Source organism: Mixophyes fleayi, chromosome 5 (assembly GCF_038048845.1).
Source record: "Mixophyes fleayi isolate aMixFle1 chromosome 5, aMixFle1.hap1, whole genome shotgun sequence".
NCBI classification, from domain to species: domain Eukaryota; kingdom Metazoa; phylum Chordata; class Amphibia; order Anura; family Limnodynastidae; genus Mixophyes; species Mixophyes fleayi.
In genome coordinates, this window is record NC_134406.1 from 93,179,553 (window position 1) to 93,448,682 (window position 269,130).

General features: G+C 40.3%; 2 protein-coding genes and 1 pseudogene across 4 annotated transcripts in view; 1 reads left to right on the forward strand and 2 right to left on the reverse strand.

Moving 5' to 3' along the window:
* Nucleotides 1-41,971: 41,971 nt before the first annotated feature.
* LOC142157704 (E3 SUMO-protein ligase NSE2-like) lies at nt 41,972-42,825 on the reverse strand (annotated as a pseudogene).
* A 94,941-nt stretch (nt 42,826-137,766) lies between these two features.
* EEPD1 (endonuclease/exonuclease/phosphatase family domain containing 1) lies at nt 137,767-243,580 on the forward strand. Its single transcript, XM_075212554.1, has 7 exons — nt 137,767-139,251; nt 194,261-194,312; nt 206,449-206,559; nt 226,747-226,881; nt 236,543-236,660; nt 239,973-240,167; nt 242,734-243,580. The coding sequence occupies exons 1-7, from the start codon at nt 138,386-138,388 to the stop codon at nt 242,931-242,933; spliced, it is 1,677 nt and encodes a 558-aa protein (XP_075068655.1). The 5' UTR covers nt 137,767-138,385; the 3' UTR covers nt 242,934-243,580.
* A 22,963-nt stretch (nt 243,581-266,543) lies between these two features.
* MATCAP2 (microtubule associated tyrosine carboxypeptidase 2) overlaps nt 266,544-269,130 on the reverse strand; it is a 24,835-nt gene continuing 22,248 nt past the window's right edge. For all 3 annotated transcript variants that reach the window (XM_075212555.1, XM_075212558.1, XM_075212559.1), the window contains one exon: nt 266,544-266,859. In XM_075212555.1, the coding sequence (XP_075068656.1) occupies nt 266,698-266,859 (162 nt within the window). In that variant the 3' untranslated portion in view covers nt 266,544-266,697. The remainder of the gene's footprint in view (nt 266,860-269,130) is intronic.

Genomic DNA, 269,130 nt, shown 5'->3' on the forward strand with positions numbered 1-269,130 from the left:
CAAACTGCTGGAACCAGATTGGCGTCTGAAATACAACGTTGCACTGGCAACAGGTAAGGGCTCCAGGAAGTCCTTTTATAGTTGTTGTTGATTCCTGATTAGAGACTGCAGTCATTTGGGCAGAAGCAGCACTCTTTGTTGCTGAGATGGATCAGGTGTCTGTATTCAAGATGGCAGCTCCCATGACCTGGTTTTGGAGGGAATCTGAAATGGTGGCTGTTATCACCTGATTGGCTGAAAGAAATCATGTGACCAAATTCAAGATGGCTACGCCCATATTCTGATTCTGTGGATATCTCTGGAGTGGAGACAGACTGGGCAGCATCTTACAGAGCATTCTAAAACCAGCAAAGCCTTAGGACCACAGAGACAACTTGGAAAGACAGCGAAGAGGTAAGTGACAGAATCTGAGATCCTGGTGTGTGACAGTGGAGTCCTACTATATAGAGACCGGGCTGCTCCTAGAGCGCTATAACTTTACCTATTACATTTGTATTTCATTTCGACCAGTGTCTAGCTTGGTACAACACCAACTGAGTATATAATTGAATACCAGTGTTACCACAAAGAGCCGATATGAAGGTGAAGAGTTTTTTTGACACAAATTGCGGTTTTAGAGAGATACAGTTGGATATTATAGCACTCCTCAGGTTTGAGTGTCTCCATCATTCGTCCTCCCATTTGAGTTTATGTGGGTCTTTGGGGGGCCGTTCATATTTTAAAATAGGATGGCAAAAAGTGGATATGAGACCTCTAGATGAGGATCTCTGGGTGCAAAGATGCTAACGGGAAGATTTGATGCGCATCAGGACAGGAGTGACGGACAGTGTCATATAAGTGTTGGAGTTGGAGATATTAATAAAAACAAGAAGTGGCCACGTCTGTAGATAAACTTGCTCTTTCTTATTACTGCTAAAGGATAATCCCACAGAATTTGTTTTAACTACTCTGCCACCTTCCCCAACAAAGAGAACTGTGTGCATCTCATGCCGGGGATCCCAGCAGTTCCATAGCTTTCCCCCCTACTGCTGCTTCAGTGTCGCCTTTCCTGATGTTGACAACCTGAGAGAATTTGAATCCACACAAATCCTGTTAAGAAGCTGGCAAAATTTTGTTTCCATCTCCATTCTAGTAGGTGTCAGCAGGAGGGCAAGAGGTGGTTAGTGTGCTGGCATCAGGCCCCACAGTTCTGCTAGTTACAGGGAAGGGGAATTTTAGCTAAAATTGACTTTTTGGTTGTAAATGTACTTTAGTCTCTCACTACTGGGCCTGATCAGTTTTGTAATGGACTATGCTACGTGGTCTGTGGAGGATGGCAGGCTCATTACACACACTGGTAACTTTTTGTCTAGCTTGGTACAACACCAACTGAGTATATAATTGAAATTGTGCTAAAGGTGGTTACAAAACAAATGTTTCCAAAGTTCATACATCCCCTTAAGACTTAAACACATGACAAGCATCTAGGGCCTGATTCATTACGGATCTTAACTTGAGAAACTTCTTATTTCAGTCTCCTGGACAAAACCACATTACAATGCAAGGGGTGCAAATTTGTATTCTGTTTTGCACATAAGTTAAATACTGACTGTTTTTTCATGTAGCACACAAATATCAACTTTAAATTTCAGTGTACAAATAAGCTATCAAGTATTTGTGTGCTATATGTAAAAACAGGCAGTATTTAACTTATGGGCAAAACCGAATACTAATTTGCACCCCTTGAATTGTAACATGGTTTTGTCCAGGAGACTGAAATAAGAAGTTTCTCAAGTTAAGATCCTTAATGAATCAGGCCCCTAGTTATTATCTGCTTATATTCAGTTATACATTGGCACCGGTTCATTATACAAAAGCAAGGCCCCACTCAGACATCCAGGAAAGATATTTTGAGTCGCTTTTCTAAATGGTGCATTTATAAGATACATGGTATTTAAGCCTTCTAGTCTGTTTTACAATATTTATTTTGAAGTTTATCAATCAAAGGAGTTGTGCTCCATGTTATTTCCAATGTAAAGTTTATGTATGTCAGTTGATGGTAGCTAATATAGCCAGCATTAGAATATTTTGACATTTTACATTGATATGGTGTTCACATTAATCAACATGTTGTAGACCTCGCCTTTTCATTTTGTGGCAGCCAAATGATATTTATGTATATATTAATTTTACAACCCTATTTTCTGTATTACCTTCTGTTCATTATTTACTATTACAAGGTAATTAAAAGGGATCTGAGATAAACATGATTACTGGGTTTTATTGTGTAAAATCTAATACGATTTTATAGCATCTTTTATATTTATCGCTATATTTCTTTATTGCTTTGATTTGTGCGTTTTTACACCTTGCTGTATCTATAAATATGTAACAAATCTATAAGTATGTGACTTAAACACATCCCAAATTATTTAAGAACTGCGATATTAAACATTCTGGACTAAGTAAATGACAAATTGTGATTTGGACAATATGGTTCATTCTTATTATATTAGATAAAAATCATAATTTCAGTAAGCAATGTTTCAAATCTTGTCATGGTTTCACCTATATTTACATCTAGTGCAGATGGCTGGTAGAGATAATTTGGTATCAAGTATCTGAAAGTTGGCAATGAGGCAAAAGATTAATGACTTCTCTTTTCAGTCTCGCCATGTAAATGCCACTCTGTTTATGACTATTAAGCATACTCTGCTTTTAAGCTGAGAACATTACTGAATTGAGTGTTTAAATTCTCAGTGACAGCAATATCAATTGCACATTCTACGGCAAATGCTTCAGTGTTATTTGAAGTTGTATTTCTATTCAACAATTTTAAACATGCCTAGGTTTCAATTCTGCAATTATTTTTTATTGGCTGTAGTCTGACATAAATGCATTATTTGACTGTTCTACAACTAGCGGGTGCCTAGTGTTTCATGGAATAGGTCACAGAACCTAAATCCTACCTCTGAGTGAAGAATGAGCTGTAGTAGGGTACAGTAGAAGATGCAGAGCATTTGTGGGGTTTTGGGGTAGAAGACAGCATTTCCGTGTTATTGCCAGATTCCTGTTACCCCAGGTGTCGTTGGTCAGTCCCATTGTCATCTACTGTAATATCTATTACCATGTCACTGATACCTTACTATCCAAATTTTCCTTTTTTTAAAAGACGTTACTGGGGCCTTCAAAGGCTTGAAGCAATTGATGGTCACTGGAAATTAAGAATGTTTAGGTGGGTTAAAAAAACATGAATATACTTTACCAAAAAAAATTAGACGAAGAAGTCAGGTGCTAAACATGACCTCAATTCCACCAAAATCTCAAGTCAAGTTCCTGTTTCTTCTATTTTATTTTCTTAAAGGGACATGAGCCTCAAAATGTGTCTTTCTTTATCAGTGACTGCATAAGTAACAGTGATCAGCAGGCGTCTCCATTCGGCTGAGATGACGTTAACTCAGAGTAAAATAGTAGAGTAGAATGCCTTGAGATGGTTTTCTTGTTTTATATGGGTATCAGATCTCCATCTTAGAACTCCTATGAGAGTTGCTTATAGACTATTTATAACATTTTCTACAACCTAAAGCTGGGTACACGCTACAAAAAATTACTCCCATTGAGATATCTTTACCTTAGATCTGTGCTCCTTATCTGTCATAACCATCTGCTGAAAAGACTGTGATTCTGTAAACTCTATGGAGATCTGCCTACACTGCTGGTCATGAGTGCATACACACTTCAAAATTTGCCCAACATTGTTCCATTGTTGATAATGATTTTTAGTCAGTATATAAAAGCAAATGAACGATACAATGTGCTTTGGTACAATAAAACATGATCATGGGAGCGACACACTAATGCAACATCCGACCTAACAGTCATTTTTTGTGTAATTGCATTGATAGTTGGGTGAAAAACCTGTAATGTGTACCCAGCTTAATACTACAGAACAGAGTTTGATATTCAGACAATCACTCAAAGCAGGACTAACCAGGACACATCCATATCCCTCCAATCAGAGCACTGGACTGCCTTGTGTGGTCAATCAGGGCAAAATGGAGCAAATCTTCATATGGAAGTATCTGAACAACACACACACATGGCATGGATGGGCACTATCTCTAGGTATGCAGGGCAGTGAGACAGTTTTACTATTCTTTCTTTGAATAAAGGCATTTCTGTGGAAGACCATGCATTTGTTTAAACATAGCAGATTGCTTTGAGTGGTTGTTCATGGTCCCAAATGCTCCTTCCTTGTCCCACATGCCCCTCCTCCAAATACGTCTGATAAGAAATAAACCACTTCTACCAGTGGAGGGCGGGACATTTTAACATTTTTTTTTTAGCATAGAAGATAAGCAATAAGAACAATGATTGTGCTTCAAATGTGTTCCTTTAGCTGGTGTTCCCACAAAAGTCCTGCCTGTGCACATTTTATAAAAATCTCTTTTGGAACATATGATTTATCTATTAAACCATTAAAAATGGTGTTACTGTGCTTTTAATAGAAAATCGTTAGCGTGCTTTTAATAGAAAATCCAAGCTAGTATAAGGTTTCAACTTTTCGTCTACAAAAATAACTTTGAACAAAAATAGAGTAAAAGTGATAGCTGTAATTCCTAAAAGGTCATTTGCTAACTGAAAAAGTAAAAAAAAAAAATCTTCATTATGGGAAAACTACATGGAAACCCCTAACTGCTATAACAAATAAATGTTTTTAACAGACATCTTAGTGCACAACTAGAATATTTATGGCAGTCCTACCAATTCTAACAACATGATCTTTTCACTAATAACATTCAAAACATAGGCCACTCTAGAATTTCTTTCCTCATAGATAACTTAGTGTAACCATTTAAAAGTAGTAGTTGTTTTATATTTCACTTACAAGCATTGCCATTAGGATCTTATACGTACTTACAACCAAGACCATAAATCCTATATTAAAAAAACAAAAATAAAATAATAATTAATCACCAATGTAATGTTTAATGCATTATCATTTGTGTATGTCTGCATTAATGTATGGTAGTACCTCTTTTGACCCTTTGCTTACCTCCAATAAAAACAGGTTTTAAAGAATGCTAGCATGTTATACATTTTTAATGTGCTCAAAGTCCCCTAATTGTCCACCTTGCTCATAACAGATTCCTAACAGAAGTCCTTCATTCTGGAATTTTCTGGACCCCTGTAAAAGCATTTTCAACTGGAAATGAGCATAGGGCAAATAGTAAAAATGTCTCTTCACAGTCCATGCTACTGTAAGTCCACCTACCTCATTAATATCAGCTTTCCAGCTTTCATCCTAAAATGCAGCTCAGATAAATGTAAATTTGAAATTAATCATGAGAATGAGGGACATTGAGACTGTTTATTGCACCAGAAATCCATGCTTACATCCGTAAAAACATTCTATTATAGATCAGATTCTAGTTAGCATTTACTTAGTACATTCCACAAAATGACACCTATAATCTGATATATATAGGCAACAGCTCCACATTTTCAAACCTGCAGTTTAGTAAATATACCCTTAAGTTTATTTTAAAAAATGACACCATTTAAAGTGGACCTGTTACCTGCACACAGTGGAGGGTTCTGTTTTGTAGGATGCATCAGTGGACAATATGCAGCTTATCTATTGGCTAGGGAATTATGACATTACTGAGGTGTTGCATGACTAATATTTCTGAAATTTGACTTGTGATCTTTGGGGGGTACTTGTCCCAAGTATCAGTCTGGGGTAACCTCTTTCCCCCCCTCCTCACTTTGAATTAAAAACAGTTATGCTGCATGACCCTATTCACTCATGAGCTTTACATTTAAATTAGAATTGTAATTACCTGGGCTAATTTAATTAAAAGAGGAAAAGGGCATTTTTTAACTTCCTTTTTATATATTGAGTGGATGGGATCATGTCGGCCTACAATTTGGCAAGCTATACACTGCAGAAAGGATCTTAGTGACCACCATACAATATAGATCTCAAACCTCTTGTGGCCATACCATGCAGACCCCACAAATGCCTGGGTTTATGCAATGAAAATCTGTAACTATATGGTAACTATGTAGACCCCTAGATCTCTGGTAGCTGTGCAATGAAATCTGTAACTTTATTGTAGCTATTTAGAATGCTAGATCTCTGGTGGTTATGCAAAGAACATCTATAACTCTATGGTAGCTATGTAGACCCCCATATCTCTGGTGACTGTGAAAGGAAACCCAAAATGAAACCATCAAATCTCTGGTGGCTATCCAGTGCCGAATGTCAATTCACTGATGGCTATGCAATGCAGACTTCCAAGTCTTTGATGGCTATGAAATGCTGATCTGTAACTCTATGCTGGCTAGCTAGACCAATAAATCTCTTGTGGCTATGCATGGAAACCTCTAAATCTCTGGTGGATTTAAATTGTAGATCTCAAATCTCTGGCGGCTATACAATAAAGACCCCAAAGTATCTGATGGCTATATAATGCAGAGCCCCAAATTGCTGGTGGCTATATAATACAGAGTCCCAAATTGCTGGTGGCTATATAATACAGAGTCCCAAATTGCTGGTGGCTATATAATACAGAGTCCCAAATTGCTGGTGGCTATATAATACAGAGTCCCAAATTGCTGGTGGCTATATAATACAGAGTCCCAAATCGCTGGTGGCTATATAATGCAGAGTATAAATCTCTTGTGCAGTTGACATACTATATTCTTATGAATATTATTTCAGTGTCTGCCTCCATTGTGTATAGATGACAGGTGCACTTTAAAGTTAGAAAAATTGTAGAAAAATTAATGCTAAAGAGGAACAATTGACATGATTTAGCTCAGGGGTGCCTAAAGTGTGACGTACTGGCTTTTTTTGCAGCTAAGGCAGGTTTTGTTGACGTCCTTCATGTCCAATTCTAACCATCGCTTTTGGCTTTGTAGGGAAGTAAATCGCTGGGGTGCACTTGGCACTGTCCATTCTTCTGTGTGTTGATCAATGCAAGGTCAGTGTGCTGCTCAAATTATTCTATGCTGGTTAACAGGAGGATAAGTTTCACCTTACCAAAGTGATTCGGGGCAGGGAACTAAGATGCTAGGGTGAGATGTGTGGGATAGGAAGGGAGCAGGTGATTCCTACACTGTGCATTGACCTTGATGTAGTTGTCCAGGGCAAGGAACTGAGCAGCAGAGCTCCTGTGACAGATAGGACAGGATTCTTATTAGAAATACCTGTATGTGCCGGTTTTCCTAGATTTCATGGGTTTATGTCAGCATTTGTGGAGCTGTGCTTTGCACTGTCCGATGGGAGGAGTTTGGTGGTGTGAGGGAGCTCCATGCTAATTAAAGAACGGGTACATCAGTACATCTAGTGGTGTGGAGAAGTGCAACAATGTGATTTTCAATTACATTATTGAAATGAAACAATTGGGTGGAGAGAGTGCATTTTTAGGGGCATTCCTTGCTGCGCGAAGGGGCATATACGCAGTCCACAAAAGACTTGATTTTCATACCAGGATCTCTCTGATTTGGCATAGATCAGGGTGCTTGTAGACCTGTCTGAGTTCAAATCAAGAATAAATCTTATCACCTCTTCCCACTCCAGAATCCAAGACTTTTCCTGTGCAGCCCCCCTTCTCTGGAACGACCTCCCTCGTTCCATCCATCTCTCTCCTACTCTGTGCTCCTTCAAACGTGCACTCAAAACTCACCTCTTCCTCAAAGCTTACCAACAATCTACTTAACCCCCATCTCCTCGCTTTAGCACGTCCTTCCTTCTCTCTTCTTGCCTCAACTGGCTCCTCTTGTGCCTGGTCTGTTTACCCTCCCTTAGGATGTAAGCTCGTCTGAGCAGGGTCCCCTCCCCTCTTGTCTCCATACCTGTTCTTCCGATCCGTCTTTACTGCATATGACTAGCCAGAGTTTCTGAATTATTGGTACTTTTTGTTTATTGTTCTGTATGGTTTCACCCTGTATAGTCTACTGTTAGTACTGTGTGCAGCGCTGCGGATACCTTGTGGCGCCTAACAAATAATTGATAATAATAATAATAATAATAATAATAATAATAGCTGTAAAAACATGTCTTTACTATGTTGTATATACTGAGAACTGAAAATGACTGCCAGGTATTTCCTGTCAGCCAGCACTTCCTGGTTGGAAAGTGGATGGCAGTGATGTAACTTCTATCAAACACATATAGCATACATCTACATCCTCCTATTATAGAACAAAGTAATAATCAGTAGGTGTGTGAGTGCAAGATAGTGTGACAGGTTGTTAGATGTGGGAACAGTGTGCAAGTGAAAATACATATGAACTGGTTATACCGAAAGTTACATAACAAAGTCCTGGAATTTAGTATTAGGCATGGAGTCTCTACCAGACCTCGTGATGAAGGAAGAGGGCAGTGATGGGTCCTGTGTTGAACAGGGCTCACTATTGGTCAGAGTTATAGGACTGCCTTAAATTACCATAGATGCTTCTTCAGAGGACCCATTGTTAACATTTATAGGTGTTCTGACACATCTTGCAGTATTCCGTGGGGTGGGGTTGCTGGCTCACATACCCCTAAGAGGTGATGCCTGTTGCGTTCATACAAAGCACGATCAGATTGCACCATGTAGCTGTTGGGCCTGTTGAAGGATCCTTGCACTGTCCCAACTCTGTCAAACCTGAATGGGGTCAGTGGTCTCAACTGATGAAAGGTTTTGTCGTGATTGGCTTTGAGCCGTAACCTGGTCTTCTCCAGTGCACTCTGCACATTTGTCTCAATGATTGGCTTTGGTGGTAGGAATGATAGTGCGAGTGCATCTGGACAGAAGGCGTTGAGAAGGAAAAGGAAGCTCATCCTTTGGGATATTTCTCAAATTAAGGAGCGCCATGAATACGTCTGAACCACCTCTGTAGCATTTGTCTAACAGGTGCTTTCCAGAACGTACTGCCCTTTGTGTTGGTCCATTAGATTGTGGATAGTGCAGACTGCTAGAGACATGTGAGATGTCCCATTCATTTGTGAAGGACTGGAACTCATGAACTGCATGGCGTTGTCAGTGAGCAGCTTGCATGGTATACCATGGGTAGAGAAGTGTCTTTTCATTTTGTAAATGACTGTGGCACTTGTCAGTTTAGGAAGATATTCTCAAACCAACCAATCTGCATCAACAATAGACCAAGGGAGGTTAGGTACCTCATGGAGAGTGAGTGTATCTTTGCCATGATGGGGCCATAGAGCATTGCAGGGGGCACAAGCAGAGACTACCCACTCATTGTCAGCAGTCATAGAGGGCCAATACAATGTATCCTTAGCCAGCTACAAGGTGGCCTGCCGCCCAGGGTGCCCCTGATGGGCCTGCTGGACATAAAATCCATGGAGAGCATATAGGATTACAAACCGCTAACCAGGCAAGAGGATGCCCTATGAGATAGTCAACTCACCCAAAAAGGAAAGAATTACTTGAAGTCACAAGGCCATTTCCCGGGAGGAAGACAGCCAACCATGCAGGACGACATGCGACCACAGTTGGCAAAGGTCATCCCTGAGTGTAACGTCATGCAGCTCTTCCATGCGCTAGATGGAGAGGACATCAATCTCCATGTCATCATCAGCATCAGGAACACCTAAGTCTGGAAATTGAGCACGTGATAAAGCGTCAGCTACGTGGAGGTCCTTTCCACGCTTGTACACCACATCAAGATGGTACCTTTTGAGCTTGAGCATGAACCGTTGGATACGTGCCGAAGCAGTGTGCATCGGTTTGCGGAGAATAGTGATCAATGGTTGGTGATTTGTTTCAATCACCACTGGACGTCCGTAGATGAGCTCATGGAACTTTTGACAGGCAAAGACAAGAGCAAGCAGTTCCTTTTCAATCTGAGCGTATCGTGACTCAGTGTCTGTAAGGGCTCTGGACACAAAACTGATGAGTTTGTTGTGCTGCAAACAGACAGCACCAAGACCATGCTGGGAAGCAGGAGCAGAGGTGACCACAGAAACATGTACATCAAAGAACTGGACCACTGGAGCACAGAAATGATCATAACCTTGAGGAGAGCAATAGCATCAGCATGACAGTCCAACCAACACCATTCAACGTCATTATGTAAAAGCTGGTGGAGCGAAGCCGTAACATCACTGTAGTGAGGCAGAAATTTTGAAAGGAAATTTGTCATACCAAGAAATCGCTGCAAACCCAGCTTGTCTGTGGGGTTGGGCATTTGTTGGATGGCCCGTCTTATGGCTGGATCCAGCTTGACACCCTCTGTGGTTGAAAGGTTACCAACATATGGGACCTCAATAACTCTGAAACGACACTTGTTAGGGTTTAACCGCATGTTGATTTCACGAATCCTGTGGAGGACTTTGCAGAAGCATATGTCATGTTCCTCCATGGTGCGACCCCACACGGGGATGTCATCAATGATGATTTCACAAGAGTATCCCTGAAAAAAGGTGTTCCATGCTGCACTGCAACACTTCACTGCCAGTACAGATGCCATAGGGCATTCAGGAGAAGGCATATCTGCCCAGAGGTGTCATAAACGTAGCAAGTAAGGGTGACTCCTTGTCCATTGTGATCTGCTAGAACTCACACTTGGCGTCCAGAGTGGTGAATATCTTTGTGTTTGGCATGTCAGCAATGACTCCTCCACGGTCCTGAGGGGGTGATGCGGTCTCATCAGACCTTTATTCAGATGTACAGGGTCAATGTAGCTACGTACTGAACCATTCTTTGTAACTGCAGCAACCATGGCTGACACCCACGGGGTGACTTCTACCACTGGTGCAATGACACCTAATGAAGTCATACAAATTATTTCTGCTATCACCTTATATTTCATGGCCAAGGGCACCCTTCTGGGATCACACACTGTAGTAGGAACATTTTCAACAAGACGCATGTGATATGTGACTGGGAGTTTTCCAATTGTCTTGCTATTGAATAGATCAGCAAAGTCTCTTAATTGTGGAATATCCTGTTGCAGCACGTGCACTTCAGCACTTAACGTTATTAACCCCAGTTTTATACTGTCCGGCAGACCTAGCAAAGGTTTGACATTACTATCCACAATATGAAACTGCAATGGGAAACCTGTGGAGTGAAACGTGGCCATACCCTCAGTCTTGATTATCTGGCCACTGTAAGCAATTAGAATCACTGTGTGAGAACAGTCAATAGGTGTCTTGGGGTTTGTGCGCTGGAGGAGATCACGTGACATGACATTTCATTTGGCGCCAGTGTCAATTTTAATATTGATGGCGTTATTTGTGTCCTTATCAACTATGGTGGTAAATATTTCGCCAGCTCTGAGGACAACACTCTCACAGTGAAGACTGGTATCAGGATTGTTTTCTGGCAGTATATCTACTATATGGTCTCAGTGCGACGGGCTGCTGGAACGTGCACTGTAGTGTTGTCTGTTTTCAGCTTTAGGCTTGGACCTGCACCAGCAAGCAAAGTGATTTTGTTTACCACAAGCATTGCAGTGTTTATTGAAAGCAGGAAACTTGTGACATTCATAGGAATGGCGACACATATATCAGGTTCTTTTTTCAGCTCGATTGCAGTTTTGCGGGACTGCTCATGTAACATGCATATATATATGTGTATAGTAGTGTCCAATGTCAGTGTCCTCTCCCACTGGAGATGCCTATGAGTGACCTCATCATAAGTCCCACACATAATTCTGTCCCTGATAAGCTCACTTGATAAGTCGTCATATTCACTTTTCTTTGCTAATAGTTTCAATCTGGCAGCATATGACTGAATGCTTTCAGAGGGGTTTTGCACAGGAATGTTAAATTCATGTCTGTCCATTATGCCATTTTTCACTGGTAAGCATATCTCATCAAATTATTTTATTAGTTTGTCTGGATCCTCCTGATCCTCCCCCTCTGAATAGACAAATGTGTCAGCTTCATCTACAGCTTCAGCACCAGCTAAATTGAGCAGGGTGTATGCTTGTACCTTTTTTGATTTGTCTAAGAGTCCAGCACAGCAGTAAACATGCCATTACTCCTTGAATTTGAGCCATGTGTCCGTGATGGTGTCGTCAAAAAGGAGTAGATATATGCGTCGGAGATCTTGTGCCATTGCAGCCAACCATCTGACACCATGTAGAGATGCCTGAGCTCAAATCAAGAAGAGGAGGCTGGAGGACTGTGAAAAAATTTATTTTCTATGTGATATATACTGAGAACTGAAAATGGCTGCCAGGTGTTTCCTGACAGCCAGCACTTCCTGGTGGACAAGTGGATGGCAGTGATGTCACTTCCATCAAACACATATAGCATACATCTACAGTGCTGATTTACTAAACCTTCTAAAACTGAAAAATGGAGGTGTTGCCCATAGCAACCAATCAGATTCTATCATTTATCTTGTACATATTAAAAAATGATAGCTAGAATCCGTTGGTTGCTATGAACAACACCTCCACTTTTGGTCTTTAGAAGGTTTAGTCACAGGTTTTAGCCTATCCCTTTAATGGAACACAAATTGCACCTTCTAGTTGTGATTCAGCAGAGAAGCTCTTTTTAAGACTTTGCCCAATGCAAAAAAGAACCTAAATGTTCCACATATAGTAAAGACAGTCCTGATGTCCCCTCGCTCTCATGATTAGTTTAAGCCATAAATGAGCCTAAACCGAGAAGTATTTTAGGAGAACAAGTGAAAGGTTTAATCTAATAACAGGGTAAGAGGTTGCACTTTGATGTGATATTTACACGTTAGTACAGTGCACCTATCTCATCTCCCCACAAAGTTAGGTACGCGTCTGATGGAATCTGCTAGTAGAATCATTGTAATGTTAAGCCCTCTGTGAACATTTAAGCATAATAATGTTTGGAAAAAAAGTGTTTATTTTATTGCAAATGCAGTTTTAACCTGTGGTGGAACTATCGCCCCACATGGGGCTTCCTGGTGGATGAGCTGACCCCACATATACTTAGAAACAGAGCAGGGGTCTCGGGAGGGAGGACGGGCATCGCAAGGTCGTTCCCTAAATTTTGCTTTGTTCCCGTGATCTATCCTGGTTTGAACCCACTGATGACTCCATCTGCCATTAGCCAATAAGTACCCAAACTGATAGACTGATGCCCTATGATTTTTTGTAAGGGGCAAAGGATAGAAGTCGATTCTGCACTGAAGAATTATCCCCTCTTCTTGTTGGATGTATGTTTGTTATATGAACAATTGTAGTAAATGAACAGTTTTAAAAAAAAAATCAGTTTGAGCTGATCTACTTCTGCCAGGTAAATTAGAACATTTACATTTCAATCATTTCTTTATGAACATAAATAGCAATGTACATGGCTTCTAGGATTACATTGTATATACATCACATCCTGTCAACATCACATTGATTATAGTCTAAAGTTACAGAAATATACAAATTGTAGCTTAATGCTTTTGTTCATTTTCAGGAATTTGATGACTATTTGCCATCTGTGAGAATGGTTTCTAAATCAGAAACAATTGTATTTATGAAAAAATAGCTTCATGATTTCAGTAGATTGAAATTTACCTAATATAGAGTCATCCTGAAACCTTCCCAGCACTACAGGATATCCTATAAGTATATAAACTTCTCAGGACCAGAGTGAGCATGGTCCTGCCACTGACACACACTCATTGCGTCTTATCACAACAAATTAAAATCTGTGTTGGGGATGATACAAATTAAATATGTCACTTGCATTCCTACAAACATTCCCCAATGCAACATTGAATTTGTATTTCCTCAGTTTGATACTGTCAAAGTCTCTGGAGCTCCAGCATTATCCTCATAGCAATCAGGCAACATAAGTGAGAACCCCTGGAGTAGATAGATGATACATGACGGTAAACAGTCCCAGAAGTAACACATCTTTGTTTGCAGTTTCAGGAAATGGATTTGCCACACGAGTAATGTGAGTTAATAACTGACTGCCTCATTAGGTACACAGTCTAAGTTTACAGCTTGCATAGCTGTAAATATAATCCATAAACATTTCGGACACTAATTAAATTTAGAGTTCCTCTCTAGCAGAGGGGTGAACTCAGCAACCAGACCTCAAAACAAAATTTTGTATTGCAAACCAAAATGCTTTTGATTACCAAAGGCAGCATGGTGGCTCAGTGGTTAGCACATCTGCCTCACAGCACTGGGGTCATGAGTTTGATTCCCCAACAGGGCCTTATCTGCGTGGAGTTTGTATGTTCTCCCTGTGTTTGTATGAGTTTCCTCCCATGCTACAGAAACATACTGGTAGGTTAACATTAGTGTACTGTAAGCTCCCATGGCGCAGGGACTGATGTGAATGACAAAAATATTCTTCGTGCAGTGCTACAGAAATGGCGGAACTATATAAATAAATGGTGACGATTATTAATGCAATTATCTTTCATTACACACTCAATTGTTCATTCCACAGCACCCCTTTTCAGGTCTCTTGAAAAGCCACCCTTTGTTTAAAAATCGCCCTGTCCATCATTCTGTCCAAATGATCCCTCATTTGAAAAACTGGCCTCTCAAATCATCTGCAAACTGTCTGTTTGAATCAAAGACACATTATTATTTGCACCCTTTATACCAGAAATTTGTTTCTGGATCGTGTAAATTTGAAAAGTATGCAGGGCCGGACTCTGAAATCTTGTATCCACATACCATCCCATTGCACCTATACAACACCAGGAAGCACAGTGTACAAAATGTAAGTGTATACAGTGCCGGCGGAACACGGTAAGCGAGGTAAGCAAGGCGGGGGGAAGGGGGGTGCCAAGCCTGAGGGGCATCCCCCCCCCCCCTGGATGCCTTCCCCCGCTTCAATGCCAGCCTTAAAAAAAATAATGCTTAAAAAAAAAATACAATCACCCGATGTTCGGTGCGGCAGTGCCCTTCTCCCTTCTCCATTTGCAATGAATGTCGGGCGTGACGCCCAACATTCACTGCAGACGGAGCAGTGTGGAGCAAATGAAGAGGAGCCACAACAGAAGACAGGAAAGGAAGAGAACTTGAAGAAAAGAAGACAAAACAAAACTAAACAAAACAAAACAAAGAAGGCAATAGAAAGGTAAGTCAGAGAAAAAGAATGAGAAATGGGCAAAGCTTTAAAGAAAGAGGAGACAAAAAGGCAAGAGGGAGAAAAGAATGAAAAATGGTCACAGCCTGAAAGAGAGGGGAGACAAAAAAGGCAAGGGGAGAAAAATAATGAAAAAGTGTCTCATTAAAGACATAAAAACAACATTATGTGCGCAATGTGAATGTGGGGAGACATAAAAAGCATAAAAACAGCATGATGTGTGCAGTGTGATGATGAAGGGGGCACAGTGTGGTGATAAAGGGGCACAGTGTACTGAAGGAGGGGGCATATGTTTATGAAGAAGAAGAGTGTGATGAAGGAGGAGACTGTCCTCTCTATTTATACTTTTATGTTTTTATTTTTGCCTAGAGGTGCCTTGAAAAAAATGACTGTAAGGGTGCCTCAGACCGAAAAAGTTTTGAACCTTTGGAGAGGGAGAGGGGTGGAGACTTGTATCCAGGACACCTAAAAAGTAAGTGACAATAACTTCTTACCCACTCCTATCTATCTCACCCACTAATATCTATGAGGTTATGGAGAAATTATATTATTGTATCAGTGTCCTGAATAATATAATATATAATAGTCATATGTACATCACTGTAATTTGCAAAAAATGTAAAATTGTATTACAAACAATACATATTCTTCACTTAAATTTATCTATATATCAATAAATGTTTGCTGTTTCATGTATTGCTCTCTTTATTACGGTTTATTATATGATTTGTATTAAAAGAAGCAAAACATTATTGAATTAAAAAAATATTTATACAAGAGAAGGGCACAATTTTGTTTTTGCAGGGGGGCACCAGACATGCTATCATCGGTCCTGAGAGTATAGGTATGTCTAGCAACTATGTTCATGAATTGCTTAATATTAGCTTTTTATCTGTACTTATAGCTATCATTTCACCTATTTCTTTCAATCTCCCCTTGTGAAGGTCCTATAAGGAAGTTATTTTTTATAATCATTGTAAAGTTCCCTTAGAATGATGCAAGCAAAACACGGTGTCCTTATCATCATGTCATAGCCTAAGATTCTTAGTTTACCCATATGAGATATTGTTATTTGTGGCTTATAAACTAACAACTTATGTTTAATTCCATCTGTTTAAGTTTTCTTATTTCAAGAAAAAAGCCTGTTTGATGTAAATGGTTTTGCTACCATAAGATCCTGGGGAACTACAAATTCTTTATAGCTAGTTAATCCTTTTCTTCCAAGTTGAAGTTCCTCTTACACTGACGTCAGAAGGTATTCCCTACATTGCTGTAATAGGAAAGCTTGCATGCTTGAAGTCTTGAATGTGAAAACATACGTATTGGGTGTTCAAACTGTTCCCAAAATATCTCCGAGGAACCATGAGAGCATGGATATCCTTACACAAATTAGCTGACAGGAAGAAGGTGTTCTCCTTTATGTCATCATACTTCCATGGGACTCTGCAACTCAACAAGCAGATGGTATTTATTCTGCATCATTGGCATTTCACGTTTGATCCCCAAGCAACACACATACATTAAAGAAGAAACTAATTTTAAGCTTCCTGCAATTTAATGAGCTTTCTTCTATATTCGTTAGAATAGTGATCCTGTAAACTTGAATTTCACTCTCTATTGATGTGATAGCATAGAAATTCAGCTGCTTGAGGTACTTTGAAAAGAATCCTCTCTTTCTTCCAAGTCATTATGTCCATTTTCCAGCCCTGTTTCTTCCCTGTACTTACATGGGAGTTGAGCAACACATTGCCTAGACTTTTATGCACATTTGATTGTGCTAATCGTAGTGCTTAGCTGCATGTTTTACAAAGACTGGACCGACAAATTTGTAAGCCATGTCCCTTTTGGGTACAGAACTCATGATTGTGAGGACCATGAATATGAGGAAAATTAGGGAAATAGCTTTTTGCAAATGTCTTGTGCTGGAGAGGAGAAAGGTGAAAGACCATCCATAAAGACTGTAGTATTATCATAAGATGGCCTGGCATCCACTTATTTAATCACTAGTAACTGTACACTGTTACTCCTCATGACAACTCAAGAGGGATTCTGACCGATTGGTTACTCCAAGGTGCAGCATGCTGGGGGCACCCCTGTTCCTATGAACAATTAGTTATGAATTCTACTTTTGATCCTACAAAGTCATGTTAATCGTGGCCGGCTAGCGGCCCCAAGGAATCCAGGTCAGGCTAGGATATCCAGAACAGAACGCAGGGGGGACATGTGTGGGGCAGGAGCAACAGACACCCCACCCCAGAATCTCACCAAGGGAGGCAGAGGTGCTCACTATCACTCTTTGACCAGTTTCCAGCCTATATTTTGCTTCCTCGTGTGTGACGTCATCTACCACTGATCTGACACCACCACCCCACCACTCTTCATGCAGCCTGGACTCCTACATACCTGCATACTGGGGTGAGGGTCAGAGTGAGCTGATCTGATCACATTTGGGATACTTAGAACAATTATTTGTGGTGCCTCACAGTGTCCTATAATCAACCAGTTTGGTATGGAATAACTAAAATGGCCAATTAAACCTGTATGTGTGGGACTAGCATATTTTTTTACCATACTAGTGTGCCTCTCTATGATCTAGTTTTCTTACATGAACATTTCCTACGTCCTACACGGATGAAGGTAGGCCATATACTGTAAGGGTGTGGTGAGGACTATCCAATGCAGATGCAGCCGATTCAAGTCTTGGGTTTCTCGTATTATACTTGTTTCAGCCGTATATTTGCACCAGATACAGAGCAGATGTAAGTGCCAACTGATAGTGATGACTGACATGGCATAGTCTGTATATTAAAAAAATACATGTGTGCATGCCACCAGCTACCACAGAACACGTTTATGCAACTAAGATACACCATAAAAGCGCATTGTATGTACAATACACAAAAAGAAACATTTTTATTTATGTATTTGTTAAAAAAAATTGACTTTTTTCTCTAACAATGTATATTTTATTTTTGATTATACTGTTTACAGTTGTTGATTATACTGTTTACAGTTGTTCGTTAATTTTATAATATAATTTTTCTTTGCATACTTTCTGATAGAAACGTATTTAGAGATCTGCTTGGATTTGAATAGAGGCAGAACTACACTCGTAAAATGGTGTTTATTTCAGCCTCTAAAGCAGGAGTTATTTCCCTTGAGAGTCTGCTATTGCCTTCTGTTATCATGAGGGTCTAATGATGAGGCAAATATACTATTAATGCTAATATAGTAATAACCATTTAGTAAGTACCTGCATTGTCACTCACAAAGGGTAGGTTCTCTGGTTTACTATGATTACCACAGTATAATACAAGGAACAGTGCTTGTTATATCCAAGAAAGGATTTCCACAAAGTCTCATTTAAGATAATATGTATTCTTGTTAACAATAGGTATTTTCAGTAAAAGTATTTACACATATAATAACAGTATTGAAAGCAAAATACAGTTTACATGAAATACAATGCATTGCCTGCTTCAGCTGCTTTATCCATGTGTAAATGTCCATCTTATCCATCATTGCCTACTCTCTCGGAATGTCCGGGAGACTCCTGAAATTCTGGGAGTCCTCCCGGACTCTGGAGAGAGCAGGACAACCTCCCGGACCTGCCGAATTTGATGGTGAAGTAGGTGGAGGCGGGGCTTAGTGTTTGCAATTCATGCGTTATAGTGGCTCCGACCCCTATTGTAATAGGCTAACGCGGTGATATCCATATAGGGTATGGTGCCAAAATGATGCAATTCACCGGGCCCTGTCCCCACATGCCCACCTTCCCTTGGATCTCCCAAAGGCCAATAGAAAAAAGTTGGCAAGTATGCTCTTATCTATGTTACTATATTAACATGATAGTATTTTATGTGTATATGTATGTATATTAGATTTCAGTGTGTGTGTGTGTGTAGGTGTCTGTATGTATATGATAATTGCAAGTCGGAGTGTGCAAGATGGAGGATTCATCAGACCACCTGGTAGATAAAGAAATGACATTACAATCCAAAATGGAGTCCAGACCACGTGACTCTGACTCTAGAACAAAGCATAAGGCTAGGTACACACTGAATAATTTTCCGGCTGACGTGCTATTCCTAACGATTGAACCTACGACTGAAAGTCCGATCAGTCTGACGATTCATGTATACACACTGACATGACTTACCTTTAGATCTGTGCTCTTCATATGGTCCTTCATCTGGTCCTTTAGTCTTCAGAGAATCACAGCACAATATTCATTCATTCATTATTTTCTCATTGTCACACTGATTAAAACTGCCTTGTTATAGCTATCCTGAAACAATAAGAAAGGTGCGCCAAAAGTTAGAAAGAATCTTCAGAAATATGACGGAAATCGTGTCGTTCTATATATTAAAAAGATTTTATTATTTCACCGATAAAATAATGAATTATTCATTCTACAGCGCACAATACATTTATTCACCGGACATTCATTGCTAGCATCAGCTGAAAAGAGCCCGACTCTGTAAACTCTATGTAGATCGTGAGCATGAATACATACGCACTACATGATTGGTCGGAAACTATTAAACGGTACGACCAACCAAATGAAACGATGATCGGCACTTTGGGACAACTTTAGATCATCGTGTCACTATACACACTCACACGATATCTGACCAACGGTGGGATGTTGGCTGATTAGAGGTTTTTCATGCAATCATAGGGTCAGTGTGTACCTAGCCTTACTCACATGAGGCTCACACAGAACTCATTTTATACAGCACTTAATACAAACATCTATTTTCTTTCCACTAAATCTATCCACTAGACTGCATGTAACAAACAGTATGTGCACTTAATCTATGCAATCTGCACATTTTCTTCCCTAGCCCATACACATTACTACCATTTAAACCAACAGTCTATGTAAAACTGCAAAACTTTCCCAAAACAACCATTTTAATCTAACCAACACACTATCAAAACGTTACACTGAACAATTTGACCTCTTCCTGCAAAACCTTCCCAATACAACCAATCTAACAGACTATGCATTATAATTTCCATGCAACACAATCCTATCACTTACTATGCATTGACACTAAACTGCATTTAAACTACTCTTGCCTCAGTTGTGCACGCTTTCACTTAGAATGTGAGCTCTCTAATGAGCAGGGTCCTCCATATCCTTTGTTTTCATGTCTGCATTTATTTTGTCTACCTTGTATGTCCCTGTCTTATGTATGAACTGTTTTCCCTACTGTACGGTGCTGCGGGGCACTGTGGTGTCTGAAAAATCTACGATAATAATAATAATAATAATAATTAAACAATCTTTATCTATGCTTACATTACACAGTACTTGCAATCTTCATTAGCTTTTTCCACCAATTAAACCAGCCTTCAATAAATGTAAAAACATAATCTTTACACACTATGGGGCATATTCAATTGTCCGCGGGATTGCCGAAAATTCCGCGGTCCGCGCAGGATTACAGTTATTATGGTAATCCTGCGCGGAAAAAACGATAATACGGTAATTTACTTGCTGGGTTTCAGCTCGCAGCTCAGGGAGCTGTGAGCTGAAATCCAGCGAGAGATTACCGTATTAACGATATTAGTTGTTCCACGCTCGAACCCGCGGACAATTGAATACCCCCTATGTATTCACTATAATGTAACTGCATTCACAAAGAGAAATACTGTCCATATTAAACATCAACAATTACAGTTTTACCTACTTATATAACACAATCAATCTACACACAGACACATCATTGTCTTACTCAATCTAACTTTTCCAAGCCTTTTCCATTAAACTCAAACACCATTCTATCTGCATTCAAAGACACATATTTATGTCATCTTACCACCCAAACCATTTGCCTTACATTTTGCCTTACACTGCAACTTCTATATATATTCCATAAATACTTGCTTATTCATGGAGTCTCCAAAATACAAAATAGTTGTGTCTCTCTCTCTGTCCAGCAAGTGAAGAGACAGAAACATGTGTTTTTCCCAATTGACACCCAAAGGTGGGCAGAGTATCAGTGTCAGTATAAGTTACCATCGTACCTTAAGATATATTAATTAAGCAATGACCTAAGCAGCTCCAATTTCTACATAAGAAATCAGGTTTCTGAAGGGGAAGGTATGTACAGCTTTGCTGGACCCTATTATAGATCTGTGATATATTGTACACAGGCATACGCTATTTCCTCAGTTACACCAATGCACACCGCACTGCAGTGACATCACCACCAGTGACGCGATCATTCCTTCACAATTCCTTCATTCCTTCACAATGCTCAAGCTCCGTGCTAGTTTTTTTTAACCTCAACTTGTGTGCTGGTTGCCTCTGCCAGTGAATCAGGCCAAGGATGTCCATGTCACAGGAGTCAAATTATTTGGAGTTGATGACAGGTAATGACTGTCAATGACTTGGGCCCCTCCCATAGCTGCTGAAAGGGGTGTGGCCACACAAGGTTGGTGGCTCCTCACACTACACAGGCAGGCCAGGCCCTCAAGCAAGCCCGACCTCCGGTATTTTGTACCTACTCCGCCACCGCCTCTGCTTCCCTGATAACGATTGTGCATTTACAGGATCAATAATTTGTAAGAGTGTATATATTTTGGTCTTAAATTCAAAACTCTTGGGATATAGCTTCAGCATTAAACAGGTGGCACAGTAAAACAAATCTTGTAATTCTTGGTTGGATACCTGTACATCATCTTTCAGTGCTATAAATGATAAATGTATGATATCTGCAGTGTTTCCTGGGTGCCACACACCCCCCCAGTGATGGCAGGCATCACTAGGGAAACACTAGGCCTCGCAAGAGCCTTTTATGTGGACAGTCAATGAACTATGGCGTGAAAGAGCCCAGTGCTGGCTAGAGGAGGCACACGTAGGGCCAGACTCTGGTTTCTGGTTTGACTGCATCAGAGGAGGAGGAGCCTTATTGCAACCATGACCCGGGAGGGTGGTCCCAAGTCCCCTCTAAGATAAGGGGGTGAGGGGGTTGCACAATGGATGCAGTGACAATGTTTTCAGGGCCTGTTCTGTAGTATGACCAGCATAGTCAAACACAAGATCAGTAGTAATGCTTCCCACCGTTCTGTACAGATCGACATAAAACCTGAGATTAACGGCCTGTCTGTTGTCTGTTATCTTATTCTCATACTGAAATTACTAACTCTTGCTAAATCTTTCAACGATATGGGAAGAAGTTAAAAGGCATGGGAGCGAGATGACTATTGTGACTTGCACATTTGATAATATTTACCCATTTAATTTCCGATGCAATATATGTTTATATGTTGTAACACTTTTACGTGAACCCATCATGGAGTCTGTTGTCTCACTTGAAAAGACAGTAAAGTTTTCACAAGGTAACGTATGTGTTTTCATTGCAAGAAACACAGATTCTGCGCTTGAGTCAGCAATTTCCACAAGATCTAGCACATCACTTTCAAAGTCAAGATAATCCTTACAAAAAAAGAACATAACCTGCAAGATGTTTTATATCAGAACTAATTCTAATTGCCTTTATTTTGTGTTATGGTTACAAGTTTCAAGGTTAACACGATTTATACAGAGTAAGGTAGTGCTGGGTTTCTTGATGATGGTGTAGTTTGTGAAAATTGCTGCCCCTTGAAGTTGGCCGGTCTGTCACTGGGACACAGATGGAGACAAAGATAGTCTGCCTCTGATACTGCGCTACTGCCAGTCAGTTTCTGCCATTAATACACAGTTTAAATGTCAATAATCTATACAGTTGAGTAGTGCAAAATACAAAAACACTATTTAAGTATTTTGGAGCACAATCTAAGTATTATGCACCTTATTCGCTACACTAAATACTGGTGATTGGGGAGGCGGAAATGATAATATGTCTGTGTAGCCCAATCAACAGTACACAGTGCAGAGAATAGGATATAAAACTTGTCATTGTCATGTAAAGAGAGCTGTCTATGTGTGTCAGTTTGTCTTTTGAGATCCCCTTCCCTCCCTCCCTGGGTACCCCTGAACACAGACATGTTTCCTGGTTCTGTCTGTATGACTTGTGTAATTCTCAATACCTGGGGGTCAGAGACTGGATGCAGGTCTGCCAAGTAATACAAACAGGGTGGGGGGGCTCACGGGGCAATGGAGGCCCCCTTTGCACAGGGGCCTCCATTCCTTTAATCCGGCCCTGAATAGAGATTTTCATCCCCTATGTATTTAAATTGGTTGGAGTGCTAATTAAAATGGAAATTAAGCTCTATTTCTGGGGTGGGGGAAATCCAGAATTTCCATCTTGGTCATGTTTATTTTAAAGTTAGATAGGACTGCAAAACATTGGATCTCACTGAACAAATTTGGAAGTGAAGTCAAGGGATTTGTTATAGTAAGAAGGCTCTACGTAGAGAGCAACCTTGTGGTTTCCAAATGCCATCATTACACCAGAAATATTTGGCTTTAACCTAATTTTGATAGCTAAGGGTTCAATGGAAGGGGCAAAGATAAGGGAGGGTAGAGGGCATCTTTGCTGAGACCCATTGCTCACCGATAAAGGAGAGAAGTGTCACCCATTCTTTTGGCCATGGACAACACCAACCTGACCTGGAGGTTTTAAGAATGTAGGACCAAATTGAACCTGTAAGGAAGGATTTTCAATCAACTTTTAATAATGAGATAACTGCTACAAAGCGAAGGATTTTGCTCTTGCCTTGACAGCGTCAAAGGTTCCAACATCCAAAATCGAGTTAAATAGGAAGGTAAGGTTGGGGACCAGGACACCAGCAAATATCTTATAATATGAGGCCAAGAGGCCATCTGGACTCGGAGCAGAAGCTACTTTCATAGAGCTCCACCCTCTCCTCCTCTGACATGTCAGAGTTAAGCAGATCCACAGCCTCTGGAGGGAGATTACATGAGTGCAGGTAATCATCTATTGTTTGGCGGAGATGAATGGGGTGTTCCTAAATTGTTTAAATTACAGTACAAAATCTGGGTAATAAAGGGATTGAGAGATTGTTTGTGCGTTTGTTTTCTGCCTGAAATGCCTGGCAAAAAGCAAGTCCACATTACCTTTTTTCTCCTATGTATGTACCCATTTAAGGACCTAGTGGATTTTTTTGGCTAGAACCACACTAAGGTTACCCCATACAGACGAGAGCTCTTTAAAGTTGGGATCCCTGATGACAGCTAAGAAAATAGAGGATTTGTCCCTAGCCACAGCTATGCCAATGAGTTTGCCTTTAATTGTGGTCTAGAGAGCTTCCTAAACTGATACCAGGGAATTCATTGATTGCAAAGAATTCCTTAAGGGTATGCATCAGTTCCCAACAATTTGCAAGACTAAGCAGGAGTGTTTCATCCAGCCTCCAGGAGGGTTGTCTACTAGGTAAGTCTGCAATGTCTAGTTGGACACACCACAATGGTTCATCCAGGTGGATGGGTGGACGGTTCTGGTAATTTTAAACTATCTGGATCTGAGAGTATAAGGTATAGCATCTATAATTTGATATTCAACAGGAATCCAAGAGATAATGCTATGTGAGAAGGGAACAAACTTCTTTGCCAACCTCATTAACTGAGCTTGGAGTGGGGGCGAGCCATCCAGGATGGACAATCTTGCTAGTCTGGGATCCCGAATCGTGTTAAAGTCACCTCCTAAGAGCAGGTGACACTGGGCATGCTTCTCAATTACACTAAGCGCGCACCTTCTCACATCTCACAGGAGATAGGGACTTCTGTATTCCCTTCACTGGATAGATGACCCTTATCTCTCTCTTCAAATGGAGTTCCTATAGTCTGAAAATCAGACTCATGGAAATATAAAACAAATGGAGAAGTAATAGTGCAGATTGTCTACAATGTATATATAAAAGTCTACAGAGTTCCCGGACAAAGAGTATATTCTTCAACCTCGTGATGAAAACGAAGGGATACCACCGTAATTCTTGTGACTTTTTACACCATCTCCCCCAAAGGTATATGCTTACAAGATGTTAGCTTTAATAGAGCATCTCTAGTAATCCTTCCTGTATACCGCTTTCAAGTTCCTCCACAGAGTATAAACATGATATGCCAGAAAAGAAGAAATAAAAACCAATCTGGTGCATTATCATAAAACACCATTTAATAAAAACGTATTATCTCCAAATAGAGACCTGTACATATAAAACATGACATCAAGGATATCCCAAAATGGTAATGTGTATACTCATACCAGATAAATTCAGGATATTCGCATAAAAATTTCCTACACGATGTCAGTTCACCAATGTAACGAAATCCCACTTACACTTATCCTTCCAACGCGTTTCGACTCTAGGTCAGAGTCTTTTTCTTCTCCATTTGTTTTATATTTCCATGAGTCTGATTTTCAGACTATAGGAACTCCATTTGAAGAGAGAGATAAGGGTCATCTATCCAGTGAAGGGAATACAGAAGTCCCTATCTCCTGTGAGATGTGAGAAGGTGCGCGCTTAGTGTATGTTAACTGTATTTTATGTTTGTGTTTAGTTTGTGGAGAATAGTGGAGAATAGTGGATACTCCTCTACATACATCAGGCTGCACACTGAGTGGAGCGCCACATCAGATCAATTATTTTCTAGTGTTATGCTTCTCAATTAGTTTGAAAAGTTTCAATAGGTACAAAAAAATCACAATTACCCTGGTGCTAGTCTAAACATTGTTAATAAGGAACAGAACAATAGTAGCTGCTTGTATGGCAATATAATGTAAAATACAAAAGAAAAAGAGCTGCGCTTATAGTTCACCAAGTATAAAATGATTTACATTACCATATATGATATCAGAAAAACTTTTGCACACTGCAAAAAATCTAAAAATAATTTATACATTTATTCATTACTGGATTGACCTAAAACACATGTATATCTTAAAGTACAAATATTTAAACTTCACTCTAGCTCAAATAACATTACAAAGGTTAAGAGTATGGATGTTTAAACTGGACTCAAGTTCAAGTAACACTGCAATAGTTATTAGTACAAGTGTTTAAACCAGACTATAGTTCAAATAACATGGCAATAGTGGGTGTAGTCCCTTGCATCAAGTCCCAGGTGGTTAAAACATACCACAAAAGCAGAGCCGCTTATAAGGAATTATAACAGAGATGCGATGGAGCGCTCACGGTCCCTCCGATCTTCTGAAATGTTGAATTCAGTTGGTGAAGATTTCTCTTCAGTCTCACAATAGATGTAATGCTGCTGAAAAAATTCACCCAAGGAACAAAGTCACTGTAATTGATGCACCAATATAAGCAGGAATGCTTATTCCAAATCCAGGAATTTAACTTGCCAAAAAAAAAATCATGACTAAATTTAAGCAGAAGTAAAATCTTTTTTTTATAAGACTGCTTTAGTTGATTTTAGAGCGCTATATGTGAATGCCAGTACAAAGAAGAATGTATATAATCATCTGACCCCACAAGAATATAGAGCCCTAAAAAAATTGTATTCGGGTTGTAATTTAATAGTTAAACCTACAGACAAGGGTGGTGGTTTAGTTCTACAAGATGTTAAGAATTATTTAACAGTAACTCATCGACTATTGGATGATTTTTTTTAAATCAGATTTTACATCCAGATTTGATTACTTGATTTCAAGCAAAATTTAGATCTTTACTAGATCAGGCTCATCTGACGGGGTTTAATAGCCAGGGAAGAAAAATATTATTGATTTTTTCACTATCCTATTATCCCCACTTATTATCACCTCCCTAAAATGGACAAATCAATTGGGCCACTCACATCTAATTTCTCTCCCTTTATTGATTATTTTTACAACCTCATGCTGCTTCACTTAAGTCTTATATCTGTGACTCATCTCAGTTTATAAATTTGGCTAAAGATATAACATGTAATGCTGGGTAACATGTCTGAAATTCATCCAATTATCATGCAGATCACACAATAAACGAATGTTTGGTAAAATAGTGTGTACACTCCCATGATCATACTTTACCATATCATATCCTTAGATTTGGTTTTATAAACTTTCTAAAAATAGAACCATGTTGTGCAAATTCGGAAGGATGTACGTACTCATGACCGACAATCCAACAATTCTGAGGATATTTTCTCCAACAGCGACGCCTTTGTGGGCGTGCATATTTAAATCTATGATGTTGTCTCATGCATGCCCTGCTGTCTAAATGTACAATGTAAGCACAGGGAAATACAGTGATCTTTTCATAGCGATTTAAAATTAAACATTCGTTACAACTTCTATATGTCATCTATTTGTTCCTGCATGCAATTGTATACAACATGAATTGTTAACACATGTGCAAATACATATTCTCAATAAAGTCTCTTGTATTTACTGAAGTGGAATTGTCGAAGTCGTATAATTGGATGAATGAAAGTATATTGGTTAATATTGTTTTGCCGTGCGATTGCGATCAGTATGCCACGTAACACGTGGCATACCGCGATTGCACGGTAAAATACGCACGCACACACTCGTACTCTAACATTTAGTTATTTATATAATTCATATTCATATTGGTTCCGTTTTACAGTGATTTATGAGCAGATAGTATTTAGTTTATTATTAGTTTATATATTATGATTATATGTACACTTTAGTGTTATTTAACTGGAGTCTTGGCGGGAAAAGTCAGAGCACAACCCCTGTAGAGATGACCCCCACCTTTAGATATTTTGGTTTGAACTGGCCTATGACCTGCAGCACTCTAGACCTTCCTGATACCTGGACCAATAGAAGCAAGCCACACCATCTGCATTGTTTTCACTGTAACACTGAGTGTATATAATACAGCTCTAACTGATACCAAGTCAGTCATTCTCTGACCACAGTATTCTGGAGTGAAGTACTGTACGCTGGTGCCAGTGGGAGTGCAGCTAGTGCAAGCGAGCGCAGCTGTATGTATGTATCTTTTGGTATTTGCTGTACTGTGTTATAATTATGTATTGAACTGCTACATTTTACATCTGCTAAAATAAATTACTTTGTGCTTTGGAAACACAATACAATCGCTTGGGCAATGCTTATTTGAAAACGATATAATTACTTTAATACTATATATATCCATTTCTTAAATTCTGTATTACCTACCTGTATGTATAGTTATTTTGCCTGTTCTACCAGATTGATAGATAGATAGATAGATAGATAGATAGATAGATAGATAGATAGATAGATAGATAGATAGATAGATAGATGCACAGTATAGATTTTCACTCTTTTATGGCCAATATAAAACATGGACAAGTCCATAGGTTCAGTACACCTGTGTAGACTCTGCACCTGTACCAAAGCCAATGTCAACTGTGCTGGCCTTTATTTCAGGCTTATCAAGAAATGGAATTTTCTTTCCAACAACTTTTATTTTCAAACATAGAAAATATTTATTCATAAACTGTCATTCATAGTTCTCAAGAAAAAAATTATTGATACTTACAAGTATGTACTTCTCACAATGGCTGGTAGGGTTGTTTAGTGGTTAGCACTTTTGACTGACAGCACTGGGCATATCCTGACCATGACCTTATCTTTGTGGAGTTTGTATGTTCCTCCAGGTGCTCCGGTTTCCTCCCACACTCCAAAAAAAAAACATACCAGTAGGCTGTCTGCTATCAAATTTACCTTTGTCTCTCTCTGTCTGTGTCTGTGTATGTTAGATAGTTTAGACTGTAAGTTCCAATGGGGCAGGGAGTGCGTTCTCTGTACAGCGCTGCAGAATTAGTGCGCTATACAAATAGATGATGATGATTAATAAAGTTCTACATAATCAAAACTATACAGCATCCAGATGAAGTATTTTGTTACCTCAAAATAATCTAAATTTGTTTTGACATTATATAAATATATTATTAGAGATGCTCAGGCTTGGTTCCTCGAGAACCGAACACACCTGAACTTAGCAGATCCAAGTACCAAGCCGAGCCTTGCCGATACTTTTGCGCGCCCTCAGAATTGAAAACAAGGCAAAACATTGTTACGTCGTCGGATCTCGCGAGTTTTGGATTCTATAAGTACCATCCTCCATGGCGATCCAGTGCCATTTCACAGAGGGACACAGAAGGGGTAGCACAGTTCTTGGCAGTCTCTAGTGCAGTTAGGCAGCGTCATAGGTAGAATAGAAAGAGGAGCTGCACAGCAATATAAATGCCCATTTATGTATACAAAACAAAAAGACAGTTGTCAGTGCTTACCCTTAGCACTGCATATATGTGTGCATATATGTGTGTATCTAGCAAAATGAAAACATGAGGTATTAGTTCATATTTTGATCAAAACATTTAAGCCTGCATCCTGGCATCAAGGGCCCCTCATTATATGCAGGTCCAACACTGACCTATATGCTTCAAACACCATTAAAATGCAAATCAGATGTACTCACCTCTCAGGTATAGAGGTTTACATCTAGCAAGAGCTGGCTTTCAGCCACACCTGTTGCATCACTGGAACACAGCGAACTACTAATGTTTGACCCCTCCTTCTCTCCTTCCAAAACTTCATCTGAAATGACGATGGTATCTAAATGAAGAACTGTTTTGAAATGTAGTTCATTTTAACGATTCAACAAGACACAACGTTGTTTTTATATCACTCAGTGGAACTACTGCGATTGGGTCAACTTGGACACTGCTGGAAATCACCTTGTGCTGATGTCCCTCCAGGGTTTGTCCAGGTATATTGCCGTGATGGTCCATACCGACTGAAATATAGATGAGAAATATTCACATATAGGCACATGGCACACATTGCGTTTTAAATGATTTTTAATTATCTGCTTTAGGTTCCACTTTTATTGCCATAATACCTATGTCTGTACTTTCCTCTTTTATTTCCATATTGGCTATGACTTCTTCTATTTTTCTATGTTGATCATGTATTTTCTTTCTGTAAATAGATTGCATTGTTTTACTAACTAATTATTACTAACACTGTTTACTAACAAATTTTATCAAGTTTTAACTATAAGTTCTGATACTCACTTTTTTAATGTTCAGTTGTACTAGCTTCAACTTTCATTGCCCTTGTTCTTCAGATCTGACATTGCTTCTGTATCTAGAATTTGCTTATTTTTTCCCCAAGTTTTTCGCGTAGCATATTAATCAGCTTCTGCATTATTATTTATTTTCTGTAATTTATTTTTCTGTCATTTTTTGTTTGTGCCTCTGACTCATTGGTTCGGCTCTTTTCCGCTCTTCCAATGGCATCCCTTTTTCCCATTTTGCCTCCACACCTCCCTCACGATTATATTTTTCTTTTTCTTCAGCCATGTTGCCACGTACTGCTGGCGACAGTCTGGCTCTGTTTATCTAAATGATTCTCGTGTATATGTGGGCGATAACAATCTGTATGCTCTAGAGTGGAGCATAGTGGGTAAACCTTTATTTGCCATTAGTGTTTGTTTGCCATTGTAATTTCTGCTCAGCAGTGAGCGTTTTGAATACAGTTTTGTCACTTTCCGAACGGATTACACAATTTTTATACTTATTTTCAATGCAATTATAGCAACGTAAGTTACATGTGACTTGGTTTGGATCTAAAATTTGTATTGATGGAAATATTACAATGCATGAGTTATCGTTTTACAGAGATTTTCATCATGGCATCTTAGAAGAATGTAGAGCACATGAAGAATTTCATTGATGCCTATAAATCCCTTCCCTGCTTGAGGCAAAGCAAGTCAAAAGACTATTCAAGCAAGCAGAAGAGGTTGAGTGCTTATGAGGAGATAGTGAGGGTGAGCCTTCCTCATTATCCAGAGGCTAATGCAGATTGGGTCAGAGGGAAAACATGAGTACTGTGTTCAAGAAGCAACTCAGTAAGTTGGAGTCCTCAAAGATGTCTCTGTACCTAGATTGTGGTACTTTGACCTCTTGTGGTTCACGGCTGATCAGGAAATAGTCAGACCATCCAGCAACTCACTTGTCCCTACTGAAACCAAAGAGAACTGTCAAGTGGCATAGTAACTAAATACACAACCACAAATGTAAAAAATATTTATTTAAATATTTAAAAAAATGAGAACTTCAATTTCACGTAGTATATCAAAATACATACATTATAACATGTCATTCTGCCAGGACACAGCACCCTCATCTTTAAAATGTTGCAAATACTCCTCCCTGTTTACCATGGCCTTTTAACTGGCATTTCTCATTTGAGAAGGTTCCAGCGGTGTTAACTCTACCACTCTATCAACTTCTATAGTATGCTCCAAAGTAGAAGCTGTGCTGCACACACTGGGGCTTTTCTGCCTCAGATAGTTGTGTAGGACACAACATGTCATCACCACCTTGTCTATTTTGTCAAGGTGAAGAGTACTGGCGGTATCAAACATCTTAAATCTGTTACTCAATATACCAAAAGCATTCTTCACTACTCACCTTGCTCTTGATAATAGGTAATTGAATGTCTACTGTCAGGATGAGAGCATAAATCTAATATGATGAAATAGAATATTGAATGTCAGAGCCCAAATAAAACATGGATACATAAATGAACCTGATTTTCAACTCAGATAAATGTTTGACCAAATGTTTTTAAAAAGGAAGCAATTAGCCCAGTAGGAGGTAAGTTAAGCAAACCCTTTGTGAGGAGACCAGCTTAAGATATGCAGATCACAGACATCCATTGTTTTTGATCATAATAGGTATTGTAAACACAAACTAACCACTAGGTGTAAATTAGAGAGCCATATGCCTAGGTGAGAATCTTGGAGACCCCTGTAAAACCTGTAGGCTCTTTATGCAGGTATATAGAAATATGAACTTGAAAGGAAATGCCTTCATTTTTCATATTTTGGGAAATCCATGTGCCACTCTGTACTGAGGGGCAAAAACCACACAAGGGTTTTAAAACATAGATACCAACTATACAGGGAACAGCCATAGTCACATGTATTTCAGGATGAGATCACATATTGTTGTAATCCCATTATATTTGGTATTTAAATGTGCGGGAAGCTATGACCGGTTTATTGAAGGGGAAGTTATGTCTCTGGGATATATCTGAGAAAATCTAAGACAGGTCAAAAATTAGGAATAGTTTTGAACAAGCCTTAGGTGACACCCAAGGGACATTTCCGCCCCCACATTAGCATCCACACTGCCGCTGTGAATGCCGTCCCATTTGAGTTTGCTTAAAAACCTGGATTTTGAAGGGACAAGTTGTCAGCTTCTTGGGGATCAATCTAATTGAAGGACTGTCCATCTTTTCTGCCTTCCCCAGGCATACAGATTATTATATGTAAGTGATGCTCTGTACTTTCATCCCATTTGTTTTTATAACTGTTTGCAATTTTTTACTTGTATGTCAAATCTTTATCTAATTGTTTTTTATTCTCTGTAAGTATTCCACTTTTTGTATATTAAATCTAACAATTTAATAGTTCTGTCCTTATTGCTCTAAAATGAATTCATTGCCTGTTTAGAAGAGACAGCTTGCTTGTCTGGATTAAACCAGTGTGTGAAGGGTTAACTGTTTAGCTACCAGAGCACAGAGTGTGTGCAATTGGGTGATTAAGTCCAGGGCCTGATCAACCACTAGGCGCTGGGTCCCGGGGGGCGCGGCGCTGCGGGTATTTATTTATTTTCTTCATTCTTTTTTTTTTTTTTTTTTTTCTTCATTCTTTTTTTTTTCGGGGTGGGGGAGGGGGGGTCGACACGGGGGGGGGGGGTGTTTCCGCGGGGGGGGGGGGATGGAGGGCTCGACAATCAAAAGCATTGGTGGTCAGTGGTTAGCAACACACAGCCAATCACCAGGCTGCCTGTTGCTGTGCAGCAGACAGGAAGCAGGACGTCTTCACTTCCTATCTGCTGATCTGAGGAGAGGAGCGACGCTGGCACAACTACAGGTAAGTGAAGGGGGGAACTGCCCTGCATATCTATAGGGAGGGGGGGAACTGCCCTGCATATCTATAGGGAGGGGGGAAATGCCCTGCATATCTATAGGGAGGAGGGGGAACTGCCCTGCATATCTATAGGGAGGGGGGGAACTGCCCTGCATATCTATAGGGAGGGGGGGGGAACTGCCCTGCATATCTATAGGGAGGGGGGGAACTGCCCTGCATATCTATAGGGGGGGGGGGAACTGCCCTGCATATCTATAGGGAGGGGGGGGAACTGCCCTGCATATCTATAGGGAGGGGGGGAACTGCCCTGCATATCTATAGGGAGGGGGGGAACTGCCCTGCATATCTATAGGGAGGGGTAACTGCCCTGCATATCTATAGGGAGGGGGAGAACTGCCCTGCATATCTATAGGAAGGGGGGGGGAACTACCCTGCATATCTATAGGGAGGGGGGGGAACTACCCTGCATATCTATAGGGAGGGGGGGGGAACTACCCTGCATATCTATAGGGAGGGGGGGAACTACACTGCATATCTATAGGGAGGGGGGGAACTGCCCTGCATATCTATAGGGAGGGGGGGAACTGCCCTGCATATCTATAGGGAGGGGGAGAACTGCCCTGCATATCTATAGGAAGGGGGGGGAACTACCCTGCATATCTATAGGGAGGGGGGGAACTACCCTGCATATCTATAGGGAGGGGGGGAACTACACTGCATATCTATAGGGAGGGGGAGGGAACTACCCTGCATATCTATAGGGAGGGAGAGGGGGGACTGTCATGCATATGTATAGGTAGGGAGAGGGGGACTGTCATACAAATCTATAGGGTGGGAGGGGGGCTGCCATGAAAATCTATAGGGAGGGAGAGAGGTTGATATATGTGACTGGGGGAGTTTTGATGTGACGGGGGGGATAGCTACAGAGTGGAGGTAAGGAAAATAGCTGCAAGAGGGATGGATGCAGGGTGGGAGGTAAAGAAAATGGCTGCAGCAGGGGTTAAGGAAAATGGCTGTGGGGGGGGGGGTTGGGGTTAAGGAAAATGGCTGCAGGGGGTATTTAAAAAATAGAGCAGCTTTGGGGGGCAGAATCTCATGATTGTGTGGTGGTCACATGGGTGGTCTCAGCAATCACTAGAATACTAAATATTAGTGAGATGGGGCTGGTAGAGGTTTGTATTTGATTGACAACAAATATTCAGATATTGCTTATATATGCCTGTCCAATGGGGTACTTTTAGCTGGCCATAATGGAGTGTTTTGTTTTAACTAAAGGGCCTAATCATTCAGGGTTTGTTAACATTTTGCATTTTAATACATTTTTGCATTTTCAAAGCAGGACGCCAACTTTCCAGAAGCCAGCGAGAGGATAACAAAGTTGAAAGAGAGAAGAGGAAGAACAGGTAAGAGACTATGGCACAATCTGTCTAAATTTGAATGCTGGAGAATACACCTGAACATTCATATTCAGGAGTGTTCCTATACACCTATATATTCGGAGGAGGGGGCGCTGCGGCCGTATTAACCTAGGGCGGCCAGAACCCTTAATCAGGCCCTGATTAAGTCATAGGTTTGCTACGGGTCTTATACGCAGCTGGTGACAGTTGCTGAGAGGTGTGAAGCCTGAGTATGTGTTGGGAAAGGGACCAGCAAAATATGTAGCCTGAAAGAGAGGTTAGTTTGAGGTTTAGGCTGGAATCCTGTGTGTTCCCTTACAGTAAGCTTCCAAGTCACAAGTGTGCAGAGGGCGATTTGTGACTAATAAAGGGGTTCGGGAGCAGGTTTCTGACACAATAGAGGTGATATATTGTATGACTGTTGGAATATATGATAAGATATCTAATCAGGGAGTAGCTAGAGGGGCTTATCCCTGACATCCACCTTTCAAGCCTCAGTGCTATTTAGGGGTAAGGTTTTAAAATTTCAACTTGGAGTGCAAACTCTGCATTCTAATTAAGTTTGTCATGGACGGGCCCAATCATCTGACACTTTACCACTTTTTCCAATGCCCACTAATATAAAATCATATTTTGCATCCACTATAGCCACCAGGATAATACTGGATGATCCCTTGTAATTGTAGATATAGAAACCCCTGTTAGATAATTTACTATTCATCAACCATCAATGAGAACTGAAAAAGAAAGATTGTTGTAATGTTAAATTAATACCAGCATCTATTGTTATCATACTATTTACATTTGTGTTTTTATTACCCAACTATCTGTGTTCATTGAGAAGGGGTTTTGTAATGTGGAGGAGGAACTGGTGGAGACGCCAGTGTGAAATCAATATTATATGCTTTTTAACATCATATAGTATAACATGAAACATATTAAACAAGCAAGGTTATGATTATAATTATATATTATAAGAAATAATTGTATAAGTTTTAACGCAGAACATAGAAGATGACTCAGGACTGTTCTGATTAATGCAAAGTTAATGGCATTCGTACCCAAAGCAAAGCCCTAACACAGTTCCAGAACATCAAATATTGTCGTTGACTATACATGAGCGGCTATTTATACAGAACATTGCTCACTCTTGCTGATAATTGCTAGCTTACCTTAGTTTATTTGTCATTTGCAAAAAGTATTGATCCACAGGCTGCCTGATTGAACAGGAAAAATAATGAATGAACTAATATACCTTTATGGCAGATAAAATATTATTAAATTGAGTCCAAACAGTCTTGACAATTTCCTACAAAATGTATTCTGGAAGCTTGTACTATAGGGAAGATAGGATAAACATTAACATATTAAGAAATCCAGGAACACTGTTGGATTAAAATGTGTTAGCAATATATTTAATTCAATGAAAATATTAAACAGAGATATTCTTTTTATGTATCTTTTTTATAAAATGATAAAATGAGCTCTAGCACATATCTGAAGACAGAATGCCTCTGGCTCAACTTTGATAATGATATGCACTGGAGTATATCATTTACTGCTTACGGGCAACACAACTTATCTGTGCCAATGATACAGATTAACATTATCATTATTATCAGCTGCGTAGATTGGTACATGCAGTGAATTCATCGGAAAGTGTTATGAAAGGGCATTAAAATGCCTTGCTTGCACATTTCTAATTTTTGTCTTTGTATAAAAGCTTCGGTACTGATTTAAAGTCATTTTTTTAATATAAAGTTTAGATTTAATACTGTACAAGATGAAAAGGTATATGTGTGTAATTTACATTCCCTTTGAAATTGCATTTTAAAGTAAGTTCAGTGAATCCAATTGATTTAGAAATAATATCTAAGACTTGACAGCTTTTGAAAATGTATTGGAATATTAAATTTGCCAACAGACAGCTTGCATAACATGTTTCCATAATTATATTCAGGGGATTTTGTGGTTTAAAATCACAAATACCTGTTCTGTACCATGTAGAGTGCACTGTTTGCCTTAAAGCTGAACTACTGAACCATGACGTTCAACTGTCATTTTAAATGTTGCCACTACAACCAAGGCAAGTAGGATGTACAGTCTTTGTACACTTAAATAGAGTATGACAAGGGTGTATAGATTTACATGGTATTTCTCACTCCTAATCCTAAGGAAAAAAGATTGGTCAGCTAATATTTTTTATCTTAACAAATACTTATTTACATTTTTTGGAAACTTCTTATTTGCAATTATGCAGTACAGCTATTGGAACCATTTTTGCCCCCAGTTTCATTAACTCCTTTATCAGTAACTGGGGATTAATCTATATAAAGAGCATGCTTAATACATCATAATGGTCTGTAAAGCTACAATATAAGAATGCAGTGAATTAATGTTGTTTATTGCACAAAATGAACAATTGAACAATTTTATGAACAAAGGTATTTTAATTTATGTTTTACACATAATAAAGATAAAAAGATAAATGTAATTTCTGGACCTTGTACTGGAGGGGAACTCCAATAAAGTGATTACATTAAACCAGTAGATACAAATAGTTCCTGGAATTTTTAGAGCAGACATCAGACATCTGGCAATGTGGAACAAAAATAGCCAAATGTCACATTGGCATGTTACAATCAGCAGTAGTGATCAAGAAAACAGCAGACTTTATATCTACTCAACATTTATCCCGTGAATGTAATCATTACTGTACAAAATATTTGGTATGGCCAATATATATATCCAAAAAAAAAAAATATATATATATATATATATATATATATATATATATAAAAAGGAAAAACTTATGATCCCACTAATCACCCGGTTGTATTTTTATAATATTACACTGCACTATATCTGCTAATGCTCTCTACTCTTGCTCAATGTGTAGATCATACTGAGCTGGACGTAAGTAGCTGTAGGTTAAGCGCAAAATATCCAAGTTTGTGTTGCACATACCCACAAAAAAGTGTACATCTGCACCTGTTCGTAGATTTGGTACTTTTGTGAAGAGTGCCCCTGTTGGCCATAACTGCAATTACATGCAGTACATTCTGCCGCGTCTATCTCGTGGGTAGAGGAAAACAACACCAGAGAACCCCCCACACCCCTAAAAACACAGGTGTTTAACGCAGTCATAATCTGGAATTGACACTATTGGCGATGCAGTGCAAACGTACATAAATATTGTGCGCCAGGCCATCATCAAAACAACAAAATAATGAAAACTTTATACACTCCTCTTTCGCCTCCAGCACATAATCATAACAGTTGTAGATACATTGTGTCTAATAACTCCAACTCCTCCAGACACATTTCAGAGCAATGAAAACGTTCTGGCAATTCACATACCCGGTGTTATGGGTGCAATTATTACACGGCATCAGTCAGAGTTCATCATGTACACAGACATAGACCAGAGGTTCTTGCACTCTTCTTGAGCACTCCATTAGTTACAGCAGGGACCTTCCACTAAAACATTAGCTATGTTGTCTTCATGCGCGACCCCCCCCCCCTTATGGTATGGAGGTACTTTCCAATGGGGCTTTTCTACTGTAGCTGTAAAGACTGATTCATCTCTATCCAGGGACCTTCCTTCATCCCTCTACTGAGGCTGACAACAATTCCTAAAGGAACCCTTCCAGATTTCTTTGCACATCACAATGGCTACCTTCTCCAGGGCAGGAAGCAGAAGCGGAACTACTGGTGGTGCAGCCGGCCCATGGCGTTAATGGGGACCGCTGCCACCGCCAGTAGCTACCGGCATCCATGTAAAAAAAACAACAAATTATACTTACCAATCCAGCGGCGCCCTGGATCCCTCCTCCCTGCTGACTCCACCCTGTTTCCTTCTCACTGACTGCCGGGCGTGACGTCATTACGTCCAGCATTTTCAGTGAGGAGCGGTGCAGAGAGGAGCCTGAAGAAGAAAGAAGACAGAAGACAAAAAGATGAAAACAGAAGAAAGAAGGCCAAGTAAAAGGTAAGTAAAGTGCACAGTCTCCAAAACTATCATTATTTTCATAGCCAGCTGTAGTCACTTCCACAGCAGTATATGAGAAAAGGGCAACTGTGTTACAACTCTGTCTGTTGTTTGTACCTAGCAGCAGTGCCTCATACCACCAGAGGTGCTGCTGTTCTGTTCCTGAACTCTTCTACTTGCCTGAAGGAGTTAATCTCCTTGCATTATGCCTGATTAGAACTGCACCTGTCACACTGCTTTAAGTACCTGCCTCTAGCTGTGCTCTGTGCAGTTCATCCGTTTGTTCCTGGCTGCTGCTAACCTGCTCCTGTGCTGTTTGGTATATACCTGCTGGACTGAACTTCTGTGTATGACCCCTGCCTGTACCTTGGACCTTGCCTGCGACCCCGAATCATTTGCCTGTACATTGGACCACGCTGTTTTGCCTGTTGCCCTGACCTTTTGGACAGACTTCTGTGCCTCGCTAATTTGCTTGATCTCTGCCTGGCTATTTGGATTTGTTTGTCTGAACACTGCTTGATCCCTGGACTCTGTCTGCTTTCCTGGACAGTCTTGTGCCTTCTGGACTGGGGTAAAACTTATAATACCTGTTCCTGCCATTTTTACTATACAGTCTCCTTAGGAACCTGTTCTTATCAGTGGATCTGAGTTATCTTTGTTTGTGTATTTACCTGAATAAAGACACTTTGCTTTACACTTCTGTTGCTCTTCGTGAATGCACATTCTTCGTGAGTAATAGCCTACAATGAGATACTTTTAGCCAATGAGCTAAAATAGTTCTTTTTTTTTATTGTTGAGAAAAGCTGTTTTGGTTTACACAAAACCAGAAGTTTGTTTTCCTTTTCCTTTAATGAATCCACAACATATAAAAGCTTGAATTGAGTATTTGCATCATCAGGCATGTTCAACGTTATCTTCCTTAAAATTTTGGTGTACAGATTCCATGTTTTAGCCAAAGATAAACCAGGTATGTTGGTTGTACTAGTATGTACTAGAGATGCTCAGGCTTGCATCCCCAAGAACCAAACTCACCCGAACTTAGCAGATACGAGTACCGAGCATAGCCGGCTTGGTACTTTTGCGCGCCCTCAGAATTGAAAACGAGGTAAGACGGCATCGTTTGGTTGTCAGATCTCAAGAGTTTTGGATTCTATAAATACCGCCCATCACGGGGATCCAGCGCCATTTCACAGAAAGCCACAGAATGAGTAGCACGGTTCTTGTCAGTCTCTAGTGCAGTTGGGCAGCGTCATAGGTAGAAAAGAAAGAGGGGGGCTAGCACTGTTATTCAAAGACTCCAGTAACATTCTACTGAGTTATAGCTCACACAGAAACAGGAGAACTCTTTTGCTAATTGTCATTGCTGAAATAGAAATAATAGCGCTGGCAGTGTTCTTCAAAATCTGCAGTCACATTGTACTGTGTTATCAAAATGGATTCACAGCAGTACACAGATGAACAGGAGCACCAAGCAGCTGCTGGCACCAGTCATGATTATAATAATCCCTCTACGTCATCTGCTAAACCTTTGTTAAAGTGCATAGTGATTTTAAGTCAGGGAAACAAAAATGCACCTTTTACCTTGGTAGAGAAATAAAAACCTGTAATCCAGGCAAATTTATCCGCAGAAAAGAAATAAAATTGCCAACATGCCATTCTACACATGCAGTGGCAAGGAAAGAATGAGGCCTTCGCCTTTCTCTATGAGTGCTAGTTCTGCAACTGTCATTGAGACATATTCTTTTTTGGTCAGTCATGACCAAGCAAGACCTTGTCATTCTGACTCCAAAAGTGGTGTCCAAATACTTTTACGTGTAAAAGCCAAGCTGGAAGAAAACAGTAAGGCATTAGAGGAAAATGTATGTTTAGATTCAGAAATGACACAAATACCTGAGGAGAGTCTATCCATGAGTGCTATGTGTAAGCCTGACCTTTCTGATAGTGTACCGATAAAGAAGGCCCTTTTCAGCATTTCTGCAGATGTGTGCATGAGCAGCCCAAGTGTAGCCGGTGATACACAAATTGAGGATGCCACTTTGGAATTGCAGCAGGATGAGGAGGATATTTGTGTAGATGACGAGGGAGCTAATGAGGATGTTGATGAGGATGATGTTATTTTTGTAAGTCCTGCACCAGTTGAAGCAGTTCTTGCATGTGATAAGAAGAAGGCCATTGTCATGCCCGGGCATTAGACCAAATAATCCACCTCTTATGTGAGGAATTATTTCTACCCAAATCCTGGCAATAGTTGTATAGCCATTTGTAGCATTTGTAAATCCACAGTCAGTAGAGGTAGGGACCTTAACCATCTAGGAACCTCATCCATGTTAAGCCATTTGAAGCGAGTCCATGGCAAGCAGTTGGAAAATTGGAAACTTATGCTAAAGAAATAGCAACAAGCACTTCCCTTCTCTCAGCTAAATCTCAACACCTGCAATCTACACCCATAACACCTCCCTCATCAATATCCTCAGTACCGATCGTAGTTAGTCCTGCATCCAAGTTGCTAAGGCTAGATGACTCCCCTGCTATCCTGGATTCCTCAGAAGAATTATTGAACGTTAGTCCCACTGCTGTTGCTGCTGCTGGTGCTACTTTTGAGAGTGGATCTTCATCCCAGAAGCAGACCAAGAAGAAGACTAAAGTAGTTTACAACAATTGTTTGTTAAACAATCCTTTGCAAGAGAAAGCAAGTATGAAAGCTGTTACCCAGTCGCAAAGCGGATCACAGACGCCATGGTGAGTATGCTAGTATTAGATCTACATCCAATATCCTCTATTAATGCAGCTGGTTTTAGACAGTTACTAGAGGTCTTCTGTCCCCGTTACCAAATTCCATCACAACACCATTTTGCTAGAAAAGCTATTCCTCACCTCTACCAGAGGGTAGAGTAATTATTATGTAATTATTGAGCTACAAAATGCCACAAGGAAGGCGCTTCACACCATTTAATCAAAATACAGAGACTTCTGTAATGGTGGATTCCAGCGGTGATGAATTAATAATGTGTGAGGATGATGTACAAACTGATGAGGGTGAGGATGAGGCTGAGGATGATGACAACATCATGCCACAGTAGAGTTCATTAACATCACTGTTACCTTAGGTGCCTTATGCCCATTGTTATCTTGTTTTGTGGGGACCCAAACAAACGAAGCACATCAGCCACAAAAGCGGCACTCCTTGTCGCTGAAGTGCTTGGTTTGATAAAGAGTGCATGTCCTTTTTAAGATCCAACATAAGGGTGGGTGGGAGGGCCCAAGGACAATTCCATTTTTGCACCACTTTTCCTTTCAGCTACCACTGTGTGCCAATGTTACCTACATGTGCTATATACTGTTGTGTGCTTTGCAAAAATCAAAGACACCCATTGATGATGCCGATGACTCAGCACAACATTTTGACATCTGTTCTTGTCTACTGTAAAAGAATTGACCAAAATTAGTGACACCTCTGCTATAACTCCACCTGATCCTAATATCAACTTTCAACATCCAAAGAATGGTGGAGGATTATTTTAAAAAATTTTCAACGGTATAAAGACAACAGTTTTATTAAGAAAGAACAACGTTGCTTGCAGAAGTAATGTAAGCATGGATATCTAAATAGACGGGTATATGTATTACTCAAATCTTCCACTTTGCTGCTATTTCATCAGTGTTGCACAAAGTGTTTATAATCTGCACTTTACATCAAAGGTACCTAACTATATTGTAATTTTTTGGGAATTGGGGCTGATTCGAAGCTCAGTGATGACCTTGCTTTTTGCTGTGAATTTCAATGGCTTTTTTTAGTGCATTGTCTGGAACAAGATCCAATATACTCATGTCAGAGTGATCACAGCCAATTTTTGGACACCTGGCGGATTTACCCTTCTGAAGTTTGTTTTCAATCATCCTTTCAATTGCTTGTCTCTCGTATGTGTGACCGCATACTTTGCTTTTCACTGGGTTAACCATCTCCAACCCGCAGGGGCACCCTGGATTGGTCTTGGTCTGATAAATGCACGCATCCCAGGGGGGTCAGCGCTTGTAGCCATGTATTAGCTGTAGAATTACCACAGTTATCCAAGGTACGGGTGGAGTGATCAAATGAGCCATTACTAATTTCATGAGCCATTCTCAGTTTCACTGTAGTGGCCGTGTGCTCAGGGTAACGGCGATCTCCTCGTCTTCATCTTCCAAAGCTTAGTCTGCAGGGGCTTGTGACACACCCATTTGTTTTCTCAGGTCTTTTAGCTGTTCTTTAAACAGGACATATTTATCGTCCTGCCTCGGGGCCTCCTCTGTATTATTCATCTGAAGCGCAGTGTATCTCTCGTGTACAAGCTTTCTTAAATTCAGGATCTCATCTGGTGGGTAACGTTTTAACTGAAGTACGGTCTCTTCAACTGTGTCTATATATTGCTTTAAATCTCTGTTCAGTGCAGCATATTCCAACATGACGGATTCCATGCTGCCCACATGTTCTGTGTCACAGTCTGTCTGAAGCAGATGTAATGCCACTCCAGATGTAATATCCATTCTTGTGTCTACATAAATTTGGCAGTTCTTTAGGGATGAGAGTAGAAGGAGATTAAAGATGCAGCACGAGCAGACATGGTTTAATAATGTAGAGTTCATTGGCAGCACTGTTAGGCTTAAGGCAGCTAAGCTATTGATAGCTTGTTTTGTGGGGGACCAAGCAAACCAAGCACTTCAGCCACAAAAGTGGCACTGGAGTGCTTGGTTTGTTAAACTGTACACGTCCTTTTCAATATCTTACATAAGGATGGGTGGGAGGGCCCAAGACAATTCTTTCTTGCACCACTTTTCTTTTCTGCCACTGCAGTGCGGCAATGTTTCCTAGATGTGCTATGAACTGCCGTGTGTTTGTGTCCTTGCTCTGTTGCTTAGCATCCAGCCAGGTTCGCTGTAGTCTTTGTCCAAAAGTGTATGAAAATAATATTGTGAACTGTGAGGTGGTCAGAATTGACTGCAAATTACTTAAAATTAGTGTTATTGAGGTTAATAATAATATAGGAACAAAAAAAGAGCAAAACTATGTAATTTTAGCATATTTTAGTAATTTTTCTATAAAATACAGATCCAAAACCAAAACTAAAACACACAAGGGTGGTTTTACCAAAACCAAAACCAAAGCAGGAAGTTAATCCAGATCCAAAACCAAACCAAAACCAGAACACGGGGGTCAGTGAACATCTCTAGTATGTACATAACAAGAAAGGTAAACAGAGTTTCTGTCATATAAGTTCAGCTCTACAAACTGTGTTTGCATTAAATTCATCCCAAATCAGTTTTGTGAGCAAAGACACCACCAAAATCATCATGCCCACTAGTATAAAATATTGTCTGTGGAGGGTCCCCCCTTCCCACCACCACATGCTGCAGCCAATATTTTATTTATATTGTTGATACAATGCACCAAGCTTGAATTTTGAAGTTAAAAAAATAGTAAAAACACTTAACCAGTCTGCAGGAGCATTATGGGAACTGAAACACAGCAGTACCATAGGGTTTCTCATTACTGTTGGGCCACTGGGGTGAAACTGGGATGGAGGGCACAGTGTGATACAGATGGGTGCACTGTGTGATACAGATGGGGGCCAGGGGCACAGTGTGATGGTGAAGGGGGCCAGGGACACAGTGTGATGGTGAAGGGGGTCAGGGGCACAGTGTGATGGTGAAGGTGACCAGGGGAGCAATGTGATGGTGAAGGGGCACAGTGTGATACAGAAGGGGCACCATGTGATACAGAAGAGGCCCAGGGGCACAGTGTGATGGTGAAGGGGGCCAGGGGCACAGTGTGATGGTGAAGGTGACCAGGGGAGCAATGTGATGGTGAAGGGACACAGTGTGATACAGAAGAAGGCCAGGGGCACAGTGTTATACAGAAGGGGGGCAGGGGCACAGTGTGATACATAATGGGGCCCTTTTGACTTTAAGAAATATACTTCAGCCAATGGGCTATATTACTGTGGTATCCATACTATGTCAACAACAACTGATATACTCACTCTTGTTTATATTTCATCACTCATATAGCCTTATCCCACTTCAGCACCTATAATACCTGCATAAATATACTACTCTATGTTTGGCACCTATTTTTTTCTCTACTAATTTTACAGATTTTAACGATGTAATTTAAGTTGACCAACTTATGAACAATATAGAGCTTATGTATTATTGCAAATGTTTGTTTGAATCTTCATTGTCTTGAGGTTTGTGCTAATTATCCCTTGACCCACATATTATATGTGGAGCATTTAATTTCCTACTACTCACCTATGAACTAGCGCCATAAACCCTACAAATTTTTCCACCTTTTCCAGTCAAGTATTTCTGCCTGACAAGCACTTATAGCACACCCCCAGCGCCAGATTTTTTTTATCATGTAAAAAATATACTATACTGTAATGCTATAAAATCATATTGCAAGAAAAATATTAAGGGCATCATTTCAAGTTAGCTGAAAGCTGCCCAGTATTTTCTCTGCATGCAAAATAAATTTAATTTGCGTTCATACATCACATGTGGTGCATCTTGGTTTATATTTATATAGCAGGGTTTGCTCCTAAAAGTCTTGTTTGAATTTCCCATTACGACAGCATGCTGACACTGCCAAAATTGTAGAGTAGAGCAGAAGGAAGATGGTAGCTGAAAGCAAGATGATATTATGATGGTAAATAGAAATCACCTCGGAAACACTCATCCAAATTTAGCAGCCACTACGCAAAGGCCAACCCTGTTATACAAAAGTCATTAATCAGCTAGACTGTGGATGTGCAAATTCTTTTAATTGTCAGCATACACTGGATGACTCACTCCAACAACAAGCAGATGGTTCTATTAATACTATCCTCTTTAACAATTCCAAATGAACGTTTTAATTTTAAGGTCAAGACACTTATATGTCACAATAAGACTTTTGTCTGCAATTGAAATAATATTTATAGAATGGGAAATTCCTATGCTACCTTTAAGTACAGTACACATTTTTCCCAAATACTTGGTGGTCTAATATTTTTTTTTACAATATACATCTATACATAGCATGTGTATTTGTTGTTATAGAGCTCATTTACTATTATTGACTGTAGGTGCTAAATTTACGCTAACTCATAGCAACCAATCAGATGCTACTGAATTGTACCAGGTTCACTGCCCTATAGTACCAAATACCCACAAAGGGGTTAAGTTCGGCGCTCTCAGGGATGGGCAATATGTAATAATAAAGAAGATTTTCCAATATACCCAATATACAAATACAAAATAGTAATAATAAATTCCTTCCAATAAGGGTTTGTACCAATAGTAGCAATATTACTGGTGATAGTTATGTTCTGGAGGATCACTATTTTCCCCTGCACCTCATTAGAGGGCTATTGGCACCTTAAAATACAAAAATTAGAAAAGATATATAATGGCGCTGTGGGGATAGAGCTCATCCAGTCATGCATAAACAGACATAATAATATATAAGGACTGAATAAGTTCCCATATAATACATTTAATAAACAACAAAGTACATAAATAATACAGAAAAACAGAAACAAACAGAAATAAAATTCAAATAAAAAGGACTTTAGCCCTCTTGAGAGGAGATATTACTTAGAGAACCCAGATATCTGGTAGCAAGTTGGTCAATATAGTATAGTTTCCTTTGAAAAACAGTCCAGAGATAATTAGAGGATCACGTGAAACCTCAAGAAATAATCATCATGAAGGTGCAAAATAGCATTGTTTCACTGCCTTATAGTGTATTCCCTTCAACCACAATATTATCTTATTCTTGCGCTTATTTTGGGCCTTTTAGTGACATGTAGGAAAGTCAAACCGTGTCAAAAACAGATGTGTAGTGAACTACAAGGAATGTCTGCCTCCTTAACTACAGTAATGGTTCATTAACAACATTTACGTTATACCAATTTTTCCAGACACCTTGGAGAAAAGAGTGACAGCTCCATCATATGATAACAATGGGGATCTCAGGGGAAAGGCCATCCACTTCTAAACGGAGGAGGAGACTCTTTAAGGATAATAGGGGGCAGCTTTGCTGCATCACACGTGGTCAACAAGTTAAATAGCGTCAGACATTTCTTCCAGTGCTTATTTATGAAAACCTTATAGGCGCTTCCAATATATTGTAGACTTTTAGTGCAAGATGAATTTACAGTTGTATGTTTTTATTCTGCATATATAAGGAATATAACTTAATGTCTAAGTGTAAAGGTGGTAACCACCCATTCCTGTTCTGTGCTATAATTCAAACTTTGTTCGCTGTATTTTCCACTATCAGCACAAACGAAATTGATTTAAGATGAATGAGCTTCATGATTCCAAGTAAAAACTATTTGAGCCTGAGGCTGCCTTGGTTTCCCTGAGAGGTTAATAGCATTGAAAGAATAAAAATGATTATACACGATACCTTTTCATAGAAAAATAGGCAAATATAACATAACTATAAAAATGTTTGTAGTATGAATTGTTGCCTCTTACTGTTTTAAAAAAGACAGCAACATAAACATGTTTGTATTTCTGTGACTGGGTTTGTCTGTCATGAACCAAATGATATGATGCTGCTTTCATTAAATGCATTTACAACAATTTTCTGAAGTATTGTGACTCATCATAGGAAGGAATTATCATGTCATCTACCATATATTTGTCACAAGTGCCCAAACAGCTTTCCTTTGCACTTGGCTAAGAATTGTTTCCTGTTTAGGTGTTTGAGTTGTAGAGGGATATACTCATAGAACTGGGAAAAGTAAGAAGTGGATGACTGTGAAAGATGTTGCCTTTAATCAACTTGACTCAGTTAATTATACTCCCAACACAAGACTTGGGAAAAAGTTGTGTCTTGCATATAACAGCTAGACATATTGAATGTATTAAAGTGAGCTTTTTTGAGCTGACATACATGTATCATACTTGCCAACTTTTCCTCATTGGCTTCAGTGAGATCCTCGGGGAGGTGGGCGTGCGGGGGTGGGGCTTGATGAATCGCATCCTGTTGGTCCCGCCCCCCTAAACGATTATCAGAATTTTGGCCAATTACAACAACTATGCGATAAAGAAAAGCAGCTAATGAATCTCTAGAGACTGAAGTGTCTTTTACATTTCTGTCTCCATTACTGAAGTCATGTTGTCTTACCTGTCAGTCTTTGATTAAATATTTGTCTGCATGAAAATGACCACCTCCATAGGCATCAATACATGGACATAGGACACAATTTCTGAACAGTGTCATCATGCCACAGATGGTGAAGCCAACCACGTCTTGTACTGGCTCAGCATCAGGGAGAATGCCAGACTCTTCAGGGAGTGAGGGAGATCAGCCCTATTTCAGGGAGTCTCCCTGACATTCAGGGAGAGTTGGCAAGTATGACATGTATATCTGTCTCTTACTGTGAGATTCAATTTCACGGAAATTGATGCGCATTATTACCATTAGTATGGTAATTTCAATGCTTATTTTTGCTCGCAACTCCCTGAGCCACGAGCAGAAATCTGTGTTAAAATTACGGTATTTAATCTACCCTACCGGATAAATGTATCAAGCCAAGAGTTTTCCCGCGGGTTTGAAAAGTGGAGATGTTGCCTATAGCAACCAATAAGATTCTAGCTATCATTTTGTAGAATGTACTAAATAAATGATAGCTAGAATCTGATTGTTTTTTCAACCCCGCAGGAAAACTCTCAGCTTGATACATATACCCCCAAGAGTGTTCTTTCTGCCTCAGTTTCCTAAATAAACAATAGTTAATTGCAATATGCTAATAGGCTGTGTTTATTCACTAGTAAACTCAATTTAAGGCTGAGTTGCTGATTAAACATGGGTAGATTTGATCAGTCAACCAAATTGGATTTATCTGAATGAGTGACTTTATAACAAGAGGTTAGCTAGTATGGCAGAACATTTAGTCGGCTGATGAATGCAATACAAATGTTTTGGCAGTGCAAATTAACATAAAAAGTAATACTTACTTTATTCTATGCATTGTTAATACTCCGAAATCATTCGTAATCCAGGAAACAAGGTTTGTACACAGATGTTTCTTGTTTATTTTGTTTGATTTGTTATTGTTTTAATACAATTTTAACAAATGGTTATAGGATTTATTAACTTTTTTGCAGTGTCCAATAGCATAAATAATAATGCAGACAATAGATAATGCACACACCGAAAATAAAATATTTTTCACAAAAATCACACATTGATCTTGTTATAGAAAAACATTTAATTTCAGATGTGATTTACTAACATCTCACAAGTGTACAAGACACCTGTAAAGTGCTAGAGAAAACTTCCTGCATGTATGAGCCCAGGACAAGACTCTAATAAGATGGTGATTAAAATTCTAGAAGGATACATTGCAGCTCTACTACAATTATTCTAGTAAAAATGTAGACATTAGAACATCCTATAATCAGAAGTCAGATATACTTGAAGATAATTTCATTTTTAAAACATCATAGCAATACATATACACACAGTACAAGTCTGAGTTTCTATACAACTATAAAACATACTTGCCAACTTCTTCTAGTTGTTGTCTGGGAGCTGCCGGGGCAAGGTTGGTGTGTGGGGGGCGGGGCTCCAAAAATCGCGTCATTTTGCACGCACCCCCTGTGACGCAATGATGCAAAAGTCTCATTTTACGGCGGGGCCAAATGTCGCGATTCCCGCAGAATAGCAGCATTTTGGACCGAATTCTGCCCACTTCACTAGGAAGTGGGCAGATTCAGGAAACTGCCATACTCTCCTGGGAGACCCAGCCAGAATCCGGGAATCTCCAGGAAACTCCCGGACATTCCGGGAGAGTTGGCAAGATTAAATTAAAGAAATGAAAAGTTCCTCAGTCCCAGGACCGGATGGCTTCACAGCTTCCTATACAAACTAGTTGGAGCTCCATCTTCTATGCTGGTTGGACTGTTTAATGCAATCTTACAGGGCTCAAATTTCATTATGAACACCATTTGGACAGAGATAGTTATAATCTTGAAATCTGGCAGAAATCCTAATGTTTTTAATAGATATAGAATAATATGATTGTTAAACCTAAAATTATTAGCAAAATCCTATTGAATAGACTTTGCAGAGTAACCTTGTCCTTGGTACACCCAGACTAGATGGACTTCATACCTGGATGCCAAGCAATGGACAATGCTAGGAGAAAAAAATCGTATCTGCACTGCAATCAAGCAAACTCTACCTCCCTTGGTGGTGGCTCTCATCACAGAAAAAACTTCTATTGGGTAGCAGGGCTCTATATGCAACAGACTCTTGCCATCATGAGAATAAAGGGCAACTTCTTCAAAGCAATAGCAGCTTTGTATCACAACCCCTCTGCCACAGCAATGGTCAATAGCTTCTCATCACCGTCCTTCAAGATTCGCAATAGCACTAGAGAGTATCCGTTGTCTCCTCTCATATTTTCTCTTGTGATGGAACCTGTGACAGCTATTATACTAAATAATCCAGATATAGCTGGCATATGAGCTGGCCCTGAAGGACATATCATAGCCCTCTACATGAATGGTGTATAACTGACCATTAATAAGTCACACATAATGCTCTCCAACTTTTTCAAAGAGTCCCAAACCTATGCTGATATCGCCAACTACAAAAAAAACACAAGCTAATCAGAGATCTTAGACTTACATATCTCCTAGAATACCCAAAATCTGAGACAACTTTAAACTCTGTTGGCAGCAACATAAAAGAAAACACATATCTACTTCCCCCTTTAATGAAAGCCATTAATTGGGACAAACTATTTATCTTGTGGGTCAGTCGCATCATAACACTAAAGGTGATTGTGCTCTCAAGGTGACCAGTCTAGTCTGTTGTCTAATATTGTACTAATATCTCTTCCAAACACTTCCAATGCACCCTCCTAATAAGCCAGACAAGAAATTTTAGCAATTAGCACTATCTGGTCAGATAGAAGACCTAGGATTTAACTCTAAGCTGATCTGACTCAAACCCCAAAACAGACCCCAATAACAAAAATTGCAACACCTTGACCTTTTCACTCTTTACATGAGACTGCAACACTTGGTCCAATAAAGGATTTTCCATTCCTACTAACACTACTTTGGAATATTCAGAGTAGGTCAGTAAGACAGTTCCCGAGAAGTTTCTACAGATGGGCTAAACATGATAAAAAAAAATAATTCATATATTGCCTACCTACATCTTTCCTCACTTTTGCAAAAATACATTACAGATTCTCTATGGCCCATGCTTTATTTTATCAATATTGACAACTTCAGGGGTTTAACAAAAGCACAAAATCCTCTAACACCATAATACCATGACCCACCCCTGTAGAATGAAAGTGTTACAAAGGGCATCATCTTGACTCTTCCTCACTTACTGTTCAACCACAATCAAATACCCAAGGATTCACATGAGTTCGAGTGGATGAAGGACACAGGGGGGATCCTAGCTCAGTAAGAGTAAGCTAAAATTAGAAACAACTTCTCAAAAAACTTAATTTGCATGCCAATTAAATAAAACACAAGCCTGTCCCTTAAGTGGTTACAATTAATTTTTCCAAACACATCACCCTTATGTTGGATCCATCTGAAATTAATCAATATGAGGAGAGGTACATAGTCTTATAGAAACAACAACAAGTACATATACCTGATTCTCTCATGTACTTTCTGTTACCTTGACCCATTCTGAGAACTCCCAGACATGTTCAGAAACTAACTGGAGCCACCTTAAGGGAGACTAAGTGCCAAATTGCTGCCAGATCCCTCCTCTCTCACTCCCATTATTAATAGATTTGTTTATTGTGTGAAGCACATCACAAGCAGCCTGACCTTGTCATTTTAGGGGCCCTCTCCTCTATAACTCATGATTATATTTCTAAAAAATTTGTCACTTACAGAGTGATGCCAATCTCTTCACATCTCTATCTACCAATCCCCTCTAACCACACACCTCCCCTCCTCCCTTTTACCCACATGCATCATATCTCCCAATAGGCCCCAAACAGCACTACTATTTTAACTATGTTATATTTTTTGTAAGAATCAAAAATGTGTCTTACATTTTTGTACTCCGCTCTTAGTTCCTTCCCATCCCTAATTTTCCCTCTGTATCCCTCCCCCATGATCAGGCTTTGTCATATTAAATAAAAATTATAAAATAAAAATGAAAGTGTATTCTTAGTTGCTCTTCGTGTTTTGAAAAAGGGATTCAACCAATTTGCATTGATCAATATGTAGGCTCAATTCATTTTAATCAGAAAATGACTCTTTGAATATGCATTTTTGAACCTGTCTGTTGAAAGGCATGGCACACATTGTGCAACTTTTTAAAATCTGCTTGTGTTCTTTTTCATCTGGTGTCAACAAATCATCCACATATTGTGGATTATCCACATGTTGTGTCTCCTTCTCTAAAGGGTTCTAATACCTGTGCCAATGCCTTATCAAAATAAACTACTCTGGAAGCCCGAGAGCACCCTAAAAAGCAGATACTCTTAGTATTCAAATGTAAAGGCAAAGTCAAGACAAGACACACTTCCAGTCAGAGCTTAACTGTGCCATAACTTACGGTAGCTACCAAGCTGGCAGTTTGCTTCGTTTATTTGTCAATCTAATAGCCAGGGGCCATTCCCCTTGGACACAGTCCGAATAGGATTATTAAGTTAACTCTCCTTAACTCTCAAACTCCTTAACTCTCAAGCTCCTTTATAGGTGCCCTCATATGGGGCCTGATTTATTAAGGATCTTAACTTGAGAAACTTCTTATTTCAGTCTCCTGGACAAAACCATGTTACAATACAAGGGGTGCAAATTAGCATTCTGTTTTGCACATAAATTAAATACTGACTGTTTTTTTTCATGTAGCACACAAATATCAACTTTAACTTTCAGTGTACAAATAAGCTATCAAGTATTTGTGTGCTACATGAAAAAACAGTCAGTATTTAACTTATGTGCAAAACAGAATGCTAATTTGCACCCCTTGCATTGTAACATGGTTTTGTCCAGGAGACTGAAATAGGAAGTTTCTCAAGTTAAGATCCTTAATAAATCAGGCCCATGCTTAACAACTTCCTCTAGATATTTGTGTTTTCTCTAGTAGGGAGGCAACTCGTCACCTGGAATGTGTACCATTGTGTTCATCAACCCACAATCATTTTTCTAATAAAACCCACAGTTTAGAAAACAAAAGTGGAAGATCAAATTCATCATTTGCAATAGGATTATCAACTGTTGAAATATGCAGTCCAACAACATTTGCAAGTACAGAAACACAAGTTCATACACCGGCATCTATATCTTTACATAAATCAACAACTCCCAGTGGCCAAGAACATTGAATCCCATTATCTTTATGTCAACGAATGGATGAATATATAATATACACAGAAGACCCTCTTGCTTTGATGTTCCTTGAATCTAAAATCTCAAATTATCAGGGTTACTTAATGAAGCTTTGACAGATTCTACCAAAGTGGTTTTATTTTGCATTTTTATGCAGTGATGCAGTAGTTGATACTGTAGCTCTTGTGTCTATTAAAAATCTTTTCCCATTTTTTAACTAAACTCCCCATGCCTGCCCAAGGAAAGAGGGACGAGGACAGTAATTCTTAAGTGGTAATCCCATGAATCAGTGCTGAACAATTGTAACTGCATCAGCCTTATGGGATATGGGAGTCATTAAAGCATTAGGCTCCTTGAAGTTCACAAGCTCCTTATCAGCTTCTGGATATAAACCCTTCACAGATCTCTTTGGTGTGAGAATTACCTGCAGAGGCACAGAAAATTTAACAGGAAGACTGGATGGATATTCAGACAAAGGATTCAGGTTCTGCGGTATCCTTTGTATTTCCAGATATTCCCCTTAGTCTCGTACGACAACAACTTACTGCAAAACATTTCATTTTCTGAAAAGTGGCTGCATCTGGCTGCAAGAATTCCCTGTACTCTGCCATCTTCTCTACAGCTTGTTGCAGATTAATAGAACCATTTTTAACACTTAGCTTAACAGATGTGTCTCATCCTGTCGCTTTTTGTAAGAACTGTGTCATCACTGCCATATGATCCACTATATTTAAATACTCAGGTTTTTTTTTATTATAAATCAAACACCATGCCTTCTGCTACCTATCTACTTCTCCCCATAAATCATCATCCTTTTGGATCTTAAAAGTATCCCACAACTTTGGACTTAATTTTTCAATTATTTACTTGCCTTAGGCTGGATACACAATATAGGAAAATTGTAAGAATCAAGTGATATTTTTAACAATTTTACCAGCAACCGGAAAGAAAAATCCCAATCCCTGCCTGGGTGGAGCTGCTCCATTTCGCCAGTGATAGGCTATATAGCTGTTGCGCGGTGCTGTACAAAGGGTTTAGCATGTTTATATGCTTTGTCTGTTCATCCGTGGAGGTGAGAAGGCGGTTTAGCAATAGATTATATAATAGTGTTCTATTACAGTACTGAACCCGGGGCTGATTTATCAAAGTGCAAAAAGCCATTTTGCTTTAAAGAACTTCCTTCCTTCCTTTCCTTCCTTTCCTTCCTTTCCTTCCTTTCCTTCCTTCCTTCCTTCCTCTCCCATTGTATTGATGGGCAAGCACCAGTATAAAAAGAAAATATATATATATTTATTATTTTTTTATTTATATTAATTACTTATTTTATTTATATATTTATTTGTTTATATATTTAGTCATCTTTCCCTACTTCATGGGAGCCTCCTAGTGAGATTGAGGCTCCCATGTATATGATTATGATTGGGGCTGGCCAATAATATCTAGAGGGCAGGTACTGGGGGGAGTAAGAGGTAGGGCTCAGGGTGTCAATCTGACACCCTGGCCTTCAGTGATTTGCTGCTACAGGGCTCCCGTAGGCTATGGAAGGAGCCCTGTAGCACTGTCTACAGAGCGGTGCCGTCCGCATATACAGAATGCTATCCATTGCACAGACAGCCACATCACATGTCACATGATGCACTTGTACTACAAGTTGTAGTACAATATTTTATTAATGAATGACGCGGCCGCATCGAGTGACATGTGATGCGGCTGCCTGTGCAGTGGATAGCATTTTGTATATGCGGACGGCACCGCATTCACTAAGAGGCGGCCCTAAGGAGGTACCAGACCGACCGGTCCGGGGGGGCATATGTCCCCCTGCCCTCCGGCCCAGCCCGCCCCTTATCAGAAGCAGCTAGCAAGTGCTGGCACCCATCATTATCCTCATCATCAGTGTGTATTTGCACCTGCCCTCAAACAACCGCAATTGATATGGCTTTGATAGGCTATATGCATCTCTGAGCAGGTCTGCATCTATCTGTAACTATATAAACATACCTTTACTGTACTCAGCATACATTAGATTGTCCATTTTCTCTCCCTTCCCTCTCCTGTCCCACCTCCAGGGCCGGATTAACCTGAGGTCTAACTGGGCTACAGCCCAGGGGCCTCGGGCATCCAGGGGGCACTTGAAAGTGCTCAGTAGCATTATTGATCAGTCGGGGGCAGGGGTGCCCCCGGCCCGATCAATGCTGCTGAGCACTGTCACTGTAGTCCTTCCGCAGTGCGCTGTAGTCTCCTTACTGAGGAGATCTCGTGAGTCTCACTCTCACAAGATCTACTCAGTAAGGAGCGTACAGCGCGCCAGGGAAGGACTGCAATACCAGGAGAAGGAGGTAAGTGCCTCGGGGACTGGGGGCGGCTCGGCTCACAGGGACCTCCATTCCCTTAATCCGGCCCTGCACATCTCACCAGTTCCATGCAGACTCAAGTGTCAGATTTGATCAAATCTGCATTCAAGATGATGCTTGCAACGTGGTTTATGGCCTTGCGCAGAACCAATTTGCAGATTTTGCGCCTCGTAAATTGGCATAAGTACAACATTCAAGCTTTCAGTTGGAATTTAAAGGCCACGCTTGCAATTCTGTTGCCATTGAACTGGGCCATTGTTTCCTTTTCATAATTCCAGGTTTATCTATACTTGTAAAGTTGCCCATGTGAATAACCTATTTCTTGTTGTACTCTTACACCTCATATTATTATTATTATTATCATTTATTTGTTAGGCGCCACAAGATTTCCGCAGTGCCGTACACAGTACAAACAGTAGACTATACAGGGTGAAACAGTACAGAACAATAAACAAAAATACCAATACTTCAGAACTCCAGGCAGGTTGCTGCAATAAGCACGGAGCAGAAGAACAGGTTAGGAGACAGGAGGGAAGAGGGCCCTGCTCATGTGAGCTTACATCCTAAAGGAGGGTAGACAGAATCAGGCACAAGGGGAGCCAGAAGGGAGAGAGAGTGGTGGAGATGAGGGGTTAAGTAGATGGTTGGTAGGCTATGCGGAAGAGGTGAGTTTTCAGTGCACGTTTGAAGCAGCACAGAGTAGGAGAGAGACGGATGGAACAAAGGAGGTCGTTCCAGTGAAGGGGGGCTGCACGGGAAAAGTCTTGGATTCTGGAGTGGGAAGAAGTGATAAGAGTGGAGGAGAGGTGGCGATCATTGGCTGAGTGCAGGGAGCGGGCCAGAGTGTGTATGGAGAGGAGGTTAGAGATGTAGGGGGCAGTAGAGTGGGAGAGAGCCTTGTAAGTGGTGGTGAGGAGCTTGAAGAGGATTCTATAGGAGAAGGGAAGCCAGTGTAGGATGAGGCAGAGAGGGGAGGCAGAGGAGGAGCGGCGTGAGAGGAAGATGAGTCTTGCAGCCACATTGAGTATAGAGCGGAGGAGAGAGAGATGGGAGAGGGGGAGGCCAGTGAGGAGAAGGTTGCAATATCCAGGCGGGAGATCATAAGTGCGTGGATGATAGTTTTGGTGGCATCCTGAGAGAGGAAGGGACAGATGCGGGCGATGATGCGTACTTGGAAGCGACAGGACTGGGCAAGGGAATGAATGTGGGGGGCAAAAGAGAGAGAGGAGTCGAGGGTGACACCCAGGCAGCGGAGTTGGGTGACAGAGGAGATGGTGGTGTTGTTGACGACAATAGAAAGGTCATGGTGGGATGGGAGTCTGGGCGGAGGAAAGACAATGAGTTCCGTCTTGGAGATATTGATTTTAAGAAAACGCGCGGACATCCAGGAGGAGGTGGTGGAGAGGCAGTCAGATACCCGAGAGAGGAGGGTGGAGGAAAGGTCAGGAGAAGAGATGTAGAGTTGAATGTCGTCAGCATAGAGGTGATACTGAAGACCAAAGGAGGAGATGAGAGCGCCAAGTGAGGAAGTATAGAGTGAGAAGAGTAAAGGACCGAGAATAGAGCCTTGAGGGACTCCAACAGGGAGGGGGTAGGGGGAGGAGGAGGAACCAGACGTTGATACAGAGAAGGAGCGGTTAGCAAGGTATGAGGTGAACCAGGCAAGGACAGATCCAGAGAGACCAAGAGAGAGAAGGGTTTGCAGCAGGAGGGGGTGGTCCACGTTGTCAAAGGCTGCGGAGAGGTCAAGGAGAATAAGTAGGGAGAAGTGACCCTTGGACTTGGCCGTTAGGAGATCATTAGTAACCTTGGTCAGGGCAAGGTTCTTTATATATCTTACACTTGCAAAATGGCTCAGACAATAATCAAATGAACCAGACCCTGAAAGTGGAAGCTGAAATTTTATTCCTCCTCATACTTCTTTATTTAATTTGTGAGCTGAAATAGCTCTATATAAAGCATGGCTTGACGTGACCTGGTTATTCATAGGGTCTGAAAATAAATTTGTTAATTAATTAGAAACATGTGTCTGTAATCATGCACATTTTATTATCTCATTGTTGCTGACATTGTGTAATGTTCCTCCAGACGGTTTTCATAATGTGATTAGCATTATAATAGATCTCATTAATAGAAGGTCTCATTCTGCGTGTGTGCAAAAGTAATTAACTAAACATAATAAATGATAGGCACTGTATAAACATGTTTAATAATCATAATAATATTGTTCATAAATATATTCTACGGCCTTTAGTATGCACAATGCTTTATTATGTTTATCTTTAGTAAATTGTCATGACATCCTCTGCTGTTTAGTTTACAGCCTAGTATTTGCTGTTCTGGTTAAGGAGAGATGCTCTGATTGAATAGTCTATGGAATGAGAAAATATACTGATTAAAATATAAATTAGTTGAAGGCATACAGACATGTGATATAAAGCATGCTCCATTGATCCATAAAACCCACCCTCTTGCTTTCATCATCAACATTTATTTATATAGCGCCAGCAAATTCCGTAGCGCTTTACAATTGGGAACAAACACTGATAAGACAATACTGGGTAATACATACAGACAGAGAGGTAAGAGAACCCTGCTCGCAAGCTTACAATCTATAGGACAATGGGAGTTAGAAACACAAGGGCATGTGCTACATCATATTGCACAATGGACCAGCTAGAACGCAAAGGTTGTTTTGCGTTAGCAGTGTAGAGGATGGTAATAGGGTAATCTAGGGAAATTAAGATGGTGGTTGAGGGATATCATAACCTTGTCTGAAAAGGTGGGTTTTCAGTGAATGCTTGAAGGTTTGAAGACTAGAGGAAAGTCTTATTGTGCGTGGGAGGAAATTCCACAAATTAGGTGCAGCCTGGAAAAAATCCTGTAACCGAGAATGGGAGGATGTGATGAGAGTGGAGGAGAGATGTAGATCTTGTGCAGAATGGAGGTTTTGAGTAGGGAGATATTTTGAAATAAGTGAGGAGATGTATGCCGGTGCAATTTTGTTGATGGCCTTGTATGTTAGTAGAAGAATTTTATATTGGATTCGTTGATATACAGGCAGCCAATGTAAAGACTGACAGAGTGGCTCAGCAGAGGAATAACGGTTAGTAAGGAAAATCAATCTAGCCGCTGTGTGCAAAATAGATTGTAGGGGTTCAAGTCTGACTTTGGGAAGACCAGTAAGGAGGGAATTGCAATAGTCGATGCGGGAGATGATGAGTGCATGAATTAATGTTTTTGCGGTGTCTTGTGTCAGATATGTGCGTATTCTGGATATGTTCTTTAGGTGTATGTAACATGATTTAGATATAGAGTTGATGTGGGGAATAAACGACAGTTGTGAATCAAGGATTACACCTAGGCAAAGAGCTTGTGGAGTGGGATTTATGGTCATGTTATCAACAGAAATAGAAATGTCAGGCAGGAAGCTTCTGTTTTTGGGTGGGAATATTATTTATTCAGTTTTTGAAAGATTGAGTTTGAGTTGGCGAGAAGACATCCAAGATTAAATGGCAGAAAGACAGTCAGTGACGCGAGACAACACAGATGGTGAAAGATCAGGAGAGGATAGATAAATTTGTGTATCATCCGCATAGAGATGATACTGAAATCCAAAGGAGCTTATTAGTTTTCCAAGAGAAGTGGTGTAAATAGAGAATAGCAGAGGACCTAGGACTGAGCCTTGTGGTACTCCAACTGATAAAGGAAGCGGAGCAGAGGTGGATCCAGAGAAATTAACACTGAAAGAGCGATTAGATAGGTAGGATGAGAACCAGGATAGGACAGTGCCTTTAAGACCTAGGGATTGCAGTGTTTGTATGAGGAGAGAGTGGTCAACAGTGTCAAATGCAGCAGAGAGATCCAGGAGAATTAGAAGAGAGTAATGGTTGTTATTTTTTGCTGTGATCAAATCATTGACAACCTTGGTCAGCGCAGTCTCTGTGGAGTGTTGAGAGCGAAAGCCTGAGTGAAGAGGATCCAATAGGTTGTTTGCTGTAAGAAAGTGTGTGAGGCGAGTGTAGGCAATTCTCTCGAGAAGCTTGGAGGGGCATGGGAGCTGGGAGATGGGGCGGTAATTTACGAGAGAGTTAGGGTCAGAATTCTGTTTTTTTAAATGGGAGTAATCACTGCATGCTTGAATAGTGATGGAAAAATACCAGTAGAAAGAGATAGATTACAGATTTTAGTTAGAGGGGGAATGAGCACAGGAGACAGGGACATACCAATTTGTGAGGGAATGGGATCAAGAGGACTGGAGGTAGAGTAGGAAGATGAGAAGAGAGTAGACACTTCCTCTTCATTTGTGGGATCAAATGAAGAGAGAGTGTCAGGGGGTGCTACAAAGGAATTGAGCCAATTGCCTGTCAAGGGAGATGATACCATTTCAAGCCTGATCTTATCAATTTTGTCCTTGAAATAGGAAGCAAGATCCTGTGCACTGATGTTAGTTGGAGGATTTGGGGCAGGAGGATTCAGAAGAGAGTTAAATGTGTTAAAAAGGCGTTTGGGGTTAGAAGCCTGAGCATAGATGAGAGATTGGAAGTATGTTTGTTTTGCAGTTTCCAGAGCATTTCTATAGGAGTGGTAGATATCAGTATATATGATGAAATCATTAGAGGCACAAGATTTACACCAGTGACGTTCTGCTTTACGAGAACGTTTTTGTAGAGTTCGTGTTACTGTTGTGTGCCACGGTTGGTAACGAATTCTACGCGAAGTATGTAGTGTCGCTGGAGCCACTTGATCCAGGGCAGTTGCTAGGGTTTGATGAAAATGGGTACTGCCCGATCAGGGGAGGAAAATGTAGAAATTGGGGAGAGAAGGTGTTGGAGACAGGTGGAAAACTGTTGAAAATCAATAGAGTTGAAATTCCTGCGTTTGTGAGGAAGCTTGGAAGAGTTTGACACTAGGGAGAGTAAAGAACTGGGGGGTGAGCGAGTAGCTAATAAGGTGATGATCCGAGAGGGGGAAAGGAGTGTTAAGGAAATGAGAAACTGAGCATAGTCTAGAAAAAACAAGATCAAGACAGTGGCCATCCTGATGAGTAGCGGATTCAATCCACTGGGAGAGGTCAAGTGAGGAGGTTAGAGAGAGTAGTTTGGAAGCAGCATTGGAACATGGATTAGAAATAGGGATGTTGAAATCACCCATGATGATGGTGGGGATATCAGTAGATAAGAAGTGAGGAAGCCCTGCAGAGAAGTGTTCAAGAAATTGTTGGTGTGGACCTGAGGGGCGATAGATGACAGCAACACGCACAGAGAATGGGTTAAAAATCCTAACAGCATGTACTGCAAAAGATGTGAAAGTGAGTGATGGGACACTTGGTAGAACTGTGAATGTGCACTGTGGGGAGAGAAGTAGTCCAACCCCACCTCCTTGTCTGCCTCCCGGTCTGGGGGTGTGGGTGAAATGGAGACCACCATGTGAAAGGGCTGCAGGTGAGGCAGTGTCTGATTGCGTGAGCCATGTTTCTGTGATTGCTAGAAGGTTGAGGTTGTTTGAGAGGAGGAGATCATGAATGGAGGTAAGTTTGTTACACACAGAACGTGCATTCCAAAGGGCACATTTAAAGGACTTTGGAAGAGAGGTGATGCGTTTAAGGTTTGCTGGATTTTTGTAGTGTTCAGATATGTGCGTGTGGGAGAATTGAGGGGGACCTGGATTAGGTGATATATCACCAGCTAATAGAAGCAGAGAGGAAGAAAGAAAGGAAAAATAGTTGTAGGATGTGTGTTTTTTTAGTTTCTGGTGGCAGGGTGCAGCTGTTAAAGTTATTGAATTTAAATAGGAAAAGAGTTCATGAGTGTTCACTAGGGGTGAGTGAAGTAATGAAGGGGCAATGTGGACAGAGGTGTGTGTTGCAGGATGGGTGAGGGATGATAAAGTCCTAAAGATAATGCCATGAAAAGAGAGAAAGAAAAATATTTTGGCAAGCATTGGGATTTATGAGTCAAATAGCAAAATGAGGGAATTAAGGAATTACCTAATTACAATCTCCAGTATAATCAGATAAGTAGTGCAGAGCTAGGCTGCAGCAACTGTAGTTTATCCATGGATGTCTGGATAGTATAGAGTAATGATGTGGGAGCCATGTGGGGGAATGGGTGGAAGTGTTGAATGGAGAGTAATAAAGAGCAGGTGATTGAATAGCTGAGTTTTTGCAGAGTCAGGAGAGAGGAGAGTGGTTTAAAATCAGTATCAACTGTTCCTACTTGTGATGGCAGACAAAGCATTTAGTAGAACTGAGAGCACAGTGATGAGATAGGGGACTGAAATAGCTGTAGCATGGGTAGGGAGTGGTTGAGCAAGTAGTACAGCAGGTTGTTTAAACATAGTGGATTTTGCAGAGAAAACAAACTGACAGATCAAACAAACTTTCATGAGATGAGAAGAAAATAAGATCAGAGTTCAAAATAGTCCTCATGCTGCATGGAGCTTGTAGCCAGGGTGAGTTGAAGACATCAGAGGTGGAATATGGAGTTTCAAGTGAATACTGACTGTAGTCCTTGTGTAGCTGTGATAATAGGCAGAATGTTCTTCTCCTGTTTCCTCCTGTGTTACTCCGGTATAACACCGAATTATGCTGTTTAAATTTTTTGTTTTACACTTGTATCTATACACTTAGAGCTATACACACTAACTATGCAGCCATTCTACAATGAATATATCTGGTTAACAGACACATGTGATCAGTATTTTTCAATCAAGCCCTCAATAAACCCCCCCCCAAACAAACCTTAGCAATAAAAGGTTTAAACAAACAAACAGTGAAAGCACAACTTGCAAAAGTAGTAATTACCATTAGAAATAAAATTGCACTTTCTTAATTTTAGATCATACTCTGTTGCATAAGGCTGTAGTAGTTACCATTAGAAATAAAATTGCACTTTCTTAATTTCAGATCATACTCTGTTGCAAAAGGCTGTAGTAATTACCTGTTGATGAAAGAGAGGAAGCAGAGGTTAGACACTTCTCATAGCCTGGTGTAGAGGAAACTGATAACTTATAAGTACTTTCTTTTGAAGTGGCTGCCATCAGATGGATACAAGAGGTACAGTTGTGGGGCCTGGACTTACTGGGGGCACCAATGATCCCAGTCTGTGAATAAGAAGCAGTTTGTGGCTGTGATTATTGGTGCCAACGGTCTCTGAGACAGATGGAAAGGAATCACCAGCCCCAGCAGGGGAGAGCCCGCCCCTACTAGTGATGGTGTGAGGATGACGTGACATCACACTCACATCTTCCCGATGCCCACACTTACTGTTTGTTAGAAGGGAAAAAAGGATCATGACTGCTGGCTCTGGCTGCATCAGATCTCAACATCTCGTCCAAGATACTTAGTGATGGTGAGTGGTGGCATTCTATATCTGTAAATGTTAACAAACAGTCTGATGGCATGTGGGAAGGTCTCATGGGCATCTAAAGGGCATGTGGGGAAGTCTGATGGGCATGTAAAGGGCATTGTGGGGAGGTCTGATGGGCATGTAAGGTGTATGTAAGGGGGATGCAGGGAGGTCTTATGGTATGTAAGGAGGTCTGAGGGACATGTAAGCGTCATGTAGAGAGCTTGGATGGCACATGGGGAGGTCTGAGGGGCATGTTAAGGGCATGCAGGGAGCTTGGAAAGCACATAGGGAGGTTTGAGGGGCATGTAAAGGGCATGCAGGGAGTCTGGATAGCACATGGGGAGGTCTGAGGGGCATGTAAAGGGCATGCAGGGAGTCTGGATGGCACATGGGGAGGTCTGAGGGGCATTTTAAGGGCATGCAGGGAGCTTGGAAAGCACATAGGGATGTTTGAGGGGCATGTAAAGGGCATGCAGGGAGTCTGTATGGCACATGGGGAGGTCTGAGGGGTATGCAAAGAGCATGCAGGGAGGTTTGATATTTCTTGTATCTACAACTAGCTCCACTACATCAGAGAAAAGATCATGTGTATCAAGACGAGAGTCATTCCTGTGAACCAAAAGTGCCCCAACTCTATAAGACTGAACACCATGAGCACCTCTCATTTTTTATTTATACATTCACTATTTTTTATATTATTTCTCCTCATTAAAATTCTACAATTTATTTGGTTTTGATTAGAATTTTTTATATAACTATACGTGAATATATATTTTTTTCTATTTATTCTAATTTTTTTTTATTTTCATTTCATTTTATTTTCATTCATTTGAGCTATTTATTTTTATGGATGCACCATTCCATTATAATGTCATATCTCCATTTCATCTCTTCCTCCCGCTTTTTACCTATATCCAGAGCTTCTAGTTACCCTCCCTTTCTCAGCCATCCAAATGGCTTTATTCTCCAATATTTTCCCCTCCCACCTCCCCTTTTTCCCTCCACTTCCTGATTGGTCACTTGGAACAGAGCACTGTACATAAACCCATCAATTATGACCTGGAGAACACACATCCATGAAGAAGTCCCATTGGAAGGGACAAAACGCATTTGAAACCATTCTCCACATCTATTTACTCTTACCTGACCACAGCCTGCAATCACCGAGACATTTACGGTGGCTTCCCCTACACGAAAAGCAAGCATACCCAGCTGAAGCATCGGCGCCTGGGCATTCCACCGACATCTGAAAGTTCGACATTTAGATCCCAGGCTGACCACCACTGAAGTGCAAGATAAAGCATAACTTATCAAGCTGCTCTTCTCAGAGCAAATTTGCAGCACATACATGATTTTTATGTCACCTGCACCTACACTTAGTCACAACAGCTTCCCATCCAATTCAACTACATTCAAACTGCACTACCTACCTACACTCATCCATAACAGACACTCAAAACACAATCACCTACCTGTATAGATACATCAGATATACCCACATACCCACAAAGTTGTAAACATTCTATTTATATATTTCTTATTTATTTTATTTTATTTCCATTCTATTTCATTTAGAATTTATATATTTTTATTTTCTGTTGCATTTTATTTTTACTTTTCAGATTTATTTTTATTTACTTGCATTTTTATTTATTTTATTTTTATTTATTTATTTTACTTATTGTTATTTTCATTTTCATTGATTTATTTATTACTATTTTATTCTATGTTTATTTAATATTTTATTTATGAGCTTTTAACATTCCAGAGCTATTTAAAAAAAGAGCTGTTCATTTTCACCTAAGTATCACAGACATTCAGAGATGCATATATTGAAAGTGTGAGCTTTTAACATACCGAGAGGTATTGACGCAAAAGACCTGATTTTACCCAGGCTTTCTGAGCTATATATACACATTTACCCCTGCTCACTGCTATCAACAGCATAATACCAAATACAAAAGAGCTATAACACTTAATTTTTTAAAAAGGAGCTAAATACATAGTAATAGGGTACATTGCTAACCACTGCAAACCAAATAAGATGAGCCCCTCCCTCCGTTTTCACAGGAGTCTACCAGGAGCTGAACTAAAACAAGAATTCTGAACTGAACCAACATCGATCTCTACTCCAGGAACAACAGCACACTGAACAAACAAGAGCATCATTAAGGTAAGCTGATACCAGAAACATGACATCTACACACCAACAGAAACACAACATCAACATACCAACTTACACTATGCAGTGGAATATTACAACAAAATCCTAAAACCACAAGACCAGAACTCCTGTACCCTTCATTAGACAGCAACTAGAGATGTTCACTGACCCCTGTGTTTTGGTTTTGCTTTTGAATCTGGATTTTGGTGTTGGTTCCCGATTTTTTTTTACAATCCCTATATTTTTTTTGCTAAAATCACATAATTTGGTTCTTTTTTATCCCTACATTATTATTAACCTCAATAACATTAATTTCCAATCATTTACAAAAAATTTTTGTCAAGTGACAAGAACACTACTACTCCTCCTGTTTCTGTATGAGCAATGGCACTGAGCAATGTCACTGGAGACGGGAAAGTGACAAGAACACTGCTACCCCTGTTTCTGTGTGAGCAATGGCACTGAGCAATGTCACTGGAGACTGGAGAGTGACAAGAACACTGCTACCCCTGTTTCTGTGTGAGCAATGGCGCTGGATCTCCTGGGGAGGGAGGTACTTATGGAATCCAAAACCTGCGAGATCCAACAACGCAACAATGACGTTTTGCCTCGATTCAGATCCGAATACTCGCAAAAGTAACGAGCCGGACCGCGAGCCTACTCGGATCCCCTATGTTCTGCAGGTCCGTGTCAGCAGACAGACAATCCTTCCCGACCTGGTAGCATACTCTGCCTGCTAACACGGACCTGCAGTAAACAGTGTGCGGCCGCAGGCAGAATGCCTCTGCTAAAAAAGTTAAGATAAAAGTTTTAAAAAGTGGGAAGGGTCTAAATAGCCCTCCTAAAAAAACTCTAGATCTGCTCCCCTCAGGGTGGTTTGATAACATTTGGGGAGGTCTGAGAGACATGTAAGGAAGGCATCTGGAAAGCAATGATGCAACATGTAATGGAGATGATCACTCAGAACCATTAAGTTGAAATTATCATTGACTTTGCTTTCTAAGGGAATGACTGCACCCAGACCATGCCAGGAAAATGCATCCCACTACTGTATGGAGCCACCAGAATCACATTGTTGGGCACAATCACTCAAAAGTCACTAAAGTTCTTTTAAGTTCTATAAGTAGACATCACACATGCACTTATTTGTATGTCAAGAACATTGTGAAGGATGATTATTCTGATCATATCACCATCCTCTAGTGCTCAGTAGTTTGTTACTGCTCTTTGCAACATCTCTATCTATATGGAAACACTTGAATCTTAAAACATTTGGAGAAGTGGCTTTGGGGAAAACCTGGGGCTAGATTTACTAAGCTGCGGGTTTGAAAAAGTTGGGATGTTGCCTATAGCAACCAATCAGATTCTAGCTTTCATTTATTTAGTACCTTCTACAAAATGACAGCTAGAATCTGATTGGTTGCTATAGGCAACATCCCCACTTTTTCAAACCCGCAGCTTAGTAAATCTAGCCCCTGGTCCTCTTTTGCTATTATATTAAGGATCTGTTAAATATTTGTTATGGGGTGGACATATGTAATGGAACAATTGATTTTATTTCTTACCTGAACACTCACGCTTTTAACAAAACCTGTATTGAGTTCTTGGATTTGGCACTGTTAGTACAAGGCAATGCAATCACAACATCCACCTTTCATAGATAAAGGTGCATACCAATAATTTTCCCCTTTACAGAAGAGCTCATTATAAAGCATGGAAGAGGAATATACCGAAAGGCCAGCTAAAGTGCCTTAAATGCAATTACTCTTCCAATGAGGTCTTAATTGCAAGCCAGAAATGACTGGTAATTTTTAGGCTATCCTAGAGACTTGCTAATTAAGGCGCATGAGGAACTGCTCTCTTGAATCATTATTTTTAAAAAGCCACTAATTTAAAAAATCTGTTAGCTCCGAGTTATTTAACTCCAAGACATACTGACGAGGCCTCCAAGAATGGCACTCAATGGTTGCCAGGGACACCATATTGTTGTTACCATTGTGGAAAAGTAGCATGAATCACATGTAAACACAATATGAAATTAATGTTAAAGAATTCACTTCCACAAGTAATAGCACTGGCTGTGACATACAACACATTGGAAGAACAACCAGACCCTTGAAAAGGAGACTCACTGAACATAGACATAATATTACTCTCCACCCATATTCTGTTGAGACATTTTATACTCACAATAGTGAACCTCAGTACTTGGGAGTCATTGGTCTAGACTCTAGAGAATAGAAAGGTGACTGATAGGGATGTTGATGTTTTAAGTGACTGTGCAGGCAAGAAGTTTATTGAATGTACCAAATTTATTCAGTAGATCTGGAAAATCTCAAAAAAGAATTGGACTAAACATTATTTTGTTTAGTGCAGCTGATTCACTGGGATTTAAGTATTTCATTTTTTGGGTTTAATTTAATTTGGAATATGTTTTATGTATTGCGTTATGGATAGGATGAATATAATCAGTCTCTGTAAGAGGGTTAGTTTTTATTTTTGGGTATATAGGAGAATTAGTCATGGGGTTATTCAAAAGGTACAACTGTCACAAATATTTTGGGAGCATATCACATTAATACTAATATTTGTATAAGTGACTTTACTGTTTTCACAATATATAGTAATTATAGGAAGGCATGCTTTATCTTATTTGTCTTTATTATTATGATGTTGAATACCTTGTCTTCTTATATACTGCAAGTTGAGGCATTAAACACATAATAAAATTAACTGAGTGACTTCTTCCTATGAGCATTTATTGGCTGTCATTTGGTTGTATCTCTAAGGTTAATTGTCTATACTTCTAATACCAAATATAGGCTGAGTATATGGTGTTTTGCAACGATATATTGGTCCACCCTAGACAATCTATATTAGAAGATCTAGGCAGACCGAGACTCTAAATGAACGAGTACTGGATCATGTGACCTTTAAATTTAGAATTAATAATATACTGGACGCTATATAACATATAAATGCAGCATTGTGGCTTAGTGGTTAGCACTTCTGCCTTACAGCACTGGGGTCATGAGTTCAATTCCCGGACTTGGCCTTATCTGTGAGGAGTTTGTATGTTCTCCCCGCGTTTGCGTGGTTTTCCTCCGGGTGCTCTGGTTTCCTCCCACACTCTAAAAAACATACTGGTAGGTTAATTGGCTGCTAACAAATTGATCCTAGTCTGTGTGTGTGTGTGTGTGTGTGTGTGTGTTAGGGAATTTAGACTGTAAGTCCAAATGGGGCAGGGACTGATGTGATTGAGTTCTCTGTACAGCGCTGCAGAATTTTATGGCGCTATATAAATAAGTGATGATGATGATGATAAAATCCAAGCAGTTGCTGAACTGCATTTCTATTAAAACTCCTCCGTTGTGCTGGGGTTAATATATTAAGTAGTAATACTGTTTTTCCAAAGTGCTGAATGCTGGATCATACATGTCTAGAACCAGCTATTTAGGCTGCTATTTAATAAAAAAGATCCAAATATCTGATGGATTATATTTCCTATAAATTTTAGATATGACTTTATCTTTCCTAGAACCGATCTATACACTCATATATTCTGGCTACCATTGTGAATGATATGATGTTTGGTTCAAGAATGACTTAATATATGCATTTTTTTATTTTTGAGTCATAAAATATGATTGTCTCCATGATCTTTTTATTGATACATATATATTTTTATATTTTGTATACAAGTAATCACTTGTATTGTTTATGGCTAATTATCTGCGAGTCACTGCAGCCTTTGCAGCTACGAGGTGTTTTAATTGAGTAAGACACTTTATATGAGACCTGAGGTGTTTTCATGCTATATTTCCCTCTTTTGCTTTTTATGGAAGTTATTAACTTCATATTGAGGAATGGATGTAGTTTGTTAAAGAAGTATGAATATAAAATATCCACATATTACAATTTAAAGTGAATTAAACCACAATTCCTCTTTTTAAGTAGCAGGAATATTAATGAACCCCCAAATTAAAGTGTATACTGGAAGTCAGCTGGCACAGTGCTTCTAAGTTATGGAGCAATAAGAAAATTACAGGAGCAGTGGTCGAAATTGTAGTAGCCCTGGTATGTGCATAAATAGATGCTGCGTCCAATACCTGGAATTGCCAATCCACAACAAAATATGCAGAAATAAGAAAAAAGAAGGAAGCACGGGCTGCATATACACCATAAATTAAGTTTTCCAAGATACAATCGATATAAAATGCAATCATGCTCCCAAGATTGTTTAACAATTTAGTTTATTAAAAACTAATATACATAAAACTAGAGATGAGCCGTTCATTTTCGGAGAAATCAGACAGATCTGAATTTTGGGGTAAGAGTCAAACCGAGTTATGACTCGTTCTCTAGAGCCAAATTCGGATCTGAAAAACGAGGCAAAACGTAATTTCCTGTAAAATGTCAGATCTCTCGATTTCTGTTTCAATATCTTTAACATACAGCCCCCCCCCCTCCTGTTCTCAACTGCCATTTTAAAAGTGATAACAAGGGGATAGGAGGATGTCTGCAGATCTGTGGTAAGAAAATCACTTTTAGAGGGTTGGACAGGGTGAAAGAGGCAATTTATATAACAATAGATGTAATTTTACTACAGTATATTTAGAGATCAGTCTGCTAGAATTGTGTGCTAATCAATTGGGTGTCAAAGAGTGAAAAGTAGTGGCTACTGGTTGTAATAGTCTATATAGCATAAATATCTGAACTATTTGGGGGGGGGGAAACAGGACGCTCCCCCAAAAAAATATAAGACTTGTTTTTAAAATCCAAAGTGTTTCAAGCTGAATGCAACTGTGTGACGGGCAGTATTAGTGAGTGTGACATCTGAACTATTTTGTGGAGAAAAAACAGGGTGCTGTTTGACTCTGAGCAGCACACCCCAAAAAAAACAAATATATTTTGCTCTTTTAAAATCCCAAGTGCTTCAATCTGAATGCTATTGTGTGAGGGGCAGTATCAGTGAGATCTTTAATAAGCAGCCAAAATACAAGGTGTTCTTTGACTCCGAGTAACACACCCCTGAACAAAATAAAATAAAAAATTTTTTTAAGAACCAGTTGTCTAAATGTGAATTATGTTGTGGAGCATTATCAGAAGAGTTGTTAAGTAACATGCCCTCCTTTCCCTATCTCAGTGGGCATCCTGGTGTGGTGGGAGCTACAAGTAGCTCCAGACTAGGTACATGCCAGTACCTAATTAGGTGCTAGTTGAACTTTTCGATTTTGTGGGAAGAAAGTGCACGAAAGCATGCTCAAATACAAATACTGTTTGTCAATCTCAAAGAAAACATCAGCTCTTGATGTAGGGACTAAAAAAGAAGTTTCTAAGAATGTGGTGATTTTTCCAACAACAGAAAAATAGCTAACATTCCATACACCACCTGCAGTGGCAAGAAAAGGTTCAGATCATGCCTACTTTTTGCTAGTAGGGGTCCTACTCCTGCTGTTACGTGCACCAGAATGCCAATTCAAAAGAGAGTGCCCAACAAGCTCATGCATCTTCCTTAACTTCCCATGCACCACCTTCTTGCTCAGAGTGTAGGTCTGTCACCAGGGCCGGACTGGGACTAAAAATCAGCCCTGGCATTTCAAGCATACAGGCCCACCTCTGTTGATCAGCAGGACAAAACTGTGTGCCGCTGCGCAGCAGCGGCGCCGCCAGGGGCGTGCCCACATTATGTTGGGGGCGTGGTCAACATGGGGCATTGATACATACATTATAAGAAAATATTACATTTATCAGGCCCTCCCTATCATATCACACCCCACCCCAGAAACACATTACAACACCCCCAGCCCACTGCACTTATCTATGCTTCTGAAGCTGCTGACATCCAGCAGGGTGGGAACTTCCTGTAGAGTGAGCAGGGATGCACTTAGTCTCACAAGATTAATAAATCTCATGAGACTTAGAGCTCCTCGGCTTGCTCTGCAGGCTGTGTCCTATCCAGGAACTGGGAGTAGCTATCCGCTCCCTCCTGCTAATCAGAGCTGGATTAAGGCTCTGGGGCCCTAGGCACTTAAGACAGGGGGACTCCTATGATGTAATATGGTTATTAGACACATTTTCAACAAATACACAGGCAATACTGTGAGCACTACTATTAGGTGCACACAGTTCTGCCTTCACAAGCAGTACAATGTGAAGCAGTACATAACTCCCAACTGTCCTTGTAGTCAGACCAAATCCTGACTAAGTGGGACAGTCACCCACCAAATTCAGGACAGTTGGGAGAATGTCCTGGTCTCTCTTACCTGTCTTGTCATTGTCTCCACTTGTGGCCGCTGGTGTCTTTAGATCAGTTGCTGCTTGTCTGGATCCTGGAATGTTGGGGGCCCTATTTGAAAAAAAAAATGGTTACATGAAATTTAGAAAACTCCAACCAGCAGCGGTGTTAAATCAATATAACACCCACGTTTTAAAATTAGGCCTCACTCCAGCCCCAACATTAAAATGATAGTATTCACATTTGAGAAATACATCTATTTCCCTCCAACTAGCCCTGACATTAAATAGTATATACATTTAATAAATAGACCTATTTTCCTACAACAAGCCCCAACATTAAATTAATAGTATTCCCATTTAATAAATTAACCGCTTTCCCTCCCTCCAAACAACCCCAGCAAGAAATTAAATAGCATTTATATTTAATAAAAATAAACATTTCCCACAACCATCTCAGGCATTAAATAATTCATAATTTCATTTAATAAATATACCTAATTTTCCCCAAACAGCCCCACATTCACTTAATAGCATACATTAGTCATATACTGTCCCCCATACACATTATAGTCATATACTGTCCCCCCCCACACATTATAGTCATATACTGTCCCCCCACACACATTAGTCATATACTGTCCCCCACACACATTATAGTCATATACTGTCCCCCACACACATTACAGTTATATACTGTCCCCCCACACACATTATAGTCATATACTGTCCCCACACACATTATAGTCATATACTGTCCCCACACACATTATAGTCATATACTGTCCCCACACACATTATAGTCATATACTGTCCCCACACACATTATAGTCATATATTGTCCCCCACACAGATTAGCCATTTTTTATTTTCCACCTCCTACAGCCATTGCCCCCATACAGACATTTTCACTCCTAATTCCCCCTGCAGCCATTGTCACACACCCCCCCTCCCCCCTGCAGCCATTGTCACACACCCCCTCTTCCCCCTGCAGCCATTGTCATCCCCTCCCCCTGCAGACATTGTCACACACCCCCCCTTCCCCCCTGCAGCCATTGTCACACACCCCCCTTCCCCCTGCAGACATTGTCACACCCTTCCCGTTCCCCCTGCAGCCATTGTCACACACACCCCCTTCCCCCTGCAGCCATTGTCACACCCCCCCTTCCCCCTGCGGCCATTGTCACACAACCCCCCCCCCTTCCCCCTGCAGCCATTGTCACACCCCCCCTTCCCCCTGCAGCCATTGTCACACACCCCCCTTCCCCCTGCAGCCATTGTCACACTCCCCCTTCCCCCTGCAGCCATTGTCACACACACCCCCCTTCCCCCTGCAGCCATTGTCACACACCCCCCCTTCCCCCTGCAGCCATTGTCACACCCCCCCTTCCCCCTGCAGCCATTGTCACACACCCCCCCTTCCCCCTGCAGCCATTGTCACACCCCCCCTTCCCCCTGCAGCCATTGTCACACACCCCCCCTTACCCCTGCAGCCATTGTCACACTCCCCCTTCCCCCTGCAGCCATTGTCACACCCCCCCTTCCCCCTGCAGCCATTGTCACACCCCCCCTTCCCCCTGCAGCCATTGTCAATCACTTCCTCCGTGTATTTTTACTCATTCCCCTCCCTTGCAGTACCTGTCATTATCCCCCGGACACACCAACTCACCTCAACAACCCCGCGAGTTCAAAAGACTGACGGCTCCTAGGCGGCTGCGTGACGTCATGACGTCACATCGCGCAGCCGCGCGGAAGTTAAAAAAAAAAAAAAAAAAAAAGAAGAAAAAGCTGCGGGACATGAAGCGCAGGGACCGGACCGGCCCATACAGCCATCGGCCCTTCTGGCAAATGCCAGAAGTGCCAGATGGCCAGTCCGGCCCTGTCTGTCACCTCCAAAACAGCCACATCAGTGTAATGAACAACACTGAAGCCGAAGAACAACTTGGCACTCACAGAATTATAAGGAAGTCTAAGACTGGGTACACACTACAGTGTTTTCAGCCGATTATTGGGCCAATCAAATGATAAACGACCGTTTGGCCAGATATCACATTAGGGTGTATGCAGCAACGATGAACGATTATTGCTCCAAAGCACATTGTATCACTTCACTTGATTTTTAAACTGGACTAAAAATCTTGTTCAACGATGGAACAATGTCGTTCCAATTCTGCAGTTTGTATGCACTCATGACCGTCAGTGTCCATAGATCTCTATGTGGTGAGCACGACATTAGGGTATCCATGAGTGCTATATGTGAGTTTTACATTTAAAATTCTGACTTTGTAATTATAGGGCAAATTTCAAAATTTCTCAACCATTTGGAAATGTCAGGATGAGTAGCAATGATGATGATTTACACATAGAAATTGAGGATGCTACTTTGGAACTTGCAAATGTGCAAGACGATGAGGGGGATAATTGTGGATATGAAAATGAATGTGTTGTGCTTGAACAAGATAATGAGGAGGGTGATGATGATTGTGTTGAACTAAGGCACTCACCAGTGGTACCACCTCATGTTCATGATAAGCGCATTGTCATGCTAGGGCATAAGACAAAAATAAGCACCTCCTGCGTTTGGAAATATTTTTATCCCAATTTAGACAACATTTGTCAAGGCATCTGTAGCCTTTGTGATGCCACAATAAGTAGAGAAAGGGACATTGATGATCTAGGCAGAGCCGTAACTAGGGTGGTGCGGGCGGTGCCGTCGCCCCGAGCGCAAGCCCGAGGGGGCGCAGCAGCCGCCCGCTACCTTCCCCTCTGTGGCTCAAAGTAAAAAAAAAATATCTAAAAAAAATAAAATAAAATAAAAAAATATTGCCCCCCCCCCGCGACTCATGCAGGGGGGGTGCCGCGAGTCGGGGGAGGGGGGGGTCGGTTACCGCGAGTCGGGGGAGGGGGGGTCGGGTGCCGCGAGTCGGGGGAGGGGCTAGTGTGGTGGCTGGTCAAAGAATGATCACACTGTCTGTCAGACAGTGTGTATAAAGTTATTTGTCAGGACCCGCCCCCTCCCCTTCCAGGATGCTGTGCTCCGCTCCACCCCCCCCTCTGAAAAGAAAGTGAGGAGCGGCCATTGCTGAGCAGAGAGAGTGAGTCCCCTGCATCTACTGCTGACTGCTATGCTGACCATCCAGGAGGGAAGAAAAATAGGTAAGTAAATGTTATATTGTAATTAAAATATATATTTAAAAAAAAAAAATAGGAAATAGGGTGCTCCATCCAGGAGCAAAAACTGAGGGAGTGTAGTGGGGAAGCAAAATCTATGGGGGCAGGGGACATGAAAATGTATAATGATTATTTTTTGGTATTGTATTTTTTGGTATTTTGCATTTATGTATTCTCCCCTGTCCCTCTCATCTACCCCATCTGTGCCACCTTCTCCCCAGTCCCTCTCATCTACCCCCTTGTGCCACCTTCTCCCCAGTCCCTCTCATCTACCCCCCTGTCCCACCTTCTCCACAGTCCCTCTCATCTACCCCCCTGTGCCACCTTCTCCCCAGTCCTTCTCATCTACCCCCCTGTCCCACCTTCTCAGTTCCTCTCATCTACCCCCCTGTCCCACCTTCTCCACAGTCCCTCTCATCTACCCCCCTGTGCCACCTTCTCCCCAGTTCCTCTCATCTACCCCCCCCCATGTGCCACCTTGTCCCCAGGCTCTCTCATCTACTACCCCCTCTGTGCCACCTTGTCTCCAGGCTCTCTCATCTACTACCCCCTCTGTGCCACCTTGTCCCCAGGCCCTTTCATCTACTACCCCCTCTGTGCCACCTTGTCCCCAGGCTCTCTCATCTACTACCCCCTCTGTGCCACCTTGTCCCCAGGCTCTCTCATCTACTACCCCCTCTGTGCCACCTTCTCCCCTGTCCCTCTCATCTACCCCCTTGCACCATCTTCTCCCCTATTCCTCTTACTTGTCATCCTGCAGCCCACTTCCAGCACTGGGTTTATATGTATTTAAAAATCCAAATTTATATAGTGTATGTCGTGTAAAGTACAGGAAATAGAAAATTTGTCATTTTCATATTCATAATCTATGATTTCTATTTTCCTCCACATAGTGTCTATTGCAAAAAATACAGGTGTAGCCAAGGGCTCTTATATTTCTTCCCTATAGTGAGAGAAATTTGTATAGGTTACACCTGTATTTTTGAGGCTACCAACTACACAGCAATACAAAAGAATTCATTCAGTAAAGTGCTAGCCACACCCCCACATTAGGTTGGCCACACCCACTTGGCAAATGTCACTCCCACTTAGATGGGGGGCGCCGGTGCCCTGTCTCGCCCAGGGCACTAAAATGTCTAGTTACGGCACTGGATCTAGGCACCTCCTCCCTGTTACGTCATTTGCAGCGAGTTCATTTAAGTAGTTTTTCAAAAGGTGGAAAATTGTGTATAGCAACACTCAGTTAGTCCAACTCAATGAAAGGGTGCTATATGGTAGCAGACCAAGGAGGTACCTACTGAGGTTGTCGTGCTGTATCCAACACTGTGTGCATGGCATCATGAAATCAAGAGATTACCAGGCCATTTTGGAGTGCACCCTTGACTCTGTATCAGATAGCTGAAAGTAATGGATCTTCTGGTAAGACAATGTCCCCAAACAACTTCAATAAATACCCAGGAATGGTTCAAGACAAGATGCTGGACTGTACTGAAGTAGCCAGCAATAAGTCCAGGTATAAATCTGCAATGCTCATCCAATCCACCCTCAGCTCTGTTCTTTCACTGAAGGTATACTCTATTTCATATATTTGATTAATACCAACACATAAACCAGTTACGCCTTTACCAACCTGACACAAATAGCTGAACTATATATAGCTCCTGATTACAGCTTTGATTGAGATCTACCAGATGTTGATTTGAAGCTGTAAAAGATGCAAGTTGATTACTACAATCTGGCAATGCAAATATGGTAGTCATCCAACTGGACCAACTGAACCTTATAGTTTCTGACCTTTCAACTCAAACAGCAAATTTTGCCAAATTGTCCTGCTGTGCATGTGAGTGTCTACATTGGACCTAGATCTGGGTTCTTGGCCAAATCTGTACATGATTGACTATGCTACTGAAAGATAATAGGAGGATTATCTCAATATACTAATAAGTTTCCTGCAACAACAGAAATTTGATGGCAGAAGATAATACTCTGCCTCTTTCTGGTGATAGTTAATTGAATTCTATTTTTCAAATATCTCTAAGAATAAATGAATAATAAAACAACATAAAAATGACAAACAGCTTGAAACAACAAGTTATGCAATCTTACACACACAGGGCCTGATTCATTAAAGAACTTAAATTAAGAAGTTTCTTATTTAAGTCTCCTGGACAAAACCATGTTACAATGCAAGGGGTGAAAATTAGTATTCTGTTTTGCACATAAGATAAATACTGACTGTTTTTTCATGAAGCACACAAATACTTAACAGCTTATTAGTACACTGAAATTTAAAGTTGATATTTGTGTGCTACATGAAAAAACAGTCAGTGTTTAACTTATGTGCAAAACAGAAAACTAATTTTCACCCCTTGCATTGTAACATGGTTTTGTCCAGGAGACTTAAATAAGAAACTTCTTCATTTAAGTTCCTTAATGAATCAGGCCCACAGTGTTGAACTGGTCCACCAGGGTACCTGGAAGATCCCTGATGGGCTTCACTGCCAGATGTCACCTAGATCATGCACCACAGGTGCTGGAGACAGAGTTGTATATCCCATCCTAAACTGGTTTTATAATAGACTGCCTGGGCAGGCCTGAAGGAAAGAAGCACTTTCCTCCTCTTCTTTGTTTCAGCATGGATAAGTCAGGGCTAAATGGCCCAGGCACTGAACCTCTTCCTGGTGTTACAGCAATACTGCTCAGCCCCTTCACATTACAGCAATACTACTGAGCGCTCCACATTACAGAGATGCCCAGGAGAAGCATGAAGTGGAGGGAACAGCATTTTTAATATGATGTTTGGTTCCTTGGGTAGGGCCAGCCATGAGAAAGCAGGCCAATGGTCAAGGTGGCCCCAATAAGTATGGTAAGGTGTATATATAGCCAGATAGATAGATACAATATAGATAGACAGATAAGACATATATATATATATATATATATATATATAGATATATATATATATATATATATATATATATACACATATAGATATAGATATATCATCATCATCATCATCTGAGGTTGGGACCCAACACTCTGCCCGCTACCCTACAACTTTGGTTTGTGTGATAAGCCAGGGGAAAACCATCCACAGCAACCATCATCTAAAGGAAGAAGTCAAGGGTACCAGCACAGGTGTCCATCAAAGGAGTGCAATGGGTGGATGGCAAGTAAAACAAATGCCTTAAGTTTGAGAACAATCAGCCTCTAGGTAAACTCGCAGGCCTATGGACAATCGTCCCTGTCTCTGTTTGCAGGTTAATACTTAATGAAATAGGCTATAGCTCAATGTTGGTGGTGAATTAAACTGTTGGTCCAGGTATCTAAAACGGAACCAAGGCTCCCATATTAATGTAGTCTGATAACTGTTGTTTAACTAAAAAGCACCCATTTGTTATATTCAATAATCAGATTTGCTTCAACACAGAGACCTCCCTGTCTAACTAGGGTGCAGAGAAGCATTACCTTGCGCAGTCATGATATTGAGAAAATAAAACCTTTCAAGATTTAAGGCATACAGGGGTAAATTTATAAAGCTGTGAGTTTCCGGCGGTGTTGAAAAGTGGAGATGTTGCCTATAGCAACCAGTCAGATTCTAGCTTATATTTTGTAAAATGTACTAAATAACTGGTAACTAGAATCTGATTGGTTGCTCTAGGCAACATCTCCTCTTTTGAAACCTGCCTTCTCGCAACTTGATAAATTTTCCCCCTAGAGTCTGACACAACAAGACTAACTAGGTGGCAAGAGAAATTGTAATCTTAAACAGGCTTTAAGAAGTTGAAAAACTTGTTTCCAATTAAATTCTATTTTAAACTGCAGATAGACATATATATAGCTCTTCATTTTAATAGTCTGACCCTCAATGCTTTTGATTCTAAAATTGTCTCACTATTTTTCACTCTGTGTATTTTTAGCTGCATGACTATTCTGGATTACAGATCATATTTTTATACCAGAGATAATCAAAATGTTTTGTCAGACACATTTATAACTTTTAGGGCTTTCAAAACACACTCACATTTCCAAAGTTACATAGAACATGTTTTGTCTCAAAATTACAATGTTTAGCTTTGTTTAGAACTACGAAATACTGTATTAATTGCATGCAATTCCCAGAACAGTTTATAAATATATATAAATGTAATAAATTATAGATATAAATGGTCCAGCATTTTCCCTTAAAATATACAATGGCTATAAAATTATTCACCCCATTTGGCATTTTTCACATTTTACTTTCTTGCACAATGAAATCAAAATGCAGTTATTTCAAAATTGTTACCACTCATTAAAACAAAATACTCTGTAATATCAAAAAATGTAGAGGTCACAGAATTAATTGATTGGTGTCGGCTTTACAATTAAAGCATTTCTATTGATTTTAAGATGCACATAACTGTGTATGAGCAGTGATCAATTAGTGATTTTCCAAACAAAAGCTTCATCATGAAGATCAAAGAACCTTCAACATAAATCCAAAATAAGGCTTTTAAAAAACACCATTCAGGGAATGATATATAAGGGTTTCTAATACTTCTAACATCTCCCATAACAATATATACATTTTTGCTGTTTCCCTGTTTGTAGTGTGTTTCTGTTTTCCCCTGCAACTTCAAAAATTCAAAAGAAAAACATTTTTATTGTAAAAAAACAAAAAATAGAGGGTAAAATGGTTGGAGCAAGATATAACAAATCTTGGCGGAAAACCTGCTGCAGTCTTCATGGGAAAACATTTATATTTCAGCAGGACAATGACCCAAGAGATACAGCGACAGCCACACTGAAGTGGCTTAAATAAAAAATGTCCTAGAAGTGGAAAGTCAAAGCCCAGAGTGTCAATCTGTGGAATTATTTGAAAATTGCTGTACACCAGTGGTCCAACCTCATGGAACCTGAGCAATATTGCAAACAGGGCCTGATCAACCACTAGGCTGACCAGGCTGCAGCCTGGGGCGCTGGGTCCCGGGGGGCGCGGCGCTGCGGGTATTTATTTTTGTCATTCTTTTTTTTTTTTTTTTTCTTCATTCATTTTTTTTTTCGGGGTGGGGGAGGGGGGGTCGCCGCAGTGGGGGGGTGTCACCGCAGGGGGGTGGAGGGCTCGACGATCAAAAGCATTGGTGGTCAGTGGTTAGCAACACACAGCCAATCGCCAGGCTGCCTGTTGCTGTGCAGCAGACAGGAAGCAGGACGTCTTCACTTCCTATCTGCTGATCTGAGGAGAGGAGCGACGCTGGCACAACTACAGGTAAGTGAAGGGGGGAACTGCCCTGCATATCTATAGGGAGGGGGGGGAACTGCCCTGCAAATCTATAGGGAGGGGGGGAACTGCCCTGCATATCTATAGGGAGGGGGGGGAACTGCCCTGCATATCTATAGGGAGGGGGGGAACTGCCCTGCATATCTATAGGGAGGGGGGAAACTGCCCTGCATATCTATAGGGAGGGGGGGAACTGCCCTGCATATTTATAGGGGGGGGGGAACTGCCCTGCATATCTATAGGGAGGGGGGGAACTGCCCTGCATATCTATAGGGAGGGGGGGGACTGCCCTGCATATCTATAGGGAGGGGGGGAACTACACTGCATATCTATAGGGAGGGGGGGAACTACCCTGCATATCTATAGGGAGGGGGGGGGGACTACCCTGCATATCTATAGGGAGGGAGAGGGGGGACTGCCATGAAAATCTATAGGGAGGGAGAGAGGTTGATATGTATGAAGGAGGGCAGAGGAGGGGGGCTGATATATGTGACTGGGGGAGTTTTGATGTGACGGGGGGATAGCTACAGAGTGGAGGTAAGGAAAATAGCTGCAAGGGGGATGGCTGCAGGGTGGGAGGTAAAGAAAATGGCTGCAGCAGGGGTTAAGGAAAATGGCTGTGGGGGGGGGTTTGTGTTTAAGGAAAATGGCTGCAGGAGGTATTTAAAAAGTAGAGCAGCTTTGGGGGGCAGAATCTCATGATTGTGTGGTGGTCACATGGGTGGTCTCAGCAATCACTAGAATACTAAATTTTAGTGAGATAGGGCTGGTAGAGGTTTGTATTTGATTGACAACAAATATTCAGATATTGCTTATATATGCCTGTCCAATGGGGTACTTTTAGCTGGCCATAATGGAGTGTTTTGTTTTAACTAAAGGGCCTAATCATTCAGGGTTTGCATTATAATACATTTTTGCATTTTCAAAACAGGACGCCAACTTTCCAGAAGCCAGCGAGAGGATAACAAAGTTGCAAGAGAGAAGAGCAAGAACAGGTAAGAGACAATGGCACAATCTGTCTAAATTTGAATGCTGGAGAATACACCTGAACATTTATATTCAGGAGTGTTCCTATACACCTATATATTCGGAGGAGGGGGGAAGGGGGGCTGCGGCCGTATTAGCCTAGGGCAGCCAGAACCCTTAATCAGGCCCTGATTGCAAACCGGAATGGTCAAACACTGCCGTGTCCAAATGTATAAAGCTGGTAGACATTTACTGAAATAGATTCACATGTGTAATTGAAGCTAAAGGTGCTTCTACCTAGTAATAAAATAAGGGATTGATACTAACAAAAGCAAATATTTTCAAGTTTTTTTGTAATTAAATAAGAAAAACTTGTCATTAGAATATGTTGTCTTGATCGACAGAGAGAATTCCCACTCCTGCGGATGAAAAAACTCTTTTCAGCTTACCTGATAATGACACAAAATCAGTAACATTCAGTTGGTATACCAGCCTAATCACACAGTCCAACCATATGAACCACAATTTTGGACCGTAATGTATATGAACTCCTGGTAAGAAAAGCTCATCACCAAAGCTCTGTCACCTGATTTTACCAATGCCAATAAAAGCAATATAATTTAATAGTTATTACAGATACTGTTCAGGAAAGGAGAAAAGCTACACAAAATAAAAATACAACAGGTTTCAACAAACTTGTGACCATGGTTATGTACCACTAGCTGTGCCACTGGTTTATCTCTAGTTTATCATGTTTACCTACTGGATCAGCAAGGTGAAAAGACAATGTTAGGAGGGGTGGCTTTTTGAATGAGGGAGTAATAGTAGTGGTGGGGCTACTTATTATGGTAAAGGAGAAGACTGTATGGAGCAAATAAGCAACATACCAGGAAGTATAGAAGCAGGAGTAAAAGTTGATAATGTGTAATATTGCTACACCCTATACACTACATGGCCAAAAGTATGTGGGCGCTCCTTCTAATTAGTGTGTATGGCCAGTTCAGCCACAGACATTGCTAACAGGTGCATAAAATCAAGGCATACAATCTCCATAGTGAAACATTAGCAGTAGAATGGTTCATACTGAAGAGCTCAGGGATTTTGTTATAGGATGTCATGTTTCCAACAAGTCAGTTTGTCACATTTCTATTCGGCTAGAGTTGCCCTGGTCAACTGTAAGGGGTATATTTACTAAACTGCGGGTTTGAAAAAGTGGAGATGTTGCCTCTAGCAACCAATCAGATTCCAGCTGTCATTTTGTAGAATGTACTAAATAAATGATAACTGCAATCTGATAGGCTGCTATAGGCAACATCTCCACTTTTTAAACCCCCAGTTTAGTAAATATAGTCCTTGGTGTTTTTATTGTGAACGGGAATGCCGAGTACTGAAATGCATTGTACAGTATGTAAAAATCATCTGTCATCAGCTTCATCGCTCATTACCAAGCTCCAAACTGCATCTGGAAGCAGCTGTTCATCAGTAGCTTCAGGGATTGAATTTCCATGGCTGAGCAGCCACACACATACCTCAGATAACCATGTGCAAAGCAAAACATTGACTGGCATGGTGTAAAGCACACCACCATTGGATTCTAGAGCAATGAAAATGCATTTTGTGGAGTAACAAATCACGCTTCACTATCTGGCAGGCTGACTTATGAATCTGGGTTTGGCGGTTGCAAGGAGAACATTTCTTGAATATGTACTGTTAACTGTATAGTTGGCGGAGGAGAAATAATGGTCTATGGCTGTTTTTCATGGTTTGGCCTGCACCCTTAGCTCCAGTGAAGGGAAATCTTGCTGCAGCATACAATGACATTCTAGAGAATTGGGTGCTTCTAACTTTGTGGCAACAGTTTTGGGAATGCCCTTTCCTGTTTCAGAATGACAATGCCCCTGTGTACAGAGCGAGATACATCAAAATAATGACTTCCCAAGTTCGGTGTGGGTGAACTTGACTAGCCTGCACAGAGCCCAAACCTCAACACCATTGAACACTTTTGGGATGAATTGGAATGTTGACTGTGAGCCAGGTCATATCACCCAAATTCAGTGCCTGACCTCCCTAATGCTTGAATGGATGCAAATCCCTGTAGCCAAAATCTAATGCAAAGCCTTCCCAGGAAATTGATACTTGTTATAGCAACAAAGGGGGGCAACTCCATAATAATGCCCATTGTTTTTTAATGAGTTACTCAAAAAGCACATATGGGTGTGATGTACGGATCTCCACATACTTTTGACCATGTAGTGTATCTTTTCTCTCCCATATTGCCAGCTCTGTATCCCATTAAATGGCTATGTTTAAACACTCTGTACTTTTTTTTCTTGCCCATGTTTTAAATAATCCAGTAGAACTACAATATATATTCCTAGTCCAAATATAACTACATTCATTTAATTTGTGTTTATCTTCAAGCTTTCTAAATGTAATGTTTCCTATGTGACATTTCATACATAGAACTCCACATTCTCACCTTAGCTGACCCTGGAGCTTGTGCAACTGTTGCTGTCCATCATAAGTGTTGTGAGATCAGTAGATGGTAACAGTATTGGCTGAAAGCATACTCTACATGGGAAGCTGTGACTGGAATATATTAGTTGATAAGCTTTACTTGGTTCATGTAACTACCAGTTTCATTTACAGCTGCTTCAAATACAAAACCCACTTAATGCCACTAGAGTTTAATGCAGTCCTTAAACTTTGTATATATCAATTCTGGAAATGTTGGCGCATAGATTATGCTTATTCCTTTAGAAATATGAAGCATGCAGGTACAGTCATTGGACCTACAGCCATTTCACTTGTCAAAATAGAAAAGGTTTTGATAGACGTGTTTCATAGAAGTTGAATGGTTCTAGTTTCAAAAAATCACCATCAACACTTTTGTCAGAACTGAGAAATGATACAAATATTATAGAGAAGAAAAAAGTAATGCATACATGGACTTATATGAGATAGGAATTTGCGCCTTTTATGATTTAAAGCTCATCAGGAATCTTTGGTGCACTTTAGTTTAGCACCTTACTACAAACAGGAAAATAGGAGAATACTCTTTTCCTGTAAGGGGTGTATTTTCTTTTTAGAAAACCACATTGATGAGATAGAAGCTCCATTAGGGAATCTCATGACTAGGCTCTAATGCTGGGAGGTTAATGGTACACCCTTGTCCTGGTGGTCCCAGGCAAAAGTTCTTTCTGTCCGTTTATTAAAACAGTCTTGCCCCCCGTGTGTGTATATTGCAAAAATATGTACCGACTGCATAAAGAATGTGTAGACTGTGCCTCTGTCCCCTGGAATGTGAATCTTTCAACTATTTCATTTGTGGATTCTGCCCCATGTCTTTGATATAGTCATGCATGATTATAAATGGAATTTTTGTATATATATATATATATATATATATATATATATATATATATACACGATGTCTACTGTACTTGTAATACATTTTTACAGCTGCACCTGATTGCAAACACATGTTATAGCATGCATTCACGGCTGTCATCACTAGAATTTGGAATATAAACTAACCTCCCAGCTGGAGCAAGAGATACAGCACACAACTAGCATACTTCTTTGTGTGCTTGACTTTGACTTGGACGTGTCTGCATTGGAACACCCTTATTGTATATACTTAGGTAAATCTGCTCATTCCCCATCCCATTCACTCCCCTAAATCATAGGCTGTAATAAGTGTTGTTTGTTACATATTGCCCAGTTCCGAGAATGCGTAGCCTGTTGTATGCGAATGATACGCACAAAACCAGCAGATATGTTTCTTGGTGCATAGTGTTCATAATGTAACACCCGGATAAGTGCTACTGTGAAGATGTCCTTACAGACAGAAAACAAACATATGCTGACAATTACATCCAGAACACAGAATAAGAAGTCATCCATTCATATAAAATAAAATCAGTATTGCAGGCAGCATACAGTACAGGAAAAGAGAAATTGTACTATGCAGCTGTCTATACATATAAAATAAGAATATGTACTGATAATTGTATGTAGCTTGAAGAACAAAATAAGTGTTCTTATTTATTTATAACTCTTTAAACATATCCTATGGAGCTCTGCAGCAGTAGACTTTACAAATAGCAACAAACACAGACATTCTAACGATTGCACACTGGCTTAAAAAGGTTCTCCACCTGTGAAAGCTTACAAACTAAAAAGTTAAGCAAAATATAAACAAAAGAGTACACATTGCATCTCACTGCACATTTTGCACTAAACTATAGCAACCAATCATATACTTTATTTCATTGTCCAACTTTGTGAATTAATGGGCTTATTTCGCCACCCGGTTTGTGGAAGAAGGATGAAGGGATGTTCTACTTACACTGTCAGTAACCGACTGGTACTGACCACTCTTACTGATGTCACCTTGCCACCAGACACTCACCGACTGCGAATGTCAACTGCGTAATAGTTGTAGGAGAATCTCACTGCCACCATTAGGCTCCTTCACGGCACACAGAACCACTTACTTCTGGGTAGCTGGTATAGCTTCTACAGCATCTCTTTGCTGTGGGGTGGCTGGTACCTCTTGACCACTTACTATGGATCAGGATTGCTGAGTAGCAGGCAGAGCGTTGACACAGAAACACTGGGTTCAACACAGGACTTAGAGTGTAAGATCTTATCTGTTGGTCACAGGGTACAGCAGGCATTAGGTGTCAGGTAGAATCTATAAGCAGTGATGTTTTTTGCACAAGGGTCCTAACAAGGACCTTTACACACTAGTTAGAGTTACTAATAATCTCCAGAAGTTCAGATGGTATATGACAGTAAAATACAAAGTAGAGCTCTTTGTATACTATTTCTGACACACACATTGACATGGAATTAACCAGCCCCCTTTCCTACCTGGCACCAAAAACTAAGTGCATTTATTAATTAGCATCAGGACGTAATATGTTCTCTAAACTTGGATTTAACGCAATTTAAAGTTAATACAATTTACATCAATCAGTGATTTCCTAAATAACTTGCTTTTACATTATTCAGATAGAAAACATATCTTTCTAAGACACAGGATGAAAGGCTAATTATCCCCTCCTATGCATTAAAACTAAAAAGATGTGTTGGTCACTTAGTATGGGACTGACTTTAGAAAAGTTACAAAAACAAATTTCCTCCACCATGGCATACAGTCTCAGAAATCAATACATTTCCAATAGAAAAATCAGTGCGTTTGCAATGATATACAGCGGTGCACTGCACCACTCATTGGAATTAATTTATTTAATTAGTTATTTCTAAGTGATCCAGCCACAAACTTGCACTATACCAGTGATGGGCATCATGGGGATCTAGTGCCGCATGCGTCCCTCCAAAACTTCACCTGTGGCTCCAAGCTCTTTCCTGCTTTATTATCATATTTGTTTGTTAGCGCTTTTTACACTTGTTTAAAATTAGGGATGTGCACCGGCGACTTTTGAGGTCTCGTGTTTTGTGTTTTGGATCCGGATTTTCGTTATTTTTGAGGTTCGGATTTGTCTCGCAAAACACTTGACGAAAGGTCTCGGTTCGGATTTAAGGTATTGGATTCGGATTTTTTTTGAAAAAAACATAAAAAGTTTAAAAATCAAGTTTTTGGGCTTATTTTCACTCCTAGGCTATTATTAACCTCAATAACATTCAATAACAAGCATTTCCACTAATTTACAGTGTATTCTGAACACCTCACAATATAGTTATTAGTCCAAAACGTTGCAACAAGGTATCTTTCTGGACTGCGTAGAGGAGTGGGTCACCACAATATATATTAAAAACCCTGAACTTTTATGATTCGCACCAATAAATGTACCTGGACTGCGTAGAGGAGTGGGTCACCACAATATATATTAAAAACCCTGAACTTTTATGAATCGCACCAATAAATGTACCTGGACTGCGTAGAGGAGTGGGTCACCACAATATATATTAAAAACCCTGAACTTTTATGAATCGCACCAATAAATGTACCTGGACTGCGTAGAGGAGTGGGTCACCACAATATATTAAAAACCCTGAACTTTTATGATTCGCACCAATAATTGTACCTGGACTGCGTAGAGGAGTGGGTCACCACAATATCTTAAAAACCCTGAACTTTTATGATTCGCACCAATAATTGTACCTGCACTGCGTAGAGGAGTGGGTCACCACAATATCTTAAAAACCCTGAACTTTTATGATTCGCACCAATAATTGTACCTGGACTGCGTAGAGGAGTGGGTCACCACAATATCTTAAAAACCCTGAACTTTTATAATTCGCACCAATAATTGTACCTGGACTGCGTAGGGGAGTGGGTCACCACAATATATTAAAAACCCTGAACTTTTATGATTCGCACCAATAATTGTACCTGGACTGCGTAGAGGAATGGGTCACCACAATATCTTAAAAACCCTGAACTTTTATGATTCGCACCAATAATTGTACCTGGACTGCGTAGAGGAGTGGGTCACCACAATATATTAAAAACCCTGAACTTTTATGATTCGCACCAATAATTGTACCTGGACTGCGTAGAGGAGTGGGTCACCACAATATCTTAAAAACCCTGAACTTTTATGATTCGCACCAATAATTGTACCTGCACTGCGTAGAGGAGTGGGTCACCACAATATCTTAAAAACCCTGAACTTTTATGATTCGCACCAATAATTGTACCTGGACTGCGTAGAGGAGTGGGTCACCACAATATCTTAAAAACCCTGAACTTTTATGATTCGCACCAATAATTGTACCTGGACTGCGTAGAGGAGTGGGTCACCACAATATATTAAAAACCCTGAACTTTTATGATTCGCACCAATAATTGTACCTGGACTGCGTAGAGGAGTGGGTCACCACAATATCTTAAAAACCCTGAACTTTTATGATTCGCACCAATAATTGTACCTGGACTGCGTAGAGGAGTGGGTCACCACAATATATTAAAAACCCTGAACTTTTATGATTCGCACCAATAATTGTACCTGGACTGCGTAGAGGAGTGGGTCACCACAATATCTTAAAAACCCTGAACTTTTATGATTCGCACCAATAATTGTACCTGGACTGCGTAGAGGAGTGGGTCACCACAATATCTTAAAAACCCTGAACTTTTATGATTCGCACCAATAATTGTACCTGGACTGCGTAGAGGAGTGGGCACTGGGCACCACAATAAAATATATAAAAAACCTTCAACAGATCTGCATTACACTACACATACGGCTGCTCCTCCATCCTCTCCATCATATACATGTTGGAGTTTTAGCGTGTGACAACCTCTTGTTTTTGATAATGTCAGTGCATTTTGAATATTTTTCAATTTGCCCCACACCACTGAATGTACTTTATCTATGATACGCAATACGCATCTATCTATCTTGACTGCGTAGTGTGGTGGCCCCGGTACACAATTTGGTACCGAGGCCACAATATAATTAAAAAACCCTCCACGTGTCTGAATTCCACCAAACAAGTATCTGGACTGCATAGTGGGGTGGCCCCGGTACCCAATTTGATACCGGGGCCACAATACCTCCTCCAAACATGGTACAGACAATTCGTCATTGAGATCCCAGACAGACAGGGTCAAAGTGTTATTGTTTGACTTTGTAAACCCAAAAAACTGTCCCTGTTGCACATAGTCGTGCAATGAAGACTGACTTTTTCATTTAAAGGCACGATCTTTCAAGTGTAGTGTTTGTAAGTCTAAGTCATATTATACTTTTGGTAAAATTGGTTTATTTTGTTCCTCTTTATGGTAATTAATTAGTAATAGAATTAAAGTATGAAATAGAATTAAAGTATGAAATAGAGTGGTATAGAGTTGTAGTGTGGTATAGATAGAGTGGTCCACACAATATAATAATAAAACCCTCAACTGGTCTGAATTCCACCAAACAAGTATCTGGACTGCGTAGTGGGGTGGCCCCGGTACCTAATTTGATACCGGGGCCACAATACCTCCTCCAAACATGGTACAGACAATTCGTCATTGAGATCCCAGACAGACAGGGTCGAAGTGTTATTGTTTGACTTTGTAAACCCAAAAAAATGTCCCTGTTGCACATAGTCATGCAATGAAGACTGACTTTTTGATTTAAAGGCACGATCTTTCAAGTGTAGTGTTTGTAAGTCTAAGTCATATTATACTTTTGGTAAAATTGGTTTATTTTGTTCCTCTTTATGGTAATTAATTAGTAATAGAATTAAAGTATGAAATAGAATTAAAGTATGAAATAGAATTAAAGTATGAAATAGAGTGGTATAGAGTTGTAGTGTGGTATAGATAGAGTGGTCCACACAATATAATAATAAAACCCTCAACTGGTCTGAATTCCACCAAACAAGTATCTGGACTGCGTAGTGGGGTGGCCCCGGTACCCAATTTGATACCGGGGCCACAATACCTCCTCCAAACATGGTACAGACAATTCGTCATTGAGATCCCAGACAGACAGGGTCGAAGTGTTATTGTTTGACTTTGTAAACCCAAAAAAATGTCCCTGTTGCACATAGTCGTGCAATGAAGACTGACTTTTTCATTTAAAGGCACGATCTTTCAAGTGTAGTGTTTGTAAGTCTAAGTCATATTATACTTTTGGTAAAATTGGTTTATTTTGTTCCTCTTTATGGTAATTAATTAGTAATAGAATTAAAGTATGAAATAGAATTAAAGTATGAAATAGAATTAAAGTATGAAATAGAGTGGTATAGAGTTGTAGTGTGGTATAGATAGAGTGGTCCACACAATATAATAATAAAACCCTCAACTGGTCTGAAATCCACCAAACAAGTATCTAGACTGCGTAGTGGGGTGGCCCCGGTACCCAATTTGATACCGGGGCCACAATACCTCCTCCAAACATGGTACAGACAATTCGTCATTGAGATCCCAGACAGACAGGGTCGAAGTGTTATTGTTTGACTTTGTAAACCCAAAAAAATGTCCCTGTTGCACATAGTCGTGCAATGGACAGTTACTTTTTTATTGAAAGACTCAAGCTTTCAAGTGTAGTGTTTATAAAATATAAACAACAATACAGTAGTTTTAGAGCACGTCAATACCTCTTGTTTTAAATTATGACACGGCATTTTACTTTTGGTTTAATTTCTTGTATTTTTTTAAATTTGGTTTTACTTTTTGAACATGGCAAACGACTGTTGATTGGTCATATAATGCCAAAAAAAAAGGTCCAAGATGGAATTGTCCTTGGGCCCTCACACCCACCCTTATGTTGTTGAAATAGGACATGCACACTTTAACAAACCAATCATTTCAGCGACAGGGCCTACCAAACAACTTTGGCTGAAATGATTGGTTTGTTTGGGCCCCCACACCAAAAAAGCTATTCATCTCTCCCTGTACAGACTAAACAGGCTCTACTGAGGCAAGATGTCGTCCTCATCCTCAACCTCTGATTCCTCTCCCCCTACAGTGTGTACTTCCTCCTCATCACACATTATCAATTCGTCCCCGCTGGACTCCACAACCACAGGTCCCTCTGTACTATCTGGAGGGCAGTGCTGTACTTCATTGAGGAATTGATTATTCATTTTTATAAACATCATTTTTTCAACGTTATGAGGAAGCAACCTCCTTCGCCGCTCACTGACCAGGTTCCCCGCTGCACTAAAAACTCTTTCCGAGTACACACTGGAGGGGGGACAACTCAGGTAAAATAGAGCCAGTTTGTACAGGGGCTTCCAAACTGCCTTTTTTTCCTGCCAGTAACAATATGGACTGTCTGACATGTCTACTTGGATGGTGTCAGCAAAGTAATCATCCACAATTTTTTCTATTGTGACAGCATCCAATGCAGCGACAGTAGACATGTCTGCAATGGTTGGCAGGTCCTTCAGTCCGGACCAGATGTTATCAGCATCCCCGCCAGCGCCTCTTTTGGGAAAACTGAGCTTTTTCCTCGCAGCCATAGATGTGGAAGAAAATGAGGGTGGAGCTGTTGGCATGTCACGGTCCTCTTCAGAGGACAATCTCCTGACCAGCAGGTCTTTGCACCGCTGTAGACTTGTGTCCGCCGGAAACAGAGACACAACATACGCTTTAAACCGAGGATCGAGCACGGTGGCCAGAATGTATTCCTCTGACTTTAAAAGAGGGACCACCCTCGGATCCTGGCAAAGCGTACGAAGGGCAACATCCACAAGAGCTACATGCTTGGTGTAATCGCAATGGCTTACCAGCTCCTCCCTCACTTTCTCCAGCTGCTTCTGCAACAGCCTGATCAGGGGAATGACCTGACTCAAGCTGGCAGTGTCGGAACTGACTTCTCGTGTGGCAAGTTCAAATGGCTGCAGAACCTTGCACAACACGGAAATCAGTCTCCACTGCGCTTGACTGAGGCGCATCCCCACTCCTTTGCCTATGTCGTAGGTGGCTGTGTAGGCCTGAATGGCCTTTTGCTGCTCCTCCATCCTCTGCAGCATATAGAGGGTGGAGTTCCAGCGCGTCACAACCTCTTGTTTGAGGTGATGGCAGGGCAGGTTCATGCTTTTTTGATGTGCCTCTAGTCTGCGGTAGGCACTGGCTGAATGCCGAAAGTGTCCAGCAATTTTGCGCGCCACCGCAAGCATCTCCTGCACACCCCTGTCACTCTTGAGGTAATGCTGCACCACCAAATTAATGGTGTGGGCAAAACATGGGACGTGCTGGAAATTGCCCATATTTAATGCCCGCACAATGTTACTGGCATTGTCTGACACCACAAATCCCCATGAGAGTCTAAGTGGGGTAAGCCACTGGGAGATAATTTCCCTCATTTTCTCTAATATGTTGTCAGCATTGTGCCTCTTATTAAAGCCTGTAATGCACAATGTTGCCTGCCTTTGCATGAGCAGCCATTTTGTAGATGCTGCTACTGATGCAGCTGTTGCTGTTGCTGCGGAAGGGGATGCATCTACCCAGTGGGCTGTCACAGTCATATAGTCCTTCGTTTGCCCAGAACCACTTGTCCACATGTCCGTGGTTAAGTGGACAGTGGGTACAACCGCATTTTTAAGAGCACTGAGGACACTTGATCGTACTTCTCTGTACATTTTTGGTATTGCCTGCCTAGTGAAGTGGAATCTCGAGGGGATTTGGTACCGGGGACACAATACCTCCATCAACCCTCTAAATCCCACTCCACTGATGGCGGACACCGGGCGCACGTCTAACACCAACATTGCAGTTACAGCCGCAGTTATACGCTTTGCAATAGGGTGACTACTATCGTATTTTGTGGTCATGGCAAACGACTGTTGGACGGTCAATTGTTTTGTGAAAGACTTAGCGGTCTTACGACTTCCCCTCTGGGAAGATGACCGACTAACAGCAGCAACAGCAGCAGTGGCAGTAGTAGGCGTACCGCTGCAGGATTCCTCGGATGAATCCCGTATTGAGGAGGACTCAGTCTGGCTGCTGACTTGGGCTGCAGGACTGAATCTGATGGAGATTGTGGAGGAAGTTGACGAGGAGGGTGTTGCTGGTGTGTATCCAACTGGACCACGGGATTTAGGTGTCCCTGTACCGATGAGGGTCCTAGCCCCAGTTCCTGAACTAACCACTGAACTATGAAGGTTATTCAGGTGACGTATAAGGGAGGATGTTCCTAGGTGGGCAAGATCCTTACCCCTGCTTATTTGAGCTTTACATAAGCTACATATGGCCATACATTGGTTGTCTGGATTTGGATAAAAATAACTCCAGACCGAAGAGGTGCATTTTTTGGTCTTCTGACCAGGCATGACGATGGGCTTTTTCATCCCATGGACATCAGCTGTTTCCCCCCCTGGTGCCTCATTTACAATAACCACATCACCATCCTCATCATCAAGTTCCTCCACAGCGCCAGCTACATCATCAATAGCCTCCTCCCGAGCCACCTCTTCCCGTACAGTGATGGGAAGGTCAGGCTTGACAACCACCAACACCCTTGGACTCGCCTTGGGGATTTGTGATAATTTCTCTTTAGAAGGCAGAGTTGTTTGCTGTTTTGTTGCTGACAGCATAACTCTCTTCAATTTTTTGTAGGGGGGGGAGGAGGAGGAGGGCTAAGATCCGTGGGTGAAGCTGAACCACTAGTCATGAACACGGGCCAGGGCCTAAGCCGTTCCTTGCCACTCCGTGTCGTAAATGGCATATTGGCAACTTTACGTTTCTCCTCAGATGATTTAAAGTTTCTCTTTTTGCTACTTTTTCTTAACTTGGGCTTTTTGGATTTTACATGCCCGGTACTACGAGATTGGGCATCGGGCTTGGAAGACGACGTTGATGGCATTTCATCGTCTATGTCATGACTAGTGGCAGCAGCTTCAGCATTAGGAGGAAGTGGGTCTTGATCTTTCCCTACTTTATCCTCCAAATTTTTGGTCTCCATTATATGTAGCACAAGATACTGCAGAATGTGTGAACTTGGTAATATTGCAGTACCAATGGACTTATACTGCTGGATTGGTTTTGCAAATTTGGTTATAATTATTATATATTTATTTTTTTTTTAAAAAAAATTTATTTTTTTTTACTTTTTTTTTATTTTTTAAAAACTTGGGAATAATGGGGAAATAACTATGCCCTTAGAAGCACAGAGCACAGGACACAGCACCACTGGACTGAACAGGACACGGCACAGGACCCAGCAGCACTACGGAACTCAGCAGGACAGAGCACAGGACACAGCACCACTGGACTGATACTGCAGAATGTGTAAACTTTGTAATATTGCAGTACCACTGGACTTTTACTGCTGAATGTGTGAACTTGGTAATATTGCAGTACCAATGGGCTTATACTGCAGGATTGGTTGTGCAAATTTTGTGGTAATTAAAAAAAATTAAAGTAGTTTTTGGTATTTTTTAAAAAAACTTTTTTTTATTTTTTTAAACACAGGGGAATATTGGGGAAATAACTATGCCCTTAGAAGCACAGAGCACAGGACACAGCACCACTGGACTGAACAGGACACAGCACAGGACCCAGCAGCACCACTGACCTCAGAAGGACAGAGCACAGCACACAGCACCACTGGACTGATACTGCAGAACACAGCACAGCACAGCACAGCACTAAACAGCACAGCACAGCACAGCACTAAACAGCACAGAACTAAACAGCACAGAACTAAACAGCACAGAACTAAACAGCACAGAACTAAACAGCACAGAACTAAACAGCACAGAGGACCACCTAACACACCCTCCCTCTACCCTGATCAATGCCCGAGTGAAGATGGCGGCGACTAGCGGGGAATTTATAGGATCCGAGTATCGCGAGATCCGACAATGGGATTATGAGTCAGAGCCTCAGTTTCACTTTTGAATTTGGCGCCAATACCCGGATCTGTCTCGGATCCGACTCGGATCCGCAACGTTCGGGTGGGCTCGGATTTCATAAATCCGAGTGCGCTCATCCCTATTTAAAATGCATGTTGATATGTTATTACAGATAGGTGTCTATCTCTTTGATCACATTTATTTTTTTAACTTATTACTGAATTTAAGTGTGGCCCTTTTGAAGGTTACATGGTCAGCCATGCAGCCCCTGAAGTGTATCCGGTTGCCTATCACTGCAATAGACAGATAAAAGCCATATGCTGGTTCATTGCTGTGGCTCAGTGCACTTAAATGCAATATCAACTCAAGTGACATAACTAGAAGTAGAGAGAGGAGGTTGAGAAAAATCAGTTACCAAAGCTATAGGTGGATGTTAATGAAGCATTTGAAAGATGAAAGGTTCGGAGAGAGCCAGTTGTCTATACATACAGTATGTGCACAAGAGAGGAGGTACTGCGGTGTTTTATATACATACAAACAGCTGAAAATAGTCACTGTATGCACTGTTACTGTAAAGATAATTAACACTGAACATACATACACTTCTATTTATAAACTGTGATTGTGGAACAGTTCAACAGGAATGGTAGTTATTCAATCAAGAACCTACTGTGAACCGATAAATTGATTGAGCAACTTCCATTTCTGTATTGTTGTTTAAGAGGCATGTTCAGGTATCAGTGCTGATCCACAATTGCTATTTGGAGGTTCTTGGGGTACCTCTTTGCTAAGTTAGCTCTCAATTTAAAAACACATAAATGCATGATGACACAGTATATAGGGACAGTCATTGTTTAGAGTGAGGACCACCCTATTAGCAGAAGAGCCATGGTGGCGAGTGGATTATTATGCATTTGCAAATGTGTTTACCTGAGAATTCTGCACTTTTATGTACAAGTAGAAAGGCAGCTCTGTTACTGGCTCACAGCAGTGTTGCTGGGGTATTTTAGCTGTATTTTTTCCAATGTGGAACAGTTGCCAGCTTTACTTATTGATCCTGATTATTATCTTTCCTAAGCATCTTAAATGTGCAGCACAATTATTATATTTCCAATGTCGTTTTTACTAAACATAACTTTATAGACATGTAAAAAGTGTGGTTGTCTACATTTCTATGGCTATTGCTTGTCAACTTGCTTGCTATTATCCATTTTCTCTGCCTAAAGTTCAGATTTTTAGGACCACACCTTCAGTATTTGCAACTGTTACATTTGTCTCCTAAACTTTGAGACATAAAAGAAAGCCAGCAAATAAAGAATCATATAAATGGGAAATCTCAGTTCAAGTTGTTTGCATCCTTTTCAGCTGTTGCTTTCTTGAATGAGCCTATGCTCATCATTGCCACTAATCTAACTATAGTCCCAAGAGGTTCTTTCAATTTAAATCAGGTACCCTCACCTTGTGCATTGGTGTTCTGCACAACAAACACATATCTTTTTATGTAATTTCTATTGCCTTAATTATTGTTATTTCAGGTCTTCCATAGCTTCAGTAACGTGTTCCCTGCAAATAATGGAGATTTTGACCAATCACCTTTCTAGAGTAGCACATGAAACCTCATTGGAATAAGTAAAACTTATAAAAATACCATATAATTATCAGTCTTTGGACTACAGTCTTCCTTGATGTGTGTTTACTTTATTTTAGTTGATGTCTTTTCAAACTTAAGGCTGGAACTTTGCCTCTTCACAGACTGCACAGTTGTGCTATAGATCTTGTTCTGGTCCCACCCAACTCGTGGGAGAATATCTTATACCTCTGTAACCAAATCTACGATCATGTCTAACAATGTTATGGAGCTATTGGAAATGGGATTTATTTGGAAGTCCCCATCTCCAGCTGGAGCAGGATTTTGTCTTGTGGAGAAAAAACTCCTTTAGACATTGTATAAATTACAGAGAGCTGAATAATGTCACCATTAATATCAGCATCCATTGACAATTATCCCTGAACCACTTCACCGTATGTGGCCAGCATCTTCTCGAAGCTCGATTTCCGTGGTGCTTACACCCTCATTCCCATTAAAGAAAGTGACACATGGAAGGCCTCATTGCTCATGATGGCCACGATGAGAACTTTGTGATGCTATTTGGTCTGTGCAATGCATCTTTAGGTTTTTTATTCATGAAGTTTTTTAGGGCCTTCCTTATCAATTTGCCATTGATTATCTAAATGACATTCTGGTCTGTTTTTCAGTTGATGCCACTATTGTATCTTTCACCCAGAAAAGGGTTTATTTTCAGTCCCGATGTATGCAGTAACTGCATATTTTGGATTTTGTCTTTGCTTGCCTTGTCTGTGCAGAAAATAAATCAGCTGTCTATATGTCTTCTACTATTTTACATTCAAGAAAAAACATGAACTATTTTCCCTATAAAATGTTTTACTGACCTCTCAACTTTTAAAAGCTCTACTGATTTTTGACTTCTTGTTGTTGACCAATTCTCCAATTACTCTTAAACATCTACCCTCAGCATTGATTCTTACTTATTTATTCATCAAATAAATATTCTGTTTCTGGTGTCTGTCACTGTATATATTTGGACCACGGGGTTCAATTTGATCTCAAAATTTGGAGATCTTTTGCCAAATGTTGGACATCAAACTGGATTTATCTTCTGCATTCCAATGGTGATAATGAAATTCTGTAACAATATCTCATATCCTATGTATACGCATACAAAATAACTGTATAGAACTACTTTCTTGGACAAAATTTATCAGTTCATTTTAACCATATTCATATTCACATATAAAACACCATGTTTGTCATCTTTCTACATTTTAAGGGTTAAATACTTGAAATCTCTTTAATTAACCTGACAAGAACACTGGAATTTTAAGGTCAACTATGAACCATGACCACATTATCAGTGATTAATATTTAATGTCTACTGTTACTAAAAATAAAATGAAAAGAATTTGCTCATAAAATATTCATTGGTAATCTGCATTAGCCAGATAGGTACTATATTATTTCCAAAACTAGAAAATTAAACAAACGTGGGTCATAAATTTCAGTTCAAAGATTCTAATATGAGGAAAAGGAAAACAAAATTTCTGGAATAAAACTGTAATTGAATCCTCAGTATCAACTCTCAACCTCTATTCAATATGTTTTCCTGTACTGTTCTTTATGTGCTTAAAGCTGCAATCCCACATACTAATTTTTGTTGTTTTTGTTTTTTAAACACCATGTTTTACGCCTATTTAACTTGAATTTGAGTATTTTTTTAGAACAACCTCTTATAGCTCAGTCTTATCTCTGTGTGGGAGAGAAATCTGGCTGTAGAGTCTTTCAGCTGCAATAAATTTTCATTCCAGCATTCAAGATTGGTCTCAAGGAGAGGGTGATCTGATCTCTGAGTTGGAGCCCTACCTCCAAGTACATGTTGACAGAGGAGGGATTGAGCATGCTGACAAGAGGGGAGTTCCAAAGCCTCTCGACTCACTACATCATGTGTCATGTGACTTCGGGTTGCCAAGGTAGTCATGTGAGATTTAGCAATCTGTAAGCCTTTAACACTGACATTGACTAGTTGTCTTAAAATATTGCCAAAGTTGTCTGCTTTGAGCCGTAACAAAATTACTATGCAAATTGTCCACCCAGATAAGAGTGGATTTATGCCACTATGTCCACCTCTTTTTTCCTCAGACTCTTATTTACACGCTTACAATTAAATACCGATAATGACACTGAGGCATTATTAGTATTTTTAGATGCCCCTAAAGATTTTTACTATATTGAATGGAAATAATTAAGGAAAATATTATAAAAATTTGGAATAGGTCCTAAATTTAATTGGATTAAATTATTGCACTCTGCTCCAGTAAGGAGGATCTCTCTAAATGAATATATATCTGACATTTTTAAATTAGACTGGGTACACACTACAGAAAATTTCTCCGAAGGTAATATTGTTAATGATATTACCAACGACTGAAAGCTCCATTCAGTATGCCGATTCATGAGTACACACTATACACATTTTACAAGATTTACATTCAGATCTGTGCTCTTCATCTGTCATAACCATCGGCAGAAAAGACTGTGACTCTGTAAACTCAATAGAGATCTGCCTACACTGCTGGTCGTGAGTGCATACACACTTCAGAATTTGCCCAACATCGTTCCATTGGTTATAGAGATTTGTATTCCGTTTATAATATCAAATCAAACGATACAATGTGCTTTGGAATGATAAAACATTATCGTTAGAGCATACAGACTAATGAGATATTAAACCTAGCCATCGTTTATCATGTAACTGGCATGATAATCAGGTTAAACACCAGTAGTGTGTACCTAGCCTTAGGTAGGGAACACTTCAAGGCTGCCCTCTATCACCAACTCTATTTGCTTTGGCCATAGAACATCTCACATGTTTAATAAGGAATCATGATGGCATTAGTGGTCTGTCTAATTTGGGTAAGACTGACAAAGTTGTTTTATATGCAGACAATCTGTTGTTATTTTTATCAGATTGGTCAAGTCCCATACAAATTTAATGTACCTAGTGTAATGGTTTGGAACTCTGGTCTAATAACTATCTGGACCAAATAATTTTGTTTTCCAGTTAGAAGGGACTATCCCCAGAATTTTACTCACTCTTCTTCTTTGTTCATTAGGTATTTTTTTATTCCTTTATTTTGGTTTTGTAAATAGTTACTACGAGCTTGTATGGGACATTTTATACTGTATTAGGGACTGACTGGGCTTGTCTTGTCACCTTCCCCTTTCTGTATCCCAATTGCGCCCCTTTAAACGCAGCAGGGGGGGATTGCTACTGCCACCACGAGGCTCTTGATATTCCTAAATCAGCATTCCACAGATATATTCAACTTAGGCACCTTATTGCAGATGGTGTTCCAAAATGTATAATTTATTCTTTGAAAACTCCTTCAAGAAATAGGAATACACGAAAGAGCATCTAAATTATACACAATTTTATTAGGGGATTTTAGTTCCGATTATCTTATTCCTTTCTGAATGAAGAGAATGATCTTACATTTTGGGCTTCGTTCAAAGCTCTACATTGTCTAGTGAATTTCAACAAATCCAGTTATATATTTTACATGGGGGTTACTTCCCATAAGGATATTTGGAGGATGCATTAATTTATTTTTGCCTAAATTTGGTAAGGGACTAGGTTCTTGCACTTACTTTGGGAATGCCCATATGTGAATATATTCTAATATTCATTTCATCTCTTCTTTTTCTTCTAGGATTGCTATATTTGGACACTCTGTAAAAAATGCTGTGGATAAATGAATTTGGCAATATGGATTAACTTACTCTCTTTAGCTAAAGTATGTATTGCAAGGTCATGGATGGCTAAAGAAGGCCCTAGATTTAATCATTGTTAGAGCTGGCTATTGAAACCATAACTCATGAAAGACATGTATACTTCACTAGAGACTGCTTATCCAAGTATAATCTGATTTGGTCAAGATGGACACATTCTGACTACTAAAGTATATTGGATGTAGGGTTATTGACTCTGAGTAGGTTCTCTGGGCATCCAGACCTTAAAATTTGTACTTAGTTATTTATCATTGGGAATGCTTTCCTTATTTTGCAAGTTCTAAGTTTCTAAAGGTATTTAATTGTATTTAACCAGAATTAAATTACATTAGACTAATAAGTTCTCTTCATATACAATATACTTATATATTTCTTTTTTTCTTTTTGTTTAAAGTCTCAGGAAATAAATCTGAATGTAAAAAAACATCAACATAGATATTACAGTAAACTTATATTAAACTAGAGTAATTAATGTTAACAAAAACAGGACCACATCATTTTTGATGGGATTGTCTCTTTAATATGTCTCTCTTACTGTATAGTACTACAGTACAATCATTATTAACAGGAGCTAAAGGGACATGATATTGAAAAGTCATTTTTATACTAAATAAAACATCTGAGAACATTTTTTTGTGCAGTGATACAAAAGTTTTGTCATTTCTTGTGACTATTTGGCCAGTAGGGGCTGCTCCCACTTATATTAATGTAGTATGCAATATGTTAATAACAGTATGCAAAGAAATAAGGCTCTGTGCAAAATAACTTGCAAAATAACTTATGCCAGTGTTTTGATAACAATTTAAAGGAAAACATTGATAATTCCATGGTCTGTAATAACTTTTATTGACTTTTCAGCTGACTTTGGTGAATGTGCAGAAATATTGTGAGCTGTCATTTCATTTTCAGTTCAATAGAGCTTGCAAAGCAGCCACCACTATTGTTAGTTTTACTTTGTTGAAACAATGTATCTTCATTTTGCAAAACAGATGCCACTTTATGAGCTGTAGAGAATCTAATAAGTTTAAATGTCACACATTACATCATTGTGCCCCACTGTTTCACCAACATAATTCGATTTCCAAGTTCAATTGAAGTGGAAAAATAATTCAGTGGGGTGGCACAGATCGATATGGAGAGACCCCACTATACAATTACATGGAGTGAGTAATACATGTTGAAACGCACCTGTCCAAAAGTGGTTATTGCAGCTTAAAATGTAAATATAAGGGCAGTCAACAGCTGCCTGTGATGGACGGGCTGTGAGTTAATCGGTGCTATTTGCACTGATAAAGCAAGATTACCACATAGACACTTAGTTACCTCTCTTTGGAGACCTGCTCCATGAGATTGCTAAAGGCCCAAAATAGCACCTCAACCCCAGCAGCCATAAGGGAATCTATACCTCAAACCCTGTCCAATGTCAGTGCAGTACATCCAACTAGTGGATAAATGACACCTCTCTACTGACCTATATCACCCTACATAGGATGTACTTCAATGTGTCTGCCAATGAAAGTTTAAATATTACCTCATGTTTGACCCAAAGACACTCCACCTGTGCTTGGATGAAACATTATTTTGTGGAGAGCTGGCAGCTAACGCCTCCCAGGAAAGAACCACTTGGATTTGCTAGTTAACAGTGCACTTTGCACAGGTTTCCCCCACCCACTCCATCATGGGAGGGACACACAGGACACACATCTGAGAGTGGTTTATATACCTACACAGCTAATTACCTAATCAAGGTACCAGAATCCAGTCGCCTTTTCTCTCTGCTTCAAGTCAGAAGGAGTATGTGCTGAGCCCACAATGGAGGAGCTTAGGACATGGCACCAAGGAGCGGGGAGAACCCATCAGCAGCACTTGGAATAAGGATGCTGGTCCCTGGAGAGCCACCAGGAAATGGACCCGATTGGGGCATGGCCTTGGCCTATTAGTGGCAGGCCTGATCCATCCCTGGATTTGTGAGAGGTGGCTTGGATCTGTAACACCTTCAGCCCCACTTTTAATCCGGCCCTGTGCCCTGCCTATGATCTAAACAATCCTACCTACCACTTTTGTGCCTCATGACTGCTAAGATGTGTATTGGTTCTCACTTTTGTTTGGTCTTCCATTCAATGAATGATTAATTTATTAAAATGTTTCCTGCCCATTACAATGTTTCCAAGTCCTTATTTTTCCTTTTTTCCTATATACATTTGTCAATTGTATCTGTTGTTGTATTTGCACATCCACACACTTTTCATCCCATTTTTCTGCATCCCTTCTCTTAAAATTAAATGGAAACCAATGACCACCAAAATATATAAATATAGGCACAAGCAAAACACTGTGTTCTTTACATGGTAGAAATAGGATTAGAATTGTTTCACCATTGTTATAGCCCTTTCAATTATCACTATATACTCACTAGTGGCTCTATATTGTATTAAACATGTTTAACTAAATGTTGTTTAAGCAGATTGAAAAACATTTGATTGAGACAATGTTTTCAGCAACTCAACAGTTATCTGTTTCCAGGGCAATTTCTATTGCTTTTAGAAACTGAGATTATCAAAATGGTTTTCCCTTACATCACATTTTATATATTATCTGTTATATAATCAGCAGACATATCGCTAATGTGTATGTTACCATGGGAAGGCACTTGTTAAGAGCTTTGGTCAAGGTACAGAAGTAACAGTGACATCCTCAAACAAGGGAAGAGTGTGAAAATGACCTCAAGCAGAAAGAACAGTGAAACGGAGGTAGACATTGAAAACCTCATGGAAAAATTCAGATTTCTGGTAAACAAAAACGTACGTAAATAGATAAAATAACTGGTGCCGATTCTGTATGTAATCATTCCCCTGAAAACAACACCGTAAATAATAAGGCATGACTACGGAGTGGTATAAACTAATGGACTCATGAAATGAAAGATCACAAGTTGCTTTACAGGTTATGGAGCAGTGAAAGGATTGCGATAAAGTAGAGGAAATACTGTAATATTGGAAGATCTCTAACATGAACTGTATAAGAGTAGTTGTGAAAAGGAATGTATTACGCATTCACAGCAGCTGTGATATGCAATACTGCGAGATTAAATAATAACAAATCGGATTTGATTTTACAGACCTCATTTATATAAATAATCAAAATTGGATTGGATTGGATCTGATCAGTCACAACAGAAAAGTAGTTAACGAAAGTATTACATGATACTGGCATGCTTTTGAAACAAAGGAAAAAAGACCAGTATCAATGGATTCAAAATACCAAAATAAAAATACCAGAATATTGTAAAAGAATTCTGACACATGGGCAGGCCCCAGCGCTCCCATTAGGCAAGGTTAGGCAATTGCCTAGGGCGCCGGGACCTGCAGGGCGCCTCGAAATTAAAAAAAAACGGAAATCCACGGGGAGGAGAGGAGGGAAGGGGCTATTGAATCTTACCTGCATGAAGCTGCTCCTCTCTGCTCTGTCTTCTCCCCTCCGCTCACTGACAGTGACAAGCCGTGATGATGTCATCATCACGGCCCGACAGTGTCTGTGAGTGGAGGGGAGAAGACAGAGCAGAGAGGAGCAGCTTCATGCAGGTAAGTTAAAGAAAGACATGGGGAGGGGTGGGGAGGGAAGCGCAGCAGCGATTTTTAAAGGGGGGGGCGGCGATTTTTAAAGGGGGGGCGGCAATTTTTAAAGGGGGGGCGGCGATTTTCACACGGGGGGGGGCGGCGATTTTCACACTGTGCCTAGGGCTTCAAGGACCCTAGCACCGGCGCTGCACATGGGGGACCCAAAAAGAAGAATAAGAAATAGTGTCTACTGTTTAAATAATGTGGAAGTAAGTAATGCATTCATCCCAATGGAATGTTCATATTTGCATGTAGATTTCAATATACATGTCAGTATCAGGTCATTCTTGTAATGTTGGTGACTGTCTCAAGTGATTGCAATAAAAAAGAGAAAAAAAACACAGTAGTGACAGTGAATCCTTGAAAAATGTAATTTTGTGACCATAAATGAATATGACTCCAAACATGCCATTATGTGATATAAATTCTCATACACAAATCCACCATTTTTCGTGGAATTGATATGCTTTTCTAATCTAATCAGACAGTTTCTCTCATCCACTAAATAAATGTGCAAGACACAGATTCGCCCTCGTTTAGCCAAGTAGTTGGTGAGTTATTTGTCCCTTTACGCTAACAATTAAATTATGTGTTTTTATTTTAAAAGTGTTTTTTTTATTTTTAAAGTGCTATTTTATTTTAAAAGTGTCTTTTTTATTTTTAAAGTGCTATTATATTTTAAAAGTGCTTTTTTACTTTGCCCAACATATTTTTAAAAAAATCAGTATATTTGTGACTTGCTTTTTGATGCAAATACATTGTATGCTTTTTCTAATACATCCAGAATCGCATGCACAACAGTTAACGCCCAGTCCCAGGTCTACACCTCCACCTTCACTGAGGGATTCTGCATCTGAAGAGCAAGCAGGTGCGTGTTCACTGTTTGTGGTAGAAATAATGTAGTTAGATGTTTTTATTTCCAAATGTTGTTGTCCATGTTATATGTTTTGCCTTTTATATAGTTTGCTATGAGAACATAGGGCTAGGTTTACTATCAGGCGTGTTTCCAAACCTACAGATGTTGCCTATAGCAACCAATTTTTTGTTGTAACATTTTAATTTTAAAATCTTAAAAATGTCAGCTTAAATCTGATTGGTTTCTATAGGCAACATCTCTACTTTTTAAAACACGCAGTTTTGTAAGTTTACCCCATCATATACTACACAGAGGGAGAATGAAAATAGTATTAGCTTATCCCAAAGCACGGTCTTGCAGCATTTGCCTGCCTGCATCATCATATTTGCTTGTAAAAAGATTTTGCTTTTCTAACCCCATCACCCAAACATAGCCCAATTGAGAATGTTTATTCCAAAGATAAAAAGTGCATCCTTAAGCAGGTTGCATATGAGAAGAAATCAAGAATGCAAACATTGTGAAGCTATGTGTTTTGAAAAAAAATTAATCTTTCCTATCCAGTGTTCAGAATGCAATATACAAACATATTAGATCATATATACTTACAGTGACTTTTCATCCACAGGCCCTTCATCATATCAGGCACCTCTGCGACAGTCCTTGCCCATGTCACCTGAGCCAGAGGAGGAGGCACTCATCACCCTAGAAACAGTGGATGCCCCTGTGTCTGGCCTCCACAATGTTTCACCTGGGCCTGCTGAACCACCATCACACCAGCAACCTGCACCTCCAACTATGGACCCAGCAAGAGAAATGGCGCTGTCTATTGGCCTTTTTCAGCAGCAGCAAACCACCTTTATGCAGAGTCAAACTAGGCACATGTCACAAATTGCGGCCCAGTTGCGGGTACACCGCACCAATAGCCAGATCCCTGCTGCATTAAACCGTATGGCAAATGCTATGGAACAATCCAATGTTCAAATGGCCCAAATGACTGGGGCTGTGGAGGCCTTACATTCCACAGTTCGTGAGGGGAATGCAAATGTGACCCGGCTGGCAGGGCTAATACAGCAGGAATTTATTGCCCGCTTGCCGGCACCTATTTCTTCTGCCACCACCAGTACCGCTAGTACGCCTAGCAGATCAGCCCAGAGTCATCCTCCAAGGAGAGGTGCTCGCACCACGGGTGGCCGAGGGAGAGGAGAGAGTGGCTTCCGAGGTGGTGATGTGCCTGCAAAAAGGCGGCGCTAGTTTTTTTGTTTTTTTTCGTTTCTTCTAATGTTTTTTCATGCATGTGTATGCATTCGAAATTAACCTTTATTGTGTAAAACTGTAATAAATGCTGTTTAATTTCAATGCTCTCAGTCTTTCTTTTCATCAAATTAAACACGAGTATACTGGTTTGGGGAAAAATGCACTAATTTCACTTACACATTGACATGTGTCTGTAACTTTCTAGGGACGTTCGCATTTACTACATGAGGAATACACACTATCCTCTGTTTTAAAGATAACATTTGGGCAACAAATAAAAAAACACTCACATCCAACACATTTTAGATCAATACATGTTTCTCATAGTATGCACTTACATGTAAAGTAAAGCTGATTGTAATGAGGCGGTCTGTATTCTGCCTCCACCCCTGTGTGCTCTGCACATCACTAAATGGGACACGGACCCCTACTCGTTCACTGTCTACTGCAATAATCGGTGGGGTAAGTTGATGTAATGCTAGACTATGTATCAAACAACCAGCCAGGATAATATCAGACCCCTTTTCAGGTGCATACATAGCCACCCCACCAGATTATTCTAGTAACCTGAACTTGGTTTACAAGAGTACAAAGGTACGCTATAACACACCTCTACTAGTGGGTATGTGCCTCATTGAATTTGTGCTGTGCAGATGTCTGAGGATGCAGCAGAGGAGTCATCAGCCAGAAACCCATTTTTAATTTCGTAAATTTAGAATTGATTTTACACTCTATTAGGGGATAACTATATAATGACATATTGTGCATCCTGATTTTGGACAAACACCAGTATTCTTGAGGATTTGTTGCAATTTAAAAATAAAAAACAACATATGTGGAAATCAGTAAATAGATTGCATGGTGGGAAAACACAAGAACAAAAAAAAGGTACACTGAAATTACAAGACACTGTGGCCTTTTTACATATACAATCCCAAAGGAGCAACCTTTGTACATGAAATGGCCCTTTCCCTTCTGTTCTGATTGGCAAAATACCTGAAACAGCACACTGTTTGAACAATCTCGCCGCTCACAAGCAGCGCTTTCATTTTGGTCTTTTGAATGGCGGTTTTCTGGCGGCTTTATAAACCCCCTAATAGTAAATCCGGCTGTTTGTATGTTGAACATTGTTGAAACCGTCATGGCGCTTTCTAAAGAGGCGAGTTTGAAAAAATAATTTCTGGCCGTTTGGACGGCGGGTTTAGCGTTAGTAAATCCGGCGATGGCTAAATCGCCGCCAAACCCGCCGAAAGTCGGCGGGTTTACAAACACGCCTGATGGTAAATCTAGCCCAAGGTCTCTTGAACCCTGGGAGCAGCAGTGCCAGACAGTTATCCATGATGGTTTGTAACGAAAAATAGCAAAAGAATGAGATAAAGGGACTGGGCAGGAGACAATATTGAAAGTACACCAGACTTAACTTTTACAAATGGAGATAGAACATTTCATGTAAATGTGGTAGAGAACCCAGGATCCAGTGATCATCAAGTAGTATGGTTTAGTATATAGACAAAGAGTGACTCATGCCACGCAAAAACAAAGATTTTAGAAAGGCTGAATTTGTAGAGATGGGAAAATGTGTAAGTGACTCTTTGGTAGAGTGGAAGAACTTGAATGGAATGCGGGAGAGGTGGGAAAAATTAAAAAATGCAATACTAAAAGCAGCTGGCCTTTGAATTACAAGGGTTAGGAAAAGCACAAGGAAAAGGCAGCCAGTATGGTTTGCAAGAGAAGTAGCAAGCTTTGTGAAAGCAAAACAGATGACATTTAGGAAATATAAGCAGACTCACAATAATGAAGAAAAAGAGGTGTATCTTGTTAGAAAGAAGGTAATAATATGTGTAAAGGTAATCAGATGTGCAAATGCACAAGCTGAATAGAAAATGGCCCAGTCAGTAGGTAAAGGAGGCAAAACTTTTTTTTTAGGTATATAAGTGAAAGGAGAAAAACAAAAGGAGGAATAATAAGACTCAAGACAGAGAGTGAGGGCCTGAGTCATTAAGGAGAGCAAAGCATCAAAAAGAAGTAAATGTTCTCCTGGACAAACCATGTTACAATGCAAGAGGTAAACATTAGTTTATTATTTTGCACACAACTTAAATACTGGCTGCTTTTTCATGTAGCACACACATACTTGATAGCTTTAGTTTTACACTGACATTTAAAGATGATTTAGGACATTTCCTACCCCAACTATAAATCTGTCCCCTAATTTTACATTTACCTTCCCCTCCAATGCAACATGGTTTTGTCCAGGTGCAGAGTTATTCCTGTTTAAGTTTTGTTCTCCTTAATGACTCAGGCTCTGAGAGTCTTGTTGAGGGAGATAAGGTAATAGCAGATCATCTTGATAATTATTTTTGCTCAGTGTTCACTACAGAAAGAGAGGGAAAGGGACCACAGTTAAGTTGCAAGTTACAAGTACATTAATAGAAGAGAAAGTCCTAACAGAACTCTCAAAACTGAAAGTGGAAAAATCAATTGGGCCAGACGGGATACATCCAAGGATACTAAAAGAGCTTTATGGATTGCTGGTAACACCATTAGCAGAATTATTCAACCAGTCACTAGCTACAGTAGAAACTCCAGAAGACTGTAAAAGAGCAAATGTAGTCCCACTGCAAAAAAGTGGAAGCAAGAAAGAGAAAAGAAACTACCAACTACTGGGCCTTACAACAGTAGTAGGGAAATTGACAGAAACACTCTTAAAAGAAAGAGTTGTAGAATATCTCAAATCCAGTAACTTACAGGATCCCAAACAGCATGGATTTACAGGGGAAGATCATGTCAAACAAATATTATTGACTTTCTTGCCTGGGTGACTAAAGTAATATAAGGGTGGGGCATAGATGTAGCTTATCTAGACTTTAGTAAGGCTTTTGACACTGTCCCAAATTGCAGACTGTTAAATAAACTCACTTGTTTGGGATTGGATTCTAAGATGGTTGAATGGATCTTGGTTGCAGGATAGAAAACAGTTATAGTAAATGGAGTGCATTCAAAGGAGGGAAAGGTTACCAGTGGAGGATCTGTACTTTGGACCAGTGTTTTGTAATATCTTCATTGGTGACATTGAAGGGAAAGTATTCCTTTTAAATTAGATAGTAGACTAGAGGAATGGTCAAGAGAGTGGCAACTACAATTTAATGCCAAAAAATGTAAAATCATGCACTTGGGTCTTAAATACCCAAAGGCTGAATATAGTATTAATGGCACTATAATGGAAACTACTGAGAAGGAAAAAGATCTAGGAGTCACTATTACAGGTGATTTAAAGGCAGGTAAGCGATGTAACAAAGCAATGAGAAAGGCAAGTCAGATGTCTGGTTGCATAGGGAGAGTAGCAGAAAGAACAAATTAATAATGCCACTGTATATGTCATTCATACGGTCTCATCTAGAATACTGCGTTCAATTCTGAAGACCATATCTTCAGAAGGATATAAATACATTAGACACTGGACAAAGAATGGCAACTAAAATGGTGTATGGTCTATAGCACAAAACTTACTGGGAAAGTGTTATAGCTCACAACCACCAAGATGAGCTTTTAGAATGAGTGTTGAGGTCTTCACCTTTAGCAGCCGCCTTTCCTGTAGAGCTTTATGTGCTCACAGGTACTTGGATGCCCCCAGGTCTTAAGCTCAGTGTAGCAAAAGCTCATCTATGATGGCCGTAGCGCAGATGGAACCGGAGGCGCTAGCCCAAACTGGAGCAGGTGATCAGTGACAGGCCGAGGTCAGGGTTTAATAGCAGATAGACAAATCGGTATCCAAGCAGAGATCAGGGTCACAAATGAAACAGCGGAGTCCAGTATTCAAGCAAAAGGTCAGGGCAACAGGCAAACAGGCAAGGTCCAAGGTACAGGCAAGGGTCACAACAGAAGGTCAGGCAATAACAGGAGACAAACAGCAGGTCAGCACAGACTATGAACGCTATAAGCGCAGGGAGGCTCAATCCTCCCTGCCTTAAATACCCAATGACAGCTAGGAAGGCACAGCCTAAGCTAATTAGCCCCAAGAGGCTAAAAATTAATTTCAACCTACTGAGCACATGCCCAGCTAATTCCTCCACCGGGACGCAGCGATTTTTACAGCTTGGTGTCCGGCCCTTGTCTTAGCAACGGTTGGGCCTGAAGCCAGAAGTGACATCTGAGTCGTCAAGGAGATGGCTGGGATGCAGGGGGCAAAGGAGAGTGGGCACCACCGCAGCTCGTAACAGTACCCCCACCTTGAGCCTGGACCCGCCCCTGGACCTTCTTTGAATCAAGTATTTTTTCTATCAAAAATTCCCAATGTCCTTCCACATTACCCAAGTGAGGCCTCCAAAACTGAAGACGTTTAAATTTACTAGAATAAATGACAGGTTTGAGCAAAGAGCAATGGAAAGTGTTGGGAATTTTCAGAGAACGAGGAAGCTTTAACCAAAAGGCCACAGGATTTACTTGCATAATGAGGGAAAAGGGGCCAACCAATCTAGGTCCGAGTTTTCTACAGGGTTGCCTTAGCCTAATATTACAGGTGGAGAGCCAAATCTTCTGACCTACTTTGAAAGAGCAGACTTACGGTGTTGATCCGCATACCTTTTGGACTGAAATGAGGCTCGCCTTAAGACAAACTGAATCTTCTTCCACATAACTTTCAGACTACAAGCCGTAGAGAGTATGCCTGGTAGACCAGAAGGGTTAATGGAGGCCAAAGAGTTAGGCCTAGGGTGAAAACCAAGATTGCAATAGAACGGAGAGGCACGAGTGGAAAAATGGCAGAAGTTGTTGTATGTTAACTCCGCCTATGGTACCAGAGCTGACCAGTTGTTGTGGAATTCCGAAGTATACAGGCGTAGACATTGCTCCAGAGATTGATTAACCCTTTCTGTTTGTCCATTGGATTGTGGATGTGTGACTGGATCACTTATAAATAACTTATGGTATAAAATTATTTAAAGGAAATAGCACAGAGTGCTTATTTATATAATTGCAAATGCACTTATTTTTTGACATTGTGTATATTTTCGTAAGGGAAATCGTTATTTCTGAGTCCAGGGAAGAAAATCTTTTGTTTTAACCTTGCTAGAAGTGTATTATTTCTGATGTATATATCTGATACAATAAGCCTTTGTTTAGGAAGCCTTTTGTGTATTGTGGTGTAAGGAAATGTCTTTTCTTGGGGAATTCTTTTTTTTTAAGGAAATTTATATTCTGCAACTGTTGGAAGAAAGCACCCATGCTAATCAAATTTAAATAGACATTTTGATGTGAGTGTCCAATAACCACTTAAGGGAAAGAAAGGGATAATTATACTTGCTGTCAGATGTCCATTGTGTCCAAAATAAGAAGCAGGATATCACAGCAAGGTTTTAGGATATCACAGATAAGCCTAAATTTTGTTAGCTTTGCATTGCATGTAAATCCATGTTTGGGTAAACAAATTGCATCCTGAATCTAAAAAGAGCCTGTGAGGCTGTGTCTAAAACTGTATAAAAAGAGAGCCCTTGTACACTGAAATGTATCATTCTGATGATCCATCTGACCTGACTTCTGATACCTCTAATCAGTGGAACTGTCCTTGTCAGGACACTTGAGCAAAATAAACATTACTCTCTGCTTCAAGACCTGGCTTGACAACTTCTTCAATATTGCTGTAATCCTGTGACCTACAGATTGGACCCTAAATCTAATCCATCCTCCAGCTGTTCTGAAGTGTGCAACCAGTTCCTAGTACCACCGCTCTGCCCGCTACCCAGCAGCTCTGGCATAGGCGGTCCATACAGCTCCCACCGGAGATTTTGAAGGCCTAATAAAATATTTTTGAAAATTTTCCTTGACATATTCTTGCATGGCCTTAGTGTCAGGGCCAGAGAGTGAATACAACCTTCCATTTGGTAATTTAACACCTGGAATTAACTCAATGGCACAATTGAAATCCCAGTGTGGAGGCAGAGTGTCAGCCGCTTTTTTAGAGAATACATCCCAGATTTCATGGTACTGAGGAGAAAGTAGTTTGGAAGCAGGCTGCAGAATCCGGAGGGACAAGATCAAACAAGAGCACAATGAGCTCCATTGGGTAATTTCCCCTTGACCCTAATCATTACAGGGTTATGAAAGCCCCCAAGTCTTAAGCTCAGTATAGTAAAAGCTCATCTATGATGGCCGTAGCGCAGATGGTCCAAGGTACAGGCAAGGGAAACAGCAGAAGGTCAGGCAATAATAGGAGACAAACAGCAGGAAAGGAACAGCACAGACTGTGAACGCTATAACCAGCAGGGAGGCTCAGTCCTCCCTGCCTTAAGTACCCAGAGCAGCCAATGACAACTAGGAAGGCACAGCCTAAGCTAATCAGCCCCAAGAGGCTGACAATAAATTCAACCTACTGCGCAGGACGCTGTGATTTTGACAGCTCGGCATCCAGCCGTTGCCTTATCATCGGTCGGGCTGGAAGCAGGAAGTGACATCCTGGTCGTTAAGGAGACGGCCAGGATGCAGGGGGCAGAGGAGAGTGAGCACCATTGCTGCTTGTAATAGTACCCCGCATCTTGAAGGGGGGGTTAAGAAACTCTGACACCCTGGCTTCCTAGGAAATTGTTTGAAGAACTCCTTGATAAGTCTATCAGCATGTAAATGCCTCCGCTGAACCCAGGAACGCTCCTCTAGACCACAGCCCTTCCACTGGACCAAAAAGTGAATCTGCCCCTGGACCCTCTTTGAATCAAGTAACAGAAAGACTAAAAGATCTTAAGATGTTTCGTTTGGAGCAGAGAAGGGAATGGGGGGTTATAATAGAAACTTTAAAATATATCAAAGTTTTTAACAAGGCATCGGACCGCCTAGCGACCATCCTCCCTTATTCCTCTTCGGCGCTATTGCTGCACCTGCGATTCCTTAAATGTAGAGAGTGTCATTCTCTAAACAACTAAGGGGACCAGAAGAAGATCTGAAGGTAAATTGTGTATAATGTGTACACATGTATCGACAGACTGATTGGAACTTCAGTCATTTGTAAAATTGTTAGTGATAACAAATTGGTTGAAAGTTTTCGTTGTGTGCACCCAGCCTAATGAGTCATGTTAGATAAACAATGCATACTATAAACATTGCCGAGATTTACAATGTTCTTAGTATCAGTCCATTTGTTACTTTTTACTAAGATAATGGCAGTTTCTAGGTTTCAATAACAGTAGAAATGTAATTGACTCAATATGTTATCTCTGATGCTATAGTTACAGCTTTTTGCTAGTATTGAGTCACTATTTCCTTTAGTTTGTCTTTCTTCCTGTTTCCTGCCACGTAGAATATCTGTAAAATGAAATGATATATGTTTAATACCTACCACCGTGTGTCTTGTTTCTAAAATTGTAATACATGTGTTAGGAAAACTTTACACATTTTATCTAGCAAGTGAGAATAATACTGACAATAGAAATCAAGTCAACTAATTTTTATAAGGCAACATAAAAATGTCTTGGGGATAGGTGGCAGTTTCTGATACAGCAGGAGAATGTAGCCAAGATGCATCATCAGTATTGCACATTTCCAAAATAAAAAGAATGTTTATAGGAGCAGCTGATAACAAGCCTGCAGACAAGTTCTGCATCATTATCTTAGAAATGTCATGATGGTCAATGGGGAAATAAATATCCAATATGTTTTCTGTTGAAAACAGAAAAATCTGCCCAATGGACCAAAGGTGATCCCATTCCTAAGATAATAAGCTCTGTTTTGGACATGTTGAGCTTTAGGTAGCGTTGGGACAACCATGTGGAGATGGCAGAAAGACAGTTGGTTACACAAGATAGTATAGAAGGAGAAAGGTCAGGGAAAGAGATATAAATTTGGGTGTCATGAGCGTAGAGGTGGTATTGGAGGTCAAATGAGCGAATTAGTGCCCCAAGAGAAGAGGTGTACAATGAAAAAAGTAAAGGGCCAAGAATAGATTCTTGTGGGACCCCAACAGATAGTGGGAGTTGAGGGGAGGATGTGCCAAAGGTAGAAACACTAAAAGAGCGGTTCAATAGGTAGGAAGTGAACCAGGAAAGGACTGTGTCACGAAGGCCAATGGAGTGAAGGGTGTGTATGAGAAGAGTGTGATCGAGAGTATCAAAAGCAGCAGAGAAGTTCAGGAGAATGAGTATGTAAAAATTAGTATTAGATTTTGCAGTTAGTAGATCAATGGTCACTTTTGTGAGAGCAGTGTCAGTGGAAATGTGGGGGTTGGAAGCCTGATATAATATAGTATAATATAATATATGAATATAATAATAATCATCATCATTTATTTATTTATATAGCGCCACTAATTCCGCAACGCTGTACAGTGAATGCACGTACATCAGTTCCTGCCCCAATAGAGCTTACAGTCTAAATTCCATAACAGAGACAGACTAGGATCTCATTGCTGCCAATTACCCTACCAGTATGTTTTTGGCTTGTGGGACGAAACCGGAGCGCCCGGTGGAAACTCATGAAAATACGAGGAGAACATACAAACTACACACAGATATAATTAAGTATATAGGTCTATCTGATCAGGGTACAATCCAGAGCGCCCTTTGATGAGCAGTATACTATGCAGTGCCACATCTTCACAGTATTGCAGATCTTCCTCTAATGTCCAGCATACAATAAAGAGACCCCTGTGAAAAACTCATTCGGATGTCTAGTGTACAATGCAGAGCCCCACTTTAATGACTAGTATATATTTTAAACCCTCCCTAATGTCCATTATACTTTTCCAAACATATGCAATTAATAAAGGGGTTTGCAAATTCTGTTCAAACTTAGAGGGTTATATATTTAATGACAGCCACAAGTTAAAGTGGCTACACCCAAAACCACCTTAGATCCTTCTGCAAGATTAACAGCACTTCACCCAGATATGCTACACTGAAATTGGGGAATAAATAAACAAAACCTAAAAATGCAGTAGAATAAAAAAAAATCTATCTTTTTCAAAGCAGTGTGCAGTGACTCCTTTTAAAAACAGGCAGTGTTTTCTATAGTGTTTCTAAATGTGATATGGAAAATACAGTAATGCTGTCTAGTGTATGACTTTCATATGAAATTTAAAATGTCCTAAATGAAACTTACTCACCTCTACTGCAGACCTGAGTGTGATGTTTAGTATACTTTGCACAGCTGCAGTCCGATATCCCATGTACAATCCAGAGCCCTGTCAAATTACATTGCCCCATATTATGATCAGTATAAACTCCAAAGCCTTTGATGTCCAATGTACACTGCAGAATCCCCCCTCCAAATACCCTCTGGGATATCCGCTATACACTACAGATATGATGTTGCAGAGTCTCCAACTAATATATAGTATACACTGCTGATCCACCTTCTTATGTCAAGTATCATACATCCCTACATTAAAAATTTTTGAAAACAGACTAGGAGCGTGGCTATGTCTTGGTGAGTGTGTGGCTGCATCATGAGGTGCATAGCCTCATCACGTTAGAGTGTGGCCATTTCATCTGGGGGTGTGCTTTGCACCTCCGAAGTCATAGGCTGCCCGCAAACACCTTCCCTCAAATAAAAATACTCTGTAGCAGGTAAGAACAGCATCCACTATCACTTCTCTGCTATGTAAGTGAAAGAGTAAGAGTCTAACCTGATATGTTTAATGACAACTAACCATTCGGTGTCTGGATCATAATTTTCTGATATGCCTGATTACAAGACATTCTTAATGTTATAATATAGGATTATATACCTATATTACTACACCATGAGGTGCCCTGCTTTGTATATATATATATATATATATATATATATATTGTGGCAAGAGCCCGCTACTGCAGAAGCACATGCGAACAACTTCTTCCTTTTTATGGTGCTTTATTGTCAGGATGGTAAATATTTTGACACTGTATACTTGCACAGTAATCATGGAGACCCTAAACGCTAGCTATACATAGACCAGCTCTCTCTCAGGACCAGCCAGCTATCCCAGCGTTGGTCTTCCTGAACAAATGAAACAAACAAGCTTTTATACATGATGTTCCTCCCCCAGCCTTAGCTTGATGGACAGGTGACACACCCACCTTCTCTTTAAAAGAAAACACCCATCACTGGCTCTGTTTGCACAACCAGAAACGCCCTGTCTCTTTGCTGAGAGGAAGGATTTCAGATCATGTAAGTTTAACCAAATTTAAACTATTGCTTTTCATACATAAGTCTTCACTCTAGGTGCATTACTGCACAAATGTTTTACTCTACTTCCCTGCTTTCCTCTGCATATTGCCAGCTAAATACCTCCTTTTGTTACATATCCCTCCCCTAGCGTCTCCAAGTAGGGGGAAGCGGACTTCGCGAGGAGCGCATATTTTCGTGACAATGCATCTGCATTCTTGTGCAGAATCCCAGGTCTATGTTCTACTGAGAACTTGAAAGGTTGTAGTGCCAAGTACCAGCGGGTTACCTTGGCATTTACCTCCCGGTTGCTCTGCATCCATCTCAATGGTGCATGGTCTGTTATTAAGGTGAACTCTCTGCCTAGGAGATAATAGCGCAGAGCTTCTGTAGCCCATTTTATGGCGAGACATTCTTTCTCCACAGTGGCATATTTATGTTCCCTTGGAAGTAACTTACGACTTAGGTACAGGACAGGATTTTCTACTCCATTCTTCTCCTGTGACAAGACTGCCCCTAAGCCAACACCAGAAGCATTAGTTTGAAGGAAGAACCTCTGGGTAAAATCCGGTGCTTGTAGAACTGGGGCGGAACAAAGAGCTAACCGAAGATCAGACCAGGCGGTTTCTGCAGAATCAGACCAGGTTAATCTATCTGGACAACTTTTTTTAACATGTCCATAAGTGGAGCAGCTCTAGTGGCGAAGTGGCTTAAAAACCGTCTGTAGTAACTGTGAAGATACCGGGTGTATCTGGCCCAATGCTACCCACTTCACGCTGGCTGGCCACTCACGCGTGCCTTCCTATGCCAGGGAAGTCTACCCAGTATCTTCTAGGATTCGTATGGTCACTCAGGCAAAATGCAGTTATAAAAATACAACAGTATACTTAATGTCATACAAACAACACTAGAATATTATGTACACACAGTAAATAAATGCCAGGCAGATTTACCACATCATCTGTCCCTTACCCCAATAACTTAAGGAGATATAGTCACCTGCTGTCCAGACTTCACGAACCATGGATTTCTATCAGCTGCATATATAGAGACTAGTTAGAAAACGATAATTCAAAACTAGATGCACCTTCATGAATGAAATCCCACAATGAACACCCTTCCCCCCTGGAGTTGTTCCTTATATCACAGGTCTAATTTCCGCAGTCTTTCCCCTCGCTGGGCAAACCACTGAGTCTATTCTTCTTAACCATTGGCCAGTGCAGGACTAGGGGGTTTGGACAGGGCAGTGAAGATGAACTGTCCTTTCACAGAAGCCCCCTGCTGGGATGCAGACAGAACGTCTGGACTAGTCCTAAGGAGAACAATTGATGCTTAATTGGCTTCCCCTACTTCCAAGGATTAGGTAGCAGTGAGCCCCTCCTAAAATTAACCCCTTACACTACTTTGTGATGTCACAGGGTCCCCAGCTGTTCCATGCTTCCTGTAGAGGAAGGAGGGGGGAGAATGAATGCAGCTCCAACCCTCTCACCTGTATCCTGGACACCACCGGATCTTTACCCATAACCCTCCTGGCTTCAGTTTAAGGACAATGAATAACATTACTTCAAGTCATCAATATATAATACACAATATACATATTTACATTGAATTACAATGTCGCCTTAACCACATGTAATTGGACAATGCAGTTGTAGTCTGATGAGCTGGGGAAACAAAAGAAGGGCTATAAAAAGTATTTGCTATAATTCACATATCACACTCGTTTTGTCACATATTCCTCCCCTACTTTTTTAGCCCTTGTTCCCCAGTGGCTCCCTAGCCTCAAGTAATCCTTTCTTCCAAGTCCAAAGTCTCTGGCCTGCTGTGGTTTCTCCTGGGTCTGATAGCAAGGTAGAAAGCAGTACACAGTTCCTCAATCTCCCACCAGGGTCCCATGGCTGCAGGCATATCTTCCCACCCAGCTGGAGTGGGGGTTTATGCTGCCCTGTGTCATAAGATTAGTCAACAATAAAACTGGGCCACTCTGGTGCACACATCCATGGTAGGAGAGTTGTAGTCCAACATCCCTTGGGTGTCTTGTCCACCCATAATTGCCCAACTGCAAATAGTCCCTTGGCCTGTACTCTGTTTCTGGAGACCATGCTCCCCTCCCCCACATATTCGAGTGAAAACTGCCAAGTGGCAGGCAAACTTTCTGGCTCCTTGTCCGTTTGTTTCTGGCAAAGATCCAATCCCTCCTCCCCCAAACACTCAAGGGACAACTGTCCAGTGGCAGGCAAGCGTGGGGGCTCCATTAATTCTTTGCTTATGGGGAATCCTCTGTCCCCCTCCCAAACCACTTGTGGGTGCCCTTGTAAGTATGTTGGTATGCATCTCCCCTCCCCTGCTACCACATCCAACTGTTGCACTACTTCCCTCACCTCTGGCGCATCGGGGTAGTGTGAATCCTCACTGGACACAGACTTGTCCTCCTGGCAGCAAAACAAAGTGGATGTTCCAGTGCAGGCCTCTGGTATGGGGTTCTGGATTCCAAGATTTGGAGCTGGAGTGCGATGCATCAAAGCTTGTGGGGCTGGTGAATCTTGCTGTACTGTGCCCTCTCAGACACCCACTCAGTCAACATCTCCCCATCTGCCATTTCTGCATAGGGGAAGGCATAAGTGTAATTTTCCCAGGGCCCCATGGTAGTGGCCTCTGACATGACAATTCCTTTATCCTCTCCCATTAATTCTGTCCTACAGTCTGTAATCATGATTTCTGCTGAGATCATATGTTGAGCAAGTTTATGATTCTCTTCTGTCACAATTGGGTACAGCTGTACATCACTTGCCCCGGATAGCACACATATGGTATCCTGCGTTACTTCATTAACCAAAACATTTTCAGGCACAACAGGGGTGGATAACTGGTCTTTTCTGTAATTCTCTTCTAACTCAGACACAGTCTCAGGTTCCAATAACACTGGCAAATTATCAGAAGATGCTACTACATGGTACTTACTTGGTAGCTCTTTTCCATCCAAGTCACCAAATGGGAGGATTTTTCCTAATCCTTTCTGAGTAGTCAGAGGTATAACATCCTCACCAAGCAGTTCTTCTCCAATCTCACCCAAGATAGTAGCTTGGGCAACTGTGTATAATCCACTGGGATGGACCTCCCCCTGATTAACAGACTGAGCAGCCATTTTTTTAGAGTGTGACAAAAGATATTGCAATTGGCATTTTTCAGTATTCACTCAATAAAACTGATCCTGCCACATTTCAGTGTCCGCAAGTCCTTGTCGCCATACCTCATCCTCTGCTTCTTCAAAACTCTGTTGCAGACATTGCATTTGTTCCCAGAGAGGTATGTGGGGACCCAAAGTGAGCATCCATTTCCTATAGACACTGAAGGCATTGATGGGATTCTCCTGATTTTTTTAAAAGACGTTTGAGGATATCCCTGTGCGTGCAGTACAGATAAGGTACACCCCGGATCTGGCATTCCACTATCAGCTCCTCCATACTCATTGTCTCTAGTGGATCTGTAGAATCTGTTAATGGGACAGGTTCTATTAATACATTTGCAGGGGATTCATCAGGCATGTCCCTGTGCTGTAATAGTCCATTTACGTCTTGTTTGTACTGCTGATTATTGTTGTATCTGGATTCTCCCTTGGCCAGATTCTGCATAGTACAAATAACTTCATGTGTAAAATCCTCCTATTCTGGTTCATCCCGAAAAATTATAGACACTTGCCTCCTCTTTCAACATTAGGAACACATCCAACAGGTTCTCCCATTTCTCCTGTAGACTGGCTCCTTCCCACATAATAATCTTTGGGCACTCCTCATCCCAATAATCCAAAATGTGCTGCGTTGTGGTGGGGTGGTGCAACACATCCATATCCCCATCCTGCAGACACTCCCACAGTGCTTCATCCCAGTACACTTTTCTCCTGGTTGTACTGGACTGCTTAATCCCTTCCTTTGGGAACTTTTTCAACACTGGGCTGTGATCTGCTCTCTTGTTCCTAGAGCTCACACCCATTTTACTTCCAGGGATCACCTCACTGTGATTTCCTCTCTTTGAGACACGGTTCCATCTTCCGCTCTCCTCTGGTGGGGTGCGTTTCCCCTTATCAAATCGGCACTTTGGCAGCATCTTCCCTCGCCTAAAGCCCACAACGCTTTTCGTGACACTCTCTGCCTTAAAGCCTTTAGGAGTAAGTTCAGGATAATGTGGTAACTGGTTTCTAGTGCTAACTGCTTTGCAGAGCCCTGGAATGTATCACGATACAGTTCCCCTGCAGCTCTACCCAGAGAGGACCTGGGACTGAGTGACCCCACTGCTTGCCACTAAAAATGTGAAGATACCGGGTGTATCTGGCCCAATGCTACTCACTTCACGCTGGCTGGCCACTCACGCGTGCCTTCCTATGCCAGGGAAGTCTACCCAGTATCTTCTAGGATTTGTATGGTCACTCAGGCAAAATGCAGTTATAAAAATACAACAGTATATTTATTGTCATACAAACAACACTAGAATATTATGTACACACAGTAAATAAATGCCAGGCAGATTTACCACATCATCTGTCCCTTACCCCAATAACTTAAGGAGATATAGTCACCTGCTGTCCAGACTTCACGAACCATGGATTTCTATCAGCTGCATATATAGAGACTAGTTAGAAAACGATAATTCAAAACTAGATGCACCTTCATGAATGAAATCCCACAATGAACACCCTTCCCCCTCTGGAGTTTTTCCTTATATCACAGGTCTAATTTCCACAGTCTTTCCCCTCCCTGGGCAAACCCCTGGGTCTATTCTTCTTAACCATTGGCCAGTGCAGGACTAGGGGGTTTGGATAGGGCAGTGAAGATGAACTGTCCTTTCACAGAAGCCCCCTGCTGGGATGCAGACACAACGTCTGGACTAGTCCTAAGGAGAACAATTGATGCTTAATTGGCTTCCCCTACTTCCAAGGATAAGGTAGCAATGAGCCCCTCCTAAAATTAACCTCTTACACTACTTTGTGATGTCACAGGGTCCCCAGCTGTTCCATGCTTTCTGTAGAGGAAGGAGGTGGGAGAATGAATGCAGCTCCAGCCCTCTCACCTGTATCCTGGACACCACCGGATCTTTACCCATAACCCTCCTGGCTTCAGTTTAAGGACAATGAATAACATTACTTCAAGTCATCAATATATAATACACAATATACATATTTACATTGAATTACAATGTCCCCTTAACCACATGTAATTGGACAATGCAGTTGTAGTCTGATGAGCTGAGGAAACAAAAGAAGGGCTATAAAAAGTATTTGCTATAATTCACATATCACACTCGTTTTGTCACAGTAACCTACTAAGCCTAAAAAGGTTCTTAACTGCGACTTTTTTTCTGGTCTTGCCCAATTTTTGACTGCCTCCACTTTGTCTAGCTGGGGTTTTACATGCCCTCGACCAACAATGTACCCCAGATATTTGGCTTCTCTCATGGCTATGGCACATTTCTCTGGGTTAGCTGGTAACCCTGCTGACCTTAATGAAGCTAAGACCGCCTCAACTTTGCCTAAATGTGATCCCCAGTCTGGGGTATAAATCACTATATCGTCCAAGTAAGCGGCTGCATAAGCTGTGTGAGGTCGTAGTAATTTATTCATGGCTCTTTGGAAGGTGGCAGGTGCCCCATGCAACCCAAAGAGTAGGACTTTATATTGATAGAGACCATCAGGGGTTGGAAAATGCATTCTTTGGCTTGGCCGTGGAAGTCAGGGGAACTTGCCAATAACCCATTGTTAGATCAAGGGTTGTTAAATAATTGCTACCAGCAAGATTTTCCACTAGTTCATCCACACGTGGCATCGGATAGGCATCAAACTGCGACATACTGTTTAGGCGCCTAAAGTCATTGCAGAACCTAATTGTCCCATTGGGTTTCGGGACAAGCACAATGGGACTATTCCATTCACTAGTGGACTCTTCAATCACATCTAACTGGAGCATCTTCTTGACCTCCTTTCTCACGTCCACCCGTCTGGCTTCTGAAATGCGATACGGCTTCTGCTTTACAATGACTCCTGGCGCAGTGACAATGTCGTGTTCGATTAAGGTAGTGCGCCCAGGATTGGAAGAGAAGACATCCCTGTTCCGGCGAATAATTTCTTCAATCTGTTGTCTCTGCTGAGTGGACAAAGCTGGCTCTATGGGCACTTCAGACTTTTCAATGGCAGTACTCACTACCCGAGGAGAGGTTTCCTCATCATGCCAAGGTTTAAGGAGGTTGACATGATATATTTGCTCCTCCCTTCTCCTACGTAACTGGCGGACTCTGTAATTGACAGGACCGATAGCCTCTAGAACTTCATATGGACCCTGCCAATGGGCGAAAAGTTTGCTTTCCTGGGTGGGATCGAACAACAGCACTTTTATCAGAACTTTTTCTCTGTCGTTCCTGAGCCTCTTTTACATGTTGCTGCACAATGGGCCCTATCTTTTCTAGCCTGTCATATATTTGTGACACAAATTGTACCAGATTTGGCTCCCTGGGACCTTGCTGCTCCCACCCTTCCTTTAACATATCCAAGATACCCCTGGGCTGTCTCCCAAACAATAACTCAAAGGGACTAAACCCCGTTGAAGCTTGAGGTACCTCACGGATGGCAAACATCAAATAGGGAATAAGAGTGTCGCAATCTTTTTTCTCTTGAGCCACTGCTTTCCTGAGCATGTGCTTTAATGTGCGGTTAAAGCGTTCCACCAAGCCATCTGTTTGTGGATGGTATACAGAGGTGTGAAGCGCCGTAACCTCTAGCAACTGACACATGTCCTTCATCAGTTTAGACATGAAAGGAGTACCCTGATCTGTGAGAATTTCTTTGGGTATTCCTAAGCGTGTAAACATCAATACAAGTTCCTTAGCTATGGTGCTGGACTTTATGTTTCGTAGGGGAATTGCCTCTGGATATCTGGTTGCATAGTCAAGCACCACTAGTATATATTGGTGCCCACGTGCAGATTTTTCCAGTGGCCCCACAAGGTCCATAGCTATCCGTTCAAAGGGAACTTGTACTATTGGTATTGGAACGAGAGGTGCCCTGTACATGGGTTTGGGACAGGTTCTCTGACAAATGGGACAGGACCGGCAATACTTTTTCACTGCCATGTGTACACCGGGCCAGTAAAACCTAAGCAGAACTCGTTCCCGTGTTTTATCCTCCCCTAGGTGTCCCCCACAGACATGTGTATGTGCTGCTTTTAACACTAGTGTTACAGGGACCTGAGGAACCATTAATTGTTCTACTTTATCCCCCTGTACAGTAGCAACTCTATACAGGAAATTATTTTTAACAATAAAATATGGTATACCTTCTGCAGGCTGGGCGGCTTTCGCTACCCCATTTACCTCAGTCACACTTTTAAAGGCATGTTCCAAAGTGGCTACCTTAAGTTGGTCTCGAGCAAAGTCCTGCAGAGGAAACAAAATTGGTATTGCGGACCAGTCCGTATCCTCACTGACAGGCGGGGTGGGCTCATCTGTGACATCACCGACCAATGCTAGTTTGGACTGTCCATGTTTCCCCGCAGGTGGATGCTTTTGTGGAACTCCTGCTATGACTCCCAGGATGGCATTCCGGTTTGGCGGTTCCCAAAGATCGATGTCCAGATGCTGTGGATTCTTAGGCGGTTCCTTTAAGACCGGGCTTCCGACCGTTGCATCAATTGCCGGTATGTCCGGCCGGATCCGCTCACTGAGGACATCATTAAACAGTGGGAAGTCTCGCCCCAAAATGAGTGGATATGGGAGTTTAGGTGCTATGGCAGCTACCACCATAACAGTTTTGTATTTGAGTGTGACTGGTAGTATTGTTCTTTCATACTCCTCTGTCGTGCCATTTACGCAAAGAACCTTCACTTTGGGCAACCGAGAAGTTATGGTTTCGGGTAAAGCAGAGCTGGAAACCAACGAGAGTTCATTCCCCGAGTCAACCAAGGCCAGAACAAGGTTTTGGTTGATTAGCACAGTCACCCGGAACAAACAAGGACTTCCTGATGTGGGACTCATGGTAAAACAGCTGGGAAACGCAGGCCCAATATGTGCCACGGAACAGTCCATGGGTTCCTGTAGTTTAGGACACTCTGCCTTAAAGTGGCCAGGCTCACCACATTCAAAACACTTTAGATTAGACAGCTTTGCACCTGGCCCTCTGTCCGTAGCAGTTTTGCCATTGGGCCCTGTGGCAAGGATTGTCAAAGCTGGCTTTTGGCGTGGCAGCGGCTTTGGCACAAATGCAGGTTTTTAGTCATTTGCTGTACCACACAAAACCTTTCTACCACGGTGGCAAGCTCTTCATAAGTTTGTGGGTCTGATTGCAGCACCCACCTTTGCAAATCGCGGTTCAGCCCCCGGATGCAGTGATCTATCACCAGAACTTCAATAATCCGAGAAGGCGAATTATCCTCAGGCTGCAGCCATTTCTTTAAAATTTTAGAAAGCTCAGCCACTTGCACTCTGACCGGTTTTTCTTTATTATAGCGCCATTGGTGATAGCGCTGGGCTCGGCCTGGCCCGGAAACTCCAATGCGAGCCAATATCTCAGACTTTAGGCACAAATAATCAGAGGCCCGTTCCTCATCTAGATCCATATAAGCTCGCTGAGCTTCACCAGTCAGATATGGCGCCAGTCTCTCAGCCCAATCTTTAGGAGGCCATTTTGCCCTTTTTGCAAGTCTCTCAAAGGACACCAGATATGCTTCTATGTCATCACCTGGCGACATTTTCAGGAGAACAGGACCAGGTGGTTCATTTCTGTCATGCCTCACCTGGCTTAACTCTTCCCTTAAGAGCCTTGTGTTTTCCACCTGTGCCTCGGCAACTTGTAGCATCTGAGCTTGCTGCTGTTGCTGCGCAGCGGCAACATTCACGAGGGTTTTCAGTACTTCCTCCATGTTGACGTCTGCGCGGGTTTGGTAGCGGAAACTTGCTTCCCGGAGCATCCTACTCCTGACACCACTTGTGGCAAGAGCCCGCTACTGCAGAAGCACGCGCGAACAACTTCTTCCTTTTTATGGTGCTTTATTGTCAGGATGGTAAATATTTTGACACCGTATACTTGCACAGTAATCATGGAGACCCTAAACGCTAGCTATACATAGACCAGCTCTCTCTCAGGACCAGCCAGCTATCCCAGCGTTGGTCTTCCTGAACAAATAAAACAAACAAGCTTTTATACATGATGCTCCTCCCCCAGCCTTAGCTTGATTGACAGGTGACACACTCACCTTCTCTTTAAAAGAAAACACCCATCACTGGCTCTGTTTGCACAACCAGACACGCCCTGTCTGTTTGCTGAGAGGAAGGATTTCAGATCATGTAAGTTTAACCAAATTTAAACTATTGCTTTTCATACATAAGTCTTCACTCTAGGTGCATTACTGCACAAATGTTTTACTCTACTTCCCTGCTTTCTCTGTATATTGCCAGCTAAATGCCTCCCCTTGTTACAATATATATATATATATATATATATATATAACAGTGACAAAGGATTGATTTGTCACAGGCATCTAAGAGAGGAATTAGGTGTCCAGCTGACAGTATGCAGGTAAAGGCTGCAGATGAGGTTACACATGTATAGCAGTGCACCTAGGTTAAGGTATACAGGTGTAAAACATGTAACAAAGTAAACGTTTAAGGTGTGATTTATCTGACTTGCTTTGAAAATGGTTTGAAAGTGTCTTTTTCCACAGCTAACAGCAAATCTGAGAGGGATTGTCTGCAGTGAAGAGTGATTACAGAACATCTGCAGAGAACTCCCTTTACAAACAATGTGGGAGTGTCACCTGTCCATCAAGCTAGGACTGTGGGAGGAGTATCAAGTATAAAAACCTGAATTATACATTTGTGCAGTGCGACCAATGCTAGACTGTGACAGGTGAGCAGACAGTGAAATTATGTCTAGTCAGTTTTAGGTTGCCTGCCGTCATCCTGTCAGAAGTATATGCGGTTTTACTGTGATGGAACAATAAAAGTTCTACTTATCAATTTAAAAAAATTTAAAATGTAAAAAAATCTAAATTGATTCAATGAAAAGATACTGTATAAAAAAAAAATTACAACAAGAGTTCTTCTTATAACGTAAACTGTTCATGTATGCATCACCTAAGGGTGCATGTGTCACAAGATAGATATATATATATATATATATATATATATATATATATATATATATATATTTATTGACAGACGCACTGGGAAAGTGGCAACTGGGCGATAAATATTCCTCAGGTTTCTGTCTTGTGTGTTTCAAAACCCCAGGGAGATTGCTTGTGTTTGGGAAATAGCTTCCCAGAGATTGTTTTCGGCTGCAGAAAGAGGCGGTGTAGGGTCTCTGGGATTAAGAATGGAGAGAGAAGGGCTCCATTCGTAAATCCCAGTATGGGTCTTCCAACCTGCTAGCCAGTTGCTGGCTAATCAGGACTATCACCTGTCGAAAGACACTGCAATTTTTACCAGTAAATTCTGGTATTTTGTGTGTGAGGGAATAATAGGTCCTTCGACTTTAGGGTAGGACTAGGATTTTTCTTTATGTTTCGTTTATTTACTTATTTATCGAGCTGCTAAGAAAAACTAGATGTGGCTAGTTAAATCGAGGCACTGGCCTGGTGTGATATTGTTTGGCTGATGCATGGGAATTGCAGTCGTTTACCCCAGGATACGACACCCCTGACCTAATATTTGGCTACTTTATATATATATATATATATATATACATATATACACGGCCAGACTGGCCATCTGCATTTCTGGCAAATGCCAGAAGGGCCGATGGCTAGATGGGCCGGCCCGACATTTCCCCTGTCTTTCTGATGGCTGGCTCCTCTCCAGGAACCAGCCACCTCCGTTGCGCGATGGATCAGGGCTCCTCGCTTCCTCTCCCCTTATCCTCTGCACTATGCCCTGCAATGTGGACACAGTTTGCAGATTTTTACTTTTCTGAATGGGGGAGGGGATTGTGTGGGTAGTCGCTGGGGATGCTGCAATTTCCGTGGGGGGGGGTCACGGGGATTGCCACGATTTTCGCGGTGGGGATCGCGGGGGATGCCGTGATTTTCGCGGAGGGGGGGGGGGTTGTCAGGAGTCTGAGAGAGCCAGGGTGGAAGGAGTGCAGGAAGAGGGGTGACAGAGCCAGGGAGGAAGGGAGTGCAGGAAGAGGACAGAAAGCTAGGAGGAAAAGGGGTGCAGGAAGAGGACAGAGAGCCAGGGGGAAAAGGGTGCAGGAAGAGGGGTGACAGAGCCAGGGGGAATGGGGGTGCAGGAAGAGGGGTGACAGAGCCAGGGGGAAAAGGGGTGCTGGAAGAGGAGTGACAGAGCCAGGGGGAAAGGGGGTGCAGGAAGAGGGGTGAGAGAGCCAGGGGGAAAGGGGGTGCTGGAAGAGGGGTGACAGAACCAGGGGGAAAGGTGGTGCAGGAAGAGGGGTGACAGAGCCAGGGGGAAAGGAAGTGCAGGAAGAGGGGTGAGAGGGACAAAGGAGAAGATGGTGCAGGGGCATAGCTAAAAGAAAGTTTAAAGGGAGAGACATCTTAAGAATGGGAATGTTAGGAATGCAGCCATCATAAAACACAAGTAGTAATGAAGAATGGGAATGCAGAGGGGACAAGTGTTAAAAAATAAATAAAAAAATCAAGCCTTCCTACTCCATTCACGTATATTTTCTATACCCCCACTTCTAAATTTCCACTTCGACCACTGTCCTCTGTCCCTGCTCCCAACTGCCTGTGTGAGCTGACAGCTGATCCCTCATCGCCCAGCACGCCCAGTAGGAGAACAGAACACAGGATGCCATAATCAGGTAAGTTCATATATTTTCTCGTGTCCAATGTGTTTTTCACCATCCTTTCTTGAACTGGGGGCAATACTGTTTATCCAATGATGTTTAAAACACTATGTATTGCTCATTACTGCGCTGTAATGTTTCTTGCATATTTATCTGTACAGAGATTTTTAATTAAGAGGAAAAAACGCTGCTTGTCATAAATTTTAACTGTGATTGTGTCAATATTTCATGCATTGTAAATGGGGTATTAAGCTACTCCTGGGACTCACACTCTCAGTATCTGATATGCTGTACCAATTTTTATTTGTGAATGAGTTTCTGTCTGGTCACTGTCACTACTATTGATTTGGGGCACTACTATGGCATACTGTTATTTGGGGGCACTACTGTATGGCATACTGTTATTTGGGGGCACTACTGTATGGCATAATGTTATTTGGGGGCACTATTGTGGCATAATATGATTTGTGGGCACTATTGTGGCATACTATGATTTGGGGGCACTACTGTATGGTATATGATTTGGGGGCACTACTATGCCATAATATGATTTGTGGGCACTACTGCATGGCCAAATATGAATTGAGTGTAATATTATGTGGCATAATATGAACTGGGGGCACTATGGTGTGGCATAATATGAACTTCTGCCAAAGGCAAGTCTCTCATTGTTGAATATGACGGAAGCCCAAAGAAGTTTCTGTACCAGGGCCCAAAATTCCTCTTGTCGGCCCTGCCTGTAAGTCAAGGGGGTAGACGTCTCCAGGTAAAAAATCTAAATGTTTCCTATCTAATCAAACTGATGGATCACATCCAATTATCTCTCACCCACCTCCTTTACCCCCTTAATTTATATACTGTGTTATTTAAAATGAATAGAAAAGATGCATATTCAGTTACTGTAGTAAAAAAAAATATTTTTCTCTGACATTTTGCTGTAGATGGAAATACTTTTAATGCGGCCGTGTGGGTTCAAATGATCGTTCAATAGTTATGTTTTTTCTGATATATTTGTTAGAGTTTTATTTCATGTGGAATGATTCATGAAAATTCTGCCATTACTATTTAATTGAGGGAAAAGGATACCTGTTAATTATATGTGTAAGTACTCTGTTGCTGCTATTTTGTGGGAGATTTGAAAAACATTGGTTTCCTACAGTGGTGCCTGTATAATTGGTGGTGTTATGTGCGTATTGTCGCTAACCAATAACGATTGTCGAACCTCGATTTGTGTTTCCAAAGCACAAAGATTTATTCGCAAAATAGTAGAATAATATGCTCAAGCGAAGTGATAATAAATACAGCCGTTACTTATCGCAGGTGCTCTGGATCCAGTGTGCAGTCATTCAATCCTGAAGTCTGGGGACAAGATGTCTGAACACTAGATGTGAAGCTGCTGCTTATATACACACAAAAATACAGTAACACAATGAAGATGGTATAGCTTGCATCTATTGGTCCAGGTCTCAGGAAGGTCCAAGGGGTTGTCAATCATTCGCTAGTTCATCCTAAGGAATCCAAAAGAGGGGGTTACCTCTCCAGGGGGTATGCTCGGCTCTTCCCGCCAAGATTCCTTAGTCTTAAGTAGTTCATAATTCCCTATCATTCATAACTTGTGTATGCACTCTGCGATTCCCTCGCAGAGTGAACCAAACAGTAGGATATGTAAAGAGGTTTATTATGATACCACTCATGATATGATTCCTTCAACCTGTTCCGTGTATTTCACTAATATGCATGTAACTCTAATATAACATATAAATACTACTATATTTCGACATAACTGACTATGTGTTGCAACTACCATTAATGTGTGCTATTTTATAAGTATGCATGTTTGTGCGAATGTATGGTAAAAGACCAATTACTGTTGCTGCCACGTGTAGTAGATGCGTATGCCCTTTCACGCCGTAGCGTGCCCTTGTACGCCATAGCCTACCGTACGCATCTTTTCAGATAAGACTACCAAGTTTGCTTGACTTTAATTGAAATGACTTTATCCAATTTGCTGACTTCGACAGTGGTATTGCTGTAGTATGGGGTGGCGTGGTGGTGGCAATGTTGTAGTGTGTTTGGGGCTAATAAGTAGGAGAGGGTATTACTGTAATGTGGGGGGTGACGACGGTTGCTGTAATGTGGGGGGTGATGTTGGTTGCTGAAATGTGGGGAAGAGGGGGTAATGCTGGTTGCTGTAATGTGGGTGGGTATTGATGTAGTATGAGTGTGTGTGGGGGGTTATTTATTGCTGTAATTTGGGTACTAATAATGTATTGTCATGGTATTTACTGATGTAATTGGGGTACTAACAATGTAAGTTCGCGTCTCATTAGGAGAAATAAATACCCCCCCCCCACACACACACACTCATACTACATCATGTTGTACTGTACCAGCAACGCACACTACTCCAGCATCAGTGTGCAACAATATAGTGCATTAAGCCCACAACAGGTGGGCCCGTGTGCTTTAAGTGCCAGGGCTGATTTTTAGTCCCAGTCCGGCCCTGTGTATATATATATATATATATATATATATATATATATATATAGTAATGATAAAGTGTGATATGTGAGAGCATATGGTTTATGTGATTGTTTGTTATGTAGTTAGTCATCATATGTATTGTATAATTGTATTGGTAATTGTAATGGAATTTGGCATACCTATATAGACACATACATATACACACACCTGCATGATTAAAGTATTTGTACACCTATATTTAGCAGTAAGGTGAGGTAGGTAAATAATTCAGGGTAAAGTACACTTGATATACAGTCATGGCCAAAAGTTTTGATAATGACACAAGTATTGGTTTTTACAAAGTTTGATGCTTCAGTGTTTTTAGACCATTTTGTCAGAGGTTGCTATGGTATACTGAAGTAAAATTACAAGCATTTCATAAGTGTCAAAGGCTTTTATTGACAATTACATTAAGTTTATGCAGAGAGTCAATATTTGCAGTGGTGACCCTTCTTTTTGAAGACCTCAGCAATTTGCCCTGGCATGCTGTCAATCAACTTCTGGGCCACATACTGACCGATGGCCGCCCATTCTTGCCTAATCAATGCTTGGTGTTTGTCAGAATTTGTAGGTTATTGTTTGACAACCCGCCTCTTGAGGATTGACCACAAGTTCTCAATGGGATTAAGGTCTGGGGAGTTTCCAGGCCATGGACCCAAAATTTCAATGTTTTGATCGTCAAGACACTTAGTTATTACTTTTGCCTTATGGCAAGGTGCTCCATCATGCTGGAAAAGGCATAGTTCATCACCAAACTGTTCTTGCATGGTTGGGAGTTACTCTTGGAGGATATTTTGGTACCATTCTTTATTCATGACTGTGTTTCATGCAGCTAATCATCCTCTTATTCTGATTGGTGCTGCTGCATTTATAAATCTCTTCCTGGCAGCATATCAATGCTGGTGATAGTTCCTGCTTGACCTAATGTGTCTTGTATCCAGACTTGTTCTGCTATCAGTGTTTAACCCAGATTGTTTATGGAAATTGCTGTCTTCTCCACTCCTGATTCTTGGCTTTGTTAAACAGATTTCATGTCTGTACCTGCCCTGACCCCTGGTTTGTTTAAATGATTCTATCTTCTCTGCTCCTGAGCTCTGGTTTTCTGACTCCGATTTCTGCCAAATAGATCCTGGTTGCTCACTATCAGTTACTGTGAGCTGTCCACTCCATCAGACAAGTGCATTAACCCTTGCCTGTCTAGCTCAGAGTGCTGCTATTTACAGTCTGGATGCTCACAACTTGCAGCCGTGGGCTGTCCTCTTCATCAGACAAATGCCAGACTACTCACCATTAACCATTGCCTGTCTGGATCAGTGTTCTGCTATTTACAATTTGGTTGCTTACTTCATGCTGCCTTGTGCTGTCCCCTCCATCAGACAAGTGCCAGACTACTCCACATTAATCCTTGCCTGTCTGGATCAGAGTTCTGCTAATATATCCTGGCTGCTCACCTCCTACTGTGTTCTGTCTTCTTCACTGGGCAGGTGCTAGATTAGCAGCTGCTACTACCTGAGCCTAAGTCCTGGGGCCAACCGAATACTGTGGAACATAACAAGCTCCTCGGAAAGGGGGCTGCTTTAGGTGAACATCTTGCGAAGCAGTTCTGTCAGTTGAGTATCTCGTACTACTGTGCCATTAACATGCCCAAAACTCATTAATGTGCTTTGGGAGCGAAGGCTAGCTATCTGGTCCAATCCCACAGAAGAGCTACTGTAGCACAAATTGCTGAAAAAGTAAATGCTGGCTATGATAGAAAGGTGTCAGAACAAACGATGTACAGCATGCAGTGTATGGGGCTAGATAGCTGCAGACTATTCAGAGTGCCCATGCTGATCCCTGTCCACCGCCGAAAGGGCCTACAATGGCCACATGAGCGCCAAATCTGGTCCATGGAGGAATGAAAGAATTAGAACCCCAATATCAGCTATATATTTTATTTGTTTTTTGTTATTAAAAAAACCACCGGTTTTAATTGTAATTTAATAAAAGCTAGGGAAAGCCTTATGATAACTGCCTTAAATGAAACTGAATTGTAATGACTAAATTACTGTATTAACAGAATTCAATAACTTCAATAGCTGCAAATAACTGACAAAGTTTCCAGGCCATCCAGCAGGTCACATGTTCCAGGTCACCCAGCAGGGCTGTAAATAACTGTCACAGTTTCCAGACCACCCAGCAGATCACATGTTCCAGGTCCCCCAGCAGGTGCACAGGGAGAGTTCAATAACTGTCACAGTTTCCAGAGCAACCAGCAGGCGCACTGGTGTATTGCCAACGGTACATATTCCAGACGACAATGGTAAGGAATTGTTGAAAACGGCAGGTGGACATTTTGTGAAATATCTCCAAAGCAATGAAACTGCTTCTCTGATCATCCAACGGCATCATAGAAATAAGTCACTCATAAAAGTTGTAGTTATACTATTAATATATAGATATTGTCAAGGCAGCTGAGTAGTACTGTCACATGTTCTAATAAATTGCGTATTCAATGCGATCAGCCTTGTTTAATGCTACTGGTAATAAAGGCATGAAATCTAACGTGGTGTAGGTTTTCGGCAGGGACCCCTGCAAGGAGGTATGGCCTTTGCTGCTAACGGCACCAGGAAAACATTGGAGGAACAGATATCAGGAATATATTGAAGATGATTCTGGAAAAGATACCACGGGGTATATTTTACCATTGGGCGAAGCAAATACAAGTCATATTTTGACCATAAAAAATAAGATCAATAAAATTATGTTTACTTTGATTATTTCTTCCAACTGCTTTAATTTACATATTTACAGTTTGCTAAGTGTCATGCAATTGCAGCAACCAGTCACATGATATATGACATAGTGCGCAAAGAGGGTTTGGAACGTTCCTCTTCTCTCAGCATGAATGGTTATAACACAATCTCCTTCCCCTCCTTCCTCTGCCATCACTTAACTACTGAGGATCTGTCTCTGACTCAGGTTTCTCTCAGGAACATGCTTGAGAGCTGAAACTGAAACGTGTTCCAACCGAGATTTTTTTTTTTTAAATGCAGAGTCAGATACATAACCATTCTGAACACAGCAATTTTTCAGAGGGGAGACTGGATTATAGAACATCCTAGAAAATGACTAAATGAATCAACTACAAAGGAGCAAAACTAGCCGTTTTCAAAACAAAAAGTCTATCGGATTGCAGCTTTTCAATACCAGTTAGATTACATACATTTGATTCATTATGATGAATGAGGGTGAAAATGCTGATGATGCTTATAATCCACATGCACCAAAATACTCTTGATCCCATTCACTTCTCATTTTCACTAAAACAACTACTCTCTCTTTTGATTACCCTCTCCGGCCCTGATCAATCCACCCCTTTTTACAACAAAAACTCACTTCATCCCTAGACAATGCAGCCCCAACTATCACATATAGTCTCTGGTGATCCAAACCTCAACAATGGCACACCAAACACATCTGCTACATGCAAAAGTGCTGCCGTACTGCTGAGTACCGCTGGAGGAAGTATCGTTACTATGCCAACCTTCATCTTACAACACTACCGTTTCACTTGCCAAGCAAACATACTTCACTTCTTATTAAATCCTCTAACCCCCATCGCCTCTTTGCTACCTTCAAATCACTTCTCTGCCCATCTGCACCTCCTCCCTCACAGCTCATGATTTTGCCCCCTACTTAAAAGATAAATTTGAAACCATTCCACAAAATATTTCCTCATGCCTAATCCCACATACTCCACCCACCTTCTCTGAAACCCCCCAATTCAGCCTGGGTTCATTCTGTCCAGTAACCAGAAAGGAAGTCTCTGGACTCATCATATCATCTCCCTCTACAAATTGCTCCTCAATCCTATTACCTCTCAAATTTTTAATTCCCCCAAACTGCATGACAACCTCTAGCTTCTCTTAAACCTGTCCCTTCCTGTCTTTCCATCCTTATTTAAAGCCCTCATCTCACCAATCCTAAAAAATTATCTCTGAGCCCACCCTCGCTCCGAATAATGCCATATTTCTCTCCTTATCTTTGCCATCAAACTACTTGGGCAATTTGTGTACAACCGCCTCTATCACTTTCTAGTGGTCACTCCTCCATACTCATCCTCCTGAATTTCTCTACTGCTTTCCATGCTGTTGATCACCATCTTCTCCTGCACACCATAAAAACCACTGACCTTAATGACACAGTACTTTCCTGGTTCACTTCCTACTTATTGAACTAGTCCTGTACTGTCTCCACCTCTGACACATCCTCCCCTCCACTCTTTCTATCTGAGGGGTCTCTCATGGCTCTGTTTTTCTCTTCTTTTCTCACTGTACAAATCTTTTCTTGGGGAACTAATTTGCTAATTTGGTCTCCAGTACCATCTCTATACTGAAGACAACAAATCTCCTCTGCTGACCTCTCTCGTTTTGAATTATCTTGGGAATCTAACTGTCTCTGCCTGCTCCACATAGATATCTCAACACTACCAAAAGCTCAAAATGTCCAAAACACAGTTTATCATGTTCCCTTCACCCAGAGTCACCACCTTCCCTTAAATATTCCTCGCTGGTTATAACACAACAATTTCCTGAGGCTCCCAAGTCTACTGCTTGGTGTCACACTTGACCCACCCTCTATGTTAGCGTTTTCCAAAGTGTGCGCCGCAGCTCCCAGGGGTGCCGTGGCACTGTCACAGGGATGCCGTGGCCAGGGGCCAAAAAAAACCAAAAAACTTACCAGTCCGACGGCGTCCGGGACCCAGCATCCTCCTCCCTTCTCATTTCTCACTGAATGTCGGGCGTGACGTCATCACACCCGACATATTCAGTGAGAAGCGGCAGGAAAGAGGAGGATGCTGGGTCCCGGGCGCAGCTGCATTGGTAAGAAGATAGAAGAGAAGACAGAAGAAATAGAATAAAGAAGTATGGTAAGCAAAGAAACGAAGGGGAAGGTGAAAGGAAACAGCAATGGGGGGGGGCAAAAGAATGAAGGAGGGGCAGAGTGAGGATGAAGAGGGGCAGACAGTGAGGATGAAGAGGGGCAGACAGTGTATGGATCAAGAGGGGCAGATAGTGAGGATCAAGAGGGGCAGACAGTGTGTGGATGAAGAGGGGCACAGAGTGTGTGGTTGAAGGGGCACAGAGTGTGTGGTTGAAAGGGCACAGAGTGTGTGGATAAAGGGGTACAGAGTGTGTGGATGAAGGGGCACAGTGTAAAGGTGAAAGGGCACAGTGTGATGATTTTCGTACATGCTGTTGTTTAATTTTGTTTTACCTTATTCCTCTTAATATTAGCTGTAAATTATTCTTTGACAGAAATATAATTGAAAAACATATATAAAAATATTTTTTCCCCTGGATTTATGTATATTATTTTTGCAAACAACTTACTAAGTATTTCTGTCCTGACGAAATTACTTATTACGTTATTTTGACTCAAATACTTAAAAAACTGGACTGCTCAGCAATTATTTTGGAGGGGTGCCTTGAAATAATTATGGAGACTCTAAAGGTGCCGCAAACTGAAAAAGTGTGGGAACCACTGCTCTATGTTATTCCTCACATCCACTCTCTCTCAGTACTGTTGCCTCAACCTTCGAAACATTGCCAAAATATGCCCTTTTCTTACCCAAGATGCTACCAAAACTCTAATCCGCTCTCATCATCTCCCACCTTGACTATTGCAACCTCCTCTTATTTGGCATTGCCCCCACCCATCTATCAACGCTTTACTCCATCGTAAATTTTGCAGCAAGACTAATCTTCCCCTCTCACTGCTCCATATCTGCCACACCATTTTGCAAATCCGTACACTGGCTTTCCGTGTCCTCCAGAATCCATTCAAATTACTCACCCTTACCTACAAATCCCTCAACAACTCCATCCATTCATTCATATCAATATATTCTCCATCTCGCCCTCTTAGATCTACCATTGACATGTTGTTTTGTCTCTGATAACCACCTCTAACTCCTGCCTACATGACACCTCTGCTACCCACTTATGCCTGAACAGACTCTCCCACGGCCTTTAAATCGTTATATGCTCTCTGAAACCCCATTCTTTTATTAGAGTTTACCCTTTTTACACTTATGCTATGTACACTAAAGCACCCTGCCACCTGCCCCAATGTCTTCTCTGAACTACACTAGGTCCTTATATTTCAGCTGTGCCATCCAACTAGAATGTAATCAGTCCCATGAGACAGCCCTCTCTACCCTTTCTTTTCATGCCTGCATTTATTTTGTCTACCTTGTATATCCCTGTTTCATGTATGTCCTGGTTTCCCAACTGCACACCTTGGAGAACTGGCGCCTTACAAATCAACAATAAAAATAATGTTATAAAAAAATTAAAATTACTAGTTGCGTGATGGGGTTAAAATATTATGATGAGAGGTGAAAATATGATAGTGATGGAGTGAAATGATTATGTTAGATAGATGATGAGATGAAAGGGGAAATTCATTTAGTGCATATCCTAATGAAAAAAACTGCTGCCCCCGCCTATGGTTGGAAGACTGATTATAGTTGGCTGCAACGGGTGCATTGTAAGTTATCAGAGGCTGCAGCAGGGTGTGTCTGATGCAGCATGTTAAAAGAAAAGTGTGCAACAGCAGTAAAGACACTGAATAATAAATGACTAGTGCAGCGCTGATGACAGCATAAAGCGTGTAAATTCAGATTGAATGGACACAACTCTTCCATGATTGGCGTGATATAAAAATACAAAATGATTTCCCCTCTAGACGAATGTATGCAAACATATATTTCCTTCTGAAACATGTAAAGAACAACCAAAGTCATTTATCGTAAAAGTGAACGGCTACTGCAGAACCTCTTCACTGCGGGATATACTAAAAGGAATGACAGCTACAGTCTGCTAAAAGGAATGCCAATTGACTATTATGATAGCAAATGGAAATTTTCTGTATATTTTAAAAATTGTTATACTTCTGCATTATATCTTCCACACACTTATTGCTAACATACATGGCCATGTTTTACAAGTGGAATGACATTGAGTGATGGCCAATTACAATCGATCGACAGCTGTCTTATACGCCATGTCAATGCAGAACTATCCAAAATACTGCTGTTCTTTCATGGAAATCACCCCTATTTCTCCTAGATCCCCTAATCTCACACACTAAATCCCTCACACCTGTACCCCACTACACAGGTGTCATAATATGGTATGATGGCCGATTACTATGTAATGGCAGCTGGTTTATACACCATGTCAATGCAGAAACATCAATAAAAAGTTGCATTTCTCTCATAAAAGCACCTCTATTTAATCCCACACACTAAATTCTTTGCATACACGCTCCCCCACATCTGTACCCAACTACACAAGTGAGATCATGTGGAATGACGGACGTTTACTGTGGAATGACAGCTGGTTTATACGTCATGTCAATGCAGAAACATCAACAAAAAGTTGCATTTCTTTCATGAAAGCACCTCTATCTCTCCCAGATCCCCTAATCCCACACATTAAATCTTTGCATATGCGCTCCCCCACATCTGTACCCCACTACACAAGTGACATAATTTGGAATGATGGACGATTACTATGTAATGACAGCTGGTTTATACGTCATGTCAATGCAGAAACATCAACAAAAAGTTGCATTTCTTTCATGAAAGCACCTCTATTTAATCCCACACACTAAATTCTTTGCATACACGCTCCCCCACATCTGTACCCAACTACACAAGTGAGATCAAGTGGAATGACGGACGTTTACTGTGGAATGACAGCTGGTTTATACGTCATGTTAATGCAGAAACATCAACCAAAAGTTGCATTTCTTTCATGAAAGCACCTCTTTCTCTTCCAGATCCCCTAATCCCACATGTTAAATCTTTGCATATGCGCTCCCCCACATCTGTACCCCACTACACAAGTGAGATCATGTGCAATGACAGCTGATTACTATGGGATGACAGCTATTTTATACACCATGTCACTGCAGAAATGTCAAAAAAATTGCTGTTGTCATAGAAAACACCCTTATTTCTCTCAGATCCCCTAATCCCACACACTAAATCCTTTCCAGATGCGATCCCCCACATCTGTACCCCACTACACAAATGACATAATGTGATAATCCATAGTAATGAGAGAAATGCAACTTTTTACTGCAATGGCAGTTTACTGCAGGGCGGACTAAAAAAGTGCCCTACATAGCGGAACTGTACTATACAGCAGCCGCGGCGCTGTCAAAGAAACGTCCGCGGCGGTGCTGTATTGTATACAGCATCGCCGCGGACTCTTCTTTGACAGCGCCGCAGCTGCTGTATAGTACAGCGCTGCCTTAATGGAACTGCTACGCATGTGCGGGCGCATGCGTGGCAGCTCTCTCGCTGTTTTGGTTTTTTTTCGGTGGAGGGGAAACCCCCCCTTAAAAATGCTCCGTGCGCCCCTGTACTGGTATATCTACATTGACATGGCGTATAAAACATTGGCGTATAAAACAGCTGTCATTCCATAGTATTTGTCCGTTAGTTCACATTATCTCACTTGGGTAATGGGGTACAGATGTGGGGTTTATTGTGTTGCATTCGGGGATCTGAGAGAAATAATAGTGTTTTCCATGATAGAATAGCAGGTTTTTTTTATATTTCTGCATTGACAGCTGTCATTCCACAGCAATCATCTGTCATTCCACATGTAAAACATGGGCAAATATGTTAGCAATAAGTGTGTAAAAGATATCATTCAGAATTGGAAGACTTTCTAAAATGTACATAAATGTTCAATCTGCTTTCATTACAGTCAATTGACATTCCAGTAAGCAGACTGGAGCTGTCATTCCTTTCAGTACGTCCCCTTCACTGCACACTACAAACGCAGGGAACGGATATGACTGACAGGTCTGCTTCTCAGGAGGTTTTCACTGCACAGTAGCATTTCAACAAGTTGCAGGGATTATTGTTATCCAGCCATGTTTGTATGGGTGACAGGTCTAGTGCAGGGCAATAGAAAGAGAAATTAATAACTGATGAGGATAGAGGGGAGGAAAACGAGTGTTGTACGAATGAGACGGAAGGAAGAAGGCAGAGGTGAGGGCAGGCAGACAGGGAGCTGCTTTGTGCAGTGGGTGTTGCTGCTAGGACTGGGGGAGTGTCGTTCTCTAGGAGTACTGTAACACTGTAACACTCCAGGCAGTGAAGAAAACAGACTGGGACAAACTGCACTGGACATTACAAATTTGGCAGGGGATGCTGCTTCGGGAATCTCTCTCCTGGGTCTGTCTGCATCAGCCACTCTCACAGTGTGGACTTACAGTGTCATCATCTTCCTGGAAAAAAGTACCAAGTACGTATTGCAACCCGGTGTCTGATATCGCAGCTTAGTATTTAGCATTTCACTATACATGGATACCTGTATTCTGTGCCTGCATTTTAGATCTCCAGTATAGTTACTTTACATCAAGCAGCGGGCAATAGATCAGGATATTGTTTCACTGTTCCTGTTGTTGCAGTCCCTGGATTTCTTGTGAAGGGTGCAGGATGGGTGGCAATCTTGGCTGTCACCGGTCTATTCCAAAGGACCCCTCAGACTTGTGTCAAAAGAACCGCAAGTTCAGTGCAGCATGCAACTTCAGCAACATCCTGGTGAGCCAAGAAAGGCTAAACATCAACATTGCCACCGAGGAGGAGCTCATGACCCTGCCAGGGGTGACCAGGCAGGTGGCACAGAATATAGTGGAGTACAGAGAGTATATAGGAGGGTTTAAGAAGGTGGAGGACTTAGCTCTGGTCAGTGGGGTGGGGGCTGCTAAATTGGAACAGGTAAAGTTTGAGATTTGTGTCAGTAGTAAAAGTGGCTCAGTGCAGCACTCTCCCAACTCTCTAAGGAAGGACATGGAACATGGACACCATAGTCAGCACCTGTCTGCAACAAGGATAAACATTAACACTGCGACAGCTTCCCAATTCATGAGTCTTAGAGGGTTAACAGACGAGATGGCCCAGGATATTATCCAGTACCGCACCCAGCATGGCCCCATGAAAAGCATTGAGGACTTGGTCAAAGTGGATTCCATACCATCATCTTTTCTGGACAAAATCAGGCACCAAGTCTATGTACAAAGGTCTCGGCCACCATCCACACATACCAATGGGGGTTTACACTTCATGGCTAAACCTCACCCTAGCCCCACTTCTCTAAGCCTGCAGAGTGAGGACCTTGACTTTCCACCTGGAGGACCCACTCAGCTCATCTCCACCCGACCTGCTGTAGAAGTCTTTGGAGGTGTGAGGGAAGGGAGACCTGTGCTCAGGCTGGCAACATGGAACCTGCAAAACTGTAGCCTGGACAAAGCCAGCAACCCCGGGGTGAGGGAAGTGATATGTATGACCATTTTGGAGAACTGGTAAGTTGATGAGGATGTAAGTCTTATTTGTTATAATGTAAGTCTCCCATATTTAGGATGCTGAAGAGCTCATTCCAAGTTTAATGCAAATTGTGTTTTTGCGTATAATGCGCTTTTTTATGTCTCAACATGCGCACAAACCACTAGTTTCATAACTCGCGCAAAAGTAAAGTGTAAGTGTATTATATGCCAAACATCAATTTGCATTCAACTTACCATGAGCCCCTGAATGTACAAATACATATATGTATTATTATGTTGTAACCCTAAGTTATCTAAAGTTTTTCTAGCTATTCAGGATGCATAATAGAAATGTTACCATTAATGCCTATGTACTCATATGCAGACAAAATAATAACATCAGTATATGAAAATACATTTCTATCAAGTTATGTTCCTTAAGCCATAGTTGTACCTGACATTGCTTCTTGTTAATAGAATGTGATACTTCAGAAGCTGCAGTTTCATATAACCTCCTAATTAATACAACTCTGCATGCACTTAGTTATAGAATATACCATGTTTCTTGGGGTACCAATGTTTATTTCATTGAAAGTCTTTAGTTATGTAACACTTTATCTCCTTAGAAAACATATCATCAGACATCTCATTTTGAGGTGGGGTATTGCTATCTAGCAATTCTAGAACATATGTCTCATGACAGCTACTATAGGAACTTTGAAGAAAGGCAAGTTAGTCATTCTCTTTTTCTGTAACTTAGTAATAAACATAATAAACAGAACAAAATAAAATAACAACATGAACGTGAAACTGAGCTGATCTTATCAGAGTAATGCAGATGACATTAAAGGCTTTGATGAGACACCTGACAACAAGTTAGATATAGCCAATATTATAAACAGTAGACACCAATAACATTACAGAAGGTTTACAGTTAGAACTTGTATAACATACAAAAAAGGCCACACTGTATCAGTGTTTGTAAATTGCAGACATGTATGTGTTTATATGTGGATAGATATGCACTTCTACTAAGACATTAATTAGCAGTTTAGTCACTATAAATTCCAGATGTGTGAATTTGTGAGTTCTGAAAATGGCCTAAAATATATTTTTTTGCTTCCATATAATAAGGCAGAAATAATATTTGCACATTGCTTTAGCTGTTATGTTGCACAACTTTTTAATACCCAACTCAAACCAGGCAATGATTTTGACTTTCGCTTTTGCTAGCATGCTACAATCACCGAGATGAGATAGAAACATAACAGTGCTATGTGAAAAAATTAGTGATCAGACTGCAGACTGCTTGCTACATTATATGAAACAAAGGAATTTAATGGATATTGTTATATATGATCATTCATGGTTGTTGCAGGTATAGAGTTCAACAAAGATTAGCCTGTCTAGATTCTTTCATGATCACAGAAGTTCATTTAACATAGTAGTATGAGCATGCTGATGAACTGATTTGCAGTTATAGAGCAAGTACAGACTAGTAAATCCAAAGCAGATTTATGTCATCCTATGGACTGCTGGCTGCTACTATTTCATGCTAACGGTAAATATACACTAATGTTTTAATGCATGCTCAAAATGTAAGTAAAAGTTGCATATAAACCACATTACAACTGTGTACTCATTTGATATTAGAGATTAATGTTAGTTTTCGACTGCATTGACGCATGTCAGATGCACTAAGATGGGACATGAAGAATTAAAAAATAGTGCAGCACAATGCAAGTAGAAACATAAGTATGAGTGGGCTCATTTGGAACAATGATTTGTATTTTTCATATTGGTTTACATGTGTTTAACCTGTATTAAAAATGCATATATAGTGAATATATAATTTTAACGCCAGTGGTAACACAGGTTATAGTATAAATCTGGTGACAGAACTGTCACTAGGCCCTATGATAGCATAGCATTTTGTTGAAAGCACTGTGGTTTTTACTATGCTGTCTCCTACGCGAGCTGTCTACTCTGAAAGTAACTGAAACCGCCAGACTGCGCTATGGTTGCTCCTGGCCCTGCTTCATCTGCACCTAAGAGCTCTTCTGCTCTGTGAGCTGTATGAAGCTTGCCTAGGAGAGAGCATAATACACTAAACAAAATGCTTTCTACTGAGTGAACAGGTTCCAACAGAACCCTGTTTTTCCATCCTCTTACCAGATTATGCACAGATGGAGCTATGTAACAGGGAATAATAACATCATATGACCTGGTGACAGGTCCACTTTAATCTTAAATGTGATACTTTAAACTTTAGCAGTATAGGGTTTGTAGGACATGGATTTTCCTAAATCACTTGTACTATATTCTAGACTGTAATGTAAGACCTGCAACCTATGAGTGACCTGAAATTTAACACTCAAATCTAATTCAGTAAACAAGCAGTGTGCAATTCATCCTATAAGCTTTTTCCTGCTTGCTCTGGAGACAGTTTTGCAATGTCTTCAAGCCTCTTACATACATTTTTTGTGCTTGTGGCCAAGGGTGGATTTCTAAAATTAAAGCTTATGCAACAAATGAACTATTATATTTAACAATGGATGTTGTAAGGAGCATAAAATCATAAAAAGGTGCAGTTTGGACAATTCTTCATTATCCTCCCTGGAAATCTCTCCTACTTGTGTCTCTCTCATGAAAGTGTGTCTTTGTGTATTGTCAAGAATTATCACTTGTTCATTTAATATATTTATCCCATAGTTAATATTATGGAGGAGAAACTGTAACATTATAGAAAGAAACCATTTTGCTGACCTAGACTAGCATTGCCCAGTATTTTGTGGCCGGCATTACAAGTCAAGCAGAAAATTATTTCTGTAAATAGGTGATTTCAAAATCAAAACCCCTTCTTACAAGCCATTGGCTTCCTAGCAGCCACAGACAGCTCATTGGCTGAGACTGACGTGGTTTCTTTTACTGAAATAATGTGGATTATCTATAATCCTGCAATCAAAACATCTACATGCACCTGAATGGTAGGAAAATAAATGTGTTTACTTATTCATCTTTAGATTTATTTAACAATGCAGTTATGGGATCTAATTTCTGGAACACTTGGGACTTACTGGTTTCCTAGTAATAGGTTATTTCATAACCGTGAGAACCATATGTAGAAACATATTAAATTATAGTAAATTATTTTTCAAGTGACCCCAAAACTTTCCCAACTCTGCCTCTGTCATCCCCTTACTGCCCTGGTATTATTTTTTTTTGCTTTCTGGTTTTCAGAACATTCAGCACTATGGGTTTTCCATATAAAACAACCCATAACTGAGTGTGTATTATACATATTATACGGGCAGCACGGTGGCTAAGTGGTTAGCACTTCTGCCTCACAGCACTGGAGTCATGAGTTCAATTCCCGACCATGACCTTATCTGTGTGGAGTTTGTATGTTCTCTCCGTGTTTCGTGGGTTTCCTCCGGGTGCTCCGGTTTCCTCCCACACTCCAAAAAACATACTGGTAGGTTAATTGGTTGCTATCAAAATTGACCCTAGTCTCTCTCTCCCTCTCTATCTGTGTCTGTGTGTGTGTATGTTAGGGTGTTTAGACTGTAAGCTCCAATGGGGCAGGGACTGATGTGAATGAGTTCTCTGTACAGCGCTGCGGAATCAGTGGCGCTATATAAATAAATGGTGATGATGATTATAGGTTTGCTTGCACTTCAAGTAATACCTTGAATTACTGAATTTGAATTTACATTAATAGTTTGAAACCTAGACTAGAAGAAGTTTAGCTATCCTCGTGTCACTGAGTGGTAAGAACATTTTATCCATTGTGAGCTAATAATAATTTTGCTGCTACCAAACAATACTGTATGATTTGGAGTATTGTTAGCACTTTATGACAGCAAGAGGCTCCAGTTGGATAGTCAGTGACTGACCGTTCCTCTTCTCCTGCTTGGAATCTGTGGAATCAGGCTACAGAACAATGGCTAGCCTTGTTTGCTTGCAGAGGAGGAGAAAAGCCTTCTATAATCTGCAAGGCTGCTCTAGAAACCCTTTGAAGACAGTTCCAGTGCTGTTAGTTAAATGTACAATGGCAATTCTCAGGCTGATTAAACATACTGTCAATCTTTAAGAAATTTATTGATTGAAAGAGTGCTGTTTTGGGAAATTTGTATATGTTCTTTCTTCAATTTTTCATATAACATGGAAACAGAACGATATACAGTATAACAGCTACAGAGAACAGAGCTCAGACTATAAAAGTTACTTACATATATCCCATACATCCCAGCAAAGTAAAATGCAAAACAGTTCTTATTTCTACTCTTTTGCATTAAACAGTTAACATGTGAAGGCTGTGAAGCTGCAGTGTGGGCCCTGCACATTGCAATATTAGCAGAAATACTGAGCAATTGGCCAATCTATATGGCCCTCTTTTTGCAAGTACTCGGACAAGCACTGCTTTAAGTTATTTTTTAAAGGAAGGTTAGTCAGCACCGATACTGCATCAACTGTTCAGTTTTATTTTAGCTAAGTCATTAGAATGCCTAATGGTAATTGCATCAATGTTGGCAGTGCACAAGTAAGGGAGTTTGCAAATGTTGACATGATAAAAAATAGTACATACAAGAAACCAAACGAACCATAATTTCTCAAGAATAATATTTCAGTCCAAGTCAGAAATGTGTTAGTTTATACAGTATATTGGTGCTGAGTCAAGAACTACTGGGATTTGCTTTCTTGTTGTTATGCCCTAGTTGAGTGCTGAGTTGCCCAATATTATCTGCTATTTTTACAGCTATGCTTAAACAAAATCAGTGAGCAGAATAGTTTCCTTCCCAAGAGTGATATATTTGTATTATGAGCTTGAAAATATCGAAATCTTGAAAAACTGCAGACATGCATAGCTTTCTATAGGGATTTCAAAAATACGTTTTGCGGCAATTTTTTTTATCCCTGACCTAAACTGCTGAATACAGTATGTCCTTGAAATACTCTTAAGAAACTCTTTTATATCTAGTCTTCCAACATTACTGGCCTGTTATTTGGCAGCGTAGACCCCAGCGGAAGTTCTTAATGGGTCGTATTCTACATTTCACTAGCAGATGAATGACCATGTTCACAGTCCTTGAAAGGCGTTACTTGCTTACAATAATTTACACATTTTGCTGTTAGCTGTATTTGCATATTCGTGTGCTGAGGACCATTTGGTCTTTGGGATAGTTTTGGCACAACTTAATCCTTCCCCTTATTAATTGAATGTGATTGTCTTTTTTCTTCCCACCACTCAGACTTGATTAGAACGAATTCCACACAACAGGATTAGTAAGGTTGTTATGGAGGTGAATTCCTTATGAAGTACTCCCAGAGTCAGGAGTTCAATTAATCTACTAATAAAAATCACCCAATTTCCTGTTACATAGGGCTGTTGCTCTGTTTCTGTATATTAAGCTGGAGATGGTGTAAACAATATGTCCCACTTGTTTTATTAAAAACCAATGGCTTGAAGACAGTTTGGAAACAGTGATTACAATGATTTGTTTAATTGATTTTTTTTCTGAAATGTCAGGATACACCTGGACTTCTGGTCACAATAAATTACTGATTATTAATGTAATTTTATAAATGAGTTAAACTAAACATACCACAATGATTTTGCTTCATGGTCTTGATAAATAGTAGCTTATCTAACCAGTCTGGTATAAGTGTGCTTCGCAATCCAGAATTTCCCAGGATGGCATTAAGTAGGAAGCTTCTCTTTGCTGCGCCACAGCAAAGGCTTATTATATTTGAAATAGTAAATCTTTTTAGCTAGCGGAGTATGATAGATAGTGGCACCAGTTCCCTGTCCTTCTTCTCCTCTGAACTGTCCTCCTTTGATGCCTACTGTATAAACTTGTATGGATAAACTCCTCTACCGGTCAAAAAAACATTCTTCTAAACATAGAAGAGCATCACCCTGTTAACCAGTTAGTGTTTTAGCTCCTAGATGTTATTGCATACCTCTAAATATTCTTGATTATAAAACAGAGACTAATTTGATCTACCAAACCATACCCCGATCCACTCATATTGTTTCGGTTAAGGCTACAGGCTACACCCCTTTTGTCGCTGATCACCTCACTTTTTAGTGCTGAAAATCAGAACTTTGTTAAGAAAATCGGGACTAAATGGCACATATGATATTGCACCTGATTTGGGAGTTAACAGCCTATAGAACTGTCATCCAACACATAAGAAAGCAATTGACCCTAGTGTCTCACTCACTCTCTCTCTCTCTCTCTCTCTCTCTCTCTCTCTCTCTCTCTCTGTGTTAGGGAATTTAGACTGTAAGCTCCAATAGGGCAGGGAATGATGTCAGTGAGTTCTCTGTACAGCGCTGTGGAATTAGTGGTGCTATATAAATAGATGATAATGATGATGATGATCGGATTTTATTTTTGTGCTCCCTCTATGTATCACCCTCAATTGTAACACCTCCCTCATTTGCTAATTATTACGTTTTCTGCACAAAAGTAAGTTGAAATGCGTAAATTATATTATTAATGCCATCCTCATTATAATTATTTATTTAATCCTCTATATAAAGCCACCCTCAATTGAACACCTCTAGTGTTTTAGGCTGTTATTAAGGGCACTAGCTTTAGCAAGGCAGAGTAAGCAAATTACACCCACTTAAAGAGCAATTAGACATTTCAGGATGTAAAATGTTTATTCGGTGCATGTTCTCAAACAGGGATTGTTAGTTTCACCTTTTGCTGCATATGTTTGAGTCTTTGATCTTGATGGGATTCATTTCTTCCTTTGATCTAATGGCTGGGGACTGGCCAGAAGTGGGGCCCAGCCTAAAATATTACAAGGGATTTATTTTATAAAACAAAGGGCAAACTAATTACAAGCACATCTTGTATGGGCTGATAATAGATGTGTACATATATTTATTGATATATAATGTAGCTGGTCCACTATCCAATATATGTATCTGCGCCTTATGTTCAACTCCCCATATCTTGCTTACACCGTAAGTCCAGTAAGCACAGTCCTCTTACCCACTGTTTGGTTATAGGTTCCTGTATTGTTATCATACTACTGTGATGCCCGCCCAGTGGGGATACATTTGTGTGTCACTATAACTAGCTGAAGCTGTCACAAGTGTAGGTGTTGTAGGAGAAATGTCTTATTAATGTTCTGATATTGTTAGTGGAGAATGACACATATGGACACCAGATTTTGCTTTGACCTTCCCAAGAAGGTGACGTCTATAAGGTTATATCTTTCTACATGAATTTAGCACTTAAACATGCTTTCCACATGACACCCAACTGATTTGTATCTAGTTATACCCTCTGTGGAACACTTTCAGAAAGCTTCACCCATTCATTCAACTCACCAACAAGACTTAAACATTGAGCTGTATAACACTAGTTTACCTTACAATATGTGAGCATATTTCCACAATATTGAACATACCTGCACTTAAGAGCACTAGAAACACAGTTGCATGTTAATAACAATAAGTATAATTGTATCATAATGTAACAACAAAGATAACAGCTGGATTAGTCTCTGTGGATTCTATGTAATGTAAATACTGATTACAAACCTCTTCAGGTCATGTTTTGTGGATTAAAAGGTCTTAATCCACCCTCACACCCCATCAGTTTCCCTCCCCTAGTACTGGGAGCTGAGAGCTAGCACCCACTCTATTGAAGTGGACTTGGCAGATGGTATTACTTGGTTTTGAGCTTCAGTGGAAATAAGCAGGTAGTGAAGCAATCCATAATTAGGCAGCAAGGGGTAGGGGGGGGGCTCCTGGGTTGAACTTCCCCTATTTACCATTTATGTACTGTTACAGATAGTATGGTAACTTTATCGTGGATTTCTGCTTGTGGCTCTCAGAGCTGCGAGCAAAAGTCAGCATTGAAATTACCATACTAACGGTAATTACATCAATCTAAAACAGCATCTCCATTGACTTAGGGTAATTTTATTTTTATAATTATATAATAATTTATTATAACATAGATCATTGTTTGTTGTTTTATCGCTGTTACAAGTTAGACAAGTAGAAACAACTCATTTTCTGGCAGCCTTGTTCCTCTTTTTCATTTTGTTTGTGAAAGTACCTGAAATTTGAGGCTAGTCTAGTAGACCTCACTCGTTACAAAGTGTGAAGTAAGTGGCCAGAGCAAACATTTACTGTGGTTTACTTATATAATGAAATATAAATATAATGTATTTATATTTATTTTGAGAGCAGGTTCTTTTTGTATTTTTACAAAAATAATGTCTTAACTATTTTTATGGCTAAAGATAACTGATTGCAAAAACATATTCTGAAGTTTATGGACAAACCACACTGTTCAAACGATAAAATGTGATTAAATATTTATTCACTATCAAAAATGGCTGTATCTAACAGCACTTGAGCAGTGTCTTATATAGTGGTGATATAGGACAAAAAGATGGAATGATAATGCATAGCATGTCAGTTTGCTGTGACAGCTTTGGCAATGGCCTTATGTACGAATGCTCAAATTTGTACAAAGAATTTATGTTATCTACAAGACTGCAAGACAGTTATTCATATTTAAAGACTATGCCCCCTGCTCCTGCTTCCATTCCAAACAGTTTTGGAAAATCACTACAGAAGGATGTGACAAATATGGGGAGATTCAATTAAGTGCAAAGACCCATTGAAGCCTCACGTGATAGGTTCCTGTGCGCAAATAAAATGCTACTTATTTTGGCTTGCACCACTATGAAGTTCAGGCAAAAAAAAAGCAATGTTTTAGTGCCCTAACATCCTGTGGAGACTCATCATGTGAGGCTCCAATGCAGCATTCTGCCTCCTCTAGAATGCTGAGCAGATTAAGCTAGAAGAATAAGCACTTGTGTTATGTCAGGTACTTGTATATAATTGAGCTCAGCAAGACTGGGTACACACTATACAAAAATTATCCAGATGCGATATCCTTGACGATTTTACCAATGACTGAGTAAAAGTCCCGATCAGCATCCTGATTCATGTGTACACACGAAACACATTTTACAAGATTTACCTTCAGATCTGTGCACTACATCTGGCATAATCTTCGGCTGAAAAGATGGTTACTCTGCACACTCCATAGAGATCTATGGGCACTGCTGGTCCTCAGTGCATACACACTGCAGATCGGCACAACATCGTTCCATCGTTGAACAAGATTTTTAGTTCAGTTTAGAAATCAAATGAAAGAATACGATGTGCTTTGCAGCGAAAATCGCTCATCTTTGCTGCGTACACACTAATGCAAAATGTGGCTGAACGTCGTTTATCGTGTGATTGGCCTGAAAATCGTCTGTAGTGTGTACCCAGCCTTATTCACAGGCTTTGATATATATTAATGTCCAATAGTCATCCGCCTACAGATTAAAAAAAAAAGAAAAAAAAGTGAACTGCTTAAATTGACGTCCAAACTGATAAGCTTTTACAATAATTTATTTGTAACTACTTTTCAAGCAATCTTTTATTATTACCTAACTTCTGAAATGTTGAAATACTGTTGCTACAAACTTCCTGGAGTCTTGGTCTGGTGTTATTACTAGTTTTAAAAGTTTTGTTTATTGAGTGGTTTCTGTATGTATACTCTTAGCTAAAAAATATATAAATAAATAACCTAAAACTTTAGAAGAGAATTGCTTCAGCACCAATTTTTCTGCTGGGAATAACATTAACAAACCTCATCATATGTGGTTAGAATCTATTAAATCTTCTCTTCTTTTTAACAAATAACATATCAAAACTAAAACTGAGGTTTCATGTCATCGTTTTTCGTGCTCTAGTCCAAAGAGATTATGAAATATTTATTTTATTTGCCTATTGTTTTCCAGGATGCCTGTTGTTGAAGGGAGAGACAGATTTAAGGCCCAATAAACCCAAATACTAATTGTCTCATATAAAATATTTAGCAGTACCATTTACAAATATACATGGATGGGTTCCGAGGGCTTATTAGACCTGAAGATATTTCACATGAAGCAAGATCATGGGGAAATCATTTTTTCCACTGCCCAGCAAGTCTCTTGTCTGTAAGGCTATTGAAGAACAGAAAAACTTTCATAATTACTTAGTCTATTTCATTAAAAAGGGAACATTTTTAAGATCTTTATTGAACATTTGCAAATGACCATGACTACTTCGGAGCACACCACTTGTACATTAATATATTAATACATTGCATGACAATGGATTAATATATTAACAATTATTTATATTTATTTACTTCTGCACTATAGCCTTTATATTTTATATAGGTACGAGATCTATCACCCAGAACGCTTTGGACCTAGCTTTGTCCAGAGGATTGTCATTTGTAGCACCATGCTTAAGATATATTAAACTACATTTATCAAAGACATCTGTCATTTTCAATATATTCAATGATGTGCTTATTTTCTTTCTTGGCTTTTGAACTTTTTTTATAATTGGTTTCCAGATTAAAGGGCCTATCCATGTACCTAACCTGATAAAATTAAAACAAAACATATTTATTAAACTGCATTTTATATGATTAATACCTTTTTTGGGACATTTGAAAAGCAGGTATTATTATGGAATGATAGATTTTATGTTTAGAAAAAATATATATATAAATATAAAATAAATATCTAAAAAAGAGTAACAATTTAACAAATAAAGTATACTCCTTATGAGTACTGTTTGCATGGGTGTGATTATTCTAAATCATTAACTTATGTTTTACCTGAACAGATGGGCATTGCTTGTCTGATATTGACATAAGAGATGTAGGGGGAAGACATGGGAGTACAACATGCTTCCTTGGGCAATATACCTCAATAAGCAAATACTCTTATCTCCCTGCTGTACCCATATTCTTCTGGTCTATGTGCACTTGTACAGCACATATATTTCACATGCTGTCATACTCTTATTATACTCAATTGTGTAGTATCATAATTGTTATTATAAAAGAAAAAATACATTAACATCAAAAACAATATTGGGAATTACTATGAGGGAACCTTTAATATCTGAGACACCACTTGTGAAAATTACTAAAGGTAATTATTTAGCAATCTAATTTGTTTTCTTTTTTCTACCTTTTATGATGATGTTATTGTCTTATTGAAGCATTGGCAGACTGAAGTAAGTTCTTCTTGGCTATAGAAAGCTATGTATTCAAAAAATAAACATTGTTCTACAAGCCTTCTCACCTCTTTGTCTGTTTTACCCAGTTTGTTTATTAGTTTACTATGTTTGTCCCTAATTGTAAAGTGCTACGGAATATGTTGGCGCTATATAAATAAATGATGATGATGATGATGATGATGATATTCCATCTGTGCTACTATATTGCTTGATATGTGAAGACCACAAAATGTTGCTTCCTAAAAAAGAACAGATGAAATATATGTATTGTTCATTATTAACAGATTTGCTACATAATGCAGAAATTGTGAATTTTGTGAATTTTGCATCTTCACTTAAACTATTGTAATTTACACCAACAGTAAATTAAAATATGTTTATGGCACTGCTGCAATAAAGAGTCATAGCTAGCAACTTGCAAATTCAAACATGCAAATTCAAAGTACACAGAGTTATATATTACTCAATTAAACATAAATTTGGGCTACATGTAACATTAGCAGGAAGGCAGGACTGTAACTTGAAAGTTCATGCAGAATGTGTATGGAAATATATACTTGGGCTTGAATTATTAAATGTAAAATAAAATTTTCTATTATATTGTATTATGTATCTGCATTTTTAACAGATTCAATAAGAACTCTTAAGTTATTAAGGAATTGATATGCTCTCAATCAGTAATGGGCCAATATTACCACATGAAACCAAAAAATATAGGATATATTAACCCTGCATCAAGGGATTGTGGGTACATATTCCTGTAATAATCCTGCACACACTAACTATACAACACAGTTATACAACTAGACAGGGAAAGAAGCATACATGTTCTCTCTCTATCAGGGAAGTTCCAGGCAATGTCTTTTGTTCTGTTTTTGTGGGATGGTATGTCAGGTGCCTTTTTTCTTCACAGTAAATCTACATGTCTGTATCACCAGACATGATGTAATAGTCGTAGTTTTGCTGTGTGGTTGTCATGTGAATTATCACAGCTTATATAGGGGTCTATGCATCAAGGTCATTTTCACTTAAAAGATGTGGAAAATGGCTTTTAAGTAAGTTTGCTATGTATTAACTGCCTATGAAATCTCCTCCGTTTAGGCTGACACCGTGCATCATCGTAGTGCCCATAGATTACATTGGCGACTGCGATGTTCTGCACTGCATGAAGCTTTGATAAGCTTCACATTGCAAGGATAGGTAACGCCATGTCAGGATGGCGTTACCTGTTATTTCCTTTGGGATTCTGCTGAAGCCTCTCTGGCTTCACAGAATCCGGTACAGTTGAAGTGCTGTGCGCATGCACACAGCACTTCCTTCTGTCACCGGCAGCGCTAAGCTACCGGTAAGCAGGAAAAACAGATTGTAGGAGAGGGGTCACTTCGCCGGAGCTCCCAGAGTAGCCCCGGCATGGTACATCTTAGCGGTACCTAAATATGCATCACTGTAATGTGCAGCGATGCATATTTAGCTATACCGCATCTTAGTGATGCATAGACCTCATAATATGAGAACAAAATATGACTCTGATAATCAACCCTATTAAAATTAACTGCATGCTGGGGCTTGTAGTTCCACAACATCTGGAGGGCAACTAGTTTGCATAATACTGGTATGTTTCAAGTATTGACTGCATAAATTGCTCCCCCATCAAGCTTTACTAAAACTTCTGTAGTCACAGCTTGCCTGGTCACTCTGGTCTAAGCTCCTACTGTTTATGGTCAGTTGCCAATGCCCACTCAGATTACTGTGAGTTATAACTGTTAGAGGAACATGTGCTGAGTCCTGATTGGAGGAGCTCAACACACATAGTAACAAAGGCGCCGGGTAGTACAGAGCATGTCCATCTATGAGATACGCAGTATGCGCTGTATTGATAACTATAGCTGGTACAATAAGAAGGCCCAGCTCACTGCTACCCCTGAATCCAAGACATCAGAGCTCACCCCTTATAAGTGATAACACTCACTGTTTACACAGATAATATTTACAGGAGTTTATATATTTATTAACATCAGCTGTGTATTGTATATTTATAATGTTATTTAGAAAGTGCCAATATGTACCACAGATACACATAAATTAAAAATGTTTTAAAAATACAGGGAATTCACATAAACACATTTGAATCCAGCAAAGGCAGAGAACCCATGCAGTATAATAGCAGATTTTAATACTAGGGGGATATTTTCTCCCTATATGACTTTTACAGAATACAGTTCAGAGAGGATTTAAATGCCCTTGCCAGCCTGGTGCTTGCTAAACCCTCTCTGCTTCTTTCATCCGTAATTAAATCTTTGTCCAATAGAAACTGTAATCTGCTCTTTGTTACAATCCTCTACTTACTCACAAAAGAAAAATATATAATATTTATTAAATAATATAATTGACACAGGATACAAGAAGGCAGATTCTTTTAAGTGCAATGTCCTGTGGAAGCCTCTCGTAAGGTTCTTCTGTGGGATGTTTCAGGTTAAAATATTTGTTTATTTTTGCTGGCACCTCATAGAGATGTAATTGCAGCTACTTAGAGCATTGGAACCTCGTGCTCCATGGACTGTGCCCCTAAATATCTATTAGGAATGTCCTCTAAAGCATGCAGTCTAACATACGCTGAATCAATAGGCATTTGTAATACAATTAAATATATTGCCCTGACTGGCAGAATGTTGGGAGGTATAATCTGCTCACCACCACAACCGAGCACCAGCGACATTCAGGTGGTGTGTTTAGCGGAGGGATGTCCGGTCCGAGACATCAACAACCTGAAGCGACCTCACTCCTAATGTGACATGTTCATTCAGGGCACATGGCCTTTTCCCAAGTTTCATACATAGAATGTTGGGGATATGGATGTTTATACTGTAGTAGCTTATTTTTCTATGGAAGAATGTTCAATTTGATTTTAAGCTGAACAATCTGATAGTAAAAGAGTTAAAAGCTCCCTCTACTCATAACTCCCTGTTGAAAATCTGCATGTAAAATCTACTGTTCAGAACAACCCTGTAGCACACTTACGTTAATATGTCCTTGTTTAAAAGCTTCCTCCTCACAGACAAATGTCTGAACCTGTGTCCAATTTGGCCACACAGGAGTTGATGGATTGGACAGGCCCATTCATGCCACAATTGGGCCAATGGTTTCCAGTTAGCAAAGTCGACCAGTAATATAAACACATCAGATTAGACCAGGGGCAGGCTGGGCAGGGAGCATCTGCCCCCTGGGCCATCTCTTAGTGGGCTACCTTGGGCTGGGTCACTGGGCCATCTGCATTTTTTTTTCCCCTTTAAAATGTTCCTAATTGGCTGCTGAGTCGAGTCTTGCCCCCGGGGCTAAAATTTGTCAGCCTTTCCCTGGATCAGGCACATACTGCTTTTTCCTACAACTGTTCTCAAAATCTAACCAATACCGATCAAATTTAGATTGGCATTGCTGGTCATTTAGGTCTCATACACTCAGAGCTAGGGCCAATTTTATAATTCAATTCTTACGTACCAGCTGAGATGGTGCAGTGATATTATTTAGTTGTACTTAGCTGCCATTGCAAGCAGTCAGGGAGAACGGTTCAATGCGTGAGTCACAGGAATGACAAGAGAGATTTGCTTGTGGGATCCAGAGGTAAATGTATTATTTAGAGAAGTCTGTTTGTGACGTTCGTGTTTTGCCCATGGTTTTCCTTTCAGCTTAAGCCCTGAGGCTTTTCTACTTTCAGCATGCAGCAGGTCACATGCCTTTGGCAGCCACAGAGCAGGCACAGAAGCTGCAGGAGCTGCTGTTCTCTCCTATGACAGATTACAGTAATTGCCGGTCAATGAACTCAAGGCAGGGAGGTCAATGGAAGCTTGTTGTGATTACCCTGGATAATCTTGTGCACTCCCAGTGTCAGGAAAACGTTAGTAGAATAAAGGTCCATCAGTTTTAAATCATTGATTACAGTAACAATGATATTATTTACTTCTTTTATTTTGGCTTTGATTTATTTTTACTAGTATGATGTAACCCGCACAATTTCTTAAATGTGGTTTTCTCTGTGATTGTACTGTGCTCCCTACTAAATATGTTAACTGTAAATTAATTTTAGTCATTTTTTTAAAGAGTTGTTATATTGAAGAATTACTGATCCTAAGGCAATAAATCTTGTGTACAGATATTTTTCTTGGCCAAAATCAGGTATGTCCATGTGTTATGGAGGTATTTTGTTAAAAGGTTATTGCTTTGTAAAGTCAAATTTGCATTTTACCATTTCCCATGACAATGTCACAGTTAGGGGAGCTGTTTTATTGATGTCTAGGCTGATAATTCACTTTCACCTCACTGAGCAAGTTCATACCATGTTAAACATACGAGTATTCAGAAGACTGAAGTTCTGTATGTAGAGCCATTATAGGCAAGATGTTTTGCTGAAATGTGCTTTTCAGTCTAAAAAATAGAGTGAAAATATATTCTGAATATAAATGGGATACATTTCCCCTATAAAAATAAATATATCTGTATACACACAGGTGAGATATGATCTGTAATTCTGCTGAAGCCTCATCATTTGTGATTGCTGTTGTTTCACGAGCAATGGCGTTTAATGTAATGTCACTGAACACATTTATGAAGGTACCTAGGCCTGTTATTTGTTTATTGTTGTAGTGCAGGAATAAAACAGATGAGCCATTATGTAAATATTTACTTCATATTATTTATTTTAAACACAAGAAGCTTTTTTACATAAAATACTAAAGTGGACTAATTATAACAGAGCACTACTGAATTCAAGAAATGTAACTGAAGAGGAAATGGAGACATGTTTTAATAAGATTAAGACAAATGAATCGCCTGGCCCAGATGGTATACAACCCCCTGTTCAAAGCCAGTCAAGTTCCCTAATAAACCTTATGTTTAGGGAATCCTTCAGAACAAGGTTTATACCACATGGGGGGAATTCAATTGCCGGCGATGTAACGTGCGGACATCGCGACACACACATTGCTCATTTTTGCTCACAAGGAGGAATAAGCAGGGGTTTCTGTCAAAATCTCCACCGAACAGTGTCTCCAGAATGTCTGTGAGACACTCCGTGGCTAATTGAATGCCCACCCCCCCCCCCCCTTAATGTCCTAGAAAGTATGGTTGCCATATGTGCAGATGACACTAAACTACATATGTTTATTAACACATAAGAGGATAGTATGGGCCCCATACCCCCATACTATGGGGGTACTGAGGGTTTTAGAGAAATTGGGCAGAGAAATGTAAGTTATGTACCTAATGCTGTGGTAAAAAGATCTTACACAATCAGTGGGACACAGTTGGTGAAATTTTTTGTGAACCGGATGTACAAATACTCGCTAGATAGACCACATCTCTTTTATGAGTTAAGTTTTGGGCACCTGTCTGCAAAAATTACATGGAAGAGCTTGAGACAGGCAACATTATTAATTAAGGGAATGAAGGGGTTACATTATAAAGAAATATTAGACAAATTTGAGTTGTTTACTTTGGACAAATACACAGTTGGAGGTGACCTAATTACTGTGTATAAGGTCAGTGCAAAGAGTTGTCTATGACTTTGCAGGTGATAAGATAAACACAAGAAGAAAGATGTTTCCCCATCAGTATAGAATAGAGTTCTTCACTGTTAGGCTAGGTACACACTGGCCCGATGACTGTACGAAAAACCTCCAATCAGCCGACATCCGACCGTTTGGTCAGATATCGTGTGAGTGTGTATAGTGACACGATGATCTAAAGTCGTCCCAAAGTGCTGATCATCATTTCATTTGGTTGGTCATATTATTTAATATTTTCCGATCAATCACCTAACGATCATGTAGTGTGTATGCACTCATGCTGATGATCTCCATAGAGTTTACAGAGCCGGGCTCTTTTTAGCCAATTCTAGCAATGAATGTCCGGTGAATAAATGTAGAGTATGCTGTAGAAGGAATAATTCATATGTTCGTTCTGAGACAGAATATTTATTTTCAGAGTCACAGAAGCTAACGAAATTCATTAGGACATGTGGAGAGCTATAACAAGGCGATTTTAATCAGTGTGACAATATGACAATAATGAATGAATGAATATTGTGCTGTCATTCTCCAGACTAGAGGACCAGATGAAGGACCAGATGAAGAGCACAGGTCTGACGGTAAATCGTGTCAGTGTGTACGCATGAATCATCAGACTGATCTGACTTTCAGTCGTAGGTTAAATCATTTGAGATAACACTTCGGTCAGAAAATTCTTCAGTGTGTACCTAGCCTAAGCGTAGTCTGGCTATGCGATCAAGTGGTGATGGACAATGATTTCACTGGATTTACCATTAGAATGAATGCCTTACTGTCTTTCTTGCAATATTTGTAATCGTTAGCTATAACCATTAGATTTCATTACTGGTCTGCATGGTGGCTTAGTGGTTAGCACTTCTGCCTCACAGCACTGTGGTCATGAGTTCAATTCCTGACAATGGCCTTATCTGTGTGGAGTTTGTATGTTCTCCCTGTGTTTGCATGGGTTTTCTCCGGGTGCTCTGGTTTCCTCCTACACTCCAAAAACCTACTGGTAGGTTAATTGGCTGCTATTAAATTGCCCTTAGTTTCTCTCGGTCTGTGTGTGTGTATGTTAGGGGACTTAGATTGTAAGCTCCAATGGGGCAGGGATTGATGTGAATGAGTTCTCTGTACAGCGCTACGGAATTAGTGGCGCTATATAAATAGATGATGATGATGATGATGATGGTCTGACTGATTCAGGGAATTAATCTACTTGCCACCAAGGGGATCAGGAAGGATATTTTATCCTGCATGGTTGTTTTGCCTTCCTCTGGATCAACATCTAGATCCTATAATATGTTGAACTTTATAGACCTTTGTGTTTTTGCAAACTTTACTATCTAACAATGACCAGGCAACATGGGAATAGGAACCTGGGACTAAATACAAGCTTGCTTGAACAATTAGGCTTTATTTACAGGCACTACAGAAGATCTTTATTGACAATGTAAAAATATATATATAGTATAATATGATGAACTAAAAAATACCTTTGTAATACAGTTTTATGTTTGTTCCTTAGTAATTTGAACATTATCATATTGTTCTTCAGACAAAATGATCTCATTGTCATGTTCTGTGTAAAAATAATAGGTGTTTTTTTTTTATCATGGATTATAAAATGGTGAGTAATGAAACGAGATCAAAACATTTTGTAGTCAGCCAATGACAATTGAAACCAGAAAAACCAGTTCATGTTTATATGTCCAGACATCAAGACAATGTGATGAACAATTATATTGTATGACTCATGCATTTGTTTGAATATAACCATGTGCTCACTGTGATGTTTACTAAATCAAGAAAAGTGCACATTCACTCTATAGTCTTTTATTGTATTTTGACCCAGAGCCATTAAACACCCAAACATCCATCTACTAGTTAAAAGGGCACTCCAAATATAGTTATATGACTTGTATTTCAATAGTTAATTCTTTGATAAAAAAAAATCTATTGAGTTAAAATAGGGCACTCCAGAAATGATCAACATCCTTAAAAAAGATAAACAAAAAACAGCTTTTATTGCATTAATGTTGCACTTTGTTGTTGTTTAGCCACAGGTGGCAGGCGATGTCAAGACAATATATCTCTTTTACAAAATAATGAAATTGCAGTGCCCACTTGTTTTATATGATAAAATAGAAGTGCCTTCTTTAAAAAAATATTTTTCCCCTATAATTTATACTAATTAATACTAGAATCTCATGTTTTTAGCTGAATACCGCATTCAAGGTGTGGCGGTTTGCAAACCATATCCAAAACCGCTCTTAGTAGATCTCACTCATGGACATTATTTCCAAGTCTAAGGGGTATATTTACTAAACTGCGGGTTTGAAAAAGTGGAGATGTTGCCTATGGCAACCAATCAGATTCTAGCTGTCATTTTGTAGAATGTACTAAATAAATAATAACTAGAATCTGATTGGTTGCTATAGAAAACATCTCCACTTTTTCAAACCTGCAGTTTAGTAAATATACTCCTAAGCGTGTTGTCTCCTTATTATCCACAAATAAAGAGAATCTGACCATGGAGAAAATATGCAAGTTGGGCTCTTCTCAAGTCTAGGTTAGCACAGACCTCTGATAGGCATTGGAACCAGAGATTTCTGCCTCATTCAGTATTTGATAATGCAAGGATTACTTCATGCTCTGTCATCTTTAAATTGTCTTAGCCATTCAAGTCTTTTTGCAGACATCTGCAGCATTTTGTGTATGAATGATATATGCAGCCCACCTTAATTAACTACACCAAAACATTATGGTTATTTCATACTTGCCAACTCTCCCTGAATGTCAGGGAGACTCCCTGAAATAGGGGTGATCTCCCTCCCTGAAGAGTCTGGCATTCTCCCTGATGCTGAGCCATTACAAGACGTGGTTGGCTTTACCATCAGAAATTGTGTCCTATGTCCATGTATTGATGCCTATGGAGGTGGCTATTTTCATGGAGACCAAGATTTAATCAAAGACTGACAGGTAAGACAACATGACTTCAGTAATGGAGACAGAAATGTAAAAGACACTTCAGTCTCTAGAGATTCATTAGCTGCTTTTCTTTAATGCATAATTGCCTACTCTCCCGGAATGTCTGGGAGACCTCCCGGGAGTGCAGGGTAACCTCTCGGTTCTCGCCCCCACAGTAGATAAGTGACAGGGGGCCGGGCTTAATGACACAAATATTGCGTCATCTTAGGCCCGCCCCCTGCTGTAATTGGCCAAAATAGTGACAATTGTTTAGGGGGGGGGCAAAAATGATGCAATTCATCAAGCCCCACCCCCTGCATGCCTACCTCCCCCAGAATCTCCCTGAAGCCAATGAGGAAAAGTTGGCAAGTATGGGTTTTTTGTTATCATATCCCCTCCCCAAACCACTTGATTAATATTTTTTTTGTTTTCTAGTGGTAGAAATAAATGGCTTGTTAAAGATGTGTAAACATGTCTTGTCTGTTGAAGCACCAACCATGAATAAATTAATATTGTAAATATTGAAGTTCAGGCTGTCACTTCTTCCTTCCTTCCTTCAGTTTTTACTTTAATAGACTTTCAAAGACTGGAAATACCAATTTTATATATATATATATATATATTTATATATATTTACTGTTTTATACAGTATAGAAACATTCGTTTTGTGCACGTGTTTTTTTACACCACCATATAACAATGATTTGAACATTATTGGATGGAAGATATGAGTAAAAAAACATAGTTGGATTTACCGTACATGACAAAGTGAAAGGGGTTGTTGTAAGTGCAAGATAAGAACACTGGCAGAAGATTTTAGAAGTTATATAAGATAATGTCACTCTGCATTTAAGATAAGCTGGTTTGAGCAGTTACATGTATATGCTTTTTGAAACTCTTAAAAAAGCATTTTCACATGGTCATGTTGATTTTAAGTAGAACTACTAGGCTTTCTGTGCTCCTGCTGTCATCGTTTTAACTGCTTGCTTATTTACAATACATGCTGTGTTTTTAAACTTTGAAATACATACAATAAAATGTTGCATTGTATTGTAACTAGAAATAAAAGTTTTATTGTGTGTTGTTATCATAAACCCTTTTTTGGTTAGCATGTTGTAACCTGCAGGCATTAGGTAACAGCAAGTTGTGTTGTGCTGTGCTCAGTGTTTTTGGAATTTGCATTCAAAATTCATGACTATGCATGTATAGACAGTATGTCATCATTTATATCTGTAAGTGGTGGAGTAAGTACTTGTGAGTACCCTCTCACTAGCTACTTACCTCTTCTTTCTGTTCCCCCCTGTGGGAAAGGCTGTATAGTTCAGTAACACTGTCTTCTAACAGTTAGACCAGTGGTTCCCAAACTTTCTCAGTTCGAGGCACCCTTAAGGTCATCATAATTTTTCCAAGGCACCCCTAAGCCAAAATAATTACCGGGTAGTCCCGTTTTTAAGTAGTTGGGTCAAAATGACGTAAGATGTATTTAGGTTCCTTCACCATCACATTGTGCCCCTTCATCATATCACTGCGCCCCTTCACCATATTACTCTGTCCCCCTCTTCGCCATCTCACACTCTGTGTCCCCTTCTTTGCCATCTCTCTGTCCCCCTTCAGCGTGTCTCTCTCTGTCCCTCTCCTTCAGCGTGTCTCTCTCTGTCCCCCTCCTTCAGCGTGTCTCTCTCTGTCTCCCTCCTTCAGCGTGTCTCTCTCTGTCCCCCTTCAGCGTGTCTCTCTCTGTCCCCCTTCAGCGTGTCTCTCTCTGTCCCCCTTCAGCGTGTCTCTCTCTGTCCCCCTTCAGCTTGTCTCTCTGTCCCCCTTCAGTGTCTCTGTCCCCCTTCAGTGTCTCTCTCTGTCCCCATTCAGTGTCTCTCTGTCCCCCTTCAGTGTCTCACTGTGCCCCCTTTCAGTGTCTCTCTGTGCCCCCCTTTAGTGTCTCTCAGTGCCCCCCTTCAGTGTCTCTCAGTGCCCCCCTTCAGTGTCTCTCTCTGTCCCCCTTCAGTGTCTCTCTCTGTCCCCCTTTAGTGTCTCTCTGTGTCCCCCTTCAGTGTCTCTCAGTGCCCCCTTCAGTGTCTCTCTGTGCCCCCCTTCAGCATCTCTCTGTCCCCCTTCAGCATCTCTCTGTCCCCCTTCAGCATCTCTCTGTGTCCCCCTTCGGTGTCTCTCTGTGTCCCCCTTCAGTGTCTCTCTGTGCCCCCCTTCAGTGTCTCTCTGTGCCCCCCTTCAGTGTCTCTGTGCCCCCCTTCAGTGTCTCTCTGTGCCCCCCTTCAGTGTCTCTCTGTGCCCCCCTTCAGTGTCTCTCTGTCCCCTTTCAGCATCTCTCTGTGTCCCCCTTCAGTGTCTCTCTGTGCCCCCCTTCAGTGTCTCTCTGTGCCCCCCTTCAGTGTCTCTCTCTGTACCCCCCTTCAGTCTCTCTGTGCCCCCCTTCAGTGTCTCTCTGTGCCCCCCCTTCAGTGTCTCTCTGTCCACCTTCAGCGTCTCTCTGTCCCCCTTCAGTGTCTCTCTGTGTCCCCCTTCAGTGTCTCTCTGTGCCTCCCTTCAGTGTCTCTCTCTGTGCCCCCCTTCAGTGTCTCTCTGTGCCCCCCTTCAGTCTCTCTGTGCCCCCTTCAGTCTCTCTGTGCCCCCCTTCAGTGTCTCTCTGTGTCCCCCTTCAGTGTCTCTCTCTGTCCCCCTTCAGTGTCTCTCTGTGACCCCCTTCAGTGTCTCTCTGTCCCCCTTCAGTGTCTCTCTGTCCACCTTCAGCGTCTCTCTGTCCCCCTTCAGTGTCTCCCTGTGTCCCCCTTCAGTGTCTCTCTGTGTCTCCCTTCAGTGTCTCTCTGTGTCCACCTTCAGTGTCTCTCTCTGTATCCCCCTTCAGTGTCTCTCTGTGTCCCCCTTCACTCTTCTTTACTTACCTTCTTTCCTGACGTCCTCTCTGCTGCTGCTCCTCACTGAGGCTGACGGACATGATGACATCATGCCCGGCAGTCAGTGAGGAAGAGGATCCGGCGCTGGATGATTGGTACGTTTTTTTTTTGTTTGTTTGTTTTTTTTCCCCTCTTCTTTTTCTTGCTAGGGATCGTGGCACCCCTGTGACAGCGCCGCAGCACCCCAGGGAGCCGTGGCGCACAGTTTGGGAACTGCTGAGTTAGACAGTCAGATGCTGATCGCTGGATCTCTGACTGTTGGAAAACAATGTAGCAGTCAGCAGCTGGTGTAGCTGGTGCCATCAGAAGCAGATAGTTACAAAAGCTACCAGCACAGCGTTGCATTTACCTAGGGGGGGTGATTATGCTTTTAATAGGAATCATTGAACCCTACTCTAAATGGATAAGTACACACTGTTGATACAGAAAGGCATTAAGAGAACGTGAATGCACCTTTATCATTGCACTTTCTGTAACGTACACATATGGATACTCTTTTAGCAAAAAAATATCCACATATGAATCCCAAGGTCTGTGTCATCATCCTGGGAGCAAAGGTTTAAAACTTTTAGATCATGACCCCAAAAATGGGTACCCATGTGATTTATGGGGTCCCTGTGACTATATAAAGAACTACTGTGTGCTACAAATGACTAAGCTAATTGTTAATATATTTATTTCTACTAGTGCCTAATTTCCTGGAAGTAGAACTATAAATCAAAATAATATTAAATATTTCATTTAGTAAAGTAATAATAAGAAAAAAAAATATTTATTCAAAGCTGAATTATGGGTCTTGAATTTGACAACCAGACATAATCTAAAAATGTGATTATATATGTTTTGCAAGGAACTCACAAAAAGTCCCCATGTAAATCTATCTAATGTAGACATTCCCACTCAAACTTGTGAGGAAGGTAAAGAATATACTTTTGCATTATGAGCTGGATTCAACAAGGAGCGTAAATGCCGATATGTGCCGTATTTTGTGTAAAATCGCTCTTCTGGACCACACGCCAGTGAACGCACCTTTACTACAACCTACGATTTCATGGGGGAACAGAGAGGGGGACTGGGCCAATGCATGTGGTCAATGTACTGCAAGGGCGTGCCAAGCTCTAGCGCGTACAGCAATGCCCGATTCAAGCTTTGGGCATCGCACGTGTTATTCCAGGGGCAAACGCAGGAATTTGAAAATGTATATTTATATATATATATATATATATATATATATATATACACACATACACAATGTCCCCTTATCACACCTCTGCCCCCCCATCACCCCTCTGTCCCTTATCATCACACGTCTGTCCCTTCTCATCACGTGGGCTAAAGGGTGGGCGATTGCTATACCCCTCCCCCATATCTGCCCTGGAAGAGACGCAGCTGGTATGCTTCTCTAAGACTCATCGCAGCGCCCGATGGGGGTTTCCAGGCCCGCCTTTTTTCTGTCATATCACTTGCACCAGCTCAGCTGCAGATTACTAGTGATAACGGCTGTGTATGTATGCTAGAACATGTATTTGCAATTAGAAGCAGCTGTAAATATGCATTTTATGCACAGTAGACTTTACGACCATCCTAATAAATGTATTTGTGAGGGGAAAACAATAAAAAAAAAATGTTTGGTCATTAATGACTATGGGCCTGATTCATTAAGGATCTTAACTTGAGAAACTTCTTATTTCAGTCTCCTGGACAAAACCATGTTACAATGCAAGGGGTGCAAATTAGTATTCTGTTTTGCACAAAAGTTAAATACTGACTGTTTTTTCATGTAGCACACAAATACTTGATAGCTTATTTGTACACTGAAATGTAAAGTTGATATTTGTGTGCTACATGAAAAAACAGGCAGTATTTAACTTATGTGCAAAACAGAATACTAATTTCCACCCCTTGCATTGTAACATGGTTTTGTCCAGGAGACTGAAATAAGAAGTTTCTCAAGTTATGATCCTTAATTAATCAGGCCCTATATTATTAACAGGTAACATTAATTGAATTTTTTTTTGTGCATTCTTTTGGGACTTTTTATTCAATATATGAATTGGATGTATCCTGCAGTGTATTGTCTGTTAGTACAGATCGAACCTAGACCCGTATTCAACATCAGCCATATCTTAAGATCCTCCCCTAGTTGAAAACGAACGTGCGCATGTTCGATTTACCTGCGTTTTTAAAAATAAACGCAATTTTGGCTTGTTTTGCATACCTTAAGGTATCGGGCCCTATATGTTTTATCTCAAAACATCCTAAAGACATAGTAATCATATATGTAATTGGGAACATAACTATACTATGTAGTCTGTGTGGCTTATTATGAGCTTACGCCTAATATACCTAATACGTTACCATTTGATCATGGTCGAACAAAATGTGATACTCTCACTGCAGATCACTCAGTAAGGAACATGCATAACATTTATATTTTAATATTTCAAATATCTTGTTTCTTATATTACATAATTGCTGCTTTTTCAGTTCATGGTGAAAATGGATTTAAATATATTAAAAGGGAATATATCAAGATCACAATAATACTCTGCTTTTTTTTATAATTTTGTACTATCTCTAGATATTACATTTCTACTTATTATGTCACTGATGATAGTATTGCATTGAGTTCCCCAGTGATCTGCAATTACATAGAAAATAATTTGGTTAACGCTTATTATCAGGGCTGGATTCAGACTGATAAGCAGCACTGCCGAAGAAACCACATCAGTCCACATTTATGTGCACGCCTAAAGGAAAGAAAAAAAAGGTTTTGCTGATCTTTCTCAAATGAACATGAAAGGAGTACACAGCATTATCCATCCATGGCCAGTATATTACTCCTAGTATTGTCTGCATTAGCTAGCAGTGCCCACAATTCCATACCCAATAGTGTCCAGTATTGCCTACTAATCCCTGCATTCCCCAGTGTCTGGTAGTGCCCAAGCAGTGGCAACAATATTATTCCCAGTACTTCCCAGCACAGGTCCCTATAGTATGCTCTTTATGGTTACCCAGAATATTAGCTCTAATAATAACAACCATTACTTAGCAGTGCAAATAAAAAGATTCACAGTAATGACTGCACAGCACATCATAAACATCACATTTTAATAACAACAGTCCCGTAATATAGTTACAATACAGTAATACAGTTACAAAAACCATTTCTTCTGCAAAAAGGCCAGAGTATCCAGCTAGCCAATCCAGGCCTACTGATTATGACATGAGCAACAAGTGCCCACCCTTTTCCTATTTTGTTCTGTAATGCACACTGCAATGTCGGCAATTGGCCAGATATGGCAGTGTATGTGTCCCGAAAAAATGAGGCTAATTGACGAATAATAAACCAATTGAAGTCGAACGATCTTATCAGGCATTTGTCAAATGTGAATAAAAAATATAAAAAACTGTCAGCGCTCAATAATCAATAAAGCTGCCAAATATCATGGATAGAACAGGGTACACAGACCTATCAAATAGTTTACAATTAATAAAAAATCCAGATTATCGGCGCTAAATTGTACCCAAAGATCTCATACAGATATTAAAAAACTCTAAAAACAACACAGAATGAGCTAGATGTGAATACCACAAATTACAAAAAAATATATAATATCTAGTTTGTCAAATGTGGTCAGAATAAAGATGACCACCATTGACCTGTGTGTGCCATAATCCCTAACAGGCCCCAAGTTATTCTATGTGGGAGGCCAAACTGAACATTGGTCCTGTATACTGGAAGACATGGTGAGCCTATATGTACTTTCCATGAGGTAATAGTGTTTATCTTCTGCATGTTGGTTATGTTTTATTTCACTATTTCCCTGGCCAGACTCCATAAACAAGTAGCCAGTTGTTATATTTGTACCTTTGTGATGTGTAATAAGTAAAAAGGGAATGTCTTGTGTGAAAGGTCTTATAATTATGTAACACTATGCACGGCAATCTTCTTATTTTGTCTTCCCAAATATGATAACCGTGTAAGGTTGTCAAAGCCAGCAAAGGATGAGGGAACCTTCATTTCAGTCTTAAGTAGAAACGTACTGAGAGCAGGAGCTCTCTTTTAAGCAAAAACTGCAAAATTGTTAATAAACATACTTATATTGAGCAGCCTTAATAGTTTAGGGCCCCATAACTCCTGGCTTTCCCAGCACAGTCCTCTCTACTCCACTAGGAATCTTTAACTCACAATAACTTTATTTCCCATAATTCAGATTCAGATGCACCCAAATTAACAGCATAAGTGGGAAAAAGTTCCTATAACGATTTTGCTTTTTTTGTGACTCAGTAGTCAGAGTTGTGTGACTGGAGTAAATTTGAGGTCACATAGGTATCCTGACTTTTTTATGCCCAAATTTTAGGATCCCTAAATTTAATGCAAATTTCTTACTGACATATATAAACATTTACTTCAGATTTAGTTCTTGGGATAATGGGCCTTATATTTTCTTTAATTGCCTCAATCAAAAAACAGTGTTGTTTTAGCCATAAATGAGAAGAAAGCACTTTGTAAATTAATAAAAGTGATTTGCTTTCTTCTGTAAACCAGTTTTAACGAATTACCTTAGAATAAATTGCTTAGTGTCTTATATTCTGCTGAACCATAGGATTCTGATATGTTTCACCATAGTCTAGAGGAAGGGTTTTGTATTAGACAGTAAATCTTGTGACCTGTTGGGTTCAAGGAACCTTAGTAACTCTCAAATGATCTGCTAAAAAGTGCCCTTAAATTGTGTAGACTACACATTATTCATGTGTTGCTTTTTCCCCACTATCTAGGTTCCTCTTATATAACTGGCTTGGGATATTGGTCTTGCAAGTTTATAAGAGTTCAACATTTAACTGTGTACAAAGGTTACTGTAGGACATTGCGTTTTATCTTGAATGCCAGCTGAGCCGAGAAGGAAATGAAGACAAAACAAACCGGTACACTTTAAATTCAGCCTCATTTTGGTATAGGTCACATATTTCCCACTGAGTACATTGAAGAGCATATTTTAGTAATTACTTTATTTTCTTGAACCCAAGATACTAAAATTACAATTTATAGTATGCTTGAATTACACACAGGAAAATTAAACAGACAGAAATACGACACAATGTGACATCTTGCTTCATGTAGTGTTATATGGACATTTATTGCACATCCAACATTTTGTAGCTAATGGGGTTTTAAAATTAACTAGCATTATTCTTCCTTATACAAGTTTCTGAATTGATTTTATGCTTTATTTTTATTGACTATTAAAGGATAAATCCACCTTCATAGACATTTTTTACATGTGTGTAATAGATCCATCGGGCTATTTTGTAAATACACATCCTATCTAAGCTTTTACCATTGGTTAGATATACTCTGTAGCGGATTATTTCTAGCAGGAACTTATTGGTGCCCTTCAAGGGTGGCGTGAGGATGATTTTCAGTGGGGTCATTCAGGGCTGACAACCCAGCTTCATTTTACAAAAATGATCTAAAGTCCATTTAAATGTAATTTTTTCAAAGCTATTTATTAAGGGGACAACATAACCTTTAGGAAAGTCATCTTAATACATTAATATGTTTGAGGGATATTACAAATGCATATAATTTGCCTAAAAGTGCAGTGGTGTCCATAAAAATTCTGTGTTTGACCCTGCTCTTTCCATCTTACATCTGAAACTAGAGCATGCTGTACAACTGCAATGTATATAGGGTTCTATGTTAACAGCGTACCAAATGTATGGATGTTTCTGTAATCTGATTTGCTGATTCATATTATACCTGCCACTGTGTGATAATATATTGGCTATTTGCATCTCCTTCTGAATGACCTTATGTAATTAATGACACAGCAAGCATAAATGATACTATGTTTAATCCTTATTATTTGTGTTGAGTAAGATATAATTATCTATAATTATTTTGATGCTAAATCGTGGGGCTTGACTAGTGTGCCCATCTGTTTGTTATTTATAGAATTTTCTTTTACGTGCCTACTGGAATGTTTCAACACTTGTCATTATAGAACACACAGATTTAAGTGACTATGCTGTCGTTTGTAGACTTATTTAATAAAATATGTTGTGTTGAACTAGAAATGCAGAGTTAAACTAGTTAGCATTAAGGAAATGATCTAACTCTAAAGTGCTAGGTATGGAAATCTCAGATCTACGGCTGTAACAGACAGTTTTAGGGCAATAGCCCAATATGGCACAGAACAGAAGATTTGTCATATTTACATTAGTGCTGCTTCCTCATACATTGACGTTCAGTGATGTCCTGTAACACAGTGTACTGCTCTGACAAACCTCAAAGAAACTGATTCAGCTGCTCTGTTACAATTGGGTTTCAGAGTGTTGAGGGCTTGTCCAAACCTATCTTCCTTTATTGCATTTTTCACACATTAACACATGAAAAGTGTTTACAGATAGCACAAATAAGAGTCAGTTATGCTATTTCTACCATGCTTATTTATCATTTGTCAATGTATTTACTGCTGAAAATTCAACAGAGTAAGGCTGGGTACACACTACAGTGTTTTCAGCAGATTATTGGACCAATCAGACGTTAAATGACTGATTGGTCCGATATCACAGTAGTTTGCGCCTAGGAAAGATGAACGATTATCGTTCCAAAGTACAGATCATCGATTGATGTGATTGTTTAGCAAAACTAAAAATCTTGTTCAGCTATGGAACAATGTCTTTCCAATTCTGCAGTGTGTATGCACTCTTACCTACACAACAAGAGAAAATAATAAGAATAAGACAAAACACGAGACATGGTGTAAGTTCGGATGAAGGGCTGTTAACTAGTGGAATAGCTCAGGAATCAGTCCGGGGTCCTATTTTGATTAATGTATTCATTAAATATATTACTTTGGTCTACAAGACAAAGTATGTCTTGTTTCAGATGACACAAACATTTGTAGCAGGCTTGATACCCCAGACAGAATAAAACAAATGCATAGGGATTTAGAGGAATTAAAGGAATGGACAAAAGTGTAGAATTTCATATTTAGTGCATCAAAATATAAAATACTACATTTGAATATAAAAATCGAAAAGCAGAATACGGAACAAATGGTGATATAATGTCAAGAACTACAGAGGAAAAGAAACTTGGAGTTTTATATGATATCAAGCTAAGCAATCAGTGTAGTCAAGCAGTGGGAAAAGCCACTTAAATTCTTGGTTGCTTAAGAGCCATCCCTTCTGATAAAATCAACAAGGGATGGGTCCAGCTCTTTAAAAAATTAACATTAAGGGCCTGATGTAGTGTTGGACACCAGTCCAACTCATAAACGCAACATGCACTTTTGGCTATTGCGCATGCCAGTAGCAAAGGATCTATCTCAGTTTGCATTCAGACTGAGACGGATCTTCCCCTTGCACCTCTCTGCGCTTAGAGAGGTGGAACGGGGAAGGTAGTGGGCCAGACTAGCAATCTAAAGGTGTGTTCACACACTTTACATACTGTACTGAGGTGGAAGCAGCCGCAGATAGGTCTCTAGGGGACTTATCTGTTGCAGATGCTTCTGCTGGTGCAAGTTCTGTGCTGATGATCATGACCATTAGCACATACCTTGCAGTATTAAAAAGGAGTGTCACGAGCAGCGGCGGTACTCACAGCCGCCGCGGCTCGCTTCTGGCTCCCCCTGGTGTCCCGGCCGTCACCTTGATGACCGGGACGTCATCTCCGCTTCCTGCCCGGCCTTTGCCAAGGCAACGGCCGGATGCTTCTTCTATAGCGTCCCGGCTGTGCTGGAAGCCGGGCGCATGCGCGCAATAGGCAGCCTGTGGGCTGATTGATGAAGGGGGCTTGGCCCAGTGATTACTACCCCCTGTGGGCCTTTACAGATCTGGGCTTTGATTGGTGGCCTCCAGTATTTAGGGCAGTGAGGTCTGTAGCCTCACTGCCGGTTATAGCTTCCTGTGCCAGTTTGCTGACCTGCTGTGTTACCAGTTTTGTCCTGTGGATATTGAGATCGGATTGCCTGTATATGACCCCTTGCCTGGATTTGGACCTTGCCTGTGTTTCCTGTGACCCTGACCTTTGGCGTGATTATTGACTTTCCTGTTTGCTCGTGACCCTTGACTTCGGCTTGTTCTTTGGATTCCCTGTCTGCTGCCGGCCCTCGACCCTTGCCTGGACCTCACTCCGCTTTCCTGGGTTCTCCCTAGTCGGTACGCACTTCACGACCCTCTGCTAGTCTGCGGCCAAGTCTGTCCCCACCACTAGGGGCTCCAGTGAACACCTGACTGGCAGAGCAGACTCTGGGTTGTGCTGTACCGACTAGAGGGGTTCCTAACAAGGAGAAGACAAAAAATAATTAAATCTTAAAAAATCAGCTGTATCAAATGTATCATGCACACCGGCAAGTAGGGCAGATAAAGAGGTGTCTCATAGTATTTTGAGTCTCATAGATCTAAAGACACATGCGACTCAGAATCTTATGTAAATTACTGGGTGCAACTTACGGTTATGATTTATGTGTAAATTGCATCCAACTCTACATCAGGTCCTAAAATTGTAAAAGTGGGAAGAACAGTTAATAAAGCTATAAAATAGGAATGTAACATAAAACTGGATACCCTAAGGTGGTGTTTCTTTTTTTTTGCTGTCCTCAGCCACTTTTAAGAATTTAAATTAAATGTGGCTCCCACACTTTGGATCACCACTTTGACATGTCTTGTAGCGTAGAAGATAATTTATAGTAATACATTCTGCTAAATATAATTATTTAATATAAATATTTGACTAGATATGTAATAGTAGCACTACCATTACAGAAAATGACATAAGACATGATCATGTTTATTAGTGTAATGCCCTTGAGTGATGTGTTATGAATGGAACCACCTTGGGCAAACCAGTGTGCAGTGTTGGGACCAGAGCATTGAAATGTCCCTTCCAGCGCATGGAGAAAACAACCCAGATTTGAATTTTAGTTGTAATTTCTAGCTCACCTTTTAGTCTAACTCCTTATTTCCGGGCTTAGCTCTTAATTCAGTATTAGAGACTATTCCAAAGCCAACAGACAGATATTGGGGCTAGCGGTAGTGACTTCTACAGAGGGACAAGTTTAATTCAGTGGAAGTTCTGAGCTGGAGACTCCAGGACTTAGCTATGACGAGTGATGTACCAGTGTGTCAGTGAGTGATAGAGACTGAATTCCTGAGGAAAGCTCTAGAATCAGCAAGAGGCAGTGATAGAGAAACTGGTGATGCTACTGAGGGTATTAGAGAATGGAGGTACAGCCAAGCCAACTTTGTCTGTGAGGGGGCAGGAGCATGGATGTCCTTTCTAAACAGCATCTTTAGTGGAGCATGTGTGAGTCTGTTGACCCATGCCCCATACCCGCTAGTGTAGAGAGATCAGGGTGAGTAGAGAGACCTTGATAGTACTGAAGCTGGAGAGAACAAGACAGAGAGACAATCCCAATCTGTAAGAGCGTCAGCTCTTGGAAAAAAAATCATATGATGTCAATGTGATTAATGCAACCAAGTACTAAGCAGGAGGAAAATGGCACTCAGTTATTTTGTCAGCTGTAATTGTACTACATTACCATGCGCGCATCAGCTCCGGACTTAACTTTCATTTGTTACTAAAACTGCACGTGTAGGGGTATCTGTCCAGTTATCTACTTGCTATATCCTGAGAGAAGAGGACTGAGCTAGCTAGACCTCAGTGATGAGTATTAGGATCTCCAGTAGGTGTCTTCTTGTATGCAACTACACCACCTCATAGAAGGACAGGAGGCCACATTAGTTTAGGTTTAAGTTTAACAGGTCCCAAAAGGAAAACAAGCATAGGTACTGTTCTAGGACAAAGCAGGTCTCTTGACAGGTATGCTATTTACTAAATTTACAGCATGCAGAACCTATTCAATAAACAACCAAACTTGTATCACAAGCAATTGTGTCAGTTCCACTAGCCTACTGAGATATTAGAATTAATCATAGACAAAGATTGTGCTGTTAGAAACATAAACTAAACTCTTGTTTCTCCCTTTTGATGATTCATTCCCCTGTTCCTATGAACTCTGTGTTTGTTGGATGCTTTGAAGGTTATATAAGAAGCACACATGGGTAATTGTTCAGTGTTTTGGTCCTGCCACTAGCTTTGATTTGCTCAAGTGCACCTAGATTTCCACCAAAGCGCAAAAGTTTGCAAAACAAGCTGACTGCGTGGCTGGGTTTGTTTAGGACCAGGCGTTGCTCAGGCTGAGTGAAGGAAGTGGGCAGAGTGAGGGAGTTCCTTGCAGGTAGATACATCAGTGGAGCAGTGCAGTAGCAGGATTTCCTTTAGCAGAGCATAATTCCTAAAAGAGATTAATAGGGTACATTTTTAGGGGCGTTCTTGATGTGTGGTGGATGTGCCGTTTACACTCTGCAAAAGGATTTGAATGTTTGCACCAGCTCTGATATGTCGTTCTTCAGGTCTTGTCCTATACTTTTAATGGGACCCATTTTGTGGGTCCACATTACACTTCAACAGAAAAATGCACGTATATGTGCACTTCAAGCAATGTAATAAAAAACACAAACATAAAAGAGTTTCAAAACTATCCCAATCTTCTCTCGATCTCAAGATTAAAAAAAACAAACACAAATTAGGCTAAACTGAACAGTATTTTAGGAGAAAAAACATAAATGTATTATTTAATGTAAGGAGTCGTTATAAGGTGATGTGAGGTTAGACTTCTAATGTGATGTTTACAGTGTTTCTCTGCCTCTCTGCAAACCTAGACGCACTACTAGTGAGTGGAGTTGGTGACCACCTTGATGTGCTCTGACTGGTCCATCCAGACGCAGGCCTGTAAAACCATGGCATTTCACAATGTGCATTGACTGCACTTATAATCTTGATGCTGAGTTAGTCCATTTATTTTAAGTAGCCATATAAAATAAATTAAGATAATGATGATGAGGTTAAGAATGGTATTATCTTTATATACTGGTTTCTCAAAATATTTTTGAAAAAACTATTTATACTAGTAAATTTAACGCTTTTGTTGTTAACATTCCCGGCTCATCCAACAATCCTTATATTGCACAAACCACCTACAAATGAATACTAATCTCTCCAAACTAATCCTAATGATCAAAATCCAGATGTAAAATATTCATGTGAACTTTAGTAGTAGTCACGAAAAAAGCTGAGATCAACAAGATGTCATATTGGAGATTTTAAAATCTATGTTTTGAACAGCAGTGACCTCTTATTCTCAACAGTTTCAGTCTCTTGTTGATACACACGGCATACACAATGGAACCAGTAGTGGTTCCACTTGTGTTCATTTACATATGTGAAATACATTTTGGGGAAAATCATGACAAGCGCTTCACTTGTTACTGAATATAAATTACTGTTTATGTAAAGGATTTTAATATATTATACAAGTATAAAGTGGGCACTAGACTGTATCTAGAAATATACATCATGCTGTATGATGTAAAGCACTACTAGTGTGTCAGGTGCAACGTCCCACAATCAGAGAAGTCCCAATATAGAAAGTCCTTGTTTAAAATTGATGCCTCTGAACCAGGTACATGTAGGGTTCTTGATATTTAGGGAATAATACCTAAATATGTTTAGATCTGAGTAGATGTGGGTAGATCAGACATGCTAGAGTAGATTGTGCATACTCTGTGCTATTGTGAATTCTCAGATGAATCCTGGATCTCTGGACAGTAAACTACCCTCCAACCACATAAATGTATATCAGCGTAAATCTAAACAAAAACATAGATTGAATCATCTAACTTATACTTAAAAGTAGATGTTGAGGCTTCTTTTCATAGTCTTCGCCTCCAACAAAAAGCCTATCTTCTAAGAGCTTGACCCCGATGGCTAATGGCATCTGCAGACGATGTTAGCCTTTCTGCCCTATAGGATGAGTATCGCAGGAAAGGGGCCTTCGGATCCCTCGCCGCAGCCTTCCTGTCCTACCCTCCGTTAACTAGCACAAAATAGCTATGTACATGAGGCATAATGTGTTACTCCTATATGTCTGAGCATTGCTTTGACTACAGAGAGATGCAGCTATAATCTGAGGTAAACAGTAGGCTGGTTGTATCCTAATTGTTTAAGTGCATCCATGAACTGAGAACTTGCTGTTGACAGCTTTAAAATGTGGTGAATATCACCTGTAAAGGTCTATATAATCACTAAATCCATAAACACACATTTGTATTAAAATAGCCTGCAAACATAGGAATGCAACAATGAGTTGTGTGTTAAATATAAAATAAAGTTTTAACTTTCTTTATTTTGGTAATAATGTCCCTTTAAAGCTAAACTGCAACTAAGGTTAACTGATTTGCCAGTTTAACCCTACATGCACAGGTAATACCCGGGACTCCAGCTATGGGGTGGGCACCTTAGTGAAATATTTTATCTAGGTGGTAGTGCAGCTTTAAGTCATGCTTTATATCTGTAGCATTTGCCATAAATACAAGGCATGCTTTAAGATATAAAATGTAGTAAATCATAATCTATATACATATATATCCATATATGTTTTATGTGCTTGTTATGACAGAAGATAATATAAACAAACTACAGCATGCCTTAAATATTTGGCGAATCTAGTCTGAAATGCTATACAACTTGTGCTATGATTTATAATATTTTAAACACATCTAGACAAGGATAATTTATGAATTCACTGTCTCCTTGCCTAATGTGGGGTTTAGTAACAAGTCGTGTACAGTAAATTAGAACAACACTGAGCTATGATGTAAACAATGAAAACGCCATGGATTCAGAACTATTCCGTAAGACAATTCTCAATTTGTTTATAATGTACTATATGTGATGGCATTCCACAATGTACGTGTCAGTGTATGCTTCCATAACCGAAACATATGATAATTCAATAACTTTGAGAATTTCATTTACAACCAAATGATTTAAGTCAGTCATCTTACATTCCAAAGCACAGTGTGTTAAGATTTATACATTCAAATACACAAATCCAATATTTAGCATTTATAAAACCTAGATACAGAGGCCAAACGTGGTATGGTCCAGGTAAAGTGTTGTGTGTATAATCTATGGTTAATCTTCATTTTGCTCACCTATTACTGTTAATACAGTAATTTTAACACTGATTTCTGCTCGCAGCTCAGGGAGCCGCAAGCAAAAGGCCGGCGTTGAAATTACCGTATTAGCAGTAATAATGTGCACTATTACCGTAATATCGGTAATAGTGCACAGGCTGCGTTACTTTTGACAGTAACGCGGCCAATTGAATATGCCCCATTGAGTTATATAAGATTTGCATTAAGAAATGTTACTGTCACTGGGAAATGACAGCTACATATGAAACACTTTTACTTTAAAACAACTTTTAACAGACAGTGTAATACAGCAAGTTATATATTTTGCTACAAATATACCAACAATAATTACTCAATTAAAGCATATCTATCTATCTGTCTGTCTATCCCTGACTTAAGGCAAATAAAAGTATATTAACTCACATATTAATATGATAATTTAAATAATATACTTGCACTGCTGCAACTATATATGCTGTTTCTCTGAATAAATGAAAATTAGTTCTATTTAACAGCCATTTCATAATAAGCCCAATTACACTTGTACTGGACCAATTTGAAAAAACCTACAATTTACTTTTAAATATGTAAAGGATAACTACTGATGTTTTTCTGAATGCCAACATATTTGATGATTGATTGTCCTTGGTAAGCCTCAAGAATACAGAACTGGTTACAAACCATGTTTAAAACTAGAGGAGCTTATGTTTCTGTAGAATATTGCAACATATTAACATTTACTTCTCCTTAAAGTGACTCAAACTCTTTATCTTCCCTTTATATTTGTCTAATATACATATCAATGATTCCATGAATAAACATGTTCTCGTTATAGGACATTATCTATTTTTTATGATGATGGTGCTAGTAAGTTTGTTTGCAAAGCTCTCAATTCACTACAGTTGCTATTGTATGACTTCTCTTCCCCATAATTTCCCATTTCCTTATTACCTTCCAAAACTCTCATATCCGTATTGACATGCGATAATACTTTTAAAATATGGGAGTATTAGGGATTGGTAAGGGATATATGTGACACTATTGGGAATAGGTTATTGTACTATTGCACTGATGGACAGTTCCCAAAACAGGTTGGGTTTATGTTAACAGGGACAAGAACCCCGACACGCTGGACATCTCCACGAAAATTCCGATTGCTGGGAAAAACGAAGGCAATCTAAACAGACTTACCTTAAAACCGAAGATCCAGCTTTCTGACGGCAGCGCCTGCAGACAGCCAGTCATTCCGATGAGGCAGCTGTCCGGCACTTCACTTTGACGTCAGTGCGCCGTCCATTTATGTTCATTTAAGGTGGCAATTTTGTACCCCACAGACTAAGGGCTAGATTTACTAAGCTGCGGGCTTGAAAAAGTGGGGATGTTGCCTATAGCAACCAATCAGATTCTAGCTTTCATTTATTTAGTGCTTTCTACAAAATGACAGCTAGGGGGGTATTCAATTGTTAGCGAGTTTGGAAGTTCGAGCGTGAAAAGTCATTTTTTTGCTATTTTACCTTAAAACTTCTCACGCAATTCTAATCTTTTTTTTTTTTTTTACCGAAACGGTGTTATCGCGCTCCAAGCGTTTGTCAATGTAAAAGTATAGGCTGGCTGCGAACCTTTAGCGAAAAAAGCTATTCAATTGTTTTTTAACGCCGAGTGTGAAAAAGGCAAATATGCTGTTGTATCTCGCACCTCCATGGTCTGCTCAAAGAAATTTTTTTTTTATTAAGTTAAGAAAAATATACATTAAACTGAGAAAATAGGTGTAAAAGTTCATAAAAGTAACCTAAAAAAAGAAAAGTACTAAAAAAAGTGTATAATAATTAATAATTTTTGGAAATTATCCCCTTTTAGAAAAAACCATAGTGGTGCATGTGTATTTAAACTTTTTTATATTATTTTTTTGTTTTTAAGGGGGGGTTGTGCCAAAGTATCATGTTTTTTTATTTATTTTTTTAAAAGCAAAGTCGTTTGCTCCCCACTCTATTTAGTCTTCGCCCTAGTGCTGGCAGGCTATGATGTGTGAAAAATTTGACGTAGGGTTCCCCCTAATTTAATTGAACCAGCACTAGGCAAACCAGCCGGGGTGATAGGCACTATAACAGGGGGGGGGGGGACGCAGTTTGGGTCCCACGGCCATAATGACTAAACACCCACAGACTGCTCAGCGCTGGCCTGGATTCCCTAGGGATTGTGGTCCGCTGAAAAATGTAAGTGGGCCACCCCCCTAGGGACACCCAGGCCAGTGCCGATAGCACTAGGGCTCTTCCTACTACCCCTGGGCTGTGGATAGTAGGGTAATAAATGGGGATTTTGTATGAAAAAAATAAAAATAATTTTTTTTTACTTGTGAAACTACATGTCCCAGTCAGCCATGTTGTCCTAAATAGTGTGGGCATGCTGCTACTTGTCTAACTACAAGCACCAGCGTACCCATAGCACCCAGGGCATGTTTGCACTTGTAGTAGAACCACAAGTGCCAACATGCTCTTACACCCACGGCTGGCTGTGATCTGTAGTTCCACAAAGCAAAATGTTAAATAAAAGCACAACACCCTCATTCCAACCACAAATCTTTATTAAAAATAATAAAACACCAAGAAATACAGTAAACACCCTCATGTACACCATAGATTTTAATTAAAAAAAAAATAAATAAAAAAAATACTCACCATGGACGAAATCCTCAGTTTTATGATGCTTTACTTACACACACTCATTTACGCAAAGTCCCAACAAATATTTTTACCTTCGAAGAAAGGTCCGGTTTGCCCACTGTCCCACAAATATTTGTACCTTACAAATGTCCATGCTTGGCCAGTGTTCAAATGTTTGTAATTTTCAAAAAATTTACCTCCTTGTAAAATCTTTAATTCTGCTGTACAAGGGGGGCCATTGTTGCTTGCAGTGCTGGGACCCTTCTTCATTGCAGTGTGGGGGCCCATTCTCTTGTGCAGGGCTGGGGCCCTTCTTGATTGCAGTGTAGGGGCCCAATCTCCTTTGCAGTGCTGGGGCCATTCTTGATTGCATTAATTTACTTTTATTTTTTTATAGTAAAATGAGTGCCTTAACCACTCCTCATTTCAAACTCGCTAGGACCAATAATAGAGCGCGAGGGGGTGCATGCAAAAAAACAATTGAATTGAGGGGTTTTTTTTTTAAACGCGCGCTCGAACAGGAAAAAACTAGCGCGTTTTTGTTTTTTTCGAGTGCAAAATTTTAACGCATCTCGCTAACAATTGAATACCCCCCCTAGAATCTGATTGGTTGCTATAGGCAACATCTCCACTTTTTCAAACCCGCAGCTTAGTAAATCTAGCCCCAAGTGTTTAAACAGTAAGCCTGCGGTGTCCAAACATTGCCACTTTAAATGAACATGAATGTACGGCGCACTGACGTGAAAGTGATGTGCCGGACAGCTGCCTCATCGGAATGACTGGCTGTCTGCAGGCGCTGCCATCGGAATGCTGGATCTTCGGTTTTAAGGCAAGTCTGTATAGATTTTCTTTGTTTTTTCAGCAATCGGAATTTTCATGGAGGTGTCAAGCATGTCGGGGTTCTCGTCCCCGTTAACACAATTACAACCGCCTAAAACTACCAAAAATAGGACATAAAGTGTCTAGTATGTATATATTGGTAAACCAAATGATCTGCCTGGTATATTCAAATGCAGAAAACAGTTGTTTGTGAAAATGGTTGTTTTTCCATATGAAAGGGATTTTTTTTTCATTAAAGGACTTATAAACCTAAAATAACAATGGTTCTGTATAATAGAGCTACTAATAATATTCACAAATATTTCTATGTAAAAGTTGCCAATAAACGCAGTTGCATGCAATTCATCTCTGAACGCAAATGACGCTTACAACTGCCTACAGCTTCAGAGGTGGAACGGGGGAGGAAAGGGGCGGAGTAATGTAAGCCATGTACAGTGAGAGCGTTCTGACACAGTTGTGGCCAATTCAAGTCCTTGGTATCTCAAGTACATTTGGTTTCACCCATATCATTTGCACCTCCTACAGTTGAGGTGGGGGAGGTTCGGATCACGGGCGGGGGGGGGGCCCTCACGGGGGAATGGAGGCCCCCTTAGCCCAGGGGCCTCCATTCCCTTAATCCAGCCCTGTACACACACCACACTTCCTGGCCATAATTCCACTAAACACCAGTGTAGTCTGCTGTTTTTATGTAGAAAGTTTTCTGTAAGGAAATAAAACTTCTGTGAATGTATTTTTGGTACATTATCCGAGTGTAAGGAATTTTTAGTTATTATTTATTAATTAACTTAGATAATTAGTGGGTGGCCACAGGTACTCCCAATGAGAGGCCAGTTGGATTTTTTAGGTGGTTTTGTGTGCAGTCACTTTGAATTGTCCAATTTGTTTGTCATAGCTTGTAAAACTTGTCTGTGTTACACTAAACCACCTGCTGATATGTTATTGAGAATTGGTGTTTCTTTGATTAAATGTATTGTTTTAACTTATTAATTAAGGATATTGTGTGGTTCATTAGAAAGTATATCATATGCTGCCTTTGGAGCATATTAGTTTGCCCATCACTGCTTTAGTGTATAGCATCAACAAATATCCATATATTTACAAAACATCTTTATTCTATTTTTCTGTTTTGAGTTGTGGTTTATTGTAAGTCCTCCGACAAGCATATATTCTCTTGTTGATTTAGTATTAATACAAAGTAATGTGTTGTATTTGCCATAGGGCCAAGCTGTGTTTTTACAATGGAATGCATTACTGGATAGATAGAATGGATTAAGCCACTTCTTAATGCCCTGCTGAATGGGGCAGGATTATGCACTTCCCATGATATCTGTCCGAGTGGTGACCCGTGAAAGTGTTATGTAAACATTCTATTCATTTTTTCATCCATTTACTTCATGTCTGATATTGATGTTAAATAGTCACCTATAAAAATGTGGTTTATTCAGTGGGGTCTATTTACTTAAACGATTTCTGTGTTAGACTGATGTAAGAATGTGGCAATGTTCAAACATGTTTTAACATCTATTGTGTTGTCATGGAAGATTATTTTGCAGAAGTAACATTATAAAATTAAACTTAAGAAACATTAGAACCTCTTTGAAAAGTTGAATGACAAGCTATAAAAAAAGCATAAAGTCACTTTTTAATGTGGCTCCAATAAATGTAATTAGTTAAGCACACCATTATTTACTGCAAAGACTACAAAGGGTGGTCCTATACAAACATAAATGAATATTGCAAGTTGACCCTGTTTCCAGTTCAGTCTTCTTTTATACATATTTCTTTATTATTTTTATATTATTTTATAAGCAGACTATAAATACCTATAACTGCCTTGCCTTTCACACCAAAATGGAAGCAAGAGGTGCCAACATTAACTGACAAAGTTACATCAGTGTCCCAATATTCTGAATATAAAAAACTGCGAGGCCTATGTGTGGGCACACTTTCAAACTATATCATACTTATCACATACTTGTCAGCCTTTGAAAAGTTAATTCCGGGAGATCCCGGGCAGGGGGTGTGGTTGGAGGGCAGGAGGGCAGCGGGGAGTGGTCAATGACGCGATTCACCGCGAAACGCGTCATTTGGAAGAGTAAGTTGCAGTATGCAGGATACTTGCCTGCTCTCTCGGGAGACCTACCCAAATTTTGGGACTCTTCTGGACATTCCGGGAGAGTTGGCAAGTATGACTTATAACCTTTTTACTCTTTTGATCTGGGAGATCCCGGAGGGATGGTGAAACGTGAGGTCAGAGAGGGGCGGGCATGGTGAACTGTGTCATTTTGGCCTTGCCCCTATGTAATTATTGCTCAATTCACTGCAAATTGCATCATGGAGGCTCCCATCAGGATGCAAGAGAATGGCCTGCTTTCCCAGAAGCCCTGGAGACTTCCCAGAATTATGGAGTCTCCAGGACACTTTTGGGGAGAGGTGGAAAATATGAACTATATGCTGAATTTAGATTTGCATGTAAGTGGTTTTTCACGTCATAGTATTGTTTTGTGTAAAATTTGTTCCACTACACACATGAACAGCTTGTGCCCATATTTTGAGTAGCATGTACCTCCTTTTTGGCTTTGAGAGTCTAGTCAGGGCATTCATGCATAGCTGTAGAACAGTAACAACATGCAGACACAAGTTAACCACTCCCCTTTTGAGACTGGTGCTAATGACTGCAGTATCTTTGCTCCAGGTGCATCTGTATGCTCTATTTTAAGTTGCACATAAGTGCAATGCAAAATACAAAAGGCAAGTGTACAAGCACAAGCAACTGGGTATGGGGGTCACTTTAGTTGCCTCACCCTCGCTCTCCTAATTGTTCTTGCTCTCCTAATACAGTGCTTGTGGTTTCAAGTGCTTTAGTTTCCACATAGTCGATTTGTTAGATTGTTATTCCCTGGGTGAGCTAAATGAGATGGAGTTAATTGTCTAGGTAAAATGAATTGGCTAGACACACTTTGTATGTGAAAGACCATTTTAACCAGTGTAATGAAAACATTCAAACATACTACTGTGACATTTGCTTTAAACACTGCTTGTCCTGCAGATTTCATTTTACATTGATTTGGGGAACTGATAAATTATTTTTACAGCTAGACTAGGTATCCACTGGGATTGTCTCAGTGGATACCTGTAGTTTTGACTGTAGTAAAAATGCAAGTGAACCACAAACACAATGGAACAAGTTGCACATGTTATTTTTGCTAGTGTTGTTACCAGCATTCAGAGCTCACTGTAGACTTCCACAATTTGTTTACCTTCAGTAAACACACATGGACAGAACAAAATGTGTGTCAAAAATTAGAACGCTGTTGCAACAATCTGCAAATGCCAGTAGCAGCGGTAGAGGGTATGGTGACACTAGAACCATGGTTTCTAGTAACATATCCAGCCACATGCATTTTACACAGTGTTAAAAAAAACTATTAAAAGACATGTAAATAATGCCAGTGGGTGTGATACCAAAATGCACTTACACTTTTTCCGAAGCACAAAACTAAAAACAGACCAAATAACATTCATAGAGCTCCAAGGGTGTGGCAGTTGGTTTGTTGCCTTAAACCTTTTACTACCGCTAAATAGCAGCGCTCTCTGCTGGGTCTGGATTAGTTGAATGGCAGCCCTAGAAATAATTATTCCTACAGCAACTCTGAGTGGTTGAATATTTATGTATGCAGATGACAGTATTTCTTGTTCTTCGCCTCCTCTGTCTAGGTTGTGTGAAGGTGAATGTGTTATAAATGGAGAAATGTAACCCTTTCAGTTCTACGCAGTCTTGTGCTCTGTAAAGTTTGTAAATGAGAAAGTGACCGATTTTGCCAATTACATGGTTTTCTCACCCATTTATGTATTATAACACTACATCCTTTAACAATAATAGAGTAGATCATTTTGTGTGATATTATCAATAATACAGGGAGTGGAAACATGTAAACATTTTGAACAAATGGGGGACATCAAGTAAAAACATTCAGAGCAGTGTTGTTAGTGCACAGAAGTACACGCCATGACCTGCACAGTTTGTCCTCTGTTCAGAGTTCCAGACAGATATCACCTTCAAGTCAAAACATCAGTAGGTTGAGTATTCTTGGTCCCTGAAGGTCTAGAAAACACTTCCCAGCTAGCACTCCTTTTTTAAGGTCATAGAATACTGTCAATCCATTCACACTTCTTAAAGTCAACCAGGCCTTACCACAATATACATACATGACCCTAACCTTTGTTGTTTCCTTAATTATCTCTGTGCATTATGTCTTTCATTATTAAAGGTGTTTCTTTTTTAATTATTGTAAGTTTGACAATAATTAATCTTACCATTGATTTATTATTTCTAGCCACTGACAAAATAAAACTAAGAAATAGACTTTTGTGGCCAATGATCTTATCTATATGTGTATTTTGCCTTCATGTTAAAGATGAATGATGTCATGCACATCGACTTTATTACTGGGTACTTTCCGATATGAAGATCAGTTGCACACTGGGGGGAGTGGGTGTTAGAATGCATCTTATTATGCAGTTGTAAATCATACTTTTCCCGGAGAAGAGGGGAAGTGTGAGGATGGACAGGGGCAGGGCGCGGCCATTTGTGTCATTTTGGCCACGTCCCTGAGCTGCAATGACGATAAAGCAACATCTTGCCACTGGGGACACTCTTCCTGCCCACACCATTAGGAAGTGGATAGGATGTGCAGACTTACATTGAATTTGTGTGTCTCCCGGACATTCCTGGATAGTGGGCAATTATTTTGTAAAACTGCTATCAGTCAAATGCAGTTTTTAAACACAAACCACATTATTCATTTAACTTAAACCAAACTGCATGTGGTTAGTAGCAAACCGCCGATGTGCAAACCAAACCTCATGCAAAAATTATTTAAGCCTTTTCAAGATTTCCATTTTTTGTAACATCTATCTTTAAGATACGCCTTTTTGGAGGCTTCCCTTTGTCCATTCCTTACACCTGGTGCTGATGACCACTGTCATATCTGTGCTCTGGATATATCTGAATGCTATATTTAAAGTTGTACGTAGCATAAGACTTGCGTCTAAACAGATTTTTTCAACTATTTGGTGGCCAAATTTTAGCAATCAACTGTTCAAATGGAAAATAGGCAGCTGCGCATAGGCATAGTAGTCAAAACACACGTGGAAAATATCGCCAGTGACAACCTCATCTAGAAATGTTCATCTTTTTGTGAAGTTTTCTGTATGGTTTTATTAAGCGCTGCTTTATACATTGTGCCATTTGTATGGATCCCAGTTCGCAAAACCAGCATTACACTTTGCAATTTGTTGATTTCAAAAACTGTGGCTCGATGTGCAGTTTTTAACTGATAGATTTACTGGTTTGTAAGTAAAATATTTCAAGGAAAGAGCTCCAAGTAATGTATAGGTATTCTGTATCTGTGTCTGACTTGTCTCCATTTTATGTTTTATATTTGTTTGCTTTGTCCAATCTGTATAATTCTTTTGCCTGTTCCTGAATTTGTGTTTGACTTCCTTATTTTTGATAATGTGTTTTTAGCCTGATCCTGATGATGTGACTTTCACCTTCTGAGAACATCTTTGTGGGCTTGATATCAATATTCGTCAACAGGGCCAATCTTTGCCTGGGCTGTGGCAGATGTCATTCTAGTGTATCCGCCTCAGCCCTGGTGATCAATTCCCTGGTGCTAGGCCAATGGGCTGACATTACACCAGTACATTGGCACTAGGCCTCCTGAGATAAAGGTAACATGAGGTGCAGATGACTGTCTGATGAATTACTTTGTAAGGGACCGATAAAAATAGTATCATGGTGAAGAATAACAGAGCAATAAGCTACCCTTGCAGTGTATTTCAGTGTTTGCCTTTAGTGTTTCTTTATTTAGCTTGGGATAGGTGGTTTCTGATATCTGGGATATGCTTATTTATATACCAAATTATGTAACAATGTCCTGTCATCCTAGAACATAAGGAGACAGATTTCACAACTTTACAGACTGCCAGGAAAGATTGGGCAATGGAGTGAGCACGATGATGCTTCAGTTGCTTAGTATGCAGACGCCTGCCCTATTTCCAGTGCCTGGCATGATAGTATTTCCTGTAAAATAAATTTACAGGAAGATATGCATTCCCTGCTCATGTGTCATCACACAGTAAAAGACGGAAAATAAACTTCTATTAAAGGCATTACATATTTCATTATGATTTGTGGTAAATCCCATTTCACTGGGATCACGGTCATACCATATATACACATTTCTATATTCGTTCATATCTTCGGCTGGTAAACTTCATAACTACACTTACATACACTGCGTACAATACACTTACATACTAAGTGTATTCTGAGTATGTAAAGTGCTGAACTGAACCTGGAAAACTATATATCTATACACTCAGACTAGATTTATTTAGTTTGTGCAAGTTAGTTGTATTATGTAAGCATAGACCGGTCTATTCTTGTGTATATGTTGTCTACACTTGATTCATGGTATCACAACATTTAAGGTGTTTATGTGATGTTATGACACTCCTCATATTTGTGTGTTGTCAAGGTTGTCCACCTAATAGACCCTGGGGTAATTGACAGCAACACATTTTTTTTAGTTGTATTTCGTATTTCCCAATTGATAATAAGATTATCTGCAAACATGCCTCTTTCTTTTTCTGCTGCCTTGAAGGAGTTAGACTACTCTCAGACGGTTGCATTACACCTCTGGATGGGAGAGACTGCAGCAGTGGACGTGCCTGGCTAAAGAGGATGTCAAGTGACTAGATGCGAGGAGATCACTTGACGCTCACATCCAAACACGGATCTCTCTCTTCACCCAAGAACGCCTGTTGTGTAACTGTTACCCGAATTACCGTGAGATCAGCTGCTTCAGCCGTTATGTTTCCAACCACTTTATAATTGTACAATTACTTAGACCACTTATGAGCAATACTAGAAAGTATTGCTAGTTAAAGCATAGACAAAACCTTGTTCTTTGTCCTGGCTTCTCTCCAGCATAGTGTTTTATGTAATTAAATGAGCATTCCCATAGAACACCATTCTATTTCTCTGAGGGTTAATGCTTCTGAATACTGCAGGCAATGTCAAAATTGTCGCAAAGCATACATTTGTCAAACACTGTGCATGTGTGAAGGTCCATTCGCTTACATTATTTTTTAGACTGACAGTGTAAAAGCGTATTTAATGTCATTGAGAATGTGTATTAAACATGTTAAATTAATGCCCATCAGTACAAGCTCTTATGCAGGGAGCTGCAACATTGTAGCAAAAAAAGTAAAAAGGTAAGAGTATGGCTGGGTACACATGTGTACCATTATGGCAGATCACATGATTTGCAACCGTTTGTTCAGATATTGCAAAAGTGTGCGCGCTCCCACGATCATGCTTTAAGGTACCAAAACACATCACATCTGTTGATTTGGTTTTCTAAACCTCCTAAATATCACGGTAAACGATGGAACGACGTCGGTCAAATGTGGAAGTGTGTATGAGCTCACAATCAGCAGTATAGGCAGATATCTGTAGAGTGTGTACAGAGTCGCAATCTTTTCAGCAGGTGGTTATGAGCAATGAAGATCACAGATCTGATGGTAAATTGTGTAGGTGTGCACGCATGAAGAGTTATGCTCATCGGGACTTTCACTCATTGGTGAAATCGTTACAGAAATTGCAGCTGTAATATGATTATATAGATATGTTTCCAGCTTTAGAGTTGTTGCCTGGAAAGCTTGCTGTAGTGAATAGAGAAGGGACATTGATGTGAGAGCCCAGAATACTTTATCTTTTGAAATTGACATGTTTCAGGTGAAATCTCCAACTCTTAAGTAGATAGGTTAGAAACCTATGTTTAATATTTCAACCAGAAGAAATCCATTTTCATTTAGGTTTTCTAAATGACATAACTAATTCATTATTCACATCTTTACTTCTTCAGTAAGAAGCCTGAGAGACGATTTCTTCAAAAATGATTGCTTGACAAACAGAAGCCAATACACTACTATTGTAAGCAATAATTCAGCAACTGGGAGTGATGTTCCTAGAGCCTATAAATCATTGCTGACTTTACCTTGGCCAAAGAATCAATACTAAAATTCCTACACTTATTATTGCACAAATAAATAAATCAGTAGGCACCTGTATATAACTGCTTATTCCACTATCAAATATTTACAACATTAGGATAGAGGGCAGCCATTGCAATTATAGTATCACCAACACCACATATAACCACATTGGTATTTTTAAACGGACAGTGTTTAAAAGCAAAACAAAAAACTTCTGTAATTGCTTTCTTCAATCCTCTCGCTAATACTGAGTAAAATTTTCACCATGTAACCTATTTGGTACAAGTGACCATCCTTCGAAGGTTTCTCCACATTTCCAGTTGAAAGCAGGACCGAGTCTGTGATTAGCAAATTATGTGCCACAGTCAGTGGCACATTGAGAACTAAAAGTGCCCCTGGAAAAAAATCTGAAAGAGGCCTAGCGTGGGCAGGAACAAATCAATTGTAGGCGGGACCTACTTAAAGTGGGTGGGGTTAGCACACCATTATCGGTGGTAGACGAAGCTAATGTCATACACAATGGAAGTCACAGCAGTGCAAGGAGGAGTTTGTCACAGTAAGCAGACCTAACACAGAAGTAGGCAACGCATTGCACAAGTAGGTGGAGCAAACACAAGCAGGCACAGTCAGCACTGTACAACTTCAAAATTGTGAATAAAATACAATCTACTGTCCTGGTCCTCAAAGAGGAGAGATAATCCTCCTGCTGACCACACCCTACTGTGTAGAGAGAGAGTAAGATTGGAAAAGATGACGAGGAGTGAAGGATGGGGTAAAGTGACCGGGGGAGGTTAGTAAGATGGAAGGAAGAACCACAGCAGGGGTTGGAAAGGACCTGAAGGAAAGTGGGAGATAGAGGACATCAAGGTAGAGGGCAAGAAAAAGAGAGAGAGAGTAAGAGAGGTTAAAAAAACAAAATTAGCAGGGCTAAATAACAAGGTTGGTGGAGGACTGTGTTGTTCTCTCCTACCTGTTATTGCAGCTTTCACACCTGCTGCAGGTTTTTTGTCTGGATCCTGGAATGTTGGAGCCTATTTGTTAAATGTATAGTTACATGAAATGTGGAAAGCTGAGCAATAAGTGATCACAGAGACTTCACTGAATACAGAAGGCACCCCTGTGAGCACGACACAATACAGACGGCAGCCATGAGACCGCCACACAACACAGAGGACAGCCAGGTGACCTCCACACAATACAGAGGGCAACCTTGTGACCGCCACACAATACAGAAGGCAGCCTTGTGACCACTACACAACAGAAAGGGCAGCCCTGTGACCGCCACACAATACAGAGGGCAGCCATGAGACCGCCACACAATATAGAGGGCACCCTTGTGAGTGCCACACAATACAGATGGTAACCTAGTGACTGCCACACAATATAGAGGGCAGCCATGAGACCGCCACTCAATACAAAGGGCAACCTTGTGACCGCCACACAATACAGAAGGCAGCCTTGTGACCGCCACACATTACAGATGGCAGCCATGAGACCGCCACACAATACAGAGGGCAACCCTTTGACCACCTTACAATACAGAATACAACCTTGTGAATGCCAGCTGAAGTACTTAAAAGCAGATCTAGATAAAATTGCGGTCATAGATCATGAAATCACGTGAAAAAAATAATTTGCCATGTTGCAGGTATTTTGTCACTGTATTGTTTTTTCACAAAGAAAGTCTCTGACTTCAATAGGGACCTCAGTAGAATGAGGCACTGGAAGGTTTTTTTTGTTTTGTTTTGTTTTATTCTTAACTGGAACCTTTGAAAAACACATTGACCTCCAATGTCCTTCATAAACTAAAAGCAATATTTTAGGCATAGAATTCTAAAAGAACTTGTATCAGACAACTGCCCTCAGTACACTTCAACAGAGTTTGCACAAATTTACCAATGCCTAGGATTTGCACACAAATTCTAGCCTTTTCAATCCGCAATCAAATGGACAGATTGAGAAAACCTTTAAACTTACAAGCAGATAAAATCACTTCATAGCCATAGTGGAATACAGAAATACATCTGATCTCACTCTGTGCTGCCAATTACAACTAAAATGAATTATATCCTTCATATCCCACGATGCCATATACATACACACACAATGCCATATACATACACACACAATGCCATATACAGACACACACAATGCCATATACACACAATGCTATATACATATACAATGTCATATACATATACACATACACAATGCCATATACACACATAATGCCATATAAATACACAAACACACAATGCTATATACATACATATACATACACACATACAATACCATATACATACACACAATGCCATAAATATACACACACACATAATGCCATAAATATACACACACACATAATGCCATAAATATACACACACACACACTGCCATATACACACACAATCCGCCCCTGGCCACAGTCCACATATCTTTAATGGAAAAGATGCATGTTGAATTTATTGGTGTTGAAGGTTCACTTTACATGAACCTGCCCCCATGCATGCTAAGATGACAGGGCATAAGTCACATTTGGACTCTCCTCACCTCTGGGCCTAGTTGCGAATATGCCCCCTACTGTGGCATTAGTTCTGCCACTGACACCAATTAATGACTGTGTGACTTTTCCAGTCATTCTTTATGAATTGTGAAACAAGAGCTTATAAAACATTATAAAATAAGGAAGCAGGCAACAGTACTACAACAATACTACTTTATAAACACCATGGAGAATACATCTGTTGGTTAAGATTAAAAACATGGTACAGCGTCATATGAGGCAGGGACATTTTTATCTTTTACCAATGGTGAAATATGAATTTAATTAAATTTTATTACTTAACTATTGTTAGACAATCTCAAAGATTAAAACAGCTTTTATTTGCTTGGCAAAAGGTAGATTCTTTTTATACATGTTTATATTTTAGAAAATACAAAAGAGCAAGAGAGCGCATATAGTGTAGTATGTTATGTGCAACAACCAACTCAAATTATGGCAATAAATATGCGTATTTAATCATACAAAAGAATGGCTTATCTGAAACATCCGATGCTTCCTTCTCCTATGATTCCCAAGTGGTCTGTCTGTGGATATTTTCTCTTCTTTTTCTTATATAGGATCCAATCAGGGAATTTCACCAGAAGTACATAGCTACAGACCTACATAAATAAAACGCCACCAAGTGGCCAATATATGTGAAGGACTATTTATCAAGAATTTATTTCACATACGGTTAAAAAACCTTACATTAGGCATAAAACAACAGGCTTATCTGTAACCACGCTAAAAAGAAGTTTTGATGGGTTTTGATGTTCCAGGTCCGGACCAGTGATGGTATCATCAAAAGTTCACAAGATGTCCATCTATCCAAAACAATCAGAATGGTACAATGCCTGATATTAAAGAGATAACATGGGAGTGGCCATCCTACGCATTTCGTCTCAGACTTCAGCAGGGATATCTGTTTATATTTTAGACTTTTCCTATACCACGCATTGGGCATACCTCTCAACTGTCCAGATTTAGGTGGGAGTGTTCCGATTTTGGTGGCCCATCACACCATCCAATGGATCAGGGCTTTTGTCTCTATTCCAGGACATTTGAGAGGTGTCCTGCTGACAGGTGCCCTTTCAGTGCCGCACATATTTGTGGCAGGTGTGCAGCATTGAAGAGGTGTTTTTAAGGGAGGGCAAGGGGACAGGGTGGCCTAGCTTACAATGGCCTGATTCCATGTACAATAAATTTGGGAGTTATGCAATGGGGTATATCACAGTTCATTATTTAATACGTTGTAAAGGTCATTTGCAAAAGTGTAGAACATGCGGGTATGCAGAGTTTTACAATTTGCACAAATGCGCCTATTTGTTCACCTAGCAAATTCATAGGTGCATGCCCATATCACAGTTTTAGGAACTGCCCCTGGAAAATCAGTATGCGTCTGTTTTTTTGGGATTACAAGTCGGAATGAAAATGAGCATATGCAAAGACATTCACATTTTTCCCTTAAAATACTGCCCCCTCCCCCCCCCCCTAAAAGTGCCTTCTCCAAACTTTCTGTCAAACGAAATCTGGATTCTTCAGGTTGATCCATAACTAGGCGCCTATCCTGCACTTACCCCTAATCTTGCCAGCTCCTATCAGATGAAGCTAAATTTTACACTCCCACAGACGCCACCATCTTGACATACAGATCACATATGCTGCCTCACAAGTAACAGGTACATTTATGTAAATATTAGGTGCAAATGGCATAACCACTGCAGCATGTTTTGCACTCTAATAAGTTACCCTTGCAATCATGTTTAGAAATTAAAAAGAGACCTTCGCATACGAGTTTTTCTTGAATGCAAAAAATGTTTTTGATTAAATGTTTCGAGATCGGTCTGCAAATATCTCTTTTGGTTATCTGGATATTGGGGAGTGGAAGTGCTTCCTCATGCGTCCGGCCTGGAGTAGTGTGTGCTATCCATTTTGCTTTGTATACACCATTATGTTGACACGTGCAAAACTGCAACGGTGAAGTGAATAATAGTGAACAGAAACTGGTGTAAGAAAACCTTTGACATGAAACAATCTATTGCTTTAAAAATGAAAGCTTAACTGGGTTTGTTGGTAATAGCATCCACATTAGTGTTAAGGTTTTTTGTCTGTTTTATCTTCTTTACAATGTTTTTTTTTAAAATAATTTAATTTTCTTTTTAGAATGTAAACAAAATAAAGGAACAACGCACTCATTGAACCATTAAATATTAAACAAATGTGTAATGGTGATCACCACAACTACTACTACTATTTAGTTGTACTGTGAAGATGACATAACATCTGAAATTCTGAAACTGAAGTCTATGAATCGCTGGGACTATAATCAGCTTAGACCCTTTTGTATTATCCAATTTTAACATGCAATAATATTATTATATTTTGTAATTATTATATTATTTTATTCCAAGTCTGCATTTTCATGTCTAGCACTTTGACGGTGGAATCACTATGGTGTGATAGGGGAACAGCATTCCCTATTCACTTTGTTGTTACACTGACTATTTTTAGATTGTCTATGTAAACAATGACATTATGCAAGTATAAAGTTACTTCTAGATCATTGTATGCCAAATTCAGCAAGAGTACGTTTTATAGGTTGTTTTTACTGCAAACTCAGTAGGTAGCGATACATATGTGTTGTGACGATTCACAGATTTGTTGACACGATAGGTCAGTATTACTGGGACATGATGTCCTACTTGGTTATGTGTATGTTGCCACCTTACAAAACTTTACACGTGTAGTGGAAGAGTGGAAATATTATTCCTGGGTAAATAAGTTACTCATAATTGAAGGTGTTTCATTTCCATACCTTTTCGGGAAAATTGGGGTGTAACTGTAGTAATAGACTGATTGTTTCACTATAACTTAAAACTACATACTTTGGTGTTTTATTTAGTCCATAAACCCAATAAGGGTCATTGTCCAATCACACAATGTGCAGACCTGCAATACAGACCAGCACATATCAAGCTGCACACCCACTACACAATTTTTGACAACACCCCTGTAAATCCAGCCAGTAACTACATTTGCCAATTAGGAGACTCATTTTAAAATTAATAAAAATAAATGGTGGAAACATTTTTACTCCTAAAATACTGCAGGGTCTGTTTGAGGGTTCAGGCCGCACTAGGCTAATATGATCATAGTGCCCCCAAGCCTCCCAGACCAGTCTAATACACAATAGGTCAAAACAAGCTTGCTCTTATTTTAAAATCCAGCTTCCTTCACCCCCACCACCAATGTTTATGTTCCCGTGTTTTCAAAACTCAGCTCTTCAAAATAAACAACACCTATTATTTTGGGTGACTTTGCAGTTAGGGTTGGATTTAAAATGAGGCAGAAGTGTCAGGTAGCAGGTTTCTTGCAGGCAATGAGGTTTGATTCAGGCAGCAGAATTGTTAGGCTCACTCCAGCTCATAGCACAGTAGAATCTCCATCCATTGTGGAGGCGTGTTTTCTTGTTTTTATGTTAAACATGTTCTGGCTATATTGCCTTTCGTAAATTGCACTGGCTAAGAATGTTCATGCAAATATTACATGAAATAGAATAGCTTCCTTTGTTCCACTGTAATAGTGTCAATAGTAACCCTGCTTGCCCAAAACATTCCCTCTTTTCATCCCAAAAATAAGTGATAATTCTTATTTTCCCATAATTCACACACCTGAAGCATCCAAATTAACAGGATAAGTGGGGATATGTTCCTCTAACTACTTTGCCTTATATGGGACCTGAAAGGAAGTATGGGGTAGATTTTATGGCCTTTGCACATTTCAGATTGTCCTGGTTTTCACAGCGACCTGTAAGATTTATTGTGTCAGCCAACAGAGGCTATCATTATCTGTTACTAGTGTGATTTACACACATGTATAATCACAAGAATCCTTTCTGTGGATTTAAATACCTGGATTGTTATCCTTACAACAAATATCATTAAATAAGGAACATACTTGCCTACTTTCAGTAGGCGACGTCCGGGAGATGGGTGTAATTAATGGGCGGGAGGGGGCAGGATGCCTCGAATCGCGTCATTTTGGCCCCGCCCCCACAAGTAAAATGATGTTTTGTCGCGTCATTTTAACACAGGAATTGCGGAATGCAGGAGAAATGCCATCTCTCGCGGGAGTCCGGAAGACAGACCCGAATTTTGGGAGTCTCCCGGACTTTCCAGGAGAGTTGGCAAGTATGATAAGGAATATACTATTCTCCTTGCAGATTAAGAAATAACTGTGGGCCCACAGTATATGAATTCAAACAAGTAAGGACATTCCATCTTTTTGTTCATATTGCAGTTTCTTGCAGACTTTCTTTAGATATTTTTCTAGCAGATTGTGCATTAAGTTAAAGAACATATGTGACAATAGTTACTAAATAACAGGGTTGTATTTACATTTCATTTTAGTGATGTATGTTTTATGATTATTAATAAATACTGTACTTTATTAGTTGGTGACTGTAAGAGACTATTTTTATTGTATCTTCTGGGCACTAGTGAGTTTTATAGTGCTGCATTTTTTTTTTTTTTTTTTTTTATATGTCCTGCTTTTCCATTTCATAATTATGGGAGCTCAACACTGTAAGCACATATTAGTTTTATTATTAAATGACTGGAAATGAAGAGAATTCTGTACAGCTAGCACTACAATACAGACGCATATTTCTGCACTAAGACTGAATGGAGCAGCTGTTGCAAGGAAAGTATTTATATACTGTATTTGGTGATAATATTGCTTTTAGTGTGTTTCATACAGATGACACCACCAATGTTTACATAATGTTTACATTTTGACTTGCTATATACAGTTCAACTGAGGTTTTGTTTGGAAATAAAGTCTGTATGCAATAATATTGTGCACAAAGGTCTGTTAGAGAATGCAATAATTACTGTTATATTAACTTATTAAACTTTTAGGGCTAGCTACACCTGAGATTTTTACTTTCTTGATCAGGAGCGAGTAATACCTAAACACTGATATCCCCCTTTAGAGCATATTATTTTTTATGAGGTAAATTACACAGGGGATTTCTTAAGTAGCTTGATTAACGTGTTCAATAACGCAGTTGTTAATCTCTTCGCATAGAGAAAAACTCTTGTTGCAGTGATTAATCATCTCCATAGAGTATAGTAGGTCAAGAAGTTAATTGCTAGAGCAAGAGATTTTCTGGTCAGGATGTACTCTGTTAGCCTATGTAGTGATGCATGCTGGGGGGAAACTAAGAGTGTTCAGATGAAGAGACGTCCAGATTTTTTTAATTTGGGGGCGATTCATTAATATCAGAGACTAAAAATCTCAATTGTAACTGGGGCCTTACTAGTCACTGTATCTGTGCTCTTATTTATATACATTTTCTTTCATCTTCAGCATCAAGCTCATAGCTGTTCAGGAGCTGTCAGATAAAGATGCACTGGAAAAGGTAATATCTTTTTCTATTTGCTTGTACAAGAAAGTTTCACCTGGGAACATATATGTATTTACAATATAGAGTTGAAACGGGGTCGTTCCTCTGACGAGGCAAATTGAGAACCTCTACTCAGGAAGCACCAGTCTAGAGGCAGCAGACATGAGGTTCTCACCTTAACTCCTAACCTCCAACACTGCATTTCCCACACGTTTTCTCTCACTGAGATCATTAGTTGCTCACTCTAGCATCGAGTACGGTGACTGACAGTGTGAGAGTAGTAGACTCAGGAGAGTGAGAGCAAGTATGCTCCCTCTGCTGCCCATACTCCTCGCACCATACCAAGCACTCTCCTGAAGGGAGAGGACGGTAACTGGAGTGAGAAGGAGTTGAGAAGATGCATGTTGGTGGCCAGGAGGTGAGGTGACATCCTCATCTCTGCTCTCGCTAGTGCTGCCTGAGAAGAGGTTCTACAAAACAGATGACTTCAATATATACACCACACTGTAAAATAAAAAAAGATATTAGAAGCGGTCTCAGAGTTCTGAGAGTTCTGAGCAGACTACTGCCTTATATGTGGTCTCAGACTCTCTCTGACTTCTGATACCCTTAAATTTTACTTTATGGTGTATATTATTCCCATTTTAGAAGTCACCAAGATGTTCTCTGATTAAATCTGATGTGACTTCTTATATCCATAATAATTTATTGTAAGGGTGCATTATTCCTTATAATACACATGTCTGGCTAATGAACACTAAAGTGAAGACATAAAAATTCACTGATTTAAAGTGCTGACATCAACATTTACCATCTATACAGATATTGTGTACAGAAGTTTTTACATGCACTAGTATTAATTGAATATTCTCTACATATATTGCAGTAATCAACTGTAAAGTATATTGGTATCATTGGAGGGCGGTGATGTGAGCTGTGACATAACTTCAGAAGCATTTGAGACTCTGTAAGAGGCCTCACTCTATCTTTTGATATCTCAAATTTAATTTCATAGTTTGGTGTCTGTATTGTTTAGCTATATTAAAATTTCATACAGAAATCTCACACTGCCATAAAGTCAGTAAAGATAAGGTACACTATGTTTAAAAGGGGGGACTTTTACAATATCATCATTGTCGTCAACAACATTTATTTATATAGCGCTACTAATTCCGCAGCCCTGTACAGAGAACTCACTCACATCAGTCCCTGCCCCATTGGGGCTTACAGTCTAAATTCCCTAACACAGACACACACAGACGTACAGACTAGGGTCAATTTGATAGCAGCCAATTAACCTACCAGTATGATTTTGGAGTGTGGGAGGAAACCGGAGCACCCGGACGAAACCCACGCAAACACGGGGATACAAACTACTCACAGATAAGGCCATGGACAGGAATTGAACTCATGACCCTAGTGCTGTAAGGCAGAAGTGCTAACTACTTAGCCACCGTGCTGCCCAATAGTGTGTAAGCTTTTGTTTCCATATATCTATAACATAAAGGGCAGTACAAATGAAACACAACTTGTATGGATAACATACAAGGAACTCAATAAAAACTCTGTTTTATGGCTCTTCGATCATAACATTCAAATCTAACCCCACCACACTTCAGTGGTATTAATATTAAGTGATTGGATGCATCTGCCACAACTTGGTCAAAACTTAATCGTGCCACTTTTCCAAACAAATTGTGCTTCATCTGTGTATGTTTCAGATATGTAAAGTAAATTAGTTTAATGGAAATAGAGATGAAATTTGACACAGTAATAAGAATTTTTAGAAAAACTTCAGAATACTGAAAATAACATTATCTGCAACAACAGAGAATGAGAAATGTTTCAAAAATGGAATTTGCAACGTGCTCCAAATCATAATGCTTCTTGATTACTGATTACAAATCTAATATTATCCAGCTGTAATACAAATCCTACACTGAAATTGTGTTCTCTGAAACTGAAAGTTTTTTTTTTTAATGTGACATTGTTTTAGGTTACAAAAAACAACTTAAGAAAAAAAAACTGTATTCTGTTTGCATAAGTATTATTTGTGGACACTTTGTACTTTGTCATTTTTTTGAAGCAATAACATTTAAGTATTTGGGGTTAAGTATGTACCAGATTTTCACGCTATTCAGGAAGAATTGTGGCCCATTCTTCCAGGCACATTTGCTCCAGGCTGTTCAGATTAGTTGGATGACGCTTGTGTTCCTCAATTTTCAAATAGTGCCATGTATTCTCAATTTGTTTGAGATCAGGGCTTTGACTGGGTCATTTCAAGATATTCACTTTTTCAGTCCTTCAACCACTCCTGTGTTTGAGATTATTGTTTTGCAGAAATATGAGACTCAAACTTCAAATTTTTGTAGCAGAATGAAACAGGTTCTATTGCAGGATCCTCTCATTGTCAACATTCATTCTTCCTTCTATATTAACTAGATAGTTAATCTCCATAGATGAAAACCAACCCCATAGCATAATGCTGCCACCACCATACTTTGTAGGTATGGTGTTAAAATTGCGCTACACATATAAAAAGCTCTATCCTGTACACATGACCACAAAACATTCTCCCACATTGCAACTGGGTCACTCTCCTACTTTTTGTTTACCATTTTTACATGATTCATTTTGGGTAAAGGCTTCTTTTGTGCTACCCTCTTATACAGGCCAGTGTTATGCAGAGCTCCTAATATGAATCAATACAGGGGCGGTTTGTTAATTTTAGGTGCCCCTGGAAAATATACTGAAAGTGGCCTCATGTTGCATGTGTGTCCAAATTGCCAGTAGGAAGGGTCAAACCGACAGGAGAATGGCTTCCGATGTGAGTGCCGCCATGCAGCAGAATATGGAAGTGATAAGTATGCAAGGGGTATAGCTTTTTTTTTAAACAGCATTAGACCACCCTCCAACCCCTTCCCCTTAAACGTACTGGAAATGCCGCTCACACCACTATGTATGTACTTTGTCACAACTACTGCAAATTGACATCCCCTACTCTCCCAGGTTTTTCCTCCTCCCTCTTGGAATTCCATCTGCTACCAAACATCAAATGAAGATGTTCAGTCACATAGTTTCTGCGGCCCTGTGTCAAATCGTCACTGATTGGAAGCAGCCCCTAGCACCAAAACGGCAGTCGATTATCAGCAGAATATGGTGCACATATAAAATGGAATATATGACATGTATCATCCACAACACTTCTAAATCATTTAACAAAGTGTGAGCACCGTAGACCTCGTAATTCCAAATTCAAATTCCTTTCGCCTCTTGACTCTTCAACATCAATCAACCTGGATACTTCCCTCCACCCACTACCTCACCTTTCCCAACTCCCACCTCCTCTTTTTAATCTTCTACTCCACTGCTTCTATCCTTTCACCTTGGAGCGGCTTGACACCCCTCCCCCCCTTTACATTATTTTTCATCTATCTTCCTTCTTTGTTGTTTCTCCTTTCTTTCTTTATTGTAAAATCGGGTCAAAGTCTGTACCTTTATTTTTTGTTGCTAATTGAGGCTTTTTTTTATTACCTGTATGTTCGTATGCTTTGTGTAACAAATTTAGTCATTGAATGATACTTACTATTGACCTTTGCAAAAATAAAATCTTAAAAAAAAAATACAGGTAAAAAATGATAAAATAATGATAAAATAATTGCCCCAACTGTAACTCAACAAAGTAGAGAGACATAGGTTGCCAATTAGTGTGCAAAATAGGCTTTGAATCCAGAATTCAGTTATTCGGCAGAATCTTTTGCAAAAATATTTTTGGTATTCAAACATATCCTAAAACATGTATTTGCCACATTCCTTTATATATATATATATATATATATATATATATATATATATATATATATATATATATATATATATATATATATATTGCTTCACAGACATGTAAACTGTTAATTTTGAAATTAGCAAAATGCAAAAGTGGCATGTAACTTTAAATACTTTTATTTGTACTAATTTAAGCAGCTTAGTGTGAACCATTTGTCAAGGTGTTTTTTTTTTTTTTTACCACACTAAAGATTTAATGCTGAATTCAGTAAAACGATCATAATAGTCAACATCACAATAAATGAACAATCCAGGGCTTGTTGTTTTTAAGGTTAATTCTGTCAGCTCTCCTAAGATCTATTGTCAGGCTCGGTGGAGGTTTGGATTTCACAGCTGCTCTGGGTGAAAACTAAACATACCTTTTGGCTGAGGCCCCAGTGAAACAAAGCTTGCCAAGAGAGGGTGACCTCCGTATCTCCAGCCAACCATTGTTTGTATGCTTGCAAGAAGCTGTTCTCAAGGCTCTGTTTCAGGAGGGAAAAATAGGATCTTGTTGAGTCACTTGAATATGTAATAAGATTTACCTTCCTAATCTTTTCTTTTAAAGATTAAGTGACAGATCGGATGGGATGCATGCATTTTACATGAGCTTATTTTAAGATGTATGATGATTATGACATCTCAGTTTAGAGTTATGTAATGTTTACAATGCCAGTGCTGCGGCCTTCTCTTCAGCTCAGTAATTCTTTTTTAAGCTATACTTGCAGTTGTTTTTACAGGGACAAAAATATTGTTAAGCTAGATAATTTAAAAGTACTTTGACACATACCTTGGCTGTCTTACTATGTGGCAACTTAGAGCCCATGCAAGGATAAAAAGCCTTGAAATAGGGGGCCTAAATCATCAAGGAACGCAAAACAAACATACGGATAACAGAGGGCTGGAATTAGTCCGAAGTAACGTAAATGCTGAGGGTGCATGTTAGAGAAAAAGTATTTGGTATAGCAAGAGTTAATTTAGCTGGGTGGAATGGGACAAGAGTCAGCCAATCAGTGGTGAGCAAAGGGGGGAACATTATATCTGGGAAGGATTATAGATATAGGAAGAGCAGTTAACTTCCTCTTGCCGTCTGGAGAGTTTCCCCGCCCACCCAGGCCCTCTTTTTTGGTAGCTTTAGGTTGCGTATTTGTTTGTCAAGTTAATTTTCATAAATAGGTTTTGCAGTGGCGGTAAGCAGCCCAATCAGTGGCCAATTTGGTCACATTCAAGGTGAGGTAGGCACTCTCACCTAAAGGGATTGGGCAATTAGTGAGAATAATCCTTCGGAGCTATGGGGCTCCGCTTAGGTGGGCGGGCCTCAGCTAATAAGCCAAAGGGGGTACAGTGGCATTTAATGTCTAGACATGTCCAAATAATTGGAACAGAGATTACAATTTACGGGTGTGGCCTGGGGGCTGATTGGTCTGCTTATATTTGCCACCTCTTCTCAATATATTTATCTTTCAATAAATTTCTGTCCTTTCATTTCGCCAAAACAAGTCTCTGTGTCTTTATTTTGTGGTGGTAAGTTAACTCTTGTAGGTGTAAGTCTATAAAGGTAAAAGATGTAAACCGATAAGCGGATTATGTGCATTTTGTAAAAAAGCATGTACATCGGATATACTCATGTCCGTATACATCAAGGAGTGGATGTAAATATACGTCTCTTGATGAATACGGGTCTAGGTATGCTCTAACAGACAATACACTGCAGGATATGTCCAATACATATGCGGAATATGAAGTCCCAAAAGAACGCACATAAAAAAAATATAATTAATGTTGCCTATTAAAAATATTGTCATTAATGACAAAACATGAAAAAATAGAAAAAACTTTTTAAATTTTTTTTATCCACATAAAATAAAATGCGTTTTTACAGTTACAAACATATGTTCTAGCATGCATACACAGCCGTAATCACTAGTAATCGGCACTTTCACCAGACCTGTAGCTGGTGCAAGTGATATGGCAGAAAAACATGTACCTTAGAGACGCCCAAAGCTTGAATCAGACACTAGTGCGTATGCTTGAGCTTGAAGCGCCTTTACTGTACATTGATTATGTGCAGACACCCCTTCTCCTCTCTTATGCCTATGAAATCGTAGGCTGTAGTAAGGGTCCTTTTCGTTTGAAGATGAATTGGACGTTGCTGCGTTCTCTGGCGTATACTTCAGTTCTGGGTGTGCACAGTGCAATTTTATGCAAAATACGCCAGATATCAGCATTTATGTTCCTTGATGATTCAGGCTCGGAATGTCTAAAGTGGAAGTGTCTGGGAGTACCGTGCACTGTAATATGGTAATTGGTATGTTTTTCTCTGTATTAAAATAATTTAAAAAGAACCCTTTAAGAGCTGTCCAACACTCTACTAAGTTCTCAACACACAGGTTGACCCATGTTTCTGCTTTTGAAAATGTAGTAGTAATGGGTGCATGGAAAGCCAAAGCAATTATGCATCTGTATATCAGCATGCCCAGCAAATGGGTGCCTCCCTGACAGTTATTTCTCCTACCTTCTCCCTTCTGTCTATTTGGTTGCTTTGATTTACCTTTGACCTACATTTCTCTACCTAAGATGCTGCGACAACACAATAGAACCCCCTGCTGTAGGAAACAGACATGAGAACACGTTCCCGTGTCTAAAAGTAATATTTAGTCTAATTTTAGGTCTATGTATTGTTGGCAGGCATTTTATTATTGGCTAAGCTATTTTTTCATAAGTGAAAAGCTGATCCCTGAGCGAGAATTCAGATTGTACGGAGGTCTTCCTGACTTTAAGGAAAATCACAAGATCTATTGTAGTACACATTGCTTGTGAAGGGAATGTAATGTAAGTGTTGCCCTTGAAACTCAGGCGTGTTGCTTTCTGGCTCTCATCACAATTCTTTTATTAGAGGTTGGGATGTGTTTTTATTACTTAGAGAAAAGTCTCAAGATAAAATTTAGAGTTTTGTTTTGTAAGAGTAATGAAGAAATCATGCAAATACATGTTTTATTTTAGGGGTGACCATGCCACATAAATAGAAATGATGTTCATTAGTTTGTTTATATATTAAATATATATTCTGTTATAAGACACAGCCTTATTTAGGATGTTCACACTCTTCCCGAGCATCCATGAATCAGCCAGCAGTCTCCAGGCAATGCTGTGAAAAATGCTATAGCATCGCCATTTCCATTGCCCGGATTTCATACAGCTTACTATGTCTATCTGTTATTATACCAAATAAAAGGATATCATGTATTTCATGTGTTTACTTTAGTATGATTTGAGATAATGTCAATGCAATTTGTAAGTAGGCTTTGCCTGACCATTACATTTTTTGCATTTTTATGTTTTTCAATAGGGTACCAGTTATCTCAAAAATTAGAGCCAAACTGCCATATTCGGAATCAGTACCACAAAGTTACCCTAAAATGACTCTATTATGATTGACAATAAAATGAGTGTTGACCAGTGTTATATATAACAAGGTCACACATGACTGATACTCTTTTATTGCTTGTTTCATGAAAAACGGTTTATTTTTAAGCAATATATGTTTTAGAGACAGATGAATCCAGTTTAAAATCTATGTATTCTTTTACATTGCAAAGTCACTTTGGATTGAATCTGTCATTCAGTATTTATGCCATAGGTCACCATTACTGTAAACCCTGTATAGCAAGTCAGAGGGCTGCAAGGTGACCTCTAGTAACAAACATCTTAACAGCAAAGGCATTAAATATAAAAATATATGTCCACGGGGTAAAAATGGCTACTTTTTATGTCATGTTAATTTTGCCGTGGGGGCCGGGGCTAAAATGACGCAATTCACTGTGAATCGTGCCATTTTGGGAAGGCCGTTGCGGGATGCAGGAGACTTGCCAGCTCTACCGGGAGTCCGTGAGACCGACCCGAATTTTGGGAGTCTCCCGGACATTCCGGGAGAGTTGGCAAGTATGCACTAATGTGAAGTAGGGGAGCATGGGGGCACAGTGGTTAGCATTGTTGTCTCATCGCTGGGATCATGAGTTTGATTCCAACCAGGGTCCTATATGTGTGGAATTTGTATGTTCTTCCCATGTTTGTGTGGGTTTCCCACAGTCCAAAAACATACTGGTAGGTAGACAAAAATGGACCCTAATCTGCATACGTGTGTGGTACTGAAATTAGGAGGTAAGCTCCAATGGGGCAGAGAGTGATGCGAATGTCTACATATTGTCTGTACAGTGCAGTGTAATATGATTGGTGCTATATAAATAAACAATAATAATAAGGAAGGAGATCGCTGTAGGTTTATTTTGGACAGAAAACTGATTAACTTTATGTAAATTCAAATTCAAATATTTTTAGGATCCAAAATAAAAAAAATAATAATGAAGAGGGTTGCATGTGCCATTTTTGAGGGGTATATTATTACTGTGTAATATCAAACTTTCATTTATCCAAATGATTCATGTGCTGGATGTTTTGATGACACAATGTTTTTCCAGCAGGGACATGAACACAAGACAACCCAGGCAGCAGTGCACATAGCCCTACCTCGCTTTGTTTGCTTGGGTCTTAGATTACATTTTAGTTTGCCATTTGTAAGTATCGTGTAATTCCTCGGTGTTACACTGTACAATCAATAGATAAATACACAAGCAAGGAAGAACGTCCAAGTTCCTTTTATTGAGCCCATTCATTTTTAATCACTGTTGTCTTCCAGGATAAGGAAAAAAAATGTAAAGACAAACAATTTCATTGGTTTATATAAATGTGTTTGTTTTGCATTCTTCTCATAAACATGGGCCTCATTTCCAAAGCACACTCAATACGCACCACATAATTACGTGGTTTTTCCTAAATAAAGGTGTGTCTTATAACATGAAAACAAAGGGTATGAAGGACCCTGCTCATTAGAGAGCTTACATTCTAAGGGGGGGATTCAATTGGCCGCACAATGGGTAAAAGTAATGCGGCCTGCGCATTATTAATGTTATTACGGTAATAATGCACTGAGCTGAGAGCAGATAGCTGGTATAGAACTACTGTAATAACGGTAATAGTTTTCACGACACGCTAATTCGGGGGGAATTTAATTCCTCCCTATGTGGAAGAGGTCACAGCTGAAACACGAGGAGCAAATGTGGCTTAATGTGGAGATAGGCACAGCTGTGAGGGTGTAGTAGTGTGAATAGTATCATCAGGGATAAGGTACACTTTAAAAAAAGAGATGGGTTTTTAGAGAATATCTAAAGATTTGAAGGCTGTCTGAAAGCCTGATTGGGCATGGTAGGGAATTCCATAAATGGGGAACAACACAATAAAAGTCTTGTAGGCGGGAGTGAGAGGTGGTTACCAGAGTGAAGACAAGGCGCAGGTCAGAGGTAGGTCTAAGTGGGCGGGAGGGAGCATATTTTGACATGAGATTTGAGATGTATGCAGGGGTAGTGTTATTGAGAGCTTTGTAGGTAAGGGTGAGTAATTTTAATTTGATTCAGCAGGACACAGGGAGCCAGTGTAGGGATTTGCAAAGTGGTGCAAGAGATGTGGAGCGATAAGAGAGGAAGATCTGTCTTACAGCAGCATTTAGAATGGATTGAAGTGTGGATATATGGGTGTCGGGAATGTCAGATAGCAGGAGGTTGCAAATTTTCAAGATCGGAGATGATGGGAGATGATGAGAGAATGGATAAGAGTTTTGGTAGCATGCTGAGTAAACAAAGGACGTATTTTGGCAATGTTTTTAAGGTGGAATCAACAGAACTGTGAGAGAGTCTGACTTGGGAGACTGAGGAAATTGTGGTGACAGTGAGGGATATTTGAGGGGAGGTGGTGACTCTGGCAGAAGGGAAGATAATAACCTCTATTTTGAATATGTTGAGCTTTAGGTAGCGTTGGGACATCCATGTGGAGACAGTTGAAAGACAGTTGGTTACTCGAGATAGTACAGAAGGGGAGAGGTCAGTGGAAGAGATACAGAGCCTTGTGGAACCCCAACAGATAGTGGGAGCAGAGGGGATGATGTGCCAGAGGTAGAAACGCTAAAGAAGCGGTTCAATAGGTAGGAAGTGAACCAGGAAAGTACTGTGTCACGGAGGCCAATGGAGTGAAGGGTGTGTAGGAGAAGAGGGTAATCAGCAGTGTCAAAACCAACAGGGAGGTCCAGGAGAATGAGAATGGAGAAATGACTCTTAGACTTTGCAGTATGTAGATTATTGATCACTTTTGAGAGAGCAGTTTCAGTGGAATGTTGGGGCAGAAGCCTGATTACAGAGAGAGTTGAGAATGGAGTGAGAGGAGAGAAAGAGAGACAGGCGTTTGTGCTCTAATCGCTCAAGTAGTTTAGAGGCAAAGGGGGAGAAGAGAAATAGAGCGGTAGTTGGAGAGAGAGGCTGGATCGAGAGATGGTTTATTTATAATTGGTGAGATGAGCGCATGTTTAAAGGAGGATGGAAATGTGCAAGTGGAAAGAGACAGAAATCTAGGCACACTTGCGCGTGTACCATTGTCATTAGATATGTATAACGTTATTATGAAACATGTTTGCTGTATGTCTGAAACATAAAGGGACATTTATAAACTAAAAATACCGTGGACCCTATTTGTCTTTGCATTTTAAGGTGCACACCCACTTCAGACTTTGGAAACACCTATGTAAAATAAATCTGCTCTTAGTTCCCTTACTTGCCAACAATTTTTTTTGTCCCCTCCAGGAGATCCCAGAAAGGAGGTGAGCTGCAACTGCAGAGAGGGCATTGCTCTGTGAATCACATCATTTTTGCCCTACCCCCGTGACGCAGTGCCACGATGGTGCCATTACATTGCAGGGGTAGGGCTAAAATGACGCAACTCGTTACGACTCGCGCCATGGCGGTTCCCATCTCACCTACTTTACTAGGAAGTGGGCTGAATGCGGAAGAATGGCTTCCACACCAGGGAGTCTCCTTTAAGGTCCGGGACAGTGGCAAAGAATGTCTTTCGGGGTTGGCAGACGCTCCTGGCACAGTAAAAAACACAAACTCCCTTTAAATGTGCTCTCTCCACCCCCTTCATCTCGGTTTTATGTTTAAATAACAGATCTAATAAAAAGTAAAATTTTCAAAAAATATAGAGATGACTAAATAATAGAGATGCACTTATATGCCGACTCTTCTAGACATAGACAAACAATTCTGGTACTGGACACTGCATACATAATGTGGAAAATTCAGGGATGTTTTTAGGAAGAAGATTGGAGTTGGGGGCACATAGCACTTTGGTAAAGTTAGGCACTATCTCAGCTCGATGTCCCTTTAGGTTGGTGTGCCGCTGCTTTGCACAGCTGGGATCACAGCCCCTCCTACCTGCATGAATCCAAGCCTATCCATGCTCGCAGCATTACATGCAAATAATTAGGCTTTCTGCTGGGCCTTCAGTTCCACTGAGCATCTGCAAAGACTGGCCCAGCGCAGTGGTAAGTTATCACAGAGGCAGCATCGCTCAGCTGGCCCGGCAATATTCCCTTGTTAAATTGTGACAATAACTGATTATTGCAGCAGTAAAAAAAAGCAACCTTATTGCTGTGATCAATGCTCTATTGATAAATATACCTTTAAGACCACCATCTGAGATAGAAGGTTTCAGAGGCATTAAAATGCACATTTAATACATTTAAAAAAAAAAAAATCTTGATGCAAAAGACTTCATGGTTTTCTATATGGTTTAAAACTGTAATAGTAATAATTAAATCTGCATTGTTTGTCTGTTATCGTATTCTCTGCACTAGTACTAGTTTACAACATCTGTGATAGGAAATAGAAAGGTACAATTTTAGCTGCCTCCTCAGGTAGCTGAATAGTTAATCCCATTCCTGACTACATAGCCACAAATGACAAATACAACTTATATACTGGAATACATCATTATACTGCAACTGAAGATACCACACAAACCCATCTACGGTTTTCTTTAAATTAAACAGATTTGTTTGACTGTCAGGCACTACCACTGAATTATTGAGGGCCGTATGTACTCTGGCCAACCAAAAACACACACACAAGCGTAGTCAATGGCTAATAGAATTTTTATGGATGCCAGTAAATAATCCAATTGATTTCAATTAGATTTGTTCTAGCAACACATTCACTTGTAACCCATGTGGTAATATTGGGTCAGTTTGGTATATGACCAGCAAATTTACTATGTTTGACGACCAATATGTACAGATGTTAACTAAACACTGTAAGGCATATTGTTATAGGTTCCTCCATGCTCCATGTAAGTTAAAGTCTTATATGATTATCATTTCTCTTTAGTTTCTAGTAAGGGCGTTGATACACAAAAACCATAAAACCATTTTTGTTTATATTTCCAGTTCTGCTCGGAGTTAAACCAACCATCTCTGCCTAATATCCGCAAGTGGAAAGGAGTCAAAGGATCGTGGAAGTGCATAGTCTCTGAAAAGCCATCATCCAGCCCAAGTGAGGTATGTGACATTGTGATTGCTGGTGAGACTGCTGTTTTTTAATTTGAGGAAGCTTCCCCTGCTGCATGGGAGTTGGTTTTAATCTGTTTTGGCAATCGTAACACCAGTGTTATTATTCTCATCAGTTTTTGGCAAAGCTTAGTTATCCGGCTGTTCTTTTCACAGTCATGTAAAGCTGAGCCAGCTTAGGTTGGAAGTGGTGCAATTAATTGTGTGTGTCCGCATTTGGAATTGTTTTTTTGTTTCTCTTCAAGACCTCCACCCTTGCTTATGTTACCCAGTTGACATGGTTTGTCATTTTTTCATTTTAGTAAATACCCTGTGGTTGGATTTAAACACAACTTCTTCGCTGCAGTGATAATTATTAATTGTTTTAATAATGTATCCGTGGTCCAGGGCTGAATTAAGATTTGTGGGGGTCCCAGGACAACTTGTGGGATCTACTGCTACTAAAACTTAATTTTCAAATGAATGCATGTAGTTGTCAAAGTATCATTGGGGCCTATGGAGATAATGGGGCCCGCTGCAACTGTGGGCCCTTGTTCCCTCCTCCCCGCTTCCCTGCACCAGTGCCCATAGCTCACTAGTTCCGCCTTTGAATGCATGTGTAGGTTAGGTAGACTCTGCACCAAATGCCTGCAGTTGATATTGCCGGCCCAGTCAGAGCACCACGCAAGCACAACTGTCTGTGACCACACCATCATGGTGTCAACATGAGGACGGCGGCAGATGCCATATGGCAGTGTGATCAATAAGTTTGTGGGGGTCAGTGATTGAGTCCTTAAAAAAAAAGGTGAACAAATTCTATTTTCTGCGCACTAAACTGTAGGCAGGGTGTAATGATATGCATCTTGTCCTCATGTCCAACCGCCAGCTTCACCCCCTTTGAATAAGAATAAATAATAATAATCTACGTACATTTCAAGTATGTTTCATTTTTATTGCAATAAACAATCATCAATGCTGCCTCTGTAAAAAATTATACACAGTCCTTTATTTCTGCACTATATAACCCATCTATTGCCCATACATAGCCCTATATTCCCCCACCTCACCAACCTGTACCCCGCTTGCCCTGCTCCTCACCAGTCTGCGTCAGACAAAAGGCATGCAGTGACAAGCCCCTAACTTTTCTCATGCCCTGTGCACAGCGATAACATTAAATTATAGCTAGCATATAAATTACTGTAGAGTGTTTTTAACCAAGAAAAAAGTTATGAATGTATCCTGTTAAAATAAGATAAAAATGCTACATTATATTAAATAAAAATGATAAACTATAAAAAAAAAAGTATGTGTAAAAAACAAAATAAATATATAAGGTATAAATAATAGAGATGCTCAGGCTCTGTTTTCTGAAAACCGAGCCCATCTGAACTTAGGCTCACGAGCAGGAACGTTACTTGTGCGCATTCTCGGATCTGAATCGAGGCAAAGCATCATCAATGCGTTGTCCATAAGTACTTCCCTCCCCAGGAGATCCAGCGCCATTGCTCACACAGAAACAGGGGTAGCAGTGTTCTTGTCACTCTCCAGTCTCCAGGGACATTGCTCAGTGTCTTTGCTCACACAGAAACAGGAGGAGTAGTAGTGTTCTCATCACTTGAAAAAAAATTGACTGGAAATGATTGGAAATTAATGTTATTGAGGTTAATAATAATGTAGGGATAAAAAAAAGAGCCAAATTATGTGATTTTAGCAAAAAAAAAAAAGGTATTTTAGAAAAAAATCTGGATCCAAAATCAAAACTAAAACACGAGAGAGCGGTGTTGCCAAAACCAAAACACGGAGGTCAGTGAACATCTCTAATAAATAATATAAATGTTTGCATTAAATAAAGACAGCATACAAATATCTAATAAACAATAATATGCAAACTGTGAAACTGCAACTAAATTAACTTCTGAACATCACTCTTTACAAAGTTTGAGTCTGGGAATGGTCTAAGCTTTTTTCTGTCTGGTTTCTGTCTGGGTTTCTCGGGCACATTCTATGGGTTGTATGGTCACTGTGGGGAGCACCATCCCCTTACTACTGTATATTGTTACTGTTGTGTGTAATACAACATATAATAGCACAGCCAAAATACATATAGCACTTTTCATTCATTAATCACTATGACAAGCACTGTAACTATACTTAATGCAATTTTGACAAGCAGGGACAAATACTGTAGTCAGCTATTATGTCCGTAATCGGTTCAGCATTTGTAAAAATTGCTGTGAGCACATAACCAGGGCTTATCATAATGATCAATAGATCACTAATTTAAAAGGCGCTGATCCTGCGTTCTTTTCAAGGCAATGCACCAAAAGCCGATATACAACCATCCCTGAGTATATACTTTGATATAGAATTTTTTTACAATTGTAAATAGAATGTAAATTAGTATTATTTTATTGTATGTTATTTGGTACATGAAACATTAAAATATACTGTTTGTCTTGCAGTCAACACTGGATTTTTGAAGTCTTTCGGCATGTACATAGTATTTAGCCCAACATATAATTACTATTCTTAAAATGAGCTAAATAAAGGGTGAATCTGCATTAACCTTAAAATAGATTAAAGGAGAGAGCTCTGTGAAGGCAAATTTAGCACTACTGGATTTAAATTGTTCAAAGCAGTTTTTATATGACGTGCTGTTTTATAATTACAGCAGGACTAAAAACTAAAGTATGTATTTTAAACCCCCATATAAAAGACATCTTTATGCATTTGGATATAATGATAAGGTAATATTCTGTGACTTACAGTTCTACAATCGCTTTCTGTTACTGACTGTGAGCTGCCATAGTGATCTCTTAAGGTGGAAGATGCAGCAAGCAAGGAAGCTCTGTAGTAACTGACATTCTGTGCTCTTGAAGTGTAAAACATAAAGTAAAAATGTAAACAGAAAATCTGTTATAATGTATTGTAGCTATTGTTCCTGTTGACTATCATTTTTTTTATTTAACCCATTCACCTTACTAGGGAACCTGGTGGTGGTTATATCCAACCAAATTTGGGAGATAAGAGGTTAGGAAAGAAAATCAGGAAAGCTAAAGTTGTTGGTGGTTTGTGTTTTCTTCTACCGGTTATTGCAGCTTTCACAACCTGCTGCTGGTTTCTTGTCGTTGGAATGTTTAGGCCTGTTAGGAAAATGTATAGGTCCATGAAATATTGAAAGCCAAGCAATAAGTAAACACAGACCATAACACAGATCATACAATATATTACCACACCACCCCCCCCCCCCCCCCCTGTGCCTCATCACCACACAACCCCCTCCCTGTGGCACATCACCATACATCCCCCTACCTGTGCCACATCACCATACATCCTCCTCCCTGTGCCTCATGACCACACATTCCTCTCCCTGTGCCACATCACCCCACATCCCCCTCCCTGTTTCTCATCACCATACATCTCCCTACCTGTGCCTCATCACCCCACATCCCCCTCCCTGTGCCTCATCACCATACATCCCCCTACCTGTGCCACATCACCATACATCCCCCTCCCTGTGCCTCATCACCCCACATCCCCCTCTCTGTGCCTCATCATCCCACATCCCCCTCCCTGTGCCTCATCACCCTACATCCCCCCCTGTGCCTCATCACCATACATCACCCTCCCTGTGCCTCATCACCATACATCCCCCTTCCTGTGCCTCATCACCCCACATCCCCCTCTCTGTGCCTCATCACCCCACATCCCCCTCCCTGTGCTTCATCACCCCACATCCCCCTCCCTGTGCCTCATCACCCCACATCCCCCTCCCTGTGCCTCATCACCCCATATCCCCCTCCCTGTGTCTCATCACCATACATCTCCCTCCCTGTGCCTCATCACCCAAACATCCCCCTCCCTGTGCCTCATCACCATACATCACCCTCCCTGTGCCTCAGCACCATACATCCCCCTACCTGTGCCACATCACCATACATCACCCTCCCTGTGCCTCATCACCCCACATCCCCCTCTCTGTGCCTCATCACCCCACATCCCCCTCCCTGTGCTTCATCACCCCACATCCCCCTCCCTGTGCATCATCACCCCACATCCCCCTCCCTGTGCCTCATCACCCCATATCCCCCTCCCTGTGTCTCATCACCATACATCTCCCTCCCTGTGCCTCATCACCCAACATCCCCCTCCCTGTGCCTCATCACCATACATCACCCTCCCTGTGCCTCAGCACCATACATCCCCCTACCTGTGCCACATCACCATACATCACCCTCCCTGTGCCACATCACCACACATACCCCTACCTGTGCCACATCACCATACATCACCCTCCCTATGCCTCATCACCATACATCTCCCTACCTGTGCCACATCACCATACATCACCCTCCCTGTGCCACATCACCACACATACCCCTACCTGTGCCACATCACCATACATCACCCTCCCTGTGCATCATCACCATACATCTCCCTACCTGTGCCACATCACCATACATCACCCTCCCTGTGCATCATCACCACACATACCCATCCCTGTGGCTTTTCAAACTCCCTTCCCAATTAACTTATCTTTGTCGTTCTTGATATGATGCAGCGGCTTACAGTCACAGATAGACTGGGAGCCGCCACATTGCAAGACAAAGAAAAATAATTTTAAAAAGTTACATTTATGGGGCGGGGCAGAACCACTCAGTCATTCCAAGCCCCTTACAGTGGTACTCCATGTACCTCGCTGATGGCGGCGCTGATGTCTCCAGTGACACTTACACAAGTGTGTCTAGGTGTGTAGAGAGGAGATCAAATCTGAAGAGGTGCATTGTTCAACAGTATTGAACAATGTTCAAGTATATTGTTCAAAATCTCATAAAACTCCAACTTGCCACTTTACTACCACAAATTTGATTAAGTAAAGTTTTCAGTTTCTTACCTAAAATACTGTTGTTTAGCCTCATTTATGCTTCAATTAATCATGAGGGGGCATCAGGACTACCTTTATTACTCGAGAAAAGTTTGTGCTTTTTAAACTGTTTACATTGCTTGGAGAGAGCCTGGAAATATTGACACCAAAGGTGTAAAAAGCATATGATGAGAACTGGTCTCCACTAGCTCTAAACTGAAAAGAAAAATGTTTTGCAGGGTTGAAATAGCCATGTACCTCTCCACACAGCAAGGTACTGCTCTAAAAATCATTTAACGGACAGCAAGGACCTCCTCTAAAAATGTTTCCTTCCTTTTATCTTACATTACACGAATCTTGTTTCTGCACTGTTCCGCAAACCAGAAGCATATGTGAGCCAACTGTTTACTTTACTAGAGCGTCTTCACTCTGCCCAACTTCTCCCCTATAGGTTTGAAAACGTCGGATCCTCGACAACCACTGACATTTTGCTCCGTAAAGCCAGGCGCCTAGGCAAAAAATTTTAGGGGGCCCAAACTCAGTTTTCCGCTACACAACTAATGATCCTAACACAAAAGAAACAGTAGTCAACTGGCCACACCCTACACATCTGACTGAGCTAAGGTCATTCTGCGGATTCTGTTCCTACTGCAGGCACTTTGTGGAAGGGTACAACAAGATAGTGAAGCCACTCCATAACCTGCTCAAGTTGGACCCTCCAACAGTAAAGCCTCCTCTCCAACTGTTAAGTCTTATTTTGGTGTAAGATGAACTTCCAAAGAACCTTTTAAAAAGAAAAGTCTTGATAGGATTCTCTTCTCGCTTATTTAGGCCATAGCTAAGCCATACTTTCTTTTTACGAATGCCTGCTATGATGACTGAAGTTCTGCAGGTTACTCTTGATGATGAATAAGGTCCTTATTTGGAGTTCGTTTTGCCAAAACTAGATCTAAATATAAACCATCCAGTGCATACATTGGAATTTCTGTCCTGAAATGGGCCCTTGTAGAGAAACTGCATGATTATTTATCTTTGTTTCTTTGAGGTGAGGACCAATAATAATTTCCTCACCTGCATTCTATCCACAGCCAAGTAGGATGCTACTATGCTACTATGTTACTATAGATTTTGCAAAGGCCTTTGATACAGTGCCACACAAGAGGTTGGTTTACAAAATAAGGGAACTGGGTCTAGGAATCAAAATTTGTACTTGGATCGAAAACTGGTTAGAGAATAGGGAACATAGAGTTGTGATAAATGGAACATTTTTTAATTGGTCAAAAATCTTAAGTGGAGTACCTCAAGGTTCCGTGCTGGGGCCACTCCTCTTTAATATATTTATTAATGACCTTGGTGATGGTTTAGAGAGTAAAGTTTCTATTTTTGCAGATGAAACTAAACTCTGCAAGGTAATAAAATCAGAGCAAGATGTAGCTTCTCTACAGAGGGACTTAAATATACTGGAGGATTGGGCGGCCAAATGGAATATGAGGTTTAAGACAGATAAATGTAAGGTTATGCATTTAGGGATCAAAAACAAGAATGCAATCTATAAATTAAATGGAATTAATTTAGGAGAATCTATAATGGAAAAGGATTTGGGAGTGCTCGTAGACAGTAGACTTAGCAATAGTGCTCAAAGTCAAGCAGCAGCTGCAAGGGCAAACAAAGTATTGGCATGCGTAAAAAGGGGCATAGATGCAAGGGAAGACAGTGTAATTTTGCCACTGTATAAATCGTTGGTAAGACCTCATCTTGAATATGCAGTACAGTTCTGGGCACCACTCTATAAAAAAGATAATTTGGAATTAGAAAGGGTTCAGAGAAGGGCGACAAAATTGATAAAGAGTCATTAAGTTATGAGGAAAGGTTAGCCAGTTTAATCATGTTTACTTTAGAAAAGAGGCATCTAAGGGGAGATATGATTACTATGTACAAATACATTAGGGGTCAATACAGAGAACTTTCATGGGAACTTTTTACCCCAAGGACTATACCCCCTAAGTTTATAGGAGAGGAAATTTCACAACCAGCAAAGGAAGGGGTTCTTTACAGTAAGGGCAGTCAAGACATAGAATTCATTGCCAGGGAAGGTTGTGATGGCAGATTCAATAGATATGTTTAAGAAAGGGTTAGACAATTTTTTAGCGGAAAGGTGTATCCAGGGATACGACCGTTAATTAAGATGAAGGATAGTAGTGGATATAGGGTAAAAATAGGACTGCAATATTGAGTCTGGGGGATTTTCACAATTGAAACAGATTGGCGGTTGCTTACTCTGGATCAATTTCAAATATAAGTGCAGGATCGCAGGAGATCCAAAATAGGTTGAACTTGATGGACTGGTGTATTTTTTCCATGTCATCAACTATGTTACTATGCTGCTTGGCATTTATGGCATTTGCCCACTATTATCACCTTGAAGCATAAACCAGGGCCTCTATGGGGACTCTACTGTTATCCAATTAAACTTTGCCGCCAGCCTTGAGTACTAGGAAGATCACTGGGGCACAATATTCATGAGAATGCTGACTGACAATCCACATGGTACTAGTAACATCACTGCAGAACAATATTCATGAGAATGCAGCCTACTAATCCACTAGGTACTAGTATTATCACTGTGGTACAATATCCATGAGAATGCAGCCTACTAATCCACAAGATGCTAGTAGCATCACTGCAGAACATTATTTATGAGAACGCAGCCTACTAATCCACTAGGTACTAGTAACATCACTGCAGAACAATATTCATGAGAATACAGCCTACTAATCCACTATTTACTAGGATCATCACTGCAGCACAATATCCATGAGAATGCAGTCACAAGTTATTGGTAGAATCACAGAGGCACAATTTTCATGAGGATGCAGCCTACCAAGGTACTAATGGAATCATAAGGCCTTTAGGCACCTACACACAAGTGATTGTGCACTTTGTGAATGAGTCATTAGCACATAGTGAATTAACAGGCTGCATTCTCATATATAGTGGTATAACCCACAGAATGGCAGCCTCTGTTGTGTATAGGCGACAGATAGACTTTAACTAAACCATTATGATGTCATATAAAAATTTAAACCCTAAAATAACAATCATTTTTATTAACATTACTTGGGTTTGAGACACAATTATAAATTAGTGAGATGGCATGTCTGTTTATAATTTTAGCTGAATCATTATTTCTACCTTTACATATGTAGGTTTCAAAATTGTGCTATGAATTTTGCAAATTATATTGCATTTAAGAAGGAATACACTCAGTCATTATTACTTTTCCTAAATACAGGCACTATTTAATAATATTTAACTTGCCGAGCAGCCTTCACCAGGGTATGTGTAGCTGGAGCAGTAAGGCTTTCAGATAACTTTGAATAATGTTTTTTTTTACTCTATTGAAGTTGTGGTGAATTAGTTAATTCAAAATCTGCTGTCTATCACATACCAATATTGCATTACATTTAACAGTAAGTACATTGTTTCCATTAATAACTCCACTGACTCATATATCAGAGATCCCTGTGACTGCAGCAGTTATCAGTTCTGTCTACAGAGCACATTAAATCTGCCTCATTTCTTCCTTTCATCAGCACTGCAGCACAGGAATTACAGCCAATAGGATGATCAAATAGAAAGCTTTTTACTTGCAATGCATTGCATATAACCTGCATGGGAATACAAAGGCTAGCAATGCTATTCCACACAGCCATCACTTATGAATAAAGGTCCATTTTATGCATTGTTGATGAGTGTGTTGGCTTGGCAGGAAGTTTGCTTGTTATTAATACCACTTTAATGGAATTTTATTGATCAAACACATGTATTGCTTAATCATTTGGCAAGGCATCATTTCTATTAATAGTTTACAAGGTGCTTGAGATCATCCACATGGGGACAAGGCTGCACATCTTCCCTGTCTGCTTATCTAATAGATATTTAAAATTGATTGTGAGTTTTAGGAATAATACCACTGTGTCAATGCTATTCGTACAGATGATGACGCAATACTGTGTCCATACATATGTGTTTGAAATACAGGTCCCACCACTTGCTTAAAGCAGCAGTTTCATGAAACACTGAGGTGTGTTTTTTTTTAACATAAATCACTGTGGCAGGCTATAAAAATCTTTTCCCCCTTTGTTTGTTTCTTCAGATAATGATTTATAATTATACACAGTGTCATGGGCTAACGTGGCAACCACAGTAACATGGCACTTGATGTAGTGAGCTGAGAGGCTTTGGCATTCCCCCCTCTGAGCTCTGTCTGCTCTGTGTACTATAAAATCCTCCCCTTGCTCAGAGCTGTGAGCCTAAGTGTGTGTAACTGGCAACCATATTTTGTAATCACCAGAGATATTTTGAAAAGGAGATAATGATATGTACAAAGACAGCTAAGTAAAATGCTTGCTTAAAAGGTACTTATCTTGCTATTTTAAAGAAAAAAAAAAACCTTCATGGGATTCTTGTTTTAATGCTGACTTCCCAGTGCACGAGATCTTGCTATTCTCTTTGTTCAACATGTATTTCCGGTCCATGGGCTACCTACTGATATTGTCTCTGATCGTGGCTCCCAGTTTGTTGCGCAGTTTTGGAAATCTTTCTGTACCCTCCTCGGGATCAATATCAGCCTTTCATCCGCATACCACCCTCAATCTAATGGACAAACGGAGAGGGTTAACCAGTCCCTGGAACAGTTCTTACAGTTGTACACCTCAGAATTCCACAACAATTGGTCCTCTCTGTTACCCTGGGCAGAATTTGCATACAATAACTCATGTCATTCTTCCACCCATACTTCTCCATTCTATTATAATTTTGGGTTCCACCCCAGGTCCAATTCTTTATATTCGCTCAGTTCTTCTGGCATCCCAAAAATACGTCTCACAGCTGCAGACCTCAAAGTTATTTGGAAAAACGTTCAGTCTTCTTTGAGGTGAGCTTCATTTCCCTCTAAAAAAACTTTCTGACCGCCACCTTACGGCTTGTTCTTTCAAAGTAGGACAGGAGGTCTGGCTCTCTACTTGCAACAGCAAGCTCAGACAACCCTGCAAGAAACTTGGGCCTAAATTTATTGGACCGTTCACCATTACCAAACAAGTTAACCCTGTAGCATTCAGGCTGAAACTTCTTTGTTTCTTGAGGATTCCAAACACTTTTCACTGCTCCCTTCTCAAACCGGTATTATACTCAAGTCAGTTTTTACATCCTCAGCCCTCAAGTACTCAGTCACCGGATCTGGATGGACCTCAGAAATTTGTAGTTCAAAAGGTTCTCGACTCTAAAAAAGTCCAAGGACAGGTCCATTTTCTGGTTCAGTGGAAAATCGTGGTTTGGACGAACGGTCCTGGGTTCCACAAAGATGTCTTCAGGCTAACAGGCTCGTCAAAAGGTTTCTGAAACAGTTTTCTAGGAAACCAGGGTGTCGGGGTTCCTTAACCCCTCCAAAAAGGGGTGGTACTGTTAGGAGCCGTGGCAGCCGCGACTCACTACCCCCTGTCTCTGGCGTCCCGGCCATCTCTATGACGACCGGGATGTCACTTCCTGTATTCGGTCCGACCGTTGCCAGGGCAACGGGCGGACGCCAAAATTACTAGCTATCGCGCCCCGGCAAACACAGAGCAGCTGGGTGCATGCGCTACAGCCTGCGGGCTAATTAGGCATCTCATTAATTAACAGGGCCTGAGGATAATTACAGGGCAAACAACTGATTGGCTAATTTCAGTATTTAAGGCAGGGAGGGCTTAGCCTCCCTGCCGGTTATAGTGTGGATTTTGTCTGTTGCTGACCTGCTCCTGTCCTGTTTCTGCTTGTCCCAGTCTCCTGTGGATACTCTGCCCGTTTACCATTGGACCTCCCGTTGTGACCTTCCGTTGTGACCTTATTGCCTTGTTCCTTGTAACTTTGGCGTATTATTTGACCGTTTTACCTGCTTGTGACCCCTGACCTCGGCTTACATCTGACCATCCGTTACCATCTACTCAGCCTCCTCTTGCCCGCCGCTGCAATGTTGTTTGACAAACTTGCACTACGCTAGGAGTTAAGTCCTGGGGGCATCCGAGTACCTGTGAGCACATAAAGCTCTACCGGAAAGGCGGCTGCTATAGGTGAAGACCTCTGTCATCTGTTCTGCAAGTTCGTTATCAGCCCGGCAGCCTAACAACTGGATGTAGCAATCATACATATAGTGCCATCAGTTCAAATTCGAGGCATATATAAGGGAGTATTTCTCTCAATAGTGCAGTCTCTCAAAAAGATTGTAATTAGCAAATTCTTGCACTTCAATGATCAAGTTCACTTCTCCACCACTAATTACTTTGTATCAAAGAATCTTCCCAAATAGTTTCTTCGGTAATGCAGACTTTTTATCCGGTTAATTGCAGACTGCACCCCAAGGTGATTGCAGGGGATATCAGCAGCGTCACAAAGAAGAGTAGTGTAGTTCCAGATGATGTATTTAAATAGCCCAAAAGTCCTAACGTGTTTCGTCTATTTGGTGCGGCTTCATCAGAGAAATGACTATTATATAAAACCGGATCTCTTTATACAGTATATCGTATCTCTAATTACTAGAGATGGGCGGGCTCGGTTCCTCGAGAACCCACCCGAACTTTGCCTACTCGGCTCGGTACTCTCCTGCCCGCTCAGAATCCAAATCGAGGCCGAACGTCATCGTGACATCGTCGGATCTCGGGGCTCGGTTCTCGCGATACTAGAAAATTATAATTACCCGCCTCCACAGCAATCCATCGCCATTTGACAGAGGGAGAGAGCAGGGTGTAGTCACAGGCTGATTAGAGCAGGGACAGACAATACAATTCTGATTCCAATTGTGCTAACAACAATCGATAGAGAAGAGAGGAGGATAGAGGAGTCTTTTTTTTTTCTTCAATATTTGGCACTCAAAGTGCTTTTTGGGTGTCCCCCATTATTTTGCATAAATATTTCTGGCTGTCCAAATTACTATCTGTCAGCAGATTAAAAAAAATAATTTTTAGCACTCCCAAGTGCTTTTTGGGTGTCCCCCATTATTTTGCATAAATATTTCTGGCTGTCCAAATTACTAACTGTCAGCAGATTTAAAAAATAATTTTTAGCACTCCCAAGTGCTTTTTGGGTGTCCCCCATTATTTTGCATAAATATTTCTGGCTGTCCAAATTACTATCTGTCAGCAGATTAAAAAAAAATAATTTTTAGCACTCCCAAGTGCTTTTTGGGTGTCCCCCATTATTTTGCATAAATATTTTTGGCTGTCCAAATTACTATCTGTCAGCAGATTTAAAAAATAATTTTTAGCACTCCCAAGTGCTTTTGTGCTTTTTGGGTGTCTCCCATTATTTTGCATAAATATTTCTGGCTGTCAAAAGTCATACTTGTCAGCAAATTTAAAAAAAATTTTTTAGCACTCCCAAGTGCTTTTGGGGTGTCCCCCATTATTTTGCATACATATTTCTGGCTGTCCAAATTACTATCTGTCAGCAGATTAAAAATATAATTTTTAGCACTCCCAAGTGCTTTTGTGCGTTTTGGGTGTCCCCCATTATTTTGCATAAATATTTCTGGCTGTCAAAAGTCATATTTGTCAGCAGTATCTAAAACAATTTGTAGCACTACAAGTGCTTTGGGCTCAGAATGGATTCAAAGCAGTCCACATATGAGCAGAATGAGCAACCAGGTTCTGTCACCAGTCCATGGTAGTGTTCCCAGTACGTCATCTGGGCAAGGCGATGTCAAAGTACACAGTGTTTTGAAATCAGTCCAAAAAACACACACCAAAAACAAATTCACTGTGTTGAAGCGAAAAAGAAGTGTAACTGAGGAAAAGTTAAGTGCTGATAAAAAAAAATTGCCAACACGCTATTCTACACACGCAGTGGCAAAGAGAGAATGAGGCCTTCACCTTTCTCTATTAGTGGCAGATCCAAAAAAGTTACCGAGCCTACAATTGGTGCACAACTACTGTTACGCGTCAAAGCCGAGCTACAAGATAACAGTAAGGCATTAGAGGATAATGTTTGCTCTGAATCACAAATGACATCAATCCCTGTGGAGAGTTCATCCAACAGTGGGATGTCTAATCGTGAGCATTCTGTTAGTGTACCCAGAAAGAGTGACCCTTTCAGCAGTTCTGCTGATGTGTGCCTGAACAGCCTGAGTGTAGCCGGTGATACACAAATTGAGGATGCCACTATGGAAATAGAAGAGGATGAGGGGGAGATTTGTGTAGGCGATGAGGGCGCTAATGAGGATGTTGATGTGGATGAGGTTGTTTGTGTAAGTCCTGCACCAGTGGCAGCAGTTCTGGCACGTGACAAGAAAAAGGGCATTGTCATGCCAGGCCATAAAACTAAAAAATCCACTTGTTATGTGTGGAATTATTTCTACCCCAATCCAGACAACATTGTATAGCCATTTGTAGTGTATGTCAAGCCACAGTCAGTCGAGGAAGGGACCTTAACTATCTTGGAACCTCGTCTATGTTACGCCATTTGACGAGAGTTCATGGCAAAGTGATGGGAAAAGCTGAAAGTTCTTCCAAAAAAATTACAAGCACTCCATCATCAGCTAGGACCCTCCGGTCACCGACATCCCGACAGCTACAAAATACACCCACCACACGATCCTCATCAATATCCTCAGTAGCGCTCGGAGTTAGCCCTGCATCCCACTTATTAAGGCTGGATGACTCCTGCACTATTATTGATTCCTCTGAAGAAAGCGTTAGTCCCACTGCTGCTGCTGCTGTTGCTGCTGCTGGGGGTGAATCGTCAGCCCAGAGGCAGGTCAAGAAAAGGAGCAGTCCTACATTGTGAAACAATCATTTGCTAGGGGAAGCAGATATGACAGCAGTCACCCAGTCGCCAAGCGAATCACATCGCCATGGCTGCAATGTTAGTGTTAGATCTGCGTTCAATCTCCACAATAAACACAGCTGGTTTTTCACAGTTAATTGAGGTTTTGTGTCCACGTTACAGAATTCCATCGCGACACCATTTTTCCCGTAAAGCAATTCCACAACTATACCAAAAAGTGTGTAAAAATGTAGAAATTGCGCTGAAAAATGCCATTCTGCCCACTGTCCACTTAACCACAGATATGTGGACAAGTGGAAGTGGCCAAACCAAAGACTATATGACTGTGACAGCCCACTGGGTTGGTCATTCACCTTCACCAGCAGGAACAGCAGCAGCATGTACACCACTACGTAACATTTCTCACAGGCAGGCCACTCTTTGTATCACCGGCTTCACTAACAGGCATACAGCTGACAATTTGTTACGCAAACTAAGAGATGTGATTGATACATGGCTTATACCACTTGGACTCTCCCCAGGATATGTCATATCTGATAACGCCAACAATATAGTGCGAGCATTACAGCTGGGTGATTTCCAGCACATTCCCTGTTTTGCTCACACCATCAACTTGGTGGTGCAGAGCTTCCTACGAAATAAACGTGAGGTGCAGGAGATGCTTTCGGTGGCCCGTAAAATTTCAGGCCATTTCAGGCATTTAGCCACAGCATGTAGGAGATTACAGCAGCTCCAAGAGCAGTTTAACTTGCCCTGCCACCAACTTAAGCAAGAGGTGGTAACTAGGTGGAATTCCACCCTGTACATGCTTCAGAGGATGGAGGAACAGCATAAAGCAATCCAAGCATATTGCACAAGCCATGACATTGGGAATGGAGGGGGGATGTATTTCACTCTTGCACAGTGGGGAATCCTTTCAGTGCTGCGCAAGGTGCTGAAACCATTTGAAGTTGTGAGGTGAGTGCAGACTCTGCTAGTTTGAGCCAAGTCATTCCTTTTATTAGACTATTGGAAAAGCAGCTTGAGAAACTGAAGGAGGAGCTGAAAGCAAGCAATTCAGCAAAGTATGTTGGCCTTGTCGATCAAGTACTTCATTTGCTTCACAATGATCCTCGAGTTATTAAGATCTTGAACTCTGATCAGTACGTTTTGGCCACTGTGCTTGATCCAAGGTTTAAGACCTACATTGAGTCTTTACTTGTAAATGAGCGAGATGTGAACTTTTGCAAGGAGCTATTGCTCAGCAAGTTGGCCGCTGAACTGGGCCTTGGCTTGACGACGTGTCCTCCTTCACTTTCTCAAGCTGCTGCTGCTCGTAAAAAATTAAATTTCCCAAAAAGAAGCAGGGAAGACGCAGGGGGCAGACCAGAACAATTTAACATCTGGGCTGGTTTGAAGGATTTTTCTAAAAAATGTGTCACCTTGCCCATAACTTCATCCAATACGAGTATAAACATGCAAAGGATGGTGGAGGATTATTTTCAAGAGGTAATTGATATGGAAATGTCAGACAGTCCCTTCCCTTACTGGGAGGAAAAGCAGGCCATTTGGAAACTTGCTTTGCAATACCTAAGCTGCCCACCCTCCAGTGTGTACTCTGAACGAGTATTCAGTACAGCCGGGAACTTAGTCAGTGATCGCTGTAGAAGGTTACTTTCAAAAAATGTGGAGAAAATGATGTTTATAAAAATGAACTACATCTTCCACGAGGAAGGCCTTCACCATCAAAGACATCCAAGCACTGACTGTTCTCTAATGGCGGATTCAAGCGGCGATGAATTGATAGTCTGTGATGATGACGTACCCACTGATGAGGGTGAGGATGAAGATCCAGATGATGACGATAACATCTTTTTAAAACTTTCTATTTAAGTCTAGGGTTCAATCTACCCCCAAAGAGGAAAGGGACTTGGGGCATTTCCATATCACGTACCATCTTGAAAAGTTGCTGTTTTTGCAATTTATTATTATGGGTAGGGTGTCTTACACACACTGACTCCAAACTGCTTTTGTGCATTTCAAATAATATTGTACAGTCTATAACGGCTGATTTTTTTTGTATTTTTTACAACTGGAGGGGGGCCTATAGAGACCGAAACCAAACTGCCTTTGTCCATTTATTTACATATTTAACTATAAGTGTAGGGTGTAATATACACCCAAAGACGATGGCTGCATTGCCAATATCCATAGATGGAGAGGAATACAATCTGGTTTGTGTGTAGAATTAATGAAGGCCTACCTACCAGGAGTTAAACTGTTTTTTTGATAATTTAATAGCTTTACAATTACATTACTTATCCAAGAAACAGGTAGAGTACTAAATTTGGTTCTTTTAGGCCCAAAAACATTGATTTTCCAACAAAATAGCAAAACAAAAGCAAACAAAACCAAAACCAAAACCAAAACACGCAATGGCGGTTTTGAAAAACCAAAACAAAAACACGACGGTAATCCAGATCCAACACCGAATACAAAACCAAAACACGGGGGTCAGTGACCATCTCTACTAATTACTAACTCAGAGGAGTGGTTCTCTATAATGGTATAGTAGTCTCTTGATTCAGGGCACGACACAGTTCCACCTCTACTTTTCCAATCTGCGGTATGGCATTCCACACTGTGTCTGTAAATCCTGCATATGTCATTGAAGAAAGCCCACCACCATCCACAGACCTTGGTTTTCAGTGACAGTCTAGTGGATCTAGTGGGGGCTCCTGTCACCCTGATCTCTGTAAGCAGGTCCACATTAGAACAAAATATCAAGTGAGAATCCAGAAAGAAGAAAAGGAGACCTGAATCAGAGACTGCTGGTCCATTATACAGAGAAACTAGGGTGGTATTATTTTCCACTCCTGATGTGTGGGTGTGAAAGGGTTAATCAAACATAACCACCTGGTATGTCTAAAAATTACTAAAATCACAATTATATTTTAAACTGACTAATAAATCTGGTTCAAAAGGTGACACTTTGTTTTACTTCAGTCTTAAGTTATACCCTTACACTTATCTCAGAATACAATATCAACTGAATTTAATAAGCATTATTGTAAACTTAACAGTTATATGCCTTAAATTTTGCATTATAAATACCAAGTTTATCAGTCACATGAATAATTTAAGAACACAAAATAAAGTTTAACATGAGAAAAGTGATAATGCTTGTGTAATAAAGGAGACGAAAATGACATTTAGAAATACAATTGCAAACAAATTTCTTAAAATAAACAGGTGTAAAACAGAAATGGAAAGCTCACACATTTTTATGGGATCTGTAAATTGGGCAGAACCTCAATAGCAGGTTGATACTCAAGAACCAGCAATTTCCAACATTAATGCCATGATTTTTATACATTATGTTGCCACCCCGTTGCAAATATTGCAATTAGCCCTAGACTGGGATGATCAGACTATAACAGGGGCTGAATTCCCTAGGAAAATTGGATCTGCCGAAAATCGTGCAAATCCCCCTGCACAGGTCAAACCAGCCATGTCCTGTATATAGCATTGGGGCTCCTGTTGGCACCTTATGGGCAGTTGCTGTCAGGACAGTGGATGAACTACCTACCACTGCAGAGGGTGCAACCACTATGTAGCCCATTGGACAGGTGACTTCAGCAATGCCGGGTCACCCTCCTGAGGTCCCTACTCTGCATTAATCCCGTGCATGTACAGTCAAGCCCTGCTATGGAGTCTAGCAATGCAGTGTTCTGCCCCAGTGTCAGAGTAATTGTAGACCATCAAAAATAAATTTAGTGCTATTGTGGAACCTTAAGTCCAAGCAAGGTCTGCCAGCAATTGAGTTTTTGGGCATGCTGGCAATTGTAGAACTACTTCCCATTAAACATTTAAGATGAGGCCTTGTTTCTACATACCTCCGAATATTGGTGTTTTCTGAAAGTAGGACAAAGGAACATGTTCACGGCACTTATGGTGGGTAACCAAGCAAGTGGAGGCATGCAACCTTCTCTGGAGGTACGCCGACTGCTTCAGAAGCACAAGATTATCCCCATCCCCGCTCCACTTAAAACATCCTTCAATTGCCGCCTTCACCTGCCCCTTCTCTATGGTGAAATATATTGGGTCATACTCCCACATCCGGGAGTTGGGACAAATGGGCCAACTATCAGCATCAGGACTGTTAGGAGGTATGTTTCTACCACCTCCGAGGATGTGTAAAAATCAAATTCCCTAGTGGGGAGAGAAATGCTTTGCCCACTAATCAGGAAACACACCTCGAAGTGCAGTTTTTCCACTGATTGAATCTAATTTACATAATCACATCCTGCAACATGGAATATTGTTTTTTTTGTGTGGGTGCATACCAAGGCACAGTCATGCACTTAGCACACACTCCTTCCATAAGAAGATGAAAATTTTTGCAGACTCCCCCATCTTGGCTGGTAAATTTGTGTTCTTTCCTGTAAAACAGGTACTTTGCTTAAAGATAGGCACATGATATCACAAAACAGCATTGTGTTGAATATCCAAACATGTGCACTTTGCAAAATTACCCTTATTGTGTGTTAACAGTAATTAATAACTATGCTGATGTTATTCATGATTTGTTACAGGATTATTGGTTGTATGTAATTTAAAGCAAAATAAAAGAAAAGAAATGCGTCCAGTGTTTGTGAACCCGGCTATTTACTGTTGTGAGTTGGCAAGTTCTGTATGTCTATCATCGATTGAAGTGGAGGAGTTCATGCCAATGACTTATTCCAAAGGGCATGCAGTCCTTGGATGTAATCAATTGTTGACTTAATCTGGCACATAGCAAATATATCAGTTCATCTACATGAGAGTCAGTGAATCAAGAGTTTAAGGGCAATACATGTTACAGTGTATCTGTCATTTCCACACCAAATTAGCAATCACCTTATCAGTCCTAAGGATCTATTTATTAACAGTGACCCATTGTATCGATAAGTATAATTTAAAAAAAAATCAGTTATCATCTGCATTTATAAAAGAAATCCTGCATTAACAGTTATTCAGCTGATACTGGTAAAAGTGCACTTACCACTCTGTAAAGCCAATCTCTGTAGTTGTGCACCTACGTAAACTGGCTTGTCAGCTCCCTCGTGTGCAATGAAACTGAAAGCCAGTTCTAATAATGTAACAATGATATAAATAAAGTATACAAACATATTTTATTTATTAAAAAAAAATAATAATATTTTTTTACATTAAAAATCCTTTATTCTATTAATGTTTTTGTTCTGTCAAAGCCAGTCTGAGATGGCGTTAACACAATAGGTATTGCGACGATATAAGTATGTCTATGAAACTTGTTACATAGGCTTCTTCGTTCCAAAGTATTGGCGGCAGGGTGTTTGTTATCACCGGATGTAACCCTTGATGCTTATGGCACAGATATAATAAATCGCTTAGACAATGCTTATTGAAAAACGATGAAATTACTTTAATAGCTCTATAACATAAACTAAGTTAAAGCACATTTAGTTTAACCTAATATGTTAACTAAGTTATAATGGAAGAACACCACAAACTCCAGTATATTGCTGACTGGAAGCTCTGGTGGAACTAGCATGATTGTCCTGGTTGTAACAGGGCCCAAGCATTCCTACTACAACATGTACCTATTTGTAAAGATGACGGCGATATGATACCAATGTTGTTGACATTGACCATTCCGTTTTGGTTTCTCAATCTGTGAGTGGTTCTACAGATGGAAACATACTTACAACACCAAGTATTCCTAGGCTGAAGGGATAAGTGGGAATCTGTTGGAGCAGATGAAGATACCCATTAGTTTACTTTGGTTAAAAATATACTATGTGTGAGCATCATATAACATGTACAAAGTAGCTGTGTGGAGGACTAATAGAGATGTGTACCAGGGGTTGGGGGAGAGTGGTGTACATTCCCCAAATTTCCCCCAAGGCCAATAGGCCACCTGCTTAGTCTGAAGGTAATTAACCTGAATGAGGTTATGGTGATTTATCTTAACTATTTTATGTGCAGATCTGTGTATACCTATATTATTTGCTTTCTGTGTATTATGAGTGAATCCTGAGGTATCACAGGAAAAATTTGCTCCATAAACCATATCATGGTTGCCGCAGCAGTTGATTGTCTCAAGATTTCTACGAAGACTAATTAATCTGTAATCTGTCATGCCTCCTTCCACTGTCTCTCCTCATTACAACTTTACCACATCACTAGTAACTGCATGGACATACCAGTAGCTAAAGGTTATCTTATTATTGGTGGCTGGTAATGCTTCTTTATTACAGTAACCACACACACTTTTCCTGCCACCAGCTACAATTGTTATTCCAATACCTTATGTATCAGTTGTTCCCCAATTCTCTAAGATTTGAGCAGGACAATGGATACCTTCTGTTTCGTGCCATTGTGTGTTATTAATTTGTATAATCATCCCCTCAATGTACAGTGCTGCTTAACATGTTGGTGTTTTATAAATAAAGGCAAGTACTCCTATAATAGATTCATTCTATGAATTGTAACAGTTGTTTTCCCCCTCTCTATTGCAGAAAGCAGCATATTCCGGATTTCTGTGGGACACAACTGCTGGAATTGAACTAAAGAATGTTAGTTTGCAGGAAAACTCTCAGACCAATGGCAACGGCAAACACACTTATTCCCAGCCCTACATTGCACATTTCAAGGTAATGGCTCACCAACATTAATATTATATTACAGTTAGTGTAGTATACAGTACATGACTGAAGAGTACTTCATCAAAGCACAGCATTGTATGTTAGCAACAGAAGTATATATAGCAGAGGCATAGAAGATGATATATGTAAATGATGGATCTATAAACAAAAATGTTTTGTGCATATATATGTAGCACTGTCTCTTTTCAAAAGATCTCTGATCCTGTGCAATATATTTGGACAGATGACAAAGGAACAAGGTCACCTGTGTGACAAAAAGGTCAACTAATATAGTAAAATATACAAGACTCAACGTCAACAACTGCTAAAGGCTTTAAAGGGACGACTGACCCTGCAACAAAAGTTTATCCAATTTGAAAACAACCTTGTAATATTCAGACATGTGTAAAAGTGCTATTTTACTTTCATGCATTAGCCTGTTGGAGACTTATCATTCATAGTGATTTATTCACATATATCACTTACCAGAAATGTTAGACTGTCTGAAGTTATGTAGTTCTTAGTGTGAGGGCAAACACTCAACCATAAGAGAACATACCTCATAAGTAGAAGCTTGAATGGCTGCCACCCATTGTAAACTATATTTGATTCATAATCATTCATAATCTACTCTTGTAATCTGTTTCGTGAGATTGTGAGGGTCACCATTGAAAATTTGCTTCTTGTATGCAAAGAGAATAATAGGATGTTCTATGATTACTTTGATCAAGTATGAAAATTATTTTTCCTAACTGCGATTAAAATGAAGAATTTTCTGGAGCGAGCTTCCTGTTGTGAAACAACTGCATCCTGTCGATGACCTGTTGATAAGAAAGCTATTAGAACTATGTGCTTATTTAGAGTAAATGTGGAATATATTTTTAGGTTTCATAAACATTTTGTAAAATTGTCATACAAATATTGTTGTACATGTAAAATAGATTGGAATGAAAAGTAATGCACAAAAAAGTTGTACTATTCCATTTTTGTTGTCAGTTTTCAATGCTGCCTTGATTGGAATATATATATATAAGCTTTCAATTAGAAATTATACCTTAGATGCATATCATACTTCACTTAATACATAAATCTGATATGCCACCTGTCATTCATTCTTAACTAATGGCTTATACATGAGTGGAATGTAATATTTTTTGTATTTAAGACAATAGTAGGCTAGATATATGTTGCTAACCAGGGTCAATATATTTATTGTATATTTATAAGTATCAAAAAATACTCTTTTGATATTGTCAGCTGTTTGTTTCTGAATCCTTTTTTAACCTTTGTTACATATTTATATTGTAACAAAAGGAGGAATTTAGCTGGCAATATGCAGAGAAAGCAGGGAAATAGAGTAAAACATTGGCACAGTTATGTACCTAGGTGGAGATTAAACCAGGTAAAAACATATGTGTAGTTTAAAATTGGTTTACTTACATGATTTAAAAGCTGCTTCCTCTCAGCAAACAGACAGGGTGGGTCTGATAGTCTAAACAGAGCCAGGGATGGGCGTTTCCTTTTAAAGAGAAGGTGGGTGTGTCACCTGTCCATCAAGCTAGGCCTGTGGGAGGAGTGTCAGGTATAAAACCCTGCTTGTTTCATTGTTCAGGGAGATCAACGCTGGGCTAGCTGGCTGATCTGGACAGAGAGCTGGACTATGTATAGTAAGCGTTGAGGGTCTCCATAATTGCTGTGCAAGTATACGGTGTCAAAACATTATTACCATCCTGACAATAAAGTACCATAAAAAGGAAGAAGTTGTACGCGTGTGCTTCTGCTGTAGCGGGCTCTTGCCACAATATATATATATATATATATATATATATATATATATATATATATATATATATATATTAGCAAGAGCACCTTCTTGTGACACAAACACCCTCGTGTGATTGAAACACGAAAACAACTTCTTGCTTCAAATCAACTAGTACTTTTATTGTTGCATCACAATAAACTGCATCACTTTGTCAGGATGACGCCAGGCAGCCTAACATTTACTAGTCCCAGCTTACCTCTCTGGTCACCGGTCACTTGCTGGCATCTGCCCAATGCCCAAATGCACAAGACTCCTACCACAGCCTTAGCTTGACAGACAGGTGATACTCCCACTTTGCCTTTAAAGGGAAGTTCCCTGCAGATGCTCTGTAACCACTCTTGATTGCAGGCAAATCTTGTCAGCTCTGTTATTAACTGTGGAAAAGACACTGTGAAAGCATGTACGTAAAATCACATTTTACAGTTCTACTGTGTGACACATGTCTCACACCTGTATATCTCTGAACCTAGGCACACTTCTATAACTGTTTGTAATGCGGCCTGCAGCCTTGACCCACAGACTGTCAGCTGCATAGCTGATTCCTCTCTTAGAGGCCTGTGACAAACCCTTCCCATATCCCTCCCCCTAGTGTCACCAAGTAAGTTGGCGCGGACCTTACAAGGAGCACAACTCTGTGAACAAGAGCCTCTGTGATCATTTTGTCCCTCTAACTTCTTAAGGCTCAAGATAAGGAAAGTTCTATTGCCTTTTTAAATGTCCTCACAATCACACCTACTAGCACACTAACAGGGACCTTATCTTCATGCCACCTGAGAACCCTGTGCTGAAACGGCCTGTCCTCTCTCTCGTGGCCTCTACTCCTTATAAATAGACATCTATGAGTACTTTCTAAGAGTGGCTTTCTTGCGACAGTGGGATGGTTTTCTGGCATTCAGGACAAGCCATACAAAATCTTTTTACGACTAAGAAGACTCCGGGCCTGTTAAACCTTCGTAGCAGTTGTTCCTTGTTCTACCTTCCTCTAAGTGTTCACCACCCACCTGAGTGTGTGCGGCTTTCAACACTTGGGGTACATGAACCTTTCAAACTACTAATTGTTCTACTTTGCTCCCCTTCACAGTAGTCACTTGAAATAGCACATTATTTTTAACAATATATGATGGCATATAGCCTGCCTAATTGTCAGGTCTCGATATTTCCCCAGCATTACTAGCGAAATTAAAGACATGCTTTAAAATGACATCATTTTTCTGATGACGTGCAAAGTTTGGCACACTTAACAGTTTGGAATAGTCAGACCAGGCTATGCCATCATCAACAGACGAGGCAGACACCTCCGCGGAGTCACCAGCCACCACTGATTTCGACTATCTAGGTTTCTGTGAAAGTCTTGCCATGACACCCAGGTTAGCATCCTGGTTTGACGGTTCTGAAAAATAGAGCTCGACATTGGGGTGTTTTTGGCACATCCTTTAAGACCAAGCTTCCAACTGGTGAATCAGTTGCCAGCATATCCGGATTTGCTCACCAAAGTCCTCTGTCACGCTTCAATGTAAATCACAGCTATTGAGCCCGGGATGTGATGAAACGTAAAGGTATTTATTGATCAGAAAATACAGATAAATAGTATGAACTCAATATTGCTGAAACTGAACAGGAATTTCCGAGAAGGCTGAATTTTGGTTGCAAGAAATACTGTAGACGCAGGTAGAATGGTAAGTGGGGAGAGATCCGGAGAAGTGGTGTTAGCAGCAGAATATGAAAGTCCAAGAGCACAGGAGCAGCAGGAGAACAAAACCATAAGGAAGGCAACAAAACAACAATTACCGGCACAGGAACGAGAGAGAGACAGGTACAAGTAGGGAACACTCAATTGCAGGAGATAATTGGTGCAACAAGTTAACCCCTAGTGATGAAAAGGAAAGGCACAATAGCAGTACCGCTGGGGAACAGAGGCACTGCAGATAATACATTAATGCAACAAGTCCAAGGTCCTGAAGGCAGGAGCTGCCAATGCAAAGTAGCATGCAATGCAGAAAGCTGCAGGCAGATCCTGAGAACCTCTTTGAATAGTGGGAAGTCTCGCCTTAGATCAAGGGGGTATGGCAGTTTAGGCACTATAGAAGTCACTATCTTCATGGTTTGAACCTTAAAACAGATGGCCAAAAGAGTCCTTCTTAATCTCCTGGCTACACCATGTCTGAAGCGCATTTAAATTTGGGCAAACGCGAGACCCTGGCTGCAGCCAGCACAAAACTGGAAACCAGCTTAAGGTCACTCCCAGAGTCCACGACTGCCCAGACAAACTTGTTGCTCTCCCGCACAGTCGCTTTGATTACAGGTGAACCACTAGTTGTGAAACTTCCAGGACAGTAACTTAGAAAGAGTGGCCCAGCTTGGACAATTGAACAGTTCATGGGGTTTTGGGGTCTAGTACACTTTATATTGTCCATGCTCTCTGCACGTGACGCATTTCTGGTTAGACACCCTTATAGCTGGACCCAGATTAGCAACATTGTTCCCTTTTAGGCCCATGACTCTGGGTTTACCCACTTGGACGCTCTCATCCTTGGTATTCAGCAAACCCCTCTGAGAGGGTGTCAAAAAAACAGCTTGTTCAGGTTCCTCAGTGTATCTAGAAGAAAGAGTCTTTTCCTCGTGGAGCTTTTCATGCTGTACTGCCAGATTAAGCCTTTCTAATTTGCACTTCACAAGTTTCTTTATAGACGCTCTTGCTGTGCACATCTCTTGCTGAACCATGACAAGCTTTTGTTTTAAAACAGCAATTTCTTGGTCTTTTCCTGCTGCTATCTCTTAAAAAGCTGCCTTCGCTTTTTCCCTTTCTTCACACAATTTTTTTCTCTATACACATTTTCTCTAAGCATATATACTCTTCCCTGGTCACATAATCTGATGCAGGTAACACCAGGTTTGTGCAGAGAGCATGAGATTTTTCAACTTCATCTCCACTCTACACACTCCCATACAAGTTTTCCTAGCAATCATACTCTTCCCTGGCCACATAATCTGACCCAGGTAACACCAGGTTTGTGCAGAGAGCATGAGATTCTCCAACTTCATCTCCACTCTGCAAACTGTCTTGCAGTTTTTCCAAGTTTTTCAGTTGAGACTGAATTTTGGTCGCACCTGTTTGTAAACTTTTTTTGACAAATTTTATTCTTTCTCTTGCATCTTAACTGGAGTAAATAAAATGTTGTATCGGCAGCAATTCCTCTGTTCTATTGCAGCCTTCAAACATCAAATTTGGTCTTTACACATACCCAGCACTTTCCACAGGCAGTTAGCAAAACAAACAGGTTCTTTATCCTCCCACAGGCAAACAACAACTTCTCTGCACATGGTTTTCTATGGACCATACCCAACTTACAGTGAATAAACAAAGTGTGGCACTACAATCCCCAGCAACTTTTGAAACTTTTGTTTTCTTGTCAGAAAAAAGCAAAACAGTTCACAGTAATACTGCTCATATATGTCTCTCCACAGCCAAACTATTTGCTTTCTCAGCAATACAGCAATATCTTTCCACTGCAACTGACAGTTGTATTCAGTCTGGTGTGTTATAGTGGTATTCATTACATGTCACTCACCACCATTGCAACTGGTAGGCTTGGTGGACAGCTTTGTGCATTGGCTGTCCTTGGCAATCCCATCTCTAACACCATTTGTGGCAAGGCACCCTCAGGTGATTCACACACGGACAACTTCTTGCTTCAAATCAAATGGAACTTTTATTGTTGCATCACAATTAACATCACTTTGTTAGGACAACATAAGGCAACCTATTTCTTCTTCTAACAATCTGTCTGGTTCCAAAATGGCAGCAAATGTATCTATCTTTGCAAACTGTATGTGATTTTTGGGACAATATGTATACAGTGCTGCTATAGATTAGAGACAGCACTGAAAAAAATTTGTTAGAATCTATAGCTTTTTTACATTGTAAAATCCTAAAGTAATATTTTATTCTACACAGATATAATACTATCACATACTAAATATATTGAGCAAAGTCAAACAAATGCAAAATGGTTATGCCAAATATGTAAGTGTGCAAATGAAATATCTACATGGCATATTAGGTATCAAGAAAGAGGATCTCTCCTGTTTGTCTGAGCTGTCAGCTGTGCATTACTGCTGCAACCATGTGTAGGATCAATCATGCAGTTAAGCTGGTTGCTAGGTAATCTTCCAGCTGTGCTATTATTGACCACACCCATGCAGCTAATTATTCTGCAGTGATTGGTGCTGCTGTCTTCATAAACCTCTTGCTGTCAGCATACCAATGCTGGTCATAGTTCCTGCCTGACCTGTTCTGTGTTATTGACCCGGATTGTTCTAAGGATTCTGCTGTCTTCTCCACTCCTGACTCTTGGCTTTGTTAAATGGGTTTGTTCTCATATATCTACTTGCCCTGACCCCTGGCTTGTTTAAGGGATTCTGCTGTCTTCTCTACTACTGATCCCCAACTTTTACTGTGTGCACACTGCTGGCTCCAGTATTTTGAAACTATACAATCTCTTCTGTGAGCTACAGACCTCTTTTGTAAGACAGGTGGTCTGTTTTTTTAAATTGTTTTCCTACTTGAAAAAAAACCAGATATATCTGGAGAACCAATACAGGTAAGGGGGTAATTTACAAAACCTTTCCTGTGTATTTATTTTACACAGAGCCAAGAATCCTATGGGAGTTTAACTATGTGCACTAATAAGTTTTAAACATGAATCTGGCACTTCTTATAGATCCTTCTGCATACACACATCTTAACTGGTCATTTTTTAATGACAAACAGTCAACTTTTGCTGGTGCAGTACTACAGAAATCTAGGAGTCTTGGGAAACTGTAATGCAGTTCCTGGAAGCTCCATTATGGGAAAGGAACAGGTTAATGAAAATTACGCTGTGTTAAAGGATAACTCCATTCAATACTAATTAGATCTGCCCTATAGCATTTTTAAGGACTGAACTAAGTACATATCACTGAGATGCCTGTTCCCAGTGAGGCTCATCAGCAGCAGGTTATATCTAATTGAAGAGAGGGTCACATGAGTGGATAAGAGCAACTCACGTGACACTCTCTTTATATTAAATGTGAGTCGGTGAGGGGTATCCATCCCCTTTCTGTAAATGGAGTCCAAGTAGCTCAATAACGCAAACTGTATGGTAGGTCACGATAACTGCATTATTATGTACCATATAGAGCATGGCACAGAACACATAAAAGCTGCCAGGGCCAGGATGAGACAGTGGCATGGAGTGTAGTTCCCTCAAACCCCTCAACACGATCTGCCACACTGTCTCCTGATATTGGTATGATATTGTGTGGTCGTCTGCCGACATGCGTTCAACAAATTGAATCATGATTCTGTGGCTTAACACGCAAGCCAAATGTCAGGATTGAGTTATGTTTCCCTTACAGGAATTCTGTTTAGCATAGGAAAAATACAAGTAATCATATGCTTATCCTTCACTTAAAAATGCCCTAGTCATAACCATAACAACAACTATGCCTTTCTAAGAGCATGTGCAGCACACTAGATTGAGTACTTTAGCCTGAGTAATAGGAGTATATTCCAATTCTTTTGATATGAGCTAGACTATAGATAGTTAAGTGCTACCTCCACATTATCACATGGTGTGTAGTGAGTGAGCTGTTAAATGTTAGGCGTAGCACATAATCTTTTGATCTAGATTATCGAAAGAGCTGGCAGGATGAATATGTGGTAAATATAATGCATTTGTTACACACTTGCCAACTTCCAAATGAAAGCCGTCTGGCCTGTTATTTTAGTAATATGGGTCATCATTAGTAATATGGGCCAGTGTGAACACTTGAATTTGCTGCTTGATACTAGCTGTGTATAGCTAACATTTTATGATCTGCCATATTTGTAGTATACTGTGACATTGGCAATTAGAAATATATTATATTGAGCTTCATATGTTAGCACTCAAGTCCTCCTATCCCTCTTTGCAACTTGTCCCTCTGTTGGGTATAAGGCCCAGACCTGTGTTCATTTGGCTCTAAAATGTGTAAAAGCATCCACCTTTTATTCTACTATATGTTTTGCTCTCATGTGCTGTTTGCTGCTGCATAGAATAAATATTTTTTGAAAATTCTTATTCAAAATGCTGTGGAGCTGCATGTAGATGTTTATAGGGGTTAGCTCAGTGGTCAAAAGGGAAATTTAGAATTGCTGGTATGGAACTTTAACTTTGAAATAGGCCCCCCAAAGGTTTAGAGGTTTTGATAGAGTGAAATTAATTTTAGATGTATTTTAACACTATATAGTATAATATAAAACACATTAAATGATGCAAGCCTATCCACCCTGTGTCCCTAATGGCTCCTGTGTCCAATTACCTTTCCTCTGTGTCCCTCCACCTCTCTCTCATGTCTCTTTTGTGTACTTACATTTCCCTCATATCGCCATAATATTATAATAAAACTTTCCAAAATATCTCCCTTATATCTTCTATGTTACCCTTTATCATTCCTTTAACTGTTTCCTTTCTTTGTTCCTATGTGCCCCTATCTTCATTGCAGATATCCAGATCTCCCCTGTGCCTCACATCCTGCTTCTCTCGTTCCTCCCTTACTTCTTGGTCCTCTCTATCTTTCCCTGTTCCTGCTCCAATTCCTATTCCCTCTCGCTAGTGAATTCACATTGTGCCCCCTCCTCCTTCATCGCTGTGCCCCCTCCTCCATCATCGCTGTGCCCCTTCCTCCTTCATCGCTGTGCCCCTTCCTCCTTCATCGCTGTGCCCCCTCCTTCATTACACTGCTACTCTCACCATTCTTTACTTACCTTTCTATGACCTTCTTCTATTTTGTCTTTTTCTCTTCCTCTTCTTCGTTTCTTCAGTCTTGTGGCTCCTCTTTGCGCCGCTCCTCACTGAAGGTGTTGGGAGGTGACAATGTTGCCTCCAACAATCAAGGAATAGGGAGGAGGGTGCCGCTGCCGGCACCAAGTAGTATTTTTTACAGGGCCAGTGGACAAGCGTTGCGCCGGCCCTGACTGCCTGCAGGGAAGTGGGGTGAAGAAGTGCTGGTATGTCGGCACTGGGTTAGGTGCTACAAACAAAACTCTTAACACGGTGCATGAGCCAATGATTTTGTGATGGTATTGTAACTTAGTACTGTGCTTCTGCTTACTTGTACAAAGATTGCAAATTAGTGTGAAGGTGGTAGCTGTTTAGGTGCTGAAGCATGGGTGGATTATAGTGGCCATATGTATTAGCACTTAACAGATGATATCACTTGGTATAATTTTATTATATTAGGTTATGCTCCATTATTATTGTATATTAAAATTAACCTTTATTGATAATCCATTAAAAGTTTATAGAATTTGCCAAATAGAAGAAACCAGCTAATTGTTTAAAATGTGTAAAGGTACACGATTTAATACACCTGTACACTGAGTGTGAACTCATTCATTAAGGTTCCATTGCAGCTAGTTATTCTAGGGATATCTCATTATTGGACATTCTACAGCAAGCTATAGTCTAGAATCCTAGTAGAGATGTAGTTTGGAAACGTTGATTGATGCACATCCGGTAAATGACTAATAATTGGCTATTAAGGGATCACTATGCTTGGGAAGGTGATTGTTGTACCTCAATGTGGTAGCTTTAATTCTGACATGAATCAGTCAAAACAGAATTTAATTCAGATTAACATCATTTTAAAATATTTTTTTTTTAAAGGCAAATCGGTTTATATATTAGTAAGTCCTTTTGTGTGTTATATAATGTGTCATATTTGTGTGTGTGTGTGACTTTTTATTGTATCTAATACCCCTAAAGTCCTGTACCTGAAGCTTTCACTGTGCACTTTTATTGAGTTTTGTTTCTTACCGACTAGGTGGGAATGAATGACGTGACCCTGGTAAACATTCATGTGCGCCGTCCCCCAAGTGAAGCTGGAAAGCTGCAAAGTGACAGCCACAAATTTGGACAAACACTGCAGGAGTCCCTGAAAGGTATGCAAAGCAACAAAGACTAGACTACCTAAACATGATCCAGCCTGCCACTTAATGTAATTCCAGGAATGCTGGAAGGTTATCTCGTTGCACTTTTACACTGGTTGTGCGGTAATCAATTACTGAGCAGCTTATAGGTTTTCAGACACAACATGTGAAAGTGGCCTAAGCTATAATGTGTATGTCATTGGCCTGCTATTATTTCTGCAAGAATATTTTTGTACACATTGTACTCATAAACAGACATATCATATTTCTCAGCCTAAGCAAGCAGATCTGTCTATGTCCAATTTGTTCACATATGCCAGGGGTGGCGGTAAAATTATACAGATCCCTTTACTCATCTCTCAGGTCAAGCGCACAGCTAGAAATTTATGGGCACCATGGCAAAATTTTGAAGGGGTCCAATAAGTTTCTAATGAAGGACTTATACTACATTTTCGACTGACCACTCCATTATGCTATCTGTCTATTTGCTGTGCACTGCTCTTTACTTACTGCCCTGAAAGGAAGAGAGCATCAGAGCTTCTCTTTCCTCTGAATCTAACTTTGTAGCCCTTAAACGTCTTGCAGTATCAGTGGTTTCACAGCAGGCAGCGTATAATACTTCCTGCTGACAGAAGTCACCGTTCTGTTCTTGACGAGAGCTGGAGCAAAGGCCCAGAGGAGCACGGGTGATAGCTACACGGGCCCCTTAGCTACCGGACCCAGAGCCGCTGCTACCCAGTAGTTACACCCATCACCCAGACCAAGCATTTGAATCACATGGCGACTGGTAAATATGATAGTCGTATTCACTGTCAAATTGGTCATTAGCTGACCGGATGTCTAAGCAGTTCCAATTCACACCTGATAAATCCTGATTAGGATTGCTCTTCACTTTGGGCACGCTGGTGCATAGATTTGTTACCAGTTGTGCCTTAAATTTCCAATTGGGGGTTCAAATAGCTACATCTAAGAGCAATTTTATGCTCTCAGGCTTTCCACATCATGGGCAGATATATAACCGTCACTACAACTGCTAACATGAATGATAATATTCTGAAGCCTTACCACCACAGCAGCTTAGTGTACATGGACATTTGTTATCCCCACATTGGGTTATTGGAACTATAAAGATTTTCAAGATTAATGTATTATAATTAATTGCATGTGAGCATCATGTAGGACCTGATTCATTAAGGAACTTAGGCTAGAAATTTCTTACTTAAGTCTCCTGGACAAACCCATGTTACAATGCAAGGGCTGAAAAGTAGTTTTCTATTTTGCACATAAGTTAAATACTGGCTGTTTTTCATGTACAACACAAATACTTGATAGCTTATTTGTACACTGAAATTTAAAGTTGATATTTGTGTGCTACATGAAAAAACAGTCAGTATTTAACTTATGTGCAAAATAGAAAACTAGTTTTCACCCCTTGCATTGTTACATGGTTTTGTCCAGGAGACTTAAGTAAGAAATTTCTAGCCTTAGTTCCTTAATGAATCAGGCCCGTAACCGTTTTACATCCAACCACATAAAGCCCTCTTCAGCCAGGAATGGCTACTGCTTCTGGCTCAATCTCTCTCACTAGTAGAAAATGTGCCCTGATGTAAATGAACTTTTCTCTTTTTATTGGCTACATTGTAGCAGAAATGTAAGGTTTTCAGCACAGCCTGTTCGGCAGCTATAGGAAGTTTTCACTTTGTGAATTATAGCTGGCGCTCCTGCCCAGTGATGCCATGAAATAGCCCTCCTACAATGATTCACTATATGAAAGCATCCGATCACATCTGGTCACATCACTGCAGCTGAATGACTGAGGCAGATTTACAGTCCTGTGTTATTCAGCCCTACATAGCAGCAGGTGCTGGTGGAATCTGGTAGATGTGCAGTCATTGCCAGAGTCCCCGGGGCTACTGAGCTTGGTTCTTAAATGTACCCACAACAACCTATATTACTAAGCCACTGTTTCACACTGTAGCTGCATAGCCCCATACAAAGGTGAGCATAGAGCTCCAATAATAATAATAATAATAATAATTACCATACTGACCTCTATTTATATAACAGCTGTAAAATTATTACATATCTTATAAATCTCAACAAGGATAAAATAAACTTGTCAACCACCTGGCTTAGTACATATTAGTAACTACTGCAGCCATATGTTGCCAGAAACTAGTCATACTGGGGTTAAATTAGACTTGGGTGCAATTTTTGCCCGGGTGCACGGCATAGGGTACAAATGCAACTTTTACATGAGGGGCAAATAGTGCATTGCTTTGTGATTTATCAAATCCATTATTTGATATAAGGAGTAATAAGCACTGAAGCAGTTGTGATATAATGCAGTTTGCTTTTACACCAGTGATACTATTTATAAAACACATAAGCTAAATGATGTACTAATAACAGTGCTAGGTGTTTCCTACTTGGCACAGCAGTACAGGACTTTTACACCAGTGGGTGCATCCCAAATATAGAACTAAACCTGGTGCACAAACTAAAGAAAGCCAATTTATTTTAAAATCCACAAACACTTGAAATAAAATCATCCCCAATGTCTCCTAACAGTACTGGGTCAGTACCATCAAAATGAAAATATAAATAGATAAATTTACTATATATATATATATATATATATATATATATATATATATATATATATATATATATATATATATATATATATATATATATATATATATATATTTATATATATATATATATATATATATATATATATATAGTATAATCATTCGTTAGGGCACACGAAACAAACATATTGTGTGGTTTTGTTCATTTACATTCCTTAATGAATCAAGCCCTAAATGATCAGTTCATTGGCAGAAATGAGAAAAATGGCAAATTAATTTAGAGGAGAGGTCAAAACAGGAAAGTGGATGGTACGTTAACAGGTAGAAAAGAACAATGAGCTCACAAAAGCATTTGGGTAAATGCACAATATAGCCTGAGTGTGCAGAGTGCAAAAGCAAGCACAGTGTCGCTAAATGAAGTGCACAACTTTGAGAGATGCAATATTATTTGGGAACTTTTGGAACAAAATATTTGCATCATGTTTTTGTGGCCAACTTTAGAGGTAATCATAAATACACTGTTAACAGAGGCAACTGCCCCTCCTAGAGCCTGGGGGTTGTTGCAATTGATATATTTACAATATATATGATTATCATGTTTTATTACAAGTAATAACAACAATGAGATGTGGCATTAGCAGTAATATGTCTGGCATAAGTTCTTCCGAATGTACATATGTGCATCTCTTAGCAAGTGACGGATGGTTAATTGTTCTTTTATATATTTCAGGAGAAAAAGATGTGATCATTTTGGGAGGATTCAGCCAACCTCCGGATAGCAGTAACTTTGATTCTCTGAGAAAAGAAAAGTTCCAGAGCTTGCTTCCAGCTAGCACATTTACAAACATCAGCACAAAGACCCCTCAAGGCAACAAATCCCTTGACAATATCTGGATCAGCAAGAGCCTGAAGAAAGTGTACACAGGTCAGAGATATGAATAGTTGCTGAAGTATATGCTATTAATGCCATTTTGTGCATGTTGATTTATGGATTTCCTTTATCTATTAGTGATCATCCACACGTCTCCAAGTTATAAAACTAGATAGTATGACCCAACTCTATACAGCAGTACTATTAACCAATACAAGACAGTTTCATATATCCCTCTCTCTCCTCTACTTAATTTTACTCCCACCGTCAGTCAGTTACATTGTTCCTTTTTTCTCTCTCTCTCTGTCCAACTTTCTTTTCCCTCTCTCTGTCCAACTTTCTTTTCCTCTCGATCTCACCTTGATGATAGGTGCACTTTATAGTAATGTGCATAGCACTGCTGAATTCTGTGTATTCTGGAGAATTTTGCAGAGGATATAGCTACCTACTGTATGACTAGAGAAGAGCAACATTGGTACGAGAATATTATGCTTATGGAGCATCAATATAAATATATATATATATATATATATATATATATATATATATATATATATATATATATATTATACATATATTATATATGGCCTTATTGACTATATATTGAGGACTAATAGAAAACCTTATAATAAGCAGGCAGTGTTTTATGTAAAGTTTCGGTGGACAATTGTTTCCCTAGGTTTTCTGCAGAATCTATTTCTAGTATTTGACCTATTAGTGGAAACTCTTGGTCCTGCCTTCATTTTTAATGTCACTTTATTAAGTTTATTTTTGAAAATTAGTACAATAAACAAAATACACATTGAGACTGTGGTCACGTCAAGGGGGCCTGTCTCTATTTTAAGTCCACTTCTAGTGCTTACAGAACCACTAAACCTAAAATACATGTGATATCATGTGACAAAGCTCCTAATACCATTGACAAATATATTTGCTAAAGTTTCATTAACTTTTTAGAACTAAAGATTTTTTAGAAGTGGGAAGCGTATTTTTTTTTTGTGCACGTCAGATGCCATCTTTTCTTTTAATGGATTAAGTCTTTGTATATTTTACTCATACTTGCCAACATTTTGAAATGCCCCTCCAGGAGTTCCCAGAGGGAGTATGGGCGGTGGAGGTGGGGCTTGGCGAACCGTGTCATTGTTGGCCCTGTCCACGTGATGTAATGACGAGTATGCATCAAATGACAGATACAGGACTTTCATTTAATCACTACACTGTGGAGTCCCACATTACCCCTCTCCCATAGGGTCTCCATGCTGTCTGCCCTTGAATCATTTTGTTCTCACTCTCCAATATTGAAGATGTGGCACCATTAATTAGCAAAGTGATACCACAAAAGGTTAGCTCTTGTCAGAGCCTGATTATCCACTCTACTGACTAGGCTGCAGCCTAGGGTTCAATGCTTTAGAGGGGAGGGAGAAACATTTTTTGGGGGGTGTAAACTTGTGACAGGAAGAGTTATACACAAATGAATTTTAAAATATAAGAGAATAATTGTTCTCCAAGATAAAAATAAAACATGAAAAACAAATGTAGTAAGGTTTTAATGTTGACGTAGTCTCATGATAAAGGCTGAAGACACTTAGGGCTAGATTTACTAAGCTGCGGGTTTGAAAAAGTGGGGATGTTGTCTATAGCAACCAATCAGATTCTAGCTGTCATTTTGTAGAATGTACTAAATAAATGAAAGCTAGAATCTGATTGGTTGCTATAGGCAACATCCTCACATTTTCAAACCCGCAGCTTAGTAAATCTAGCCCCTAGTCATCCTTGGGCAGGTGTTTGAGGATAAGCGAGTAAGAGAGACAAGGAGAGCAACAGGTACAAGCGTGAGAGCCCACTCCTCCACCTTCACATCTTCACCCTCAGTAGTGTTCGTTCATGCCTCAGTTTTGCTCTACAGCTCTGATTTTAATGAATACTAAATGAGTGACAACAATGCCTGTATCCCTTTTAACAAGCCAAGTAGAGCTGTAGTGCTGAGAACTTGCAAATGTTTGGTGGGGAGTGTGAAGGAAGACAAATTTTAAATTAAAGTTTGCTTTCACTTACCACATATTATCCAATATTAAAGCGAAGGGGCGATAGGAGCATATTAGCATAGGGTGACCTGAACCCTTAACCAGGCCTTGACTTTGTTCTATGCATACGTAATGATTGACATAAGGATAATCATGTTAACCATCTACAACCAACCAGTGGCGGATCCAGGGGGGGCGATCGCCCCCCCCCCCCCCCCCCTAGCAGGGGCTTGCTGCTGACGGCTGCACACTGTGCAGGTCCGTTCAGCATTGACAGTATGCTGCCCGGCTGCTCTGATTGTGTTTTAAACACAATCAGAGCAGCGGGACAGCACACTGCCAATGCTGAACGGACCTGCACATACTGTGCAGCCGCCGGCAGCCTTAGAAATTAGAAAAGGGGCGGGGCCTAAATCGCCCCCCCCCCCCCTAAAATCCCCCCTGGGTAGAGCAGTTGCCTAGATCCGCCCCTGCAACCAACAGACAAACCAAGCCTGCTGTCAGGGAAGTCAAGTTTCAGATAAAAGTGTGTGTATTATGAATAAGAAAAACATGTTTGATTCTGCCACTTACCAAACTTCTTTGATTCCATGTAGGTTACTCACTGGTGGTGAGAGAAGGACTCACTAATCCTTGGATTCCGGACAACTGGTCATGGGGAGGCGTGGCTTCAGAGTACTGCCCTATACTGGCGGAATTTTACATGGAGAAAGACTGCAATAAGAAAGAGCTGGCTCCAAAATCCAATGGAGTCACTGTGGAACGCAATGAGGCAAACTCAAAACATGAAAGATGAAAAATCATTGTAGTCCATTTATCTCATTCAAGAAAAGCGAGAGATATTTCTCCGTTTTTCTGACTGTACTGTGAACCAGGACTGCTGCGTTTGGAATAGCCCAGATATTAATGTTTGGTTTCAAGTGCCCCATCGTTTCTCATTTTAACACCCGGATATTGTAGGACATGATAGGTTAGCTGCTTCTAGTTGTCTGCCTCAGCCTTCTGTGGACGCTTGTGTGCCGCACACGGACAATGCAGATGAATCGTATAGAGAAGGAAAATGTACAGTGACATCTTTTTTTCTTTTTACCCCTTTATTTTTGATCGTTTTTTGAAAGTGATGCAATAATGCAACATAAGACTGTAAAAAGGAGACCTTTAACACTGTTAGTGATTTTTCTCAATTAAGTTAATGAAATTACCTGAAGATTGCATGCTTTTTATATGTGTTAAGGCCATTTTCAACTTTTAACTATGCACTTTTAATCCCTTCAATGCTACTGGAGACAGATGGCTAAAGAATGTGATGGGACTATGCTTACAATAAAATGCACCCAAAAAATGTTTATTTAACTTTAAAATAATTGCATCTTTTTCTCTGTTTACCTTTGTCACCATTTATTTTCATGTACTGAATAAAAATCTCTAATTTTTATAAATTTACTCAAATGAGGCAGCGAGAGACTGATTGAGCATTGTGTTAATGCACATAAAAAAGAACAGTTACACGCAACGGCCACATAGTAGAAGTATCGTTATTTAACTGTTCTGGATAGGGAACGGTAAAATATGTTATATAATGTTATCATAACTAGAGCACTGAGTAGATTTCTATTGAACATGTGTCCTGCAAGCATTGACTTGCATATGTCCCTTGACATCTATGGACCTCATTTCCACTAGATGCGCACAGCAAATTGCTTTGGTTTTGCACTTATGCACTGGAATGGCCCGCCTAGTGCACTTCAAGGAGCATGCTTACACTCCACTCTTACAAGACACCTCTGCAAACTAGAAGAGCACCTAGGTGTGCAGAGAGTGAGCAAAAAGTGTGAATGTCACATTAAATTAAATCCAACATCTGTCCACTTTAGAGCCATCCCTTTTTTCAATTTTTGTCCTAGAACACTGCTCGGTTCAGCCTCTTTTATAGCATACAGCATTAATCACAAAAAGGAAGGGACATCAGGACTTTAATTACATAAAACATGTAATAAAGACATGTAAAGTTTTTGTTACATTGTTCTGAGTGTGCCTAGAAATGCTCTGCTACACAGGACTGCAAGCGGAACGCACACTGCACTTCCCATTATTAGTATTGGGAGCAGAGCTACTCTGAGTCGGTGAACGATTAAAGTCCTTTTGTGGAGTGGAAATGACAGAGACCTTCCACACAAGGAGCACCCCTAAAATACACCCTCTGCACCCCTTGATCAAATTTTAATAATCTTGCCCCACATAACAATATCTCACTTTAGCACTGCTCCACAAAACTTAGCCAGGTGTACCTACTCCATACTTTAAAAGGAACATCCTCACTCTGCTCAACTCCTCCCTTGAGACTTTGCAAATTTCTGCTCCACCACAAACGCTGCCATCTTGCTCCTCAAATCCATGCACTGTGACTGAAATCTAGGCATGTGGCGTCACCAAAGATTATGCACCGTGCCTTAGCAGTTATACATGTCATAAATAAGGTCCCATAGAGCGCAAGTAAAGCACATATTTGAAGTGATATATGAAATAGTGTCAGTGATGTAACTAATATGCATTAATTAATACATAAATTAATGAAAGAGTTTATACTTAGATGATTATTGGAGAATTAAATTCACCATGCTTCTCTGCAGCAGGATGCCCTGTTAGGAGCGAGGTGCTTCTCTAACACAGCGGACAAACAGGCTCTGCAGAAATGCATTGTGTGGATTGGTGGATCCAGACACAAGGGCTAGGCCAGTGATGTCACAGTGTCTGAAATTACTGCAGTCTTAGCTCTTTGACCTGTATTGGATCCCATTAGGACACTGTCCTAAACCGTCGGAGGAACTTTGGTTGTTTGTAATGAATTCAGAAGGTAACACTTTCTAACAGAAGTACAGTGGAATGCCAAGTTAGCATTGATCAATGTATTGTCTAAACGGTTTGTAGATGAAAATTGCAAGTTTGGAATTTAGTGGTCCTTTATTAAGGTTGAAAAAAGACACTGTTGCATCAAGTTCAATCTTTCATAAATTATAATTTTCATGGGTCAGTCAGCACTAAGATATCCTCAATTAATTATAGCTACTGGTAAGAAAGTCGTCCCATTCATTTTTTTTTAATTGTTAGTGAATTGTCCAGCATCACCTAGTGAAGTTAATAATTACAGCTTAAACACTGTGACAGTCCTATTGTCATGTGCATGGTTCTGTGTGTGAAATGATTGTTGCACAAATCTTTATATTGTCCTTAGACAATTTATATTTACACATATTAATGATAGATAAAATGACAGAAAGACATGCACACACATTTGATAGTTGCTGGTAAAAGGAGTATGCTCCAACAGGTCTGAATTCCCTACAAGATAACAACAAAGTTTCAGGCCCTGTGAATTCAATTAGTAGAGTCAAGTTGTTCTAGTGGAAAATGTTTTGTGGTTGGTAAAAAAAAAAATTGGTTATCTGTACTATCACTTGAAATTCTGACTTAACGGCTCTGAGTTGTTTAATGCATTCAGCTTTCCAAAGAGAGTTAGAGTTTGTAGGTCTGATTCTTTAAGCAGCGTATCTGGCGATTTTGTGTGTGTCATGCATACAATTACTATGCACATGCCCAGAACTGGACAATACGCCACAGACTGCACTCCTGTTCAACTCATCTTCGAATGCAATGGACACTTACTACAGCCTATAATTTCATGGAGGGAACAGGGTGGGGACAGGGGCGTATGCCTGTAGTCAATGTACAGTAAGGGCATGCCAATCTCGAGTGCACGCAGCAGCGTCTGATTCAAGCTCTGGTCATCTCTCAGATGCTTGTTTTACAGCCATATTTCCAGGTCTAGTCTAACTGCCGATTACTAGTGATGACAGCTGAGTATGCATGCTATTACATGTGTTTGCAATCAGGAGCAACTGTAAAAAACTATTTTATGTACAGTAGACATTCATAACATTCTAATAAATGTATTTCATGGAAAAAAAATAAAAAAAACATTTTTAATTTTGTTTAGTGTTTTATCATTCATGCTTATTTTATTAACAGGTAACATTACATTTATAGTTTTTTTCTTTTTCTGTGTTTTTACATTACACATATGTATTGGACGTATCTTGTAGAGCAGACCTGCCCCCATATTCATCGCCACACGTATCTCTTCACATCTGCTCTTTGATGAATTCTGGTGTGTGTATATCCAAATTTGCATGCGGTTTGAAACAAATGCACATTGCGCTCTATATACGTGCCTTAATGAATCAGGCCCTGTATGATGTTAAAAATCAGATGCAACATCATTGGCTGTCTGATGATTAAATCTGTGATATAGTTTTCCTTGTTTCAGGATGAATGACAGACATTAAGCTAACGTCATCTGTCAACTGAGCAATCTATTTTAAGCTGGCTGCACCTTGACACATCCTGTCATTTTTTATGAGTGGTACATTACTGGATTTGTGTCAAATTGGGCCATACAACTAGGTGGCGAAATCGGGTAGCTTTCCATGGGGCCCAAAGAGTGAACTGCAGAAACAGAACATTGTGATCAGCCAATGGTCATTTTTAGCACCCCTGATCAAAATCTGATCATATCTGAGTTTAATTTAGATTTCTGGTGATTTGAGCCCACACACTGTATAGAGCGACGCCTTGTCAGTTTGGCCTTATTGGGCCAGCTCCCTGGAATGTCTATTTGGTACCGAAATGTATTGATGTGTTTATCATTTGAGTTATTACATGTTTCATTGTCTTGTGTTTTCCAGCTGCAGAAAGTAAAGTAATTGCTTGTTGTCTGGATTTAGGGTACTAACACATACAATCACTTCTATTATGACATAGAAGAAGGTAAACCAATTTAAAGGGATCGTATTCCACAATATTATGCCTCTGATCTGTATATTTATAAATAGGAGACCGAATGCAATATTTAAAAAAGTGCATGTTTGCCAGTATAACAAATTCACATTCGCTTTAGAGAGCACATATACAGGATTTTAGATTGTATTTTCAGTTGTGTTACCTGCAGTGCTTAAAATAACGGTATAGGGTAGTATGCCATACTGCCACTTCTCCTCCTCCCATATGGATCAGTACCTTTTCACTGACCCTATTTTTAATGTGACCATCCCCCCGCACTCACTTCAATCATGTTAGGAGACATTTTGGGCCCAAGGTAACAGGCAGCAGACAAGATATAAGAAAACATAAGGGCACATAGATCTAATGGAGAAAATAGGGAGATATAGTGGGTGGAATACTAGGGGAGTCATGAGGGATTGAAGAAGAGCAGACATAAGGCAAGCGGTTGTGTGAGGGGAACCTGCAGAGGAAAAATTGTGGAGACAAAGGGCAGACAGCCTGGCAGGAAAGAGGGCTAGAGTGCTGAGGAGAGGAAGCAGTGGGGAGAGTCATAATGCATATAGACAAGCAAGACATGTGGAAGTGATATAAGATGAAGGGAGAAGACATGAAACAAGGTGGAAAAAAAGCAAAAACAGAATATAGATATCATGGAGGCCACTATGCTGAGAAAGAGCCCCCAGTGTGTTGTGTGAGCAAAGGAATCTACCGCTACAATCTTGGAAAAAGATAAATATTGTGGGATAATTGGCTAGGGATAAGGTAGGCCTAGTTTTCTGTTTCTGTATTCTATGCATATCGTGTTAATGTGTGTAATGATTGTTATTACAGCTTAGCGGTTTGGGGCCAAGGGAGGGTCTTGGGGCTTAGTGTTATCTGAGGGCTGGGGGGTTAATGTTATGTTCTACTGGTGTGGGGACTAGAGGGTTAGAACTAGGGGAGTTATAAAGTTAATTTCAAACTATCATATTCTATTCATATTTTCCATACCGCCTCTTCTAAACTTCCACTTCAACCACTGGTTACACGTAGAACTGCAATGTACCATGTGAAACCATAACAATAAACTAATTCAACTAAATCTTATGAGGAGTAATTTCCATACCTGGATCCGGATCAGTATAACAGTATGCAGCAGAAATATAGGAATTGCTGAGGGCACTGTAGCAAATACACGGAACTGCGGCAGGCTGTATACTTAGGTCCAGGGGTTTGAGTGAATACAGATACTGGATCAGGATCAGTATAACAGTATGCGGCAGAAATATAGGAATTGCTGAGGACACTGTAGCAGTATCAAGGAATACACGGAACAGCTGCAGAAGTAAGAATTACTGTTAACGCAGGGATCCAGGAGCGACACGTCCACACAGTAGATAAGACTCAAAGAACTGACAATCAGGGATTGAAACATGTGTCTTTAAGTAGTGTAGCCACCAGAGGGTGTCAGCCAATAGGTAAGAATAGGAATATTTAGAGAGTATGTCTGCGCATGCGCAGATCTACACAAGATGGCAGCGGCGAGCAGAGGCAGCAGCGTTTCTCGGGCAGGGAAAGACAGCTAGGGACACTCTAGGTAAATTAGCTGGGACCCGACCGAAGTATGAGAGAAACAAGGTAAAGCTGACAAATTTCAACCTCATATGCAAGTTGCCCATGGTACCTTTACAATTGTAAATCTTAATGGGCAACTTCAATGATTTTAATTCACATACCACAACTGGGAAAAGATTTAATTTTAAAATAATAATTTCTTCCTCTGTTTTTTGGTGGAAATAACTACAAATTACAGTTGGTTTATCAACAATCATCTACTGGAGAATCTAACCACCATCTACTAAGCCAGTTTGAAAATATAATAATCTGGGTCTTCAAATTTGCTTTCCCATATTCACTAAAACAGGTCTTGTCAGGCAGCTAGCAGAATTCCCCAGAACTGAGGCTTCATTTATAATGTATTCACCCCGTATACATGTTATATGATGACTTTTGTATTCATATATATGCTGAGATTCATAACTCATTTTTAGAATAAATCTTATAATGATTGAGACTTCTCTGCGAAAAGTAATCTGTATGAAGTTTTGTGGGTTTGCAGCAGAGCCGGATTTAGACCTAATAGGGCCCTAGGCAGGATACTGTTTTTGAGCCCCCTCCCTGAAACAATCCATAGCACTATATTTTTGCAGCCTACCATATACCCCTATAGTTAAGTAGATATGAAAGCATGTGCCGCCAAAGGAGGTGAGGGCGTGGCTTGCATCTTTGGGGGTGTACCTAACATGTGAAAAGAGCAAGGCCACCCTGCTGCAGAAAAAGGCACCCCTAAATAATTACCAAGCAGTCCCGTTTTTTTAAGTAGTTGGGTCAAAACAACTTAATAAATATTGAAGTCAGGGCAGAAATACTTACTTAAGTTGTTTGCAAAAATAATACGCATAAATCCAAGTATGTGCTCTTGTCACTTTTGTCCCTCTATCATCACACTGTGCCCCTTCACAATATCACATGTGCCCTTTCACCATCACCTTTGTGCCCATCACCATCACCACCTCTGAGCCAATCACCATCACCACCTCTGTGCCAATCACCATCACCACCTCTGTGCCAATCACCATCACCACCTCTGTGCCCATCATCACCATCACCACCTCTGTGCTTCTTCACCATCACCACCTCTGTGCCCTTCACCATCACCACTTCTGTGCCAATCACCATCACCACCTCTGTGCCTCTTCACCATCACCACCTCTGTGCCCATCACCACCTCTGTGCCCATCACCCCCTCTGTGCCTCTTCACCATAACCACCTCTGTGCCCTTCACCATCACCACCTCTGTGCCAATCAGCATCACCACCTCTGTGCCAATCACCATCACCAATTCTGTGCCCCTTCACCATCACCACCTCTGTGCCCTTCACCATCACCACCTCTGTGCCCTTCACCATCACCACCTCTGTGCCCATCACCACCTCTGTGCCAATCACCATCACCACCTCTGTGCCAATCACTATCACCAATTCTGTGCCCCTTCACTATCACCACCTCTGTGCCCTTCACCATCACCACCTCTGTGCCAATCACTATCACCAATACTGTGCCCCTTCACCATCACCACTTCTGTGCCAATCACCATCACCACCTCTGTGCCCATCACCATCACCACTTCTGTGCCAATCACCATCTCTGTGCCCATCACCACCTCTGTGCCCTTCACCATCACCACCTCTGTGTCCTTCACCATCACCACCTCTGTGCCCATCACCACCTCTGTGCCAATCACCATCACCAATTCTGTGCCCCTTCACCATCACCACCTCTGTGCCAATCACTATCACCAATTCTGTGCCCCTTCACCATCACCACTTCTGTGCCAATCACCATCTCTGTGCCCTTCACCATCACCACCTCTGTGCCCATCACCACTTCTGTGCCAATCACCACCTCTGTGCCCTTCACCATCACCACCTCTGTGCCCATCACCATCACCACTTCTGTGCCAATCACCATCTCTATGCCCTTCACCATCACCACCTCTGTCCCTCCGTTGTTTTACTTACCTTTCTATTGCCTTTCTTCTCCGGCACGCTGCTCCTCCTCGGTCAGTCCAGATTTAAAAAAAAAAAAAAAGTCACGTGATTGTTCGTCGGGTCCCGGCAGCCTCTCCTCCTCTCTCTCTATCACTGAGACACTGAGAGGAGAAGAGTCTGCCGGGCCCCGACTCGTGCCCAAACCCCCCCCCCCCCGCAACTCGGGGGAGGGGCCCAAATTTTTTTTTTTTTTAATTGCTCCTGTCCCCCCCAGCTGTGCCCCCCGAGAGCTGCTAGGCCCTAGGCAGGTGCCTAGGTTGCCTAGCGGTAAATCCAGCCCTGGTTTGCAGAGCCACCTGGGAATGCACATAATGGAATGTGTAAAACTTCCCTCCAAACTACAGCCCGCCAACACTTAGAACCAACCTTTTAGTGATTCAATTATTCAATTACACGTTTTAGGTTTTCTCCTAAGATACTGCTCAATGTAGCTTAATTTAGGTCTTAAATTATTCATGAAAGTGAGAGTACATTAGGACTGTCTCTATTACAGGTGTCATTTTTGTGTGCTTTTACACAAAGTGCAACTGAAAGGTGCAAAAGTAATCCCATTAAAAGTGAAGGATGAGAATAGGCCTGATTCATTAAGGCATGCAGAATGAAACTGGGCATATGCACATCGGTATGCAACTAGAAGCGGACCTGAAGAAACGTCTCCTGTTGAATATGGGTCTAGGTACGCTCTGCATATACAGCACTTGCTGTATTGACACAGACACACTGCAGGATATGTACATTTGTGAAATATAAAGTCCCAGCAGAATGCACAGGAATTATTTTTTTTACATATGGTCATCTGTTAATAATTCCCATCCCCCCAATTAAATACATTTATGAGGAAGTTAATGTCTACTGTACATAAAATGCATTTTTACTGTTGCTCTTAATTGCAAACATGATTTAGCATGCATATGTCACAAACTTACCTTACTCGCTCCCCTGCCACTCCGTCAGTCCCGGAAGCCGCACTTCCGGGTTCGGCAGTCACATGACTGCAACTCAGGGCGGGGAGTTTGAATCTTGGCTCCTATTTAAAACCCACTCTGACACTCGGTGACTGGCTCCTGTTATTCTGGATATTACTTGTGCCTACTCCCTGTGAAGTGTCTCCTGTTTACCAGTCCCTGCTAGTCCCACCTTCCTGGATCTTCTTTGTGTACCGACCCAGCTTGCTGACCATTCTGCTTGCCTGTGACTTTGATCTGGATTGTTAACGTTCCCACTCTCTAACTCTGTTTCTCTGCTATTCCTGTGTACCAACCCGGCTTGCTGACCACCCTGTGATCCTGACCTGGATTGTCTGACGCTTCTTTGCCTCCACTTGTACCTCTGTCGCCATTCTGTGTACCGAACCCGGATTCCTCCACGCTGCACCTACCCTTCTTTCCGATTCTACGTGTACCCGCACCAGCTGTCGTCCTACATCTCCTCTACTTACTGCTCCATCCGTGATACTACATCTTGAGGCGAACCTGAGGACTGCGACCTATGTCTCCCGGCAGCTATGTCCATCCCGCCTTGTGGCGGTTCTTGATGTACACCGGGGAGTTCGTTAGACTCTGCACCTCAGGTAAGGCGGCGCTAATCAAGATTAGTTCCGAATCCAGCTAATCCGTTACAGCATATCACTATTAATCAGCACTTACATCTCATCTGTAGCTGATGCAGGTGATACAACAAACAGGTACCTTAGAGATGCCCAAAGTGTGAATCTGACACTGCTGTGTGTGCTCGAGCTTGGCACACCCTTACTGTACATTGACTACATGCATATACCCTTTTCTCTTCCCGTTCCACCCATGAAATAATAAGCTGTAAAAAGTATCCTTTGCTTTTGAAGACTAACTGGATGCTCTTGCGTTCACTGGCATATACTTCGTTTCTGGGCATGTGCAGTGCGATTTAACACAAAATACAACACATATCAACATTTACGTTCCTTAATGAATCAGGCCCAATATCTCTGCAATGTTAGAGGTGTGGAAAAATCAAGTCCATCTGCATGAGAATACCGGGGAAATATTTAGTTCTGTTCACCGTCTGGTCTGCTTATAGATCGGTTTTATGTATCGTTCCTCGCCTTCCAGGTACCTTGACGTGAGTTAAATAAATCACCTAGGCAAACAGCGGGGGAAATACACACATTGTATTATGTATAAAGCACACAGCACACAAAATATAGAAAATATGCGACAATACAAGTGGATTTACCACAATGCAATCTACACACTCCTATATCTCAACAGCGTCTAGGTCACTCTGATGCAAACATGGTGGGGACTGAGCTCAATGACCTTCTGTTTTTGTAAGCCCACAAAAATTAAGCACAGTCTGTGGAGGATTTCCACAGAGGCACGATCTTGGCCATCATGGATTCAAATACCTGAAGATGCATATCGATGTCTGTTAAAATCTCAAAGCGGAATGTTTCTATATCCCAACCGAGGCCCCGATCTGGTGTTGCATCCATCCAAGCAGCTGGATGATGGGCAGGTGGATAATTGGATAGGCACCTCTAGTGCATACTGCATGGGGCAGGCCTTCCTTTTGTGGTAGTGGTAGACCCAGAACAGTCAGGCTCCTCATTAGCACATGGCACATCTGCGGAAATAAGCCTATGCACCACTCCTCCTCCATATTGTCATCTGTGTTCTCATTGTCTCTTTCAATAACATGTTCCCGGTCCAATTTCCTTAGGTGACCGAGCAGCTCCATCTTTGTATCTACAGAGTTGTAGCTTATCCTACAATGTTCACATAATCCCATGAGATGCTGCTTGTTCATTCCTCAATAGGACTCCTCAGCACCTCTGTCTGCATCCGTTGCTGTGCTTGTCTCTGTGCTTACTTCCTGCGAAGAGTGCCACCTGGGTCAATACCCAGGACTAGGTGATCCCACCGCTACCGTCAAATGTGAGGATAGCAGTGCAATGTTTAGCTCTATAGACTCTGCTAATAATGTTTTTTTAGGAAGGCTTCAACATTATACAGTGGGCGGGTCTTTTTTCATTTCCCCTTTAATAGCATTAATGGAACTGGCGCCCTTACAAGTGACGTAAAGCTCACTCTCGGTATGTCTGCTTTGCGGAATTATTGTGTGTCAGTATATCAAGACGTCTCATTTCGTAAAAGTCGGTAGTTAGCTCAGGCGCAATTAACATATCGGTGTAACTGGCGTCGGAATTTAGATCTTCATTTTAATGACTACCAGCGATTCTTTGTAAATGGCAGTCACATTTATTCCCTGGATCAATCATAGCAATTACTATAATTACAAATAACACTTCTTGTAATAAAGTCTGCTATCACCAAGTCCCTTGGAAGGGAATTTCATGCTATGAATATCCGTAAACAAGAAACCACTTTTTATGCTGATAATTTCCCTAGAAGTTAGAAGTTAAGACAAACTATAAATCGCCCTCAGCATCCATTTCTGGCAGAAAAAGTTAAATAAATCTATTTTTAGTCAAATATATTAGCAACTAAATGTGAGTATTATAAGAAATGTTGATTAGTAACAGTTGTAACCCTGGCTTCTTTAGTTGCAGTCTCTTGCACATTTGTATAAAAATTATATAACATTTTTAAAAAAGCATTCTACTAACATGGCATCAACATGATCTCTGCAGCTAAAGATCGCCACCTTGAGGCAAGATTTTTACTGTTCATTTAATGTTGATAATATTGGCTTTTTATAAATATTTACTGTATGTATAAAGTGTGTTTTAAACTATGTTTTAGGCATAGAACACAAAGTCATGTCTAGCAGAGCCATCCAGAGTCACAGTGTAACCTATTTCTGTAATCTTTTCAGCTTTGACCTTACTCTGATAGCCAGTTCTCTTCTTCTACTGTGTATGGTCAGCAGACAACATTGAAATCACCAAAGTCCAGCACAAGGAAAATCTTGGTGCCAGATGGATTCTACTTTGCTTAGGGCTGATTTTCAGCACCCTTCCAGGGCTGATTTCAGGCACCTTAAGCTTTATTTGTTTATGTGGCTTCATGTCACTCTTTCAACCTTCTATTCATCGTAAGTAGCAGAAATCATATAGGGAGCATATATTATAGTATATGTAAAATAATAGACCATTATATAGTGGTAACAGCACTGGGCGGCACAAAAATAATTTTACATAAGTACAGTAAATTAATAAAGACAGATAAATTAAATTACACAGATTCCTACATTAAGCACATCATTTTAATTTTACAGCTTTATTTAAAACAAAAAACAGTATTATATATTTATATATAAAAATGAAGCCACTAGGAGGTATGGGGGATGACAATAAGAGATAGTTGCACATTAGGTCAGGTCTAAGCCTGAACCCTCCCATTATGCTATACTTACCAATATAAAGCAGCTGAAATTAGTGGAAACAGTGGTGACACAATAGTGTCCTCATACCAGGCACACACTTATGGGAGGTTTTCAGTTACCCAGAATTCACCTTCCCCCCGCCACCCCAGACAGGACCGCAGGAAGGGGGGTACAAACTGAACAAAGACACTGGGTGCCAAGAACAAAGGTGCCCACTATCTGAGAGGTTTTGCTTGTCAGCGTTGTCTGCTTCTGTCAGACAGACACGTAACATATTTCTCACTAGCTCTGTTCATCTCTTGGACGGAGCTCAAATGTTGTTGATGTTGCCATCTGTTCGGCTGCTCCCACCACTGAGCCCAACTGTTGGGTCTCCCGTAAAACATGCCCAATCCCAGCCAGCGGAGCTGCAAAGGAGCATTCACCTCCTCCACTATACTACATGGCTCAACTTCATCCCTACTCTCTCAATGCCTACTCCAACTAATCCACTTCTCTCACATCACTCCACCATCCACTTACTCCTTTTACCATCTATATTTATCCTACTCACTTCCACCACAATTTTTTCCAAACTACTCTTCTTTCTCCAGCACCCTATTTCTTCTTATCGCATTGTCCTTTTTATCGCCCTGCTCCTTCTCATGGCCAATTGCAACATTTCACCCTGTGCAATCCCCTCTACCTGCTAACGCCAATTCCTCCAACTGTACCCACATCTCTCCCTCCCTTTTGTCTGTGCACCTGTTATGGAAGATCTGTTTGTAACAAACTCACATCCATTCATGATGTATTCATTTCAGTCCTACAACATCCTTGCATTACAGAAACCTGGCTTACCTCCTGGCCAATCTCCCATACCTGAAGACCAGTGCCGTAACTAGACATTTTAGTGCCCTGGGCGAGACAGGGCACCGGCGCCCCTATCTAAGTGGTGTCGAAGTCGTATAATTGGATGAACGAAAGTATATTGGTTAATATTGTTTTATTGGCCGATTGCACTCAGTATGCCACGCTACACGTGGCATACGGTGATCGCACGGTAAAATACGCACGCACACACTCGCATGACAACATTTTGTTATGTATGTAATTCATATTCATATTGGATCCATTACACAGTAATTTATGAGCAGACAGTATTTGGTTTATTATTAGTTTATATATTATGATTATATGTACACTTTAGTGTTATATATGGTTCAGATAATATTAAAGGTGGCATGTCTAGTATCATATTAAAACCCTAATTATCAGCAGCTGTCCGGTGCAGTCGGCGTAGAGATCGCACATTGCATACTTTAGTTATTGATATTAGGGAATAAACCTTTGTATGATGCTGGCTATGAAATGCTCACATCCCCTGGAGAGACAACCCCCACCTTTGGATTCCTTAGATTGAATCAGCCTATGACCTGTTTACCCTGGAACCACCCTTTGTCTGGACCTATAGAAGCAAGCTACGTCATCTCTATTGTTCACTGTGTAACACTGACTTTATATATAATCATAGTTGCACCCCCACCAGCCTCAGACTTCACTGATCACAGTATTCAAAGGTGAATCACTGTCCAGGGGTGTCCGTGGTTAGCGCAGCGGTATGTATGTATCTTTTGGTATTGGCTGTACTGTACTGTATCATAATATAATAATGTATTGAATTGTTGACTATTAACATCTGCTAAAATAAATTACTTTGTGCGTTAGAAACACAATACAATCGCCTAGGCAATGCTTATTTGAAAATGATAAAATTACTTTAATAGTGGGAGTGTCAATAGTCGAGTGGGCGTGGTCAACCTACTGTGGGGGGAGTGGCTAGCGCTTTACAAGTTCTAGACCGCACTGAAATCCCCTCCCTCCCCATTCTTCACGGTCTGGCTTTTGTAAGGATCTTTATGTAATAAGCCTCCATAGAATCAACGTACTTTAAATGCAGCTATCACATGCTAGCTGTATAAAAAATGAACTGGTTTTTTAAATAAAACTCACTGAAACAAATGAAAACATAATTGTAACGGTACCATCTGTATCAAACTACCCCTTCATTACACTGTGCCCTCCATCACAGTTTCTCCTTTATCACACCGTGCCATGGAGCCATCTTTATCACATTGTGCCCCCTTATCACCATCACACTAAATGAATAATATATATATATATATATATATATATATATATATAAAAATTGTTAAGTGCGTATTGTCGATAACCAATAACGATTGTCGAACCTCGATTTGTGTTTCCGAAGCACAAAGATTTATTCTCAATAAGTAGCAGAATAATTCAAGCGAAATAATAATAATTACAGCCGTTACTTATCGCAGGCGCTCTGGATCCAGTGTGCAGTCATTCAATCCTGAAGTCTGGGGACAAGATGTCTGAACACTAGATGTGAAGCTGCTGCTTATATGCACACAGGAATACAGTAATGCAATGAAGATGGTATAGCTTGCTTCTATTGGTCCAGGTTTCGGGAAGGTACAAGGGGTTGTCAATCATTGGCTAGTTCATCCTAAAGAATCCAAAGGAGGGGGTCATCTCTCCAGGGGGTATGCTCTGCTCTTCCCGCCAAGATTCCTTAGTCTTAAGTAGTTCATAATTCCCTATCATTCATAACTTGTGTATGCACTCTGCGATTCCTTCGCAGAGTGAACCAAACAGTAGCAAATGTTAAGAGGTTTATTATGATACCTGTTCCATATATTTCACTAATGTGCATATAACTCATATTATAACACATAAATACTACTATATTTCGACATAAATGACTATGTGTTGCAACTACCATTAATGTGTACTATTTTACAAGTATGCGTGTTTGTGCGAATGTATGTTAAAAGACCAAATACCGTTGCTGCCACGTGTTGTAGCTGCGTACGCCCTTCCACGCCGTAGCGTGCCCTTGTACGTCGTAGCGTACCGTACGCATCTTTTCAGACAAAGACAACCAAGTTTGCTCGATTTTAATTGAAATGACTTTATCCAATTTGCTGACTTCGACAATATACACACACACACACACACACAATATAAAGAGCCTCCTAGTGTCCGCCATACCACACAGAGTGCATTCCTGTGACCTCCATACCATACAGAGAGCATTCCTATGACCGCCATACTATACAGAGAGCATTCCTGTGACCTCCATACCATACAGAGAGCATTCCTATGACCACCATACAATACAGAGAGCATTCCTGTGACCTCCATACTATACAGAGAGCATTCTTGTGACTGCCATACTATACAGAGAGCATTCCTGTGACCTCCATACTATACAGAGAGCATTCCTATGACCACCATACTATACAGAGAGCATTCCTATGACTGCCATACTTTACAGAGAGCATTCCTGTGACCTCCATACTATACAGAGAGCATTCCTATGACCACCATACAATACAGAGAGCATTCCTGTGACCTCCATACTATACAGAGAGCATTCCTATGACCACCATACTATACAGAGAGCATTCCTATGACCACCATACTATACAGAGAGCATTCCTGTGACCTCCATACTATACAGAGTGCATTCCTATGACCACCATACTATACAGAAAGCATTCCTATGACCGCCATACTATACAGAGAGCATTCCTGTGACCTCCATACTATACAGAGAGCATTCTTGTGACTGCCATACTATACAGAGAGCATTCCTGTGACCTCCATACTATACAGAGAGCATTCCTATGACCACCATACTATACAGAGAGCATTCCTATGACCGCCATACTATACAGAGTGCATTCCTATGACCACCATACTATACAGAAAGCATTCCTATGACCGCCATACTATACAGAGAGCATTCCTGTGACCTCCATACTATACAGAGAGCATTCTTGTGACTGCCATACTATACAGAAAGCATTCCTGTGACCTCCATGCTATACAAAGAGCATTCCTATGACCGCCATACTATACAGCGAGCATTCCTGTGACCTCCATACTATACAGAGTGCATTCCTATGACCACCATACTATACAGAAAGCATTCCTATGACCGTCATACTCTACAGAGAGCATTCCTATAACATCATATCCTGATGACAGCATAAAAATTATACAGAAGAGATATTCACCCACCTGCTTGGGATTTGGTGGCTGTGAGACAGGGAAGAGGTTAGGGCTCTCCTTACTGCAGGTCAGTGTGTGAAATATTCTGTGTTTATGGTGGAGGGAAAGGGGGCAGGTATCAGCTACATGGAATTAGGGGGTGGTCTATATAATATAGATACCTGCAGTAGTGATGGAGAGGGTGCAGAGGTTACAGCTGTATTTCAGGGGTCCAGGAGTCAGAATTGACAGGTGTCAGGGATCAGGAGGAAGGGAAACATATCTGGATAGAAACAGAGCGAACTCATATGCAGGGCAAGGAAAGGTCAATGATGAGGGTTCTGTACGGTACAGTGCACCGAAAGTTGGGAGGGGCACTGGAGTCATAGTTATCAGGAGCTGAGGTGACAGGTTGGCACTCAGGAGGAGCTGGGGATGCTGGGAGGGGCAGTCCTGGAAGCAGAGAGCTGCTAACACACAGCATGTGATTTAACAGATGAGTGCTTAGGGAGAGAACAACTAACGGAGCTGACAGAACCCCCTCCCCCTCACTTACTTAAGGTCTGTTCTCAGCTTCCCGCAGTGTTGGCTCTTCTGCACTGACAGCATGGTGACATCATCAGTGATGCTGCAGTGACAGGGAACCAGCGTTTTTTTCATAGTTCTTTTCTCTTAATAAATTCCAGGGGTGACGAGATTGGGGCAATTAGTGGACGGCCATGTGCCCCCCTCGGCCTTGCGCCCTGGGCGATGACACCGCCCGCACCACCCTAGTTACGGCTCTGCTGAAGACAGACAAGAATGCAGAGTAGAGATCCTACTCTCTCCAAGCTGCACCTTACAAGCCATACCCCCCAGAACCCTCTCTCCCCTTCTCTTCATTATCTTCAACACCCAGAGGGTGCAGAGGAGGACTGTTACAAAGTATCTATAACCATGCTTAGGCCTTCCTTGGGGCCAAACAGTGACACACTCTTAGGAGGACTGATGGAGCGACAGCCCAGGACCAACGGTTCAAAATCCATCAGTCCATTAATGGCCCCATCTGAGATGGATTGTGGGTGGTTAGAAAGTGGGTCAGATGAATACATTGACCAATAGCTTCCCATTGGTCCACACAGTCATATCCCAAATCACACTGCACATGATGTCTGTGGTGGTCCACATGATTACATCCTCTTGGCAGTGCATGCAGCACTGGTTTTGCTAAGGGTGCACATACAGTATTAGGGGTTTAAGCACAAAGCCACCACCACCGCATCTGGGTGAGGAATTCTCTTAACAGACCTGTCCCATAGCCGGATTAAGGGGGGGCACAGGGGGCACGTGCCCCGGGCCCCCCTCTCTCCGAGGGCCCCCCGATGCCGCGTGCATAACTTCTACTGTTTTTTTTTTATTTATTTTTTTACACTTTTCTTTTTAGCAGCGGCGGCGGCGGAAGGGGGGGGGGTTCGGGGCTCCCTTCGTTGGTGGGGGGAGCCAGGTAGTAAAAAAAAAATAAAAAAAATACACTACTCACCTCACCGCGGCGCTGGCGTCCCTCCTCCTCCCTCCTCTCTGCACTGTTGATACTGAATGACAGGCGTGACGTCATCAAGTCACGCCTGTCATTCAGTGAGGAGCAGCGCGGAGAGGACCAGGAAAGAAAAAAGAAGAACGAAGAGAGGAGAAGAAAGAAGCTAACAGAAAGGTAAGTAAAAGGCACAGTATGGAGGTAAAAGAAAAGAAGAGAGGCACAGTATGGAGGTTAAAAGGAAAGAAGAGAGGCACAGTATGGAGGTAAAAGGAAAGAAGAGAGGCACAGTATGGAGGTAAAAGGAAAGAAGAGAGGCACAGTATGGAGGTAAAAGGAAAGAAGAGAGGCACAGTATGGAGGAAATAGGAAAGAAGAGAGGCACAGTATGGAGGTAAAAGGGGGAGAAGAGAGGCACAGTATGGAGGTAAAAGGAAAGAAGAGAGGCACAGTATGGAGAGAAAAAAGGGGGAGAATAGGCACACTATGGGGGAAAAAGGGGGAGAAGAGAGGCACAGCATGAGAAAAAAGGGGGGAGAAAGGCACAGTATAAGAAAAAAGGGTGAGAGACACAGCATGAGGAAAAAGGGGGGGGAGAGACACAATAGTGGGGACAATTAATTTAAGATGGGGTGGTTTGGGGAGAATGAGGTCCCTTTATTAAATGTGCCTATGAATTATTTAATGGCAGTGACGCTTGCGGGAAATAGGTATATTTCTGAAATGTAAATACTATTAATTTATTGCTGGGGCTGTTTGTAGGGAGGGAAATAGGTTTATTTATTAAATGTGAATACTATTATTTTAATCCTGGGGCTGGAGGAAGGCCTAATTATTAATCATGGGTGGTACTGATTTAACGACGGGGGTGGCTGTAATTTTCTAAATGTACCCATTTTTTTTCTCCAAATAGGGCCCCTAACATTCCAGGATCCAGACAAGCCGCAACTAAAGAAACCTGCAGCACAGGTGGTGAAAGTGAGAAGAACAGGTAGGAGAGAGCAGCAAAGTCTGTGAAATGTTGTGATTCTAGTGGGACAATCCCAATTTTTGGTGACCGTTCAATGGTGTACACAGCAATGCAGTTTTTTTGTCTGTAGGAGGGTGGCCTGGCCATGCCCAGTGATGCATTATCAATGTTATTTTAATTTGCGGTATAACTGCTAGTTTTAATGTGCATTATAAATTTTATTTTTAAAGTGCGGTATCATTGCTAGTTTTAGCGTGCGGTATCATTGCTAGTTTTAGTGTACATTATCAATGGTATTTTTAATGTGTGATATCATTGCTAGTTTTAATGTGTGGTGTCAATACCCATTTTAATGTGGTGTTTTGATGATTGTTTTAATGTACAGTATTTTAGTTTGTGGAAGCAATGATTTTTCTTATGCAGACAACCTAAGCGAGCCCTCTGGGAGAGCTGTAAGTGTCATACTGTAGGCTGTACGTGATGTAATGCAGGATGTGTCACTATGCCCTTAATTTTAGATCTTAGGGGCCCCCCTGTCTTAAGTGCCCCGGGCTCCCCAAAGCCTTAATCCAGCTCTGACCTGTCCACACCATATTTTCTCTCTGCTTCACCTTTGTGTTGCTGTAATCTATTGCCCTACTTGTCCAGTCACATAATTTATCAACAACTTAACTGATTGGCTCACATATTTCCTATACTTTGATGTGCCTTCTCTCATATTAGGCAATTTCAACATTTCTATTATCAACCTTACCGTCTCTGCCGCCACAAAACTTTTCTCTTACTACCTTCTTTTGTCTCTCCCACTGACTGATATGGACACTTCATCCATTAACTTCATCTTCTCCTGCTTATGCTTTTAGATGGTGCGGGGATTTTGCATTTTGATATCCTCACAAATCTCAAATTTTACGTACATTAAAGTGAGAGTGAAACTTACCAAGAGGTAAGTACAAAGTATTTAAGTATTGCTTGCCGAGAAGTTACCCATGAAAGGTATGCAGTGACCCTAAAATAAGTCTGGTCCTCCCATAGGATGCATATTATTTTTGTACGGCTGGGGTACCTCCTACCAGGATTCATTCTCGATTTAATGACATGGTATATGTGACCGGATGTTAGTACCCTCACTGATTACAGATAGAACTATCCTATTAGCGGAAGCTCCTTGTACGTGGTAGGTTGTTTACACATATAAAACATATTTTAATACCGTTTTCGAGGCAGGTATAAATTAGGTATTTTTTGCTGGTTGGCAGGTTAGTGTAGGGGGATTATTTTGTATGTGCTCTTGTAGTGAATGGTCCCTCACCTTATTTGCACCTTTTACTTGTGGATGGTGGTGAGCATCCCACGTGTGATATGAGGTCAGCATGGGAGAGAGGGGGATGGTAGCCGAGAAAAGGATCTATTTACGTCCTCAAGCAATAAGACAGCAAGTCCCAGGCGAGGGACCAGCCTGTCAATCAAGTGTCAACTCCATTCCCAGGCTGGGGTGGGCTGTTTTCCGGCAACTGGAAAACATCCCACCCCAGCCTTAAATGATTAAGTCAATTTGGTGTTTGTGGCGGTCTCTATCTTTTCTACCTTACAATGGTCGAGTCTGTCCCTTGATCACTGCCTCTACCTTGTCCTGCCAGAACTTGGATTCATGATTGATGTGTACACTTTGGCATTCATCTCTAATTATTCTGTACTTGGGCTACCATTTTCCCTGCGTGCCTATTTGTGGCCCCTAGCCTTGGTTGCTCCTGCCTTATTCACCCCATTTATGTTGGTTAGCCTATTAAACAATCTCCTTTATTTTGCTTACTACGATCCTAAGTCTGTATATTTAAGCCAGGGAATTTGCCATTTTTTCTGTCAATTTCTTAAACAAAGATTTTTTTATTAAAGTGATATATAAATTAAAGGAATGAGCACTCCTGATTGTTGATGTATTGTGCAGCTCCATTTATCAACACGATATGGTATATTGGAGGTTAGGGAGCACAACTATAGCAAAACTAAAAAAATGTGTAGTATGACAATCATACAAATTAACTTGGTGTTCAAATGCAAATGGCTTCTGGAATGCACAGCAGTAACGGTTAACAGCAGGTAGACCAAAGATATGGAAGAATTAATAAATACATGAAAATAAAAATAAATAGAAAACAGTATAAACAATAAAAATAGCCCAAACAAATGAGAATATAAAACAAAGTAAATAAAAAAGTATAAATGTTTATACTCACGTCTGAGACGGTGAAAGACATGTTGGAGCGGTGGTTACTGTGTGAAGAACAGGCCCAAGATTTGCAGGGACGTGTACAGAAACGTACCATATAATTACCCTACAATGTCCCGTTCCAGAGATTGAAATATCCTCTTCTAGTCCTTGCCATGAATGGAGATGTCCAGACTGGGTTTTCTCAGTGTTGCTGTGAAGTTGAACCACGTCTGGAATGCAGAAGTATTACAAGGACGGAATCCTATAGCAACAAACAGTGGTACGTGTTTTATCCCGATGGTAGTCACTACCATTACACCAACAACGACTTACCGGACTTCATAAGGCAGAATCCAGGAATCATGATAGTATGTTAACAGCGAAGGTTTCAAATCACTACTTGTCACAATTGCAAACAATGCAGAAGCCAGCAGACAAAAAGTAATGTGACTTTCTTGGAGTATGCTATTATTAGGGGTGTTAAATGACTAAAGCAGGGAGCCGCCGAATGGACAATATCTAACACCAACCCTTCTACTTTGTCCATTCCGCGGCTCCCTGCTTTACACATTTAACACCCCTAAGAATAGTATACTCCAAGAAAGTCACATGACTTTCTGTCTGCTGGCTTCTGCATTGTTCGCGATTGTGACAAGTAGTGATTTGCAACCTTCGCTGTTAACATACTTTCGTCATTCCCAGCTTCTGTCTTCTAAAATCGGGTAACTCGTTGTCGCTGTAATAGTAGTAGTAGTTGGAGACACGTACCCAACCCCCTCATCCAATTTGAACTTTATCAAGGGGTTGGGTACAAAATCCAAACGGAAGAAGTACCGATGTCTATGTAAATATGCTGACTGGGTAAATGCTGACATTTTCATTTGACATACACTCAGAAAATGCGAACAGTGTGACTGCCAACAGTGACAATAACGACACTCACAAAGCCGACATTAAGTTAGCAATGCTTGTGGGTATGCAGAAGCACTCACTGCTTAGTGAAACTATGAAAGATGCGATGTCTATTAATAAACATGGGGCTTGCCCGCATGGGAAATGATTTGGGGTTTAAAGCTTGTAAGAAATGAATCCATTAAAGCTTAGAATATTTGGATTGTTTACAGATGAGAAACACAGATGTTTGTAAGTATTATTGGGGCTTTTATTTGTAAATACATTTTATGGTTAAAATGAGGTGCATGGTTTATTTAAATTTTAGCTTGCTGCACTACAGGTCCCAGCTGACCCTGGGTGCTAGGGCATGCTGGCACTTGTGGTTCTCCAAATGCTAGAATACCCTGGCTGCCATTGGTATGCTGGTGCTTGTAATACTACAAGCACCAGCATGCCCAGACTGTTAATGGCAGCCAGGGCTTGCCGGGACCTTTAGTGCACCAACTCAAAATAGCGTGTCACATTTAACATTTTTATTACCCTACAACCACTGCCCAGAGGTGTGGGAAGAGCCCTAGTGCTTTTAGCATGATTTTATTTTAGGGAATTAGGGAATCCAGCACCGTGCTGACCAGCCTGGGGCTGAGTGCAATTTTGATAGGGGGACTCCATGCTGCTATAATGCCACCAGCCATGGCTGGCACAGCCTAGTGCTGGTTCTAGTAAAATCACGGGGACTCCACCCTTTTTGTCCACCCGATTTTGCTAGAACCAGCACTTGGGTTAATCTGATTGGGGGGCAGGGGGACAGACCAGGGGACGTAGGTATTTTCAACCCTTTGTGTGCCGGTGGCTGCATACAAAGGTGGCTATTTGTAATCCACTTGGTCAGCTTTGCACATAATGCGCATTCTTGAAAATGTTCCTTAGGACAAAACGCGTTGGAGGGATTACACACAATGCATTGGAAGAAGCAAGGCACTTTGGGAGACCGGCATTATTATTTTGGTTGTTGTTTTGTAGTATTTTGTTTATGCTGAATTTTATTTCTATTTATTTTATGTTTCTGGTATGATTTGTTTGTTTATTACAAGGAAGCATCCACATTTTGATGTTGTGCCATCACATGTAATATAATTTAATTATATTGGGACACCACAACTATGATAGAAGCCAATGCGCTCTTCCTTGTTTATATTAGTATGACTAATCTAATAGGAGCAGCAGGCAAACTATTTAGAAAGGGAGCACTCACCTCTATATATATTATAAACATCCTGATAAATGTTTTACGTGTTAAAAAAAATAAAGAAAAACAACTTTTTAACTGTATTTTAATTATTGAATATATTAATAATATTATAAAAAATTACTTTAACTTTGCATTCCTTGATAAATCAGGCCTACAATGTCCAATTAAGACATAAATGAAACAACCAGCATTTTAGGAAATGTATTTAACCTTAGAATGAATTAATGAGATGGCCTAAACAGGATATTAGACTGAACTTTAAAGTGACATTTGTATTTTTGCTTGCATTAGCATCATTAAATGGGACTGTAATAATTGTATAAACATTATGCTCTGCGCACCCATTCTATGCTCACCAATCACACAGATTCTCAGTTTCCATATTGTCATGCAAAGCATCTGCATGGGTGAATATCAAAAAGTTTAATAGGGGCATGAACCATTGTATATGATTTACTCTCAGCTAAGTGCAAAATGAAATGTGCTGTGAATCCGTATTTTGTCCAGTTGGTAACTTGCCTCCTCCTTCATACCAGAGTCATTGTAAGTCACATCGGGCCCAAGCTATACCTAAAATATAATTACAGACCAGGAAATATAAATCCAACGCAAAAGTATGCCTTCTAGTTTGCCATAATACTTAAAGATGTAATATTAAAAAAATTTTAAAAGGCATATTTTTGTAGAATTACCAGGAAAATGTTCTATATAAAGTTGACTATAATTGTAAAGGAGTAAAACAAAATGTCAAACTCTGCATTTTAATAAGTAGCTGGCAACATATTGATTGAAACATCTTCGGTTGTAAAAAAAACAAAACAGATTGCAATGTGTCCTCATTCCCCTGGTTTGCAGTGAAGTCCACCTGTGAACAGTGAGAGGCCTAGTGACACTGTATTGTTCAATCAATAAGCATTATCAGATCTTCATCTGTCAGTTCATTCACCTCCATAATCTTCTTCAGATATTCCATGTACCGATCTTGGTCTTTGAGGAACTGAGGAATTCTGGCATTGTGAAGAACAGCAAGGTCTTTCAAGAGATCTATATCCTCATAAGAAACCTTCAAGATGAATCAGAGAATTTGTATTAGGTGAAATCAGCCATCAGATGCAGTGGCAATAAAAAGTGTTCACTTCATGGTATTTTTTTTCTTGCATAATGGAATCAAATGAATTTACTCTTGGATTTGTATGATTGTGAACACAAAATATTCTATAATGTATAAAAAAACCTACCTCAGAAACTTTCTTAAATAAAATAAAAAACAGACAATACATTAATATTCACCCTCTACTTGGTACTAGTACTTTTAGGTGCAATTACAGCCGTGAGTCTGTTTGGGTGGGTTTCTAGCTACCTGCCACATTTGGACACAAATTTTTGTCCATTCTTTGCAATTTTGCTCCAGTGCTAGAAGTCTGAAAAGGGACTGTTGGTAAACAGCAGTTTTCAAGCAATTTCACAGATTCTCAATTGGATAAAGGTCTGGGATTTTGTTGTATTTAAGACACTTCAACATGGATTTCACAGTATGCTTTGGGCGTCTTGATGGAATATAAATCTTCTCCCCTGTCCTCTTGCAGCAAGTTTTCCAGTAAGATTTGCCTATATCTTGCTTCATCAACTTTGGTAAGTTTCCCATTGCATAATGATCCCACCACAATACTTTACAGTAGGGATGGTGTTGTTGGGATTAACAGACCATAGAATCTTCCTGAGTCTCCTCTCTAAGCTTTTATGTACATTTTTTCCAACAATGGTTTTATTTTTTCACCCTTCACCCATTGTGAAGTGCCAAGGCTAGTGTTTGCCCCATGGACAGTTTCTCCTCTCTCTGTCATATAACTTCATCAGAGTTACCATAGGACTCTTGGTGGCTTCCCTAACAAGAGCCAATGCTCAGTCTTGGAGGTCTGTTATAGACAACACAGTTGTCATCTCTTCATTTCTTTATGATGGATTTGAGTATGCTTTGGGAGATATTGAGGTTCCTTGAAATCTCATTTCGTCCCCTCTGATTGGTGCTTTTCAATAAACTTTTCTCAAATTTTCTTTGAAAACACTTTTGATCTTCATAATAAAGCTTGTGCTTTTTAAATGCCCAAACTAACCAATTATGACATGTCTCACTTTTGGCACTCTGACTGGTCTGTGGCTATGCAGCAACCTGCGATGCACTATGTGTTCTGACACCTTTATATCATATACGAAAAAGAAGAGGACTGTCTCACCAATAGCCTGGGATTGATTACCCCACTATCAGAATATACTTATTGTGATTTAAATACTATTATTGTATATTCAATAAAGTCTATATGAATGGGGGTGCAACCTAAAACTTATCTGAATTAACAATATCAAAAGACAAAAAAGTTGGTTATTATAGGTGCACTTTCAATCTCCCAATATAATTTTTATATAATAAAATATAATATAAAATTAGCGAAATATAGTGCAAAATGTAAAGTGTTTAATCAGAAGTGAGATAAAACTGTTAACTGCACCTATAGAGTCCTTAAATGATTCAAAGGGCTAATGATTTAATGCAATCTCAAAGATAATAAGCTGCTCCAACACTTCAGGTTATATAAGGTAATAAAGGCTGTCAGTTTCTATCACTTACTCTAAGTATACTAAAACAAAATGCTGCTAACTATCCCATTCCATATAACTATATGCCTTCTATTATCAGATAATCACGCTGGGATAATAGCTAAGGCTATCTGCTATCTGAGAATCTTGACTTCTATGAGCTATAGGAGGTGATTTGCTGACTACCTGACAGAAACTCCAATGCCGACACGCGTTTCGCTAAGGTATACTTAATCAGTGACAAGGCGAGGGACAGACCTGACGTTTCTTAAATAGTCAGGGTGCTGCGCCTCCATCTGACGTCAAAAGTGCTAGCCAATCATGTGAAAGTTGTATCGCATTGTAATAAAAAAAGAAAGAAACAACGAAGCAGATTTCATATTATTATTTATACCATAAAAGAAAATAGACTATTAATAAGTGCACAATCTAAATGGATTCCTTATTGGTGTATCATTCATTATCAGTATTTCTAATAGTCACATCGTCATAAAGTAGCTTAATCATTAATAAAGGATTTGAGGATATAAATCGAATCCATTTGTAAATATTTTTTATTGATACTTTCTAATCTGTTAAGCAGTTAATCAAATTTTAAGGAGGTATAGGTTCAGAAAGAGAATCTTATAGGAAAACAGTGTAATTATTATTCTCATTCAGCCCTTGTGGGTGTATTGTTCCCACTCTTTCTGAACCCATATCTCCTTAAAATTTGATTAACTGCTTAACAGATTAGAAA

Excerpts from the sequence above, each read along its gene's own strand:
- EEPD1 (XM_075212554.1), top strand. The coding sequence starts at position 138,386 with ATGGGTGGCAATCTTGGCTGTCACCGGTCTATTCCAAAGGACCCCTCA. Across the intron at positions 206,560-226,746 it reads CATCATCCAGCCCAAGTGAG|AAAGCAGCATATTCCGGATT; the intron begins GTATGTGACATT and ends TCTCTATTGCAG. Across the intron at positions 236,661-239,972 it reads ACTGCAGGAGTCCCTGAAAG|GAGAAAAAGATGTGATCATT; the intron begins GTATGCAAAGCA and ends TATATATTTCAG.